This window comes from Labrus mixtus, chromosome 18 (genome assembly GCF_963584025.1).
Source record: "Labrus mixtus chromosome 18, fLabMix1.1, whole genome shotgun sequence".
Lineage (NCBI taxonomy): Eukaryota > Metazoa > Chordata > Actinopteri > Labriformes > Labridae > Labrus > Labrus mixtus.
Window position 1 is genome coordinate 23,339,636 of NC_083629.1, and position 285,253 is coordinate 23,624,888.

Sequence of the window (285,253 nt, forward strand, 5' to 3'; positions counted from 1 at the left end):
TCGACTCTTGTTTGGTGTTGTTTATTGGATTGGATGATTGAAGTCTGAAGAAACAAGACTGTAACGACCACATTTCCCAGAGTCCCTCTGCACCTTTAAGAAAAAGCTAAAGACCCAGCTCTTTCATGAATACCTACTAACTTAATGATGATGGTCTCCATATTATTGATGATGATGATGGTTGTGACGTTTGTTTTTGTTTGATAACGACGACTTATAAGATGGTTTCTATACTGATTAGAGCTCTCAAGAACTGCCCTCAATGTTGTGCTTTGCCTCTGGTCACTTCCTGTCAGCACCTGTATGTCCAATCAGACTCAAAGCTGATCGTTTGCTCTTACTGACATTGTTCCCTTTTTTCTAGATCCTTGCTTGTGTTGTTCTTACTCTCTGATGTACGTCGCTTTGGATAAAAGCGTCTGCTAAGTGAATTGTAGAATTGTAGAATTTCCTGCGCGATTTATAAAGTATTTCTGATGATTAATAACAAGAATAGAGACTTCTCCAAAAAGACACGCACCTGTATCGACCGACTGCAGCATCATTAACGAGAAAACAGAATCAGCTTTTGGTTGTAAACATGTTCCTTGCTTGTTGTTTTGAGGCAGTGCTGATGGATTTGATTCAGATAACCTGCCTTGAAAATCAGGAGGTCCAACCTTGTGAGAAGTTTGAATACACTTCTTATTCCCTGAGAGATGCAACCTGATGAGTGTTCAGTTCCACACAACACGCTGTGAAAAGCAAAGCTGATGGTCGCAGAGATGAGCCGGCGTCACATGGCAGCGAAATCGTTAAAATACACATCCACACATATAAAAACACACAGGTGAAATGTGCATGAAGTCACATAACACAGTGTTTATACTGCACGTTTGGAATGTGTGTGGATAAGACTAAGTGATCCATACGCTCTGCTGGACTCACGCTCATTTTAACTCTGACTCTGGGACATTCAATTGGGTTCATGTGCATTGGAAGACGGGCACAGATGTACATGTTCATGGAGGAAGACTTCAGGGCAGTCTGGATGCTGGTACACCTCAGCTGCAAAAGTCTTCAGCTAATACAGGTGCAAATACCAAAGCTACATACCCGGCCTCTCTGCAGCTACTTGACATCACAGTCTTGTGAATGCAACAAAATATCTTTGAAGTTTGGATCTGAAATTCTTGGTTGTCACAACAAATGGCAGACTGAGGAAGAAGTCACAATCAATCTGGCACAGAGAGTGTAAGGCTTGGAGAGGTTTAAAAGCTCCAGCAACACTTAGTAGTATCAAGATCGACTTTATTAGACCAACACGTTTTGGCTTGTGGCGTCCATCAGGGTCGTCCATGTGTGGAAATGACAGTAGTAGTAAGTTGTGTAAGAAGGATACAGCTGTACAGATAATGTCACAGCTGCAAAGCAAACATAATGCTTTCCTCTCAGCAGTGTTGAAAATGAATTATGTCTTCATGCATAAGGCATGATCTCGTTCTCCACAGACATGTAAACTTGCCAAACGTGGACAGAAGAGCCACGCTCAAAAAAACGTTGCAGTGACTTGCCTGCCTAAGGCCCAGAGGCAAACTGTTCCAGAAAGTCGGAGCGTGGAATGAAAAAAGGCCGCTCACCAACCGTCTTTCTTTTTGACATTTGGGACACTAAGGGAACGAGAAGCCCGTGCAGGGACATACGGGGTCAGTCAGGAACGCTGGAGCACTGCCATTAACAGTTTTATAAGGTTAGCAGCAGCACCTTAAAGTGGGCTCTCACCTGGACGGGAAGCAAATGAAGGGAGTCCAACAACGGGGTGATATGGTCATGTTTTACACGCTCCAATCAGAACGTGAGCTGCTGCATCTGAAACCATCTGCAGACCCTGAAACATGTTTTCAAAGTTGAGGTTCATGCGCCACCTTCACTCCTCAGTTTGTGTAATGTGTCTGCGTAAATCATTATGTAGATTGAGGCGTCTGCTTGGCTTCTAGAGGAGAAGAGTTGATGTTAGAGTTGCATCAGACGTTCCCTTTCACAGACCTCCTTCTGTTTCAGCACCTAACCGTGGCTGATGAGTGAAATATCTAAATACGCCTAAACGCGTTATCTACTTGTCCCAGACGGAATCATTCCCCTGAACTCCCACTGACCAGGAGTTTCCATTTTGATCTCTTCAGAATAAATCAGCTGTCTACAAGTGTTTAACAGCTCCACTCACAGAGCGGAGGATTTCGGGGGAGGATGATGGCAAACATCATCTCCTCTGTTAGACAAAGTTCAACCACCCTGACACTCACTCAAATTTTAAAATTGTATATTTGATATTCATCTGTAAAGCTTATTTAACAGTTTGTGCAAAATTGTTTGATTAAGTTAATCTGGAGGTTTATCTTCATGTTTTTCTTTTTTTCATCTGATGTAGTTGATTTATACAAGGACTGCTTTTGCAAATTAGGTGTGGTGTTTTAATGTTTATTGGTGTTATTAAAGGAGCAGTATGTAACTCTGACACCTAGTGTTTAAAATGTGTACTGCAGTCCAAATTCAAAACATCTTAGAGAGCTGTCTCCCCGCCCCCCCCTCTAGAGTTGATGCTCACACAGGTCACCATGTGGTGGACTCTGAAGCTTCAGTGTTTATCCAGCTCTGCATGGGTCTGTAAACCTTTCTGTGTTCTAACCTCTCTCCATTTTTCAAAAGCATCTCCAATATTGATCCTAGTTTGAGCACGTTTCTGCTCGTGGAGCTTATTAGAAACATGCAGAGGCTTTTTAGGTCGGGTACAATCACTTCTATCTGAACCACTTCCAGAACCTGCAACACCTGTTGGTTTGACCTGATAACTGCTCTCATATCTGGCAAACCGAGGGGCGTCCAAAACGGCCGTGTGGGGGGGGGTCTTAAAAGCGCCTACCTTCTCTGGTCCAAACAAATCCAGAGCATTCAGGAGCAGAATCTAAAGTTAGAAGGAGGACATACTGGCTGCTGCATTGTTGTCAGAGAAGCCAGCACTTCAACATAGCATGTTTCCTTAATGTCTGATCAGATAGTAAGGTCACTTTATCATTTCCTTCAGTAGATATCTTACAGATTGGTATTCATTTTAGGGATAAAACTCATGATATAAACAGTGAAGGGATTCAGTTCAGCTTCCTGTTGCCCTCGATCTTCACTGTTTTCGTCTCTTCCTTCTTAAGTTCATTGGGTGCAATACCTGTACAAACACACCGACTTACAGCTGTTTCTGATTCTGATTCAAAGATAAAATTAACTAAAGATAACACACAGATCAGTGGATTTATTAACTTAACTGAGTGAAACATCACTTTGCTGGTCCATGTAATACCTGTAATCTATATCATTACAGCCCCCTCATGTGATCCCCACATGACAGGCCTCCGTGCATGTTACTTAGAGCTCATTTGCCACATGCATGTGTCTCATCTACATGCGACCAGTGGCAGACGTGACTAATAGCTTCTTCTCCGCCTTTAATTACCCACATTTATAATTAATTAGAAGCTAATTGAATTGAGCTGTGCAGGCAGAGCAGCAGCGTGGAACAGTCCCACTCTCCTTCAGCTGGTATCCGGCCAAGGGCTGACGATCATTATCATCATTATTATCATCATCTTCATCGTCATGGTTACTTCATCATGTGAAAACCTCATAACTCCCTTATCTCGTTAGTTTACATTTAACTCGACAGCTTTTATGAAGAAGGAAGTTTAAGCTGAGACGATAATTCAATAATTCAATAATTAATAACGACTTCTTTGATTGACAGGCAGCAAAAAAAGGTTCAACTTTCTCTGATAACATCTGAGTCTTTAGTTTTTCGTCGTTTCGTCAGTTAACTGAATATTCAGAGGTTTTAAACTCTTGGACAAAACAGGCATTGATTAACTTGTTTCTTGGAAAAGAATTTGATGGATTAATGAGAATGAATAACTTTCACTTACATCGTTAGTTAGGTACCTTAATGATTTAATTTAATTTCCTGGAAATTCTGGAAACATGTTTAAGATTCTTTTCTTTTTCCACCTATAAACATAAACAATACCCGGAGTTATCTGTTTATGGTTTATGTGGTTTCTACTCAGCCAAACTTGATACCATTTAAACACTGTATGTAAACATCAGCCTGTGTGCAGGAGGATGCTGTATTGTCTTAAAAAGCAAAAGCAAATCAGTGATATTAACTTAAATCTGTTTCGATATCCTGACTTAGTGCGCGGTCAAATATTATTTTCTACTCTTTCCCATCTTTGTTTTGCCGAAATTTTGTTTGAAATGAATTAAAGGCCAGGCTTGTATCGACGCCTGTCCCAAATAAAGGCAGCTTCATTTTATGGACTGAAGGAAATAATAATAAAAGTTTGACGCTACTCCATATTCTTCAAACTACTGGGATTGAGATCAGTTTCTCTGAATTTGCTTCATTTTGAGATTAACACCTGTGTTTAAAGTTTAAATTAAGAACTCTGATATTTTGCCGTTTTTGTCCCTCCCTTTTCATTTATTTATTTGGATTAAGAACGACCAATCACTAAAGTTATGGTTTTTAACGATTAAACAAACTTTACATAACGAAGAATGTACATTTATTATAAGAGGTGACCAACATAAACTATACAAGATTTATTCAAAAGAAAGACTTAATGTTCTGTACAGGTACATGAAATTTAAAGATCAGTAGATGGGCAACAAGAACGGGCACTCATGCTGAAGAGATCGAAGTTCAGATCTGAAGGGAGGGAGGGTTGGTCATTAATGTGGTTGTAAATGTGTACACTGTATTTGACTCAGACCCTGGATTGTTAAGATTAAAATAAATAAAAACAATGTTTATTAAAAAAATTAAAACTCTGCTCTAGTTTGTTAATGACGTAATGTGCTGAGTGTAGAGGAGCAAAGTGAGCTCTCACAGCAGAGTACAAAGAAGAAGCATGAAATAGAAAACCCTGTGATGAGTGCCAGTGTCTTTGAATTACTTGGGGATAAAAATACTTCTCACTTATGATACATTCAGTCCAAAACATACAAGGCACTTACATATTCAACTTTGGTGACTATCTTTGTCAAAACATCAGTTGTGCCAGAAAAGTAATTTTCAAATCTTGTCCACCAAAATGTGATTACCTCCACGATTTCATGCTGCGTTAATGCCGACGTAAAAAAAAAAAAGAAGATGTCGCATCCAGTGTGAGCTGAAGTTTTGGCAGTGATAGTTTGGAAATAACCTTGTCCCTAACTTCCCCGTCTTTCCCCTTTAATTAACGATTCCACGTGGTCAGGGGTCACAACCTTAAAAAATCACTCCCTCCTCACAAATCCCCACAAACTGTGCCGCCTCTGTCTTACAGATAGTGAGTCAAGAAAAACAACATACCAGCGGCTAATTTGTTTCCCCATGAAAAATGAATGGGAGCCTATCCTGCTTTAAATCCATTTCTTACATGTTCAGGTCACATCTGGGACCTGCACTTGAATCTCCACGCTGTCTGGACGACCTTGTAAATCACTTAGAGATAATCAGAGGAATTTGTCCCCGCACACATTCCCAAGTCTGACTTTAAGAAGTCAAAGGTCACACATTAGTCAGAGAGTCACAAGATTTCAGATAAGTCCTGTAAATGTCTTACAGGTTGTTGTTCTTTTTCTTCATGCGTGTTTGAATTGGGTTCAAATTAGAGCCTGACTGATAATATCGACGGACATTAGCACGTCAAGTGACTATCAGTATCGGCTAATTTTATCACAGATATGTGCCGATATTTATAGATTTATTCAGCAGTCAAATATCATTTTATTTGAGCATCATTGTATTACACTAGCAGTTCTCTGTCACCAGCAGAGGGCGCTGTATGGATTACAACGAGCATCATCGCCCTCCACAGTTACCTAAAAGCAGAGTGACCATCTTGTCTTCGTTATCTTTTCCACAAGCATTTGATAACTGCATTTAAATATTAATTAATGCAAATAAATATGTGTGTGTATCTCTACAGATCGAACATAGAACCAAGAAAGATATCGGCCGATATATCGGTATCAGATTTTTATTATCCCTAATATCGATAGCGGTATCGGTCGAGCCCTAGTTCAAACCACATCATTACATCATCAAGTCAGCACATTTCTATTACATCTTTAAAAATATAGATTCACAAACAAATGTCTCTCTTTGGGGGGCTTGTTGTCTGTATTTTTAAATCTACTTTATAAGACAAATCTCTTCATACACTTAGACAATAGACAACTTTCAAATTCAAACCAGAAAGAATATTGAACTGTGTACCTGATTAGGATATTGATAAACAAATGAAAGATGTTTAATTTGATCTAGCTTTGTATAAGAGCATCTATACCAACCTGCTGCGCTGTGGGGGAGAGAGGGAGACACTCTTGATTATATGTTTTTTAATCTGCAAACTAATCAACACTAAATACACCAGGGCCTTTAAATGAGACCTGTGTTTATTTGTCAAAACATGCAGCCAAAGTAAAGGGGACTGGGCTTTAAATCAGGATGAGCTTTTATTTGAAGTTTTACTCGAGGCAGAATAAATGTTCCTGAGAATAATCACTCGGGGCAGACAGAGCGTTCAAAAGTAGATTTAGGGGATTCTTTAAAGTTTCTGTTAGATAATTTTCATGTCCAGAAATTTAAAGCAACTCTTTCTAATTAGAGATAAACTAGTGTAACTTTTCAAGATTTAAAAAAAGAGCATGAAACACCAATTCTGGACCAGCGTGGGGCGCTAAAGCTCTCACTTTTCCACACCAAATCTTATTGTCCAAAGAAGACGAAAAACCTTACTCATTGTTATATCATCCATCATGAGCACTCAGCAACATTTATAAGTTACAGTGGCAAAGAAAGAAACTTTAAGTGAAAGAAACCAGAAACCTCGAGCAGAACCAGACTCATTATGAACAGACTTCAGCTGAGAGTGTCGGGCTTGGAAAGTGGGATGGAGGGAGATGCAGGACAAATACCTCATTTAGCCTCCGATAAAAAAGACAGTAGTTGCCTTACATTTAATTAAAAACAAGTCTTGGAATCATGGCAAGAAGAAAAACCTGTGTGGATGTTCATAAGGGCAGCTGAAGTCTGTTTGGTGAAAGACTTGAAAAATTGTGACACTACCCTTTAAGTTTGTATTCTGTCACACCTCGATTTCTGTCAGAGCTGTTTAAACACCATCTAGCCGGGTCGCAGGTAGCCTAGTGGATAGTGCAAGCGCCCAATGTACGGAGGCTACAGACCTCCACACCGACGGCCCGGGTTCGGTTCCTGTAGCTCCTTTCCTGCATGTCATCCCCTCTCTCTCTCTCTCTGATTTCTGCCTCTATCCACTGTCCTCTCTCTACAATAAAGGCACAAAAAGCCCAAAAATAAACCTTAAAAAAAACCCATCTAGCCCCATATAGACACCTATATCTTGTCTTTCTGTTCATTAAGAACATGTTTGTGTTGCGTCTACATCTCGCAGAGTGCTGCTTGGTGGTGTATCTTTCCGTCAGTCCATCTGATAGTTTTGCAGCAGCAGAGGGTTTTTTTTGTCCTGAGAGTTTGTGCTGAGTCAGCCTGTGGCCGGAGCCAAAGATCCCAGCTTCAATCCACCGCAGCCGACTGATGTCTGCCTGCAGAAACATTAAACCCAGTCTGAGTCACCGCAGAGCCGTGCATTAATACATCTGTACCACACCTTCAGTTTCACCATGACTAATGTGCAGCGTCATAGGTAGGTAGATAGGAAGGTAGGGAGGGGGGGAGGTAGCTAGGGAGGTAGGAAAGGAGGGAGGGAGGTAGGGAGAGAGGGAGGTAGGTGGGTAGGGAGTTGGGTAGGTAGGGAGGGAAGAAGGAAGGTAGGAGGGTAGGTAGGTAGGGAGGGAGGTAGGAGGGTAGGGAGGTGGGTAGGTAGGTAGGTAGGTAGGTAGGAAGGTAGATGGATATGTAGGTAGGGGGGTAGGAAGGTAGGTAGGAAGGTAGGGAGGGAGGGAGGGAGGTAGGTAGGTAAGTATGTAGGTATGTAGGTAGGTTGGTAGGGAGGTAGGTAGGTAGATAAGTAGGTAGGTAGGGAGGGAGGGAGGGAGGTAGGTAGATAGGGAGGTAGGTAGGGAGGGAGGGAGGTAGGTAGGTAGATAAGTAGGTAGGGAGGGAGGTAGGTAGATAAGTAGGTAGGTAGGGAGGGAGGGAGGTAGATAGATAAGTAGGTAGGGAGGGAGGGAGGGAGGGAGGTAGATAAGTAGGTAGGGAGGGAGGGAGGGAGGGAGGGAGGTAGATAGGGAGGGAGGGAGGGAGGGAGGTAGATAAGTAGGTAGGGAGGGAGGTAGGTAGATAAGTAGGTAGGTAGGGAGGGAGGGAGGTAGGTAGATAAGTAGGTAGGGAGGGAGGGAGGTAGGTAGATAAGTAGGTAGGTAGGTAGGTAGGTAGGTAGGTAGATAAGTAGGTAGGGAGGGAGGTAGGTAGGTAGATAAGTAGGTAGGGAGGGAGGGAGGTAGGTAGGTAGGGAGGGAGGGAGGGAGGTAGGTAGGTAGATAAGTAGGTAGGTAGTTAGGTAGATAAGTAGGTAGGGAGGGAGGTAGGTAGATAAGTAGGTAGGGAGGGAGGGAGGTAGGTAGGTAGGGAGGGAGGGAGGGAGGTAGGTAGGTAGATAAGTAGGTAGGTAGTTAGGTAGATAAGTAGGTAGGGAGGGAGGTAGGGAGGTAGATAAGTAGGTAGGGAGGGAGGTAGGGAGGTAGTGAGGTAGATAAGTAGGTAGGGAGGTAGGGAGGTAGATAAGTAGGTAGGGAGGTAGGGAGGTAGATAAGTAGGTAGGGAGGGAGGTAGGGAGGTAGATAAGTAGGTAGGGAGGGAGGTAGGGAGGTAGATAAGTAGGTAGGGAGGGGGGTAGGGAGGTAGATAAGTAGGTAGGGAGGGAGGTAGGTAGTTAGGTAGGTAGGGAGGGAGGTAGGGAGGTACATGGTGGATGTACAGTCAGATAAGCTCTCTCTGCATGTGTTGTTCTGGAGCATGAGCAGTGGGGTTTTGTGCAGCAGTGCACGTGTTGCTCCTCCTCGTGTGTGACCACTCCCTGGATTCCAGCACCACAGCTCCTTTCAACAACAACATCTACAGGAACTCCACCTCCGTTTGTTTGTTCACTCTCTGTAGAGCAATCACTCTCCGTTTAAAGAAGGATGAAGTGCAAATTATAACAGAACAATGACTGAATCATTTCACCATCAGAACATGTTTGTTTAAATGTTTATCATGATAGAGAGAGCACTGCAACAACTCAAATCTTAGCAAGTTTATTTGCTTAATTATCTCATCAGAAATGTGTCATTGCACCTATTAAACCTAGATTAGAAAGTACATTTTCACTTTAGAATTAGAAGCAAAGCAGGCCATCAAAATAAAAATATGAAAACCAACTTGATAAAAAAGATGCATTTGAAGCTCCATGGAGCCATGTTTCTGCAGATTTCATCCCAGACGGCCATGTGGGAAGCTTTTTGTTGTTTTTATTGACATTGACCTGGGCACGCTTCTTACCGTGTGTAACCGAGTCCAACTCTGAGGAGATGTAATTGAATTTATTAGTTGCTGTTTGTAATATAACTCTCTAATACTGCTGACATGCACACATCAGTTATTTGATAAAGTCTGCGTTTTAGACTCGAGCAGAGCCGGCTCATCGTTCCTCCTTTACTGTAAAGCAGTATTTTTTTTCCGTTGTGGTGTAGAGTAGTAGAGGATCTTTGGATACATTTTCGCCCACAGTATCGACTCGTACTTCTGCAGAAGAAGTGACTCTGAAATGTGAGATTAAGACCTCTCACTGAATCCTTGACATGACTGAGGAAGTTTCCAGTTCATCTGACATCAGAGACACTAGAGGAGCTGATCTGACTCAAGGATCAGGTTTTTATGAGGAAGCTGCAAAAACACCAGACTTCAGTATCAACAAACACCCACGAACATTTTGAATTTGCAATGTCATTCCTGCAATCAGTGCACATCTGCTGTTCAGTCAGACGACCACCAGAGGGCAGTCTTGGCTGCTGTTTGATTCTTCAGCCATGTGTTTGAAAAGAGGAAACGGGCAATGTTACCCTGAGCTGAGCTTCTCAGGCTGTGCACTGCCGATCACTACCTCTCTCATCTACCTCTTCTATCATGTTGAAGGTTGCAGATGTTCACACAGATGTGGTGAGGGATGTGAACGACGTTTCCTTTACTTAAAAAAAAAAATCTAAAGTAGTGAGTCAATTTGAGTTGTCTTGTCAGGCTGATGGAGCCTTTTAATCCAACATTTTTGATGCCAGCTGCCTTAAAAAAAAGACTTATACATGTTTGAGTTATGCAGTGATAGTAAAAAAAGATGATTAAGGTGAAGTCTCTGCAAAGTCAGCCTTGAAGGCCTGACTCAGGGACAAAAAAAACACACCGTGCTAGTCCATAAACCTCATGCAGGCGGTGGAGTATTGACTAATACCTCATTGTAAATGCATGGCGTGCAGCACAGCACGTTTCTCAGGCTGATATCTCTTTAATAATTTGTTTCTTTTGCTGGTGTTTTTTGTAACTTGTGCGTAATGTTTACGTCTTCGGTCTGTTGCATAATGAGGCGTGCTTTACAGTAAATCAATGCAATAAGGAGTCACACACAGAAGTTAGGGTATTTTTACTGTATTATTGAATAAAATCTATAAAATATTCCACAAAAAAATACAATACATTATTCATTTTTCATCTCATTACTGCGTAAACTCATCCTTCATTTGTATCATAATCAACATCAACATTACAGCTTGTGCTTTACAAACCCTACTGACACTCTGTACTTTCATACTATTATAAATAACACTGCAGCTCTCTGCTTTGTTGTTTTCAGTCCTGTTGGGAAGTTTATGTGAATGGCAACAACATAAAAAAAAACAACAACACACACACAACAGGAAAGTGGATTTGTTTTAGGCTCAAATCCAACAGATTCACACACACTCTGTTTTTCTGTGCAGAGCCATCAGGAGCAAAAACAAGTTGTTGTTGAAGCAGTGTGCTCCTTGCACATCAATCTAGCTCCTCGTACTTCTCGTGTGATTGGTCGGTGGTCAGAGTCTGGGCAAAACAAGCTCTAAACCCCGCCTACTGAGCACAGTGACGCAAGCAGCTTCCTCCCACCCCTCCTCCTCCTCCTCCTCTTATTTTTCCCTCCTGGCCCTAGCTGCCACCTCCTCCCTCAGCTAGTTTGCTGTCAGCCTGTCACGATACATTAAGCTCATATGCTACTAGTGTGCACCAGGCGCAGGAAAAAAAAAAGGCTAAGAAGAGGGAAGAAGAGATGACGGTTCAGGGTTTTTAATGCTTTATATAACACCGCGCCTCGTTTCTTAAGGTTTGTTTTATCAATGAAGCTCAGGCAAGCACAAAAAACCTCAACATGAATAAAAAGTTCAGTTCAGTAGTAAGGCACATTGTCGACGAGAGAGATGGAGATGCTGACTTTGGTCTGAAAGGAGAGCGTTGGATTCAGTTGGGTTGTGGGGGGTTTTTTCCGCCCTGTTAGCTCAATGAAACAAAACGACATGATTTCTATCAAAAGACGGTCGGTGGTGTGAAACAGAACCGTCCCACCACACCGACAACAAACAGACGTCAGGAGGTAGAACAGGAGTAAACCACAGATTGTGAAGGTCGAGCATGAGCTCTGCCGCAGCCCTTCACTCGCTGTTTTCTCTTCTACTGGACAAGTGATTTTGAGTCTCAGGTACAAACGCATAAAAAAAACCTTTTTAAAAACTCCCAACATTGCAATAAAAGTTCAAACCATCACTATGGCTGTAAAAATACATAGGCTTCTGTTGTCATTTACAATTCTGAGACATGGCAAAAGTCTTTCTGATTGTTGACTCGAGGCGATCAGCTCCTCAGTCGAGACCAGAGATTCTTTACATACTATTTAAAATACATGTTTGATGCTGCATTGAAGACATGTCGCATTAACCGGAAAATACAAGCTGCCGATAAGGGAGGAAAAAGATGGGAATATTTCATCTAAAGGCGCTGACAGTTTGTCAGCAGAGTCAGCGAAAAAGCAGTAGAAATGGCAGCTGATACACTGAGAGTCCAAGGTCGTAAAGAATCAGAATAATAAGTTACACTCGCGTCCCAAACAAAAGACTGTACACAAAGAGAACAAGTAATATCTGCTGCAGGTTCGTAGTAGGTTTTTTCATTCATAAATAAGAATAATATTACATAAAAGTGTTCGGGACAAGATGTCGACCATTTTTTCCCAGTTTCTTGAGATAGGACCTGAATGTGGCGTTTCATCTACAAGGACGGGAAGCTTACTTCTTTGGCTGTTAAACTCCCCAGATTCAGAGAAACACATTCTTCTTTCCACAAGACAAATAAATATACAACGCTGCATTACCACAGCCATACGTTTAAATATCCTACATGGAGCGATAAGAAACTGAAAGGGAACCCCGGCCTTTGCCCTCCCGGCCGGCTGAATCACACCCTCTTTAAGTAATTGAAGAGATTTCAATTAATAATCAACCCGGGTCGGATCTAACAGCCTGAGTGACGCCGGGCGGCTCAGGTTCCTTCTTCCTGAGCGGGTGATTCACTCGCAGAGGTGCTAATACTTCTTACTAATAATTTACAAAACTTAAATTATGAGAGATTGGAAATTTGAGGTTCCATCACTGAGCTTTTATAGACTCATCACTTTAAGGTAAACTCACCTTTAGACACTCTTAACACTGTTACTGTATGTTTTTCTGACTTTGCCGAGACATGTCTCGTCTGCTTTTACTACAGATTACTCACCCACGACATAAAACACAACCTGACCTTGAGCTGCAGAGATATCAGATGTGTTTCCTGCTACGGAGGATGCAGGAATCTCTCTCTGTTCAGAGTGCAGTTATCTTTGTTGAATGTCAACAATAATATTCAGTATATTCAACAGTATGAAAGTGTTTAAAAGTAAGTTTCCTTCGTGTTTGATCATCTCAGTTAAGTTTTAGGATGCATACTTAATTTGCTTAAGTAAATAATTTGGTCGTATGAGAAGCACACACTTGTGGACATAACTTAAAAATGTAAGATGTTTAGTTCTGAAGCAGTTGCATAGAAGTTGGTGTTTTAATCAACATGAAACTTCCTGATATATCTGATGGAACCTCAAAAAAATCCAAGAGTTCATTCACGCTCGGATCAGTCCTCGCTGTCCTCATCAGCTGTGATCAGACTCCTCAGTTAACCTAAAAGTTTCAGGAGTTCGTCTCAGCGATCAGGACTTTACCAGAATTTCCATGATGTGGTCCAGCTCGTTGAGGTCCGTCAGACACGACTGGAGACTCCCAGCTGAGGCGTGACTGCTAGAGCGCATTTTAACGTCCTCGTCTGCCCAAAGTGACACGCTGACGGACGCCCAGGCAGAGGGCAGGTCTGAAGTCTCATACATCGATGTGTCAATGTCCTCAAAGATGTCGTCCAGGGCGAGGTCGCTGAGGTAGCCCATGGCGTTTACGGCATCGCTGAAAGCATTGATGGTCGCCGCCGGAAGTGATTTAGGCTGGTCAGGCGAGCTGTTTGCCTCTTGAACGTGGAGTTCAGACGACAGCTGGGGAGAAAAGTTGTCTTCCTCTACTTCTGCGCACCCGGGGCACGTAACCGGCAAGTCCTCCCTGAGAATGCAGGAGTCAGAGTGGACGCCGTTGAGGAGAACGTCTGACGTGCAGGCGCCCACCCCGTCGCTCTGCATGTCCTCCTGGATCTGCCTGAGCGTGTTGATGAGGAGCACGGAGCGACGCAGGCTGAGCTCCACGCCCGCCTGGTAGCGCTGCAGCTTCTCCAGGCAGAGGCCGAGCACCCGCTGACGCTGCTGCAGGTGGCTCATGTCGGACTTGGACGGACCCACGAGGAAGTCGTCCTTATCCTCCTGGTCTTCCTCGCCATTCTTCTTCTCTGCAGAAGCAGGGAGGGTCTCCCCCTCGAGCTCCTCCAGGCAGCTCCACTTCCGCTTAACACCACGACCCAACATCAGCCTGGACGGAGAGATTACAAGATGACCAGTTAGACTTCATTCACACCGGATTTCACCAGTAACACTGATTGACTGTATTCTGGGAGTCATGCAGCTTATATTTAGATATTTTTTTTTAATTAAATATCCTGTTAAACGCTTAAGAAAAATGTCTGCTCGAAACGTCCGAAAGTAGACTTCGGAGTGCTGTCCTTATCATTTTTCTGGTTTTGGACATTTATTGAGAATTCAGCACCCCGTTGTTGTCGATGTCAGGGAGCGTGAGCGAGAATTTCATATCTATAATTTATTTTTTAACCATCTGATGTGGATAAAAAACAACTCAAGCTGCCTTCAGTTTTCTAGACATTTGCAACTTTGTCAAACTGAAAAGAGTTGGTAACAAACTCTTGAAGACAGACGGGCTAACTTCACCTTCAATAGTGATTAAATGTAAATATTATTTGCATCTATTGTCAAAAAAACAACTAAATAATCAAACAAACTGACGCTAGGGTGACATTATTTTCCTAATATTCATTTATCTCTCTATCTTTTCTGTTTGAATCCTATACATACACCAAACTATTAAACATGATGATTTAACTTACTGTATGTGTTACAATAATGTGTATTTATGAGTGCTATACCATATGTATAAACATATCCTCATATGTCAGAAGAGGAACCAAATGAAACGAGAAAAAATGGTTACACCCCCTTCATCAAAATCAAACTAGAGGCTGCTAACTTTTGAATTAATTATGTATAAATTGAGCTTTTATTCCAGCGCTAAGACACAAATATCTGATATTTCTAACAGGAGAAAACAGGAAAACATCTTGAACAGAGAGGAAACAGTCATGTCCACATCAGTCTGCACCGTCTGCCCTGTGCTAACAAACCTTACATCCAGTTTATGTAACCTCACCAAACTAGCAAGTCTGGCTAATTCCCCACATTCACTTTCAATCGATCCACATCACAAGAACAGATCACATAAGATCAGAAAAACAGACTTGCAGGCTCAAATTTAAAGGGTTAACATTTGAGTTTGTGCATTTTTTTTTAAAAAGTGAACATTACAAAGTGTAATGAGTCACTGTGTGAGACACCCCTGCAGACTGTGAGACTTTACTCATCCTTCACAGACATGGGGTTTTAACATGAGATAATAGTCTCTGGAATAACAGATGGGTCCACACGAAGCCCCCTTTCATTGGAGTTTGACCCCTGAAAGGAACATTTATTGCTGCTTGGTTTTTTTTAAAGGAGATATACACGCCGAGAGACAGTCAAATATAATGAGTAAAGCTCTTTTTTTTTATCTGTTTCTAAAAGTAAATTAAGTAAACAACGTCCCTCCATCTTACTTATTTTACCCAGGACCCCCAAGAACACCTCCTAACCCCCTTTAATGGTCCCCGGACCTCAGCTGGGTAGCACTAGCCCCCCATAGAGCAAGTTAAAAATGCGTAAAACTTGATCAAATTTCAAACGAATGAATAAAAAGAGGTTTAAAAGTACCTTCCGTGTCCTTCTAAAGAGTCATGAGGTGTTTGAATCCGTCGTGTCTTCGGCTCGCGTCGTTTCGTCGCCGCGTTCCTCCGCTTATCGAGACCCAGGAATATGAGGAATGTTCCGGCCGTCCTCAGCGACGAGGAGCGGGGGGAGGAGGAGGCGGAGCCGCGGAGGGGGGAGAGAGGTGGAGGAGGGGGAGAGAGAGGGGGAGCGTGTGGAACCTAAGGGGCCGATCTGATTGGTCCGTCTGCCCGCTGATCATGCGCCCTCCTCCGCCTCTCACGGGGCAGCGAATGTGCGGACGTCTGTTCCTGCCGGTGCGTTCAGGAGCGGCTCGTAAAAATCAGAAAGAAAATCGGGGCACACGTGAGCAGAGAAACTGGTATAAAGATCATTGCAACTACGGATTTTATATTAAAAAAAACACAACTTTGCACAACATATAAATGCATATGAGTTAATATCTTGTTCTATACGTCAAATGCAGCACATAATAGCACTGACACAATCATCTTTTATGTTCTGGAAAACGGAGACTCAAGACACATTCAGAGTCTTTATGTAAATAAGAGCTTCAAATCAGACATTGTGAAATATTCACAGACAAGTAGATGTTTTACAGCCTTCTTTAAACTCAAGTGTAGTAAGAAAAATGAAATAAAAAGAAGAGAAAGAGGGAGATGGAACTCTGGGGGAAAAAAAGAAGCATTTTGATGGTTACACTTTGCATTTTTTCTAATAAAGAGACAATGTTTTAATGGAGGTGTATGCACAAAACAAAACATCTCATGAAGTAGTTGCGTAGGACTTAAGACTATCACTTTGAAAATAAAAAATCCTGCACACTACTCTTGCTCAGCATCACCAACTTATTAGAAAAAAATCACAACGTTTCGGTTCCTCTTAACCTTCCTCAGGTTGTGTTTTTTGTGTGGTGATGCCAAGCAAGAGTAGAGGGTAAGGGATTTTCTATTCAAAATAATAAATCCAATATAAGACTTCTGGGGCGCAGATGGACTAGTGGTTGAGTCGAGCCCCATGTACAGACACTGTAGTCGTCTAGGAAGGCGGCCCGGGATCTGGTCCGGCCTGTGTCCCCTTTCCCTTCGTTGATACTATCCAGTGAGGTAGCATGTGTCATGGTTGATAGTATTTTAGTGCTTTCACACATGCACAAAACTGGGTGAGCTGAATGTGTGAGCGCAAACAGCCACAACCTATAACCTGAATTTTACCTGCCAGCCCCTTAGTTAATTTTCCGCGTGAAGGCAGGGTGAGCAGCTGTGAAAATGCAGCAGGGAGTAATCAGGAAAAGTCCATGTGAGTGAGTGGGAGGGGACGACGTTTATGTCCTACAACTGATGACGACCATAGACCGTACGCTTGCACCTGGTGCAAACTGCACGTGCATGTAATGACACTGCTTTATTATGTTTTCTGTTCTCCACTATGTTCTTATCTGCTCTTCTGTTGATAGTGTGAATATGTAGAGCTGCATGGATCACTGACGTACTTGGACGTAAAGGCAAGGTAAATTGTCATCATAGTATGGCTTGGTCAGTTACTACCAAAACGTTCTTTTACGTCAAGTCTAGCATCCTGAGACCCCCACCTCCTATCCAACAGGGATAGCCAGGCAAGCCAGGAAAAGGTCAGGGACAGCCTGCCTGAAATGTGCATATGTGAAAATGGCTGTTAAGTCAAAAGTAACTCTGCTAGACTTGACTCCAACACCATTAACATGAGGTCTGAATTAGCTCATTTTGTCCCCCTAGGTTACATAAATCATGATGTTTTATAACATTACAACACTGTAAGTATACTTCTGTTACTCTAAGTATGAAGTGCATCTCATTACACTGTGAATAAAAAAGTTGTCAGAGTTTGAATAGAGCAGCTAGCTCAGGTAGAATAAACAACAGCACCACTCATGCATGAAGATATTACGCAACCAATATGGAATATATCAGAATCGTCTGAAGTGCCTCGGAAGCTGCAGTGAGCACTTGAACGCAGCACTTTAAAGGGACAGATGACTCAGAAGGGAAGAGGTGGGGGTGGGGTGGGTTGGATGTGACCGGAAAGACGTGGAAGGCGCACACCAAATAAGGAAACTCTTCATTCACGTTTTTTTTTCTTTTCAGTCTCTTCCTGCTGAGACTGTCACGGCTTCACATCTACTTCTTCTTTCCTCGTCTCCTTCTTTAAAACAGAAAGTAGACGATCAGCGACAGAAAAACTGTTTCGTTTTTGCTTTTGTGACATTTATGAAAACTCCATATGTTTTGCTTTCAATCGCTCATTTATACACGTCAAAGCAAAACAGATAAAGACACGAGGAAGAAAAACAAAAAGCTCTCGTTGATTTAATGTGGTGAAATCTTTATGTGCAGCGATTCTTTAATAACAAGTTTGTTGTAAAATATTCCACTTTTCTTGTTGTAAACTGTTTTCATTGTACTTTAAATCTTTTAGACAAACTCAGAACTTAAAAGGGCAATTTTTAGTAATTGTCCATACCTAAATACTTCTTTGTATTGAGAGATAATATGCATCTTCACATCATATCTAAAGCTTTTGAGAAGCACCTGAAGGCAACTTGAGACCTATTCTTATCAACTTCTCCAGTTCAGACTTTTAAGGCAGCTCAGTCCTCAGTTCAGCAGCAAACACAACAGAATAACAGTATGCTTAACATGTCTTATTCAAAGTTATTAACCGTCCCCAACATGTCAGAAGTGCAGAAACATGTCCTTGTAACATAAAATGTTTTAAACTTCAGACTTCTTGTGCATCTCTCGCACTCTGCATTTTCTGCAGCATGTTGACTGTGTTTCTCCGTTGCTGCTTTTTTAAGACACAATAGTCTCTTTCTCTGACGATTCTCAGTTTTTCCTCGGGCTGCTTTTTTTGCTGAGTCACCACCGAGAGGCCATTAATCTTTAACTATGGGCAAACCAAGACTAGGCAGCGTGCCAACATGCGGAGTAAGCTCGAATTTTACAAACAAGAGATTTGGATTCAACTGCTGTCTGTTAAAAGACGAAAAAGAGAGGCTGTGAAGGAGATGGTTTCATGCAGGTTCTTAAACATACTTCTGTTTGGTTGAAGCCATTGTCACTCTCTCTCTGCATATCTAACGCAGAATGTCCCTGTCCAACTTCATCATGTGAGAGAGCATGTGACGTGTCCATCAAAGTCCTACTGCAGATGAGTTGCAGAAGTGAAATCTAATTCACTGAAAGCATTTTGACATCATGACAAATTTTTCTACTCACTTATAATACAAACATCATGAATAGTTACTTTAGCAGAGTCCTTGAGCAAATATCAGGATGTACCTGGACTCTGTAGCTGGTCTGGAGTGGCATACTTAGACTCACATTTTGCTCCCTACCTCTACCACTTTGACTGACCCCTCGTTTTCCAGTGGCACTTACAGGAGCCTTACAGGGATAAGCGTTATTCACAGTAAGCTGATTGCAGGGCAGACACGATGTACAGGGAAAACAATCATCCTCCGTTCAGTGTGTGCCAGTGTTGACAATAACTAATCAGACCAATATCGGTTTTCCTACCCGGCTGTAAATGTGTGAATTCCTGCTGTAAAAAGTGCTTTTTTGGATGGGGTGTGTATGTGACTTCTGAGGCTCTTGGAGCCAGCCTCAAGTTGACACTCGATGAACTGCAGGATTCTGCACGTCCGCATTGCCTCCACTTTTCAATCCCGGAGTTTGTCGCTTCAAAATCCAAAAGTCAATGCAGATTTTCTGATGTAAAGCTGTTAAAAGAAAAACACCCCTACATAGAAAAAGATTAAAGCACACCACACAATCAATAGTTGCACCTTTTATTATAAAAAATATTTACAAAGATGCTACAATGTTTTTCCTTAATATAAAAAAATGCATACATTTTACAACGGTAATTAGTCTTTGAAGTTCTAGCTCCCATTCAGACCAGAGTGACATCCTTCAGGAGTGTTGTGGTAAGGTATTCAGCGTGTCGTAATACTGTATTTTTGTCAATACATTTTGTTTGCCTGAGTTAATCTCTTCATCACCATGATAAGGAACAATTTTGAAAAATGCATTTGATTTTCCACATCTTTAGGAGAAAGGCAACTGTTTGCATAAAAGAATTAAAGGACATTGGAGTCGTATACAATCATTTTGAAACACGTATGACAGAGCTGCATAGTGATTTGAATAGTAACCCGGATATTATTATTACTAATAATGAAAAAAAAAATGTGAGGAATAAATAGGTACTGCATTCAAAACGGAGGGCAAAATTTGGAAAATGTAATTTCATCGGGCCTCGTGTTTGATTTGATGAATCAAAATGGCATGTCTGTACCTAGATAGAATAAATACAATAAATAAAACAACAATAAATTAGGTTGGGTTAACACACAGAATTCTTCATTTGTAGTTCTAACAAATGAGAGAAAGAAATATGGCTTCTTGATGCAGTTATCACCCCGTGGTTTCACCAAATGCTTTAGAAAAAAGCTGTTATTGTCATTAGATCTGTATGAAAAGCAGGGCAGGGAAATTACTCCGATTTGTCCACTAAATACTGTGAAACTTACCAGAGAGGGATAAATCTAAAACCAACGTGTGGTCGGTGGTTGTCAGTAATTTCACTGCCCTGCATAAAGCTTTTGAGAAATGAAAGAACAGCGCCTAGAAAGTGTGACGATGCCAGCCCTGACACCTGTTACAGTCGACTATTTATACCAAACCATGGGAAGACACTGTCTCGAGTCTGGCTACATTAAAATCTTAAAAACCGCTTGGGAGGGACAAAAATTAATAATAATATCAAATGATACTTGCAAAATCCCCCAGCTGTATAATGCAAAAAATATATTTCTATATACACATACGTACATATACATATATTCCATTCATAATTGCTCAAATCTTTAGGAAAATATGCATTGATTCATAGATTTGGATTTACAATTTGTTCTGGTTTCTGATGCGTGTAGTGTGATGAATTGTTCCTCAGTCCATGTAATAATAAATAGAAATGGACAAAATGGCAGCGAATACGTCCAGAAGGAGCTAGTATGACAGAATGTATGACAGACGTAAACATGGAAAGTACGTAAATAAGAATGCATCATGGTATAGGTAATTATCTTTGCCCTCTCACTGATATTGTCAGGTTTGGGATTTCAACCACAAAGTGGGAAATTAACTGCTTTGCCTGCAAGCCAGGAAGGCTCGCCAATCCCAAAATTCATTGATTCCATCCTCAGAACTTTAACAGCCAATTATTTTAAAAGATGAAGGTCCGGACAGCAGCTGCCGACTTGCCTAAGCGGCCGTTAGAGCAGACTAACTATACCCCTAACTGCCAATCCCAAAATCTACCCGGCGTGCTGATAATTTCCCACCTTGTCCCAAAACCTTCAACAATCTCCGTGTGCAACAATACCACAAACAGAACATGCACGTGTACTGTGCATAGTCTGGAAAGAGTCTGAGGGATCAGTACAGGCCAGAGGAATGTTTTGAGTTTCAGGATCCCACTATGATCTCCATGATGTGGTCCAGTTCATTCAGGTCTGACCTGCAGCTCGTGCTGGAGCTCAGGGCTGTTGGCCCGTGAGAGGAAAGGCTCTCCAGCAGATCGTAAGGGCCCATCTTTGGGGCCGTCTGCATGCCTGTCAGCACCGTATCGAGGTCATAATAGGAGGGGTCCACGTCTGAAAAAAGTTCTTCGAGGGCAGGGTCAGGGGGCGGCGCTGGGTGCTTGATCTCGAAAGTCCCAAAAACCTGCTCCCCTGTCCTGGAGTCTGCACTCAGGTGGTCCCGGTCTGCCTCCTCTCCTTCAGACACACACTCCTCGCTGTCCTCCTCCTCGTCCTCCTCGCAGTCACCATCGTCCTCTTCGTCCTCCCAGCAGGGTCCCATGCCGAAGGGTCCTGCCAGGTAAGAAGCGGAGGACAGCTGCGGAGAAACTGGCGACAAAGTGGACATGGTTACCTCTGTCTCCCCTTCTCCGTCCATCACCACCTCCTCAGTGTGGTAGCCCTCTTCCAGACCGACCACTGAGAAGGGCTTCGGACTTTGGCTGGCCTGAGCTGCTGGGTCCGTCTGCCGGCACAGCACCTCTGTGGCCACCAGGCGGTCTGCAGGACACTGGGCGGCTGCCAGGGCCTGGGTCATTATCTGCCAGGTGCCATCCTGGGTCATCTCCTCCTGGATCTGCCGCACCGTGTTGGCGATGAGCACCGAGCGGCACAGGTTCGGCTCCACCAGCATGTGGCAGAGCTGCAACTTGATCAGCGACATGTCAAGAAGAGACTGCCTCTGCAGGCTGTAGGACGACGACAGCGTCCGAGCCACCGCAGATGAAGCTGCAGGGACCTGGTCACCGCCAGCGACTGGCTCCTCCCCGGAATCTGAGAACTTGCGCTTGGTGCCCTTCGGGAACATGTTGTCTCTCTGTGGTGGTGGCGAGGAGAAAGAAAGACAGTTAGACGTCTGAAAGCAACACTTAAATTTGACAATAACTAATTAATCACACAGACAAACACACATGATGCCTACTGTTCTGGATTCCACTAGCTAAGATAGTGAAAGAGTAAGTGTCATGTAATTAATGATGTGTAAGTGATGTAATGAAGCTATGTGGTGTAGTATGTGTGTATGGACATCTGTAGTTAAGGTTAGGTTCTGCTCAACAGCAGCTGTGACTGTAACTATTAGCTCTACAGGTTTAACGTCTTCATGAACTACAGTAAACAGTGAATTGTTTGTTGTAGTTTTTTCTTAAAGTTTGCTATACCTTTCCTGTTGAGAGGCACAGGCAATAGCAATGCAGCTTGGTCCGGGCTGCAACGCTTCAAGTACTTTTGTACGAGCGACAAGCAGCTTTTGTTCAGCACCATTTCTGCCCATTTTAGGCCAGTCTGAAGCAAGACTCCTGCTGGGCGGAACAACCACACTTTTAACAGACCACTGAGCCACCGAAAATAGCATGGTTACCAACTAAAAGCCGACGCTGTATCAAAGTAAGCACAGACTAGAGAGACCTTTGTCAGGAAACAAAAAAAAAACAGCACTCAAGTTACATGATCAGTGCACTCGTATTCTTCCCCACTGCAACCTGTGATCAAGAAAATATCCTAATCAATAAAGGGTGCGTTTAAGGGGTAAACGTGAGAACAAGAGTATAGAAAATGACAGCATTTACAATATTCACAATACAAAATATACCACCATGAACCACTAATATTTACAAGGGAGGTCAGGTTTCCAGTTCTACACACGACACGCTTCAAAAACTAGTAGAACAAGATTTTCACTTTCTGTTCACTGAGAGAAGGGGGGGGGGGGGGGAGAAAGGTAATGTCAACTTCCTCATTACACACCGAGTAGAACACACAGATGTCTTACAGGAACAAAACAACACTCCTGCCAACATTAAAGTCCCTCTGACTCCCCCAAAATAGATGGGATACACATAAATAGGAGGCTGAGCGCTGAACAGCAGCCTGTGGCATTTAATTTTCCATCAGACAGAAAAATAGTCTGCAGTGTCCGGCTGTGTCTCCTCTCTGTTAAAACCTGTGGGCAGGGTGTTTGGGTGAATGATTCCACTTGCTTTCAATCTGTATTTGGGGCCCCTTTTTTTTGTAAATGAATCACAAAAAGTAAAACCAGGAGTACAGTGGAAAGGGACCGGTATATGTTGGGACTGTAAAAGCAGGATTGAGGTGTACAAAAATAATTCATACAGCAAAGAGTCGTTAACATCTTTCTTGTTAGTTACAATTCATTTCAGCATCTTGAAAACAGAACTTCTTTCCTTTAAGTTGTCACCGCCATCGTCCCAGGCAAAACTTAAGCCCTATAATCGATGCAAATTACATTCAATTAACACATGTTGAACTCGGGGGTGTTGTGTAAGATGTTACAGCCAAAATCTTGGATGACAAAAACACTAAATAATTCAGCAATTTACATTCAATCAACATGTAAGCAAACATTCAATCAATAAATTGACTGATGACTAATTAGCAATTGATTGCCAGCCTTCCTTTACATCACCTTTTAAAAAGAGGGAGGTACTGTGCTTCGTCACACCAATGAAAACCTGACATCAAATCAAAGAGAATGATTAGATTACAACTACTACCAATACCTGATTGATCAGATCAGCATCGTGTCTTTAGAGGTTGTAACCCATACAAAAAAAGAGGATCTAATGTACACTGAATGGCCGAGGAGGCTTTGGGTCTTTGTGGCTTGGCTTGTATACAGAAAGAAACATTTCCAAACAGTGGACAGGGTCGGAAAAAAAGTCATTTATGAAGGTGCCTGGAGATCTAAAATACAAGACAGTGAGAAAACAATCATAGACATATGTTGTCTTCTTGTGTAGTGCATGTTTGCTGGCCCCTGTTAAACAAGAGACACTAGAGAGAGCTAGCTCCTTAAAGGAAAAACGACAACAGTGTGTAAAAAATAAAAATGGAAAATTAGATATAGCCAGGAAGACCTACAACCTGAGAGAAAGCACACTGCAGTGAATTCAATTAAACAGTTTGTACATGACAGTTTTGGTCTGAGAAATCTAAAGTTTTGATCACCTTATTGTTCAGCATTTTAGAGTTAAATCTGAAGTGTCTGAATGAAGTGGCTTGTATCTTGATATGTCTGATTTTGCAACTAAAGCAGACAAGATATGAAGCATTGTGTTGTATTGTAAGCAATTTACAAATACATATGGCATGTGTTTTTCTTAATTAAATTGGTTTACAGTCATTCTTTCAATACATTTACAGACATTTCGTGCAAGCTTTTAAATAAAAACTGATTCTACGCAATAGCATTAACTCATAATAACACCAAACCTAATTCATTTACACCAGAACAACAGAGTAAAGATAATACTTTGAGAACATCATCTTCAATTTGCATTGTTAAGGTGCAATTCTACAACTGCTCCCAACATTGAATTTGCTAATAGCGTTATAGATTAGTATTGACTTTAAGACATTTGGTCTGCTTTTGATGCTTAATTGAAGTGACAGGAGTATATTTGCCAATGTGACAAAAACGTTATTGCATGAGGGCTGCATAATTAATCGTAAAATAATCAAAATCGCATGTGAGTGCAATACCAAAATTACTGGACGCTAAAATTCTTTGATAAAGGTAAAATGTTTCTCCAGGTGTAAAAAAAAGACAAAAACATGTTTGCTTGGTGCAGACCCCAACAAATGTCACAACATCATGATTTTAATAGTTTATAGGGATGCAAAATGTCATTATAAAGCATAACAATCGCAATATCTGACAAAAACGTTATTGCATGAGGGCTGCATAATTAATCGCAAAATAATCAAAATCGCAACATGTGAGTGCAATATTAAAATTGCTGGATGCTGAAATTATTTGATAGAGATAAAAATGTGTCATGAAACAGCATTATGACCCCTACTAACTTTCTCCAGGTGTAAAAATCATGTTTGCTTGGTGCAGACCCCAACAAATGTCACAACATCATGATTTTAATAGTTTATAGGGATGCAAAATGTCATCATGAAACACATAACAATCGCAATATCTGACAAAAATAATCGCAATATGAGTTTTTGACCACATCGTGCAGCCCTAGTCTGTGTTCAGGTCTAATAGCATTTGATTTAGTCATGCAATTTCGACAAGATTTAACTAGAAAAGGCTGACACACATGATGATTAAAAACTTGTCTGGTGGGTTCCAGGAAATGAGTAATCAAGTGCAATAAACTACGTGTGATTAATGGGAGGTTATTTACCAATACGGGAATCAAATGTAGGCCACATAGTGCTGCGTTACAGAAACATTAGAACCAAAGTGAGCTTGTTGTTTTTGTTTTATGCTAGGAGCCAGAAGCCAAACAAAATGCAGCCTCGCTTTACGTCAATGTCTCGTAGCATGACCCATCCCCCACTGCTCTCTGAAAACCAGCACTTTCACAGCCCGTCTCACTAAATTAACAAATAACCAAACAGCACGGCGGCGTTATGTTCCCCTGTCCCCTTATTAAAAAACACACTTTTGTCACTATTATCCGCCATAAAAAAGTCGGTTTGGCAGCTCCAGAGAGCGTGTGGAGCCTCTCCGCCGTCACTGCCGCATGCTTTGTCTTTACAGCATCAGAAACTACCGAGCGACAATGAGGCCATTTTGCGCTAGTAGCTAACAGCTAGCCGGCTAGCTATGCTACTAGCTTTGACGCTTTTGAGCTAACGGGGCTAACATGTTCGGTGGAACGGACAAAAACGACACCACGGTGGATGTATTAAAAACGCCCGGAACACATCTAACCTCAGCTATCTTTTGCCTTGTTCGTGTTATTGACAAAAAAAAATGTGAATGCTAGGTAGCGTGAAGCTAATTAGCCCAAAGCGCCCACCCACACATCCTCCGCGGTCCTTCCTCCTTTTCTAGCCAAAAACAAGAGTTTTCTCCGCTGAGCCGTTTCAAGTTCCTTAAAAAAAAACAACAACACACGGTCACAAGTGTACCGGGTTAAAACGACTTATCGCCGGGGTGGCTGTGTGGAGCCGTACTCACCTCGTGTTTGTGTTATTTTATTCCCGTCTCGGTCATAGGATCGACGGCAGGGAAAGCGGAGATCAGGTTCAGATGAGATCATTCATGCCACGGCTTCAAAAACTGAACTACCTCTGTCCTGCTGCTGCTGCTGCTGCTGCTGCTGCGGAGCGGACGGCAGGAGGGAAGGAAGGGAGGGGGAGGGGAGCCGACAAAAGCCAGCCATATGCCTGGGATTCCTCTCTTAATGATTTCTGCCTTTCTCTCCTCTTAATGCTTTAATATGACAAACAAGTTAAAGCCAGTATTCAACAAAAAGGAACAAAAAGGGGAGTTTATTAATGAGGATATTGCTTCTGCAATTACACTTCTTCTTTTATAATAATAATAATCATAATAACTTTATTTTTATAGCACCTTTAAAATAGAATAGAATTACTTTATTGATCCCAAACTGGGAAATTGTGGCGTTAGCAGGTTATCCAACACACAATATGAGTAAAAAACACAATATTAGCAAATCTAAACACAATATAATATTAAATACACAGTAAATACATTTAAAACATTTAAAAAATTAAATTTCCACATTGTTGTAAATTTCCCCATTGTGGGATAAATAAAGGATTATCTTATCTTAAGCACTAAAAATATCAAAACTAAGAATGTGAATATATACAACCAGGATTTAATTTAGTATTACTAGTCTTAAATATGAAAGATTAAATGTAAATGTGCAAAAACAGAGTTGTAAATGGTTGTAAATTAAATATGAAAGATTAAATGTAAATGTGCAAAAACAGAGTTGTAAATGGACAGTATTGACATAAGTTAAAGTGCATGAGTGTAGACATATTATAAGCAGAAATTATACAATATAACGGCAAGTAGACAGACAAATGAAGTGAACTTGAGTGCAGGGATAATTTGTAAATGTAACGTGCAGAACAGATTACAGTAAGGTGAGACAGATATTATCATGATGACAGTTCTCTGCTCGCATGAGGTGAGCTGTTGTACAGAGTTATGGCCTTCGGTAAGAAATATTTCTTGTATCTGTCCTTGTGACAGCAGAGTTGTATCAGTCTGTTAAACAGATGTTTACAAATGCAAAGGCATCGTTTCAGGATAATAACACACTAAACGTCATCAGAGCAAACAGAGAGCAGCCTACAAAAATAAAACAAGTGTAATAATGATAACAGTTTTATTTATATAGCGCATTTAAAACACTCAGGTTTACAGTTGTGTGCAAGGGGCGGCTGTGGCTCTGTTGGTAGAGTCGTCATCTCGGGTTCGATCCCCAGCTCCTGCAGCAACATGTCTGAAGTGACCAGAGGCAAATAACAACATCGACAGCTGTTCTAATCAGCATCAAAACCATCCTAAATATCGTCATTATCAAACAAAACCATCATCATTGTTATCGTCATCATCTTTAGGTGCGTGGGTGTTCATGAAAGAGAGCTGGGTCTTTAGCTTTTTCTTAAAGGTGCAAAGGGACCCCGCGGACCGAATGGAGTTTGGTAATTCGTTCCACCACCGGGGGGCGACAGAGGAGGAGAGTCTAGCTAGAGACTGGGATCTTTTTGTGAATGTTAGATCAGACGCCTTTCATTGGCAAAGAGCGTAGCTGGCAGTTAAAAGTCAACACGATACACAAACAGGATATACAATATAAAATGTACACACCTACACATTAAAAACATAAATAACTATGATCATTTAAAAAGAGGCTTCTGGACCAATGTCTCCATAACTGGGACTGCTAACATAATGAACAGTACTGTATCTGATGTTGGCCAAGATGATTTGATTCTCAGAGGTGTTAAGTTGGTTTCTTTTTCTTTTTTTTTGAGAATATTAATGATGTAGATAAAAACATCTCACTTGTATCGCTCCATCGAGGTCTCTTCAGTAATATTCTCAAAGCGTCAATATAAGCTGCCTGTCACTGCATACTCGCTTTCTTTTCTGTGTGCAGTTTGGAAAGGTGTACAATACTCTATGGTACTCGAAAGACCAAGACCTGTTTGGACACCACTTTTTTGAAGGTCTTGTCTCGGGAATCGAAAGCATTTTTACTCGGTCTTGTCTCAGACTGGGCAGACTTAGGATTTAAAATCAAGACCACCACTGAAAGGATATTTTCTCACTTCATTACTTTGATTAGAAGGAAAAGGCCTCTTTCTAAAAGAAGAAATCACTTCAATTAATTTGTAGTTTGATTTTTATCCCCTGGTGTTACGGTCTAAATGAGTCACATCCCCTGCACTCAAGTTGATGATTTTTCAGTGATATTATTGTCTTGGTCTTGTCTCAGTCTCGCCCTGCCTTGGTCTTCATGGTCTTGACTCGGTCTCGATCCCTAAATGTCTTAAGCCCCGTTTCCACCAAGCAGTCCGGTTCAGTTTGGTTCGGTATGGTACCCATTTATTGGCGTTTCCACAGTCAAAAGTTGGGAATGGCACCAAACTAAGGGATCCGTACCATCCTACTTTTTTGGTACCCTTCTGTTAGGGTGCCAAGGGTACACTCTGGTCTCGAGTATGTCTTTGTCTCGGTTTGTGTGGACTTGACTACAACACTACAACACGCTTCAAACAAAGACATCTTCACAGCATCTGAACACACACTGCTGGACCCAAATTGTGGAACTCTCTACCTCACAACGTCCGTCTCTCACCCTCTCTTGGTGTTGTTAAGACTCACCTTAAAACACATTTCTACTCAATTGCCTTCAATTTCCAATAACCCGTCACACTCAGGGAGGCAGAGCTCTGAATGTTTTGTGTTACACTGGAGATAATTGTTACCTGTTCTTTCATTTTGATTGTTGTTGTTCTTGTCTGTTACTATCTTAAGCCTTTTTTTCTGCGCTGCTCAGCACTTTGGATCAACTCATCAGCACCTTGTTTAAATCTTAAACCATATTGAACGTCCGAGTATCTTTCTTGAAATCAAGAAATTGAGAGCTCAGGATAAGCTCATAGAAATGCATTGTTTAACAGAAGGCCTGTTTACAAAGAGCCGTGACTATCCGGGGCCCTGTGATGTGTTTCAGATGTCTTCGAGCTGTTGTGCTACCAAAGAGGGATTTTCCCTCCAAACTGTCCAGATGGTTTCATTTAAGAGACCGTGTAGAGTCCAAATAAGTGTGATTTCACAATTTCTTAGATATTTAAAAAAGATAAGAAAAGATGGTCAAAAAAATACACACAGATTTGTTTTAGCAGATACATCGAATGACCCTGCAGAGGTTTTTGGAAACTACTGAACAAAACTGAGGAACAGAAGCTACAATGTTTATGTGTCAGTAAAGATGGCACATTTAGAGGCCACAGAAGCCAGTATTTCTGCAGAGTAAGCACTAATACTTTCCTTTTTGTACTTCAATTTGCTGATAATACTTTGAATGTTGTAACGTTATTGTATTGGTACTTTTGCATAAAGCATCTGAATACTACTCACACCGATGGCAATATCACTATCAGTATCATGATGTCAATATCAGGGTGAAAATCCAATTCATAACAAATGTTATCTCAAGACTCTTCACAAAAGAGCAGGTACAATACCAAACTCTTTGTTATATCATCTACAAAGACCCAACATTAATCCATCATGAGCACTAAGCAACATTTAGAAAAGTTACAGTAAGGAATAAACGTGAGGCAGAAACCTCGAGCAGAACCACACTCATTTTGTGATGGGCTTGGAAAGTGGGATAGAGTGAGATGCTGGAAGAAATATAGAGACAAAGCCTCATATGAGCCTCAGATAGACTCTTAAAAAGACTGTAGATGCCTTAAATTTGATTAAAACAAGTTTTGGAATCACAGCGTAGAACAGGTACAACAATTACAACAAGTAAAACCTGTTTCGATGTTCATAAAGTCAGATAGAGACAAACAGAGCGAACAACAACAGTGCATAAGATAGTTGTAAGCAGTAACAACTAAGTATGGTAATAGACGGGAGCAACTGTAATCAGGGGCGTCATGCAAGACACATTTGTGAAGGGGCTAAGGTGGGGTTTAAGGGGTCCTTCTGGGGTGGAAAAAATGGGAAGAATTATGCATTTTTTATCATTTATAATCCAAGAGCTCAGGGGTATTATTTCTTGATCAGTCTGACAGTCTAAGGAAACCTCAGTTAATTCAATTCAAAGAACTTTATTTGTCCCCGGGGGGCAATTCAGAGTTACATTTATGCAGAATCTTTCTCTGACTGCCTCTCGTATTTGCGCAGGGTGCTACTCTTTAACAAGTCATAACTTACTTTAGCTAGTGAGGCGGAATACTAAACATCCTAAAGTAGGGATTATTCATATCTTTATGGGGTGAAAAATGATGTGCAACTTGTTCCATTTCATGTTTACACATTTTTAAAAGAGGACTGATGTTCTATAGCCGCAATACAGCCATACTCTGTTTCCTGTCAACATGTGTTTTGGACTTTTGGCTTAAACCATGAAGATTTTATTGGTTATGGTTTATGGTATTAGTATATCAGGTGAGAGGGCTTCAATTGCTTCACCACAAATCAGCAGGTTCTTATAATTATGTAAATCTCACATTCAATATTTCAAAATGTAGATGGCCAGTTGAGTTTCAGTCAAAATCTAGTTTGTTTCTCAGCTCCTTCTTTATTTTTCTTTTCAGTTCCTGATATATTCAGCAGCTATATTCAGAGTCTTTTCAGTCTTGTTATTTCTCTCCTTCTCTCTAATACCAAAACTACCACACATCACATCCTTTGAGCCAGATTGGTGTAATTATCGGTGATTATGTGTGTTGGTGATGCTCATTATCTCTGCCAGAGAGGGTTTTTGTATTCACTCTTGGTAATTACATAAATCTGCTTTCCACTTGATGATGTGTTTCACAATGTTTTTGTAATTCTGAAAAGACTTGTGTTGGGCTGAACCAAAGGAAATAACGATGATTGAATCTCTTAGCGGATCTTATTGGTGCAATAATTATTTTTGTCACCAAACCTGGAAAGGGTGCTAATTAAGGCAGTGGAATAGATTCATATGAAACGCTAGGAATAATTAAACGAGTGTTTTCATCTGTAACTAATACAAGTTAAAAAGATGAGAGCCGAAGCTTCAGGAGGAAGACACAAACTGAGATGCATTTCCTGGAAACACTTTAAATTAAGGTCACAATATTCACCATTAACTATAGTTGATTATTAGCATGCTAATTAATAGCGTACGGCTGCTTATGAGTCATTATTGAGCGCTTATTAGTACCTTATTCTACATGACCATGGTCTATAGCCAGGGACGATTCTAGAGTCTGTTGGAGCCCAAGGGGGAACTTCTAACCAGCTTTATGTTATAAATAATAGTTATCATTATCAGCATTTTTTGGGGGCCCCCTGTACATTTTTTTTGGTGTACCCCCCCCCCCCCCCCCCCCCATGTCATTCTTTTTTTTCACTTGGATAATTCCTCTTCTTTCTTGTGTGACTTTGTCAAACTTTGGTTTTAATGAATGCAACTTAGTAGTGCAATGAGAGTGAGTACTGTCAGATGGGGCCCACTTAAGGAGGTTTCCTACTGTCAATGCAAAATTTGTACATTTTGAGCCCCTGCTGTGGTTTAAAGTTTGTCAGCCCAGCAGTTGCCTGCCTTGCCTGTTGACAAGCAGCGCCTCGATCTATAGCTAATAGGTCACTACCTAATAACTGCTTATTGGTGGTTAATTAGGAAGTTGTTGAAAATGAATTATGATCTTAATATGCTTTGCTTAGTCCGGCCCTTATAAGGTAAAACTAAGCAAAATCATATTAAGGTCTCCTGAGGTAAGACGAGACGTAAAAAGAACGACACAGAAGTACTGAACGAAGCAACAGAGTCCGCTATAAGACCCCATGATGAGAATATTTTCCCTTTATATCAATGATACGTGTAGCTCATCGGAATCACACTATCAACAAAAGAGTGGAGAACAACATGCTGACGAACAGAAAACATAACGCAGCCTTTAATGACGTGCACGGAGATCGTAGTGGTCGCGTGCAGACACTCTATGTACCATGCAGAAGTCACAGAATATAAACGTCACTCCCCCTCCCATTGGCTGGAGGTGAATTCTCCGGAGAATATCCTGCTGCGTTCTCACATCAGCTCTCTCGGACTTGCTGCAAAAAAAATACTAGAGGGCTGGCAGGAGAAACTCCGGGTTAAGTCAGCGTGAAAACTCGACTGTTTGAGTTCAGACAGATTCCCCTGGAAATATCAGGAGTTTTCTGCAAGTGTGAAAGCACTAAACGTCTCGTGTGATGCATAGACATGGACCGCTTATTTTCTTCCCACCTGTGAACAATGTAAACAATATACAAAATCATATTTTCCTCCAAAGTTTCAGCAGGTGGAAAAGGCTGTTGAATGAAGAACAGTGTCTCCCTCATTTCCCTTCTTACTGTCTGCTATGTAAATCATGTTTGTCGGTGGTGAACTGTTAAACATGTAAACGCTGTCGGTCTGTATGGGTGGAACTGACTGCTTATTTCATTTTCAAGGAATCAAGTGTATTTTATCTATAAAATCTCGGAAAACTCAGAAAAGAAAGGTTCTTGCAATTTTATTTGTTCCTAGTTTCGACTACAAGTGCACTTCTGCATTAATGGAAAATAAAATGATAATAAGAATATATAGAGAATAAAGTGTTTTTAAAGTGAACACAAAAAAAGTAAATACGGCATACAGAAACATAAACAGCAAAGATAAAGCAATGTTTTATAAGCGATTATTCTATACCTGTCATCTGCAAATTAATTGTATATTGTATACTATATCGTATTATTTAATTGTATTTCTTATTTTAATATTTGGTTTTAGTATTTCCTATGTTTGTATATTTCTGATATTAGGCATCTACAGGCTCGCTCCAACAATATTTCGTTGTACTTGTACAGTGACAATAAACATCTCTTATCTTATCTTATCTTATCTTATCCTTTCATGCGCCTTTTGGTTGTACAAAAAACAGGACGTTTTACAAATAATACTCACGACACACCACTAATATAAATGTTTTTAGTTCACTAGGAAGACTTTTTTACGACGCGGAACTACTATTCAGAAAGAAACTTCCGGTTAAACGGGACTCCTTTTTTTTTTTCTATCGCGTCCCACAAGGTTCCGTTTCCAGCATTTTCTGTACCCGGACGATTAAAGCAGGAGCACCGCCAGACCAACCAGCAGCAGCTAGAGGCTTCTAGAAACAACGTGCACCGGGACAGTCACCGGCAAAACCAGTTCCCCGGCTCACAACGCTACACATTCACACTTTAAAACCCATTTAGCCGGACAAATGGCGAAGTGGGGAGAAGGAGACCCTCGATGGATCGTGGAGGAGAGAGCCGACGCGACTAACGTCAACAACTGGCACTGGTAAGACGAGATGACGGATAGCTAGCCTGCTAATGCTAACACCATCCATTCAGTCAGTCAGTCAGTCAGTCAGTAATGAGCCAGAGCCGCTTTCTGTGGGTTTTAAAGCTGCATAATTAATAATTATTGACACAGACATGTTAATTTACAACAGTAAGTGTGAATTAAATCACAATATACGAGTTAAGATCCAGTTATCTGTTCTAAATTGATTTACATTACAGTCGTGTTCGAGTTAGCTTTCCGTTGTAGTTAGCTGCTGTAGCTTACTGTAGTTTTTTAGCCATCAACACTGTCTGTTACTGCACACGTGTTTGGGTGTTATAACACTATACACATGTAGTTATATGATGTTTGTTTGTGTTTCTCTCCATCTGAAATTACAGTTTTTCGCTGTTGGTAAGATACCAAAGCTGCTTGATTATTATGGTGTAAATAATTTTAATTATTAGTTTGATTAATGTTGAGATCACGATAATGAAACATGATTACTGATTGATTTATATCTGCATCACATGTAGTTATGTAGTAAAATTAAGCTTTCAATAAGTTACAATAAAGAATAAAAAAAAAAATGTATATTTTAATGTTTAATAATGACAAATCAACTTAGGTTTTTAAGTAGTGGGGATGAACTCTTGTGGCTAAAGACAGTGCTACGAGACCGAGACATTTAGGGATCCAGACCGAGTCCAGACCCAGGCAGGGCGAAACAGAGACAAGACCACAAGTAACCATGACAAATCATCATTTTGTGTGCAGCGGGCGTGTCACTCACTTAAACAATAACAGTGGGAAGGTTTCGGCCTTAACTGGGGGTGAAAATCAAATTACACAAGAATTGAAGTTATTTGTTCTTTTAGAAAGAGACATTTTCTTTCCCATCGCTGTAATGACATGGACATCAGTTGTGGTCTTGACTGGTCTTCATTTAAAATCCATTTTCCTCGGTCTCTTCTGCGCTTTTTCAGGACTGAACGAGATGCAACAAACTGGTCGTCGGACAAGTTAAAATCCCTCGTCCTCGGGTTGACCGTCGAGAACGACGAGGGGAGCTGCGAGGTGACAGAAGTCGGAAAGTTGGAAGGAGAAGCCTCGATTAACAACCGCAAAGGGAAACTGATTTTCTTCTACGAGTGGAACATGAAAGCTACTTGGACTGGTGAGGACACATCGAGGCGGATGTAGATTTTGTTTGGATCTATATTCCTGTTTTAGTTTTTTTTAAAGTTAATTTATGTGCTGGTATCGTCTGCATCCTGTAGCACGTTACTGAAATCATGACAACTCTTATTTTGACAGTCAAATGTGTCCGATAAAGAAAACTCAGAAAATTGTCAGATGATGATGAATCCCATTTTATTATAAAGATTGTAGAAAAGAGGAAGGAATGAAGAGGCTTCAAACTTCTGCTAACATCAGCCTTCTCTCTGTCTAACCAGGAACGTCAAAAGCAGGAGTGAAATATAAAGGAACTGTTGAAGTTCCCAACCTGTCGGACGAGAACGACATGGAGGATCTTGATGTAAGTTTCTCAAACAACGAGCACTCAGTTACATGAATTGTCTTAAATTTTGTAGAGCAGTGTTTTGACCCCTCCGATTTCACCTTCTTCCAGATTTCAGTATCGCTGAATAAAGATGAACCGGAAACATCGCTGACCCACCTGATGAGGACAGAGGGAGCAGATAAAATGCGTAAAGCCCTGGCCAGCTACGTTGATTACTTGAAAACAGGTGAGTGAAAAACCGTCACATTCCCACCCACCAGCTGTGAACAACTGGCTGAAGTCATACTAAATTCAATTACTCAGTGTAAAGCGTCTGGGTTTACAAGAGTGACCCTGTGTAATAAACGAGTTAATAAAGGCCGTCTGGGAAAAACAAAACATTTTAACAAAAGCAAATTGAAATGATGTGATAATAAAAAGCAAAGTAAGCACGAGAATTCAACTTCTCTCACCATATTAAAGATAAACAGCAGAAACGATAAATGGAGAATTCAGACTAAACGCTCTGAATTTGTATATTTTAAATGACTTTTTGTAAAAGGCTGTTATTCAGTCTGATTATTAAAAGTCGGATTCCAGCTCATTGTGTTCCTTTTTTTTCTTCTTTTTTTTTTTACTGCAGAGTTCACACAGGGAATGATCCTGCCTACAGCAAACGGCATGGCCAAGATTCAGTCCTCTTCACAATCAAAAGCCAAGATGGACAGAACTCAGGTATGTGTTCACAATCCATCAAAAATATTTCTACATTTCACATCTTCAGACCCTCAATTATTTACAGTAACGATGCATCAGTTATGAACCTCACTGTGTTTTCCTTCAGGCGGTGCAGCGTTTCTTTCCTCACCAGACTTTTGTTCCTTTTTGTATGAAACAGATTTCCTCCTCCAGCAGCACAGCTGCTCCAGTCAACACCGGCGTCAAGATCCCCACCTGTAAATTCAGCATCAGGGAAAAGTTCCTCACCTCCCCGGCTGATCTCTACAGGGTCTTCCTCCACCAGGAGGTGAGCTCCGTCTCTTTACCCGCCGTATCTCACTCTGCTCAGATTAAAACAAGCTTTGATGAGTGGTTAAGTAAAGAGCGTCTTGTCTGATCGGAGTGTTTTTCTTTATCTGTAGATGGTCCAGGCTTTCACTCACGCTCCGGCCACAGTGGAGGGAGAGCGGGGCGGAAAGTTTCGTCTGCTAGAGGGAAATGTTTTTGGTGAATTCTCAGAGCTGGTAAGACTGAAGATTAACGAGTATATACACTCGATTAACAACAATGTGAAGTTCAAGAATGATTTGACTCTTACGGGTTGTGGCTCTTACGTTCTTGATATGAAATGGTCTTTAATTCAAACTGTAGTTCCCCTAACATTGAAACCTCTCTTCACCAGGTACCTGATGAGAAAATAGTGATGAAGTGGCGATATAACAACTGGCCCAGTGGTACGTTTATGTGTATTTTCTTTGTTTGTTTGAGCCATTTTTCATAAAAACGGGGATGACTGGGGTCATGTAGAACATGGAGAAATACATTTCTTAGGTGTCTTTTATTTACAATTCCTCATTTTTAGTGTATTTTTTTTAAACTGATCTTTGTATTTTTGACGTCTCGATGTTTTTTGTTCAGTTTTCATGTTGTGTCATGACGGTGGTCACAGCTGCTGTGACAAAGGATTACTAAAGTGTCTATAAAGAAAGTGGGACATGAGGTCCTTCACCCGAGTCACTTTATTAATTTGTTGTTAATCAGAAATTGTAAAAGTTGGAACTTTTGAACCCCCGATATCAAACGTGTCCCCGTGATGAGCACCCGAGTCACCTGTTTAGAATTTTACCCGCCATCTTTACGGTAAAACGTTTGTAACAAACACGACCTCTGACCCTGTTTCTTCTCCACAGAGCATTACGCAACAATCACGCTGACCTTCTTGGACCGGAGCAGCGAGACGGAGCTGAAGGTGGAGTGTCGAGGCGTCCCAGAAAGCGAGGAGGAGCGGACGAAAGAGGGCTGGAAGAGATACTACTTCGAGGCTATCAAACAGACTTTTGGCTTCGGAGCGCGGCTCTTCTGAACACGGCTCGCTGTAGTGCTGTTTCCATTTCTGTTTTGTTTTTTTGAATTTTTTAAACATGCTTGTCCTTCAGTCCCGTCTTTCTCGACGTGTCCAAACGTAAAAACTTGAGGCACGAGTTCAGGAAAGAGACGACGAGGCCAATCTGTCACCTGACTGTGTGTACGTGTAAATGTTTTAATTTTGAACATATTTAAATTTCTCCCCGTCAGTATTCTGCTCAGTCGTTCAAAGCACGAGATGGACGGTGCCTTTGGGACTGTGGATGGAAAATGAAATAAAGAAAATAAGAATCTGTTGAACCACTTTTGCTAATTGGCCTGTGATTCTATAAATCTGTAATCACTGTAAGAGATAAAAATAACTGTGGGATTTGTTTTGTTTTAAAAGCCTGTTTCTTTTTTTTTTCTACTCTTCAGATGTAACTGTAGTAAAGATGCTGTCAGCCAATATGCATGTTTTATTTCAGACTGCCAGACGGAGGAGCGACTCCTGGATTTGAACTGTACTCGTGAAGTCTGTCACTTAATAGCTGCACAGTTCTGTACTTTGTTTATGGTTTCATTCAGACTTGATTTTACGCACTTCACGAGCCCGACGTCTGCCCGGTGTGATCGGATCGGCCCGGACTTTTCAGCAGGAAACGATACCGCTAATGTTTGTCACTGTCGAGATAAAGAAGAGCTTCACCTCTTCATGCAGGAAGCTAGATTTAGTAGCAACCGCTGAGAGATGTTTTTCTTTATTCTCCATCAAAAAAATGTACATTTTCCAGTCAAAGTTTTCAGAACAGACGCGTCTATTTATTCATCGATTCATCGTTCACGCTGTAAAAAGATTAGTTGGTTGGAATAAAAACCGATCCTTGTATGCGTTTGATTTGTTTTTATTTATGTGAGAACACTTTTAAACTTCACATTTAATTATTCAACCACAGACGTCTGTAGAACAAGATCTCTACACACCTGAATGTTTGACCGGTGTGAGGGAGGAGGGTCAAACTTAAAGGCTCCAGCACGATGTCTCGCTTTATACCGACATATTTATTAAATTGTTCAACGTTTCGGTCGAGCCCACCTTCATCAGGTATAAGATGAATATCTACTGGTCGGTTTGACCGAAAGGTTGAATGATCAAATTCTCATTGTCAACCACAGACGTGAAAATAAACATTTATTTACAAATTCAACACATTTAATTTCATACCCAAAGGTTTACTGTCTTTAAAACGTTAATTTACAAATTCTTTAAAAATTAAACGCTCAAAAACAGAAAACGCAAAGGCGGAAAACATGCACTAAGTTTGGCTCTAAAGGCTTCCATACACTGTAAAATAGTTCGTCTGATATTTCAACCACAGCAACATTATTTAACCATCGTAACTGAAACATGGATTTCTTTTTTTCAAATGAAAGGAAACAAAAGATTGAAGCGATCTGCCTGATCAACACAAATATATCAGAATCTAAAATAATTTAAAGTGTTTCTCTGCATTAATAAACGAGCAGAGTATTTACATTTTCACTCTTAATACAAATCTGCTATGAACATAAAGAAAACAGGCTTCACTACAAAACAAGAGGTACACTAAAACGTGAAAGAAAACGACCCAAAACAAAATCAATCAGCAGAAAAAGTTATAAAATATGATATAACTTAAACATTCTCTTCCCAGAACAATGCTTTTTCTCACGGTTAATATTCCTATGATGAACGTGTATGTTAAACTGTACCAGCAGAGCGTAATCAAAGACAAACTTTTAAACAAAAGTGACAAAAAGTAGGGTTTGTGAGTTTCTTCAGGCTGCACGTTCACACTCAGAGGCAGATGTAGAGCTCGGACTCCTGCAGGAAAAAAAGAGACAAAGAGAATAAACTCAAAAAAAACAAGAACATCTTCGACTGACTCAAACTCCTTTTCATCCACCTAACAACAACTGCCTTTCCTCCGGTTTCCATTGGACAATTCTTTTTACCTCAATTGAGGTCAGGATCTAAAAATAGTGAAGTTGTCAACTCCTTTATTTCCACTGAGTGTAATGCACATTACAGCCTCACGGGGGCGCTATTGTAACTTTTAGCTGTTGGTTGTCTCTGGATGAGAGAATCTGAAACACAGTTTATGACAAAAAAAACATTGAAATAGTAGATTTCTTTTAGCTAAACTAACACTTGGTTGAGACATGTTGAGAATTTGGTGTGTCATGTTGGGTTTCTATGGTTACCAGGTCATTCAGTGATTGAGGGGAATGAAATCTCTGATAAGCTTGCAAATGAGTCTCTCTTAAAGCTGTGTATTTAGATCAATGTTCTTTTGGGGAAAAGTGAGAGAATGGGATGAAGAGCGAAAGGGAAGGCGTGAGTAGAAAGGCTGCTGCTGAAATCTTGCAGAAAGGACGATGTGGTTTGAACGAGGCTGGGGTCAGGACATCGTGGTCGGGCCAGTTATTTAAAAGTCATTGGTAAACACCCGGATGGTCTGTGTCAGCGTGGAAAGGAGGAATCAGTCGGTCATGTTGTCTTTGTGTGTGGTCAATACAGGAATGAGAGGCGACAGTTATCTGACCCGGGACTCTGATCTTTCTCCTTTGAGTCCATATTTTCTGTTATCTTTTGGGGGTGCAGTTCTTAGATATTTGCACGCTACAGGCCTGTGTCATATGATGTGAATTCAGTACACACTCCTAGACTATAGAGGGCAGCATTACACTCTACAGTGTACAGCCTGAATACCATAGAAGAAGAAGAAGACTTTAACCAAAGTAAGGGGACATTAAGACCTGCTACGAGTTCAGAGTCTTCAGCATTAAATTCAGTCTACAGAAACATATCAGTGACTTGATATTTAATTATAGAATCACATGGACTCTTCCATCACGGCCTTAACGCTGACAAGTTAAAACATGAAGTCATTTTTTGGTTTCGTCTGCACGTCTTAAGATCAGATAAATGTAGAATAGTTAAAGCACGTACACTGGAGCTGGAGTCATTGTCAAGGGAGTCGAGGCTCGGCCGTGGCGCCTTTTCTACCACTTCAGGTGTTTTTTTAACGGACGTGTCATGCCGTCTTGTTCTGGAAAAAACGATGGTAGAAAACAGAGACAGAGGCTGAAACAGGAAGTCCATCACTGAAAGTTAAACAACTTATACAGCATTTAAAACCAACGTAAAAAGAACTTGCCGTTCTCAGACAATATTTAATTGATTAACCAAATTAACCATGACACTAAACTTCTGTGAAAGTAAATTCACTTGTATTAAACTACAGTTACTGACCTGTATAACGGCCACACATTCATGCCTCTGTTGTCCTTCTGGCCTGCCGTAGATGTTGCTCGCTCTGCCAGGTCTTTGAGGAAGTGGAAGAGCCTCTCTGACTCGATGCACTGCTTCCTACATACAAACATACCTTCAATAACCCGTCTGCAGTTCATTCACATACATTTGACATTTTTTCCAACAGAGCTGACCAATCGAGGGAGAGTGGGCACGTGGGGAGGGCGGGGCCTTAAAGAGACAGCAGCTGAAATGAGGGATTTTACAGACGCCAGTATCAGATACATGAGGAGGTTTTTGAGGTTACACATCTTGAAAAGCTCCTCTATGGGTGTCCCGGAGCGACATAATTAAAGGGTGAAAGTGAGTTTAATAGATCTCCTTTAAAAAAATTGCAGCCAGTTATGATGCAGAATAACAAACATGTCAGTAGTATTATGTTAATGTGAGTCTTTGTACGCTGCAATATGTCTTAAAAAACAGTTGTACTCACATGTGAGAGACTGACACGGCGGCGCTGTGCTTGGACTGAGTTACCAGACAGGTTTGGGTCAGCAGACACTTCAGGAACATCTCCAGCGCCCGAGCTGATCTCTGCAGTTCAGAACTTTACAGATCTACCACTCTGGTCTCAACACAGCTCTTCAACAATTCAAAGCACATTTTACAAGATTTAACTACAGCTACTGTGAGATCAAGTTTCCTTTAGGGCAACAGCAGAAAAAACACAGAATGTGTCACCTTCAGGGGATGTTTTGAATTATTTGTGCTGCAACGCTTTTTGTTAATTAATGCCTCAGTTAAAAAGGTAGCAGCGAGTCAAACAGAGCCAAGATGGCTTCAGGTGCCTCAGAGAGCGGCAGGACCTGGAAGAAATCCACCCGTTCAGGAATGTGGACTAAGATGGTCAAATGTAAGACCGGATATTCCCAATTATTACAATAAAAAGATTAAGCAATTTAAGCATACCTCAGATGTTTTGACATTTTGAAAAGTTGCCTAAGCTTCAACCAAAACTTGAAAATGACACTTTTGATTTGGACCCTACACTTTTTTAAAGGCCATACAGAAGGGACTACAGTTCCCAGCATGCTCAGGAGCCCTTCAGGAGGATTAAGAGAAACGCAAAAGGATATGGGACTGCTGCAGAAGGAAATTAACAGAAGTCCAATTGAAAGCAGCAACACATCAACAGCACAGATGAAGAACTTCTGCTCTCAGCACTGATCCAACCTGCGCTTTAATTTACTGAAGAAGAAGAAACACCTGCAGCTTTAAAAGGATACAGATGATCACAGGAACGGCCATTGCAATCTTCCCCACCTCTGCATCCTTCTGCATGATCTTCTTGATGCGGCCCTGGGAGTAAAAACAAACATCAAGATACTTTGAGAGTCATACAAATGCTGCTGCACTCAGGTGCTCCTGGTAAACCTCGGCTTCATAGATTTGAAAACATGAAGATGTGAAGCTAGCTAAAAGAAAAAGTCCATGGAAACTTATCGTTGCTATTTTCTTTTCCTTTTGGTTTTCTCACTCCCCTCTTTGGTTTTCTTTATTTTTCGGTAAATGTTGCGTGTGTTTCGACCTCGTAGGACCAGAGACAAACACACATCTCATCTGTCAATTAGCCTACATATCAATTAAATGTTGTTTAATACAGTTGCAGAAGGCTGTTCACACTGCTTCCGGGTTTGCTTCACTGTACACACGCCTCGTGAATAACAGAAACAAACAGCATCCAGTCGCGGTGTTTACCACTTTCACTAGGAATTCCAGATTTCCGACACTCCCTGAAAGCAACAACTGCTACCTGCACTCCATGCTGCTCACTCTGCCGCTAGCTTTGTTTCACCTGACGTTTATAAAAAGCGTGTACACACCTGGATAAACATTTATTTAGTACTCACTGGAGGAAAGCGCACATTATATCTTCTCTTCTGTCCGGGCATCGTGCTCGATTTAAGTCACAAACTTTGACCACATTTTTCATTTTTTTATCACAAACCGCCGCAGAGTCCATTTGTTTACTTTCAGCACGAAGAAAACTTGAAAACTGCACACACACACACCTGAGGTCACCCAGCGTGACCCCGACGACGATGACGTCATGACCCCGTAGTTTACCGTAGTAAGTGATCAGTATGTGAATTACTATGAAAACGTCTAAATAACGATTTTACTAAATATGTATTCATCTTTAATTAATTAATTTTATTGTATTTTTTGGGCTATATTATTTGTATTCCTTTATTTATAATTTCCTGTATGTACTTCCTGTTATTATATTACATGAATCCCCTTTTCATTTATTTTACACGTACATGATGGCAGAAATCTAATAAACACACACAAGAAAAATAGATATATAAAATTCTATTAGAGTAGAACAATCCACTTTTTTATTGTTTTGTTTTTCATTTTTTATTTATTCTTTTTGATAAGTTAATATGCTCTGTTGTTCTTTTGCTCTCTTTCTATTTCATTCTTTTATTTTTATTTTTTCCTTCCTGTTTGCTCACTCTTCTCTTCTGTCGTAGAATGAGCTAACAGAAATATTTATCCATGCCTGTATAGATGATGATGCACTTATATGTAGATCTATGCTCATTCTGACAGTTTATGTTATTTTTCTTCAAAACTATCAAATAAAAAGTATTTTAAAAAAAAGAAACACACACAAGAAAAGTGCACACGTGACCTTTTACAAAACATATCCTTACATTATTTTTTTACACCTATAAGCCCAGACATGAGGCCACTACCTTACACATGATGTAAAATTCATGTCAGACTTTCCCACAATAAAAACTCAAACATTCAACATGAGTGTTTATGGATAAAGATCTGAAAATGTTCTTACTTTTTGATCCCGTTTTTTAACCTTTATTTCAAATAATTAATATAAAATAGTCACATTTACACATTAAAAGTATTTAGAATAAACATGATATTAGACTTCAGTTCTGACAAAGTTAAAGATATACAGGCTGTAGTCCTCCGAGCAAGTGGCCTGGGTTCGAATCCGACGTGTGGCTCCTTTCCCGCATGTCATTCCCGTCTCTCTCTCTCTCTCTCTGATTTCGGACTCTATCAAATGTCCTGTCTCCTAAAACAAAGGCATAAAAATCCTAAAAAATAAACCTTTAATCAGATGCAATTCTCCAACCTTCACAACAGGGTCCTAAGTCTCTGACTAGACTCTTCTCCTCTGTCGCCCCCCGGTGGTGGAACGAACTACCAAACTCCTTCAGTCTGCAGAGTCCCTCTGCACCTTTAAGAAAAAGCTAAAGACCCAGCTCTTTATGAACACACACACACTTAATGATATTGATGATGATGGTTTTGATGCTGATTAGAAGCTGTCAATGTTGTGCTTTACCTCTGGTCACTTCCTGTCAGAACCTGTGTGTCCGATCGGCTGTTCGTTTTACACTTCCTGACGTTGTTTCTTCTCTAAATCCTCGATCGTGTCGTTCTTCCTCTCTGATGTACGTCGCTTTGGATAAAAGCGTCTGCTAAGTGATTTTTAGAAAGCTATCATTTCTGAATAACTGATAGTTCATTAACTTATTTGGTACATATTTCCTTTCTCCTTTCTGACTATCTCTTTAATCGCATTAATCAACGTGTTAAACATTATATAGAACGCTATATGGACACCACGTACAAATGAATTATCTGCTTTATATTACCTGTGAGGCTCTGGTGGCACTAATGACTGCAAAGGTCAAAGATAAGATTCATCATCGTTCATAACAAAGGTTGAATACTAAACAGCTGCACAGCTCTTTATTTATCTTTGTTTTTTTTTCTTGAAAGCCGTCGTCGTCGTCGACATGCTGCTCTGTGTGCTGTTTGCTGTCTGTATATTTACCAGATATCCCGTAGATGGTAAGCTTAAAAAAAATGTCTGAATCGTTGTCAGGAGTGTCAGTTCTGAACTGTTTGTATTGACAGTCAGATAAACTCGGTACAGGATCCAAACAAGCCTCGGCACCTTCTCTGGAGCAAAAGTGTATTCATCCTTCTCCTCCTCTCTTACAGCCCAAACTCTGAATGAAGACGAAGATATTTTCAACCAGGTGAGGTCTCCATCGTACACATTCAGCATTTTGGAACATGTAGGAGAATTATGTACCTCTATTTCTATCTGGTCTGCGTCTGTTTTTATTCCTTGTAAATGTTCAGAGTATTGATCAAATTTGGATTAACAGAAGAATCTCTAAAGACGGAGCGCTAGTCTCAACACTGCTCTGAATCAGACGCATTTTTTATTCCTAAGTTTACACACACGAGGAATTCGACCTGGTGCAAATACTAGGTGACAATATTTTTGAAAGCAGCAGATTGACTCCAAGCGTCATCATATAAATCATTTTGTAAGATATAAAAATTGAGACAGAAAGAATGTATTAACTCAACTCAACTTCAACTTTATCTGTTTCCATTTCCGTCTTAACTACAAGTGTGTTTAAGTGTGATTATTTCAAAAATTTAAAATGTTATTGATGAAAACTTTGCTTAATTCTAATAAATAACTTCCTGTGAACTTCCTGTCCACATTCAGTGACATTCTGATCTCGGTTTCCAGAGATACATGTGATAAGGCAGGAGGTGTCCCTGTCGGAAAAAGCCCTCATTTTCACTATTTTCGGTTTTTGGAAAGATGCAAAAAAAACAACCAAATAAAGGAATTTTGCAGTAAAATATTTGTATTCAACCCTCATTTCATAACTTAGACATGTTAAAGTTGTGAAAAATTGTTGTGCTTTGTTCCTTCTACTAAAAACAATGACTGTAAAAGTCGAGCCAGATAGTGAAAGGCTCTAAGAACCGCATTGTTCTCCTGCTGACAGGGAACTTGTGCAATGGAGGAGCTGAACAGTTGTGCAGGTATGTGCAGGATTTACAGAGCAAATATCTCCCCGGGATAAATGTCCACGCTGTGTAAACAGAAAACTCACGTTCACTGTATGTTAATGTGAGTCCCTCTGATTAAGCTCAACATGAAACTGAACCAACTTTAACTCAGAGGAGTATTAAATAGTTTAGGACCAAAATAATCAATAATCAGGTTTTTGGGGGTCAAAGGTCGTCTGCTGGTGATTTGAGTGGAGGATGGATGGATGATGCTGCCGTTTGTCTTCAGTCAGATCCTGCAGCAGCAGCTCGACCCTTGACCTCTAAACAGAAATCACCTCTATCAGCACTCCTTTAATGCGTTAACATATCTGTGTGATTTCCATGCAGGATTTCTTTGGAGCAGATTTTCTCCAACATCGTCTGCATGCTCCGTTCACCTGCTCCGACATGAGCCCGTCTCCCACCGTCCCCACGTCAGGTAAGGGCGCCTTAACCAGGAGTTTTTCAAAGTTGTGTGTTTGTCTTCATTCTGACCTTTAATTCTTTTTCTAGTTGAATTTGTGAAAGCTGCAGACGTCAAAGTCATCGCTGCGCTGGGAGACTCTTTAACTGTGAGTGTTTTGGTTCTGATTCTTACAAAGTTTTTCTTTCTTGTTGGTGTGGGCATCAGCAGCATGGCACGTCGTGGTCTGACCTATCACAGTGAGAAGCCTGCTTTATTATCTCAAGAGGATGGGGGGGAATGTATTCGCTCTAATGGGAGAATCAGCTTTGTTATTCAAGAATCACAAGAAATGTAGGTTAGACCTTGGTTCTCCAGCCTCGGGGCCGCTCGGTGACAGGCTCCAGTCACACTATCAGTGATTGCTCACCATCACATGTATTTTAAAGATGAGGTGTGGGGAGTGACCAGGCGAGCCGGAGAGTCCTAGAAGATACAATAGCGACCCCGTGAGGCTGTAATTATCTCAAGCAAACAAACAAAAGAAACAGTGTTGAACAACTTAATTCTGAGGTAAAGAGAGAAAATCTGTCCAGTAGCACCACAGGAAACGAGGAAAAAATAACATGAACAAGCTGAAGGAAGCTCCTTCATCCATGTGAACACAGAGCCAAGAACAACTAACCCAGAGGGAGTGATAAAGTGATCTTACTATCTGATCAGACATTAAGGAAACATGCTATGTTGAGCTAGCTGTTGAGTTAGCTCTCTACAATGTTTTGATTACAACAAACTTATATCAAAACAGTATTTTTCTTCACAGAGACTTTTTGTCTATCTGTGTTTTTTATTGCAGACAGCTATCGGTGCCAATGGATCTACAATTTTATCGATTCCTTTCGAGTTCCGTCAGGTGTCATGGAGGTAAAGTTGCAGCCCAGCATCAAAGTATCTGTGAGATAAAGTTTTTTTAAACATTTGTAACAGCTCACTTCAACACTCACACTTTCATCATTACGATGATTTAAACCAATCTGAGGTCGATTTATAGAGTCATGTGATCTTGCCAGTCACATAAATAACTTTATTAAATATGTCACAACAGTATGATCAGATTGACATTATGATTAATGTTATTACTGATGTGACTCCATTCATTACTAACTCTGTCTCTTGTCTCTTGTCCTTCTCCTGCGTGCAGCATCGGAGGATATGGAACTTATCAAAACGTCATAACACTGGCGAGTAAGTCTGTTTAAAGAATGTAAAGATGCACGAGGAGAGAGAAAAAAAATCTCTTTCAGTTTGTCTGAAGCTGCGTTAGCGAGCTAGATTAGCCAAACATGGCATGATTGACAGCTGACTAATGGATGAAAAAAGGCAATGTGCAAAATGACCATGTTTCTCTAACTCTAACATGTGTCTCTAGTCCGTCTACAAACCCTCAAATGATGAGAAAAGTCCATCCTCTCCATCTTTTACCTGCTCCACTTTTCAGAAAATGTGTGCTCAAACAGGCCGTTTGTAGATTTTCCCCTCATGACATCACAAAGGGCAGTAGCCCCTCCCCCAGGTGGGTGACACTCCCACAGCTAGGTGTTTGTTCTGCCCTCTGAGTCTGCCTTCTCACCGTCAACAATAGGACACGGAGCGAGAAAGCCAGAGTACACCCAAGCCCTTCCAGAGAGGGGGCGTGGTCAGACACAGCTCATTTACATATTTAAAGGTACAGACACAGAAACAGCCTGTTCTGAGCAGGGCTGAAATAGAGGGGTTTATAGACATGATCAAATACAGGATCAGAGTGGATTTAGAACAAGACACTTCACACACATGTTTTGAGGAGCTCTGAGACTTATTTAAACTGTTTGAAAAGATGATGATGTCATGAAGGGAAAATCTCCAAACGGCCTGTTTGAACACACATTTTCTGAAAAGTGGAGCAGGTAAAAGACGGAGAGGATGGACTTCTCTCATCATTGGTCTGGACGATTTAACTTGGTCCACTAAAGTTCCATCCATCACCTGAATAAGCATGAAGTGATTGTCTTGTTCTCCAGATATTTTAAAACTCTTCAACCCCAAACTGCTCGGTCCTTCGCCCGTCATGACTTTCCACGGCCGTCCGACGACCGTCAACGAGACGGGCTTCAACTTCGCCGTCACCGGACACAACACGCTGTAAGAGAAGCTGCACGCTCACTTCCTCTGTTGATACCGTCGAGTGTTCATGTGTTAGTCTGCTTCGTCTACATAAACTGTGAGCTGTGATCCAGTGGAGATTATTTGGGGGAAGATTTTGCAGTTTTATCTAAGCTCAGTGCTGTACAATAAATTTTCATCATGCACCCAGCAGACAGCACAATGTTCCCAAACAATCAAAGATCAATAATTATTATCACATTTAAATGTTTTAACTCCATGTTTGCTTTCTCCTCTACAGAAATGTCTCCGATCAGATCAGACACATGATAGACACGTTCAAGTCCTATCCAGTGAGTCTCAGCGCTCATCCCTCTGCGAGTTAGAAAATACGTTTTAGTGTCTTTAACCACAAAACTTCTTTTGTTTCAGGGTCTGAACTTCCAGGAGGACTGGAAGGTGGTGACGATGCTGATCGGCATGAACGACATTTGTGATTACTGCAAAGACGAAGTAGGAGTTTCGCTGTGTTTACTCCACAATGAAGCCCACATCTAGCTGTTTTCACATACACACTCAGGACTGCTCCTGAAATGCTCCTGATGTGGTTGTTCACATCTGTACCCCACAGCGGGAGACTATCCCTGCCTCTATATCAGTACTACCAGTAGTTTGACAAAAAGAGCGAAGAAGAACATGCTGAGGAACAGAAAACACAAGGCAGCAGTTTAATGATGTGCACAGAGATCAAACTTTAATTGACAGAACTTTAATTAGCAGGACTGTTAAAGTTTCATGAATTAAAACAAGGGGCAAATAATGTCAGAATTGATATGTATTTATTCTCCTTATTCTCCGCAGACTCTGTTCTCTCCTGACAACTTCATCCACTACATGACAGAAGCTCTGGACATGATGATGAACGAGGTGAGACGCACACTGTTTTGTAACGTTACTCCTGAATACAAAATAAATTCAAACACCTGTTCTTTCCCCCCCCTCACTGAACTGCACGAGTTAAAGCTCACATATTCTGCAAAATACACTTTACCATGATTTTGCTTTTTAGCTCCATTCAGTGTTCCAGTGACCCATTTTTTTCCTGAAGTTTGTGTATTTAGGTCAGAACATATAGCTTAGTGTTGTTTCACTTCTCCAAACTTCAAATTTCACCACCAAATCTACGTAGTGCACCTTTAACTGAATGATGTCATGTGGTTTCAGATCCCCAGGATGATCGTCAACGTGGTGCAGATTCTTCCAATGAAGCCTCTCCGAGAAGTTCAGAGACCCTCTCTGGGCTGTCAGCTTCAAAAGTGACCGCCCGCATTTTTTACCATTTGACATTTGACAACCATTTTTGTCAAATTGTTTCTTGCATTAAGTTGAAAAAATACACTAAATGTTTGATTTTCAGATAATTAGAGACAGGCTCCTCCATTATTTTTTCTTCAGTACAAAATGAAAGCTGTTGTAAAGTAACTGTTGCGTTCCTACTTGCACAAAACAGCTGAACATTTGCATTCTGATTTTACAAGGAATTTCTCCTGCCAGCCCCCTCGTAAATGAGCTGATGTGAGAACACTGCAGCGTCATTCTTTTGTTGTCATGTCTTGAAGTCCTCAGAACCTGATGATCTGATGATCTGATGATCTGATGATCTGATGATCTGATGATCTGATGATCTGCTCACAGGAGTTTCTGCTCTTGTCTCGTCCGACCTGAAGAGAACTCGACTGAGCTGAAGGAGCTGGTGGAGATTAACTACAAGTTCCAGGTGTGTGCTTGTGTGTCTCTGTGAGTGTGTCTCTGTGTGTGTGTCTTTATCTCTGTGAGTGTGTCTCTGTGTGTGTGTCTTTATCTCTGTGAGTGTGTGTGTCTCTGTTTGTGTTTTTATCAAAAAGGATTACACGAGGCTCCATCAGACTGTCCTCAAAAGCCCGGCTAATTCTGAAATGCCATTTACTCCTCAAACTGAGGTGATCAGCGTTTAATCTCTTCGACAACAAGAAAACAGCTGATTGTTTTATCTGAATGCCTCATTTCAGTTGGTAAACATAAAAAAAAAAAAACTACAATTCAAGTTTTCCAGTGTGACCAAATGTGTTTATTTTGGGGCTTTTTATGTCTTTCTTTAGAGACAGGACAGTCGTTAGAGTCATGCTGGAAAGGAGCCACAGGTCGGACTTGAACCGGGGGCCTACAGCCTCCGTACAGGGGGCGTGCACACTTACCGCTAGGTCCCTAAACCACCATTGTATCCTTTTGTATCTTTATCCTGTAATAACATCATTTTCATTTCTGTCTCTAACAGAGGAGACTGGAGAAACTTCTGCACAGCGACCGCTTCTTCAAAAAGGACTTTGCTGTCGTTCTGCAGCCTTATTTAGAAAACTCAGAACCACCGAGACTTCCTGTAAGTCTTTCTCACACACACGTTACTTATCATAAACATTACTTATCTTTTTATTTTTTTTGTGTTCTCTGTGTGTCTTTATTTACTCTGCAGGACGGGAGCATTGACTTGAGCTTCTTCACTGCAGATTGTTTCCACTTCACTGTTAAAGGACATGAAGAGTTAGCAAAGGGACTGTGGAACAACATGGTGAAGTGTTCCAGGTGTACTCATTATGTTTAGAGAACTTAAAACTGATTTAAACTAGTTAGAAAGGGTACGACTCTGTGTCTATAATGTCTGCATTACAGAAAACTGCTGACTAGGACTCAAACATTTTAATCTTTTAAGACACAATTAATATTTGGACAATTTTTTTATTTTTTTTGGATGAGTTAAGTTTGTGGAATATAGTAAAACCAAACAGTAACCTCTGGTGTTGAATAATGACACTGATACAGAAGTTCATAGTCCTGCAGTTCCTCGAGTGTCCACTAGAGGCTGTGCTGCAGAAGCACAGGAAGTCACATACACACCCATTCAAAAAAGCCTGTTTTTACAGCAGAGATTAACATGTTTACAGCCTGGTTCAAAAAATGAAATACGTCTGACCAGCTCATGTCTCGATCAGTACTCACCGTACGGGGGGTGAATTTTTAGAGAACGCATCCGTTTTGATTTTATGAGTGATAAGAGTTTTTGACAATACAGCGTGTAGCTGACATGATTGACAGGCGGGTGTAACGGTTTGTCAAGAGGCTTAAAACCCACCTCAGCTCCAGCTCTCAGCCTGTTGCTAGGGTGACTTCCAGCATGGCAACGGCCATCGATGAGACTCCAAAGCCCCCTGCATGAACAGACGGGTGACGTCGCTCAGCGTCCATTCATTAATACAGTCTATGAGTAAAACATGTCCATCAGTGTGTCCGTAATCTTTAAATGTCATCACAAAAAAATATATTTTTAAGCAGTTTTAATGGCCTTTTTGACTTCACTGACAAGCAGCCAAACGATAATCTAAAGATTATTTATGACCTGGAATCCAATTATTTTACTACTTTTCTCTTCAAAAAAATACTCAAACAAAAATAACCGGCCATCTAAATAGTCGTGGCTAAATTAAATATTTGAGAACTACTTAAACATGTTTGGCGACTTTATTGCCAGGACTGATGTGTTAATATTTCTTACATACTTTTACCAAAAAGGTGAGGTAATATTCAGTGTGATGTATTTAAAGAATGCAGTCACATTTCATCTTGAAGGGCAGAAAAGTCTGCAGAAGTTTAACAGATTATTTGTCATTGACGCTGACCTTCACATTTGTTCCTCAGTTCCAGCCTGTTGGAGAGAAAGACAAAATAAAGACATTTTCAGATCCAGTGGAACTCATCTGCCCGCCAAAGGTACGACGTGACCCGACATGTTGTCGATTTTCACTTTTGTGTGTTGATAATTAAAATTCATAATAATATCTCCATCACAAATCTTCTCCAGGAGCATCCGTACATCTACACCAGACCTGGAGTGGACTCGTCTGCACCGACTCTGAGACCTTTCTCTGTGCTGACTCTGATTTCTCTGCTCGCTGTGTTTCATGAGCTGTAGTTTAACCTGCGGAGGATTTCCTCTGGAGCCGAAAACATGAACACCTCACAAACTCTAAATATAAAACTGAGGACATATGTACAGAATGCCTGAATTAAATGTGTTGTTTATCAATGCCAAAGATCCTTGTTCACACACTTAAAGGTCACACATTCTCCTCCTCTTCAACCAGTTTAAAAAAGTCTCATATCCCCAAAACGTGTGTGAAGTTTCTTGTTATAAATCCTCTCTAACCTGTATTTGATCATGCCTCTATATGTCAGCCCTGCTGGTTATTAACCTCTGATTTTGTCCTGTATTAACGTTCCATTGTGACTCTGTCTGCATGGGGAGATATCAGCATCCTGATGATCTTATTTGAATATTCTTTGGTCTGATTTACAAACTCTCCAGTTTGGAATTGAAGGTGTTTAGATTGATCGCTCAGTGAACAATCTGGTTTAGCAACTATTAACTTCACTCTGACACGCTGTGCTGAAATGTTGTCTTGTTAGTCATCAGGTTTTTTCTTCTTGAGAAGCCGAAGACAATTTTCCACATTGTTGACGAGTAAAGTTCTGTTCTTCTTCTGATTTTATTTTTTTGCAGAAAAAGACTTACAATCGTCCAACACATAAAAAATAAAACTTTCAGAAGGAATGAGAGAAGAAGGTACTTGACTTTTACACGGCAGGTCACACCCACACATTCACACACTGATGGACGAGGTTTGCTGTGTAAAACTAATCCATTCATACGCTGCTGATGAAGCAGAGGGAGCAACATGGGGTTAACTGATTTTCTCAAAGACACAACAGGCATGTGGCTGCAGGGGCTGGGGATCGAACCCCCGACCTCCCTGTTAAGAGACGACCGACTCTACCAACTGAGCCACAGCCGCCCCACCTTACATGATGAGGTAAGAAACCTGAGGAGTCTAACATTAGTAATATTAGTTTATAAATCAGTCATAACACAAAGAAAATAAAAAAAGGTGAAGATTAAAACAGACACAGTTATACCTGAATGAGAACTTAATTTATCTAGCACATTTCTCTTATAGGGGCGCAGATGGTCTAGCGGTTAGGTCGTGCCCCATGAACAGAGGCCATAGTCCTCCAACAGGGCGGCCCAGGTTCAAATCCGACCTGTGGCTCCTTTACCACATGTCATTCCCCGCTCTCTCCTGATTTCCTTCCCTATCCACTGTCCTATCAAATAAAGGCAAAAAGCTCAAAAATAAATCTTTTAAAAACAGATCGATAGGGATGGTGAGCTGCCTAGAAGAGGTAAACGGACATTACATATATATTTAAACACCTCTGTATTTAACAGAATATCGACCAATAATCAGTCATTACAACATAATTAAACTTTAAATTATGCGAAGACAGTTCAAAAGGTTATAAAATGTGCACAATGGTACAGTTGCAGAAAATACATTTGCTGTCTATATCTAAGAGTTTGGAGAGTTTTAGATTAGTCTGATTTATGTTGTGAAAAATGTTGACTTGTAATTCTTTAACCTGGTTGGAGATGTTGAATTTATACATGCCAGTTTCCAGTCTTTATCAATGAAAATGTTGTTCCCAAAATGAAGAAATGGGAAAGTGAGGGTAACTTTGTAACGTCAACAGAAAAGTCACTTTGTTCAACATTTCTTTTTTTCCAAACATTTGTTTTATATCACCGGCCCTAAAGCGTGCAGGTCAGAGAGCCTGCTGGAGAGGGTTTGGGGCAGCGAGAGCAAATCATCATCAGCGTGTTTTCTGGGATTCAAAACTACTGGAAAGCAGCATGGACATTTTTTAAATTTAAAAGTTTAAAAAATCAAGTTGGATTTTGCTTTAAAGTCTTGTATCTATGGAAAATGCCACTTCAACTTATGATTTTACAAAGCATACATGTATTTTGATTTTATTGCACTTAAAACAAACATGGTGTAAAAGAAGGTGTAAAGAAGGTGCACATTTTCATGTATATATACTTATTTATTTTGATGTCATTGTCGTTGCTATGTTTTGTAAACAGTCGACTATCAGTTACTTTTTTATTGCTAGTATTTCTTGTATTTGTAAATATGATTTCACAATGATTTATGTATGAATGAATCATGTATTATGTCTAAGACATTTTTTAATTTGACTGTTTATCTAACATGATTTTTTACTTCCTTGCTTCATACTGTATCTACTTGAACTTAATCTCAAGTTATCGGTCCCAGTTGTGGAACCGGGCGTCGTACCATGGGCAGTAGGGTTTTTGTTTTGCCTTGTGTGTTTGTTTGTTTGTTTATTTGTTGTTGCTTATTTATAGAAAACATATTTATATTTTCATTTCATTGTACAGTGTTCCCCTTTGTTATTTTTTGTATTATATATTTGCTTTAATACAGTGTATAACTTCTGTACAGTTTATTTTAAATCACTTAGCTGTTACTACAACTTATTTATTTTTACTTTTACCTTTTTTTGTACTTTTCTACTCTTTTTTTCTTATAATGCTTTTCTATTTTATATATAATTTTAACTTTTTTTGTAGAAGCTGACTTAGGGAGAATAGTGTTATTATTTTTTTAAGTGGGATGGTTTACATACCCATGACATATGAATTTGGACTGGTGTTTTGATGTTACTGGTTTGTTTTTGTTTTTATAGTATGCCTTACGTATGTGTTTTCGTTTTGTCACATTGGTGTTTTACTTTTGGAAAAAAAAAGCAAAATAAGAAAGAATAATGTAGGTTGCAAGTTTAAAAAAAACACCTTAACAAAAAAATGGTTATGTCAACGATATATATAATGTGTTTGCCTTTCCACTTTCCGCATTGCCCTAAATTTAAAATATGTGTTGCAGTACCTCCGTGCGGCCGCTGGGGGCAGCAGAGTCACTGTTTACAGGCAGGGAGCAGCTGCGAGCTCCTCGCTGGTAGCGTGGAGTTGAAACCAGAGAGACACAGAGAGGAGGTCGCTGTAGTAGTTTTTTTTTTTTTTTTAAAGAAAAGTTATAGAAACTCGCAGGCGAAGTTATTTACCCGCGTCCAGTTCACATGGTGGCAGACTTCAGACTCGGAGGTAAATACGTGTTGATAAAAACAACAACACTTTCGAGTGTTTCGAGCTCGCTGACTTCTGCATGGTCGCTAGCTAGCTAACAGTTAGCTTCAGAAGCTACTTGGCTAGCTGGCTAGCGAGGTCCAGCCCAAAAAAAAAGTTGTTTACCTCGAGTTGTGGATGTGGTCACCCCCTGAGCTTTTCGCGTATTTTCTCTGGGATAAGAGAGCCAGGACTAAAACTTCACACTGGATTTAACACTGTTTGCTGTTAGGAAACTAGCAGGATGTCCACAGAGGTTGAGCTTAGTCAGGTCGACTCGGGTTTGACAGCGGCCAGCTCCGCGGAGAAGAAGAGCCAACAAAACAAGTCCGACCTGCAGAAAGAGCAGGCGAAAGAGCCGCAGAAAGGTTTGGAAAAGCAGCTGGCGGACGACGTGGCCAAGAGTCCGACAGACGTGCACAAGAAATGCAAAGAAAACGATAAAGAAAACGACCAAAGCAGCAACGCTGAGTCGGCTGTGGAGACGGTGAAGAGGAAAGTTGTTGAAGCTCCTCCGCCGAAAGTCAACCCGTGGACGAAGAGGACGACGGGCAGGGTGCCGATCAACAGCATGAACTCAAGCTCCCACGAGAAAGGTGAGATTCTCTTTTCTACCTGTGGAAACAGATTGTCATGTGTGAAGTCAGAGCTCAGCAGAGCACGTTGCTGCTGCAGCATTTTGACAGCCTCCCTGCAGGGTTATCCACTTTAATCTCCTCTGTCAGACCTCATTTAGGGGGGTTTTTAAGAGTCTAATGAAGGGGCATAAACTTGAATGTCAGAGCAGTGCAAGATGTGTCGATGCTGGCATATTTGCCCCCATCCCCCCCTCTGTGCTCCGGAGCACCACGTGTTGATTGCTGACAACTGCTACTTCTTTCGCCTTTAACTTTAGCCACCTCCAGCTAACTCTTTCTCAGGGTTTATCTGCTTTAAGTGGCAGCGACACGTTGCAAGAGGTAATGTGGGTGAATAAAAGCTGAAAGGGGGGTCACGATGTGGGTGTTAATCGGGGGGATTGGTGCTGCAGTCTGTGTGTAAAGTAAGCTAATAAGACAGTCAGGCTAGCTGCTGCTGCTGGAGAGACACGTTTTGCATGTCCAATGGCCTGGCTGCCTGCAGGTCCTCCCACCAGCCTGCTCACTACTGTCACTAGTGAAAGTATGTGAACAAGGTGGATGGACAGGTGGGAAGGTTTTAAGTAGGTTAGGGTTGCAAACTAATGAGTTTGTTGATTTTGTGTGAATCTCATTTTGTTTTAGTGATGCAGCAGTTAATTATCATCAGGATAAAAAACCCTCAAAATAGAGATTTATAATAATTGATTATAATAATAAATTAAAACAATTCTAGCTCCTTTGGTGCTCTTTTTTTTTTCCTCCTTTAGTGAAATTTAGGTAATGTGCTTCATGAGACATTATAAATGAGAATATTATTCAAACAGTTAAATCCATTAAAACATAAAAAAAAATGTGTGTAAAATTAAAAATAGTGTAAAATCCTCTCAAGTGTTTTCTTGTTTTCCCCTGAAGATAAATCAGTTTAATCCATGGCTGATATTCAAAATAGTTTATAACTAGGTCTGGGCAATTAATCAAAACCGACATTCAGAATCTCTAACCGACGTAATCTTGCAAATGTCGATTTTTACGATTAGAATCGGACAGTACAGGTACATTGGAATTTTTTGTGCGTTTCTCCGAGTCAGCTTCTACAAAAAAGTTAAAATTATATATAAAATAGAAAAGCATTATAAGAAAAAAAAAGAGTAGAAAAGTATGAATAAAAATAAATAAGTTGTAGTAACAGCTAAGTAAATTAAAATAAACTGTACAGAAGTTATAAACTGTATTAAAGCAAATATATAATACAAAAAATAACAAAGGGGAACACTGTACAATGAAATAAAAATATAAATATGTTTATATTATTAGATTATTTTCAGGGCAGTCACCTGACGACACGTCCAATCCGCGACATGGAAGCGATGTCCGTTGTTTTGACACATTTTGTCTTTAAGGAAGACGACACCGAACAAAAAGAAGTCAAATGTAAACACTGAGGGAAAGCTGTTTGCAAGGAATTCAAGTTATTTATTTTCTACTGTTTTAAGTTTAAAACTTAAATGTGTTGTTTTGATTTCAGTTCTAAATATTCAATAAATAACCACAAAATATTTAATCAGATATTCACTCCTTCATTAGAAAACATTTAATAGATTTAATAGTTGATCATATTTACAGTAGAGACCTCGTCAGTGAACTATGAGGCGGAAAACAAAAACCCAATAATCGTTCATTAATCGTTATCGAGGTAAAATGTTCAATTCATTGTGATATTGATTTGAGGTCATATCGCTCAGACCTTTGTATTACAGTTGCAAACATTGATTGTTTAATCTCAATATCAGATGTAAATTACGGCTGAATGATTTTATAAAATCTGGCTCTGCAACATGTCTCCTGTCTGCGATATAAAAAATACAGGAAGTTATGTCTGATGAATGCAATGACGTTATGTGGGTTTAAAATGGGCGATTGCACCTGAAGAGACGCATCAAGAAGGATGAGTATAAAAAAGTGCAGAGAGAAGTAAAAACGTTTTTTAAATGGAAGTAAACATTTTACCTTTGGTGATGTCATCAGAGGAATTCTGCTTTGAATTCAAAACTTTGTCCTATTATTTTTTTAATCTATAAAAGTTCGTAACATGAGCTTCAGGTGCTTTGTAGTTCATTAGGCAGGGTGGCTGTAATGGACTGCAGCAATGCATTGTGGGAAGTGTAGTATTTGTTGTTTTTGTTTGTCCCGACGACTAGAAGCCCGGATCCTTTTGTGTTTCTTGTTTTAAATTATGAAGAGCCCTTTAACTTTATGGAGGATCAGCATTAAACTATCGTCCAGTCAGTCGCATTCAGATATCAGAATTTTATTGATTAACTTTTTATCTGTCTTATCAGCTAACTAACTAATCAGCCGAGTGTTTCATTGCCAGTTTAAATGTTGATACCGTCAGCACAGCTTGTTTTGCATGTGAGAATTTATTGAGACTGACTGATACGCCGTTGTGATCGCTTTTAATTCAGTCGGCTCTGTGGCGAAGCAGCAGCTCGGACTCTAAACTGAGAGTGGAGCTGTGAATGTGTGTCAGAGCTGGGGGAGCTATATTTGAAGCATTCGACTCCCGGGCAGCGCGCAGGCATCATTTTACAGAGTTACTGTACAAACGTCTCTGTGGGTGGACGTCTGCAGGCTCGATCGGGGCATACACCCATTCAAGTTGAAGCCTCGGTCTCTTATCAATCCGACCATCCTCTGCCGAGCGATAGGGACTGACATGCTGCAGCGGGCCACTCCCAGCCTGCAGCCGCCTGCAGAGACACACATGCATACTGCCTCTGGCCGCACACAAAACACCCTCAACTAGTTCAGCTGGGGTAGAGAGAGAGAGGAGAGGGGGGGTATTTATTCATCCTGTACTGACAGAAATTCCCAATGAGCAGAGCACACACGAGTAACAGCTTCTTCACAGCAACCTGCTCGATGGTGGTCTTTAAATTCTGCCTGTTCTCTCACATTCGATGATGTCTGTTTCACTTATTGATTATGTGTCTGCAGATCAACAAAACGCCCTGAAAGTCGTCCGTGCCAGCAAGCCCAGAACGAGAAAATCCAGCAAGGTAACTGTCTCTCCTTTTTTTTTTTTTTGGTCTAGGTTAAGTTTTTGTTCACTTTTTAAAAACCCCTCCAAAGTTTCTCAGTGAGTCCTCTAAAAATGTCCCAATCATGACATGTCCAACTGTGTAGATAACCGCTTTCATGTCCTCAATACATCCTGACAAAGAATCTCAAACCAACACTTAAAATCAGCCACTTTTTTCTATTCCTTTACATCACAGCTGATGTTCTGATCACCTTTTAATAAACTCACATGTTGGCGCTTTGAAATGTAGAGTTGTCACATGGGTGACACGTTAGTGTACTGTAACTCCTGCCAGGTATTGACATGCAGGATGAGAAATTAACATCTGCCACAAGTCAAACGTTTGCAGGTTTGAGCTGCCGACGGGCTGTTTTGTTTGCCTTTTTTTCCCAACCAGTTTTTCCACTGCTGGTGTCAAAAATGACTGACAGAAAAGGTACCAAACATTATGAAAGAACAAAAAAAAAGTGATTTCTTATAAACTCTCCCAGTCAGAGTTTCGGCTCTGTGGCAGAATAATTCAACAGTTTATGTTCTTATAAGTTGCACCTTTTTAAATACATATTTTATTGATATATCTACAGCAGCACAAACAAACAAATTAGCATATTCACATATTCACATATGAACTCCTGAAAAGGATTCAGAAGATCTACTGTAAGTTTCTCGCTTTTGGTACGACCGGTTTATTTTGACATTTTGTAAGTTATGTTGTTAAAGCTACATTGTGGAGTTCTTGAACTTTAGTGTTGCTCGAGTACACGAGGGCCGCAGTGCCAAAACCAGCAATGAGTCAGCAAAGCCAGAGAAGAAGAAGTGTGCTTTCTACCAGTAAAGATAAATATATACATCACTCAATTTAAAATGCTCTTAAAAACATTGTTGCAGATTTTTTTCATGAGAAAGGAAGTTGTTATAGCTCGGGGCTCCACAGAAAGCCTAAAACTCTGAATGTCAACATAGACTTTGTTTACTGAAGAGCTCCGCGGGGGTGTTTTTAACTCCAGCTGATCTAAATGTAAACCACACAGGAGCTCATTTGTTTTAAAAGTTTCCCTGAACATGAGTGAGATTTCTGAATCCTGAGAGAAGATTCTGGTTTAATTGAGGACCGGTTTGTTTTCTGCTCACCAGCCTGATGTCAAGTAAACGGTTAGTTGGCATAATTTGGCAATGCAGCGTGTAACTCATACCTCGGGTGCTTCACCTGTACTGACCCCGTGAGTGAAATCATTAGCACTACTCACTCCGGCTGACGGCTGCTGCGAGAAGCATGCAGACACTTAATATTGTCCGCTGCAGGTCGGTCGTCCTCGTCCTCCCCTCAGAGCAGCCGCCGTAACATCAAACTTTGTCACAAGTCCCGTTAGTTAAAAATAGTGATGTACTGAAGTTAGCTAACTAAACCAGGTGACATTATGATGCGTTCAAGCTCGGCTTGGTAAAATGACAATAAGGGAAGGTAATTAAATGTATGAACATGTAACGTCAAGAAACAGAAAATGTAGGTTATGGCGAGAAGCTTGAAGATAGATAGATAGAGAGAGAGATAGCTAGATACTTTATTGATCTCGAGGGAAATTCAAAGCATCCAGTAGCAGGTTATAAAGACGTACATTACATGAAACATTTGTTACAAATTAACCACAAAACTGACGCCCCCTCCCACACATATATATTAACCTGAAAAAAGATTTAAAGAATACCCCTAGATGAATCAAACTTAAACTGAGCAATTAAAAAAATAGACTTATAACAAGAAATGTACATAACCCGTACAGGGATAAAAATATGTGACATTTAAATAAGAACCTTTAAACAGTTGAGGAAAAAAATCTGTAATTAGAATGAATTAATCTGTAATTAATGAAAAATTAAGTTTGATTGGAGGAGAAACTCTTTTTGTTTTCCCAGCATTACGTGGGGCATTAAAATTTTTTATTGTTGTCTCATATTTCCACCAAATAATAAAAAGTATTAATAAGGATGAAGATCAGATATCTGCCGCCACAAGTTTCTTTTGCACATCACAAATTGATAAATGGACTTGAGCTTGTATAGAACGTTTCTAGTCTTCTGACTACTCAAAGCTCTTTTACACCGCAGGTCACACCTACACATTCACACACTGATGGTAGAGGCTGCTGTGTGAAGAGACCATCAGGAGTAACTAATCACATTCATACACCGCTGACGAAGCAGTGGGAGCAACTTGGGGTTGAGTGTTATGCCCAAGGTCACAGCAGACATGAAGCTGCAGGAGCTGGGGATCGAACCCCCGACCTTACTGTTGACATCCACAGCCGCCCCAGCTGAAGAAAACATTTCTTGTAATTATTTTTGTTCTGACCATTTAAAGGATAAAGGGACAAAACAGCCGTTAATGCACGTTATTTAAACTCCAGAGTACCTGGAAGGATGAATAAACTTTTGTTCCTTCACTCAGGAATCCACAAATAAACATTTATATACGGTGACACGCCCGCCACAGACTTTAAAATATCTGCTCTGCAGCTTGTAGAGTAACTTTAACCTTTTTTTCTGTGTAGCCTTGAGCTCATATCAGGCTGTCCAAATTTACAACTTTCACCTTAGTGGAAAGCACCGGGGCCTGTTTATCGACGTTGTTTGCAGTTTCCTCACAGAGCCGGAGCACTGACCTCCTTTTCCTCCCCCGCTGGTCTCTACCAGGAGTCAGAATCCACCTGACCCACATTAATGATGAAATAACCATGAAAGAGCAGGCGACAGGGATCACCTCGTGTTTCCTTCATCCATCAGTCCATTTTTTTTTTACCTTGAGGTGTTTGGAGGATCAGCATGTTAATGTTGCTGCATTTTTGTATAAAAAGTTTCATACAAATGAATTGATCCTTTGTTTGTGAAATGTTGAATTGACGATATTTGATGTAAACGTCTTCATTTTTTTAACTTTACAGTCGAGTGACTTCAGTGATATCACAAACTGGCCCACACCTGGGGAACTGGCCAAAGAGGTACTGTGTGTGTGTGTGTGTGTGTGTGTGTGTGTGTGTGTGTGTGTGTGTGTGTGTGTGTGTGTGTGTGTGTGTGTGTGTGTGTGTGTGTGTGTGTGTGTGTGTGTGTGTGTGTGTGTGTGTGTGTGTGTGTGTGTGTGTGTGTGTGTGTCAACTGTCCAAATTTCAAACTTAATTTACAAATGAATTCAGATTTATTGTTTATATTATTTAGAGTATTTGAAGCAGGGTGCAGGTAGCCTAGTGGTTAGTGCGTGCTTCCTATGTACGGAGGCTTTGGTCCTCCAAGCGGGGGACCCAGGTTTGTATCCGACCTGTGGCTCCTTTCCCGCATGTCATTCCCCTCTTTCTCTCGCCCTGATTTTTGGCTTTTTCCACTTTCATATCTCTAAATAAAGTCATAAAAGGGCTAAACTTAAAAAATCAAAAGTATTTGCAGAAAATCTTCATACATTTATAAAAAATATGTAAAAAATGAATTAATTTAACCTTTAAAGAGTCTGTTGATCAACTCTTTCTTTCTGTAAATCAACATTTTTTAATCTTTTGTGCAGAAATCTCGATACGTTACGGTATTTGTGTCACCTGAATTTAAAGTAAATGGCGCCGCAAAAAGAAGCGGAGAAAACTAGAAATATGACTACCTCGACACAGTGATGGTGTAAATCCTCTAGTTAGAGTTACACAGTTAAAGGAGGGACAGGTCGGACTTAAACCGGGTCGTCCAGCTTGGAGGTCTAAAGCCTCCGTACATGAGACATGATTTAATTTGTCTCATAGCGAGAGTTTATTCCCCCGACTCAAATTCCAACCCAAACTCAGGAAAAAAAGGTGCAACAGCCAAATGCAACCAAATTCACAAAGAGAAATGTGTGAGAATAAAAAAGGCCATGAGTCATCGACCTCCGCAAGTACGACCTGAAACCGGTGTCTCCGTTTTTTTTCAGCAGCAACAAAATGTCCTCAACAACAACGAGAAGAAGCCCCCTTCCTCACGCAGAGAGAAGGAGAAGAGGAGGGAGCGACCCGACAGGAAGTCCGAGAGCAGCCACGACGGCGGCGAGAGCAAAGAGAACCAGGAGGCTCAGACGGACCCGCTGGGAGAGCTGCCCAAAGACGGAGAGTCCAAGACGGGACAGGACGCCAAGAGCGCCGCGCTGAAGAAGAGGGGAGGAGAGGGTGAGTTTGTCTTTTAAGCATGTTAAGAAACACTAAATGGTTTGATTGATGCACACATGTCGTCATGGAAACCAGGGACAACAACATTCATCTTAATGACTTTTCTAGTTATTTGCTACTTTTAACCAAATTAAGAAATGTAATCGGACAGAGGTAGCATGTTAATGATCGTAGTGTTTGATTGCTGCTTGGTGTAGATGGTGCATGCTCTTCTCCTGATTCATGCTGATCTTTACCTTTATTTAAACGAGAAGTAGCAGGCGCAGACTCCTGGAGGAGAGTAAAAAGACACAATACTTGATGAACTCTGAGAGTCTAAAGTGGAGATGAAATGAAGAGTTTTGTTCCTAATCCGTCGAGATCGCCGGCTAAAGTTTCCCCTTACACGCTCAGAGTGTAAACTCCGCCGCCAAAAGGATCTCAATCAAAGCAATAACAAAAAAAAAATGACGCCATGGCTGGCAAGGTTGACTGTAGTCATGACGACCGGGCGAAACTGGCCTGAGGAAGAGAATATGTTTACAGACGAGTTAATGTATCGTAATGTGTAGTTTTTATCGCAACAGCACGGCAGCTGACGTAACATCTGGTGTTTCCACGGCAACGGTACACATGTCTTGTCTGCCACGGCATCCGCCTCGACAAGACACGTCCCTTTACCACCATAAAATAACAGATTTCTCTGGCTGAGGTAATGTAAGGACCCAACAAAAAAAACTTAGGTTTAATCAATTTTTAATAAATGAAGATTTAAAACGATTTAAAAGCGTGAATTTAAAACCTGTTTGAATAATGAACAGTGTGAATGCAGTGAAATGTAAACATTGACGGTCAAACTTCAGATCTTCAGACATATTTTATCCAAAAGCTGCCGAGAGCGAAAGAAAGAGAGCACTGTCTAAATGACACAAACACGCAGACTGAAACGTTGCCAACATATTTGTGTAATTTAGACGGCGTGCAGGAGTTTGCTCGCTATTCTTGGTATTCAAAAACAAGAAATTATCCAGTATCAGGCGCTTCGGGTGGCAAGGGCGCTTATTTTTGCCGCTGTGGTATCGATATAAATATTTAAAATTAGGTATAATGACAACTAGTGTTGGAGTCAAGACCACAATAACCGAGACCAGAGTGAACCGAGACCGATTCAAGACCGAGACATTTAGGGATCCAGACCGATTCAAGACCAAGACATTTAGGGATCCAGACCGAGTCAAGACCAAGACATTTAGGGATCCAGACCGAGTCAAGACCAAGACATTTAGGGATCCAGACCGAGTCAAGACCAAGACATTTAGGGATCCAGACCGAGTCAAGACCAAGACATTTAGGGATCCAGACCGATTCAAGACCAAGACATTTAGGGATCCAGACCGAGTCAAGACCAAGACATTTAGGGATCCAGACCGAGTCAAGACCAAGACATTTAGGGATCCAGACCGATTCAAGACCAAGACATTTAGGGATCCAGACCGAGTCAAGACCAAGACATTTAGGGATCCAGAGCGAGTCAAGACCAAGACATTTAGGGATCCAGACCGATTCAAGAGGCATCTGTGAGATTTATCATCGATGCTCACTTGGTTTCATATTTCAAGGAACATTCTGTCAACGTCAAGTCGGAAACATGTCGTGACTCAGCCAGATTGTTTCTCGTTCTCGTTCTTTTCAGCCCCCCAAAAAAAGCGAGATTGATTGTCGACGGGTCGGGCTCATGAGCCACACCTTGAAACGACATGTTTCTGAGGTTGGGGGTTGAATATTTATCTTTTTGAAGGTGTTGAATTACCTGTCTCTCTTTTTTTGTAGCACGTGTAGCGCCATCACGTTACAGCTCATGGAGGTTTTGTTTAAAACCTCTTAAGTCCTTAATTATCAGCGACACTTTGAAAGTCAGGGAAAAGATTTTTAGACACAATTTTGCTGAATTTCAGTCGACATTCTACTTTGTTAAAACCTAAAGTTAATTCGTTTTTGTTTTATTTATTTTTTTGGAACAAAACTCTTCACGCTCTGTTTTCCGGTGTTGTAATCATCGATAGGTAACAAACGTAAGTGGGTTTCTCTGCCGCTGGAGGAAGCGTCCCGGGACGACGGTGACAAGACGCCCGGCGGGGGGCCGGCGCGCTCGGACACAGATCCCACCAGCGACTCGCCTGACCCCACGTCGCCCAATCACACACTCCATAATAACAGGGCGCATGATAGCAGCAGCAGCAGGAGTAAGTTCTTTGTTCACACTTTTTAGTCTCCTTTCTTTCCCCGCTGCGTTTGCTTCACTGTTTGAACTCCTCGGCTTGTTTGCTCTCTGCTACAGTCCGTCTCCCTGCAAGCTTTTTCTTTTCCAACATGAGAATGCACAATACAGAATGAATGCATGGCAAGGCTTTATTTAATATATTACACAACAGACCACCAAGCACTCTGATTGGACAGGAGGCAGTCCATGAGTGACGATAAAGGAGAACATCTCTGGGACTTTTCACAAGATGTATCACTCCGCCTCAGCCAGCAGGAGCTCAAAATACTTTTTGTACCCGGTAACATTTCCTCCATTGCAGGAGTGGTTAATCAAAATGTGAAGGATTTAAAATGGGAGGCTACTTAATCTCAGGGCTTCAGAGACGCAGCAGGAATCACAACTTTCAGGCAGAAAGACTTAAATCTTAATCTGTGACCTCCTCCTCCTCCTTTTTTTCATTTTTTTTTTTCAATTCCTGACATTTTATGGCCCAAATAATAATCTGAGAGATGAGTAATGCTCCTTACTTTTATTAAATGAGACAGCTTGATGATGTACTTTTTTATTTTTTCTGCTCTTGCCAACAGGTTGGAGAAGAGAGCCGCGGGACTTTGGAGACGATACCGGCAGCGTCCGGAGTGAGAGCGGGAGCGTTCGAGGAGGAATACGAGGCCGGGGGAAAGGTCGTGGGCGCGGGAGAGGTCGTGGGCGCGGTATGGTTTTTCACTTCAATACCACCCTCTGAATGAACATCCACTTTTATAGTACTTGTCCTTAATTCATTAAAAAAATCATCTTGCTGTTTGTCGACATTTCTCATGTTTTCTGTTGACTGTTTTTTTCCTTCCAGGCCGTTATGAATACTCTCAGAGCTTCCGGGACTCTCAGTCGTCAGACGGCGGCGTTCAGGGCCCCTCAGAGTTCGGCAGCAACATGGTGTATTACTACGACGACGGCAGCAAGGTCCAGATGTACACAGTGGATGAAAAGCTTCTGAAGGAGTACATCAAACGACAAATGTGAGTGATTTATTTCTGAATTCAAACTTTAATGTGGACTCAGAGTCGGGTAAAGGACAAGACAAAACATAAAATAAAAGACAGATGAGAATAAATGTTGAAAAGAGAACACGTCTGGCGGTAGAAGAACATTTTACTGTAGTTTTTTTTCATGTCGTTTTTGATCTACAGCGAGTTCCTTTTTCTGTAGATTGGTTAATTTTGTAACCTTTGATCTACTGGAAGTTCCTTCTTTCATTTCAAAATAAAAGCAGGCTGTGTATCAAAACAGGAAATAAAGTACCATTTGCAACAGTACAAAAACTCAAAATAAAAACCTGAGAAAAATTAGCTTAATTCAAAATAATGTATTTTCACAACAAGCGGTTCCAAATTTGACTTATAACGATCAACTTTTAAATTAAGCGATTAACTAGAATTTCTGTATTTATAGTTGTCCATCATTTTGAGAAGTTTGAACCATAATCTTTCAAATTTACGTCATGGTACATTTTCGTTTATGACCATGAAGAGGAAAAGAAAAGGATTTTAGAAACGTCTCCTCTGGGCAACTTAACACTTTAGTATCCCTCTAAAAAAAAAAGTCAGGTATCACCGATTAGTCTGGAAAACATCTGTATGTTTTGGATTTTACGGTTCGTACATCACGGTGGAAAAACAGAATCGAGAGTGGAGCATTGAAGATGTTTGCATGTCGGGTGAGGTTAGTTTACACATATTTTAGGAACTTAGGAAAGTTATTTGAATATATGTGCAGGCTGAAGATGTCAAATATTATAAGATGGACTTTATAAACTTCATTGCAGCAACAAAGTCATCAGAGGGCTTAAAAGTAAACAAAAACAGGAGCATTAAAACAAACTTTACAAACGTTTTTCAAACTGTAATCGCCTCCAATCTCTCTCCTCAAATCCCCTAAATTGATCTGTTAAGATTAATTTAACAAAAGTGACTTTAATAGCGTCAAACACAATCCTCTTAAAGCCACTTTTTAGTTACTACCTTTATAATAATTGACCAAAAGTGAAACCTCGACCTGACTAACTCTTACATAAAGCGTCTGAAAAGGTCAAGGTGGGGGGGGGGAAAAATCCAAAGTTATGTTTTAACCACCAGCTTAAAGTCAAACAGGTGAAGGTTGTAACTGTGCAGATTACAGGTGTGAAGAGTGAACAGAGCATGTGCAGTGTGGACAGTGAAGCTCCCCTGGGGTTTATTTAGTGTGTGTCCTGCAGGGGGCAGCGTTCGCTCTGCGTCTCGCTGACAGCTTTGGCCTCATTGCAGCAGCAGACTCAGAATAGTGGATTGGTGAGGTGGACTCCTAAATATAGCCTGAGTGCCTTGGAGGGGACAGAGGATGAATTATTATGTGCAGGCCTGAGCGAGGAAATGTAAAAAAAAAAAAAAAGAAAAGAAAGAAAAAGAAAGTGTTTCATGGGGGAGGGGTGAGAGAGAAGAGGAGGAGGAGGAGGGGGCATTCTTGTCTTCTCCTCTCTCGTCTCCCTCAGCGTTATTCAGGCTGCTCACTCAGCCGGCGTTACTCCACATGAAGCGCCGACTCCACACCGCCTGCAGGCTGAGCTCCATGTACAGACGTGTGTGTGTGTAGGCTGTGCGTCCATGAGTGTGTGTTGTTTTTTTTTGTGGTGTGGTGACTTTTAAGTGGTGTGACAAGTGGGGACGGAGAGCTTTTCCTCCTGCAGATTTGGTATTTGGTGCCCCAGTCAGTCTTCATCTATTGAGGAGAGTAAAGAAGCTTTATAAACTTCAGGAAGCAGGTTTTTATTTATGCTTTATGACTGGTGAATAAATGTAGTTACAGTACATCAGCACACATCTGGGATAAAATAAGCCGATATCGGTCCGGTCTTGCAGATGAATCTGTCGGGCTCTTTTAAAATGACACACTTTCTCCAGGTCCATGTTGAAACACAATAAGGAACAGAGAGTGTGCACACCAGCAGCCGGCGTAAATGAAAACATTATAAGATGTTGATGCACTGATCGATCACTTTGTTCCTCCTCCAGTGAGTACTACTTCAGCCTCCACAACCTGGAGCGAGACTTCTTCCTGAGGAGAAAAATGGACACGCAGGGCTTCCTCCCCATCTCCCTGATTGCCAGCTTCCACAGAGTGCAGGCTCTGACCACCGACATCGCCCTCATCGTCGAGGTAAAAAAAATCAAAACCTCAGATTAGATCAGAGATGCAGCTGATACGAGGCTCCTCACTCAGATTTTCAGAAGATCTGAGGATAACTGGCAGCTTTAGCGGAGTATCTGCTTCCAACTTCCAATCCTATTAAGAAAAATAATATGCTGAGAAGACGGTTTGTAAGAAAAAAAATATGGTTTATTGCTTTTATTGGTTTTGGAAACAGAGTTTGCTAGATTTTATCTATTTGGGGCCGCAGTATCTCAGTCTGTAGGGACTTGGGTTGGGAACTGCAGGGTAGCCATTACAGACCAAAGTATGGGAGTTGATCGGGTAGCTGGAGAGGTGCCAGGCCACTTCCTGGTTGCTGCAGAAGTGACCTTGAGTAAGTAACCCCCAACAGCTCAGGAGCGCCCCCTGTAAAGCATCCCCCCCCCCCCCCTCACACTTACATCTCTCCTTTAAAGCATGTGCACAAGTCCTGTCTTTAATAACTTCCTCCTCCTCCTCCAGGCTCTGAAGAGCAGCAAAGAGGTGGAGCTGGTGGACGACAAGATCCGCTGTAAATCCGACCCCGAGCGCTGGCCGATCCCCACCCCGGCCATCGTCGGCTCCCCTCGGACCGACTTCTCACAACTCATCAACTGCCCCGAGTTCGTTCCTCGTCAGTCCCTCAGCTCCACAAACTCTGGTCAGTATTTAACCGCTTCGTTTTTTGTTTTTTTTCTCAGACAAAAGTTAAAATTAATGGAGACTTCTTTTGTTTTTATTTTTTTACTGTCATGAGAAGATAAAACAGAACAATTAGCTTAAACACAAAAACTAAGTAGCGCACTAAATGTGGATTCATCTACCGCTAAAAAATAGCCCTAAACAAAAACATTGAAGCATGTAATAAAATTATAATTACCAGCTGTTACAGGAGATCATTTAGCCTTTTATTTAGAGGAAAGTTTATTTAAAGAGAGTCAGTAAAAAATGGCTCTATCTATGCTTTACACAGTTTTAACAGAGCGTGAAGAAGAAAATGAAACAGACACACAAATATTACAAATAAACACACGATCATGTCTTCAGTTAATGAAAACGGTCGATTAAGTTGAAGGGTCAGATGCAGGGTTGCAGCTTCACCTCTGTGGCTGAATGAGAGCAGATTGATTGAGCAGTGTTGAAGTTTGTCTTGAGTGTGACGCGTTCGGCCTTTCAGCTTCCTCGCCCGTGGAGAAGACTCCTCCTGACTCTGCTGAGCCCGAGGACTCCACCGACCCCGGCTCCTCCAGCCAGGAGTCGCTCCCGAGCACAGACGCCTCCAAAGACGCCCCCCAACCCGACCCCGACGCCTGGATCCAGGTGGAGAAACGCCATCGACAACCCTCCGGAAAAGCAAAGGTACCAAAAAAAAAAGGAATTTCCCTCTTCATGCCTTTCATTCATCCTCTTTCTATTCTTTGTCTCCATTTCCTCCATCGTCTTCTGTGTTCACTTTTTCTTTTCCCGCCTGTTCGTCTCTCCTTCCACCTTTCTGCCGACAGCACGATACTGACGATGTGTGTGTAGTCACCTCTCCTCCCCCCTCACCGCTCCGTCCCGACCTCCTCCTCTCTGCAGTTGAGTACTTTCTGCTCTCACTTGATTTCTTCTCTCATCTTTTATTAACTGTCTGAACTCCGACTTTTCTCATCCAACTCTCACATTTTTTGATTCTTTATTTTATCGATCCATCCTGAAAGTTTAATCGATCTTTTCTGTGTTCCTTTGACAAATTGTTCCTCGTTGATTGTGTCCTCCAGGAGCGGTCTGAGGCGTCTCCACACAGCCACCAGACCCCCACTAAGGCCGAGCCCGACCAGGAGGAGCTGGACTTCTTGTTCGACGAAGAAATGGAGCAGCTGGCGCCAAGGAAGAACAAGTTCACCGACTGGTCGGACGAGGACGACTCGGACTACGAGATGGACGACCAGGACGTCAACAAGATCCTGATCGTCACCCAGACGCCCCCTTACATCCGTAAGCACCCCAGCGGTGACCGGACGGGAAACCACGAGTCCCGAGCCAAGCTCACAACCGACCTGGCCAAAGCCATCAACGACGGGCTGTACTACTACGAACAGGACCTGTGGAAGGAAGAGGACCAGATCGAGTGCAGCAAGGTAAGGAAGTAACGCAGAGAAATTCAAAAAGATTAGATTTTTCTACAAAGTAATCGTGGATTAGAAAGCCATCTGCGCAGAAAATTACTTTTGGATTGTGTCCCTACAGAGGAAATGTGTTTTAATCTTTATTTAACCAGGAAACAAACTTGTTGAGATTAAAAATATCTCCTTCATGAGTGTCCTGGCCGAGACGGGCAGCAGCACAATTTGCAGAGTTTCACACAAACAACGAGCGGCCACACATGGAAATCCCCAAAAAAATACATTTTTATTATTATTATAAGAAATTAAAAGACAAATTTAACAAATCTAAACAGCAAAGTTTGTCAAGATCAAACACATCAGGGAGAACATCTACAGCCAGATGTGTCATTTAACATCCTCTTAAAAGCATCCAATGTGGGGGCGCTGGTAGCACAGTGGTTAGTGGTCTTCTAAGTGGGCAGCCCAGGTTCAAATCCGACCTGTGGCTCCTTTCCCTCCTTTCATTCCCCACTCTCTCTCCCTCTACCTGATCTCTGACTCTATCCACTGTCCTATCTCTACAATAAAGGCACAAAACGCCCCAAAAAAAAAAAAAAAGCATCCAATGCTCATGGCTTGGCAGTTGGTGTGACCTCAAGAGCAGACGGCCCGGGTTCGAGTCTGACCTGTGGCTCCTCTCCTGCATGTCGTCCCCCCCCCCTCTCTCTCTCTCCAGTTTCTGACTTCTGACTATTAAACACCGGATTTCATGATACTCAATCAAATCTGAATATTTTTAATCCAGTCGGTAGAGAATATTCTTGTGAGATTGACAGTTAATTTAAAACTCACTTTTCTCAGGAACTAAACATGTTTGAGCAGGTGCGTCACAGAGAAGTGAATTTACATTTTCACCTCGTCATGTCTGAACAAGAAGGTCTTCATTGAGACAGAAGGAAGGCTTCGAGTTTCAGTTTAAATTCAACCGTTTTTTGTCGTCTTTTTAACACTTGGATCTGGAATTAAACGTTTTTTAAATCAGACTTTTGTTTAGAATTCAGCATCAAATTTAAGAGCATACCAAAGGGTTTAATAAGTTTTAAATAATGCTTAATTAGTTTGTCAAAAAGAACAAATAAATGATTTTGCTGCGGGGTCAGAATTAAGATGGAGGCGTATGATCCTTGGAGAGAAAATGAAGGAGATCTTGTGATGCCGTCTGTTAACTCTATTGTTGTTTCTTCGGCCTCTGGAAAGCGTGATTCACTTCCTGTTATTGAATTGGCTCCCCTGTTTGTAAAGCCCCTGAATGCTTTTAACATTTTACAGCCACAGTCACAGTCACTGTGCCAGTGGGTCAACAGAGCGACTCCGTCTAAAGTTAGACACACAAACCCTGAACATAAACAGCCGGATACAAATACACACCGCACGCTGATGTACAGGAGTAACTTAATCTTTAATACATGATGTTCTTCATTCCTACTGTACGGGTTTAGACTGCGACATTCTTAAAAACTCCATCCTGAATTTAATGACTGTAGCTTCTGATGCAACAACTCTGCAAAGTCCTCGTGCTGCTGCTTCAGGGAAAGAAACGATTGAATCATCTTCAGTTGCAGTGAAGTTTTAGAGTCTTAAGCTGCAGAATATGTTGTTGTTTTCTTTGCCTTCATTAGATTTGACAGCTGAAGAGAGACAGGAAATGTTAGGAGGAGAGAGTGTGGGGGGGGGTGACATGCAGCAAAGGGCAGAGGTCGGATTTGAACCCACAGCCACTGCGACGAGGACTACTCTGTACATGCTGCATAACCGCTAGGCTATCGGCGCTCCACAGCTGTTTAACATGAGGCCTTGCACACCGTCAGGAATTGCCTCGAGTTCAAAAAGGAAATTCGATCTCATGACGTGTCAGTCATGTTTGCACTCTGACTCTGAATCCTTCGCCTGATATAATTAAGGTTTCATTTTCTGCGTTTTATTTGCAACTGTCCAAATTGTTAAGAGGTTATTCGACTGTTCAGAGTGTGTTTGTGTGTCGACTTCAAACATATCACCAGCCGCTGCTCAGGATCAATAGCTTTGCAGAAAATGGAGGTCCTCTCTCTAAATGTTTTTCCCAGTACAGCTAACAACGTATCAACTGGACCACTTGCACCCTTAAATACACCTGGAAGGCATCGGGATGATTCTGTTTTAATTCAATTGAAAAAACTTCATTTGTCAACGGGGGTAATTAAAGGCACATAGAGTAGTAGCATGAAAAACAGAAAAACAGGAGCAGCAAAGACCCTGCAAGGAAGAATACAAATATAGAATATAAATGTAAAAATAATAATCACATTAAAATGACTAATTCTGCAGCTCCTTTATCACCATAATTGCAATTAATGGAAAATTAAACAAAAGTTCAAAAGTGCAAATTTTTGAAAATCTATTTGTAACAAATAAACTTCATACATAACGTTTGGCTCAAACATACTCGTACTTTAAAGACAAATGCACAATGTGCTTTTAAAGTTTTTAAATTGATACTGGATCCTGCAGCTGTAATTCCTCAATGTGCGGTCTTAAATAAAGAAGCTGGCTGTCGTGGCGAGGGACTTGACATTTAATCCTGAGTCTGAAAAATAGGTCAGGCAGCTTCTCGACTGTTGAACTCGGCGAGCGCCCAACATTTACTCCTCGTCTGTAGACACAATCATAAAGAAAGAAGCTTTTTCAGAAGGATATGTTTAAAAGGTGCACCGTTTTTTTTTCCCTTCACTTTGAGGGATTCAGAATCGGCACCCCCGACGCTCTGAGCACTTTGACATGAAGACGTTTTGACAGAGGTGTTAAGTCTCAAACTGTAAAGCGGGACATAAATAGCGGACTATTTATCACCTACTATACGAGCCTCCAGGTCTACATGTGTGTGTCACAGCTGCTGCCAGAGACGAGTGTGACCTGCTTTTTGGGAAAGCTGCCTCGTCTGCAGAAACAAGTGTGAACAGTAGAAGTACTGACGACAGGTTACACCGCATTATGTCATCGAGTTACAGAAGAGCGCATTAAACTACATGGCTTCGGACCAGTGACAGCGTTGTGTTTAATGTCAGTAAAGGTTGTTATCCTACATTAGTTCCTCACCACAAACTGGATGAAATGATTGAAACACTAACACTCGGCCCCGACAACAAAATAACGCTTAACTTCAAAGATCTTCTCCTCAAAAACAAGAACTCTCCAAAGTTAAAGCAGCACGCTGAGGCGGACTTTGCATGTGAAATGTCAGGTCAGGGTGTGTGACCTTTGACCTACAACACTCTGACCAACGAGCGTCACACTCTGACACATCAACGCTGTCGCATCACAGACGTCCAAAACTCATAGCTGATAAAAAAAATAATAAATACTCTAACCCTTAGAAGAGTTTGATTTGAACATGTGGCTTTATATTTATGGCACCATAAAAAAACAAAGAATATCTTTAGATAAAAACGTTTAAATATGTGATCACTTTAATCAGGGACAGAATTTGAAGCAGCATGAAAGTATTACAGTAAAATAAGCTGTATAAGACGCTCTTTTAAAATCAGATTTTTCTAAAAAGTGAGGTGCTGGTAGCCTAGTGGTGAGTGTGTGAGTCTCATGAGCGGAGTCATTTCTCTCTCTCTCTCTCTCTCTCTCTCTCTCTCTCTCTCTCTCCCTGATTTCTGACTCTATCCACTGTCCTATCTCTAAAATAAAAAGGTTGTTGCATCCTTTACACTTTTGGGGCGGCTGTGGCTCAGTCGGTAGAGTCGGTCAACTCCTAACCGGAAGGTCGTGGGTTTGATCCCCAGCTCCTGCAGCTACATGTCCGATGCATCCTTGGGCAAGACACTTAACCCCGAGTTACTCCGCAGCTTCGTCTGTGGTATATAAATGCTGAGACCTGCAGCATCATGACCCCAAGTGCAGACAGATAGTGATCACGTTGTATTCCTGGAAAAAAACGCTGAGATATATAGCGGCTGGTGGCAGCCCTGCATTTTTTATAATATCAAGTACATACGGGCATATTGGTGACAGATACTCATTTTAGTACTTGAACATACAGGTAAAAAAAACAATAACAGTTTGGCTCTGGTGGCACTGTGGTTAATGTGGCCCGCTCCTTTCCTGCATGTCATTCCCCACTCTCTCTCTCTCTCTCTCTCTCTCTCTCTCTCTCTCTCTCTCTCTCTCTCTGTTTTCATAAAGGCATAAAAAGCCCCAAAATACATCTTTAAAAAACAAAAAAGAAAAGAAACAAAATTAACAGTAATTTCAACAATCTGGCAAAATAAGACTCAGGTGGGAAGAGAAGAAAAAGCAAACAACAACAACAGGGCATAAAGTACAGTGGGTTGATCCTCCGCTACACAAACAGAAGGTGGAGGGGGCGTTCCCCTCTCTCTCTCCCCCCGAGTTCTGACTCATCCACAGTCCTATATCTAAAATAAACCTTCAAAGAAAAGGTACGCACAACAACAAAAATAGTTACTCGTTACTCTCTTTTAACTAAATATGAATCAGATCCTTTAAAAGTACGACTTATCCCTCTGAAAAGAAATGAGGACAGAATGTCTTAAAGAATACAAATAAAGTGTTTACAAACTGTTATCAGAACAGGAGTAAATATCAGCCCGACTGCTAAATTATAAATTATGTCAAAGTTTTGGTTCAAGCTGTTTGAAGCCTCGCTCCGCTCCTGTCTTTGTCGACGTGTGTTTTCAGCTCGGTCAGCGTGTTCTTGGTTCAAAGGTTGTCAATAACGTCTCCACATGTGGGAAATGTCACGCCTGAATACACACACACACACACACACACACACACACACACACACACACACACAAACAAACACCAAGGTCACCTGGATTTCTTTCTGACGCTGACGTGTTCAAGTTCAAAGTACGCTGCACATCTGCTGTGTGTCACACAGGCCGCCGTGGCTGCAGCCGCTGGCACGTCGAGTTTTATTTACACCATGTCACCTCCGTGTTATCAGTTTAGACAGCCCGAGAGGCCGCGGCGTTAAAAAGTCTCAGACCTAAACTCTGCTCAGGAACACTTTAATGTGTATTATTTTATCTCACTGCTCAGGTTTTCTTCACAACATCGTAGAGAAGGCCGATTTGAAGTTATAAATTAAACAGAAGTATTGATTGTCTTGGAGTTTGTCCACTCGGTTTGTTTCAAATAAATCATCGTCAGCGACAAAATCAGCTTGATTTTACTGTTAACTATTTGAGTTTCCGAATAGCCTGCGAGCAACACGTCGCACCGTTTTTACCTCGATGCAACATCTTGCGTAGACATGGACGAGGACGGAGGAAAGAGGCGGCTTTACAAGGCGGTTGCACTTGCTTTTCTCCCTAAAAAGAGGTCGTTAGCTTGTTTTACAAAGAGGAGATCGTGGGGCATTAATAATATCCATTAACATGATTAAAATGTTGAGCTTTGACTTGTGTCGACACCGAGAGAAAAACGTTATCCTGCCGCTTGTTAACGAGCCTCTTGAGTGTTGTGATTCGAGTCGACAGCTCGTCAAAACAAAGCACCACACTTCCCTTTGTCTACCTTCAAAATAAAAGCACTGGATGTCGTGAATGTTTGCAAGGGGAAAGTGAAATTCACAGAGCTAAGAAGGAAATATTTAACGGATGCAGTGTGGACAGTGCTGTTAAAATGAACCTAACATTAAAATAAAAACATCTGCAAAGTCTCGACACAAAATACAAACAAAAGTAGGTATTCAAATAAAGTCTAAGAGCAGGAAGAGAAGGCGATTTTTACGGTCAATCATTTTTTAAACACTGTGACAAACTGCTTGTAAATACTGCTGCACTTGTTTAACGTCTCTTTAAAGAAAACAGAAGAGTGACTGAGAAGTGAGGCGGAAAAACAGTTCCAGATGATTGGACCGCAAAACCCAGCTGAATCTTTCTCCCTGCTGCTGATTTTTCTTTTTTTTTTGTTCTGCTTTTTTTTTATTTAAGAAAAAAGAGAAAGAAAGGAAAATACAAAAAAAGCATTGGACAATACAAAGTCTATATGTAAGGTAGTAACTGTACAGGGAATGGTAGTTCTATTTAATACATAATACATACAAAACAAAAAATAATGATATTAATAAATAAAGAGAAAAGAAAATAAATAAAATAAACACAAATGAACCTTTCAAGAAGAAAAATATATACAGAAAAATATTTAAATATGTAACTGTTGTGGATAATCACATATTAGTTCATTTACCTGAGATCATATTATTCATATTGTTCTGCTGCTGATTTTAAACTGTAAACGTGTTTCTGTGTTTCTCAGCAGGACGTGGAGAACTTCAAGAAGCTGAACGTGATCAGTAAAGATGAGTTTGAAACTCTCACCCCCAAAGTGCCCGTCGACCCGAACCAGGAAGCCCCTCCGATTCCCATGCCAGGTGAGACCGCTGTAAAGGGGCGGGGGGGAGACAGCTCTCTGTAATGTTTTCAATCTGGACTGCAGTACCCATTTTAAACACTAGGTGTCAGAGCTACATATTGCTCCTTTAATGCTAATTATATATATTTTTTTCCTGTGTTTTAATAAAGGTTTGGCCTCAGTGGACAGCGGTGCAGAATTGGCACGCTCTCTGCCCACGACGGTCCCAGAGTCGCCCAGCTCTCACCAGCCCAGAACACCCAAAACGCCTCGCACCCCCGGACGCCAGGACCCGAACAAGACGCCACGCTTCTACCCCGTCATGAAGGAGAGCGGAAACCTCGATGGGCAGGTGAGTACCGGGTGTAGAGATACTATTTGATCCTTTTTGATCTGTAGAACAACTTCCTCTAATGAGCGGATAACTTCTCATATTAAATATTATTGTTGGACTGGAACCGTAAAAACAGAAAAGAGACTCAGCAACCCGAGCAGGGTTCAGATTTAAATATTTCAATGGTACTCTTTAGATCCTAAAGTCTTGACCTGCAGAGGCGCTATTGAGATAGATATGACGACTTGTGAGATAAATAACAGGGTCATGGGGGGGCGCAGATGGACTAGTGGTTAGAATGTGCACCCCCATGTACAGAGGCTGGTGTCACTCCTCCACTTTCTCTCACTGATTTCTGACTCTATCCACTGTCCATCTCTTAACATAAATACCTGATATTATTTTCTTTATGCATTCAAGGTGTTCATTATTTATTAAGTTTTAAAGTTAAAGACAGAATGGAAAAAAAAAACTTCTTGGTTAAATTTTTCAAATCTGGTGACGAAAGGTCAGAAGTTGGCATTTCTGATTTTTTTAAAGGTGACAAAGGTCAGCCGGCACAGATGTGTGACTCAGCCTGGTTCGATTTCCCTTTTCTTTCTCTTCCTGTTTATTTCTTTTTCATATTTATTCTCTTCAGAAATAAGCACTTATTGTTTCACTTTAAGTTCATTATGTTCTGTAAAATCTGCTCAGAGATGATGGTCTTAATGAAACTAATTTTACAGCTCACAGTTTGCTGTTTAGAAATGAAGTGATTCCTGGTTTATTCCCTCACTTTAAATTGCTTTAAATATGAACGGTGCTTTTTAAATACACACTCACCTTTCCTTTAGACCTGGTGAAACTCGAGACATTTAAATCATCACGTTTTGTTTGTGCAGGTCTGGAGAGTTTTGTTAGCGTAATTTGCTTTTTGCAACTATTAGAACTTTTACGCTTTTACCACAGGTGCTTAAGCTTGAGCTGCAGGTAAACGCTGCCTAAGAAAAAAAAGTGTATTATAGAACATAGAAATCCCAACAATAAAAGAGAAAGTCCCGACAAATCCCTGAAAATAAAACCAAAAATGTAGCAATAAAACAAGAAGACATGGAGAGTAAAATAGAAACAACTTTGACGATGATTGATTAAAGGAGACAGTAAAAATAAATAAAACATAAAGGTTTCAAGAGTTAAAACAAAGCAAACTCAACCGGACTTAAATCCCATTGATGAAGTTTTTTGAGCTAAATGGTGATAGATGTCCTGTTCATGAATTAATCTGGTGGTGTGTTGTTTTTGTTTTTTGTCTTTCCAGACGCCGAGGAAGAAGAAAACCAGCCATAGTTCAAACCCTCCTCAGGAAGCCCACATCGGCTGGGTGATGGACTCCCGTGAACACCGGCCGCGCTCTGCCTCCATCAGGTCTGACCGCTCGCTTTTTAGTAAAGACTAAAATGATTAAAAGGCTGCATGTTTTCATTTTTTAAACGGGGAAAGGAAAAGAAGAACATAAAATGATCACTTCCCTTTTTCCCTCTGTTCTCCCTCCGTCCTTCCTTCGTTGTGGTCGGTCGAGTTGACCTGTATCCACTTCTCTTTCTGAACTCACTTTTTAAAAAGATCGACTTACTGAAGTTTACTAAGGGCCAAGTGGTGTTAAATACAAATCTTCTGATTGAGTTCTTTCACACCTGTACACTTAGGTGGACAGCTTTCAGGGCCTGTGTCCAATAAAGCGCTGGCAGCACACATGACCTCTGTTTCAGAGTGCTTCTCACCTGCGCTTGTTGTTGCTAGGTTACAAAGAGGCTTCCCTTGGGTTTTGAAAGCTCTGTGCGCTTTTAAATTTGGAAATCTGATCAAGAAAAGATGAAAATGTAGAGGAATCCTGTCCTGGCATTAACAGCTTTAGACTTGGACATTTTCCCCTCAAAAAGAAGAGTTGCCATTGCTGTTAACAAAGCAGAAAGCCCGGGCGCCAGAAAGGCTAGTGGTTATGTCGCACGCCCCATGTACAGAGGCTATAGTCCTCGTCGCAGCAGCTGTGGGTGCGAGTCCGACCTCCGCCCTTTGTTGCATGTTTCTCCTCATAACATTTCCTGTCTCTCTTCACCTTTCCAATCAAGATGAAAAGACCCAAAAAAAGGAGTTAAAAATATGAAACAATCCAAATTCTTAAAACAAGAAGAAAAAAAAAATAGGATGTCCCGCCCCCTCTTGATTTCTATTGGTCAGTAAGGGAGAAGCGACATTGACGAGCGTGGCAGTGTTCCAAGAGTTGAACTGTTTTCAGCCGAGAGCGCTGAGAGTGCAGCGACAAAAAAAAAAACAGCTGATGCCGAGGGCGTCTTCATGTTGAAAACGGGCGCTGTGAGCCTGAGTGATCACAAACTGTTTAGTGTGAACCATCGATAAAGAAAGTTGTTCCCTTGACAAAATGCCCAAGATAATCAAAATGAAAGTAACTTTATTTGCATAAAACCTTTATAAAAAAAAAAAACATCCTCCTCCTTTGTCCTGCAGCAGCTCCAACGCCTCCCCATCAGAAGGAGCCCCGCTGACAGGAAGTTACGGCTGCACCCCCCAGTCTCTGCCCAAATTCTGGCATCCCTCCCACGAGCTGCTGAGAGACAACGGCTTCACTCAGCAGGGATACCACAAGTACCGCCGACGGTGCCTGAACGGTATGCGTGATCTCAACTTTTCCTTGAAGCATGAAAAAAAAAAACAAGCTTATGTAATTTTGTTGACCTGAGATTCATGTCGAGGCTTCACGTGTAGATACTTCTTTATTCTGAATCTGTGTCTCATGTTCACAGAGAGGAAACGGTTGGGGGTCGGCCAGTCTCAGGAGATGAACACCCTGTTCCGATTCTGGTCCTTCTTCCTGAGGGACAACTTCAACAGAAAGATGTACGAGGAGTTCAAACAGAGTGCGCTGGAAGATGCCAAAGAAAACAACAGGTGAGGAGGACATTCCAGCGGCTCAGGAGGGAAATATAAAACAAAGCAAACTGAGGACTTCGTCTTTAGGCCTTTTGGGTGGATCCCTTCATACCTGACATAATATTTGGTCTGATTACTGTTTCTCTCTCTGCTGTTGCTCTTGTTTTATAATGCTTGTCTGGATAAGGACACGTGGGGAAAAGAGCTGGGGGCTGGTGGAAGGACGCACTAATCAGGATCAACTCAACTTGTGCTTTCTCTTCAGTGTAAAGCGCTTTAGAGGGCTCACTATACCTGAGTCTGGAGATCAGGCTGAAAAAGTTGATCCCTGATGTAGACGATTCCTGTATCAGGTGTTCCCTCCCCCAAGGAGATCGATTCCTTTTGGACGTCGGTTTTTGACGCCCTTTCTGTTGTCCTTAACCATCCCTCTGACCCTGTGCCCTTTGACCGCCATCTTTGATTTGTCTCCTGTTCCCTTCGTGGGGTTCGCACACTACCCACTAGGCTACAAGCGCCTCGTTTGGAAGTATGTTTCTAAGCTTTTTGTTGTCAAAAATGGAGAAGAACGGGGTAGTTGGGATTTGTTTTTGAAGCAGGGCGGCTGTGGCTCAGTGGCTCTGATCTCTCAATCAGAAGATCAGGGTTTGATCCCCAGCTCCTGCAGCTACATGTCTGATGTGTCCTCGGGCAACACACTTGACCCCGAGTTACTCCTGCTGCTTCGTCTGCAGCTTGTGAATATGTATGAACGGGATTAGTTGACACTGATGGACACTACAAAGCAATCTCTACCATCAGGATGTGAATGTGTAGGTGTGACCTGCGGGTGTAAAGGTCCTGAAACACCAATGAGATCATCCTAGTTGGACTGTCGGTGAGCGGTCGGAGGTTTCATTTCTCTCCAGGTCTCCTCTCAGGTTCAGGAAAGCCCCTTGAGCACGCCGCTGTAGTCTCCATGCTTTCACCCATTAGTGCGGTTTCTCTTTATTTGTCTCCTCCGCCTCTTCTTTTCTTTTTCCACTAAAAGACCAAGAACTGACAACGCCAGCGCCATTTTCAACTTTTTATCAGACGTTATTCTCCATTAGTAGGCAGCCTATAATACGAGTGGTGACCGACAGCGGTGTGAAAATGGTCTTCTCGTATCATAACAACGGGCTACCGCCACCTGCTGGCATGGAGAGTTATTTCCTCTCACGAATAAGCAAAACGAACGTGGTGGTTGGCCGTCGGCTGTAGTCTTTGCGGTGTGTTCAAGTGCAACTTTTTGGCCAAGACCGTCTGCCTGCTGTGTCAGGGCCTTAAAGGCGCTTTGAGTAGTCAGAAGACTTGAAAACCATTTACCAAGTATTGATATATAAACCTTAACTTCCACATAAGAGCAGTAAGACTTTAAGTCCTGAAAGCTAACACACATTCCTCCTTTTAAATGTGACTTTCTGGTGGGTTCCTGATCCCTGCGTTGTTGCCTGCAGGCAGCAGAGGTGTTACACCGCCATTATTCAACAGCAGAGGGTTAAAAGGAGAGGCTGCCTATCTGCCAGGAGCCACTTCACACACCCGCCAAACTCGCATTCCTGTCACACAAGTCGCTTGTTAAAGTGGGAGTGAGCGAGGTTTCAGGGTGTGTGAGCAGACAATCTAACAAACCCATCAGCTGCTTTATGCAGCAGCTGACCTATTCTGAGGCTCGTCCGTCTGGTTCCTCTGCCAGCTTTAAGAAAGCCATCAATAAATCAAGAGACAAAGCTTTTATTGTGAAGTGCACATGTGGGAAAATGTCTGCTACGCTAAAGACCAGCTCACACTGAATCAATGACATCGTGCAAAATGCTCTCTGTGTAAACAAAATGTGTCTAGAGGCCAGATTTGAGTGTCACTTGTTTAGTCGTGTCTGAGGTCGGAGTGCAGGTAAATATTTGTCTCTTCCCCTGCAGGTACGGTCTGGAGTGTCTCTTCAGATACTACAGCTACGGTTTGGAGAAGAGATTCCGGTTAGATCTGTTCAAGGACTTTCAAGAAGAGACCCTGAGAGACTTTGAGAAAGGTAATTAACATCAGCTGTCCCCAAACTTCACCGACCACTTTCACTGGTTTAGCAAGACTGTCACTGGGAAAAAAATCACACAGCTGGACAAAGCATGTAAACACAAATCAGGTCAAACTGAGCTTCAAATAAACACATGGACATGGAGCTAGCAGTGACAGACAGGGCTAGTAAGTGGAATTTAAAGAAGCACACATGCCGGAGAAAACTTCAATCTAAAGTGAAATATGATCCAAAACGTCACAGTAACAGAATGACGCTCTCTATTGATCTCTGTGAAGGTCCAAAAGGTCACAGGAAGCAAAGCAAATTTTTAAAAATCTGCTTTTTCTTCTATTGAGCAGAGACTCAGAGGTTCCCAACTTTAAAATCTGAGTCATTAAAGTCTTTCTATGTGATTGTTCACACTTAAATATAAATCAAGTATCTCCTCTGAAAATAACTCTGTGAGTCATGACTGTCTACAATGGGTGTAACACCCGAGTCCCACTGTCTGTGATGTTTTCAGTTTTCAGAGTCCTATCTTCACTTTGTTTACATCGCCAGGACGGCCGGCTGACTCCTCCCCTCGTGTATAAAAGTTGTTTAATTGAGGGACTAGAGAAAAGAAGAATAACATACTGTACTCACTGCTTAACTGTGTTTCTAGATCACGCTCATTTCAGGTAAATTTACATGCAGTGTGAAGATACGAGCATAATAAAGATCGCTAGCATTAGCATGCTAACACAACAATGCAGCGCGAGTTGTTTTGGTTTCATGCTGGTGCTCAAGGGCGACATCTGCTGGATCCAAAAATCACATATAAAGTCTTTAAGAGCAGCAAAGCAACAAGTAATCCTAGAGGCTGTGAATGCACTCGATAATTTTAAAATTGCACATATGGGGGTGCAGGTGGCCTAGTGGTTAGTGAATGTACAGAGGCTGTAGTCCTTCAAGCAGACAGCCCAGGTTCGAATCCGACCTGTGGCTCCTTTCCTGCACGTCATGCCCCTCTCTCTCTCTCCTTAATTTCTGACTCTATCCAATGTCCTGTCTCTAAAATGAAGACATAAAAAAGCCCAAAAATAAACCTTTAATCAAGAAATGCTGACGTTGAGGCTGGCGGGGAATCATGGGAGTGATTCTCTCTGCTTACTTCTCTCTCTCGCCCCCACACCCCGATGAAAACAAACTCTGTGTTGACTGTAGTCGAGACAAACGTACGAAACCGCCCTGAGGAAGAGAATATGTTTACAGACGAGCTAATGTATCGGAGTATAATTTACATGACAGCTTTCAGTAGCAGCTCACGTTTGGTGTTTCCACGGCAACGATAAACATGTGTCTGTCATGGCAGCCGCCACAAAAGACATGAGGTGTCACAACAATAAAATTACAGATTTCTCTGTTTTTGATAACTGTTGGAAATATTTGAGGTCATGTTCGTATAGGTTTAGTAATTTAATTAATTTAGATATTTTAGTTTAAACATTCTCCATATTTTACCTTCGAGCGCGTTACAATACATTTATTTATTGAACATTCACAGCTCACTAATGCTAAATCATCCGGGTCACCAACGGGCGCCTTTGTAAACCTGCTTGACCCGGTTTAAAAGTTCACGTCGCTCCGGCTCGACGGTCGTTTAGCTGAATGTGGTGTTGTGTGAAAAGGGGGGAAAAAGAAAAAGGATTAAAGTCGATTTTCTCTTCTTATTTCATCACCGCGAGTGACCCGCTGAAGCAGAACAGAGGACTCGCGGTGAACTCTTCAGCCTCTTATTTCCAGCTCAGTGAGTTCAGTGTTCGGGAGGCTGATCCGTCACCGAGATGCTGCACGTTAGAACACTGAATAATGAGTGTATGCCCACAATCGACAACAGACACTGTCTTCATGAGTCACAACCATCTCTGATAATAAATGTTCTTGTGCTTTATTGGGGTAGTTGGCTTCTCGTGAGTCGTTTTCTGATCTTCAAACACTGAAGATATTTCAGTATCAAGGAAATGATTACATCTTAGAGATAGGAAACTGTCTGCAGCACATTTCAATCAGCTAAACTTCTCTGTCCAGGGAACACATGTATGTCTAATTATAAGACAAAACATAGCAGCCAGAAATATTAACATGGGGTCCTGGTCCCCCAAAACCAAAAGATCTCAGGGGGGGCGCGAGGCAATCTCTACTCTGTGGTGTCACAATAAGATTTGCTCAGAGAAACTAAAAATCATGATAACACACTTCCTGGATGGTTCATACGAGGGTCTTTGGATAAGAACGAGAACTTCCGTTGGGATGTTACAATGAAAACTTTTAAGATTCATATTCATTTCTGTAGTATCTTTTTTTTTTTTTTTTTACCTTCTTGGGTCCTCGGGTGTCCCAGCTATTCTTAGATACAAGTAGGAATAAAGGTCGGGAAACACTGGACCTAGAGCAGCATATTCCCCGCTGAAAGATAATCCTGTATCGATCAAAAAAATGGAAGAACTATAATCAAACTAGGATCAGTAAATCTGCACAGATCAGAAGTGTGACGCTTGAATGTTTACATGCTTGAGTTGAAAATAGAAATGAATGAAGTGTGATAATCTCTGCGCTGTTGTGTTTTCTTCTCTCCTGCAGGTCAGCTGTACGGACTGGAGAAGTTCTGGGCCTTCTTGAAATACTCTAGGATGAAGAACCAGCCGATCGACCCGAAGCTGCAGGAGCACCTCAATAAATTCAAGAACCTGGAGGACTTCAGGGTGGTGGTGAGTGTCAGATATCTAAACAGATGCATGCTGGGTAAACATTGTGGCAGTACACAAAGATAAATATCTTGATGTGTCCGCAAAATCTTAAGAAACTTTGGCTGAATTGCCTTTTGTTTAATGTGATCGTTTGACAGTTAGGAGGTTATTTTACGGCGCTGCAGAAGCTCGATTATTAATCTTTAATTTATTTTATTTTTTAAGAGTCAGTTTGTTGATTTGAACACATAACCTCTCTTCATCTAATGATCCTGACTTCTGTGTCTGCAGCCTCCAATGGAGGGAGGCAGGAGGAGACGCCACTCATCCTCGGCCGGGGATGAAGGAAGGCGTCGGCGCCATCCTTCCAACACTACCTCAAAACCAACGCAGGCCTCTAAATCCTCTAATGCCGCAGCTCAACCCGCCACACAGAACACACCCAAAGACAGCGCGCAGAAAGCAGCCGCGCCCGCCGCCCGGGCCGAGAAGTCTGATCCTGGAGCCGGGAAGAAGGAAAGCGCTGCACCAAATAAATGAAGCTCCCCTCCTGCAGGTGTGGGGTTTGGATAGCAGAGATGCAAAGCGAACGCGGCGGCGGCTGCAGCAGCTCTGAGCTCAGCGTTCGCTCTTTTCGGCAGCAAACAGTTTGGGTATGAAGAGAGACTGAGCGTGGTTGACTTCATTTGATCATTTTTATCATTTCATTTTTAAAAATAGCAAAGCAAGCAAAGGCAGAGAGCTTCATTCTGTGCGCCTCACGCTCGTCGTAACGTTTACAAAAAAGAAAACTAAACAAAAAAAAAATGCATTCCCTGCATTTTGCCTTTATACTCTCTTCTCAAGATGCCAAAAGTCTTCAACAAGTCTGTTAATCTCCTCGATCTGTAAACAGCTCTGGTATTTCAAGAGCTCTCCGCCTGTCACACTGTGGTTCTAGTTTGCCAAGATTAGAGATGCTGCAGATAGTCGTGTGTGCCTTAATCTGAATCTGCAGGAAGAGAAAAAGGGGGCGCTCAGATGCAAAAAAAAAAAAAAAAAAAATGCTTTTAAAAGTCTTCCAAGTTAATTATTTGGGGTTTGAAACTGTCATCACTTACATGTTTTCTTTCCTTCAGATATAGTTTTTTTTTTTTTTTTATGAGACAATCACGTTGACCGCTACATATTTGTGAAGGACTGACCCCTCCGAGGCCGCTGAGCCGAAACAAAACTTGCCCCGATGTTTTTAACCGACAGAAAGGCATCGCAGCTAAACGATCATGTCTGGGTTTTTTAATTCAAAACCTGCAGAAATAACGATGAATTCATCTGGGAAGCTTTAAGCCCCTTTGTTTTTACACCCAGTGGTAGTATAATTTATTGTTTTATTTCTGTTTTCTCCATTTACTTGATTTTAATGGATTAGTTTTAGGTAATCATTGCAGTTTTTAATGGCTTTTGCTATTGAATATGATATAAAAAATAAAAAAAAAAGGAAATGTTTCTGCTGGAATTATGGGTGTGAGCTAGCATCGTAAAACTAGCGCATATTTTAGCTTGAAGTTAACTTCGTATTATATTTGAGGCTTGGTGCTCTAGAGCACTTAAATCGTTATCTTTCCTTTTACTTTATAAATGGACTTTAAAGAGTTTCAGAGTTGAATTTAAAGAAAAAAAATGTAAATACTATAAAAAATCATTTGCTATTCAGTTATTCTTTTGATTCTAAGAAGTGATTTGTTTTATCGGTAGTGTGGTTTTGAGTGTGTTTTAGCGTTGCATGTTAATGCCAGAGTCTTGAATTGTAAAATGCAAAAAAATATAAAATAACATTTGATTGTATGAATCTGTGTTGGCGTCATCTGTGCTTCTTGTTGTTGTTACTCTGCACACTTCTCCCTCCTCTGACTTTGACTTTTAAATATTAAGTCGTGTTGCTGAGTGATCGAGCCTGATCGACTGGTTTTTTTTGTTCCCGTCAGCGAGTCATGAGTCAAACATGAAAACAGTCTGTGAGGAGACTTTAAATCTAAAGTGAGATTTGTTCCAACAAGTGAACACCTTTCAGCAGTTATCATCTCCAGCAGAGTAAACAAGCACTTAACTGGAGGAGGTGTTTACATAAAGCGTGCAAATAACACGGAAAACAGAGAGATTAAAAGGGCAACAGTTTGGGGAACAGATCCAGTTTGTCATCTTAAAAAGGCTTTAAAGTATATTTCTGAACATAAAATAACTTTAAAATGGCCTGAAAAGCTGAATCCTGTAAAAAAATAAATAAATAAAAAACGTCATGAATACACGTGAAGAAATGCGTCACTAACAAACTCAATCTTTTCTTACATAACTCAACACATTAAATTCAATTAATTGTTTGAAAAAAAAAACCGGGATAAATTTAGTTTTACAACAGGTAAGAAGTTTTTTTTGGTTTCAGTACGGGTCCTCACAAGGGGACAAAAACCATCAGTAGTCCAGTCGCAACTTAGAAAAAGTGGTGGGCGGGTGCTTTGATGCCTTCACGTGTCCCTCGTAAATCTCACTTCTGCTCTACATTGGAACGAGGATTGCCACAATGTCAATACAGCCATTTTTATGTGTGATGGGAATATTGGAGGAGGTAAATCTTAGTGTTAACTTTTCAAATATGTCTCAAAATATATATATTGGTAAATATGTGAAAAGATTAAACTCTAATCCTGTTATTTGTGTGTTTGTCACATTGTGGTGCTTCTTTCAGTCCTCTTAAAAGTTACTATTAAACTGTTTAATGGTCAATTTCTCTAAAAACAAAGTTATCTTCACTTTAATTCTATATTTTCAGAACTCAATAAGGTTAAATTTATCGCTGATTGAGTGGTTATATGTAATATCAGAGCTGAACATCTTCAAGTTACTATAGCCTAAATAATAAAATGAATCTAATACAGATTAGCAAATTAGGTTTTTTTAAGACTCACTCCAATTGCTTTATGGGAAATGGAGGACCAAAAAGTCAAGATCCTATGACCTCTACAGCTTTTGATTTTGACTATTCATGTTGGCTTGTCTCAATTTTACTGAATTAAAGTTGCACTGAATCCATAAAACAAGCCTCCAATCAGAATGAACAATTAATAACATTTCCAGTTCTCCACATGTCTGAGTCCCTGAACAGGCCCTCTGCAGATGTCATTTAATAATATCAATGCAGACGTGTTGGATCGGTAGTGAAATCCTCCTGGCTTACATTCGCCTCCTCGTCCTGGATCTGATCAGCTTTTGGAGCTGACTAATAAAACTTTATTGACAAGTTATTGTTGGGGTCAAATGTGCAGGTTGGTCCTGGCATGGGTCACCTGTACAAAGTCTGACATGCCCGCCCATGATGTTAACATCACAAACAACAAGTTTAATACTGATTTAAGAAATGGGAGGTAGGGAGAGGGGTTACTCTTTGAAATAGGCAAACAATTATAATTTTCAGTTGATATGACATGGTGAGATGGATTTGGTTTCCTCTGACCTTCATGGGCCCCTCATGCACCCAAAGAGCAGTCCCCCTTTTCCCCCCTTATGTGGGCGACCTTGGGCAACATTTTTGTGAATCTCTAGTCACTTGTTTGTCCTATAACATCAGTAAAAACTGAGCGGGATACTAATTAGTTTGTACAACTTTTACAGGGAGTAATTTATTTGAATGCATATTTTTCTCACATGGTGCAGGCCTAGAAAGTAGTAAGAAAGATAATTAGTGGATACTTTTTGGATTTAGGACTTCCAAAAGGTCATTTAAAAAAGTCAAGTCAAAGTCAAAGTCAAAGTCAACTTTATTGTCAATTTCAAAATATGCCAGACATACAGTGGAATCGAAATTGCGTTTGTCTCCGTCCCACGGTGCAATGCAACCAAAATAAGGTAAAATAAAATAAGATAAAATAAGATAAAATAAAATAAGGTAAAATAAGGTAAAATAAGATAAAATAAAATAAGATAAAATAAGATAAAATAAAATAAGGTAAAATAAGATCAAATAAAATAAGGTAAAATAAGATAAATAATATTTACAGTAATAAATTCTAAATAATGCAAAGGGTACAAAACAAAATGGTAAATAAAATAAAATGTAAAGAAAAAGTAAACTTGAAATGTGCAATATGACATTTAACATGTCAAACTGGCGTCTCCGGTTTTTCAATGTTTGTTTGATTCATTTTTAAGACACCATGTTTAACTGATTTATCAATAAAACAATCGATAGTGAAAGTTATCGTGACTTGCAGCTCTATTTATCTGCCAAACCATTGACGGTGTCACTTTGCCCCAGAAGACGCAATGTAGCCTAACATCACTCGCTCAACCAGTGGTTCCGTCATCTCCGACAGGACGTGAACGCAGCATCTGGCCAGGGGCGGGTAAGGCGCTAACCGTGCAGTATGGCGGACGATGGAGACAGTTCGAGCGGACCAGTTGACACAAGCGGCGGGCAGGGGGCAGCGGATGAGACGGACGGGCTCGGCCTCGGCGGGATGTTGCTGAATATAAGTATTTTGGCGGTGCTGGTGGCGGTGTGTCTGGCGGTGTACCGGCGGTGGGGCAGGCGGCTCGTCTCTGACGCGGCCCAGGGCGACGAGGCCTCGGCGCTTCCCAAGATGAGGAGACGGGACTTCAGTCTGCAGCAGCTGCGGGAGTACGACGGGCTCCAGAACCCGCGCATCCTCATGGCTGTCAACATGAAGGTCTTCGACGTGACCAGCGGGAAAAAGTTTTACGGGAAAGGTGAGTGTGTGTGGAGGGTTATCTCTCAGAGTCACAGCAGGGGGGGGGGGGGGGGAGAGAGAGAGAGCTGACACGTCCCCGCTGAGAGGTCCCGAACCCAACATTTGGGCGCTAAAGCTAAAGCTAGCTCTCTGGCTTTGTCTGTGTTTTTGAATGGGATGCTAGCTGTTAGCAGCTTTTGTTTTAGCTCTCAGGAGTCGTGACTGCTGTGATCTTGTACGAGCCTCTCATAAACTTTGTATTTATCATATTAAACCTCTCAAACTTTCTTGCCAAAGTTCCCCACAGGAGTGCAAGATTTAACAAGCTAGCCTGCTAATGCTAGCCTGCTAGCTGTTGGACGTGCAGACTCTGTGCTGTCTGGATGTCTGGACCCGCAGCTTGTTTACATGCATGCACACTGAGAGGTTTACCCCCCTTTATGTCTTAACATTTAGAGACATTACTCTTTTAATAATAAGTGTGAAGCAGGTGTTAGTAGAAGCCTTACACAAAGAGAACAACATTGATGCACAAACATGAAGAGAAAATATTCAATTTGAGCCAAACTAGAGTCTTAATCACCCCATAATAATCTCTAATAGCAGCCCTTCTTGCAAGAATAGAAAGTAGTGCTTAGATTACTTTAAAAGGTCCTCCCCTTCCTGCAGCCTTACAGTTTAATCATCATCAGATCATTATTTATACAGTCACACAGTTACACATTTCTTCACATCGTCACAGATTCAGGACTCCTGGAGAAGCACACATGCATGCATACACCAACATAAGTCACGTAAACCAGCGTGCACTCAAACACAAACACAAGTTAAAATGCACAGACGGGCAGGACTCACAAAAAGTTCGTTTTTTTAAGCAGCCGTTTAAAAGAAACTTCAGATTTTGCAGCTCCAAACGGCAAACACACGGATCACCTCTGGATTATAAAATATGAACCAAGAACGAGAGCTGGGGAAATACATCGAGTTTTTAAGATATAGCGATATATTTTCAAACAAGATATAGGGTAAGACAATATTGTTAATATCGATGTAGTTTAAGTTGCATTAAAATAACGTTCTCGAGGTGCCAGGTCGCCTTTTTCTCATCTCACTGATGATGACTGACTGTCTGTCCCTCTTAACCCTGCTCCTCCTCTCTCTCTTTTATTGTATTTAAGGAACATTTTTATTTTATAATATTACTTTTTAAATTCACAAACAGGTAGTTTATTTTTCCATGTGTTTTCACTGTTAATAAAATACATATCCATATATATCGAGTATCGCCATTCAGCTCATCAACATCAAGATATGAGTTTTGGTCCATATCGCCCAGCCCCATGAAGAACTGTTTCAATCAGAAGAATCAGAGAAGGCTGCTGGTTGAATAAGGGAACAGTATTTCAGTGACGTAAGTAGGAACAAGGCCACGCTCGGCTTTGTGTGTAATTAATAAAAAACTTGAAATTGATCCTGAACTATTATTAGAGTTGTGGGTTGTTAAGCTCTTTAATGCATAGCAAAGGGGATTTACTTAGTCGGGTCAAACTGAGTAGAAAAGCTCTTAAAGTAAACGTAACAAAGAAAATGTCGCACATATCTTCCACTTGAGCCCTTCAGAAAAAATGATTGATTACGTCTTCTTCCCCTTCGTCAAAGTGTCGATGTAAACATGTTCCAGTCAAGAACGTCTTTTCTTTCATGTATTTCTGTAAAGCGAGGCTTCTCTCCATCCCAGCCTACTCGCCCATCAACTCTATAATCAGCTCTAATTATTCCAACACATTCCCAACAGTCTCATATGTCACGTCTGCTGTTCCTGTTTCACAGCGCCAGGACAGGAGCCAAGATCTGAATCTATCCAGCTCGCTAAATGATGACACACGTTTCAGAGCCGCCGCGGGGTTAGCAGCGGAGCCGTATCTTAAATAGTGCGGTCGGTGTTCATGTCAGTGCGGAGACAATATGTTTACCAATGTGTCAACACTAGAATGACAGAAATGTCATTATTGTCTGCTTGGGGATACTTTAAGTCTGTTGTTAGAAACTTAAACTAAAACATTTTCTGAGTCTGCTTCTGGGCATTTAACATTTACGTCTTTTCTCGTGAATTTAAACGCGCTTTAACTTTTTTTATTGTTGCTCAGAGACGAGACGCAGCCTGACTTTCATGCACATGTCACAGGCTTTGACTGTCTTAAACATGAAGAAGTTTTTCAGGCATTAGTCAGGTACAAATCCAGCCCAGTCATGTCTTCTTTTTGTGAGCCACGGTTCATGGAATTACAATGAATATGACTTTTTATTTGTGCAGAAGAAAGACGACACGCACAGCGGGGAGAAAAGAAACCCCTCAGGGCTTCCACAATGAACTAAAGGTGCAGCGATAGATCGGCATGTGAACGGAATCAACCGGTTTCCAGCCTGCCCTCTGCCCTGACCGGTCCTCATGAGTTTAGACGATTTTGTTCCAACCGCAGACTCAAACACACACGAGCGGTTTCATCCCGCACAGCGACACCACGCTAACAGACGGCCGCACACACAACATGCTAACATGTGAGGTGTCAATCAGCAGAGCAGAAAGTAGGAGGAGACACACACCTCACCTGTCTGCCCGCTCTGCAGGTGACAAAGAGTTCGACTCTCTACTCGTCGAGAGGAGATGACAGTGAGCGAGAATGAGAGATGGTCGTGTAACCTGCGGACAAACACACCGTTACTTACTGTAACAGGGTTTTATTATAAACATAAAACTAATTTAAAGGCTTTATATGTGATTTTTTTGATCCAGCAGATGTCGCCCTTGAGCACCAGCATGAAACCAAAACAACTTGCGCTGCATTGTTGTGTTAGCATGCTAATGCTAGCGATCTTTATAATGCTCGTATCTTCACACTGCATGTAAATTTACCTGAAATGAGCGTGATCTAGAAACACAGTTAAGCAGTGAGTACAGTATGTTATTCTTCTTTTCTCTAGTCCCTCACTTAAACAACTTTTATACGTGAGGGGAGGAGTCAGCCGGCCGTCCAGGCGATGTAAACAAACTGAAGATAGGACTCTGAAAACTCTGAAAACATCACAGACAGTGGGACTCGGGTGTTACACCCATTGTAGACAGTCATGACTCACAGAGTTATTTTCAGAGGATATACTTGATTTATATTATATTTAAGTGTGAAGAATCACATAGAAAGACTTTAAATTAAAGACGTTTCACAATAATTGTTTTGCTTTTGCAGACAGAAATCCGTATCAGCAGGTCAAACCAGGTAAAAATTGTGAAACTGAATCGTCCAGAGAAATTGCAAACGGGTTCATCTTTACAAGGAACACATCTGACACTGAAGTGAAAACATCTGCAAGGGATGTCGCAAAATATGCACAAATTCAAGGTATTCATATAAAGTCTGAAAACAGGAAGAGAATAACATTTACAGTCAATCATCTCTCTATTTTAAAAATGACATGCTGCTAAAACCTGCAGTGAGTTATTACATTACATTATTATTACATAAACATTTTGTTTAACTTCTCTTTTAAAAGACAAAACAGAAGGGGCGATGGTAACCTCGTGGTTAGGGTGCACGCCACATGTACAGAGGCTGCAGTCCTCTAAGCTGGCGGTCTGGGTTTGAATCCGACCTGTGGCTCCTCTCTCTCTCTGAGCTCTGACTCTCTCTGTCCTGTCTCTACAATAAAAGCCCCAAAAAAAAACCTTTAAAAAAGCAGCAGAGTGACTGAAGTGAGGCGATCTGGCAGCTGTGGCTGACGGTGGATCCGACACCTTGTTACAAGGTCTCAGTAATAAAAGAGTTTCATATAAAAATAACAGGAGGGAGCCGTCACTGTACTCTCACTGAGGTTGGCATGCTGTGCCTGTTAGCAGCTTTATCTGTGAAATGCTTGATCCTGTAGTTATGCAAGGTGGGAGCACATCTAATCTATGAGGTGATAAGGCTTCTCTGCTTCACGGTCGGCCGTTTGAACACTGTGGACCGAGTGTGTGTTTGTTTTTGTTTCTGTTGCACAGTTAAAAGCCTGAAAACCTGGGAGTCTGCACAGCTTTCACATGCTGATCAGATGATGCTCCTTCTGCAAGAAGAGGGCAAAGATGAAAACTAGGAAAGCCTCGAGGGTTGTTCACTGGAATGAAGCGCGAGGCCAAGGATCACCAGAGCATGTGTTGTGATATTTAAATGAGTTTGATAAAAATCAGGAGAGTTAAAGTTCCTGATTAGAACACACTTCCTCTTCACCACAGTGTCATTCAGAATAATCCAACAAAACGTTGTAAAGAGAGGTGCAGCGACGGGGGGAAATCAGGACTGATACCGATGTTTCTTTCATGAGTCCTTTGGGTGTCAGACTCCCACAATGCATCTGTTCTCCTGTTCTCCAGAGTTTGTTGGAGGTGACTCTGAATCAGTAGTTAGGGGCACAAGATGGCAGCATTAAATTGATGCACAACAAAACATTGGATGCTGACATCGGTTCCACTTTATATGTCGATGTCTGTCAACAGGGTCGATACCGATGCGTCCCTACTTCAAAACATGAAGAGGTTTAAACTTAAACGGAGAATGACATGCAGGAAAGGGGACGCAGGTTAGACTTGAACCCAGGCCACCCGCTTGGCGGACTACAGCCTCCGTACCTGGGGCGCTACCTAACCGACGCTAGGCCATCTGCCCCGCCCCCTTCAGTGTTTATTTCTGCATCAAAGTTTGCTGTTGGTTAGATAATTTTTAGAAACAATCAGCAGAAATGTGGATTTTATTAATCAAGCAGGTAAACGGATTAATAACTGTTTTACACAACTGAAAAACCTTTAGGTCAGAAGCTTAATTATTTAACCAGGGCTGCATCCTACCACTGAGTTATTAAAACAATTATTTATACTTTTTTATTTTTAACTCTAAATTCATTTTTCACCAACAGGATCACAGGAATCCAAATCTATCTCCCTCTTCACCTCGCAGCATCACGTCTCCTCAGCTGTAATAAAACAAACGACATAATGAAACCGTTTTGAGTTTAGTCGCCCTCAAAAGAAAGAATCCCGACTCCTCGACCTCTTGTCAGCTCGCTGTGTATCTGCGCTGCTCTCGTGGTTTATGTATCCGCAGTTCTGTGAAGATTTGAAAGTGAAGCAGCGGTCACATGACACAGGTCAGCGTTATCTGACACAGCTCAACTTGTGCAGCTAATTTCTGGTTTAAATCAGTTTGCAACAGTGAGAAACCTTTTAAAGTACAGAAAGTCAAACCAGACGAGGCAGAACACTGACGTATGTGTCCTTCAGCATCCCGACTAGTTTAACCCCCAAAAACCCACTTTGACTCCGTATTGATCCAGACTCTGTGTGTGTGTGTTTTGTTTCTTCTCAGATGGTCCTTACGGCATTTTCGCGGGTCGGGATGCTTCGAGGGGCTTGGCCACTTTCTGCCTGGAGAAAGACGCCCTGAGGGACGAGTACGACGACCTGTCAGACCTCAACGCTGTGCAGATGGAGAGCGTGAGGGAGTGGGAGATGCAGTTCATGGGTGAGTTTGATGCTCCTGAGATATCGATTCGGCTCGGGTTTCATGGATACCTCCAGCGTCTCGATCTCCTCTCCACATTACCTCTGCACCGCTGCAGATCGAGTCAGATCAAACTGGAGATCACAAAGATTCACACAAATACCTTCAGTTTATGATGCATTCAAAATATCTGGTACGCTGGTGTCTACTCTAGAGAGTCATCCCACAAACTCCTCTATCAGCTCACATGTGTGTCTCATGTTTCACCTGAAAGATGCGTCTTGATCTGAGATAAGATACGGTCAGATCCAGCCTACAGGTCTGGCTAATGTCTGGATATTTAACATTTCCAGCCCTCTTCTTAAAAGTGATTCATGTCAGTCGGGGCGACTGCAGCTCAGTCTGTGGGGACTTGGATTGGGAACGGAGGGATGTCGCTTCAAGTCCCAGTGCGACCAAAATATGGAAGTTGGTCTTGTGCCAGGTCACGTCCAGAGTACTGCAGAGGTGCCCTTGAGCAAGGCACCGAACCAGCCGCTCTAGTTAGCTTCCTGTGTAGCAGCCCCACTCTGACATCTCTCCTTTAATGCATGTCCTCAGGTCCTGTTTGTGCATGTGTGTGAGAAGATTGTTGCTCAATGACTGTAAAACAACAACAGAGTAACCCCGGTTCATGTCAGAAACGTGTTTTACTCAGTTGCTCTTCAGCAGCAAACGTGAAGTCAGGAGGGGCTGCAAGCTGAGCTGCTGCGTGCTGGTTTGTCTGTGTTCAGCTTCGGTTTAGGTTTAGGACGCTTCAGTTTTTAACGCTCAGTTGACTAATATGAAAACCTCCAAAAAAAGATGCATATTTAAGACTCAACACGAGACTGTCACTATTCTTTAACTTCTCTAAAAACAAGCTGGGCTAAAGTTACCGGCAGCTCAGCTCACAGCCCCCTCGCTGAGGAGCTTCTGAGGGTGAAACTGTTTCATTCAGTTTTTAAAACACAGGTGTGTTTGTGGAGAAGCTGAAGAGGCTCGCACTAAAAGTCTTGTAAACCAAAACACATGAATATTAGGAATCTGAAACCGATGGATATTCATCATTTTCTGCTTAAAAATCTTCTTCCATTTAGCACGTTGGTCCATCGATCAACTTATTCACTTATTGTGCGATTGTTTCAGAACAAAAATAAAAAGGTTATTTCCGTTATGTGCAGCTGAACTTAAGTTTGGAGTGAAATTGCAAACCACACAAAACTAAAAATATCCTCTGCAGCCACATCTGCTGAGGAGCCGTTACAAGAGGAAACTCTAAAACTGGAAGAAAATGAAGGCCTCCTTTTTCTATAATTTAATCATCTGTAGTGTAAATCTGTCAGAGCTGAAGCTCCTGTTTCAGTCAGCTGTTTTATACGTTTTCTCTCAAATCAAAGCTCGTGTTTTAGATCAAGGCCTCGCCTCCTTTCTGAGCGCTCGGTGTCTAATTTTGGACTGAATCCCCTCTTAGTAATGCCAGGCCCCCGCTTACTTAAATAACAAGCCTGTGGAAGCTCGCAGCAGGTCCGCTTGATGCAAATAACACGGTTAAAGCTGGACTGGGCGGCTTTAGAGGAGCTGGCACCTCCAGACGGTGACTGATTAATTCAAAGCAGAAGTTGTGAGTAAATGACTCACAGCAGGTCTGACACTCGGGCTGATCCGAGAATCCTTCTGATGAAATCTCAGGACAGAGAAGAGAGGTTTGAGATCATTAGAATAACTTTTATTATTATAGCTCCTTTAAAACCAGGTGTTTACAAAGTGCTGTAACAGAGAAAGCAAAGGCAGGAACTCAGGAATACAACAGAATCAGCACCGGGCGGGTCAAACACAGTCGTCTACAAGATTCAAACAAAAGATCGATTACAACATTTAAAAGATCAGAAAGGATAAACGCACGTGCAGAAAAAAAAAAAGACAAATATGTCAATGTCGAGTAAAAGCAAAACAATTGAAGGAGTGATTAGAAGAATGAAAGCAGTAAAATGACGCCTGAATAACGATCATAAGATTAAAAGAGGAGTTTTTTTCATCCACTAGATGTCGCCCTTGAGTACCAGCATGAAACCAAAACAAACTTCTGTTTGGCCACGCCTCCTCCATACTGAAGCCTCCGCTCTCCTCCAGAGACACACCTCCCACCCCCCTCTGCTCACATTTGCACAAATGGAACGCACCATAATTAAGGCAGCTTAAAAAAAATGGTCCTTTGCTCGAGCTGCAGTTGTCCTGTGTCCTGCATTATTGTGTTAGCATGCTAATGTTAGCGCTTTTTATTTAGCTCGTAGCTTCATGTCACAGAATGAGCGTGATCTAAAGACACTTACATAAAATCAGGATAAGCACTGAGTAGGATGTGTTCTTCTTCTCTCTAGTTCTTGACTAAAACAGCTTTTATACACAAGGGGAGGAGCCGGCCGTCCGGTCCATGTAAACACGGCTCTGACAACAACACAGCCAGCGGGACTCGAGCTTCTCCCTCATTGTAGACAGTCATGACTCAGAGACACATTTACACAGGACAGACTTTCTGTATATTTATGTGACATGTTGCACATTGTTCCTTTAAAGACTGAAAGAGGATTGAAAGAAGAAGACGAGGTGTTTGTTTTGTTTCAGATCGTTTCTTTAAAAGATTCCTACTTTCACTTTTCTATCACGAGTTGTACTGAAAACACGAATTGCAAAATCAGTCGACAGAAATAGAAAACTTTGTGTCGATTGAGGCAAAATAACGCTGTAGTTAACTTCCTCTTGATGGAGAATATTTTCTGCTCGTCTTTGTTTTGTCTCTGAAATGTCTCCTTGTGCTGTCGTGATGATTTAGGAAATATTTAAATGCATGTTGTTCCAAGAGTCCGCTGCAGAATAAGAAAAAGCAGATTTTCCGACAAACAAAAGAAGTTTGTCTCTTTTAACATGAGATTTTTTTTTGGTTATTTTTCAGAAAAATACGATTACGTCGGGAGGTTGCTGAAGCCTGGAGACGAGCCTTCGGAGTACACAGACGAAGAGGACATTAAGGACCACCTGAAACACGACTGAGCGGTTCCATCACTCCTACCAAAGCCAGGAGCCCCAAACAGCTGCGACAGACCGCCCCCCCCCCCCCCAGCCCCCCCAGACTTCCTCCTCCTCCTCCTACCGCCCCATCATCAATCTACCGGCCACTCCTAAACCCCGCCCCCTCTCCCCAAACTCTTCCCCCTCCTGAATCTGTCCGCTGCCGTGGCTGTCCTGGAAGGGGCGGGACTCAAAGTCTCACCGACCTCCCTCCCTCTCCATCCTGCGAAGATCACCACCAAACAGAAGGCGACCGATGAGGGCTTTTTAAAACGTCAGAAACCTTGTCTGCGGGGTGTGAGGAGAGGTGATGTGCCATTAGGTGTAATTGAAACAAAACCACAAAATATTTTAGTCATTTCTCCGTGTGGGGGCGGGCTGGGGGAGGGGGGGGGGAATGTGGTGGTGATGGTGGTCAACGCTGAGCGCTGTGTGGAGGTCGGTCCGAGGTAGTCAGAGAAAAAAAAAAAACATTGGTCAAAGATGATCAGTGGATCGGGACGGGGAAACAGATTTCTCTCTTTTTATTGTTGGTTTAGGTCACATCGCGACTGAGACTGCTTCAGCTTCCGGACAGTTCATCAATCAATCGTTCGTTTTCTCTGTTCAAATCATTTCCCCCCCCCCTTGTTGAGAGGGCAGCGCCGCGGCCTCGCCCGTGCTGTGGAAATCGGCGGGGCGTCGCATTTTCCTGTTGTGTTTGTAGTGTATGCACTACTAGTTTTCTTTGTTTGTCACCATGTGATTGTATTTGTCAGTAGCATATAGAGGGAGGGGCAAGCGGGAGGGAAATACTTTTTCTTCTTCTTTGTGGTTTGGGGGGAGCGGGGGGTTTGAAGGTCCTTGCCATATGAATCCTGTTTCGACTCGCATCAGACGGACTGAATCACCGATCGGGAATACAAAAGGGAAGGTGATAAGGCAGTCCTAATCAATCGACTTCAATTGTTTACATGCCTCACAAGCCAGCTGCAAGTCTGTAGATCCCCCTGAAAATGGTCCAAGTATTAATTGTGCCTTATTTCGTTTGTCGCGTCAGTCCTGACCGTTCTAACCGAGGAGGCGAGTGGAAGGAAGGAAGGAAGGAGGCGTCTGTTGTTCTCCTAGACTCGGTCCCCCAGACTTTAAAGAAGGCATACGTCCTGTCAGTCGTCCCTGCACAGACTGTAATATTCCCCCACTTCACAAACTCTGTAAATAGTCCGTATGAATTACTCAGTGTTACTGCCATATTTATGTAGTTGATGAACTCCATATATGTATAATGCTATGTCGTATTGGCCAAAACCCCCATGGTTTGTTTTTCTTTTCTGTTTTTCTTTTTCTTTCAGTTCTTCTTTTTTTAAACGTGGGTGAATTTTCCAAAAATGAAAGCGAACCGAAAGAGGAGAGTTGCAAAGTGCTGCAGGGCGGGACCGGGAGCTGTTCTTGCGAATATGTTTTTTTTTTTTTTGTTGTTGTTTTTTTTTGTTCGTTCGTTCGGAGACGTTGCTTATCCTGTAAATATATCTATCATTTTATTAAAGCATGTGCAACAACAAAGTGAGCTATGCCGAAACTCCCACCACGTCATGTATTTAAATGTTGGGTGTGTGTGTGTGCGTGTCTGCGTGACCGAGGCAGGAAGGGATTTGTTCATGCATAATAAATCGATTTGGTTAATAATTGAAGATGTCTGAAAATTTATTTGCTTTTCGAGACGAGACGGGATCGCTACCTGGAACATGTTTTATGGTTCATGATTGAATGTTTAACAGTAAGTGGCTTTTCTTCAGTTCACCCAGAAGGGGAAATACAAACACGGTGATGTGGAGGGAGGTTTGGTATTTGGAGGGAAAGAAGTGCATCAAAGTCAACTTCAAAGACGGAACGCCTGACGGCCATTTCCACGTCGTCAGTGCACGCCGCGGCCCGTCTCCGGAGTGGACCAGCAGCACCGCTCTGAATCAAAAAGGCCCAGTCTACTTTTCAACGGAGGCCCCTACAAGCGCGCGTCAAGCTGAACAGCGTAGACCGACCCAGACAGGAAGTCAGACACAGCGTCTGGTCAATTTCAAAATAAAACACAATATGCAGAAATCCTGATCATATGTTACGTCACTTTATGAACTTTTCTCTTTATACCTGTGGGATCTTGTGAGCCTGTGTGTAAAGCGGATCATGGCTGCACCCCAAGCCCCAGTAACAGACCCAGTGGGGCAGGGCGAGCGCCATTGGACGGAGCAAAACCGTGGCACTGACAGAACTCTGTTGAAATTGTGGGTGACAGTTTTTACCGGTGAAATTTAAGCTCCACATTGGACACCAGTTGGATATTTATTGATAACCTCATATGAGGTTGTAACTAGGGCTGGGCGATATGGATATTCATCGATATTAAGTCACATCCAAATAGACCGAATGTAAAACGGGCACTCTCTTTAACACCCAGCTGCACAATGTCAACATGGTCATGAAAGATGACATCAAAATTAACCACTATTTTGTGAAATTAAAAATCAATCCATCCGTTTTCTTCCACTTATCCGAGGACAGGTCGCGATGGCAACGGGTGAAGTAAGTCAAACCAGACTTCCCTCTCCCCAGAAACGTTTTCCAGCTCCTCCAGATTTTTGAGGCGTTTGAAATACTCCTCCCATTTGGGGGCATGCCTGGAAAACATCCAAAGGGACGCATCCAGGAGGCGTCCTAATCCGATGATTGAAGCACCTCAACTGGCTCCTTTCGATGTGAAGGAGTAGTGGCTCCACTCTGAGCTCACCCCCAAACGTCTGAGCTCCTCAGTTTCTCTCTAGGGCTGAGCCTAACCAACCTCTGGAGGAAAACTCATTTTGGCCGTTTGTATCGGCAATCTTATTCTTTTGGTCTCTACCCAACGCTCATGACCAACGGTGAAGGTTTGGAACAAAGATCGAACGGCAAATCGTGAGCTTTGCCTTCAGGCTCATCTCCCCAATTACTGTCCATGCTGAGCCAATCCGCCCGTCGATCTCGAGGTCCGCAGTGAACACACTCAGATGTGTATCTGATGTGTTGACTGCTGAGCTCTGACTGCAGCATGTTGGTGCAACAGCTCTGACAAATAAGACGGTGCCAACCCATGTAAAGTTTTAAAAACAAGTAATAAAATCTAAAACTGGATCCTGAAGTGGGCAGGAAGTTAGCGGAGAGAAGGCAGTACAGGTGTGATGTAATCATGTTGTGTCTTCTGTGGTCAGAAGGCGTTCAGCCGCGTTCTGAGACGACCGCTCGACACCAAAACACAGAAAGTCCAAAGTTTCTCAGATTCATTTGAAGGAGGATGGAGCTTAACCTCGCCGGTCTCAGCTGGACAAAGCCGGTCAAGACTTCAGAGTTAACTTTGAAATGTGTCCTCAACAGAAGAAGAAATGTTTCACCTCGTATCTTAAGAGAAGTGATGTGAGTCTGAAAAGACATCGAGGACAAAATGTTCAACATGCACACGCTGCTTCATGGCAACGCTCTTTAGAAAAATGATTGAAGCCAGATGTTGAGACGCTCTGAAGCCCATTGGGCAACGAGAGGAGGAAAAGTTGTTACAGAAAACAAAAAGGGATCATTAAAGAGAAGACAGAATGTTCTATTCACGGTACAAAGTAAGAACAATTCATGGTGAGAAACAGAAACTGTGTGATCAAAAGTGGGCAAAAGTAAACAAAGGTCCTCAACAGATGATCACACGTTGACGCTATGTTCACCATAAAAGATTAAAAAAATGGACATAAAAGTGTAAAGTTTAAATAAAGTAATAAGTAAATAAGTTCCATTTATAAGATACAGCTTCATATAAAATGAAGAGACCTCTCTGTATTTGTCTAAAATAAGCCTGTGGGCATGTTTCTCTTCCAGCTTCTGTTGAATTTCAACATGTTTCACCTCCTTCAACATCAGAGGAGCAGCTTTGATGATCACAAGACATCACACAAAGAGAAGCTGCCGGAGGCTTTCTGCAAAGAGTGGCAAAACGTTTCCCAACAATGATGTGAGAGATTGATCAAGATCATCCTAAGACATCAGGGTTTCCACTAAATGTTGATTTCTGAACTTCTCATAAGTTAAAATGTCTCTGCTGTTGTTTAACAATCAACATGAACTTTTGTCAGTGTCTGCAAATCAAATATCTAAATGAGATTATTTTGATTACAAGTTGGGAGAAATATTGTAAAACATGAAACACAAACCTGTAACTAGAAGAGCCGGAGACAAACATGTATGTCTCATCATTTTCTCATTTGGAAATTATGTTTTAGGAATATTCATATATTGGGCAAAGTGTGGGCGAAACAATGAAGGAATAATGTGGCTACAGAAAATACAAAAAGGTTTGTCCCCTAAAATAAAAAAATATGAATTAAAATAATGAATAGAGAGTACAATGCATGTAAGGAGTAAGTTATATGTATTTGGTAATCCATAGCAGTGTTTTAAATTAATATATAAGATAAGATAAGATAATCCTTTATTTATACCACAACGGGGAAATTTACAGTGTTACAGCAGCAAAGAGCAAAGATTAGAAACAGAAAGTGAACACAGTACAATTTAAATAAAAAGGAAAATTTAAGAATGTACAAAAAAATAGATAGATACAAAAAAATAGATTAAAAAAAAAAAAAAAAATAGAAAATAGATCAGCTGAAATAATATAAAGCTGAAAGCAGACATTTATGAAGAATAAAATGAAAGAATAAGATAGGACAATAAATCGTGTATTCATAATAAGAATAGGTTGGTTAGTCAAACTGATTGATTTAATATGACGTCACAGTACTTGAGTAAATTGTTTTGGCGAGTCACCACACTATAAACAAAACCAGCTCAACAGCGCCCCCGTTGCTGCTCCGGATGATCCCGGTACTGCACCGACACGCTGAGTAGTAACTCGTCGCTGTTGTAGCTCATCGACAATCGGAGGTACAGACCCCCTGATCTCTGTAAGAACAGGATCAACGATGTGTTTCATCCGCTGATTATCCGTCGACCATTTTACACTTTCATCCCGACAGCAGCTCCTGAACACAACACCGACATCTTGGTTCAAAATCATCCTTCTGCCCCCCCCTCCTTCCCCCTGAGTCTGGTCATCTTTGAGGCTTTCCCCGGCGACATCATCGGGTGAGTGACGCGAGGAAACACATCGATGTTTGTTTACTTGATACTTTAAATACATTCCGGTTTGTGTGTGTTGCGTTCAGGTGCATCATGGCTGAGCATCTGTCCCAGAGTGAGCTGGACTACCCATTCAAACTTCTGGAGTATTTTAACGGCTTCAGGGTCTCCAAGGTAACGTCTTCGTTCTTCAGTTTCATTTTACAAATATTTCAGATACTCAGATTCAGTCAGTCTTATTTTTAACATGTTTGTCTTTAATTTAGACATTATGTGATGTTGTTCACAGCTGCTGATTTATTTACACATCTTTTTTTTTTTAGAGATGCATGATCCACTTTTTTTTTTTCGATACTGATTCCGATATTTTTTTTGTAGTTGTTGGTATTACATGTAAGGCATTGCATTGTGCTGGCTTCACCTGCAATTCTACAATTCACTTATCAGACTCTTTTATCCAACGCGACGTACATCAGAGAGTAAGAACAACACAAGCAAGGATCTAGAAAAAAGGGAACAATGTGAGTAAGAGCAAACGATCAGCTTTGAGTCTGATTGGACACACAGGTGCTGACAGGAAGTGACCACAAAGCACAACATTGAGGGCAGTTCTTGAGAGCTCCAATCAGTATAGAAACCATCTTATAAGTCGTCGTTATCAAACAAAAACCATCGTCACTACCATCATCATCATCAATAATATGGAGACCATCATCATTAAGTTAGTAGGTATTCATGAAAGAGCTGGGTCTTTAGCTTTTTCTTAAAGGTGCAGAGGGACTCTGCAGATCACATGGAGTTTGGAAGTTCATTCCACCACCGGGGGGCGACAGAGGAGAAGAGTCTAGTCAGAGACTTAGGACCCTGTTGTGAAGGTTGGATCAGACACCTTTCATTGGCAGAGCGTAGTGGGCGGGAGGGAGTGTAGACCTGGATCAGAGAGTTAAAGTAAGGAGGAGATGTTTTTGTCGCTGTTTTTTAAGCGAGCAGCAGAGTTTTAAATTTGATGCGAGCAGTAACTGGGAGCCAGTGTAAGGAGATGAACCGCGGAGTGACATGTGCTCTGTTAGGAAGGTTGAAGACGAGTCATGCTGCTGCATTTTGTAGCAGCATGACTGGTCACGACACGTGCAAACAGAAAGCAGCAACAACTGTCAGGTTTGCAAATTAAACATTTTGGTGGATGGAGTAGGGCTGGGAAATTAATTGAAAATTAATCGAAACCGACAGTCAGAATCTCTAACCGACGTACGTTCAGGGCAGAGTCACGTGACGTCACGTCCAATCAGCGACATGGAAGCAAAAACAAAAAGAAGACAAATGTAAACACTGCGGAAAAAACTGTTTGCAAGAAATGCAAGTTATTTATTTTCTACTGGTTTAGTGAAGTTAATTTCTACTTTAAAGTCTTTATATGTGATTTTTTGATCCAGCAGATGTCGCCCTTGAGCACCAGCATGAAACCAAAACAACTCGCGCTGCATTGTTGTGTTAGCATGCTAATGCTAGCGATCTTTATTCTGCTCGTATCTTCACACTGCATGTAAATTTACCTGAAATGAGCGTGATCTAGAAACACAGTTAAGCAGTGAGTACAGTATGTTATTCTTCTTTTCTCTAGTCCCTCAATTAAACAACTTTTATACACGAGGGGAGGAGTCAGCCGGCCGTCCTGACGATGTAAACAAAGTGAAGATAGGACTCTGAAAACTCTGAAAACATCACAGACAGTGGGACTCGGGTGTTACACCCATTGTAGACAGTCATGACTCACAGAGTTATTTTCAGAGGAGATACTTGATTTATATTATATTTAAGTGTGAAAAATCACTTTAAAACTAAAATGTGTCGTTTTCATTTCAAGCAATGCTTCGAAATATTCAATAAATAACCAAAAAATAGTTCATCAGATATGAACTCCTTCATTAGAAAACAGATCCCAGCTTTAATAGTTGAGCATATTTACAGTAGAGACCTCGTCAGTGAACTATGAGGGCGAAAAACAAATAATCGTTCATTAATCGTTATCGAGGTAAAATGTTCAATTAATCCTGATGTTGACTTGAGGTCATAGCAGCCTTATAAGACATATACATCATGATACAGTAGGGGACATTACTTTATGTTACGATACATTTTATTATACCCTTGGTGACATTGTTTTGTACATTTAGCTGCCTCCAGAAACACAGAATCATCAGCCTAAAACACAAACAACATATCTTGAATATTCTCTTTATGGAATAGTGTTGAGATATTTAATTCTGCTCTGAAAGTGTCGACCAACCCACCATGTTAACCCTCTCTGTTAGCTTCTATTAAAATAAGTCTATGTACCAGTGTGGGGGTGTTGATGTGGCGGTGTGTTGGTCCCTCCAGGTGATCTTTTCAGCCTGTGAGCTGGGAGTGTTCGACCTCCTGCTGAAGTCCCAGGAGCCGCTGAGCGCCCGCCATGTGGCCCGGGAGCTGAGCAGCAGCGTGGACGGGATGGAGAGGCTGCTGGACGCACTGGTGGGCATCGAGATCCTGGAGGTGGAGAAGACAGACGGGACAGGTGAGGAGGAGGAGGAGGAGGAGGAGGAGACCAGTAGTGGTGAGAAATAAAGTCTGAAAACTGGCCAAATGTTTCGGATTAAAGCTTGAAATATAATTAGCTTCGGTTTTCTTTTGCTTGACTAATCACTTCGTATCAGTTCCGGTGAGCACACACTTAAACACTTGTAGTATGTCTGCATGCATGACTGTTGTTGATACTGTAAAAGTCCGCATCAGGAGTGGATTACACGCTGGTTTTGAAGCTGTAAAGTGTGATTATCGTCTCGTTAAAACAGCTCTGTACAGCAGCAGTGACGTGGCCAATCTGTACCTGGCCAAAGGCAGCGCCAAGTCTCTTTACGACATGATCATCTACCAATCACAGACCATCTACCCGCTGTGGAACAACATGGTGGACGCCGTCAGGTCAGTGGCTTCATGTGGGAGAAGTTTACTCACTGGACATACTGCATTTAAAGGCAGGGTTTGGTCATTTCCTCCAGATCCACTTTTTAAGATTTAAGTGTAAATTGTCTTTAGGTCCTGACAGACATTAATAACTCAAGTTCTCTGAAAAAGGAACGAAGAAAATCCATCATCTGTATCAGTTTGGAAGTCTGTAAAAACTTCAACCAATGTCTGCCACGAGGTACCAATCTGATGAACCAATCAGACGCCTCCCTGTCTCCCTGCTCGCTCTCTACCTCTTGCGTTCACGAGCCCATGTGAGTTTACTAACCTCTCAATGCAAGAGATGAGCTGAGGTTTCGCTTCTGGAGAGACGGCGCTCGTGCATGTAAGTGAGGGGGCGTGGCTTTAGAGGGAGCACAGAGGGGGAGGGGCTGGGTGCAGACGAAGCACTGAGGGAATGCTACTTTCAAAATCATAATAATAATAATAATAATAGCTTTATTTATATAGCACCTTTAAAAACAAATGTTTACAAAGTGCTGTGACAGAGAAAGCAAATACAGCAAAACACGACAACAGAACAGAGATCAACAGAGAGGGCAAAATTGCAAATAACAGGAATAATATTCAACAGGCAGGTGTGGAGAGGCAGTTCAGTACAATGAAGGAGAATTAGTTTAAAATCAACCAGGAGAGAACAAAATGAAAATTGAGGGAGAGTGTGACGACATCACATCACAGGCTGTAAACACAGAATGAAGATAAACAGAAGGGATAAACAGGAGATTGGTTAAATGAATAAAGCAACAGAGAGCTGAAGAGTTAAACCATAAGAGGAGGAGGAATTTAAAAAGACTAAGAGTAGTAAAATGTATACAGGAAGGGATGCAAAATCATGCAAAATCATGCTAGTTTTCAAACATTACCAACCCTGCCTTTAAAGGAGCAACGTGTAACTCTGACATGCAGCACTGTTGTCCAAATTCAAAACATTGGAGAGAGCTGCTAAATAAAATATGAAAAATGGATAAAATGTATTTATTGTCCTTCCCTATGATAGATCAAATCTTTTTTTTAAATTTGTATTATTATTGTTTTAACTTTATTTATATAGCACCTTTAAAAACACAGGTTTACAAAGTGCTTCGACAAACAGCAAAGGCAAAAGCAAGAAAAAAGCTAATTAAACCAAACACAGAAGAAGATAAACAACAACAAGAACATAACAAATGCAAAATACAAAAAATAATTTATGTGCAAGCCTGAATTAGAACATCTGGATGCAGTGGTTTTCATCAGGTGATATATGGTTAGAACTGTAAATGAGATACATTTAAATAAAGTCAGACTGAAGCAGAGAGAGTAGAAAAAGCAGCTAACCCCTCCAGAGCTGCTGTTCCTGTGAAGAATGTTTGCACAACTTAAACAAACTTCTCTAAAGTTAGCTCAGAAGAAACACTTTCATGTGAACTAACAAGAGTGTTTAATGTTCCCCCACGCAGGGAGGGGAAGAACCAGAACGAGAAGACCTTCGGGCTTCCACCAGAGGAGGTGTTCCAGGCGATTTACAGGTTAGTGTCACTCGAGATGATCCGTCTGTACGGTGGAAAATCTTTAATCCTTTTATGGATCCGTGTTCAGCTCGGGAGTCTAAAAACTTTACCTGCAGATCAGACGAGGAGATGCTGAAGTTTATGGGTCTGATGAACTCCTCGTGGGTTCTGGACGGACACGACATAGCGACGGCGTTCAACCTCTCCTGTTTTGAGAACATCGTAGACCTCGGAGGTGAGAGGCCGCACGTCTTTATGTGAAAACATTCTGACTTTAATTAATCAGAATCAGAATCAGAATCTGGATTTATTACCAAATACATTTACACATACAAGGAATTTGACTTGGTGTGTTGGTGCTAAACAATTAACAAGCAAATAAAGCAGAACTATCAACAACTTAAATAATACAGTATAAGAAGATATTACAATATATAAAATATAATTTAAAAATGTAAAATATAAAAAAAAATAATAATAATAAAAAAAACACAAAATGTACAAAAGGTGAAATGTCAATCACAGGTGTAACATTTTCCTCTTTTGGTCACACATGGTTCCTGTTGTCCCCTCCCAACATTATTCTTTCTGTTTATTTCCCAGGATGCACTGGGGCTCTGGCCCGCGAGATGGCGAAGGCGTATCCGTCCTCCTCCGTCACCGTGTTCGACCTCCCGCAGGTCGTGGAAGCGGCTCAGACACATTTCTGTCAAGAGAACGACGCCGTTGTGTTTCAAACCGGTGAGTGAAAAGTGATGTGATGAGAAATGATTCAACCTTTTTATTTAATAATAATAATTTATACTTTATTGATCCCACGAGGGGAAATTCATTTTTACACTCTGTCTAGTTAACATGCTACACAAACATGCACAAACAGGATCCTGTGGACATGCACTAATGGAGAGGTCTCAGAGTGAGGGGGCTGCCCACAGCGGGCGCTCCTGAGCTGGTGGGGGGGGGTTAGGTGCCTTGCTCAAGGGCACCTCGGCAGTGCTCAGGAGGTGGACTGGCACCTCTCCAGCTACCAGACCAATTTCCGGACTTGGTCCGTGCCGGGACTTGAACCGGCAACCCTCTGATTCCCAACCCAAGTCCCTACAGACTGAGCTACTGCCTATTAATCAGAACTTTAATAACATGCAGTTAGAAAAAGTCAATTTACTGCCAACTTCCACCTCGTCCAGCGCCACGGTACGTCAGCGCTGCGGTTTATTTGGAAATTGGCAGTAAATTGACTTTTTATAAATATTTTATTCCCATCTCCTGATCATCTCCAAGAGCTCCACAAACGTCTCACTCCGTTATCTTAAAGTCGAGTCGTCATCGTCTCCCCCTGAAAACAGAAACAGAACTTTTTCACCAGCAGGAAAAGACGATTCCTTCTTCTTCAGAGCGGTTTCATTGTTAGGTTTCTGTATGAAGACAAATGGCGCCTGAGTGTACGTTTGAACGTGAGGTGTTTACACGCCTTCTGTCGTCATGCAGGAGATTTCTTCAGCGGTGAAATCCCTCCTGCTGACCTGTACGTGCTCGCCAGGATCATTCACGACTGGCCTGAAGAGAAGTGTCTGACGCTGCTCAAGAAGATCTTTGACACCTGCAAACCAGGTGAGATTATAAATGTCTACATGTATGTGTACATGTCTAAATGTTTCTCTGTTTTTACAGTGTCAGAACATATCTATTCAATCTGTTGGCTTTCTTTTCTTAACACACTAAACACAAACATTAGAGAGCTGTCTCCCCCCCTCCTCTCTAGAGTCCATGCTCCTGCAGGTCACCATGTGGTGGACTCTGAAGCTTCAGTGTTTATCCAGCTCTGCATGGGTCTGTAAACCTTTCTGTGTTCTAACCTCTCTCCATTTTTCAAAAAGCATCTCCAATATTGATCCTAGTTTGAGCACGTTTCTGCTCGTGGAGCTTGTTAGAAACATGCAGAGGCTTTTTAGGTCGGGTACAATCACTTCTATCTGAACCACTTCTCTTGACCCGCTTCCATCACTGCAACACCTGTTGACCTGATAACTGCTCTCATATCTGGCAAACAGAGGGGCGTCCAAAACGGCCGTGGGGGGGGGGGGGGGGTCGCCTTAAAACCGCCTACCTTCTCTGGTCCAAACAAATCCAGAGCATTCAGGAGCAGAATCTAAAGTTAGAAGGAGGACATACTGGCTGCTGCATGGTGACAGAGAAGCCAGCACTTCAACATAGCATGTTTCCTTAATGTCTGATCAGATAGTAAGATACCTTTATCATTTCACTCAGTAGATATCTTACTGATTGGTCCTTTAAGGTTTTGGTTTTAAAAGCCCTGGAGGTGAACAGGTGGCTGGAGAGTTCATTTCCTCAGCAATCTCAGTTCCTCTTAGACTCGTAACCTCTGACCTCTGAGGTCACCTGAGGATGTGGCAGCCCCCTCACTCTGATATCTCTTCATATATTGATGTGTGTGTGTGTGTCATGTTTGTGCATGTGTGTAATACAGCATCAGAGGAAATTGAATTTCCCCCAGAGAGCTCAAAAAAGGCGCTGGGAATTCATCAAAAACATGTTTTCATGGAAATCTGAGAAACTGCAGTTTGTTACCACAAACAAGAATATGAATAAGAAAAGATGTCTGCTCTTGCAGGATTGGGGTTATTGGACTCAGACCTTCAAATGCAACCACTCCACCTAATTGACATTTTTGTGTTGCATGATGAAATGAACCCTTCGCTTGTGAAAAACTGTTCTGATGATGTGTCAATACCAAAACTGTGACCATTAAAGACGAAACAGAATTATATTTCATAGATAAACGTCTTCTAAATATCTCCAGACGTTGTCCTGAAACTTCAGCAGAGGTGTTCAGTTTGTTTGGCTCACAGTAAGTTTTCGATCAAAGGCCAGTATGTTGGTGTTCAGTGTTTGATTTAGAGAGCAGAGGCTACTGACTGTTCTGTTTGATATGAGTTGATGTCAGGTCAAACCCTCTGGTACGAGAAACATTTCCTCCAAAAACATTCCAGAGCTGTGATCTGAAACCCAAACACATGGGCATGAAATCAACCCCACCACCTCCTCTGCATATTTTTGATTGTGGTGTAATCTGTTTTCACATGTACCCTCCTCAACACTTCTAGAACATTTCAGGACAGACAGACCCTGAAGTCTTCTGAGTTACCTGTCCACATCTGCAGGAGACTTTACCTGTTGTATGGGGGGGAGGGGGGAGGGGAGGGAGGGGGGGTAAGAAGCAGCTTCATTATCCTTCAACCAAAAGAAGACAGCTGTATAGAAGTATTTGTGACTTCTTTTGTTTGCTGTCCTGTAATTGTACATGTGTTTTGTGTTTTTCTGTAAATACCTGCTTTAGGACTACAGATGAAATTCAGCTTTTTTGCTAATTCCGGCATATTTACACAGATAGGGGCGGCTGTGGCTCAGCTGGTAGAGTCGGCCGTCTCTCAACAGGAAGGTCGGGGTTCGATCCCCAGCTCCTGTAGCCACATGTCCGATGTGTCCTCGGGCAAGACACTTAACCCCAAGTTGCTACAATAGAATATAATAGAATAGAATAGAATTACTTTATTGATCCCAAACTGGGAAATTGTGGCGTTACAGCAGCAGGTTATCCAAACACACAATATGAGCAAAAAACACAATATAATATTAAATACAAAGTAAATAAGCACTAAAAATATCAAAACTAAGAAAGGGGAATATATACAACCAGGATTTAACTAAGCATTACTAGTCTTAAATATGAAAGATTAAATGTAAATGTGCACAAACAGAGTTGTAAATGGACAGTATTGACATAGGGAGATGTGCAACTGCTTCGTCAGCGATGTATGAATGTGCATGATTGTGATTAGTTACTCCTGATGGTCTCTTCACACAGCAGCCTCTACCATCAGTGTGTGAATGTGTAGGTGTGACCTGCGGTGTAAAAGCACTTTGAGTAGTCAGAAGACTAGAAAAGCACTCTATGAGCTCTAGTCCAAGTCTGCTGACGTGCACAGTCCTAGTTCAGTAAATTAGATAAATAAAAGGAAAGAAAGAAGAAACCAGGTGTGGTATAAATTGTGCGTCACGTTGCTCTGGAGATAATCTGCAGGATCGAGGCCACTTGAAGTGTTTAGCTGTGTCTTTGAAGCTTTCGTCTTTAATATTTTACAGGTTAAAATAAATATTCCAGGCATCCCAACAAAGGCACATTAAGTGTTAGTGAATTATTCACCACCATCCTCTGTTGTCTGTGTTCATACTGATCCATTAAAACACCTCCAGCACTCGTTGTTTTAGTCTGTGTGCGTCCTCTTGGCAGGCGGCGGGGTCCTGCTGGTGGAGGCCATGCTGTTCGAGAACAGACGAGGGCCCGTCATGGCTCAGATCTTCTCCCTCAACATGTTGGTGCAGGCGGAGGGCCGGGAGCGACCGCCGTCCGAGTACACGCACATGCTCACCAAAACGGGCTTCCACAACGTCCAGGTGTGCCGCACCGGAAAGTCCTACGACGCCATCTTAGCCACCAGATGAGCGCAGACCGAGACCAGGATGTCGAGACGGGAATCCCTTAAATCTTTGAAGGCGAAGAACTTTGAAAAAGGCCTTGAAAAAGTTTAGAGGTGGACTAGTTTACACTCTGAAAAACAAAAAAAAATCAGTTCCCAGTCTCCGTTAATGTTGTCGTCAGCTCCCTGGAGATTTTCAGTTTTTCTGATTAGAGGCCAACCTTCATTTATCAAAGATCACACAAAATATAAAACTCTCTCCAACAAAGTTGCTGCTAGAATAAATGTTATTTTATTAACCCTTTCAGTTATAAAAAATACTGTAAACAAATGTTTTCATCTTTGTTTAGAAAATGCTGCTTCAGAAAAAGTCAAACTATTTCAAAGAGAAGTTTGTGCAGTAAATTATGCAGAGCTGAGAACAAGAAGTAAAAGTTATTAACACTTCAGCCAGGAGCCAGTTAGCTTAGCACAAAAGCTAGAAACAAACAATTCATAAGCACGTCCAATTCTCACAGGAGTTCATTGGATATCGTGATCTACAGCGTTTGATTTAAAGTTTTTATGGTTATGAAACAGACTGAAATGAATCCTGACGCCTCTTCATGAGCTACAAAAGCAAACCAGACCTTTACAACTAAGATTTTAAATATCTGTATATTTATTTGACATGCCTGTAACCTCTGCCTCAGGGTAGATGTCAGACGAGACGATGATTAGCTTGCTGCAGAAACAGCTTCAACAACTTTTACCCATGCCAAATATTCATTGTAAGATGCAGGTTAACTCTACGACTCCAGACTAATTTAGAACACATTTTTGAGTCTTATGACTCATTTTGAAGTAGGGCCAGATTTCAGCCTAATCGTGCGTTGCTAGTCACTGAGTTGGGGTGCTGGTGGACTAGTGGTTAGTTTGTGCATCCAGTGTACAGAGGTGGGAGGCCCGGGTCGAATCCAACATGAGGCTTGTATCCTGCATGTCATTCCTCACTCTCTCTCTCTCTCCCTGATTTCTGACTCTCTCTCCCTTCCTATCTCTATAACTAAAGCATAAAAAAAACCCAAATAACTCTGAAAAATTCTGAAGTTTGAGCTGGAAACACGAGCTGTGTGTGACTGTGTGTGACTGTGTGTGAGTGTGTGTGACTGTGTGACTGTGTGACTGTGTGTGACTGTGTGACAGTGTGTGACTGTGTGTGTGTGACTGTGTGTGTGTGACTGTGTGACTGTGTGAGTGTGACTGTGTGACTGTGTGTGACTGTGAGTGTGTGACTGTGTGTGTGTGACTGTGTGACTGTGTGAGTGTGACTGTGTGACAGTGTGTGACTGTGTGTGTGTGACTGTGTGTGTGTGACTGTGTGACTGTGTGAGTGTGACTGTGTGACTGTGTGTGACTGTGTGTGAGTGACTGTGTGACTGTGTGAGTGTGTGTGACTGTGTGTGACTGTGTGAGTGTGTGTGACTGTGAGTGTGACTGTGTGTGACTGTGAGTGTGACTGTGTGTGACTGTGTGTGAGTGTGACTGTGTGACTGTGACTGTGTGTGACTGTGTGACTGTGTGTGACTGTGTGACTGTGTGTGACTGTGTGTGACTGTGTGAGTGTGTGACTGTGTGACTGTGTGACTGTGTGACTGTGTGTGAGTGTGTGTGACTGTGAGTGTGACTGTGTGACTGTGTGTGAGTGTGTGTGACTGTGAGTGTGACTGTGTGTGACTGTGTGTGAGTGTGTGACTGTGTGACTGTGTGACTGTGTGTGACTGTGTGACTGTGTGTGTGTGTGACTGTGTGTGACTGTGTGACTGTGTGACTGTGTGACTGTGTGACTGTGTGTGACTGTGTGACTGTGTGTGACTGTGTGACTGTGTGTGACTGTGTGACTGTGTGACTGTGTGACTGTGTGTGACTGTGTGACTGTGTGTGACTGTGTGACTGTGTGTGAGTGTGTGAGTGTGTGTGTTGTGTGTTGAGCCTTTCCGTTCACTGTGATGAGTTCAGGTTCCCCCTCAGACTGCATGTAGATCAGGACCTCCGTTGTTCCTGTTCTGACTCTTTTATTGTTTATCTGTTAGTTGTGTTGAATTCTCATTGAAGGAAAAGTTACTGTACTGTTTTAAATCTCTTATTGACGTGTATTTGGTTTCATTTCAAGATCATCACGTTTACAGACAACGTGCTGAAAAAATAACATTCAAACTGAACGACTGTGTAAAAAAGGGACAGGAAGTATTTTTTTTTAACTTGCATGTATTTGTTATAAATGTGTGTGAATCCTGTTTGAATCGGCACACGGTACTGTGAGCTCGTTTTCTTATCACTCCACATGTTTGTACCGTTCAGATTCAATAAATCCTTCAGATTAAATCAAATAAAAAATCGTCTGGTTTGATCTTTTTTTGTATTTTATTGTTTAAAAAAATGTTTAAACCCTTCTTTGACTGCAAGTTCACTTTCCTTTAAGACCTTAACGTTAGGGACGGGAGCTGCAGAGCTGCTCTGGGTGGGTGAGCACAGGTAATACTGTGTCTGTATTTACTTTATTATGATGATTTATGTTGGTGTGTAAATCCTTTAAACGGTGGCAGATAAGGCAGGAAAGGCACTGGGCTATAATTGTCTTAGCACTGGTATTTTCAGAACCTAAATGTTATTTTTCTTCTAATTTTTCCAGACATTATTTTAAAATGTTCATGTTTAACATGTAACATCAAACATCTAACATGTGAACCATGTTGAATCTTGTCTTTTTATGGCTGAAGCGTGGCTGAAGATCCCAGGACAAATGTCTCACCTTGTGGGACAAATATAGTTAATCTTGAATCTTGATCTATTGGTAAAGGGAGCTTTTATTAGGGTCTATTTCCTAACTGAATAGTTTTTCTGTTTTATGTAATAGTTGCGTTTTTGGTGTCCTGTCCCTTTAATAGATTAAGGTGTGTGTGTGTGTGTGTGCGTGCGTGCGCGCGCACTTGACGGCATTGGAAATAAGGGGAACTTCAATGTATTTTCCAGGATAAATAAATATTTGAAATTAAGAGGAACTATAGAAGCTTGGGTGCAGATTTTAAGGGGCTGCAATACTATTTTTATTTATTTATTCAACCTGTATTTATCCAGGTTAGTCCCATTGAAATCAGAGATCTCGCACACTTTCAACACCAAAAACACTCAAACTCAAACAGCACACACTTCATAATAATGTCAGTCAAAGGAACTAAATATTGGAATATTCTCCCACTCACAATAAGAGACTCACAAACATATGCAACCTTCAAAACACACCTCAAACAGTGGATAAAAGAAAGTCTGTGACCACCTTTAACCTTTAACCTTTAACCTCTATTATTGTCTCGTGTCACTTGTGCCTTTGTATTTGTATTTGTATTTTATTTGTAATTTGTCTTTCTCTGTTACCTGCCTAGGGACAACAGATGGAAACTAGCACTTCTGCAATAATCTGGCATTTGTACAGCTGTAATTGTTACAGCTGTTCATTAATATGCACTGTCCCTAACAAATAAATAAATAAATAAAAATAAGAAAAATAATAATAAGATCATCAGCCAAAACAGTTGCATACAGACAGTTTGGATTCAAGACTCTTCACTAAGGCGTAAGGGGAGCTTTTCTTTGGGTAATATTTGTCTATTTCTTCAGTGAATATTTTCCCTTTTTTTTTCTGTTTTTATATAATAGTTGTGTTTTTGGTGTCCTGTCCCTTTAATATATTAAGCTGTGTGTGTGTGTGTGTGTGTGTGTGTGTGTGTGTGTGTGTGTGTGTGTGTGTGTGTGTGTGTGTGTGTGTGTGTGTGTGTGTGTGTGTGTGTGTGTGTGTGTGTGTGTGTGTGTAGTTGACGGCATTGGAAATAAGGGAAACTTCAACGTATTTTCCAGAATAAATTTGAAATTAAAAGGAAATAAAGAAGCTTGGGTGCAGATTTTAAGGGGCTGCAATACTATTTTTATTTATATATTCAACCTGTATTTATCCAGGTTAGTCCCATTGAAACGAGGAGCCCAGAATATCGAGATTTTTAAACGCAGTCTTAAAACTCATTTATTAAGTCTGTTAAGTTTTATATAGCGCTTTATATCAATTCAAATCTTAACATTACTGTATTGTCTTTTTTATCCTACTACAATTTTAAATATTTTCCTCTTATGTATCTATTTTAATATCGTGTTGCTTTTATGTGTCGTATTTTATTTTATTTTATTTTATTTTTATACATATTTTTTAAATTCTTATTGGTGTGCATTAGTCTCTCAATTATTTTATAATCTACTTTTTGTCAATAACTTTTCTGCACTCTTGTTACGCACTTTGAACTGCAATTTAATTAGTCTCAAAGGTGCTATATAAATAAAGTTTGATTGATTGATTTGATTGAAATCAGAGATCTCTTTCTCAAGGGAGATCTCCAAGAATAGCAGAAACGCACACTTTCAACACCAAAAACACTCAAACTCAAACAGCACACACTTCATAATAATGTCAGTCAAAGGAACTAAATATTGGAATATTCTCCCACTTACAGTAAGAGACTCACAAACATATGCAACCTTCAAAACACATCTCAAACAGTGGATAAAAGAAAACCAAGTCTGTGACCACCTTTAACCTTTAACCTCTATTATTGTCTTGTGTCACTTGTGCCTTTGTATTTGTATTTTATTTGTAATTTTCATAATAAGAAAATATTTGTGTATTTCTTCAGTGAATATTTTTCCTTTTTTTCTGTTTTTATATAATAGTTGTGTTTTTGGTGTCCTGTCCCTTTAACAGATAAAGCCCTGCTGTGTGTACTCGCCAAAAAAAAAAAGGGAGTGACGGTCAGTGAGTGGGACAGCCACGCCACGTCACGCACACTGAGGAATATCACGCTCATAAATATGTTTGTTGACACTCAAACTGACTTCTAGGCGACCTGGGTTTTGCATCGTAACCTTTTTTTATTTTTTTATAAACACGCTGATAAAAGTTTTTTCTCCCCTCTTGATTACTTATCGGATCTTGTTGGTGCCGGTTCAGTGGATTCTGCTGCCCTCCAGCGGTCAACAGGAGGAACTTCAGTCCGGGCTGGGTACCCTCCTCCCCGGCCGCCGCTCCGTGTTTGTGTATGTGGAATGCGGGTCAAGCGGAACTCACGGCTAAAAACTGCGCTTCAAATCAAACTCAAACACCGGCTAGCGTCCTCCTGGCGTGCTCTGTATGTACTGTCACATTTATTGTCAACTCTACACGGATGTATATCGTGTGCATTTCTTCCACAGTGTTTCTTTTCGGGTTATTTGAACGAGTTTTAAATCTCTAGTGTGGAGTCGCACTAGCTGAGTCCGCTAGGAAAACGCGACATCGTCATTTTAAAATGGCGCCAAAGATTATAACCTCAGCCAGTGGAGAGCTGCGGGATTTACCACCTTCTGTGCCGCTGCGCTTACTTTAAAGATAACCCAACAACATTAATGTGTTAATAATCATCGTTACAGTTTGTGTGTTCACGCTGACTTCAGGTAGTGTTATGAAACAATCAAATTATTGACCCCTAACCTTTGACAGATAAGCGTGGTGTTATGTTAGCATTCGTTACCGTGTAGCATGCAGCCAACGAGCTAGCCTGTTGCTAACAACCAGCGTTGCAAAGGTTATATAAAAATATGCACTTAAACCGCAAACTCTGCTTTAAACAACTTGTTTCATTAACGTTAAATAAGCCATTTTAAGCAAACAGACACGGTTGAGCATTAAGAAAGTCCAATTATTATAATAAAAACATGATTGGAGTTGCCGGGTGGGTGGGCCTGCATGTTGCATAACGGTACTGGGAGGTGAGCTAGCCGTCATGCTAACGGTAGCCGCGCTGTCTGTGTTTAGATGTGTGGGCGCTGTGACGTGTGTTTGAAGCAAATCCCGATCACACTTTTAATTGCGTAAAATGGCTTGCATTTGCTTCTATGTTGCCGGGGTAACATGCATGCAAACTCTGTATATATACCTGCTAAACTTAGCCGCTAGTTGGTTAGCCGATACTTTCTGTTGGCTGGAAAAAGGGGCGTCACACAAACAGTTAGCTTAGCATGCCGTTAGCATTTTCCAGCTAAAATAGGGCTTGATCCTTTTCTTTCTCCCCCGTCGGAGCATGAAACTATGTCCACCTGTTTGGAGTCTGGTGTCCTTGCTGATGTGTTTTTATTGTTGCTGCATTCTTTAAAGTTAACCTATAACTCTGCAGGTTAGTTGTTAGGATGTTTGTAACTTCTTGACTGTGATGTTTACAAATATAATCATATGGTGGGGTTTTGTGTTTCTGTCAGAGAAGTGGGGAAACAAGGAGAGAAAGGATATGTTTTTACATGCATGTTACAGTCTGATATGTGATATCTTTATATGTGCAAGAGCTGATAATGTTGCTGCAGTCATCACATATAGATAATTGCTGTACACATATAAACAACACAACTTCAGAAGGTTTATTTTTTATATTCAGGTCTAATTACAGATTTATTTTCCTCATATATATATATATATTTTTATCCCTCCATGGGTTATGTACATTTCTTGTTATAAGTCTATTTTTTTAATTGCACAGTTTAAGTTTGATTCATCTAGGGGGATTCTTTAAATCTTTTTTTCAGGTTAATATATATGTATGGGAGGGGGGGCGTCGGTTTTGTGGTTAATTTGTAATTTGTACGTCTTTGTAACCTGCTACTGGATGCTTTGAATTTCCCTCGGGATCAATAAAGTATCTATCTAATGATTGAAGTCAAAACCACATCGATAGGTCAGCTGCAGAGATCCTAATATCATAAATGCTTTCTAACAATCAAAGCTCGAGTATGTGACATAAATATGCTTTTGCAGAGTGGAAACTTTATGATTTATATTCTTCAAAGGCGTTGTTTTCTATTTATTCTACAGATAGTTCTCCATCTGTAGTGATGATGCCGTGTATTAGTGAGACTGCACGTCTGATCAAAATACTACGGTGGCTGGGAAGTGCAAAGCAAAATTACAAATGTGAGACAAATTTACATTTTGAAAAACCTTTTAAAATTTTTAGAAAACAAAATTACAAAATCAAAACACTTATACCAAGAAGAAAAAAAAACACATTTACATTTTATAAAACAAATTTACAAGATGTGAAACACTCTTACAATCGATGAGACAAATTTACAAACGACAGAATCTTGACAAAATGGGAATGTACCAAATGTCGGAAGTGATCTTGAGGGGTCATTTTGTTTGTTTTGTTTTGTACAAACGCGGTACATTCCCTTTCCGTCAAGATTCTGTTGTTTGTAAATTTGTTTGGGGACCGGTGAAAGTGTTCTGCCTCTTGTAAATTTGTTTTGTCCTTGCTAAGTGTTTTTGTAATTTTGTTTCATAAAATGTAAAAATGTTTTTCAAAATGTAAATTTGTCTCACATTTTGTAAAAGTGTTTAACACTTTGTAATTTTGCTTTGCACTTCCCAGCCACCGTAAAATACAGATACTATGTGTCTGTTTTTGAGCCAGGCTTCCTGTCTTATTCTGTAAAATGATTATTTTCCTGATCGTTTGTGTTTGTTTTTTAACCGTGTCTTTTATCCCCTCTGTGACTTAACCTCTGTTTTGTGTCGCGTCCCTCAGCCGGAGCCTCACAGACACACAACAATGAAGAGAAGCAGGCACCCAAGCAGCAGCGACGACTCCGACAATGGAAGTAAGCAAAATAATGTCACTGCTGACTCACTCGTACCGAATCCAAATATAGACCTCAATGAGGTCAGTGCAAGACCGCCCAACTTCCCCAACTTCACTCATGAAAGTGGAGTGTAAACGAAACGCTTACTTTCATCTGTAAAAACCACAAACGGTAATGGTGGCTGAAAGTTAATTCTTACATATCATCAACGATTCAGAACTATATTTTAGGAATTCAAAAGTCGCTTTTTCTGCATCGATCTATTTGGGTTATAGCAATTTTTTATTCTTGAGTTCTTGTCTTGTTTTCAGAAAATGTGTTTTCCAGTGTAAATGTATACTTCATGTTTAGGAAGGAAATCAGGAGAGAGAAAAGACAGCAGATGGAGTCGGATAAAGGAGGAGACGGGGGAGGCGTGCAGTTTAAGAAACAGCAGTCAGAGTAGGGACTGGAGGGTCATTTGTACCTTTAAAGACGTCCTAACAGGTCAGAGAGAGGGACTAATAACTTCATAACTGACTTCTGTAGCTTGTTTCATCCTCCACAAGATCGTAGGTGGAGGGAGTTTAGCTTTGTCACAAAAAAATGTTCAGGTAAGTTGTTGATCAGGGGAAATTGAGCTAAGGTTGAGAAGCCTCCCTGTGATTGTTTGGACTTACTTATCATCCAATCAATCTGATGAGGCATCGGGTGTAAAAACAAACCCCAAGCTTTTACTGGAAACAGCTTTAAGTCGAGGTCGAGTTCAGGATTCTGTTATGCAAACAGGTAACTGCATCAACCTGACCAGGGTGATGTGTGAGGTCCCACATGTCGTTCAAATTACGGCCCTGTGTCCACCTGGCGTTTTTTTTTTTCTGGGTAGAAAAGCGCTGGCTGTGAGCTTGGGCGCTATTGCATGAAACGTTTGTTTGCTGAGAATAAAAAGTGCTGCACGTCCGTCCTGTCTCTATGACAACAGCGGCTGTATAACCGACACTGCTCCGTTACTTTTTACTGCATTTTTTATATTTTAGATAGTTTATTCCCACTCAGAAGAAAATAGGATTTGTGTACAAGACATGATGAGTAGGCAGCAAAACTATGCGGAATACATTAATTTTGAAAAAAGCACCGGTGATGTCAACAACACCATTTTTTTCTGAAAGTGCTCAGAGCAGACGTCTGCCTGCCTAGCACAATTAAATAAAGACGCTGGTGTTTAGAAAAAAACGCTTGGTGGACAGGGGGTCTAAGCTGATTTTATTCGCTGTGAAACTGATGATATTGTCAGATATTTTATAATTAGTCTCAGAAGTTAATTCATTGAATAGTTAAGAAAACAAATTTGAAACAGAAAATGTGATCTCTGGCATTTTGAATTTTCAAATGAGCCACATGTGGCGGGGAAATCCCAACTTTTCTGAGGGTGTGAGGCTGATCATTAGAGCAGAAACAGAAGAGATGAAGAGACGTGTAACAGTCTGTGCTGTTCCTCCTGCAGGTAATTCAACATGCTGGTCCCAACATTCGTCGCAGCCCAGGAGAGGGACCGGGCAGAAACCCTCAGAGGTACGTCGACTCTGTTTTTACTATTTTTATAATTCTGTTTGAAGTTGATTTGTGTTGATCATACTTCATCAACTACAACCTGGGTTAAAAAAAAGTTGGAGGAGTGAATCTCAGAAAGAGTTAATATTTAAAAAAGTACAACAAAGTTTGAACAAAATAATGTGTCTTTGTACAGATTTTAATTTCATGTCAAGAGATGAATGCGCTCCTTATACCAGTTTTTGTGGAGTTGAAGTTTTATCTTTTGCTTTCTAAGAATTTGTTATTTCTTTTTGGATCCTTTGAAATTCTTTTAAATCTTTTTAATTAACAATTTCAGGTACAAATGGATGTAACATTTACTCTTAAGTGAGCAAAATAACTGAGTGAAGTCATTCTGTTTTTGATATCATGAGTTCATATGAACTTCCACAGCTGAACTGTGGATCCTGAAGACGGAAACATACCATCTGTTATCTGCTGCACAGTCTGTGGACTTGGTCCCTGCAGGCCACTGTACACTCCCTCAAACTCAGAGCCAATCAAATCAAAACAAAACAATGACTCCAGCCCAAGCTGGATCCCGATTGGCTGTTCTTGCTCGGCTGTCTGCACACAACGTGCGAGTCACTTTTAACCCCGTAAACACTGATATGAAGCACGGTCATTGGGTTCAAGTTGTTATGAGGATTTTATTTGTATGCAGAAATATTCAGATGAGCTAGAAACATAAAAACACGGTGTAATGCTGCATTTTTTCAAGCTTCTATGAGCCTAAGGAAAGTTATACTTAACATTTCTGTGCCACTAATTTGGAAGCCGAGTCAAAAGTTATGGTCTCTTCTTCAAGGCCTTATATTTACATCTGTAAAGCATCAGAACATCAGAAGCTTCAGAGAAATCATAAAAACATCATGATCATTCCTCAGTCTCAAAACGCTGTAAACTGTCCAACACAAACATTTTGCAAAAGAAGACAGTGCTTTAATAACTCACTGCAATTTCTCAGCTAAGTTTACTGACTGTTTTTTTTTAATGCAGGTTTTCAGGACAGATCTGATCACCGCCATGAAGGTTCATGACTCGTACCAGCTGAACACAGAGGACTACTACGTCCTGGCCGACCCGTGGAGGCAGGAGTGGGAGAAGGGCGTCCAGGTTCCCGTCAGCCCCCAGTCCATCCCGCAGCCCGTCGCCAGGTAGGAAAGCAGCTAAACCGGCCCATATTTACTCACTGGATACAGAAAATGGAGATTTTAGAGTATTAATCGTGTAAACTCAGGATTGTGAACTGTGTCCTGTCTGTGCGTCGCAGGGTGCTGGCGGAAAAGGGAAAGGAAGTGATGTTCGTCAGGCCAAAGAAGTTGATCCGGACGTCGGGCACCGAGGCTCTGGGATACGTGGACATCCGGACGCTGGCGGAGGGGATGTGCCGCTACGACCTCAACGAGGAAGACGTGGCCTGGCTGCAGACCGCCAACCAGGAGTTTGCAGAGATGGGTGAGTCCTCGTCCTGTTTGCACCTTATATTAGTTTGTTTAGGTTGTTTGAGACCGTAAAGGAGAAGTTAGAAGCTTCAACTGCATCCTGAGACAGAGATGAATCATTTAGCGAGGGATGGTATTTATTGTGTGGGCACATTTGGAAATGTCTATATCATAAGTCTGAATGGCGGCTGTGGAGCAGTGGTAGAGACAAAGGTCGGGTAGTTAAATTTCGAGCTCCTGCAGCCACGTGTCTGATGTGTCCTTGGGCAAGACTGAAAAAAATCCTAGGAGGAAAATAAATATTTTTCTGATAGTAAAACCTTTATTTGGATGTGCTGCTATAATTTAATTTTCCTTGTTTATATAACTTAAGCAGTTTGGTAAATCAGGAACAGTGTCGCTGTAAACCAAGCCAGCCATCTTGTTATAATTTCTACAGCGTCCATTTCTCTCTGTGGGAGTCAGACGCTGAGATAAACTTTGATTTGGATATGTGACAGCTGATCATTCAAACTGCATCATCATGTTTGTGTTTGTAAATTTTAAATGTTAGTGTGGTTCCAAGTCAGATGATGTGATGAAGAAAAAGAAAGACACACTGCTGGTTCACAGTCAGGAACATGTTCGACGCTTGAGTCTTTTTCTCTTTCCTTTCCATAACTCTGTCTCAGCTTTTCTCTCCCTTATTCTTGAGCCACTCTCTCTCTTGGTGTGTTTCTTTGTAGAGTCTCTCTCGATGCTTCTCGTGTTGCTTTGACCACATGTTTGTGTTGACTACAGTCCAACCTTTTCTGCGGCAACTTTGTGGTTTGATGACTCACAGAGTAAACCTCACAGTCACCCCTGTAATTAAGTATAATTTCAGTGTTTGTTGGGAAGGGTTATCTGCAAATCTAGTTACACTTAGGCCGAGAGAAACGAGCATTTAGAAGTTTATCACAGTGATTTTTACTTTTAACTCCACAAGCTTTAAATGTAGTAATAGTTGTGACCTCACAGGGAAGTACTGGATACTTGAAAAATTTCTGTAGCAGGTTTATCATGTCTTATAATTTCCTAAAAGTTTAACAACAACAAAAAAAGTGTGAGAAACAAATGAGAAACCCTTCTCTCCCTGCTCTTACAGCCCTGCCCCCGCTGGACGAGCTCACCATGGAGCGCGTGATGGAGGAGTTTGAGCGCTGCTGCCACGACAACTTGTCGCACGCCATGGAGACGGAGGAAGGGCTGGGCATCGAGTACGACGAGGATGTGGTGTGCGACGTCTGCCAGTCGCCCGACGGGGAGGACAACAACGAGATGGTGTTCTGCGACAAGTGCAACATCTGCGTTCACCAGGTCAGAGCGCAGCGACTCACACGGGCCAATGTTGTACAACTCTTTGCTTTGGAAGTCTCACATTTCAGGAGGCGGGGCTTCCAGAATCACAGCCAAGATTTGAACATTTAGAGTTTAAGGTGTAGAGTTTTTTGTTTTATTATATGATGTCTTAAACCAAACCCTGATAACCTGTGAAGCCCTTAAAATCTTAATTTGACTGTCGAGATTGTTAAGAAAGCAAAACAGAAATCTTCTTAAATTAGATCAGCTGTTGTTGTGGTTTCATCTGACAAACGCACACACACACACACACACACACACATTTACTTTCTCTGTTTGCTGCTGCTGTATCGATTTCTGTCGACTGCCCGGTAAAATGAGCCGGCGTCTGTTTTGCGTTTTCCCACCAGGCGTGTTACGGCATCCAGAAAGTCCCAAAAGGCAGCTGGCTGTGCCGGATCTGCGCCCTCGGCATCCTGCCAAAGTGCCAGTTGTGCCCCAAGAAGGGAGGAGCCATGAAGCCGACCCGGAGTGGAACCAAGTGGGTCCACGTCAGCTGTGCCTTGTGGATTCCAGAGGTGAGGAAACAAATCTTACCTGTTCAGATTTATGCAATATTGGACGAGTTAATCTCTGTGGGAAATCTTTTACAAAATACTGTGACTTTAACTTTTAATTTCACACCAGCGTCTCAACACATGACAAAAAGTACACTTGAAAAGAAGACAATTCTCTTATCTCTCTTAGTTAAAATGAGTTAAAGTTATTCACAAAGTGGTAAAAAACTAAAGCTGCAGTTTGAGTTTTGCTGCAAATAAAAAAAGGCAACAATAACAAGAAGGTTATAACCAGGTCAGAGATTACTGCAGCGGTAGCAGTTCTGTGTTTGCAGCCCCTAAACGTGTCAACAGCAGCTGCGCTAACATGTGACCACGTGCCTCAAATGATGATGTTTACTCTGCCGTGCAGGTGAGCATCGGGAATCCAGAGAAGATGGAGCCCATCACCAACGTGTCCCAGATTCCCAGCAACAGATGGGCTCTGATCTGCTGCCTGTGCAAAGAGAAGACGGGAGCGTGCATACAGGTAGGTAGAGGCGCCGCTCACATTTCATTCACGCAGAGCGATTTAATGAGACGTGAAAAAGCATCAGAGTATGTGCCAGCGGTGTGTTATCCTCTGTGCAGTGGTGAGATGTTTAATTCCCCCCCCCCACTTCTCACAGCCAAGCTAACGCTGTAAATTAGTCTGTAATGATTTCACAGCTCAGCAGGAGTGAGGAGGGAGGCGGCTGATGATCAGTCAGCATAAAATCAGTAGTTTGAGTTGAACAGTAACGCCTCAGAGGGAGAGCTTAAAAGTAAAAACAAAGGATGTTACTAGCGGCGAAATTAAAAATTTAAAACAGTTTCCCGTCATAAACAGATTACTTTTGTAATTTTTTGTTTCATAAAAAACGCTCTTCCATGTCCTTGGAGTGTTTGAATTTGGGTCTTATTTTAAAAATGTTTGGGTTTCCTGTTGCAGTGCTCAGCGAAAAACTGCCGGACTGCCTTCCACGTGACGTGCGGCCTCCACGCCAGCCTTGAAATGAACACGATCCTCACAGAGGACGACGAGGTCAAGTTCAAGTCCTACTGCCCCAAACACTCGGGACTCGAGGGCACAGAGTTCAGAGACCGAGACTCAGAAGGAGAGGAGGAGAAGGAGAGCGCCAGGGACAAGAAGGGCAAGAGGAGAGGCAGGGTGAGAGGGGAAGATGACGCCGCCGCCTCCTCGTCCTCGCCATACGTGGCTCCGCAGCTCATCAGCAGAGCGCCCACTGACCTGGAGGCGCTCAGCAGCCGCCAGCAGGAGAAGAGGGTGAACCTCCGCAAGCTGAAGGTGCAGGCGATGGAGGAGGACTTCTACCAGTTTGTGGAGGTGGAGGAAGTGGCCGGCCACCTGAAGCTGCAGCCGGAGGTGGTGGACTTCCTGTTTCAGTACTGGAAGCTGAAACGCAAGGCCAACTTCAACCAGCCTCTCCTCACGCCCAAGAAGGACGAGGAGGAGAGCCTGGCACGCCGCGAGCAGGAGGTGCTGCTGCGACGCCTGCAGCTGTTCACACACCTCCGTCAGGACCTGGAGAGGGTAGGTCCCTTCTTCAGCTGCAGCGAGGGTCAAGGGAGCAGAGACAGGAAGCGAAACCTCTTCAACAGGAGGGACTAAAGATTAACAAGTTTAATAAATGCTCCTGAATTCTCACCGTGGTGGAGAAAAGTGTTTGTAGTTAAGATTATGATAAAAAGAAATTCCAATATTTCAGCGTACACGATTTCAGTGCAGAAAAATCCTCGTACTGATGGAGAGTAGTTTTCTTCTTCAGGTGAGACAGGAAGCATTCTCACTGAAATCCACAAAAAAATACAGTAATGAACGGTCACTCTACGAGGTGTAGAAAGGAGTCACTTGTTCTTTAGTAAATCAAGGTTTTTATGGTCATAGTTAATGTGTTCAAGTTGACTAACTGTGCTCTTGGCCGTAGCTTTCTAAATGGTCATTAAAAAGCATTTTGTCCAGTTAGATTTTACAGACTTGTTAGGAAATAAAAACGTAGAAAATAACGATTCTGGGGAAAATATGAGTGTTGTTAAATAAAGTCTTTATCTTGTAAAACTTGTATCGCTGGCTCGGCCTTTAAACTGAACTGGAGGCCTAAAAATGTGCACAAGTTCTTAACTCTGAAGTGGACTCATGTCGCACATAAATTCAATAATGGTGCAGGTATGAACTAAAGTGTAGGTAGCGATAGGTGACTGTACAAGAAAATAGGTTAATAGGTAACTGATGCATTAATAGAGTGAATTAAACGAGAAAAGGGGAGGGGGTGCTCAAGGTGATATAAGTGAGTTGGTCTAAGACTTGAGATTTGTTTTAAAACAACAATCTCTGTATTTATGTGGTTGTGGATTTGAAACATGTACAGGTATCTTTACTAGAAATGTATCAAAGTTTAAAGTACCTCGTAGGACAACCCTTTAGGCCCCGTGTCCACTTAGCATCTTTTTTCACAATCTCTTTTCTCAATCTTTTCATAATGTTTGATATTCCCCGTATTTTAGCCTCCTGCGGATCGTACCCACTCATTGCCCCGTGCCTGCTGGGGTAAAAAACGTTCTCAAATATAAAACATGCAGCGGCCGTTGTAAACAGACTGTTGTCATAGAGACAGGACGGGCGAGCAGCGCTTTACTTCTCAGCGAACAGCCAGCGCTTTTCTGCCCATAAAAAAACGCTAGGTGGACAAAGAAACAGAGACGGGCTAAAATCTGCACATTTGAGAAGTCAGTCGTAAACAGTTCCAGTGTTAGACGATGGTCATGTGAGTTTACGATGGTCGGTCTTTTGTCTTTCCTCAGGTCCGTAATCTGACCTACATGGTGACTCGGAGGGAGAAGATGAAGCGCTCACTGTGGAGAGTCCAGGAGCAGATCTTCCAACAACAAGTCCGACTGCTGGACCAAGAGCTTCTCAAAGGTGAGCCAGCACGACGAGACGCCATGAGGGTCTTTCAGTCACTTATTAAACCAAAGCTCTACACATCTTAGAACCTTTACAAGGCAATAATATTCAGGACTTTGTCTGACTGCTGATTTGATGTTTTGTCTACCTGTAAACCCGATAGTCGTGCATGTTCCCGTTATGGCTGATGTAATGTCTGAACCTAGCTTGTGATATTTAACTGTATCCTGTAGACAGAGATTCAGCTACATAAAAAAATCTGCATTCACAGTCATGCATAAGCAGAACGACTAGTACAACCATAGTGCCTCACAGCCATTTGTGTAGAGAAATATAATTTAAAAAGTCATCAACCAAGCTGGAAAATCTGGAGATGTTCTTTGATAAACACCCCACATATTGGTTATTTCAATAATCCCATAAATTTAGGAAATTAAGACAAAAGAGAAAATCAGGGGGCTTAGAACGTAGCTCTGTGGTGCTCCACTGTTAATGAGGGATGAGAGGTGTCCGTCCGTACCACCAGGGCTGCCCCAACCAGGAAGCAAACTCCGGTGTTGAAATATGAAGCAGATGTGGAAGTGCAAAAACTGCAGTTCCTCAAGTGTTTGTCTGAGACTGGCTGCAAAAACCTCGGAAGTCCTGCCAACATAAATGTTAAAATGCCCTTCTCAAAAAGAAATAAACCTGGTTATTTTTATATTAATAGCTGTTTTGGTTATATCAAGAGGTCCGCATACAGAGGCGAGAGCGTCTTAGCTGTTAACCAGGAGGCTAAAGTCCCGCCTTAACTCTAGTTTGTCTGTGATGATCGCCATAGTTTGGCTTCAAAACTCCACTTAAGAAACCCATGGGTGACGTCACTGAGACTACGTCTATGTTTAATTCAGTCTATGGCCCGACATACCAGTTTGATTTCAAACGTTTTCTATACAGTCTCAGTTTTTTAAACTCGGATCTCTACAGATTTTAGATGAGTCATATCTTCACTGTAGACTGTATAATATCACATCCTGGCTCTTCGTCTGTGCTGACCTTGTACCCGTCTTGTTCTCGTTGCAGGAGATCCTTCAGCCAACGATTTGGAGAAGCTCTTCTCTCTCGGCTGGTTATCCTCTCAGGGCTCCCAGTCTCGCTCCTCGTGGAGCCAGTCGGGACTAAAAACCAAACGAGGGTCTTTAAAGCAGGAACGAAGGAAAAGCAGCGACAGAAGAGGCCCGTCAGACTCTCCGTACACTCACAGGAAGGACAATCTGAGCAAACCGCTGGAGACGAAAGACAGTAAGACGTCTGAGGCGGCGAGCGAACCCAAAGTCCTGAACTCCGACATCAGCCAGGAGATTCAGTTCTTCAAGCTTCAGAAGGCCGAGGATTTTCAGGAAGCAATGAATGTTAAGTCGCACAAACCTGAGAGCAGGAAAGGACCGAGGAGGGAGGCGGAACACGAGGCGCTGAACAGACGGCGGCGAGACAACGACCACGAGCAAGAGGAGAGGAGGAGGAGGCGGAGGAGCGAGGCGGTGGAAAGTCTGCCGAGCCAGGGGAAGAACCGGCTCGGGTCGAAACACCTGGAGAAAACTGTGTCCATCAGGCTGGTCGACATCAGGAGCTCCGACACGGTCACGGACGACTACTTCATGGAGGAAGGGATGACGAAAAGAAGCCCCGCCTCCGTCGCTGTCCACGCCAACGGCTGGCTGAGGAAGTCGAACGGCTCGCACACACCCGGCCGGCAGGTGGGCGGGCACCTTAAAGGCTGGGGCAAGTTCAGGATCCCCAAGAGGAATGAGAAACCTCTGACGGCGAAGGAGGAGGAGGAAGACGGCGACGAAGAAGAAGACGAGGAGGACGAGGAGGAGGAAGCGCAGCATCACAAGCCGCTGCTCAGACCGCCGATAAACACGTCGAACCCCAGGACCAGACTCCGCACGGGGGCCGAGAGCGACGGCTACGCCTCCGACGCCAAACCGGCCGACGGCGAGATGGAGCCGTGCCTGAAGCGATGCCACTCCCACCGGCTGAGGGGCGAGTCGTCTCTCGCTCGCCGCTACGGCTCCGACATCATCCGCCGCGGCGTGCTCGCGTCCTGATGTCGGAGGAACACTCGTTGAGGAATAAGCTGCACTGTGTTAGTCGGGGGGGGGAAAGAATGACAGTCGCTCTTTGTACCTTTATTTTTCTGCCTAGATGAAAAACAGAGCTGATATTTATTTTTTATTTGTAAAATATGTAAATCTGGGAAATATTTTACTTTATTTTGAGCTAGTTTTTATTTTTGTTTCTTCCTTTTTAAAAAGTAGAAAGATGTCAAGTTGCCACTTAAAACGCTCGCTCCGATACGTACAAGCAAAAGCATCAGCACGGGGAGGATGTGCGATTTGCTTGGGACCATAAGCTTGCGATGTATTTTTGTTTTTTGTTTTTGTTTTTTTAGATAGAAAACTGAACTCAGTTGCACTTAGCCGAAGAAGCTGATGAACGTCAGCGAACTAGAACTCTATAGGTTTTTATTTTTTAATCAAGCACACAGCTACAAGCACCGCTATTTAAACTCCAGCTATCATCAGACTGTCTTTAACACGACGACATTATGAAACGGGAATCCACAAACCATAACGGAGGGGAAATCAGATCGATGTTTTTACTCGCCCTCGTCATCATCGTCAGCACTTAAGTGTAATTGAACTGCGATCGTATCCATCATGTGCCTAACTTTTATTTGAAGCATTTGCACTACGAGAGGACGGCACAGGTGAAAGGTATGAGTAGAGTTATTTTTACACTGAAAAACTGAGAAAAGCGTTTTGTACCCTTGGCCGCCCGCTGCTGTACTACTGTTATGCAAAATGAATTTTTTTTTTTGTCTTTGTCTTAAAGAGGAATAAAAACTTAAAGATGAATTCAGTCTCATTCTTCTCTGTCTTACATTAACTGTTTGATTTAACAGTAAGTTGTCCTAATTCTTGAAGTCCCCATGAAATTAAAAATGCATTTCCCTGGTTTTAATCCAGCGTTTCAGAGTTAAAAATGTATTGACCTTCCAAATATAATTCAATACCACATTATCAGAGAGTTTATTGCATCCAAATAACTGTATTTTATCTTCATGTAAAATGTTTCAAATGTCTGATGACTCATCTTACACGTTCACACATTTGTCAAAGTTAACTATCAAATCAAATTCATCCCAAACGTCATGTCCCGCCTTCTTTTGTGATTAGTTTAGGGCTGTCAAACGATGTTTTTGCATGTTTGAAATATCATCATCTAAAAATGGATATGCTTTTATTTTGAAATTTCGTCATGTCTTTAGACTGAGGGTACTTCACTTCCTGTTTGATTATGTACCTGCATTTATTTTGAAATTGAAATAAGGCACTTCCTGTAGATTGAAGGTTATGACTTTGCCTTAATTACGGAAAAAAGTTATTTAAACCTAAACGAGAACAGGTCAAAGGAACGGTAACAAAGGTCAATGTGTGATGTCATAAGGGGGATATTACTTTGGACTGTCTGAGTGTTTGTTAAAGCGAAATGAGACGTTCCCTTTTACATCATTGTGACTACAGGGAGACACTGAGGAGGCTTATCTACGGTGCACCTAAAGGGACAAAATAGCATGAGATTAAAAATGCAATGTGTACTGCAGACAAATTCTAAACATTGTAGAGAGCTGTCCCCCCCCCGCCCCCCCTCCTGTCTAGAGTCGAGGACACTGAAGCTTCAGTGTTTATCCAGCTCTGCATGGGTCTGTAAACCTTTCTGTGTTCTAACCTCTCTCCATTTTTCAAAAGCATCTCCAATATTGATCCTAGTTTGAGCACGTTTCTGCTCGTGGAGCTTATTAGAAACATGCAGAGGCTTTTTAGGTCGGGTACAATCACTTCTATCTGAACCACTTCTCTTGCCCGCTTCCATCGCTGCAACGCCTGTTGACCTGATAACTGCTCTCATATCTGACAAACAGAGGGGCGTCCAAAACGGCCGTGTGGTGGGGGGTGTCTTAAAAGCGCCTACCTTCTCTGGTCCAAACAAATCCAGAGCATTCAGGAGCAGAATCTAAAGTTAGAAGGAGGACATACTGGCTGCTGCATTGTTGTCAGAGAAGCTTCAACATAGCATGTTTCCTTAATGATCAGATAGTAAGATACCTTTATCATTTCACTCACTACACATCTCACTGACTGTACCTTTAATTTAATAAAGAAAATATATATTGTTGATTGTTGGGAAAGAAAAAGTCTGGTTCAGACGATAAATTCATGTTGGGCGACTTTTTAATGCATGATTCTACAGACGTCAGATCCTGCACAAAAAGTGTTTCAGCACTGCATCAAGAAAAAAACAAAACATACATGTCAGAAAGATTGTATGATATTTACAATAGATGCATCACTATTACCACTTATACATTATGTACATATTAGTCTCTGGTTTACTATGACAGTAGTTACAGAATGAAACCCCTACGCACACGTTACACTTCAGCTCTACAGGGAATTACAGTGCTTACAAAAATAACTACATTCACTCAACACAAGGTTAGGATACAGAAAAATACTCGTACACCACTCACTGCACCGCTGGACGTGTCCCATTCACACGCCCCGGGAGAAATAGAGAGTACTAAAAGGAAAAGAAAAGGTGCAGGTATATATATAAAAAAAAAAAACCCTGTCTGGTTGCGTCTGTACGCCTCAGATCAGATGTGTGGAAACGTTTTATAGGAAGAAAGAGAAAAGCACCGATTGCCTCTTTGAGATTAAAAAAAAAATATATTGCAGAAAAAGGCTGCCTTTGGAGATTTAGATTCTGTGATGAAGCAACTTTTAACGATGTGAAATGTGATGAAAGAGGCACAGAACATGAAGCTGTAAAAAAACAGATGTTCACTTAACACAGGACAGACTTAAATATGTTAGATTAAATCAAAAGATTCATTTTAGAAGCTTAAAAATCTAATTGTTAAGCAAAGAACTAAGACGAGAAGATTCTGTGTTACTCCAACTTTTTGCTTCTGAATACTCCTGAGTACGGTGGCTCTTTAAGGACATTTTAGACTTAGTTACAGGAGCTGGGTCGTCTCTAATTACGCGCTGTTTGCATTTTAATTGAATTTAAACCTGGATTGATATAATGCATTTCTATTGCAAACTCAAAAGTCTAAAGTGAAGACCTTGAAGAGTATTTGTCGAGCTCCTTGTGAACCTGGAGATCAAAAAACCCTGCTGCTAACAAAAGAGCGCCGACACGAGCAATCATGTGAAAGCGTTGAGTTTCTTTCGGTTGATTAAAAAAGTGTCAAAAATGATAAATAGTCTCCAGTTAAAAAATGTGAAAAACAGCTGGAGAGGGATCAGCGTCATGACTTCACTTCAGGTTTTTTCTACTTGTTTGCTTGAAATTTTGAAATTAAAAAAAAAAAATTGTTGCAGGAAATTCTTTAAATGAATCGTCTGTCAGATCGTCTGCTAAATGTTTGAATTTTTAACACACATTAAACAACACTTTGAGAAACTAAAATCTAACATATTGGATTAATGTTAATGTTTCCAGTCAATGTATTTATGTCCTTAACTTCCTGCCTCATAAGAACCCCCGTCCCGACTGTCCCCTCCCTTCTGACCGGGAAAGTCTGCCGTTTGTGAGGCGTGTGTGTGAACGACAAGATCAGGATTGGTTCTCTCAAACTGTTTTCACATATTTGCAATCACTTCAAGTCTGAGATTCAAAGCTTGATCCAAAAGGTAACTGGACTTGGTTTAAAGATCTTGAAGACCGACCTAGTCCACCAAGTCCAGTTGCCTTTGTATCAAACTTGGGGTTTACCCTGACCTGGATGACTGAGAATCTACACGGACTTCAAGTCTGACATGTCCTTTAACAGCCACCGTACTCTTCTCTTCATATCGAGTAGAGTTAACAAACCTGAACTCACACCATGTTAGCCCGTGTTAAAGGGAAGCAGTTTAAACCTCCCGAGGATTAACACATCTGAGGTGTGTCTGAAAAGTCAATGAAAATCCGGCAAGCGGAGCAGCGTGATGCGTTTATCTAATCATGAAAAAAACCTTGTGCTCGACAATTCAGATATTTAAATCCAAAAGAAATAACAGCATCTGAAGATCAGGACTTAGAACAACTTTACTAAAACGTTAAAACAAAACGTGACTTCCTTCATTTTTTTTCTTTGCTATGCTTTTCCCCCCCACAATGCAGCGCAGAGCTCCCAGCATGCATCTCTCCTGAGGATGTTACTGTAAAGAGTGCTCTCTGTTAAATATCTCTCGCTCTCTGGACCGGCTGGTGGGTTAAAACTGTTTGTGGGAGCTATTGTTCATATTCATCAGCATCCGGATACCAAAAATAAAATTAAAAAAAAGGACATTTTTAAAATCTAAAGAGTTCCGCTGAGCTAAAGCAAAACAACAGGTTGTATAAACAGCGAACAAAAGCCTACAGTTCAATGTAATCTATGACTACAGAGGAGGTCGTCTGAGGCCGATCCATAGTGTCTTGGTGTTCCATAGTACATCTGGATTATATACACTATATATATATAAAAGGAAAACATCCATTTGGCAACCTGTTTGACGTCATAAACTCTTCCAGTATTCATAATTTTGGTCTTTGATATACACATATATACTTATAAAACTCTGTTGTTCAGGATCATCTGTGTTGAGTGACGGGGGGATGGGGGGGCGACAGAGTCAAGGTAGCACATGGCGAGGCATCAGGCTTCTAGTAAGAGCTGTTTCAGGTTCAACTAGTTTCTTCTTTTTACTTTAAAATCAAAAAGGCAGTTTTTGGTTGGTGGGGGAAAAAGGTTTGAAATCCACAATCTGAGGAGTCCTGACCCGTGCTCGTTCTGCTGCGTTGTGTGCCTCACCACAGATGGTTGGACCGAGTGCAGACGTTGTGAAAATTAACCTGAAAAAAAATGCGACGAGCTGGAGACGGCTGCCGAGCGTGTGAGCGATCAGCAGCTTTCCCTGATAACGAACATGTACAGCGCCTTGATTTTTGTGGTCTTGGAGTCATTATTACAAGGGGGGGGGTTTGGAGGATTTGTTTATGATAGGAGGAGCAGGCATAAAAAAGTCTAGTTTGGCGTTTGGGGAATATGCAGGGTCAACTTTACGCCTCTGCTGCCTTCCTCCTGGAGCCTTTTGTCTTGGCCACCGCTCTTCCCGCCTTTCTGGAGCCTTTAGCCGCACGGCCGGTTACCGCGGTGACGGCGGCGGCGGTCGTACTCGTCTCACAGTTGACATCCCGCTCGTGGTTCTCGGTCGCTTCAAGCTCTTCGTGCTCCTGACAGCAGAGCTGGCCTGTGGCGGGCCAGGGACGCAGCGCCCCCTCCTGGTGAGCCTTGCAGAAGGAGTTGGGGCAAAGCTGACAGAAGGCCTCGGAGTTTTTCCCGCAGACGTCACAGTGGTGCCAGGGGCAGTCCCAGCGGCCTGATGGGAGCGCGAACGACAGAGACACAAAGGTAAGATTTTTTTTTTTTAAACACACAACTGTCCTTTAAATAAACCGTGGGTGTGACCTCTGTAGATTCTTACCAAACGGTCTCTTGGTGAGGTTCAGGCAGGACAGGTGATAAGCTTTGGTGCAGGCTTTCTTGCAGCAGAGCACCAGCTGCCCTCCGTCCCCGCAGCGGAAACACTCGTCGTCAGACTTCTTGCCCTCCGATTTCCTCCTTTTATACTTTCTCTTCAACCTCTTCCCCTTCGACTCCGCTGTTTGGCCGTTTGAGTTCTGCAAAGGAGACGGCGGCAGGGCGGGAGAAATTCAATCAATGCTGAGTGGATTTATAAATATATACATTTAAAAATTAAGTGAACAGGTGAGTTATTCATGTTTTTAATCTGTGCACTTCACAAGGAGGAGAAACTAACTCCTACAAACTGAAGTGGAAATTTCATATTAGAAAACAACAACAAAATGATTCACTCAAAAACATCTGAAAATGAAAAATCGCTCTTCATCAACACTCTAAGATGGCGCCCCACACTAGCCATCTTAGAGAGTACCAGATTTTCTCCCCCATCGATTAAGGGGGCGTGGCCTGATTCAAGGAGTGTCGCAACCAAATATTTGTTCAAATAAGTGTTTGGTGTCACAGCTCCTGATCGATCGAGTAGGAGCCTTCCCGGTATCAAAGTTTTATATTCACAATTCCAGATCGGGCCGCCTCAGGCAGAAAAGCCAATGAGAGCAAGCAGACCAGGAAGTGTCACCAACTGGATGTTGCGTGCTTTTACAAGCTCAGAAACGCGGCAGCGAACACAAACACATCTGTGCTCCGAGCCAAGTGGAATATTGAAAAAGAAGAAGAGCGCATAGTGGATTTATTGCATCAACACGAGAGTCTTTACATCTCATGAAGACAAACCACAGAGCCAGCTGACGACATCCATCATACTTTATGTTTTTCTTCTGAAGTCACAACAGTTTCTGTGAGATCTCGTGTCTGTGAGATTTTTACTATAAACGGCAGCCGGTGGTCTTGCGGTCTGGCTAAATCTTTGTCTCCCCCATGTTTTTAATACCGGTCAAGATTTTAAAACCCGTCTAGTAGCCACCTGAGCTACAGCTGTTTCTACTCAAAGTTTAAAATCCGCTGAAAACACCTGAACATGACGTGATGTGATCTCTGACTCAGACAATAAACAAAACTTCAGGAACATGTTGACTAAAAGGTTACAGGCGATGTGATAAAGAATCTTTGTGATCTTAGTTTTGAACCCATCTGCCTCTTCAGAATCACAACTGTCACATTCATCTGATTTTAAATGTCCCAAAAGCAGGACTCAAACAGGACTCCTGATATAACAGATGTTTTTAAACTCATTCAGGGAACTTATGCTCACCTTAGGCCGATCACCAAGGAAACCGCTGCAGTTGGGGGCCCCGCAGCGACAGATGGTCTTCTCATTCCCGAGGCAGTCCAGGTTGTAGTTAAAGGTCAACTCCGTCCCTACGTTACAAAAAAACAAAACATACAAAGAAGTTTGAACAGCTGAGCAGATGGGACTTGACGTCAAAGATTAAGTGTCATTTTACAAAACACGTGCGAGAAATTTGCAAACAGTGAAGAGTCTCACCTGCTGGGATGTCACAGACGGCGAACAGACCAACTCGTGTGTTGCCGTTCACCGTCCACTTCTGCGTCTCACAGTTTGGCTGACAGCTGTGGTTCATGAAGCGAGAGTAGTTTCCTTTTGGACCAGCGTCAATGATCCGGTCCTAAAAAAGTAAAGTATATGACCCACTTTTATTACCTACTTTCCATCTAAAGAGTCCTTCATACTGGTGACACCAATACACCAGTAACAGACTTCATCTTAATGTGCATTTTGACTGCAGGAACCAGGGTCTACATTTTGTTTTTTTTCTACCCGTAAAAAAGACCCAGCTTGGAGGGTAGTACTTTCCAACAGTCCAGGGACCTTTGGGGGTAGGGTCTGCAGGGCTGAACGTCTCCAATTTGTCAGGCACTTGCAGCGTTTTAGGTCACCCGCCATGTTTAAACCCACTTTTTCATGCAGGCTTTTTGAATCCGCTTTGCCACCAGCGCTCGCCTCCTTTCCAGTGTTGATTTATTTGTAATGAAATACAGCGAGATCAAAAACAGCCCAAGCCGAACCGCCTCCATTTTAACAGGCTAACTGTAATGATGATGGTAAAACTGTCCCGACGCCTTAAATGGCGTCATCTTTGTTGTCTTCTCACCACCACCTACTGGACTGGCTGTGTACTGCAGTTACTTTTATTGCTTCTCCAAACATCATTGTCCGGATTTTTCTAATCTTGGAAATGCCGACAACAAAGGGCCACAGGAAGCATTTAGTTCTTTGAAGACAAGTAAGTTTGGTCAACAAGAGCTTCACATACCAGTGTGATTTATATTCTGGATTTTACGGTATGATCACTTTTTTTTTTCCATGCCTACATCACATTTAAAAGAACGCAGTAAACCACTAGAACTGTTTTTAAATCATACACTCACACAGATGTACAGAATGTGACTCAGCTCAGTTTGTAGTATTGACTACTGTAACGTTACAGTCAGCTGTGATGTAACATTCCCAATGCAATACCAGTCTGTTTCTCTCGCTCCCAGTAGAAATGGCACTGCCGGTGGGGAGGACAGCGCCCTGACACACTGCGGAGCAAATAGTACTAGAAGAACTCCTGGTCTGGTACCGACCTTGTCGATGGTGAGCATGTAGAAATAAGTGATGTTGTTTTCATGGGCGTACACGATCCTTGCACGACACTCCTCCTCGTCTATCAGCTCCCCGATGTACTCGTTCACAAACTCGCCCTGAGAGAAAGAAAGGTCACATCAACGTCAAAGTCCCTTACTTTAAATACCCCACGATGATCTGCAGAATTATTTATACAAGTATTTAAAAAACAAATTCTGTCTGTATGGCCTAAGAAATATGTAAGTATTTTTTTAAACATGTCTTCCCACCTTCTTGATGTCCCTGAGCGCCACCAGGCCCCAGCCCTTGCCCGGTGTCTTGATGATCTTGGTCTCTGGGTAGAGACGTTTGGTGAAGTCCTGGTTACAGCAGCGCTCCCCGCTGGGACACACCTGAGGGTGGCACTCGTACTGCAGCATGCGGTTCAGACACTCGGACTCGAACCCACACGGCCGCTCCACTGACGGCTTGCAGTTACACTTGGGGATCTCGGAGATGTCCGCTGTGTAGACCTGAACTCTACCAAAGGGTTTGTTGACCTGAAAGAAGACGACATTTAAACTGTGAGACTGAGAGACTTCAGCAACGTCAGTTTGAATCTTTTTTAAAATGCTCCGAGATCTCTCAGATTTCAGACCTTGATGAATTTATATGGAGGCGGTTTCCGGCTGTTTTCTTGCGCTTCCTTGGCCTCTCGTTTGATTTTTATCTCCTTGAACCGAGCTTCAGCCTCCAACAGAGCTAAAGAAACAGACGATATGAAGGCTTTATCACATTTCACCTGAGGAAACTTTCATGTGGAGATAAAACTTTTACTGCAATCAACCACTAAACAGTCATTTGTTGTCATTTCAGAGACTTCTGTGCACTTCCAGAATGACTTCAAACCTGTAAATATTTAAATTAGTTCTTGTTAACGTTAACCTTATTTTCTACATGGTAGGGAAACTCAAAGTTAAACATTTTCTGAAAAGTGGAGCAGGCAAAAGACGATGGATGGACTCATCATTGGGAAGTTAATAAACATGCAGGGACACATGTTAGTGTTAGAAAAACATGGTGAAGTGTATTTTGCATAATATGTGACCTTTAAGGAATAATAAGATGATTAAGTAACTTGTATAAAATTCTTACCATTCTTGAAAACTTTGCCGATGCCCGTCCTCTGGTGCTTGCTACCCCTGTCTCCCTCCATGTAAGGAAACACTCGGCCCTGGTGGGTCCAGAAGTAGTCCTTGGAGCCAAAGAAGAAAACGGGGAATTCCCCGATCTCGTGTCGAAGGTGCTGGATGTTGGTGGGGATGTTTCTGGGGTGGTGGATCTCTGCAGGCCACCACCTGGGGAGAGAAAAGAGGAGCAGGTGTGAGTCCGCTTTCCAGGCTGGAGGTTTCAATACAGAACAAGAGAAATACTTTTAGATAGACAGAAAAGGGTAGAATCTCAGCTCAGTTTCTCTGACCTGTATGTTCCCAGTTTGACCCAGATGATGTCCCTGTATTTGGGTTTCTTTCCTGCCCGGCAGTCGTTGCAGAACCAGCTCCCATCAGGCATGGCGATGTTCAGGCAGTCTGGGTGAAACGCTGCAGGACAAGACTCGCAGCACAGCAGCTGCCCTCCTGCAACAAACACAAGCCGGAGAAGTTTTTGTTAGAACGTCAAAGGGGATTACATGAGGGTGTGGAACAGTTTATACTCAGTACTGTCGAGTCATCATGTACAGAAGTGATAAATACAAAAAATAAAACACAAATGTCAAGTCCAGCTAGTGTATCAACCCACACACAGTCTGTTGTTCTCTGTGTGTGTTACACATGGACTACAGGAAGGGGACTCCTGCAGCATTTTAACAGGAATTTGAAGTGATGGAAAAACCTAATTAATTAAAATTTTGGTCAGCAATCTAAAATAACTCCTTGGTGACATTAAAGCCGCATCCTCTAAGAGACTGAAAAATGAAGCTCAGAACCTGCTGTAGTTAAACTTTCCTCTGACTCTCTGCAGCAGCGGTACTGATGATTGTCACAGTCAACCCTGTTTGGATTTAAGTACAGTGAGCCAAATGTAATCGTTTTTACATTACACACTTAATTGTCTCTGAGGAAACCCAATGAAAAATCAAAAAAGACACACACATCCCTAAGTGGATCCAAAAACACAAATACGTAAAAAGAAGCAAACAAGGAGCTCCCGTTTAAAGGGTTTATTGTTCACTTCTCTGTTCATGTAGTACATCATATTCAAGCGTAAACATGAACGCTTCCATGAAATAAAACACTAAACGTTCAGGGTGGAAAAACTGGACTGAACATCAATAAGATTACAATCCCATTTCATGAGCAAATGGTAAATGGACTTGAGCTTGTTTAGATCTTTTCTAGTCTTCTTACTCCTCAAAGTGCTTCTCCATCGCATGTCACACCTACACATTCACACACTGATGGTAGAGGCTGCTGTGTGAAGTGACCATCAGAAGTAACTAATCCCATTCATACAACACCGAGGAAGCAGCGGGAGCAACTTGGGGTTAAGCGTCTTGCTCAAGGACACATCAGACATGTAGCTGCAGGAGCTGGGGATCAAACCCCCGACCTTCCTGTTGAGAGACGACCGACCAACTGAGCCACAGCCGCCCCTTGTGTTTCTTATGTGTTTGCTTCTAAATTAAACTGATCAGAAGCCAACATGCTTCAGGATCTTTGTATGTACCTAACTTAACACTTTTTTTTCCAGGAAGGTAAAACATTTCATCTTCATGCAGGTAAAAAGATCTGGTAAGAAAATGGGCGTACCTTTGGAGCAGACGAAGCACCAGCTGACGTTGACGTGACTGTGGTGGCTGTAGCCCTTCTTGGCGTTGAAGTGATTGGTGCAGATGAAGGCGGAGTTTGTGATCATCTCGCTACCCGCAGCTACGCACTGGTCACCGACGTGGTACGCCACAGGGCAGCGAAGGCAACGCATCAACCGTCCTACATATCAGAGAGGAAAGGAGAGACAGGTTAGACACATGAAGTTTAGCAGGCCTTAAACATTAACTTTTTTTTTTTTTGATTAAAATCAAGTCAGGACTTAAAGCTTCAACGTTTCTCGTGTTGCTGAGCCTCACCTTTGGTGGACTTCTGCTTGGTGCGGCAGCCGTAGTGGCAGTTGAGGCAGGCGTGGAGCGGGCAGCGGAAGCCCTTGTTGTCGAACACAGTGAGGGGGTTCAGGCGGATGCAGGCTTCATGGTAAAACTTGCCACAGTGGGGGACGTGGCAGCGACGCACCGCGCCCTCAGACTGCTTACAGCTGAAACACGAGTGAATCCCTGAGAGCAGAAAGAGAAGCAACAAGAGGGAAAAATGTTACCAACACAAACAAGCAAAAACACAATAATCACAAACATGCTAGTGCTGTTACTTTGGTTACCCAAAACCTTACACCACCTCTATCTCTCCTATCTCTACCGCTACATATCCATGCTAAAAGGGGGCGCACACATTTGAATGAGGGGTGAACTGAATAGAATAGAATTACTTTATTGATCCCAAACTGGGAAATTGTGGCGTTAAAGCAGCAGGTTATGCAAACACACAATATTACCAAATAAAACACAATATAATATTAAATACAAAGTAAATAAGCACTAAAAATATCAAAACTAAGAATGAGAATATATACATCCAGGATTTAACTTAGCATGGTGTCAAATGTAACATAGCCGTAATTAAGCTAAAAAAGAGTTTGCATCATAATTCCTAGCAGTGAATTCAGGGACCTAATTAGAGGATATAATTGTGCTCATTGTTATTTTTCTTTTACTTAAGAATCTTAAGAGGTACCCTAAGGTGTCCACAGCGCAAAACTACTTTTATCTGAGAGCGCTGTGAGCACAGCGACAAGGCTCAGGACAGTGAGCGCTGTAAACGCTGAACTACTTTGTTTTGTATTGAAAACGGGCACTGACAGCGTGATAAACGTCGCCTGTGGACACTAAGGCGTCTCTTCGAATATAAAAAACTAGCCCAGCATTTTGTACGGTGTGAATCTCTCTCACCTGTGCTGCACTCCTGACACTGCATCTTTTCTTCAGGTATGAACGAGACACCAAGACAGTGGAGGTGAAACATCCCATTGCACTGGCCTTCACAGGGCACCAAGTCCTCGCCCGCCTGCTCGCATGTCTTTAATGACAAAAAACACACAAAAAGGTCACAAAGAGTGAATCATCACTGTGCATTTAATCAAATGTTTGTGCTGAAACACCAAAAACATTCATCTTAAATCGTATAAATTCCACAGTCGACTGAACAAGTATGGTGATGTAATTCAGCCCGAGGGTAAAAAAGAAAACTTCACCCGAAACATGTTAATAATAAGTGAAGAAATGTCCTTTAATAAAAAACAAAAACACAGAAGAGGCAGACCTACCTGGCAAACAAACTCTTTCTTTCGTTCGCCCTTTTTCGTTCCGTCTAAGCTGTCGCTCGGAGAGTCGGGACGTTCTTCGCTCCCAGATCCCTGTAACACATGAACACGTGAGGAACTAGAAGTGTATGAGAGCGCAGCTTCACATTTAAACTATCAGACACAAACAACCCAAACTGAGCTGAGCAAAGACACAAACCAAAGTCCCTCTGCTAACTAAAGAGAACAGCAGTTTCACCTTAATCTTAAAAATACTCAATTAGCCACCATCAACACCTCTTAGAGATTTGCGGTTCTGCAACACTTTCCACTTTTTAGGATTACAAGTAAATCTCAAACTGATGCAGGAGTGTTTCCCTCTCACCTCAGGGTCAGGACACGGGGAGGACCGCCTCTTTTTTGCCTTGGTGGGTGTGGCCTGGTTATCTCCTTCCTGTTTCCTTTTCCTCCTACGCTTTGGTTTCTCAGCATCTTGGTTTTCTGTAAAACGAGGTGGACATTTTGAACAGAGTCATAAAGAGGCTTAACGCAGCTCCTAAACCCTCAGGAACGTTTTTTTCCTTTAATAAACACGACTATGACTGTTTACCAGCGAGGAGGGCTTTCGTCTTCTTTCCTGGCTTCCTGGTTTCTTGTGGCTCTACGTCGGTTTTCTTCCTTCTTCTTCGCTTTTTCTCCGTTCCGTCTGAAGTTGACGCCTGAGAAAGATTGTTTTTATAAGATATGAGAAAAATGAAGGGCAAATTACACTGTGCTAAAAATTCATTTTAATAAGAAAGTTTGATTTTCAGCTGATTAAATGTGTTATTGCATCATCTCTTTTTGAACAGTGTTTCCCACAGAATGACGCTGTACCTGGGCAAAAGAGTTGGGGCACTTTGTGACACAAACTAAAATAAGTAAACGACAGCTGACTTTTATTCCATTCTCCTCTCTACACACACGAACACTTGATCTTCTCCCCTCACCTCAGCTTGTCCTGCTTTGTCTCATTCTGGAGCTCTATTTTTAGTTTCTGCTCTTCTGACAATTTTTAATCAGACGTAGACACCCAAACATCCGGTTTTGAAATGTTTCAATCGCTTGTCCGGAGGTTTATTGATGATGACACTTGTCGCAACAGTCATCCTAAACTACATGTGCAGGACAACATCGACAGCAAGCAGCTGCAGGAAAATAATATGATGTCATAACACATCACACTTCAGTCGGTTTTCAGGAGAGTTGTACCTTCAACTTCTCTCTCTCTCTCTCTTGCACGTGTTCAAGATTGCGATTAAATAGGCTACAGGTAGAGGAGTGGTCGGGGGAAATATATTTGGGCGGCCCACCAAATAACATCTATATGTGGGAAACACTGCAATATTTACATAGTGAGCTCGTACTCTATTACAAGGTTCGTCGTACACGTTTTAAAGCTCACCTGTTTTTCAGCATCTTTGCTCGTTTTACGTCTCCTTTTAGGCGGCTGGACCTGGTCCGCTGTTTCGTCTGTTAGGGGCCTTTTAACCGCCTTCTTCCGCTGCCTTTTGACTGGAAAGAGGAAATAAAAAAACTCACAAAGGTTAAACTACATAATTTGATTCTGACTTAGATGTGTGTCTGCTGTTAATGCTGACAATGACTCGTTTAAAGATTTCTTCACCCGGTGGCAGAAAACCTAACTGGGCTACAGATTTATGAAGACCCAGTAAATCGACACATTCATCCTCAATCCTTTAAAATCAGACGTTTCATTTTAAATTTTCTCTTTTTGGATTTTTAAAATATAAATAACACAAAATCATTGGACTGACCTGTGGAATCACTCTTCTGCTCATCTGGACTCTTCTTGTTCCGTCTTCTCTTCACTTTCTCGACTATGAAAACAAAAAGCCGTCTTTAGTTTACTTTTATAAACTTCATGCATCAACTACAGAATACCACCAAAATAAGGGAATAGCTCTTGGACAGTTCCCACTCCGGTTTTTGTAGCATGAAGTATCATTTTTAACTTTTGTGCTGCCTTCGATGAATGAAACATGAAGTCCAATGTGCCAATTAAAATGTGTCTCTGTGGTTATCTGTGCAAATGGGACTTTGATGTAATGTGATGATAGCAGCTTCATGCCGTGATAATTACGCCCCTGGGACACAAATATTACGCGGTTGTGGAATCAATTTGAACGCACAAAGATGTGATGATGGCTGAGCTTATTTACGGCATTTTTGCAAGAGAAAAAAACAGTCCAAAAAAGGGCTAATAATGACTGCGGAATGGTTAGCAAACAGCTGTCCAGATGTGTTCTGTGCATTGCAAATTTTTATTGCTACCACCAGAAACAGCGTACGTCATTTCTTCAGTCTCAGAAGTAAAATGTACCCTCTTTTCAGAACCAGGAAGGGGAATTTCACACACAATAACTTAACCACTATTTACTGGCCACATATGGCAATTTAAAGCAGGAAATTCTTCTGGTCTGATAAAAACATACCAGCTACGGTACGATTTAACCGTCAAGTGACTGAGGCCTGAGACCGAGTTTAAACTTTCAACCAACCTGGAACTGAAACTTGAAGTGTGACCGGTTCCGGAAGGTCGACTGTCGAAGAAACCTGCTTTGGTTTCCTTTTCCTCACAGGATCACATGTGGCGTCCGTTGCAGTTTTCTTCCTTCTCCTCACAGTCTTTGTGGCAGGCTGAGCCTGTCTCGGCCTCCTCTTCTTCTTCGGAGCTATCACTGATTCAGATTGAATGTCTGGTGTAGAAGAGGTGGAATCCTGTGAAGACAATAAATAGTTTGTCAAACCAATTGAAAAGTTTAAAGCTTCCTCAGGCTGCAAATTACTGACCATAATATTAAGTCTTTTGGGACTCTACACCATATCCATTCGAAGAGTCTTTGTATTTTCACACCTTGGATGCATGACAAAATACACAAGTTTTAGTAGAAATTGAAAAGTTGAATAATGCAGCTACTCTTGGAAATATAAGTGTTTGTACCTCGGTCACAATAAGCTGAAAACTTTACTTCCAGTTCTTTTAACCCACTTTATATTCCGTCACATTTGAACACTTCTTAAAACTTGTGAAGTCCAATCTGCTTTCTAACTAAGTGACCAAGAAGAAAATCCACAAAAACTGCAAGAAAAAAAAAGTTACAAATGTGCCCAACAGAAACGACCCTGGCTGTAAGTTTGAGTGAGTTACCTGTGAGGGTGTCTGCTGATGAAGCATCATGTCAGGAAGAACTGTGTTTTTTTTACTTTTGGAGAGGACACCGTTTAGTTGTGCTTTGCCCCTTTTCTTCCAAACTCCAGTTTGGACTTTTCTTCTGGGTGCTTGTGTCGGTGTCCCTGTTGAAGTGCTATCTTGAGACAGAGTTGCTGCTGAGGGATCGTCTGTTGGACCCGTTGGCAGGGAGGGGACATCGGGGCTGAGTCTGGACATTGTTTCCTGGTCCAGCTCTTCGGTTGGTTCTGGCCTTAACTTCTCCAGGGTATGAGGGTTCAGATGAGGCCCCTCGTCGTCGTACAGAAACGCAAAGTTTGCCATGCGCTCGTCCATTGACATGCTGAGGGCCTCTTTGGCCTGAACGATGCCCATGTTCCACTGAGCCTGGAGTTTGCGGGGCACAGAGGGCGCTGTCTGCACGACAGGGTAAGAATAGATTATATGACAGGTTACAAAAGACACAACAACATCTAAAACAGCAGCAGAGGAGACTTGCTGATTAACTTTCCATAAATGTGTGCGTTGGTAATATTACATCTATGTTTGCTGGTTCTTTTACATTTGTAAAACACTTTGGATCCATGTTTTGTGTCTTTGTTTTGCCTTTTCTGGACAGATGGCATCCAGTCAATATTTGTACATCAGGGGAAAGAGACCCCTGCACTATTGCACTTAGAAAAGCCCACTGCATCCACTTCAGGACAGCGTGCAGGAGCATCACATCGAAGCAGCATCTAATTTACCTTTTTGTGGATGACGCGAGATGCTGGCTGTTTGTTGCCTAAGCTGAGCTCCTGGTATTGATCCTCCCCAGTGAAGGACACCATGTTCTTCTCGAAGATGTAGCCTCTCTCAGGGGCATCTCCAAAGTACTGCACGTGGAAAAGGAGGCCCAGTCTGCTGGTGGCGGCTAAAAAACAAACACACAAACAAAAACGTCAAAAAAGGGGCCATAAAATTTGTTGTTAAAAAACGCACATTTAATGCCTATTTTTTTCATTTTAAAAGTGGGGTGTCCTGTATCACAGTGCGACAGATATAGCAGTAAAAATATATTATAGATACATAGCGATGCAGACCAGGCTGGCAGCGACACTTAACAGCTTTTCTCCCTCGTTGGGTCATAATCATTCATTTAAAGAAAACGGTGGCATACTGTAATGTAAATAAGCCTTGTGGAGTCACTGGTTTGATTGAAAAGACACCTCAATTAAAGACAACAAATGACCAGCTAAAGTGGGTAGTGCGACTTGCATGCTTTGTCTGTACTTCACAAATATCAACGTTATCGTAGGCTGAGAGGAGAGCTCAACTACCATAAGGATAGCTACCACTGCAAACTGCACACAGCGAATACAGACAGTATTAAAACAGCTACACAGCTGCACAGAATCTAAACATTTGGGACTTTGCGGAATACAAGTGTAATCATTACGCAGGAAGACAGTTTAAACTTTTTTTTTTCCTTCTGGGAGACACCAAAATCAACTGTCATATATACCACAGCAATTTATATCTGGATTTTAAAGTTATTGTTTGAGAGTGACTTGAATCTTAAAACGTACATCCCTCACTTAACGTGGTTAAGATCGAGTTATTGAAAGTCCCTCACCTTTCTGTTTGACGTGATTGTTGAATTCTGGGTCTGTGGTTACCATGCAGGGCCACCAGGGATATCCTGACACCTTGGTCCAAACCAAATCACCGGCGGAAAAACGTACGTGCAAAGGCAACTCTACTGCAGCCTCGCCCACCAACTCTGGGATGAGATCAAGCTGTGGAAGAGGAACACAAATTACTAAATAAATACACAGAAAATCAGAAGTACAAAGGATTCTGACACCTTTAAAACTGAATTACTTTTCCAACATTCACAGAAAGCACAACTTCAAGTATTACACCTGCTAACAATTATAAACACGAGAAATTGTGGTCAAAATCTCGACACATAAGATTTATTTCTTCAGTCTTAATTTTTACATTATCAATTCTCCTTTTTTTGCCTTTATGGGTGTTTGTTTAACTTTATATTCAGCAGACACTTTGGTTTTAAAACAACCTGTAAGCATATCTGTAGTACATGATAGTGTTAATGTATGTTTTTTTTTAAATAATATTTGCCATATTGCACTTGTGTTACTAATTCCAACTTTATTATTCATCAAAAGGGAAACTATAATAATAACCTCTTCAGTCTCTCTGGCTTCGTCTTCAGCCTTTGTGTGGTCCAGTGGGTCCACAGGGATGGGAGAGGAACTTAGATTTATCTGAGGTTTTGGTTTGTGGGGTCTCCCGTTCCTTTTCTTTACTTCCTGTCTCATCTCTGTTCCAGATAAATTCTCCTCTGTGGTTGTGGCAAAACTGGTCCCATTGGCATAGCTCGGCTCAAACAGCTGCTGCTGAACCACCTGGGGTATCGTCACCTTTAGTTCAGCTTCAGTATGAGGGGTGCAATCGGGCTGATGTGTGCCATTTGTAGCAGGGGCCTCAGCGCCTTTGAGCATCGGTGTCTCTGGAGCACAAAGTGCGTCTTGGTCACCATTCAGCACTCGAGAAGTGAGGTCTTTGAGCCTCTCGTGGCTGTGGTTGTTATGACTGTGGCCAGCCATCTTCTGAAGGACACCGTCTTGTACAGTGGCGGCTAGCTGGGCAGCAGCTTTGTCCAACAGCAGAGTGGGGTCACTGCTCATGTCCCCCCCACCTTTCCGTACACTGAGGCACTCCGGCGGCTGCTTCATGCTGATCGGGTTGGCTGGTTCAGGCATTGAAGGCAGGGAGCTACCTTTGCTGTCCATCCCATCTAACCCCCTCCAGGCTCACTGAGCTACAAAACAGATAACACACACAAACAGAAACTTATTATTCCACAGGTATTACAAGAAAACACACAATATCGATCATGCAATTGCACACGAAATATGATCTTCCTTATTCTTGCAATTTATAAAAAAATAAAAAAATAAAAAAGCAATCTGGGATATAAATCCTGCACGTAAAAACGCTACAAATTTTACAAAATGGCACTCACTCCTCCAGCGGAGCATGAGCAGAGAGCTTGGAGGCCACAGAGAAAACTGCACCTGTCACGGAATGTTCCAGCAGCGTAGTTTTGGATATTTTTTTTTTAAAGAAAGTTGAGCGACTTGAATAGCCAGAAGGCGGACCTAACACCAAGCAAAAAAAACAAAACAATGCCTTGATTCAATCCAAACACATGCATCACAACTAATGAGAAGGAGGTCAAGTCAGAGCCTTTTCTCGATTACATCCTTGCATACAAATAAACCCCACAAGGCGGGCTGAAAAACCCCCATACTGCGACAATTTTTTAGGCTGCCCTGTTGTTGGCAAAGAAGTAGCAAGTGGCTAGCTGCAGGCTGTGGAAAAGCGGTATGGATGAGGCAGGAGGCAAGGCTGCAGGCTCCACCGCATGCAGCGAAATGCCCAATGAGTGGGAGGCCACCGCATCACCGGCGAGAAAAGCCGCGGAAAAGGAAGCAGATTGCAGGTCGAATTGATGGTGTAAAATACATCCAACTTCAACAAAAAAGAAAGTGCATTGCAATTTAGTTTTGCAGCTGAGATGTAATGCAAGTAAAAGACGGCTAAACGCATCATTAACTGTAACATATTACAGTCACTTACATGCTGATCCAACGTTAAACACAAGCTACATCCAGAGGGGGGTTTGCACCATCATGTCATGCAAAGAGACGGGCTCCGACTAACACCTGGAGCGGAAGCCACGATGTGAACATCTTCATGGGGACACGCCAGCCACGGATAAAGCGGACAAGCATTTTGTCCTCACGCCGCTGCACAGCCTCCCCTGTCATCGCTACAGTCAGCCATTACACCGCATTCCAGCAAATAGACAAAGCCGCCGGCGCAATGCTAAATTCAACCAGCTAGCGCATTAGCTCCGCGGTCACATTAAAGCGCAGACGTGTTAGAATTAGTGGTTTTATGAATGTTATGTTTGCGATAGTGCAGTTGAGGTGTTTCGCTAAAGTTTCATTGATATACCCAGTTTGCAGGCGCCATGACAGCTTTCAAAAAAAGCTAACGGCGGCTACAGCTACTTACATTATAACCAAGTCACACTTAACGTTAGCACGATTAGCTCGCTGGCTAGCTAACAGTTCCCCTTTGCTAAAATGGATGATCGGCTCGAACAAGTGTCCCCGCAAAAAGCTTTCCGTCTGCCAATATCCGCGCAGTTGACAATAACATGAAAGGCCGTTTCTTTGTAATTACCTGTTAAACCTCCACTCGGCGGTTAAACGGAGAAGATACCCATATTCATCCAGTTAAACGAAGGATTTCATTCGAGTCGAATCAAAAGCTTGCGGGAAACTCAAACTCTCCGGCCGACCAGCGCGAAAAATACTCACTTCCGATTGGTCGAGAGCAGAACGAGGCTCCAACCGGTCCTTTCAAAAAACCCAACCGTAGGAAGTAGCTGACCCCGGTGTCTCCCGTCTGTTTATGACTACAGTACACGACTTTCTCTGGGATTACTTCTCACTTTTTATTAAATATATATTTATTCATTATTGAGAACTGTCATTTAAACGGGATGTAACTGCGACATCATCTAACGTATAACTACACCGAGAGTTTCTTCTCCGTTGTAATTTATTTGTCCCCAGCCACAGAACCTTACAGTCGCCATGGTTACAGTATGAATGAGGATGTACGTTAAATATAAAGATAAAGATAAACTTTATTGATTGACATTTTTGCATTACAGCAGCTCAAGAAAACAGGAATATAATTATTAAAAATAAAAAAATAAAAAAAATACAATAATAGAAAATTATACGATATTGCGTTATGTGATCATGCAGCCTTTAACAAATGTTAATGTATTTACACATTTTTCTCAAGATTTTTGACTTTTTTTTCTCTCGATATCTCGCATTTATTCTGGTGATTTAGACTTTCCCCTTTGACTTCACTACTTTATTGTCGATAAGACTTTCCCCCTCTACATTTCGACTTTTTTTTCTTCTCGAAGTGCATGATGGAAAATAAATATTAATCCTTTCATTATTTATTTCTCATGTCTGATCCTAATCCTCTTCCACATATTTATCTTGTCTGTCCTAATCCTGTTCCTTATATCTCATGTCTGGCCCTAAATCCTCTTCAGTAGCTACACAATAGACAGTTAGGTTATGTTAAATTAGATACATATATTGTGCTTATATACTGCTTAAATTTTTTTTTTTACTTTTTGGAACTTCAGGGCTCCTAGTGATTTGTTTATAAAATATATTATGGACTAGGCTTATTGTGAAATGTTGAGTACGTCTATTGTCGATGAGCCAGACACATACTATTGCTATTGTCAATGTCAATAATGTGTAACGAATAAAGTAGAAAAGAAAGAAATCAGTATAACGTTAGGCCTACTCTACCCTAAAACCCAAGTTATCTTTGGTAACTTACCTTAAGGTCTGCCTATGTAAAGTTTGCTGTTCGCAAAAGGTCAACTTTCGATCCGTTATTTGATTATTGCAACATAGATCTTGTACTGTAAATAGTTTCTGTATATTTGTAGTAGTTTGTAGTCCTCTGGTGCATGGCCCTGAACCCTAATTAACCAGTATTTTACTCAATCAGCTTTAGCCTTTAGCCTAACTTAATTAAATGCAAAACACCACATAATAACCACACATACACCAACTTTTGTTTTTCTGCAGGCTGAAATACTGACACAACTGCGTCTCGGGCTGCATCACAGGCCTAGATACGTCACTCGTCCACTGACCTGGTTATGGCAAAGCAGAGGCCCTGATTTTTTCTCTATCAACACAAACACTGAACTGTAAATTATAGGATAAGCCTGCAGTACCAACAGACGCAACTAGGGGGCGTGAAACAAATTTACGGAAATAATACAACTTCCGGCAAAAGTTCGTCCTTCAAAGTATTAGCCGATTCAAAACGATGGCACTGTTGTCAATGAGGAAGTAGTCATAGGGACTCTTTAAATAGCAAATATTAATTTATACAGGAAAATAAGAAAATCAATTATCTTGGTTTGTTAAATCAATAGATTGGCTTGATGCTGAAAAGCAGACCATGAAAGCAGGTATTTTGTGATTATAGGAGTCATGGTTCTTTTCTTTGTGGTTTTAGTTCTTTTGGAAGGCCTGTGGTACAACAGTTTAGAGAAGCCTCTCTGTAAACACCTGAGGTTGCTCCAAGTCCTCCTGGATCAATATTTCTCATATATCCTTAAAAAAAAAAGTTATATAAGCTGTCATTCTGATTGCCCATTACATTTACAAATCTTATTTTGATTCAGATCACATTTATTGGTCAGATACACAATTATACAAAGTAAAAATTACTAGTGAAATGTTTTCGGTATGTGTTCGGCCAGGAGAAAAGATTTACAAATACATGAGATTAATTAAAAATACAAAAAGAAGAAAAACTCTTAAAAGTACAGAAAAGTAAAAAAAACAATATTTAAGAGAAAAAGAAAATAAATGGTAAGTTGTACATTTCAATTTAATATGTAGGCTATGATAGGCTATGTAAGTCTACTGTCTACGGTTGATCCTATGTGTGCAAGTATATGTTTGTAGTTTGTAGTTATTTCCCCTTGCGGGATTCATAAAGGTCATTGTTTTTGTCAAAGCGTCTTTGAGTTTTTAGAAAAGCGCTATATAAAACTAATGTATTATTATTATTATTATTATTATTATATTTTTAAATATGGGCTTTTATTTTGTAAATAGAACGGAAGTGTCTCCTCCCCACGAACGCAGCATTGCCCAACGAAAACGAAACACCAGTTTGACGTCACTCGTGAGCCCGGCCCGGCTATCTGTCATCCACGCAGAAGGAAAGGGCATGACATGGAGTTAAATGTTCCTATGTACAGTCATATATGCTTCGTGGACTGTTAAAAGCCTACAGAAGGGAGGATTTTGAGTGTTTCTGTGTTGCCGAGGTTTCGGTCCTATCGAGTCGACGTTTGAAAAAAAACAAAAAAAAAACAGAGGCTAGCTAATCGGCTAGCTAGCTCGTAGACTTATTTACTTACTGTAACTGTTAACGGGTTCAAACAGAAAGCCTCCTCATGGCGTTAATCCTGTTTACGAGGTCTCGGGCGCCTCTAATGAAAACATCCAGGTCATTAAAGAACGAATTCAGGAAAGGTAAGTTTTCAATTTTTTTTTAATTAATTATCACCATGGAGACGATATAAAGTCCATAAATTAACACAGTCTTATGAGTAAATTGAGCAGGCTTAACTGAGGCAGGTGGTCCTGCTGGGTTTGTCGTGTTTTGGTTTCCAGGATGACGAGGGGTGACTCAAGGTGACGGATAACTGAGCATCACACTTTAAACCGTGTGTTCATTATTTACAGCTACGTTACTGTTAATACTACTTTGCATTACGGCTGTATTACATGTTAAGGTTAAGTGTTATCACCTAGAGAGGCTGGACAGATTGGTAAAGTGTTGAGTGTGATGTCGGAGCAAAAACATGGTTTGGGATTCAGGTTATTTGAGGACAACATGGTGTATGTGGAGGCCCCCTCCCTCCCTCCACTGCAGTCTGAGAGGATGCTCGTTGTTATGGCTGACATGTTCCCATCTGTTTAAATCCAACATCCACAAGATCTCTCCTTATCCGACGTGTTGTGAGGGGTTATAAAAGTATAAAGGCTTTATATGTTGGCTCTTTGTTGTGCTGATTTGATTTAATCAGCATATGGAGCACTGCTTTGTGCTGCAGGAGTTAACACCTTCCAGGCTCCTTTAAGGGCCTTTGTGAGCCTTTATTGGCCAGGACACTCTTGATAAAGATTTTTTTTGTAATCTCAGCGTTGCAATAAAATGAAATATAAAGAAACTTGATGTACAAATTTATCTACCGCTCGAAGGATGCTCAGAAATCCATTATAGTGCTGCTGACAAATCCCAGTCATAGTTCTGTGCTATACGCTGGTATCACTGTCTTTTATAATATTGGTGGTGTTTTGTTTGTTTGTTTGTTCTTACATCTATATCTGTTTTTCTAACGGACCCCTGAGTCTGCAGATGATGATGATGACATGTTCATTGTTGATGTTAAGACAACCAATCAATCAATCTTAATTTGTATGGCGCCAATTCATAACAAATGTTATCTCAAGACGCTTCACAAAGGAGCAGGTAAAACACCCTCATTGTAATATTATCTACAAAGACCCAACATTAATCCATCATGAGCACTAAGCAACATTTAGAAAAGTTACAGTGGCAAAGAAAAAACTTCCTGTAAGAGGCAGAAACCTGGAGCAGAACCAGACTCATGTTGAGACTGTGTTGGGTTTGGAAAGTGGGATTAAGAATGATGCAGAAAGAGGAAGAAGGATAGAAACAAACAGAGCAGCAAAATAAATAAAAGCCCATATTTAAGAAGATGACCTTTATGAATCCCACAAGAGGAAATAACTACAATCATTTCCTTAGCATTGCTACTTATTTATTTCATTCCCCCACATATTCTTATTCTTCATGCAAACGAAATCCTCCACGCACTTGTCTTGAACTGATCATAAAAATAAGAGGCTTCAAGTTATTTCACATCACCTCGTGTCTGATAAGCATTTAATGTTGGTTGTCATATAACCAGATAAGATATTAAGATGATATGTCTCCTTATCACATATTTGTTTTGTTAAATCTAATAAATCGGTTTCATCCCAGACGTCAGTGAGAGAAGTAAAAGACATTAGTGGACACATTAGGATACTGTCTCCACTTTAGTCGGTGCATTAAAGCCGTGCTTATAAATAGATGAGAGGGTCATAAAATGGAATTTGTCCGTCTGCACCGGGCAGCAGGAGACGGTGTTCTTGGCTTTAGGCCCAGATTATCAGACAAATTGCACTATGAAAGGTCAGTGTCTGTAATAATATCTCCACCTGAAACAGACTGAGTCTCATTTCAGTTTTGTTGTACGTGTGCTGCCATGAGAGCTACCTGAAGTGTAGCAACATACACAACCTAATGTGCTTTATATTATGTGCTGTAAGTACATGTTTTCATTGTGAAGATTCTCAAGCAGTCTGTGGTGTTTTGAGCACGCAGAAATCAGACAATTTCACCTCTGATTTCTTTGCTGTTGTTGTTGGTAAATCTCAAACTCCACCTGCTTGAGGTCAATATTTATGGGGACCAATGACCTTTAGTTCCCACTTTTCACTGCTGAACATTGACCAGAGTGCTGTCTTTGCGAAGTAGTTGTGCAGCGGTCGTAAATCAAAGGTTGTCAGGTCAGAAGTTATAAAGATTAAGGAGTTATCTAAGAGTGTAAATAATATACAGTAGGGACATTTGTGGTAGATAGAAGAAGCTTTAGTGGTCTGTTAGGAGGCATCTGCAACGACAAAAGGGTCAATGTATTTGTTTATTTAGAGCGATTACTCATTTAAAGTGGTTTTATCCAGACGAGCTCACAATTATTTCCACTCACTTCTCCCTCTGAGATGCCTGAGCGTGCACGTCTCAGTTATCTGCACTTACATTTAGGATAGGATAGATTTATTCTGAACGACTGGTAGCATCGCCGTCGCCCACGTGGGAAATGACCTACAAACGTCATATTTTATGGGTTCTGTGAATGGAGAGGCGCTCGACATTTGAGAGCCACTGACTGAAGCCACATGCTGAGAAAGCCGGGCATCTCTTAACGACGCACAGTCGGGACTGAAGCTTACCAGCATCCTGTGTCATTAACACAAGTGTTTAGAACCTGTTTCACGTGTGTTTCTGAACCGTAAACAGATACATGTGAAGTTTAGCTAAGGTTGGATCTGTATGCACAGCTCTCAGTAGTTCTGTTTGGGGATCCAGCAGTTTTGGAGAATCTACTGTCAAGTGTGTTTTCCCAGTGATAAACGGCCTGCTACCGTTTCACCCGAGGGTAAAACATGTGAGGCCACACTTTGGATGAAACAGCTTTTTTTTTAACTTCAGATCCAGCAGAAAGTTTCTCAGGTTGTGACTTAAAAACATGGTGGATTACAGATTTATTTTCTGTAAAAAGACAGCTAAGATCCAAAGCGGAAAATGTCTTTACCCAAACTAATAACAGGAGCACTCTGAGCACTGACTCCAGGCCTGTTGCGGTGCCACGCTGTGAATGAGGAAGTGTTATTAGGCTGCAGTGTTTTAGTACTTCACAGCCACACAGCTGCGGGCTGCAGGTCGTGCGTGAGTGCATGCTGCTGCCCGTAAAAGTCAGGCAGGCAGAGCGTGACCATGCCATGACCTCTCCTGGCCAGAGACCTACTTTATTTTGAGCCGAAACCAAATCTAGGCCATTTCTGTACTAATCAAAGACCAACAAGGCCCATTTATACTGTAGATTACTTTACAAAAGCTACAGTAAAGTTTAAGATTTCAACATTAATTCAGATCTTTCTTAAGAACCCCTGCTTTGTCGTCATCGAAATCCACTTGATGCAGAACTTTAACTTATTTCTCAGGAGTCTAGATCAGTGGAAAAAACAACCCCAACATTTTTAGGTCACTGAACTTGTTTCTATAGCAACATTGACCTGCATGGGAAAACAATATTGCAACAACACTGCTTTTGATTTATGCCCTCATACTGCATCTGTATTTACAAAGACGTTCATTCAGTTAACAAACATCACTGTGGATAGTATGAAAGCTTTCTGTTTCTTTTTGAGGTTTAGTCTGGCTTCACTGTGATCTTGTGCATGACTCATGACGATCCCCTCTCTATTCAGTTTAGTTGAAGCAGAGCAAATAAGAATGTGTTGCCATGGAAACATAAAATGTAGTTGTGCAATATTGCTGAATTAATGTTTAAAGTCTTTGGAAATGTTAGTTTGTCTACAACACTATGACAATATATGGAGCTCTTTTGAAGATTCTTCTTTTATCTGACGCTTGTGCCTGAGTGTAGAGCGGGTCAGATTGTAACGCCTCAGAGGCAAACATTGTGCTAATTGAAGAAAATGTGGTCTTTGAAAGTGGTGTAAATACATGATTACTTTAGTAGTATAAATAAAAGCCCTGCATCCAGATTAAGAACATAAGTATCTACCTAATGTGATATATCGTGGACTGAAAGAGCTGTGAATGTGAAACCAAAACTATAAAACCCCAGGGTGTAAAAAGCCACAAAAGGAAACCCTGCAGCGTGGTGAAGCCGCTTGCAGAGTCCAGGTGAATGCTACACAGTTAGCGGTGATCTAATGTATTTCCAGGGTTTTCTCTCGGTGCTACAGTTGCTGGTCGCTCGGGCCACAAAGGTGACTCTGTTCCAGTAAACTCTCTGTCCTCCTGGCTGCCTGCCAGCAAACAGCCTGTCATGTTCAACCAGGCCTTACTGGATTCACTCCAGCCAGCCACGTGACAGCCACAGGAGGAGGAGGGGGGGGGCGTGGCTTGGCCATGTGCTCTGAGATGATAGGTTGAAAGTGTCTCACCACTCCGCCTTCTCTTTGCATGTACGTCATACTGATGGCGGCCTCGTGGGGTTTGGGAGCCTCACCGTGGGCCCCACAGAGGGTGTTTAGAGTCCTGGGCCTCTGAGAGCGATGACTGCAAAGATCTTAACAGAGGAGTGATGCACGACATTTGTTTTGAAGAGAAAATACACAACAGAATATTCCTTAAAAAATTAAGTAGCCAAGAAAATCTTTTAACAGATTGAGGGGAGAAAAAAATCCTCAAGACAAAATAATTTAACGGTAATAGAAAGAGCAGATTAAAAACAATTATTTCAATCATGTTTCAGTTTAACCTTTGTCCTAACATGTTTCTTAGGACCTGATAAAGAAATTGATATAATGAAACCCTTACTTTAAAGGCCTGTCTCAGATGGCAGCAGACTTTTGTAATTCTTCATTTTGGTATGGTAGTTTATACGAGCAAAATGTTTGTCAGTCCATATTCTGTTTATTTCCCCGGCTTTCCACAGCGATTATTTTAAGTTAAGAACTTTTAGGAAAGGAGAGACGACACAGAAAATAACATACAAAATGTGAGGGGAAAAATGCAGCGGACTTTTCTAACATTTCCCAAGAAAGACCATTGTCAAAGAAATAAAAAGTGACTTCAGTTTTTATGACATTATTGCTCAATCGGTTCAAAAAGTGCATGTTTTCCTGATGTCATATCGAAGAGAGTAAGAATAAGGAGTCACTAACGTTAATGACCAGTGAGAAGCTGCACAGAGCTGCTGATGTGTGATCGGCTCATCTGTTTGTCAGGAGTGTTGTGTGCTGTATCGTGTGTTTGTGTCTCTGTCCATCTAATGGCTTATTGTTATCAGATCACAGCGTCTCATGTTTGTTTTTTCTTCCTTTCAGGGAAACTACAAGATGGCGCCTGTTTCAACTGCACAGCGCTCAGACTCTCCAGTCAAAAGTAAGCCACAAGAAATGCAGCTGAAAAAAAACGTCTCCAGTACCTGAGAATGTTCTGCATGCAGTATAATAAACCATTTTGAAACGTAGCTTCAGTGTCAGAGGTCTTCCAGGCTTTGTGGGGGTTTTTTTTGTGTTACGTAACCTAGAGGGAATTTTGCTTGTGCAACAAAGAACACACCTTTTCTTTAACAGGCACTCGCATGAATTTAAAGAGAAGTCTTAAAAGCTTTCTTAAACACTGTTTTATGTGAGAGACCACAGGAAAGTCACACAGCAACATTTATTTTGTTTTGCAACAGTGTAAAAACATGACACCTGATGAAACAGCCTTTGAACGGGCACGTTTCAAACTATACATTTCCCTTTTGTAAGCAAGTTGTTGACTGCTGAATTATTCTTGCACAAGTTACTTTTTTCATTTAAGCATCAATGGCATATTATTGGTGTCCCGGTGTGTGGTATATCACGTTGCCTTATCGCGTTACTGAAGTACAAGAGGCTCAGCGAGTGCTTCACACGCACACAGTGCTAGTCCGCCTTGCTGGCTCTGACGTTACACATTACCAGCAGGTACCCCCCATTAAGCCTCTGTTACTACTTCGATAGTGGATGAGGGACAAATGACTGCACCCCATCGTTCTGCCTCTGTGCGTTACACATTGCAGGAAATTCCCCCCCTTGAACTGTCAGTATGTCTGTGCCAAGTGTTAGAAAATCAGTGTACTTCTAGTGATGAAAGATACAACAGAAAATTCAAAGTACTTGGTCTTTTTTGATTCTCTGATTTTTTTAAATTTTCAAAATCCAAAACATAAAACACCAACCAGAATTTACATTTTTAGACACTTCAAATCCATCCTTTTCTGAAGATTATTACCTTTACAGTGTCGTTGTATTCTGAAGCTCTTTATCCTGTTTTCTCCTCAGACTTGATGGCCTCAGACTCGGCAGTCCCGTCTCTTCGTTCGGCCCTTCCCACCCCTTATCAGACGGCTTCATCGGCCCCAGCCCGGGCGCAGACTCACAGCGGCTCTACTGCGCGTTTGTGCCAGGGGCCTCTTCTTCACCTTACCCTGCAATCACAACGGGCCCCCAGTGGACGATAGTGCGACCACAGGACATCGCCGGCGTTCGGCGGATACACACCTCCAGGAGAAGACTGGACGATTCCAAGGTGGAGAAGTCGCTGCAGGCGTTAAAGGAGAAGAAGAAGAAGCTGGAGGAAGGGGGGCCTGTGTACAGCCCGACGCTGGATGCAGCGCCTGTGAGAAGGACGCTCAGGCAGTGGGTTAAAGATGAAATTAAGCACTACTATCACGGCTTCAGGCTGCTGTGGATTGATACCACTATCGCTGGGAGAATGCTGTGGAGGGTGCTGAACGGACACCCGCTGTCCCGCCGCGAGAGGAGACAGGTGAGGACTGCAGAGGGAAAGGAAGTCTTCCAATGGTTTTATAAGGTTTTAATCTGGTGTTTTTATCAAATTCAATTTACTGTAGATTTTGCATTTTTTTCAATGCAGTCTCGTGCAACTCTGAAAACATAATATTCAAACTTCTCAGAATATAAAGTTATTGAATGTGAGTTAAAAAGAGAAAGTCAATCTTAAAAGTAAAGATTACATATAGTCACACGTGCACAAAACTCTTGAGCTGCAAACGACCGTATTTTTCACTCCGGCTTCACCCAGACATTTTCCTGCCAGCCCTCTAAATTATGCATGAAGTCGTGGTCAGCTATGTGAGAATGCAGCAGATAGTTTGCAAAGTTCACTGCATGCCAGCGGGTGGAGTGATGATGTGTGCATCTTACAGCAAGTTTTCCTGGATGTTTTCTGCTGCGTTCTCACATCGCTCATCCCATCTTTACAGAAAGTTTACGAGGAGCCTGGCGGGGAAAAAGTTCCAGTATAAAGTCGGAGTGACAAATAAGGCGATAAATGCGTTTCACACCTGCCGCTCACTCTGAACATTTCAGGAGTTTTGTTGTTTGAAGCACCATTTGTCATCAGTGATGATGCAGTTGCAAAGATTCTCTTAACCCAGCGGTTCCCAAACTTTTTCTGTGAGCCCCCAGTCGGCAGATGACGGTATTTTCAAGCCCCCCTCGCCATACACATCAACATATAGCGACATACACGATACCTATTGTTTAAGAATTCATCTCAAATAGAATAGCAACTTCAGTTTGTGACAGCAAACTAAAAAGCAGCTTTTAAAGAGGCAGCAATTAAAAGTGAAACTGTAACATGAAACATCCAAATTTGTGACATCTGGTGTAGTCTCATTTTTCAGCCCAGGATGTCCTCTTACACAATTTCCCGTGCTTTGCTAGCAGTGAAAGACAGTGTGCATTGTTTTTGTTTTAAGCCTTACTGGGCCCCCTTTTCATTTTGGAATCGCTGACTTAACCCCTTCATCGAACTACGTTTACTTATAGTAGAACAACTTAAAGTAGTTTTTGTTGAACATGCATTGAAGCTAACATTTTTGAAAAGTATCTTGGTGGGAGGCGGGGCTAATTTCTTATTTTCTGATCATGTTTGGCATCCGACAGTATTCTGCCAAAAATTCCTGGGCCACAATTAGAATTGCTGTTGCACGTTTATTGTAACTCATCGGACTGTTCCTTCTAGAAACGATTGGGAATGGTTTTTATATTTTAGCATGACAACAATCGCAAACGCACCACTAATGCAGTGACATCATATTTGGAGCCCTGCCCCAGCCCTGAATATTATAGAGGCATAGAAATAATTATATTTCCTGTATTTTCTGTTCTTTATCTTAATAAAGAGACTCAGTAATACATGTTGATAATCCAACTTGAACTTATGCTAAAACAACAAAGCTAGTGGATGCCCAAGACTTTTACACAGATCTGTACATGTGATTTTTGTTGCTCTGTTTTCGCAGAGATCATCCTCAGGTTTTCAGAATTATGGTAAACTGAACCTGGTTTTGAAATGTTGACGCGAAACCTTGAATCTTTAAGCCAACGTTTCCAGTTACAGGACGTTATTTAAGTTATTTTTCCAGTGTTACTGAAGTCTCACAGAGCAGATAACCAGCGTGAGTTCAGAAGATTACTGACGACTTGGCTCACTTAACGACCAACAACGCAGACATCTTGTTCTGCCGTGTGTAATCCACAGCTTCCCCAGCCTAATGGGATCAATTAAAGAAACTGGCTGCACGCTGAGTTTTACACTGAGCAGATTGGGCTTCTTGACCAAAGCTCTTTAAGGAGAAGCTTTATGTGATGCCTCTTTGATTAACTCTAATGCCAGCCAGTGTTTACACTTAGCCAAAAGTTTCTCATCATCGGGACTGAGGTGAGGACAACTGCTCTGGAGATTCTCCTGACCGGTTGTTCACTTCTGCTCCTCACAGCGGGAGACTATCTCCTGAGGTGAGACATGACTTAGGCTTAATTGGAAATAAAAGTAGACATTCATTGTTTTTAATTGTTTTTGCATGCAGCGAGGTGATAAAATGTGTTAAAAGGTCAGAGTCCTTCCTTTACTGTGATATGATTAGCTTCTCGTTCTGAATCCGCCCGCCGCGTGACATTAAGACCGGCTCGAGCATTCGGTCATGTAACACAGGTCTGGCAAACAGCAAAGTGTCATTTCAGGGAAGGTGACCTCGTCACCTCAGGGGACACTCACACACTTGGTATCCGGTGTTAATAGTACAGGAAAGTACAGACATAGTGGCCATGATTGGCTTGCTTTGATGATCCAATTAATGAGTGAAATAATGTATTTGTTTGTGGTGACTTGGCCTCCACTGCCCCCGTCTTAGCATCTTTTTGTGTACATAACAATAGAATGGATTCGCTTTTTTGACACCTAAATTGACATCAAAACAAATCATTCACTTTGATTAATCGTTGTTTGTCTCTAGGGAGGACGAGGGGGGGTGGGGGGAATCAGCTCTCTCTAAAGTTTTGAATTTGGACTTCAGTACCGATTTGAAACGATAAGTGTCAGAGTTACATATTCATTCTTTAAGTACACTCGTACATGAAAATGTACCCAGTCCAGTTTTCAGTAATTCTTAATGTAGAGTTAAAATTCTTGCTTTGACATTACAGAACTTATTTGATAAAGTTCATCCAGAGACAAGATGATTTTATGTTAATTATTTCTGAGTTAAAAACTATTAGAAGTGGACTCACAGCATCCATGTTTCTATGACAACGTAGTCGAGACATTAAAGTTAAATGTACTCATCCTAAAGAGGTTTCCCCCCCTTCATTAAACTCACACCACAGACCCATCTGCATCTTTTCACATGCAGCTGACTCCCTCTGAGTACCATCTACACTCCATTCATCTAACCTGGACTGGTTTTTTGCCTCCTTAATCTCCTCCTTTCATATTCACTTAAAAAAAAACTCAGGCCTCCATTAAAGGCCATTTTAATCTGCCCCCTCCCCCTCCTCCCTCCTTTTGATGTGGGACTCTGGGAGATGATATACATGTCAATGGGCCCGTGGACAAAGGCCTTTTCACTCATGCTGGCCTTAATCCTTCACCCTCCTTTTCCGCTGACATGCAGGTGGACAGGGGCGGAGAAAGAAGGACTCGTGTTCTGGCCTTCTCTCCTCAGGGGTTTGCTTCTGTAGATGCCCGGTTTTGGGATTGTGTCCCAGGACAGTCAGTAAGCCACAGTTGGACAGCTGTACAATAAAGTAGCCCACTGCTGGCCTGGTTCCTCTCTAATCTCTGAGGATTGTTCAGGTCTGTGTGCCGAACAAATGTGCTTCCTGTAGGCTCAAGGGGACAGTTTCTGAGCCTTGTGAGGCAGAATGTTCACCGTTCACTCAGCACCTCAATGCAAAATAAAGCACCAATGAATTAGGAGGTTTCGGTTGCCGTGGAGATGTATGGGCCCGGGGTTAAAAGTGCTGACTGCTGGAACTGTTATTAGAGGGATTGAGCAGGCCGATTGTACAGCGGGACAAAGAGGATGAGGTAAACACACTCCTGGCTTTATGTGTCACTGTTGCCCTCTGGTGGCCGCATGCGGAAAATGCAGCCTGCTGAAATGAAGGTTAATTGAAGGCCACATGACCTAGGACTAGATTAGATTTATTTAATACGTTTGAACTATTTTTAACTCAGTTTTTATTTCAGTTTCTTTTCAGGCTTTTGGGGTATTTTTTGGAAAGACAGGACATCACTTTGACACCACCAGCCGTTAGGCATTTTAAACAATCTCCACATTTCTCAAAGAAGCACACATTTGTTTTTAAGTTTGCATTTTTTTCTGTTTTTAAATGAGTCGATTCTAATTCAGTTTTGTCTCTCCAGTTCCTCCGAACGTGTGCAGACGTCTTCAGACTCCTCCCCTTCCTCGTGTTCATCATCGTTCCCTTCATGGAGTTCCTGCTTCCTGTGGCTCTGAAACTCTTTCCCAACATGCTGCCGTCCACATTCGAGACGCAGTCCAAGAAGGTAATCAAAACGCTGATGCTGCATCAAACGGACAAGATCCATAAAATCAGTATAAGCTTTTATTTTGAAAGCTGCTGTAGGTGCACTTAAAGACACATTAGCTCAACGAAGGCTGCAACATAACGCACATCCTTTGTAGAGTACATCATGATTGTTGTAGCGTTGCAGACTATTCTAACAGATTCACAAATATAATATGATATGATAACTTAAAACAATGCTGCAAGAATATAACTGACAGAAGATTATCCTGCAGTAAAGTTGAACTTCAAACAACATTTAAACACATTTTGAAAACAGGAAGTGAATCAAAATGTTGTTAATTTTGGTCATTATGAAGAATAGTTTTCACCACTGTGAATTTGTTTTCAGGAGGAGAGGTTGAAAACGGAGCTGAGGGTCAAACTGGAGATGGCCAAGTTCTTGCAGGACACCATCGAGGAGATCGCTCTGCGGAACAAAGCCGCCCAGGGAAACGTGACGGAGGAGTTCTCCACCTTTTTTCAGAAGGTTGGTCATCTGAAAAACCAGGCTTTTCTCAAACCTCTATCTGCAACTTCTGCCAACACACACTAACCGTTTGCAGATAAAGAATAGAAGTAAAATCAGTCAGAGGTTAAAATCAAAAAGTTAATATTATATTCAGGGTATAATTTGGTCTTGAAAACGGTTTATTTGACTGAGAGAGACTCGCAAAAATTAATCATCTATGGAAATGCCACCAAATATGAAGCCTTTTTCTCTCATACTGTGGAGAGATCTTCATGAGTCTGCTTAATGAAGACAACTTGTTACTCAAGTGACACCAAACCACGGGAACTTTAAGCTCCTGCTTCCGTGGAAATGTATTTATTCCCTCCAGCTTAGAGGAACGTACTTCATTCACCATGCCGGACTGGAGTGTGATTGTGGAGGGACAGGTTTAGGAAAAGGCCCTATGAATCATGAGATGTTTAGAAATATTCTCACTACTGCCCTCTGGTGGTAAAAACAGAGGCTTGTCTCCTGTAGTGCTGGTTGTTGAAATTTTTGGTAATAAATGTTAAAATTGACATTTGAAATGTGATGCCAGGAACTTTATTTTCCACATTATCAAGTAAAGTTGCAACCTGTTCAGAAAAATGCTTTTACATTTCATTTCAGTATTAAAAAACGTGGGAATTTGAAACAAGTGCTCTGAGTTTAAGACATCTTTCCTCGTGATTTGGAAAGCAGACACTTTTTCCTGCATTAGATTTTAGCCGACCTTCGTCCCTCAGGGAAATCAAACCGTGACTCTTTTCTTCTTTGCAGATCCGGGACTCCGGGGAGCGTCCGAGTAACGAGCAGATCATAAAGTTCTCCAAACTGTTCGAGGACGAGCTGACGTTGGACAACCTGACCCGACCTCAGCTGGTGGCTCTCTGCCGTCTCCTGGAGCTCCAGTCCATCGGGACCAACAACTTCCTCCGCTTCCAGCTCATCATGAAGCTGAGGGCGATCCGAGCGGATGACAAGGTGGGAATAAAAACGCTGTTACACTTTCATTCAAACTAAAATCAAATGTTGGGCAGAGGTGATATTTTGATATTTCTTTTAAGTAGAGTTTTTAACACATTCATTATGACAGTGAGCCTATAATTCAGTCCTCTGCATGTTCTCTGTTTTTCCAGCTGATTGCAGAAGAAGGGGTGGTGAGTCTGAACGTGAACGAGGTGCAGGCCGCCTGTCGTGTCAGAGGGATGAGATCTCTCGGAGTCACAGAAGAACGACTGAGAGAGCAACTCAGCCAGGTAACAACCACGGCACCAAGGGAGGATATTTTTAAGGATTGAACTCTTTGTGCACACTCTAAAACATTTCAGGAGATGTGTTATTGTCTTGTGTTTGTCCATGTAAGATCATATATTTGTCTAAACCTGCGTTATATTATGTTTGTCTTCTTGTAGTGGCTGGAGCTGCATCTGAACCAGCAGATCCCCACGTCCCTGCTGCTGCTGTCCCGAGCCATGTACCTCCCCGACACGCTTTCCCCCGCCGACCAGCTGAAGACGACTCTGCAGACGCTGCCCGAGATGGTGGTATGTTAAGAGTCTGGAGCTTCCTTTGAAACGACGGTGAAAGGGGATCACATAACTGATCAAAAAGAAGGGGAAATAAATGTGTCTTTGTTTTGGTCTGTCCATTTCAATAAAGATATGGATGATTAGTTAGAAAGTAGAAAAGCTTGCGCTGCATGGTTTAGTTTAGTTTGGTGGTTATTTGTCTCTAAATTCACATATTTGTGGTACTTACTCTTCTTCTCCAGACGAAGGAGGCACAGTTGAAGGTGGCAGAGATGGAGCTCTCCAAAGTGGACAATAAGACGAAGGTGGAGACGATGCTGCTGGAGGAAGAGGCCATACGCCAGGACAACAAGGACAGGGAGATGGAGAGGCTGGCGGATGCTGCCGAGAAAGCTGCCAGGGTAACGACTCTTAATGATGGATTAAGGTTTAGGTTCAGGATACTTTGTTTGTACCTGAAGATTTATTTTTGCAGACAGATGATGACATCCATTATGACACACTATTACAAAAACATCACATCAAGCCTGGCTCAAACTGCAGGAGTTTTAAAATCCTGCCTTTATACCACTCACACTACAAGATAATCGGTTCCAGCAGCCTTGAGTCGACCACGCAATTGTCGGGAAGGAGGAATTGGACCTCAAACAATTGACTTCCCCTCTGGGATTAATAAAGTATTTGTGATTCTGAAATCGGCCAGGATATCCTGCAGTGTGTGCCAGAACAAACTATTTAAAACATACCAAAAACATGACAAAATCCTTAAAAATTATAAAAGTGCTCAAGGTTTCAACGGTCAGGGCAGGTAAGAGAAAGAAATATCAATCAATAAAATCCCTTAAATAAAAAACTGAATTTAATTAAGCCAGGGTCAAAGCAAGTTTAGGACCAAAACAAATAAACATGTGCAGATATCGCTAGGCGAGAAACGAAAGCTTTTGATTCTTTCTGCTGTGTTCTGGGTTTTGGTTCTAAACATCCTAAAATGATATGCAAACAATGTCCCTTGAATCTTTGTTGTTCTGTAGTTATTTGTCTGATTGACCGTTTCCTTGCTTGTGCAGGAGGGAGAGCTGGAACATGAAGCCGAGCGGGCTAAAGCTGTCGATGCTTCAGAGACTCTGAAGGATACGGCCCCCATCATAGAAGGACTGAAGGTAAAGTCTGTGAGCATGGAGTCAGAGAGATCATTAAATAATATTTGAGTTATTTATTTTATATAAAAATGTAGTTGTATATTTGAATGTGGTCAAACAGTAGATAATTTTTCTTCCTTTAGCCTGACAAACTTGTCCAGTATGAAACATTGATTTTGAGTCCTTGATTTTCACAGGACTGTGATTCATGTATTAACCTGTTTGCATCCTTCTCATGTGGTCACTTCTGCATCACACAGTTTGAACAGTGGCAGTCATTCCTGCGCCTCCAGGTTAGGTTTAAACGATGTCTCCTCTTTAATGACCCTCACATCCCCACCAGTGGTTAATCCCTGCACGCACAGCATCTGCTCTTTCTCCGAGCGGACCCCAGATGACGGTTAAACAGCAACTTGCATCTTATTCTGGCATTTGATTAAACTATTTCAGTCTGCCTGCCTTTTGATCTCCGGCCCAGAAGGAACGAGAGGGTAATCCCAAAAGGACAGGAAATAACCTCTAAATGTACATTTTAGTGGCTGTGATGAGATGGATGTTGACATCGGCCTGCAGCGGGGAAGAAAATGAAGCGAGGGCAAACCACTACAGCTCGTATTTAGCTTTGTGTGTTCTTAAGCAGGAGGAAAAGCAGACAGGCAATCATTGCAAACACTGGAATCAAATAATATTTCCTTTTGACTAGACACAAACTCTGGTTGTCTTGGTCAACATTTCCAAGTTGTTGTTAGCTGATTAAAGAAAATCCCACTAACTCAGTTAAAATAAATGCCAAATATAATGTGCAAATTCTGCTTGGCCCGCATCTATATGAACCTCTCCTTCTCTTTTCCTCGTGGATCCTTCCAGGCTGTGTCACTGAGCGAGATGAACCCTCCCCCTCTTTATCTAACAGTCCTTACAGCGCCGCAGAGTTCTCCTCCTTATGTGGTTATGTGTGTTTTTAAGGGTTATGGCGAGTATCCCTGTGTCCTCTAGCTCTTTCCTCATTTACCCCTTTTTGTGTTTTTTCGGGTTGTCTCTGATGTGGGTTTTATATAAAATGCACATGTGGTATTGGTTAAACGATTGATCTTTTGACCTACTTTTAATACACTGACTTTCATTCATTTTAGAGGGAAAATGTTGAACTTTAACTGCTGTGTTTTTTAATTGTTCTTTAAAGGGGACATATTATGAAAAATCCACTTCTTCAGTGTTTTTGAACATATATCTGGGTAACCTGAGAGTCTACTGACCCACAAAATGTGAAATAAACCCATCCAGTCCTTTGTTTGTGGTCTGCATAAGTCTTACAACACAGAGACAAATGCTCCGTTTCAAATGTGCTCTCCTTGTGATGTCACAGTGGGATTCTGGTAAAAAAAATCCCCTCCCCTCCCCTGGTATCTCCACCCATGGAAACCAACCCCAAGCCTAGATCAAAACTTTTGCACAGGTCCGTCATTTTTATTCTCGCTACAGAGGAGTGATGTCTACGGGGAAAACTCAGGGGGCGGGGTCATTCCATTTAAAGAGACATACACACCAAAACGGAGCGTTCTGAGAGAGCTGGTTTATACAGGGTCACAAACCTCCTCTGGTGCTTGATTCATGTTATATTTTGACCAAACACAGCACAGACGTTTCCTTTAGACCACAGGGGGACTGTTAGAAAAGCTGGAGAAGGGGGAGAATATGTCCTCTTTAACTAAAAGAGCAAGTTGAATGTCCTTTGCTTCATACGACTTATTTCATGTTCTTTTAAAACGCCTGTATTTAACAAAAGGTTTTTACAAAAGTAGTTGATGTATTTCATGTCATTTCAATTTGATTCAATCGTATGTTTGTGTTCCAGGGCGAGGAGATCACCAAAGAAGAGATTGACCTGTTGAGCGACGCGTGCACGAAGCTGAAGGAGCAGAAGAAGCTGCTGACGCTGGAGAAGGAGGAGCTGGAAGAACTGAAGGACGACGTCCAGGAGTACAACGAGGTGTCTGTCGTAGATCTGTCATTTATTTTTGGATTAATGCCATTCAAATAACGGGTTTGTTAAGAGTCTGTGTTAAATACTTGATTCTGATTGGCCAAGTCTGCTGTCCCTAAATAGCACACTGTTGTCAAGAAGAAGAAAGTGTTTCTATGAAGAGCAGTCGGTTGGTTAGGGACGCAGCTTTAATCACAGACTCTGAATATTTCAGAGCAAGCATGTGTTTTGTTTAAGTCGTGTATGCATGGTTAGGGCGCGTGACCCATGTACAGAGGCTTTAGTACTCCAAGCGGGAGGCCCGGGTTCAAATCCGACCTGCGGCTCCTTCCCCCACTGTCTCTGTCCCTAATTTCCGACTCTTATCCACGTCCCGTCTCTCAAATAAAGGCCCAAAAAGTAAATCTTTAAATCGTGCATGCATGTGGTTTTCCAGGATCTGGAAGAGATAAAGAAGGAGCTTTCTAAGACCGGCCAGGAGAAGGAGGTAAAGGAGTCGAAGGCGAGCCAGCGTTTGACTAAGAGAGTGAACCGAATGATCGGTCGCATCGACAAGATAATCCTGGAGCTGGAGAAGGACAAGGTCATCCTGGACGGACAGATGGACAGCGGAAACTCTCCACCTGTGGGGTAAGAGTTGGATGTGTTGTTCTTTCTGCTGCTGTTTGTGATTGTTCATAACGTTGGGTTTAATTTCATGATGCTATGTAGTGTAGCTGCAGAGTAGCAACGTGGCCGTGTGCAAGTTTGTAGCGCGTTTAGCCTAGCTTAGCTTCGTCGCCACTCGTTCTTTGCCGTCTGCTTGGTGTGTCAGGGCCTTAAGTGTGGACAAGAGAAAATAAATTAGCATATTTCAAGAATAGTTGAAGGGTGCTGTGTTGGCTTTTCATGGCTTTGCTTCATGTTTCAAGCGTTGTGTGTTTCAGTCAGACATCAAGCTTCTGAAAGTGAATGGTACAAAGGCAACTTTTTTACATAGTGAGAGAGAAAGTATGAAGTCTCCTAAAATGTTGACTTTGCATCATTTTCTTTGGTTCTCATGGCACATCACAGCTTAATTATCAGCAATTTGATATTACATGTCTGAGATTTAAAGGCTTACTATGCGACTTTCAGGGCAGATTTTCAGAGCTCTCTGCCTTCAGCTCCCCCCACGCCTCTCTTCCTCTTCACCATCGACGGTGCTTTCACAAATGCACAAAACTCCTGAAAACTAACTGAAATTTTCAGGGTGAACCGAGTTTATGAACTCAAACAGCCAAATCTTTCACTTCAACTTTACCCGCAATATTCTGCCAGCCCCTTTGTAACTTTGCATGTGAAGTCGAGTGAGCCGATGTGAGAACTCAGCAGGAAATTTTCAGGAAAATTCAACGCAAATGGGTGTAAAGGTGGGAGAATATTGCGCAACTGGCGCACGACCGCAGACTATATACACACCATCGGTTCAATCTCAGTGCACATAATGAAACTGCTTCATTACGTCATGCCGTCAGTTGTGCTCTTGCAACTTCACCACCTCTAGAAACAGCGTCCCTGAGTGGGAGAAACCGTCTCTCCTCCCCCACACGGTGGCAGGGGTGGCGGTTTGAGGGGGAGTTTGAGCCTCTGAAACATCAACAAGCTGAAGGTAGCTCCATCCTGTCAGTGTGAACACAGAGCAGAGAACAACAAACCCAGAGGGAGTTTGACTTCTTTCTAAAAAGTTATTTCTATACAATATATTTACAAAGGGTAAAGTTATTTTTGCAGTATTAGTATTCAGAAAGTCGCTTATTCAGCCTTTAAGCAGAGATCAGTTTTTAAACTTGACTTTTTGAACAATCCTCATCTTCTTCTTCATCATGATTTTCATCTTCATCATCATCATCATAATTGTTTTCATCGTAAAATGGTGGTGGAGATACAACAAGGAACAAATGGTTTCCCAGACGAATACACAGCAACATTTATTTTTAGTCATCACGCTATGCCAGTTATTTAGTTTACAGTTGTAAAGACAAAAGAAAAACAGTTCCTAATTGATTTAAAAATTTTACAGATTATTCTTTACTAAACGTAGTGATGCCACAAGGTAAGCTCAACTGTGGAAAACCGCCATTTGCTTGCTTGCTAAAATCTAACATTGCATCATGATTGTGGACCATCCGCTGCTAGAAATGAGGGATGCACAGATCAGACGCTGGTATCAGATATTGGCCCCATACCGACACGTAGGAGTGGATCTGATATCGGGCGATTCATCGATATCAGCGAAAGTGTTGGATCGGTGCATCCCAAACTGAAATTTCTCTGCAACAAGCTCCCCTTCCTGCTCCCTACATCAAAGTGCTGAACTCTGGGTGTTGTATTGAAAATAGGGCTGTCAAATGATTAACATTTTAATCGCAATTAATTGATAAATACTAATAGTTAATCGTGATTAATCGCATCTTAAGTCACTTTTGAAATTCCATTTAAAAAAATATATTTTTAACGGTTTTAAGCTGACAGTACTTGACTTCCTGTGTGCTTTTATTTTGAAATAAAGTAAGGCCCTTCCTGTAGATGGAAGGTAAGGACATGAACTTTAGCACAGAAACAGGAAGTAATTAGGGATCACAGACTAAAGTCAAACGGCTCAAAGGAACGGTAACAAAGGTCAATGTGTGATGTCATAAGGTGGATATGACCTGAGCTGTCTGAGAGTTTTATCTACGGTGAGCCTAAAGGGACAAAAAAGCACGAGATTATCAGCCTTAAAAACAATTAGACCTTCAAGGTATAATATTTTTGTTGAGTAATTACATTACCTCAAATATTTCATCAGTTATCAAAGCCAGAGAAATCTGTAATTTTGTAGTTGTAAGGTCCCATCGTGTCTGTCATGGCAGCTGCCACAAAAGACACGATGGGTTTTTGTTGCCATGGAAACACCGGATGTTACGTCACAGACCACTACATAAGGCTGCCGTACTGTTGCTCTATTTGCGGTGACTACTTGAAAACGTCTTCAGTAAACATATTCTCTTCCTCAGGTCGGTTTCGCCTGGTCGTCATGACTACGGCCAACTCGGAGTTCGTTTTTCATCGGGGGTGGGGGGAGGCAGAGTAGCAGAGAGAATCACTCCCATGATTCCCCGCCAGCCTCGACATCATCATTTGTAATGGTTTTGATTGAGAGCCCCCTGGTGGTGAAATTTATGTACTGTGCGTTTAATTAATTGCGATTAAGTAGTTAACGCTGACAGCCCTGAAAAAATACTTATTTTGCTCTCAGATGAATGAAATCAGATTTAGTTAGTTGCATTAGTTTAGTTTAGTCAGATATCTAATATTGTTAATCATCTGTTAATCCCTAAACTAAACACTGCTAACAATATTTTAGGCTCAAATTAAAATCTTTGTTAGTTTTTCTAATTCGCTGAGTCATCGTCTTCAGCTTTAAACTCAATCAGCTTAAAAAACAAATTCTTAATAAAAACCCTCTATTAATTCAAAGTAACATGTTAGCATGAATTAACTTTGATCTAGTTGACGTGAATAGAAATCAAAATTAAATTTGTGTGATCGGTGTGATCTGGGAACCCCCGAATGCAGCATGTCGACTTCTCCACCGCATTTTACGTGCGGTCAAACCTTGTAACCGTTTCCTGTATGCAGTCTGTTCTACACCTTCAGGGAGAACCTCATCAGCATCGACGAGCTGATCGGCGTCATGCGGCAGATCCAGAACATTCCAGAGCACAAGCTGCAGAGCATCGCCGAGGCCCTCGACGACAACAAGGACGGGAAGATCGACATCGACGACGTCATCAAGGTACGATAAACGGAGGATACGGCTCAGATTTATCGTCTAGTTTTATTAGTAACCACATAAAATAACCTTTGTAAGTTTGGTTTTGAGGATAAAAGGGGGGTTCCTTCAACTTACAGAAACATCTGGGACAACATCGAACTTCTGTCACCTTTTTTTTTTTTTTATCATTTTGAGATCCGTTACGGCCTCCTTCAACAAAATAATTCAATCCAAGGCTCAAATCATGGAGACCATGAAAACATGACACACAGATTTAAAGTTTGAAAACCCGAGCTTTATTAGATGTAAACATCCCCGCCCAAAGTAATCAAGGAAAGATGAGAAACAAAAGGGACTGGAGACTCGGCCAAAAAGAACAAAAGATGGGACGGTCCCTTTTTCAGTTAAGATCATTAATGGGGGGGGGGGGGGCCTCCAAACAGCGTTCAACGTCATCATGTCTGCAGGTGTCAAGAAGCTTCCTCCACTTCTTTTTTCTCTCCTATAGACAGATAATTCTCTTAAATTTTTCTTTGGTGACTTTCATTGACAAACTTTGCTTTCACAGCATTAAAGCATGGCAACAAAAATGGGGACCCCTGAGAGAGGATTCCTTCTGTCATTGCAGACCCCTACTGGTCTGAGGGCCCCAAGCAGTTGTGCCTGCCTTGCCTGTTGACAAGCAGCACCTTTGACCACACAGATCCCCGTAAAAACCCTAACCCTAACCCTACCTAAGAAGAAAAGATTGACCTAAAGGAACAAAAAGACAGAAAATAGGAGCACCAGGGATCCCGAGCCCAAACTCAAATAACAAAACCCAGAAACCTTGACATGTGTGGAGAAAAAACTGTAAAAATGTGGAACAGAAGCTCCTCATCTAGTCGCTGTCTAGAGTGCGTGAACCCCTGACTCTCCTACCTGGCTCCTCCTCCTCCTCCTCCCTGAGCACAGATTGCACTCGGGTGTGCAGCAGGTGAAGGAGGAGGGAGAATGAAGTAGAGAGAGAGAGAACAGGTGTGCACGTAGAGGGAGAAACAGAGAGAACAGGGCCGCCATCATTTCCCAGACTTTGGTCTCCCCCTGCCCTGCTCTGTATCACTATCAAATTTAGAGTTTGTATCCTGATTGGTTCGATCTCAAATTGATCCAGAATACTCTTGATGCTAAATAACAACAGTATCAAAATGTTTCCTCATAGTAAATTGTTTGTTTCCTACACAAACTTCATAACAACAAGAATTGTTTTTTTGCATTTTATGTTCTGGAGAAATATTTTTTGATGAATTGATGAAAATTGGAAACCCTGTTTTTTTTGTTTTTTTGGAGCGCCTAATGAATTTTCTTTCACCTCGCATCATCCCAGGTGGTCGAGCTGATCGACAAGGAGGACATCGACATCTCCACCACTCAGGTGGCGGACATCATGGTGATGCTGCAGAAGGAGGAGAAGCTGATCGAGAAGGGGAAGGCCAAAGAGAAGGCGGAGAAAGAGCAGGCAGCCACACTCAACAACTAACTCATATTCCAAGAAAGACACACAGCACGAAAAAAAAAAAAAAGACCACTGAGATGTTTGTGGCTGGTACCCGGACACAGAAACCCCGGTGCACCAGAACCTTCTGGACAGGTGAAGAGAGAGTCCTGAGGTAACAGCTGCCGTCTCAAAAAAAACGCCATTTCATGAAAAATTTAGCTCCTAAACTATTATTTTAAAAATGAAATCGAAAGGCGTACTGCACAAAGCTTACGTTAAAACTCTTCTGGACTAATCATGCATCATATGTTGATATTTGAACTTAAATAATTTAACTGAATAATGTATTAACACAGGGAACAGAATGACAGGAAACCGCTGAAAAAATTAAGTTTGAGAAAATATAATCAGAAGATTTATGGTTTAAAGTTTGAGGTGAACCGTCTTGCCTTTTCCTCTCCATTCATGTCATCATCTCAGAGAAATGAGCGATCATTTCTGGACTTTGCACAGTAAAACAAAAAGAATCATTGTCATCACTTTCATTTTTTTTTTTTTTCAGTTTTATTTATCCATGCTACACTCATTTTGTGAACGAACCTGTTATTTTTTTTATGAACTGTACACGGACAGGGTAGATGTAAATGGTGGCTGCAACCAAATATGTAATAACACAGAGCAAAATTAAGTAATTCAACTTCACCAAAAATCATGTGTGGAAAGCTTTATAATCATTCTAACGACAGCTTTGCGTTCATCATTTCCACTAAAAACCAAAGTACACGGAGAGTTTGTAGAAGTGTTGGATGTTTGATTTAATAACCAAGGACCGAAGCTAGCAACATTTTCATCAATATATCAAATAATATTGTACTGTTTTTGCTTTTTATTTTGTATTTAATGTAATAACATGTCATCTCAATTTAGCACAGCTCTTATATCTCTTCCTCTTTCGTTCTGTAGTTCTCTCTAACAAGCCAAAGTTGATCCATAGAACTCCTAAAATCAGCTAAAAGACGACTGATAACGGGAATTTGAGAGCAGGGGCGTGTCCAGACTTTTTTGTACTCGGGGTGGCACTGACTGGTGCAGGGGGGGCCTTGAAGTTTGTGTGCACACACATGAATGAAGAGCGTTTATTTGCCCCTTCTGTCTGCACCAATCACATCGGCTTTTAAGACCAGATGATGGTGACATAAACATCTTCTAAGCGTCGCTCTTCAAGGACTCAAAATAAATATGAACGCCCAAAGTCACAATTTAAAGTAGTGTTGTACTCGAAATCGGTCTTGGTCTCAAGATATGACCTTTATGGTCTCAGTCTTGTCTCGGTCTCGCCCTGCCTTGGTCTTGGTCTCAGAGCACTCTGGTCTCAATTAGTGTGGTCTTGACTGAAAACTATGAGCTTCCCGTTGCGACACATGGGCTTCCTGTTTAAGCACAAGTCCCACCTCTCGCAAGGCACATAGCCGATCATTGTACAGGATTTTGGGGTGGCCAATATGGTTTGAACGGGGTCAATGCTACCCATCTGGACACGCCCCTTTTGAGACACATACCAAGTCATAATTTAATCTTTGAAAAAATCTCCAATGATCAATATGCAACGTCAATATATCGAATCTTTAAGTTTGAATGAGAAAACATCTGCTCATGTGGAGTGTGCACAGATTTTGAATTATTCTGAAAATGTAAAGATAATCAGACGGCGGCTTTCTTTAACTCGTATAAAGAATATTTAAACATTGTACTAACTTATTTCTAGGGTCTTCTCGGCTCTGTCGCTCTGCTGCAGACAGTGCTGAGAGTATTATAGACTGTGAGTGTGAGTGCACTCTGCTGGACAATCTGTGTAATGACACCTCTTCTGGGTCACCTTAAAGCTCCTGTGTGGAGTTTTTTTTAAGTTGGTTATGAAACAGAATAAAATTAATACTGAAGCTTCTTTATGAGCCTCAAAAGCTAACAAGACCATCTGCTCAAGGATTGAATATTCCTTTAAGTTCTTTTTAACGGCTGAACGTGCTGCTGCATGGTCGGTGTCGAGCAAGACGATTAACAGAACCCCGTTAAAAAGACGTGTTTGACTGTAAACATCTGGATAACCGAAGAGATGAAAGGAACAGATTTGACAGCAGGTGGCGCCAAAATCGGCCCAAATTAATAAGTTCCTCACGGGAGCTTTGAGCACGATCTTCTGTATTACATGAAATGAAAAATGTTTTCTCCCGCACCTGTTAGAAAACAGAAATGCCGTTAACGTACAACGGCCGTACCAGTCGGGCTCTGACTAGTTGGTATATGAAAGCAGTGAGGATAATGTCAGTGTTGGGCCGAGTGTTTGTGCGGAGCAGTTGTAGTTTGACGTCTGTTTCTGTGTCTGAGGCGGCTTCTTGTGAACATTCAGTGGTTTAGTTTGAGCTCGTTTTAAATTCTCTGCAGTTTGAAGCAAAGTGGCCTTCTCTTGTCTTGACGCAGATATTTTGGGTCGTATACTGTTTGTCTATTTATTTTGTTTAGAGCGTTTTGTAGAGAAAGTTAAGGCAGACATTCTTCTCCTGGAGGATGGACTTGATGTCATTTAGTTTTTTAACGACGAGACGAGCGCAGGTGAGGTTCAGGTCGTTCGACGCACACACCTATTCCTCTGTTTTTGATTTGTTGTATTTGCACTGTGGCGATGAATGTGTGTGAAGAAAGAGGAGGATTTAATTTAATATTTGAGTCTTCTCTCCTCCTGTGGACGTTTGGTAAATCGTGCTCACACGGCGATCAGCTCGGGAAATGTGGAAAATTCTGTTTTCTGACCCATCTCTTCCTTTTGAGAAGAGCTCGGCTGTGAACACAGAAGACAAAGCGGTGCTGAAGTGGAAGACGCCTCATTTATTTAATCTGTTTATTGAATCCACTCTCAGACGTGTAGACGATTAAGAGGCCGTTCATCTCTCATGAGACCCCGGCGTTCCCCCTGACAGGACGAGGGGTTCTCGTTTGGGTCTGGGACCAGTCAGACTGATGGGTGCAGGGTAAACACTCGCCCGTACATGGTGCACAGCCAGCTCCTCTGGAGGGTTGTGTTTAGGTTAGAGGCGACCCCTGCGGGACATGGCACTCTCCCTGCAGCATAAATCAACTGTCAGCGTAAACACGTCAGCGAAATATTGTGACAACGTCTCGATTACACTCGGCAGGAGAGAGAGGGGTGTTTGTGAAATCACGCCTGACAGGACAAACTCAGGGGAGCGCTGTGTACATTTTAAAGCACTGCCACCGTTTCTACGCACGGAGTGGTACAAGGTCTTTAAGACAGGGAGGTATTTTAGTGTTTTTAAAGAAGCAACTCAGTTTGATTGCACACTCAACCTCGGCTAAAACACATCTCCATGGAAACGTCTCCTTTCTTACCCAGAGATTTGTAGCTACTGAGAGTGAATCAGTTGTGCAGTATTTGGCTTTTATTAACCTTCAGATGCTGAGTTACACGTTGGACGATTTAAAACTAAAAAAAGGATGACATTTTTTGTCAGCCAAAAACGACCGACACGTGCACAGATAAGATCAGCAGAGAGATGCATCGTCCTGCTTTGTCCACAGGGGGCGCCAAAATCGACACAACCCCCGATAAGTTCCTCACAGGATCTTTAAATCATCCCCAGTTACTTTGAGTATTTGTGTTACTGCGTCCCTGAACTACCGTTGTGAGAGGATGCAAAGTGTTGAAATTCAAGAAATCCTGGAAGAAAAATCTCTAAATGAAATGAAAGCACAATATAAAAATGGACGTCAAAAGATGATGTTTGCTGATTCTGACATATTTTAATAGTAAGGTCGTTGAGATTTTCATAACCCTTCAACACCACATGTTTAAAATCGATAGAATCTCTGTTGTGCTGATGATCGATAATAACGAGAAGCACCAAAGCTTAAAAAAAAAAAACAGGTCAGATTTTCTGTCATAATTTTAACTAAAAGGCAGAATGTTTCGCTGTCTCAATGTTTCAACATATTTGTACAATTTAGACGGTTTGCAGGAGTTTGATTTGCAATTAATAGCAACATTTGGGCTTTGATTTGGGCTTCTGTTTGTTGCCGTGGTAACAAACAGGTATTGATGTTGTTTGATTTTGACTAGAAATGTCTCAAAGTTTAAAAAAATCTGGCATCGGGACGACCCCAAAAACAGAAGGATCCTGCAGCTTGTCGAGGTCTGGGGGCTGCAGTGTTTGTTGTCGGGCAGATTTCAGAGCTCTCTGCTGGGAGCGGTGTTAAGTTGTGTTCGAGCCGCTTTCTTTTAAAACCTTAAAAAACGACGAGAGGAGAGATTCAGTCGGCAGGAGACGCCGACATCACTGTTTTGTCGACTCCAGAAGCAAAGCAAACTGATTTTTAGTGACTTTATTTCGACTGTTTCAGCCGCTCGCTGTCAGAATACTTCATCTCGCTCTCTGGAGAATCTGCCGCTGTGTTATTGCACTATTCTACATTTTTTTTGATACGGGAGGTGTCGCGGTGTGTCGGACTCAGGATTGTGAAAGCGGAGTTTGCTTTGTGTAAGCTTCAGGAGCTGAAGTCGGTGCGTGTCGGTGCGATTGAGGAGACAAACCGTCCTGAAAAAAGATTCCTGTCGAGTTTTAACGAGAAAAGTCGATGATCTTTTTGTACTAGAAGAACAAATATTGAAAGCAATAAGAGGTTTATGCAACATGTACCTTACTTTTAGTTTTATTTGAACCCTTTCTGTGAGGCGTTGAAGCATATTGTAATATATGTAAATGAGAAACATGGTGTAATGATGCAGAAGGAGGAAGTGATTCTCTCCTCAATATCAGGCTGCTTGTTGAGATGATTTGCTTGGTTATTACACTGACTTTTTGATGACAGATGTACCCGCTATATTTCCTTTTATAAGTATTTTGCACTAGACCTTTTTATCACTAGAGGAATGCTACTTTTTTGTAGAATATATACGAGTATGCAAGTTTTCTCTCGGAGGTGGGAGAGAAGGGAGAACCGGAGGCGAGGATCAGCAGCTTATTTTTTTAAAGTCAGGGAAACACGACGCGGGGTCCGAGTCCGTCTGTAAAGGAGCAGCTAAGACCTCTCTCAGGTCCAACATGGAAGTCTGGAAACTAAAAAAAAAAATCTTTAGAAAACTAAATCTGATTTTTAATCCCATTTCCTACAAAGCTGGGACGATGTGAAAAGTCGAAATGCAAACAGGACGTGATGATTTCTAAAACATTGAAACGTCATATTTACTTGAAGATAGCACAAAGACAACATGACTTGTTTGTTGTCATGTTTAATTTAGAAAGTCTAAAGTGTAATTCAGTCTAAGTCAATTGTGAGATGTTCCACCAGGTGATTTTTCTTTTGTCGACCTGTCGACTCTTTTGAAAGGTGTTGCCTTGACCTCAACTTCAAAACGGTCACATCATTCTACAAAAAGCAGAAACTTCAACATCTGATTTGTTTTTGTTTTTTTTGCTGTTTCCAAGTAAATGTGACGATTCAAAGTTTGACAAATGATCAGATTCTGCTTTAGGCCGACACAAAGTCCCAGCATCTTTATGATAGTGCAGCCACCATCTTTTAGAAGAGGAAGGTTAATGTTCAGAAGTTGTGTTCAGGCAGAACATGTCGAGGTGTTAGGTTGTTAACTAGCGAGCGACGCAGTGATCGTCGATCTGAATTCAACTTCATCGTAAACTCTGAATCTGTCTCATGTTTTCATACAAACACAGATTATCATTCAAGATTTATCAAATCAGCTGAGAATGAAAAGATGAAACGTGCTTCTCTTTCTGCCTGAACACATCTTAATCGAGACGTTTTCAGGTTGTAAATGTTCTAAAGCGGCTTCTTGGACGCCATGAACGGCTAACGTAATATTAAACGCCAAACGTAGTTTTGAAATAAGGTACTTAAAAAAAGATTTAAGTCAAGGTGTTGATCTGTTGTGATTTAAAAAAACAGCAGAGAAACTTTTAAAAGGTGAGGCGACATGTCAGAGTTTATCTTCTTTGGTTATATTTTGTTTTTGAGTTTCAACGATCGCCCACTGGACATAATCATCATGTTTTATTTATTTATTTATTTAATCAAGTTTTCAAAAAAAGTTTTTTTTTTTTTTCAAATGTAGAAAAAATGACCCTGAACTGGATTTGACCTGTTTGAAGAAAAAAAAAAAAAACCCTCCGTGTTCTTGTTTAGACTCTCATCGAGTATTTCCTGTAAAAAAAAAAAAAAAAAAGACATCATTTAGAAAAAGTGAATCAGACGTGTTGAATAAACTTTGGATGATCCTGGATTCTTCTTTGTTTCATTTTCTTTCCCGTTTTTGCATCTCATATTTCCTGTCGTCTCTCCTCACACAGCTGTTTTAGGTTGTGTGTGTGTGTGTGTGTGTGTGTGTGTGTGACCTCTTAAGTCTTCCATGCAGCCATTTTTTATTCCTCCTCATCCCTATCCCTCATTCCTTCGGCCCCGTCTCCACATAGCGTTTCTTTCCGGGCAGAAAAGCGCCGGCTGTGCGCTCGGGAGCGTTTGCATAAAGTGCTGCACGACCGTCCTGTCTCCATGACAACAGTCTGTTGACAACGGCCGCTGTATGACCGACACTGCGCCGTTACTTGTTACTGCATGTTTTTTTATTTGAGATCGTTTTTTAACCAGATCAGACACAGAGCGAGGAGGAGGCGGGTACAAGACACGATCAGTTTGCAGCAAAACTACGAGGAGTATTAAACATTTGGAAAAGAGCGCCGGAGACGTCAACAACGCCTTTCTGAAAAGTTGAAAGATTTTCAAATTGAGTGCTCAGAGCGGCCACAAAAGAAAGGTGAGACACTTGAAAAAAAGACGCTGCGTGGGTGCTGCAGTTTTTTTCTCCAGTCGTCCGCTTTCTGCTCGTTGAAAACAATTGAAGAAAAGACGCTGGCGCTCAGAATAAAACCGCTAGGTGGACTCGGGGCCTTTTAGTCCTTACCAACCTCACCACATCGCCGCCCCTCCCCTCAGAGCATCTGGATTTAACCAGACTTTCATGCAAAATAACCAGAGTGAAAGTTTAGAGAATAGAAAATTCACTAAAATAATTGAAAAGTAAATTTATAGAATAAAATAATATCGATTGACAGAGAAACTACCACGAGTAATGATGAGGATGCATTGGAGGGAAGTTAGAAGCTGCTCACATCTAGACTGTGACATCAAACCGATGAAGAGACTACGAGGGGGGGGGGGGGGTAAAGTCGACAGGTCCAGTATAGAGTCTGGTAGGTTTACATCCCCCAGGTTCAGGGGGTCGGCGATGGAAACCAAATCTGCTCCCTGAACTGAATCGTGCTGCCGCTGTAAGCAAAACAAATTGAAAATATATTTTTAGGAATTTAGTTTCCACAAAGAGAGACGAGCTAAACGAGAGCAGCACGGCACTTTAAGAGATTTATGAAACTGATTTTGTTTCGTGTGTATCATGGTGAGTAAAATGTGCAGAAATGACAATCAGAGCTGGAGCGAGAACTGAAGCGGGTCTGAGGGGAACTTTGGTCTCATGATCTCCCTTCATGAAAACTTTTTAAACATTTAATCAAGAACACAATCTTTCCCTTCACATGACAGAGTTCTGTGAGTGCCTGAACAGAAACAGAAACGTGAACAGTTTCATGAGAGTTCTTTCGAGGGTAACAGGAGTCGTCACTGAACGTTCAGAATTTAAGTGTCAAGTTGCAGATTGTGGTGATGTTTCCTCGTTGTGTTGCACCTCTTTTTAAAATGTGTCCTTGTTTGATATAAGTTGTGTGAGCAGGGTTGGTACACGCAGGAGACTTACAGCAAACGGAGTTAAAGGAAGAATGTGCGACTTCTTGATCCAGTAGAGGTCGCCCCTGAACACCAAAACAACCTTAAACAAAGCTGTTTGGCGACAACTCGGCTAAACCTGAAGCCTCCGCTCTCCTCCAGAGACACACCTCCAACCCCCCTCCCCTCGTGTTTGCACAAAGGAGTTATCATGTACACCATAATTAAGAACCACTAAGCGCAAGCGGTTGACAAAATTGTCCTTTCCTCGAGCTGCAATCAGCTGCATTGTTGTGTTAGCAGGATAATGTTAGCGCTCTTTAGTTAGCTCGTAGCTTCATATTGCACTTAAATGAGCGTGATCTAAAAACTCTTACTAACATCCAAATAATCAGTGAGTATGTTCTTCTTCTTCTCTCTAGTTCTTGACTAAAACAGCTTTTATACACAAGGGGAGGAGCCGGCCGTCCCGTCCATGTAAACACGGCTCTGACAACAACACAGCCAGCGGGACTCGAGCTTCTCCCTCAGTGTAGACAGTCAGGACTCAGAGACACATTTACACAGGACAGACTGGATCTCTGCTGGATTTATATGTAACATGTCGCACATTCTTCCTTTAACATTTAAAAGCTGGGATGAAGAATTTGATGTTTTATTGAATGGACACTTGACACAGCTGATCATTCAGACGTCCTAAATGTTGTATAAACTATTTAAATATATAAAAAGGCCTTCTCTTTTAAAACACAAATGTACTGTAAATATGCTCATGAGTCGGTTGGGTTTCCTCCATGTGCAGCCGGTCATAACATCCGAGGGCTGCATGTGGAGGAAGGAACATCCTTTACTGGGTTGCATGAAAGTTTGCAGGTGAAAATGTTCAAAGTGTGACGTCTGAATCTGCAGTGTTTTCATATTTCACGTTCCTGCTGCAAAGGAAGAATCCTCCACAGACTCTTCCTCCTGTCAGCTGGAGACTCTGATGATGACGTTTTCTCTGATATGTAAAACTGACTGGACCAGCATGCTTCACTCTCAGACTGTGAGGAAATGTTCAGGCTCTTCATCTGCAGTTGAGGAAGAAGAAGAAGTGACTGTTGGGACACAAAGCAGCTGACGTCTTTTCAGCTGACGTTTCATCCTCTCACAGGTGCTTCATGCTTTTTGTACTGTAACAACTTCTGTCTCATTTTAATGTTTTCTGTAGCATCAGTGCCTGGGGATCATTTTCACTCTCGCTCCTTATCCGACAGAAATGATGACGCTGCATAAAACAAGCTGTCCTTTAAATGCTGTTAACAGATTTAAGTGTTCAGCTCTTGTTTGGGTCAAAAGCAGATTCAACGACTTTAGTGTCAATTTCTTATTTCCTATAACAACTGAAGTTAGTAAAACAAAAAGGTTTAGCACAAAAGAATAATTCCACGGCCTCCCAACTTGTTGTGCTAACAAATCTTTGCTCCAACAACTCACATGGTTTGCTTTCTTGACGTGGTTGCAGCAGAATAAGAGAAGGCGACTGGATCATTATCATCCAAACAGATGTTTCAAGATGTATTTGCTGTTGAGAAATCAGAGTCAGCTTCATTATCCGGGTATCAGTACACACGTATAAGGATTCTGACTTCTGTAAACTGTGCTCTCTTAGTACAAAAAGTCCAACATTAAATATTAAACAAAGACTAATCTGTACAAATCTGAGAAGGACGAGGCGATTATGTCACGCACCCCATGTACAGAGGCTATAATCCTTGACGCTGCAGTCGTGGGTTGGAATCCGACCTCGGCCCTTTGCTGCATGACATACCCCGACTCTCTCCTCCCAACATCTCCGCTCTCTCATCAGCTGTCCTCTCTAATAAGTACAGTGCAGTGGTGAGGAGTGCAGAAGATGCTACCAGTCGAAAGGTCAATATTTGATGCTCAACTGACTTAAAGTCTTAAAGTCGGAGACACCTCGCCGTGTTTGTCAGCATCTCTCTGACCTTCAGTCATAACAGCAGACTGTAATGTGACTCACTACAACCAGAAACACTTTCATTCCCTCTGCTGCTTCTTCAGTGCCTTCTAATATTCAGTTTGGTTTATGACATTTCCATCGCTTGCTCTTGATATTCAGTTTAATTCCAATGTGTTTGAAGGTTGTTAAAGTTAAAACTTTCTGTTCCTGTGAGGACTTTGCATCCACCTGTTGAACAAACAAAACAGGGGCAATGAATATAATGGCCACAAGAGGGCGACAGATACAGACACCCCCAAAAACGTTCTTAATACACAATTTAAATGTTGTTTACAATTTAACAAAAAGATTTTCCCGGAAACCTCACAAATCTTAAATCCAATTTTCCCTTTTTTTTATGAGCTCAAAGTTTGTTCCCCACCAACTCCTGGAGATGTTCTGGCCATCAAGCAGCTGGATGCTCCGCCTTGTTTACTCCTAAGCGTAGAGCTGTTTTTTGTAAGTATGAGACGCGTTAATGAGGGTTGAGTTAGCACGCCATAAAAGCGAAACAACGACCCCAGATATAAAAGTTGTGAGATAATCAAAAGCATGCACAGGTAAAATAGGAGGTTGCATTCTGCCCATGTTTATAGTTTATATTATATAATTCCCCCTTGACACACTTTGGATGAACCACATTGGTGCTAATTGATAATGTAACACCTTCCAGATGATGTCATTACTCTTTTATTTTGTTTTCATGTTGGCTCCAGGCGTCTTCGGTTCAGTTTTCTTTGTGATTATAGTTTCAAACCATGTTAGAGATTTATGCTCACTGCTGTTCTTCCACGAGTCACGACAGCTGAATGTCACATTACAGGCCTCGTGTTGATGTGAAAGGGAGAAAAAAGTCTGGAATTAAACATTAAAATGTGGTAAAAAAAGAAGAAAGTGAGCGGCGACCATCGATGTAAATCTTCACGAACATGCAGAGGTTTATGATCCCTGTTCAGGGTGAGAACTGTCACCACTGATAGTTAAACTGTTTAAATCACACTATGCTGTCTGTCTGCTTTATAATCTGCTGATGAACGAAGGAGACCTGAACACACCTGAGACTCCTCCTGGATTATTCACACGCTGCTGCGATCACGCTTGAAACAAACTACAATAATAAATCTCTGAACACAGCTTCCCTCGTCTCTCATTGCCGTCTGTTGTAAAATGTAAACAGCCCAATTTTTAAAACAGTTGTACAAAAGATTATTCTCCTCCCTTTAAAGGCACCGAACCCCCAACCACTCTGACGCTCTCCCTGTGTAGCTGCCTGACTCTGACATCTCTCCTTTAACGCATGTCCACAGGTTCTGTTTGTGCATGTGTGTGATTTGGGTCTTTGTGTTTGAGAAGCATGTCGCTGAAGCTTAGCAAATCCACCCAGAATTAAATAAATCAATGAAACATAAACATAGGACTTAATAAAACCAAATATGAATCTAAGAGTCATGAAAGAACTGACAGTAAGAACATTAAACAGGATTTACTCTTGGCATTCAGTTGGATGATGTTTGCAGAGTGGCCACTAGATGGCAGCGTGAGACAGTGTTTAGAGTGAATGAATAAATCCTCTCAGTTTATTCTTGGTCTTGTGAGTTATGAATGAATGAACTCATGTCAGCCTCATAACATGTAGGGAACTGTGGATGCTCTCACATATGGAGTGTCAGATGAAGTGGGAGGAGCTTCACCGTGTCAGGAAAAGACAAACTAATTGACTCTGAGCCCCTTCTTTAGGCTGCGATTGTGTAATCTCTCTCGTCTCGTTATGTTTCCTTGTAAGGAAACTCCCAACCGCCAGCTCTCCACCTGGCATCCCAGCAGAGAAAACAAACCATAAAGAGTGTTTTCAAAGGCTTCATGAAACTGAGCCCAACTCAAAAGCTGCTTTTGAGGACTCTTCATTTGTGGGTAAATTAGGAAAAAAAACCTCACTTTGTTATTTCTTGTTTCAAAATGTCAGGATGAAATTAATAAGGTGTCACTCTAGGCAGACTGGAGTTTGTGCAACAAGTGACTTAGAGCTTTGACAAAAAAAAATAAAAAGGAAATAATCCTTTGTGCATTAAAGTGAAAAAGTGATGATAGTGCAGAGAATGATGTAATAAGAAAACATAGCCATGAAATATTTGATGCTCAACATGGTCAATTCTCTCTAAAATTTCAGGTTTTTTTTTTGTATTTGCACGTTTAAGATTGTTTTTACCAGTAACATTTAAAAAAAAATTGATGACCCTAAAATAAATCCTGAATCTGAACATGTAGAGATACAAATACCTCAAAATAACACTGACACGTTTTTCTTTTCTACTACTTTTTTATTTATTTATGAAACAACAGGGCCCACACATTCCCCCTTCCAGCGCCATCAATTTAACTCTAACTTATCCTCACAATGTCCCAGGTGTGAAATAGAAACAGGTAGTCTCACCCTCTGCCTGTAGTCCTGCAGAAAAGGACAGCAGTCCTAAAGCCTCTGTACATGGGGCGCAACAGAACGGCGAGGTCATCAGCGATCCATTGCAGGATTTCTGAGGACATTTTGTTGCCCCTGATCCAAAACTTTTAAAAATTAAGTGCTGTCATTTTAGGCAAAAAACGAGCTTCCAACTTGTGGCAACACTTTGTTGGTCTGTTTCCATGTCCGTTTAAAATGTCTGCATGCACTTAAGAATCGGTTTCTGAGATCGGTGTGGAGATCTGCAGCGAGACCAGGCTACACACACCAACGAGCCCAGATTTAATCATCTAACATCAAAGTTAGACCTCACTGAAGCTCTTGAGTCTGATTCTTTAAAGTCTTTCTATGTGATTTTTCACACTTAAATATAATATAAATCAAATATCTCCTCTGAAAATAACTCTGTGAGTCATGACTGTCTACAATGGGTGTAACACCCGAGTCCCACTGTCTGTGATGTTTTCAGAGTCCTATCTTCAGTTTGTTTACATCGCCCGGACGGCCGGCTGACTCCTCCCCTCACGTATAAAAGTTGTTTAATTGAGGGACTAGAGAAAAGAAGAATAACATACTGTACTCACTGCTTAACTGTGTTTCTAGATCACGCTCATTTCAGGTAAATTTACATGCAGTGTGAAGATACGAGCATAATAAAGATCGCTAGCATTAGCATGCTAACACAACAATGCAGCGTGAGTTGTTTTGGTTTCATGCTGGAGCTCAAGGGCGACATCTGCTGGATCAAAAAATCACATGTAAAGCCTGTAAGCTGGTTTTTAGGTTTTCTGCAGATTTCATAAACTCTGGGTTTTAAGAGGGGCGTCCAGAGAGCTAAAGTGACTAAAGATCGTCCCTTAAACAATGAATATCAGTCAGAATAAAGCACCTTTGCTGCAACATAAACCCTAATTACAGTTCTTCAGTGCTGGTACCCGATGTGTTACAGCTCACACTCTGTACGTTTCTCTCTGAGCTGCACTGAGGCCTCTCTGTAGCCGAGAGAGCGTCTCCAGGCCTGTCTCCCTTCCAGACCAAACACACATCCATCCCCATCTCCCGTCTCCCGGCTGCCGCTGACCTCTGCTATCTGGCGTCGAGCTAACCCTTCACTCTGGCGTCTGTAAACAGCCTGGCCCGTCACCGGGGGCCACCCAGCCTCTGTGGTCGCTCACAGGACTCTGCATTAGAGGGAGATGATGATGAACGACTTGGAGCGTTTCAACACACACACACAGGAGTTTTTGAAAGAGGTTATAAAACTTCCCCAGAACTTTTCACAGCGGTTTGTGTTTTCTTTAATCCGCGTGAGCTACATGGACAGGGGCGCTGTTTTTCATTTCTACTTCAGGAGATATAACCTGGGAAAAACTGAAAACCACTGTAGTTAATGTGTTCTTAATACACTGCACACATTTGACCACCATATGTGTGCCCTCTCTCTCTCTCTTTTAGCTCGTTCCGTTTTTGATTAAGAATCAGACTGAAGATGTCGTGAAGTTTTATCTAAAGCTTTGATGAAAACTGGACAATATTTATACATCAAACGTGCAATCTATACATGAACCGTGAAATATCTACACTGTTAATGTATCAGTGTATATTCATATTTTTACCTGCGCTTGAACATAGCTTATTACTTATTACTACTTTATTATTGCTTTCACTTGGTACTTGTGCGTATTATAGTGTTATATTATTTTTATTTTATTTTATATTGTGAACTTCTCTGTACTTCCTACTGATTTTTGGTGTTATGAGTAATTGTAGCAAACAAATTAGTATTTCTGATTCTGATTGATGCCATTCAATAACATCGATCATTAGAATAACAGATCGTATCTTTTTAAAAGAGGTGGTATAAAAAATATTGAACATTTTGTCAACCTTAAGTTAAAGTCAGGGTTGGTCATTTCCTCCAGATCCACTTTTTTTAAATTTTGGTGTAACTTGTCTTTAGGTCCTGACAGAAATTAATAACTCATGTTCTCTGAAAAAGGAACAAAGAAAATCCGACTTCTGTATCAGTTTGTAAGTCTGTAAAAACCAATGTCTGCCACGAGGTACCAATCTGATGAACCAATCACGTGCCTCCCTGTCTCCCTGCTCACTCTAGCCGACGCTCAAAGCAGGAGCTGAGGTCCGCTTCTGAAGCAATGGCGCTCGTGCATGTAAGTGAGGGGGCGTGGCTTTAGAGGGAGCGCAGAGGGGGGGAGGGGGGGGTGGGTGCAGACGGAGCACTGAGGGAATGCTACTTTTTAAAATCAATTTATGTTTAAATGCTTTTGTGGCAGATTCTTGTTTTGTATGTTTACACATGTTAGAGGAATGAGCGCTGTTGCTTCACAGCGAGGAGGTTCCTGGTTTGAATCCCCGTCTGACAGGAGCCTCTCTGTGTTGCATGTGTGGGTTCTCTCCGGGTAGGTTAACTGGTGACTCTAAAATTGCTTGTAGGTGTGAATGTGAGTGTGGCTGGTTGTCTGTCTCTATATGTCTGCCCTGTGATTGACAGGTGGACAGTCCAGGGTGTAACCCCGCCTCTTGGCCAATGACAGCTGGGATCGGCTCCAACCCCGTGACCCCGAATGGGAAAAAAGCGGTATAGATAATGGATGGATGTTAGAGGAAAAAATGTGTGGATGTGTGTTCTCTACTGTACATGATTAAATCTCACTGCTGCTTATTTCTTCTTTTTATTTCCATCCATCAGCACTCCAAGGACATTAACACAAACGTAAAACAGACTTCCTCTGTTTATAAACGAGTCACGGCCACTGCGACATGTTTACAGAGAGTCTTTACTCGACCGACTCTCCTGCATGATTAAAATCCTCTTAATGAAACACCCTTCACCTCTGGAGTAATACGAGTCACTAAAGCCGCTTTTCAATTTAAATGCAGATGATGTTTTCAGGCGAGTGGAGGCCCGAGCGTTTGGCCCGGCTGTTCAGGTTCACCGTTTGGCTCCGAGGGGACGAGAGGAGGAGAGAGGGAGAGGCAGCAGCTTTGTGTGGCAGGTGGGAACGCCTGATGCAGGTTGCAGTGTGTCGGCATGTCTGGCAGCCTGTGAAGTGGGCGAGCAGCAGGGAAGATATTATAGATTTTTTTTTTAAAAAGGGGGTTTCCTGGCCGCTGCACAGCTGGCTGTTCCTCAGAGACTCATTAAGAGTTCCAGAGAGTCCCTGTGTCTGACGGCATCAGCGACTTCAACTGACAAACACAGAAACAAAGAAACCGCCCGACTGCTGCCACAGCTTCACTGACGGGGAAAACTTCACTGAGTGTACGAGAGATGTGGTGCCAGGCACAGAAATAATCCAAAACCGTGGTGTTTGTGACTTCTGGGTCATTTTGAGCCGGCCTCAAGCGGACCCACCGGAGGATGCTGCTTAGGGGGAAAACCATCTGAGTGATTATGTTGGAAAATTGAATGTCTGATCCAAATTTTATGGCAGTTCCTTAAAAATGAAGAATCCCAAAAGACACGCACATCCCTCAGTGCATGCTGGATCCAAAAAACAAAACAAGATCCGCTCACCAAGAAGCGTTTGAAGGATTTATAAAGTGACATTTTTTGCAGCCACTTAAAAAATCCTTCAAACGGGAGCTTCTTGGTGCGCGGATTCAAGGTATCTTGTTTTGCTTTCCTAAAAAATTTGCCTTTTTTTTTACCAGCTCTGACTCACAAACATACAATCTTATCATATCTCTTTGAAACTATAACATTTGACAGCAATCCACTGAATAATTGTAAATCTTCTCCGTCCGTTTCAAAGTGGTTTACAGGCTGACACTGCCGTCCCTGGAACTGCACTTCATGACAATGGTGGCATTTTAGAGAACGAGGACTTTCTGTATCTGTAAGGGAATGTGAAGGTCATGTTTGAAGGTGAACACATACCATGCCAACTCAAAGAGTTATTAGTAAATGGTAAATGTACTTGAGCTTGTATATTTATTTTCTAGTCTTCCGACTACTCAAAGCGCTTTTTACACTGCAGGTCACACCTACACATTCACACACTGATGGTAGAGGCTGCTGAGTAAAGAGTCCATCAGTATTAACTAATCACATTCATACACAGCCGACGGAGCAGAGGGAGCAACTCAGGGTTAAGTGTCTTGCCAAAGGACACATCGGCTGCAGGAGCTTCCGGTTGAGAGACGACCGACTCAACCACCTGAGCCGTGTTTTTATGGGATAATATGTAGTTTTACATTTTAGTTTAGGGCAAGAAATACAGTATTTAAAGGCTTTATATGTGATTTTTCACACTTAAATGTAGAAATCAAGTATATCCTCTGAAAATAACTCTGTGAGTCATGACTGTCTACAATGGGTGTAACACCCGAGTCCCACTGTCTGTGATGTTTTCAGAGTTTTCAGAGTCCTATCTTCACTTTGTTTACATCGCCCGGACGGCCGGCTGACTCCTCCCCTCGTGTATAAAAGTTGTTTAATTGAGGGACTAGAGAAAAGAAGAATAACATACTGTACTCACTGCTTAACTGTGTTTCTAGATCACGCTCATTTCAGGTAAATTTACATGCAGTGTGAAGATACGAGCATAATAAAGATCGCTAGCATTAGCATGCTAACACAACAATGCAGCGCGAGTTGTTCTGGTTTCATGCTGGTGCTCAAGGGCGACATCTACTGGATCAAAAAATCACATGTAAAGCCTTTAAAGAAAACATATTTTCCCCTGCCATTCGATGACGATTCTGACGTCAAGTCGGGAAGTTGGGCACCTAATTCTTTTACGAGGTTCTGAGTTGTTGTTGACGCCACATGAATGCGGCATAAGATTCTGAGTAAGTGTGTAAAATGTGATTCTTTGGTCGTCTGATTGATGTTTGTTAAGTTAGCCCTTTGTGTGTAAAGTTCAGAAACAGATGGTTAGTGGGTGTTCAGTTGAATGCTCTCAACAGGTGTGTGTGTGTGTGTGTGTGTGTGTGTGTGTGTGTGTGTGTGTGTGTGTTCTTTAAATAATAGACAGAACAGATGAAGCTTTATCGTTCCCATTTAATCACCGTCCTCCCTCTAACTGGCAGCTCGCTCACTGAGGGCTTTTTAAGGGCCATCATCAGCGTTTTATCACCATTATGGATAATTCTCACCGCCGCCACGTAATGAGACGTTCTCTCCCCCCGTGCAGTTTAACATCCTCCATAAACAGGAGGTATAAACCCTCGGTCTATAAATAGCCTCTCAGTCAGTTGGTAGCGGCCGAAATGTAGGTGAGGTGAGAGAATTCGCATCCCGCTCTGAAACCTGCGTAATGTTTGTTTAATGAGAAACAGATTCTTCTGCGGGGCGGGAGAGGCTTTGACTCATCCAGAATAACGTGCGTCATTTTTTCTTCTCATTTGAACTACCTGATGCCACCAAGATGTGTGATCAGACCTCCTGACTTTGCTACGTGACCTGAGAAACGAGTGGGGGGCAGCTGTGGCTCAGTGGTAGACTTGGTCGTCTCTCAACTGGAAGGTCGGGGGGTCGATCCCGCATGGATAATGACTCCTTGGGCAAGACACTGAACCCTGAATTTCTCCTGATGCTAAGCTAGCGGCGTTTAAATGTGGATATGTTGTTATGTTTGCCCCCAGAATGCAAAATCTGAAAGACAGAGGTCATGAGTAGGGGAACTAAATAAATACTGCACTTGTTACAAAATGGTACCAAATAAGCGGACCTTGGGTTTCTTAAAGGTGGCAGAAGAACACAGCCCTCCAAAACCAACCACTGATTCTATCAAAACAAAAGAGAAGTGGGAGTCGATGAACAGAAGGGTAATGGAAGGAGTCATTTTAATTCAAAAGAAAACACAGAGAGCCGACTGATGGCGTTGACTCTCTGGAGACACAAAACCAAACAGAGCAGAGAAACCGTCACTTCCCTATATAACCTCCCAACCATCAGCTGATCGTCATCAGCCATCAGCTGAGCGAGAACATCACAGGTGCAGTCAATGACTCCTGATATGAAACCTGTTACCTAGTTCCCTTGGGAATGGGATTAACAAACACTGATGGGCATTTTACATTGCACCCTTTGCTATCAGTGTGTGAATATGACCTGCAGTGTAAAAAGCAGCTTTTAGTAGTCAAAGGACTAGTCCAGAAAACAAATACGCTTGATGAGTGTGGCTAACGTTAGCAGTGCTAGTCTTACAGGTTTAAGAATGAAGCAACGCTCACTCTCGGTGCAACACATTTATTTCCTGTAAGAAATATGAAAAATACAGTTTTGATCAGAAGCTCTCTCTCTGTATCACATTGAAAGTCATTCATCACGTACTGACTACTACTTCTGCTCTATCGGCGTCAGCTACTGATGCTCAATCAAGTGCACAGCTTAGAGCGCCCTCTGCTGACGAAGCTGAGTTTAGCAGGAATACCGTCACCCATTCGAAGCACATTCGCTCAAAATACTCTGTGATAAAATAATAATACAGGTAAGTGGAACAGTAGTTTGCTTATGTTTTCAGAGTTTAGATTTCAATCAGTTCAAAATTTAAAAGAGAGTCTTTTAAAGTCTAGTCTTTTCAAACACACAGTGCCACACTAGCACCGTGCAGCAGCCTAATACGGGTAAATGTACACATGCCTCTGCTGGTTATACATCGCTCCAGTCGAGGTGGTTTATAGGTTTAGCTTTTAGAAAAGCTGACCCAGGTTACGTCCGCAACCTTCCCGGTGTTACGGTCTAAGTAAGTGACACACCTGCTAAACACAAAATGATGATTTTTCAGTGATATTTATGATCCTGGTCTTGTCTCGGTCTCGCCCTGCCTTGGTCTTGGACTTCACTCGAATCCTAAATGTCTCGGTCTTTGAGCACTCTGGTCTCAGTTTTGTCTTGGTCTCGGTCACTGTGGTCTTGACTACAACACTAGTTATTAGTTTAAAGAAAAGATAAATCAGTAGTGCGTAATGATTTAGGCATGGATAGAGGAGGAGAAATCTGTCTTGATTCAGAAGTAACTAAATTCTGTCAGACATCCACTGAGGAGCACAAAGACTGTATTTATGTTTGAGTCCTCCTGGTGTCTAATGGGTCCTTCTGTACCTGCTCATGCCTCCAGGCTAGATACTGAAGGGTCTCTGCTTCATCCAGCGGCTCTTGGCTCTTCGCTGCGGACAGTGAGTCATCGTCATCCTGCTGAATTATGTATGCAAGACAGGAACAAGTTGCTGTGACCCAGACAGAAACACACTGAAAAACACACAAACACACCGTCCCTGAGAGTCCCACTGTCAGATCCGCTCATTTCAGCATTTCAATGTGAGTTTTCTGAACACTTTCGTCAGAGATGTCGGCGCTCTGTTGATATTTATGATCCAAGTTCCCCTTTCCCCCTAAGAAAAGGTTGCTGCTGCCCCTTTTTTTCAAAGAGAGAATATTTTCTTCTGAGTGTTTTTTCCTAAGACTCGAGTCGATCTAGTTGTGTCTCGGGGGCATCCAAATGTGAATAAAACCAAATCTCGCAGCAGACATGTCAGGACTGAGTTGGGAAAAACAATTTTCTCTGATGCCCTAATTTTAATTCTCATGTCTTCATCTCTGCCAGCATCCGCCAAGCTTGACAATGTGAAGCACTCTGAACCCCTTCTTTAGACTTTTAAGTTATCAACTAGTGCAGACCAAAATGAGTGAAAACAAAATAAAAAACGGTTGTCAAAAGAAACCCTCCTCACATTTAATGTTTGTGATCGGCCTGACCAGAATCTGGTCGACTGGAAATCTGTATTAGGAGTACCAAATATGTCAGCCTGCAACATTTACTGTGCACGTTACTAGTATCCCCCCCAACATAGGCGGTTGAGTCCCCCCCCGCCCCCTTAACTCCAAAACTTTAGCTTGTTGAGCTCCTTGATGTACTGCCATCTTATTTGCTGGCCATCTTCTCTCACCAGAACCTCGACTGTCGACATTCCGAAGAAGCTTGAGATCTCATGTCCATGAGGTCCAACCTGGCACCAAGCTCTTTGACCATTGCAAAGTTTTGAGATGGTCCATCACATGTCAGTGAGACAACCCTAACACCGATTGCATGAAGCCTAATTAGACTCTCTCTGACAACGTTTGCTCTCTCTTGTCCTGTCATGCTGTTGATGAGGAAGTAAGCAATGGGGATCTTCTAAGACGCAACTGCAACTACCATGAGGACCAATGCTTGTGTCAATTTCACCAGCTCCGATGTCAACATAGCCGTGAATTTGGTCCCCCCAAACTCACTCTGCTTATGAATATACATTTCATCCATCATCAATGAGCAAACTGTGTCCTTACCTAACCCTTTCTGATCAGCAACATGACTTTTTAAAGCTGTGAAAGAAGCAACAGTAAATCCAGGATCTGCAGAGATGCTGCTATACCATTTTCTCATGGTTTGTGGATGAGGCAAAGCCAAAGGAAACTTCTCTCTGACATAGTCGTAGGCCTTTGGAGAGTAAAAGTGCAGTGTTGTAGCGAATTGTGTCAGATTCTCTGAAAACACAGACTTCTTTTTTAGTCTTTGAAAGATCTCTCTGGGAACATCTTCCAGATCAGAAAGAAGAGAGGCACATTCCGATGAAATTAGAAGTTTCTTCTGAAGCACTTTAATTAAACCTTTCATAGAAGAAACTTCTACCTTCAGTCTTCTTGTGTGCTGAATTTTCAACTTCAGCTTTTTTCGAGCTGCACAGAGCCTTACCTCTGCAGCAGAAGCCTTCGTCATCAGTGTTCTTGGAGAATGAGAAACACCGTAAGAGTGATCACCCTGAGATACGCTACTCAGCTGTTTTGGCCTAATGTAAGAGTGATCTAATGCTGTCCAATTTATGCTCTGATTTTTAGGTTGATTGCTGCTACCTAGACCAACATCTTCCCCTGCATTCACTGTCAGCGTAATGTCATCATGGATTACATCTTGAGCAACAAAGGCTTGTTGGGGTGCGTCTTCCATAATGACATTGCTCTGATCAGAAATGAGATTTACAGCACTGCTACCCTCATCTACATCTGCAATCTCCTCACCACTACTTAAAACACTAATGCTGATGTCACTTACCTGATTGGTACCTACCCCCAAGCGTTTTCATCCTTGCTCTTTGTTTTGGCCCTCAGAAGTAGAAAATGGTAGGCACAGCGGTGTTCTTCAGACATGTCCTCCCCTGTTAAAATATAACAACAAATCGACAAAAAATAGCAGGTATTCATTAAATATTTTTTTTGTGCATTGTCTGTATTCATCTGTGTGTAAGAGTGCATTTATAAATTCAACAGTGTACTACCCAGACAACAAAGGCAGTGTTAATAAGAATATTGAAAAGATCTCTGTACCCTGGAGTCAGTGCCAAGGTGACACCTTTCAAAGTGTTCACTGCACAGACGAGAGGTCTTGTTGGGAGTCCAGTTCTGTCTTTTCAGGTTGAACATCCACTGGTCCAGTCTATCTGGATCACCTAGAGGAAAACTATTACAGGGAAAATTAGTTACATAACACATATGTCAGTATAGCTTATTCACATACATCTTAAAATGAAACAAATACTACTTTAATTATTTAAATCATTATCAGGTTCCAACTCTCTGTGCTTGTGTACAGAACATACAGTAGCTCATTTCTTATTAACATGTAAATATATAACCTACTCAACCAACGCCATATTGGGTACAGTTGCGTCAGGTTAATGTTGAACTTTATCTAAAAAATAAGGACATATGACATTATTGTTCAGAAGTACTGACGCCTAATTAATACACAGAGTTTGTTTATCAATGTCGACATTTATGTGGAGTATAAAATTGATTATAAGGTCGGTTAACCACCGCGGTGAACCTTTAGTTTCTAACATCACACAAACGTATTCTTTTCAACATCTTAACCACAAAAATGACTAATACTTTGGAATTGATTTTATTCCCAGTTTAATAGTGCTGTCTAGCTATGTCACCATTAGCATCGTTGGCATGAATGGGAGTCTTGATCGTCTTGATCGGCCAAACCACTGACTGTAAATAATGGACAAAACTGAGGCCGATTGTATAATTAGTCGGGTGGTTTACAAGCTAACATTAAACAAAGCCAGGCCCGCGAAAATGGATGCCGACACCTGCCGATCACTATATCATAATGTCGACATTTATGTGGAGTATAACATTGATCATTAATATTCACAGTATATCACTTACCGAAAAAACTGAAGCATCAACTTCTTGGATGGTCTGTTAATACAATTAACCACACAGCAAGCCATATTTGTTGTCAGATATTTGCTAATGAAACACTCCAAACGAAGGAAAAAAGAGAAAGAATGCCAACGGTTCAAAGTCAGGAACGGGATGTTAAGCTAGTGTGCGGTGCTGCCACTGTACTGGCTGTCACTGGCAGTACAGCACGCAAAGCTGTCAATCAAATCTGTCATCACCCTTATATGGGCATAGCCAGAACAACCCCCCAACACACACACCCCCTCCCCTCCCCACCGGATTGCTGATGGACGGTCTACCTCCCCCCACCCCCTTGCTCCCTATCCCTCTTCCTGCATCTTATCCCATCTCTCCCCCTATCCCTTTCCAAGCCCGGCGCAGTCTAGGCCTGTGAAGGCTGTTTCGTCATGAGCCGGGGATCCAGCCGAAGATTTCTGCCTTTTAATAAGACAGTTTTTTCTTACCACTGTAACTTTTGCTGCTTTGCTAAAGGGCTCATGATGGATAGGCCGGATCTTTGTAACATAACAATGAGTAAGGTCTTTTACCTGCTTTATGTAACATAACAATAAGTAAGGTCTTTTACCTGCTCTTTTGTAATGTTAACAGACAATGAGTAAGGTATTTTACCTGCTTCTTGTAAAGTGTCTCGAGATAACACTTGTTATGAGTTGACGCTATACAAATAAAAATTGATTGATTGATTGATTGATTGATTGATAGCCGTTTTCCTTAATAAAATAAATCCAATGATCCCCCCCCCCCCCCTCCCCGACAGTGTGAGGACATGGGGCCGTCAATTTATCAGATATATTTAGTTTTTTGTACCAGGCTGTAAACATGTTGATTTCTGTGATAAAAACGGGCTGTTTTGGCTGTGGGCTTATGACACTTCTGGTGCTTCTGGAGCCAGCCTCAAGCTAATACTCAATGAACTGCGGTTTTATTTACTTCTGTATTGGCTTCATTTTTCGAGACCGGAGGTTGCCGCTGGACTCACGCTTAAGACAACAAACAGAAGCTGTGAAGGAAAAGAGACACACCACTCTGCAGAATGATGAAGAGTGTTTTTGTTACGGTTAGTACAAATTCTGGACCCAAAAGCACGACTCAGATAGGCAGGATCAAGTGATAACAAGATTTAGATAGTAGTATGTAGTACGCGGTTTCGAAAACGGCCTTTGTAGTCGAGCTCCTGATGACCAACTAACTGCACCTGGCGCCGCCTGAGAACATGAGCCCCGCCCACCAAACTCACACAGACAGGAGAGAGACACATGAGGATTAAACAGACAGGGAATGACAAACAACACAACAAAAGGGGAAGGAAGGGCTGCCATGATGAGAATCATGGCAGTTTTTGCCCTTGTGGTCCTGCTGCATCTCTGCTCTGGTATGGATCCCAACAGAACCCTGTATAAGGAGATGATAGACAGACTGCAGAAACTCACCGAATTCCAAAATGACAGCAAACTCAATTTCATATCTGTAAGTATTTTGCATTGACATTATCATACTTTATATCACGTGACACTTATACACGTCTTATACATACGTGACAATTGGAAACTTAACACATCAATTAAATATATATATTTTTCTCTGTTTTTCTCTGTAGCCGGACAAAGTGCGACAGCCAAAGAGATGTATGATCAAAGAAGTTGTAAGTATTGCTTCTTTCCACAATTTGCAGACAAAAAGGTTTTCACCACTTTACGTGGCGCTCAGTTTATGTTCCAACATTGTTTGTATGAATTTTCATGAATTAATTAATTGTTCGGATATATTATCTTAATTCTGTAACGCTCTTAGGGTAATTCTCCTTGTAGGTCTGTGTAGATGTAATACATATGTGTAAGACTCTCAAAGCAGCAGGTCTGTATTTGGATCATAGACTGTAAAAATAATGGACGGGACAAGCTCCCCGGTGGAGTGAAGCTTTTATTTTTAGAGCGCCCCCTGCTGACTGGCTGCAGTATAGGTCATAAACCCCGCCTTCTCAATGATAACAGACGGGATGTGGGTCAAACTGTAAAGTTGAAATGCTCGTCACATAATGTTTTTCACTGTGATCATTAGTTATTGTCACCCTACATTGTGTTCAAGTGCTCATTTTTCTGTGAAGTTTGTTTTAAATAAGTTATTTGAGGTTGAAAAACGTGACTTTACGTCATATTTGACGATGATTGACAGCCGGCGATCTTGCGTAGCTCTCTTTGTGAATAGCAAAGCTACGTAGCGCAGGTAAGCCGAGACGCCATTGACGCCATTTGACTGTTGGACTGACAGAATGAGTTGTTCTGCTGTAAACACATCTAACCAACCTGTGGGATTTAAGGATATCTGCGTTAACTTGGTAAGTTGAAATGTTTGTTTAATGTGCTGTTCGGGGGTAATGTCGTTAGCTAGCTCGCTAACACTGAAGTAGGCTAACGGAGCTAACGTTATGTTACTGATAGCTGGCTGTGACGAACGTTATTATTATTTTTTAATTTCAGTAAAGAATCGGAGGGGAATCCTGATAAACTATGATGGCTGTGCTTCGACTTTCTTCCGCTCCCTGTGATGCTGCTGCTGAAATTTAACATTAATATTTGGAAGAGGCAGAATATTTCTACATGTGTTCAGATAACACTAAAGTTATTATCTGGTTCAATAATGTCTCTAACTGTTCGAAGAAAAGAAACAGAACGGACATGTTAACATCAGTATCCGACGGTGAAATGTAATATGAACCAAACATGATTTGTATAAGGACTCAAAACGGGCTGATCATATTCTACTAAGACTTCAACAGGTTGACTTTAATGTTAATTTACTTTAGTTAATATTTAAGATTTCAACAGGTTGACTTTCGTGTTAATTTACTTTAGTTAATATTTAAGACTTCAACAGGTTGACTTTAATGTTAATTTACTTTAGTTAATATTAAAGACTTCAACAGGTTGACTTTAATGTTAATTTACTTTAGTTAATATTAAAGACTTCAACAGGTTGACTTTAATGTTAATTTACTTTAGTTAATATTAAAGACTTCAACAGGTTGACTTTAGTGTTAATTTACTTTAGTTAATATTAAAGACTTCAACAGGTTGACTTTAATGTTAATTTACTTTAGTTAATATTTAAGACTTCAACAGGTTGACTTTCGTGTTCATTTACTTTAGTTAATATTAAAGACTTCAACAGGTTGACTTTAGTGTTAATTTACTTTAGTTAATATTAAAGACTTCAACAGGTTGACTTTCGTGTTAATTTACTTTAGTTAATATTAAAGACTTCAACAGGTTGACTTTCGTGTTAATTTACTTTAGTTAATATTAAAGACTTCAACAGGTTGACTTTAGTGTTAATTTACTTTAGTTAATATTAAAGACTTCAACAGGTTGACTTTCGTGTTAATTTACTTTAGTTAATATTAAAGACTTCAACAGGTTGACTTTCGTGTTAATTTACTTTAGTTAATATTAAAGACTTCAACAGGTTGACTTTCGTGTTAATTTACTTTAGTTAATATTAAAGACTTCAACAGGTTGACTTTCGTGTTAATTTACTTTAGTTAATATTAAAGACTTCAACAGGTTGACTTTAGTGTTAATTTACTTTAGTTAATATTAAAGACTTCAACAGGTTGACTTTAGTGTTAATTTACTTTAGTTAATATTAAAGACTTCAACAGGTTGACTTTCGTGTTAATTTACTTTAGTTAATATTAAAGACTTCAACAGGTTGACTTTCGTGTTAATTTACTTTAGTTAATATTAAAGACTTCAACAGGTTGACTTTCGTGTTAATTTACTTTAGTTAATATTAAAGACTTCAACAGGTTGACTTTAGTGTTAATTTACTTTAGTTAATATTAAAGACTTCAACAGGTTGACTTTAGTGTTAATTTACTTTAGTTAATATTTAAGACTTCAACAGGTTGACTTTAATGTTAATTTACTTTAGTTAATATTAAAGACTTCAACAGGTTGACTTTAGTGTTAATTTACTTTAGTTAATATTAAAGACTTCAACAGGTTGACTTTAGTGTTAATTTACTTTAGTTAATATTCAAGACTTCAACAGGTTGACTTTAGTGTTAATTTACTTTAGTTAATATTAAAGACTTCAACAGGTTGACTTTAGTGTTAATTTACTTTAGTTAATATTAAAGACTTCAACAGGTTGACTTTAGTGTTAATTTACTTTAGTTAATATTCAAGACTTCAACAGGTTGACTTTAGTGTTAATTTACTTTAGTTAATATTCAAGACTTCAACAGGTTGACTTTCGTGTTAATTTACTTTAGTTAATATTTAAGACTTCAACAGGTTGACTTTCGTGTTAATTTACTTTAGTTAATATTCAAGACTTCAACAGGTTGACTTTAGTGTTAATTTACTTTAGTTAATATTAAAGACTTCAACAGGTTGACTTTAGTGTTAATTTACTTTAGTTAATATTAAAGACTTCAACAGGTTGACTTTAGTGTTAATTTACTTTAGTTAATATTCAAGACTTCAACAGGTTGACTTTAGTGTTAATTTACTTTAGTTAATATTCAAGACTTCAACAGGTTGACTTTCGTGTTAATTTACTTTAGTTAATATTTAAGACTTCAACACACTACCAGGAGTCAATTCAATAGTTTACAGTTGATTTGTTGTGACTTTAGTTCCGATTATTCAGAATTTGTTCAGAAACACTCTTCTTGCTTTGCTCCATGATTATGTGATTCATATGTTATATAATAACTTTCCTGGTTTTAACACTATTTCTGTTCAACAAGATTCATTTCTATTTAAAATGCTCTTTTGGATATTTCATTATCATGTTTGTCTGTTATAACTTTTTAGTTTTAGACTTAAATTTTAACCTCTCAAATAACAAAGCAGTCTTAAATCTTTTTGAGGAATTATAGCTAAAAAAAATGAATTCTACTTTCCATACAGTACATCCTCTGATAAATAAACTGAAGTGCTTTGATTGCATTTGTGTGGTGTTCCTGTAGGTGACCATGATGCAGCCAGACTGTAGCAGCAGGTTGTGAAGGTGGACGCCATCATCTTGTCTTTGCAGCGCTGATTCTGAAGAGAACGCCTTCACATAGGACTCAAAGGTAAAATTATCTTTTTATATGATTGGACCGTTTTATTGTATCAAAGTAATTTTAGTAACAATTTATATTCTTTCTTAAAATGTAAGGAAGACTAGCAGAATATTTTAACAAGAAGTCTAGTTCATGTTTAAATTGTTCTTCTTTCTGTTCAAGGAAATCAATGCCCAAAAGGAAACAGCAGTCCAGACTCTGATTCCAGCTCCGGTGAGGTTCTGCACACAAATTGGCTGTCTGATTCGTTTAATGGGTAATTACCACGCAACACCAAATCAGTACATTGAATTTACTTTTTTTTTTTAGCTAAATACTGAAGCTACATCTGCATATTTGTCAAGAAGCACAAGAATCCAACTGACTGCAGTTTCTGCTCACACTGCTGAAATCAAGTCTCACTGTTTAAGTTTCACAGTTGTAGTGTGAGTATGCAGGATTGTTCTCTCATTCCTTATCTGCAGCTGCAGTATCCTGTTTTACCACTTTAACTTCATCATCACACCTCATCATATTGGACCGCCTGCACTTTTACGCTTTTGTGAATAAGAATGGTCAAAAGACGTTTCACACGCCTCCTTTCGGTGACGCGCTGAGAGCCTGAAGCAGAACGCCTGAGTTAACAAAGTTCATAATCAGCTCATGCTATCAGATATCTTTATCTGGGGCTTCTGGCTGGATATGTTGAACTTGCTTCAGATACAACAAATGACCCAATTTACTGATCAATAACCTAAACAGCCAAATACCGCCACCTAGTGTCTAAAGTGAGTTTTGTCTAAACTAAATGTGTTGATGTGTTTGCACTTCAGAAATAAAAGTATCCATGGCTAACAAAAACCAGTATAAACCGGTTCTGCTCATCTGTCTGTCCCTGTCCATAGGCACACTGACTTGAACCGAGAGGACACTTGGCTTCCATGTACGAGACACACAAGTCCCAGATTGTATCACTCTATCAGGTAAAAACGAATTTCCCCTCGCGGGATCAATAAAGTATAAATTCTTCTTCTTCTATTCTTCTTCTTCTAAAGAGCTGTCTCACTTTAAAGTGATATAAGAAGGTGGAGTATTACAGAATCATACTAAGTAATCCACAGTCTGTCTAACACTGAGTTAATATAAACTCTATGTATATTAAAATAAACAAGCTTCTGATTTCTGCCTCAACAGTTTTTCACCTGTTAGCTCACATCCCTGGCTACTAAGGCAAAAGTTAATTATTGTAACCCTGTTTATGTCGTGGTTATATGAAAATATTTAACATTAGTTTAATTTATCAGGCTGGTCCATGTGATGACAGTTTAAAATAATCTTCAATAGAAAGTGGCAGGAACACTTAAATTCATGAAGCTGGTCATATTATTGGATTCATCATGTCTTATTATATATTTTAGTTTTTCCTCATAAATAGTTCTCCTGTCTTTGAAGCAAACTTTAGAAGCTGAAGTTTAGCAGAACCAGAGGACAGATCTGATTTCAGGTCTGAGGCAGAAACATCTCAGTAAAATCCATTATACTTTACATTTAACTCCATGATTGTTTTTCTTTATTACAGAAGATGCCCTCAGATTCAGATCCATCAACAACACCTGAGGACTCGTCCCCTGAGCGTTTCCTGTCCCCTCTCGATGGAGTTCTTCTCTTCAGTTATTATTAGGGCCCGAGCACAAACCGTGCGAGGACTCTCTTGAAACCCTAGCGATTATTATTTTTATCCTCCTTATTTTTCTTCCGCCACTTTGCGGCCACTTTTGAGGGCCTGAACGTGCCCGAAAACTCACCAAACTTTCCACGGTCATCAGGTCTCCTGAAAAATTTGATATTTTGGTGGTTTCGTAAACGGAGTTCGGAAAATGGCTCAGTGGCGCCCCCTTGAAATTTTAAAAATGGCCTCCCCATAAAGGGTTTTTTCACGTACACTCATGAAAATTGATACGCATATTAAGCTTGTCGGGACGGACTAAAAATCCTCTTGCAGCGTTTCAAAAAACCCGACAGGAAGTCCACAAATTAACGTTGAATTTCACGATAACGGCCCAAAATCGCTGATTTCAGCCTTCCTATTTGAACGAACTTGTCCGAGGGCGATCATCCGATCGACGCAAACTCAGTGTCAGTGCGTTCTAGACAGGCTCAGCACATCTCGTTGTGCGCTGCACGTTATTTCGTCAAAGGGCGTGGCCGTGGCGTGCGTTTTAAGTTTTTGGAGCGTTTTGGCAAGTTGCCAAAAAAAGTAAATGCTTATCTCTCTGCCATCTAGTGTTCATGCACGATACGGGACCCGTCCTGAACACGTCCGTGATACGGGACCCGCCCTGAACACGTCCGTGATACGGGACCCGGCCTGAACACGTCCGTGATACGGGACCCGCCCTGAACACGTCCGTGATACGGGACCCGGCCTGAACACGTCCGTGATACGGGACCCGCCCTGAACACGTCCGTGATCCACATTTTTTGATTAGTCACAGCGCCACCTGTTGACAACAGGAAGTTACTGCTTCTCAATTAGCATTAGCCATTGCTACACGGTAGCTCATTTTCCCCTCAAAATTGGTGTGGACCATGCTAACACCTTGGCCATACAAGACTTTCAAGCTCAAACGCCTACGTCCAACGCTGTCGCCATACGGACGCGTCGCTCGCCATCAAACAGGAAGTAGTTTCTTCACGGGCTTAACATAGTCGTACTGTCCCGAAACTTCATACATATAATCCTGGTAGTAAAGTCAAACATCTTATACCGTTTAAGTGAGTGGGCGTGGCTTAATGGCTCAGTGGCGCCCCCTACAGTATTTCAAACATTCAGCCCCCGCAGCACGTTGAACCTACAATTCTGAATTTTACTATGCATTTCCAACATGAGAAAACCTACAAAAAAGCCTCTTCAACCCACGCCCAAAACTCAACAGGAAGTCCACAAATCACATCGCCATCAAACAGGAAGTGGCTGTAACTCTTATATACTTTGTCTGATCTTCTCAAAATTTCCCAGGTATGATCAGGGTTGGCCTCTGAACACACTGACATAACAATCATTTACTTTAACCATAGCGCCCCCTAATGCAAGAAATTAATAACGAAAATGGGAAATACTTTGTCCATGATCAAAAGGTGTGCAAAAAACTTGACACAACAAACACTTAAACAAGTCGTTCAAGCCTTATTTTTCTCTCATCTTATTATTATTATGATTACTGCTCTGTGGTTTGGTCAAGTATTTTAATAAGTAACTTAAAAAAATTGCAACTGGTCCAGAATAAAGCTGCACGAGTAGCTCTCTCATGTGGTTTCAGATCAAATGTCAGTAAGATGCATGAACGCCTCTCTTGGTTGGAAGTTAAACATAGATTATTATATTCACTCATGGTTTTCTTACGGAACATGATAACAACAAAAACTCCTTTTAACTTGTACAGAAGATTATCTTTCAGTACAGACACACACCATTATCCAACGAGGCATGCTGTGGGAGGTTGTTTTACTCTTCCTAAATCAAGAACATCAGCATCTCAACGTTCAGTAACATACAGAACAATGCTGGAATGGAATTCACTCCCAAGTAATGTTAAACAACAAAGCACTGTATACAGTTTTAAAAGAAGTCTTAAAGAACATTATCTACGGAGAAACTTTAGTCAGTACTGATAGGACTACTGGGTCTTTTTTGTGTAACCATGTTATGTCTTCGATGCTGTAAATCAGACGGAGCCTTTTGTGTTTGTCTGTTTCTTTTGTTTTTTTTGTTAATTTATGTAAATTGTCTATTATTTTTAATTATTGAAGAAATGTTGTGGAATGTTTGTGTAGTGTGAAAAGAATAATATATAATATGAATTTGTAAAATGTATTGTCACAATATAAACTGCGGACCCCAGGAAGAACAGCTTCTCGCTATGCTGAAGCTAATGGGGATCCAAGTAAAACAAACAAACAAACAGTTCGCGCTCACTGATTTGGATAGGAGCCAAATATGTTGTTAGCCAAAAAGGGAAATATGATTTGCTCAGGCTAAAGAAATGTTTATGTCTGAAAGTTTCAAGTAAAGGTAATGTCTACTTTCTAGCCCCATTTAAATTGTACCCAAATGGGAAGGGATTTGCAGTCTGTACCTGCTAACAGAATAAAAGCAAGACTGTCGACATGAAGAGTTTTGTCAGTCATTCATGCTATGCTTTGTCTGACCTTGGCAGAAAAAAACTCCTTAGATAATCCACAGTCGGTTTCACGATTCCATCATTGAACATTTACAGAAGAAACACCCCCACCTAACAAACATCCTCATTGGGACCCGTCATATTTCTGTTGCAGACTTCCTGTGTCAGTGTCTTTGCAAGGGAGCTGAATTCCCTTCTTCACAATGTGACGGTACAGGAAGAAGAAGAACACATTCTTCAAGAACTGAAAGGAAATCTGAAGGCTCTCAACCCAACAGGAGACCCTGAGGTATGCCAGCAATAAAAGGGAAAATGCATTATTTTTTTTTCACTTGACACATTAGTCGGTGTGATCATGACAAGACCCAATCTTGAACCCTCTCTGTTCCTTTCTGCAGAATCACAAATGCCAGATGAGAACGACGATTTTAATGGTTTTCCATCAGTACGCAAGATTCCTCAGGCAACTACTAAACAACCAAAAAGATGAAGACTAATCCTACTGAGTAGTAGACACTCCTTTTCATTTCTCTTTGTTGACTTTCATTGACAAACTTTGGTTTTCCCAGCAATAATGATTGTGACGCTAAGCAGGGCAACAAGAATGAGTGCTGTCAGATGGGGCCCCCTCAGGAAGGTTTCCTACTGTCATTGCAAAATTTGTATATTTTGGGCCACTGCTTTGGTTGACGTTTGGTCGCCCTCAGGTTATCAGACAAGAGTGATGGATTTAATCAACAGTGCAGAAAGTTTGACTCTCACTCACACCACAGACACTTCCTCCCTCCTTCCCTCCCTCCCTCCCTCCCTCCCTACCTCCTCAGACCACACTACAGATGTGGTGGGCGCTCTGCTGCGGCTGGAGGAGCGAAAAGTAAAAAGCAGCGAAAGAAGACGGCTTGAAAGAGGAAGAACTCACAGACGCGCTGCCAAGAGGATATTTCCATCTTTCTTTCTTTCTCTGCTAAATGGGAAACAAATGTGTGATTGATGTGTTTCGACTTTGGCAATGACGACACACTGAAAGGGAAGAGAGGCCGTCCGGCATCTCGAAACTCTCGCTTTGAAATCAGAGACCGGAGAGAGGGTGAAAAGCTATACGCAGTAACAGTGGGATGCAGAGGAATGTGAGGTCGCTTTGATGGTGAAATAGACGGATTTTCTCTAGTCAAAAAAAACCATTCTACATAAAAAAAGGTGTAAAACTGAGACGAGAGGATTTAATTAGTGTACTCAACCGTGAAGAAGACGCACTTAAACACCAAAACAAATTGACCTTGATGGAATGGATGTTTGTAAAATACTTAAGAGAGAAATCAGGCCGTATAATCCATAAAATAGAGACAAATTAACCACTTACCTCCAGAAATAACTTGAGAAGTTGGACCACTAATGCTGAACAAATCATTGACTTCCTGTCGCCTCTCAGCTGTCACTCAAAACTGACCTTTCGTCATGAAAACCTCCCGCTGGATTTTGGAATTAAGCCTCTTTTTTTTTCATTAGCGGCACAGTCATGACTGAAAGACGATAATCAGTCTTTGGGGTTAAATTCCCGTTCAGCGGCAGGAAGCGTTCCCTGACCGAACCCTGTCCATCAAATGTCACAGAGTCGTGCCGATCGGGTATCGAATCGTTCTGCTGGCCGGCTGACAAACACTCTAATAAGGGTGAAAGATGAAACCCTTTTTTGGCAGACGTAACCAATAAATCACATCGCTTTTGCCCGGAGGATGGAAAAGGATTATTTTGTACAATGGTTGCCTTCAGTGTTTTCAAAGACACACAGCTGATTATGTTCCAGGAGTCTTTTTTAAGAGGATTAGTTTTTATCAGCTAACAAAATAAATGTACAGAGAGAGGGGGGCTGGGTGCCAAAAATGCAGAATAATATGTGTCTCTAGTCTGTCTACAAACCCCCAATGATGAGAAAAGTCCATCCTCTCCGTCTTCTGCCTGCTCCACTTTTCAGAAAATGTGAGCTCAAAGAGGCCGTTTGGAGATTTTCCCTTCATGACATCACAAAGGGCAGTAGCCCCTCCCCCAGGTGGGTGACACTCCCACAGCTAGGTGTTTGTTCTGCCCTCTGAGTCTGCCTTCTCACCGTAAACAATAGGACACGGAGCGAGAAAGCACCATGTACACCCAAGCCCTTCCAGAGAGGGGGCGTGGTCAGACACAGCTGATTTACATATTTAAAGGTACAGACACAGCTCATTTACATTTAATGTTTATCTTTTAGACGCTGTAGATTCAGACCGAGCCTTTGTTTTGTTTCAATTATTTTTAAGCTAATGTAGATGTGCTACATGTTGTGAATGTGTAAATTGTTTTTGTCACATTGGATTTCAATCTGTAGAGGACAGTCTGTATGCATATTTCTAACACAGTATGTAGAGTTTAAATACTTTATGCTACAATGCTAATGCACTAATTAAAGCATATTCAGAGGTTTTCAGCTAAAGTGGTGTTGGGGCTTAGTTACTCTTTAAGGTAAAGTGGTGTAGTTATTTTCCTTGCTGTGTGTTTGTATGTGTTGTGTGTGTGTGTGTGTGTTTGTTTTTTCACTCTGCTCAGCGCCGCCCTCTTCAGGCAGGTGACCAAAAGACACAGAGAACCTTTTTAAATAAATTTCACGCTGTTTTGGACGGCTGAGGGTCCTGGCAGAGCTTCTGCTGGACGCACTGCTGCCACCTTGGCATTCAAACACACGGCACCTTCTGAGTGTCGCTTTGAGGAGGGCGGGTAGTGGTGGAAAACCCGTCCGTCTCCCAACCCCCCTCATCTCCTCTCCCCCTCCCCCCCTGCCACACACTCGCTCAATCTGGCAAGGTGAGGATAAAAATGGTGGGAGGAGTAGATAGGTAGTGCTCTTTTTTTCTCTCCTCACTATACCTTCACAGGGGTGACAGCGTCGTACGGGTTATGGGCTTATCCTTTGGCATGCCCACCCCCCACCCTCTCCCCTCCTCACCCTCTGAACAGCCATCAATTCAGCCTCCAATTTAAGACTCTGGCAGGAGCAGCAGAAGGGGATGGATTTTGGGAGGAGACAAGGGAAGATGGGAAGGAGACTGGAAGAAGTGGAGGGGTGGGGCTCACCTTGTCTGGAAGGAGACCCCCCCTCACATCCCCTCCCTTACCTTACCGACTCCAGCAGCAACAATCTGGCAGAGGGGTGATTGGACAGGTGGAGCTCCCTGCCTCATCTCCCTCCCTCCTTCTCTCTGTAACTGCATTTTCCCTTTATGCAGCCAGTTCCAGAGTGTTTGAAGGGCGACTACACACACACACACACACACACACACACACACACACACACACACACACACACACACACACACACACACACACACACACACACACACACACACCACCCACATGTGTACAGCTGGCAGGTCGCTGCTGTTAGGGAGAGAAGCCGTTACAGTGACGGATGCAGTCCTGCAGCATGCTTTCACCCCCCCTCCCACCAACACCAACAGCAGCACCACTCTTTTGTTTTCTGCCTCTAACTCGAAGGCAAAACAAAAGAATCCACTTTTCAGTTTATTTCTAGGATTCAAAGAGAAGATAAAAGAGAAAAAATTAAATCGAAAGTGTGCGCAGGTGAACAGAGACAAACACTAACAAGATGCTTGTGAATAATTATTTTTCTACGTCCTCTTTTTTTAATGTTTTGTGAAGCACAAAGTATTGATTTTTTTGTGTGTTAAATTCTCTATATGAATACATTTTGATTGTTCTCTGAAATTTCAGAACGAGATCATCATGAGAGTTTGTGGGATGAAAAGTGTGTAAATCTGGTACATTTTACTTCAATTCAATTCTTAAAAGATTTACTCTGAACCAAAGTAGGAGACAAACACATCGAGCTGAGCTTCTTGTAAAAACAAAAGAAACACAATTCAAACGCTATAAACAGATAATCTTATGTAAACGTAAGAACACACCTGTTGAATGATATTTTCCAAATACAGAGTGGCACCTCTTTAGTTTCCCCTCTCTCTGGTATTTTATTTCACATTTATTTCTCGATGCTTTGTTTGCTTCTGCATGGGCGACCCCCGTCAGTCAGCTGATTGGTAATTTGAAGGCCCCAGTAGGCAAAGGTGCCAAGTATACGCAGCAAATGAACCAATTTCTACCTCCCCTCAGAATGTAATGGAGTCAGGTGAACCGTGTGTGTGTGTGGGGGGAACCTCATTCTTCTACGATATCTCATCCATGAGCGAGCGATTAAACCTCATTAGTTAAATTTTAGAAAATCTGCATAATGCCTTTTATTGAGTTCACAGTTAGTAAGCATGTACATATGGTGTGTGTTTTCTGGTAATTCAGGGACCAATGATGGCATTGAATCCTGCAAGTTTTGAAACAAGGGGTATTTTTTGTTGTTGTTTTTATAAATGAGGAGATGTCTTCTTCACAAGGTTTGCAAAGGTTAAGCAGTGTCTATGCGAACAAGCCTGCAAAGCTCATCTCTGTAAAAAACACTTGCAGCTAAGGATCTTTAATTTCTTTACACTCGGTTTTACAGCGTGTGTGAGTTATGTTTCTGTCTCTTTATTGCATCTCTCTGCCTCTGTTGTGCACATTCATTTTTCTGTTCTTTATGCGAAACCCCCAAACCTTGAAGTTAAAGCTCTTCCTGTGACGTTAGCTTTAAGCTAGCTTTAAAGTGAGTCAGTGCTAATGAGGTTGATTGACTTTGTTCACGCTCGGCTTGTGGCTGATCTCAGATCTCACCAGACACTTCAGCTCATGTTCATTCCTGCTGTCAAAAGGGCATTTTAGAAGCCGTGTGTATATGTGATTTCTAGGGCCTCAAGTGGACATTCGAGGAACTGCACTTCTTCTGCATTGGCATCATTTTTCAACACCGGAGTTTGCTGCTTGAATTAAACTCATTTAGGAACCTGAATCCAGTCTGGATGTGTAGCTGCAGTGGTCAGGTTTTGGGAGCTCTGCGTCCTCTGGCTGTGAAGGGGAATACATCTCATTCAGATGGGGATGGATGAGGCTGCACGCAGGATCCCTGCAGCATGGATTCACCACCATTTGTTTTCATCACAAAGCCAAAAACGACCTCCCCGAATAGAGAGACCGTGCTGCAGAAGACACGAGCAGCACACCTCACATGTAGACAGCTGGAAGTCACATTTTTACCACCTCTCTGAGATTTCCCCGCCATCAACTCGTCTCAGGAGCTTCCCAGAGGGTCGAAGTTAGCGACAGCCTATTCTCCTCGCAGTAATGCGTTTTGTTGTCATCGGACAGGCTCTTTGATGGAGTTATATTCTCCAGGGATAGACCGCCGTCTCTTACTCAGACAGACACTTAAATACAAGTAGATCACAAGCGACAAATGTTTGATTCTCAGGACGACAGCACAAAACATTTTCAAGAGACAATATTCCCCAGGTGCTCCCATATCACATTACCCAAAAACAAAAAAACTGAAATAAAAAGGTTACATAGAAAAACACTTCTGTTTAGTATTCACAACTGTGATATTGTGAAAAACGGGAGGATTTGGATGGACTCTGGAGTTTTATATTTTTGTGTTTAAATAAGAGGTAACCTTGGTCTTGAACTTCCAAACTCCATGTGATCTGCAGAGTCCCTCTGCACCTTTAAGAAAAAGCTAAAGACCCAGCTCTTTCATGAATACCTACTAACTTAATGATGATGGTCTCCATATTATTGATGATGATGATGGTAATGACGATGGTTTTTGTTTGATAACGACGACTTATAAGATGGTTTCTATACTGATTAGAGCTCTCAAGAACTGCCCTCAATGTTGTGCTTTGCCTCTGGTCACTTCCTGTCAGCACCTGTGTGTCCAATCAGACTCAAAGCTGATCGTTTGCTCTAACTCACATTGTTCCCTTTTTTCTAGATCCTTGCTTGTGTTGTTCTTACTCTCTGATGTACGTCGCTTTGGATAAAAGCGTCTGCTAAGTGAATTGTAGACTTATAACCTGATACATTAAGACAACCTTGAGGAGCTTTAATGTGAAAAATACTCAGTAAAGACTAAACACGGATGAAACTGTAACTTTATTTTTGGATAAACATGATCATTGTCAACACCAACAAACTGCTCCACTGTTACCCTAACGCCTCAAAAAACGCAGTCAGTCATCAACAAATTGTCGCTTACTAAGCAGTCGTAGTAAAACGTCGGCTACCTGCAGTCTGTGACATGAATGTAAAGCAGCAGATTGCTCTCGCAGCTCTTTCCTGATGAGTGAAGGTTAAAAACATCTGTGCTCTGACTGGAAGGCGGCGCCAACTAACCTGATTGGAAATGAGCAAAAGCTGCTGAGTGGAGGGTTTCCAAAAAATGAGGTATGAATCCAAACGCAGCAAAACCTGCGGAGAGCTGCCAGTCCAGTTGGGCTGATTTGAAACAATGAGGATGTTTGGCTTTAGTTTAAACACGCTGCTCTCTTCTCCCTGATGAATGAGGACATGCATGATGTGACTCTAGGTGTCTGCCTTTGTTAAAAACATCAGACATGCTTTTGCTGTGTTTGACATTGTTCCACACACTTATCTGCCAAAATGAGTTTGACACTGACGTGGGGTTGTCACTTTATCATCTTTATTTGGATATCATACCATCAGTTTTTCTACTTCTAGTGTCAAGGTATCAGTGTTGTTGTAATGGAAATCGGTATTGGCGTCAAGACCGATTTCTAGACCACTTTTTCAAGATCTCGTCTCTTCCCCCGAATCAAAAGCATTTATACTCGGTCTTGCCTCGGGCTCAAACTCGACGGACTCTGGATTTTGAATTAAGACCACCACTGATGGCTATTTTCCCACATATTTACTGTGATAGAAGGAAAACGCCTCATAACCTTTTTTTTATCTCCCCGGTTACGGCCACAACCTTCTTGGTGTTACGGTTGTCCCCCGCACACAAGCTGTCTTGGTCTTTGTCCTGTCTCGGTCTGGATCCCTAAATGTCTTGGTCTTTGTCCTGTCTCGGTCTGGATCCCTAAATGTCTTGGTCTTGAATCGCTCTTGATCCCTAAATGTCTTGGTCTTGACTCGGTCTGGATCCTTAAATGTCTTGGTCTTGACTCGGTCTGGATCCCTGAATGTCTTGGTCTTGACTCGGTCTGGATCCCTGAATGTCTTGGTCTTGACTTGGTCTGGATCCCTAAATGTCTTGGTCTTGACTCGGTCTGGATCCTTAAATGTCTTGGTCTTGACTCGGTCTGGATCCCTAAATGTCTTGGTCTTGAATTGGTCTGGATCCCTGAATGTCTTGGTCTTGACTCGGTCTGGATCCCTGAATGTCTTGGTCTTGACTCGGTCTGGATCCTTAAATGTCTTGGTCTTGACTCGGTCTGGATCCCTAAATGTCTTGGTCTTGACTCGGTCTGGATCCCTAAATGTCTTGGTCTTGTCTCGGTCTGGATCCCTAAATGTCTTGGTCTTGACTCGGTCTGGATCCCTAAATGTCTTGGTCTTGACTCGGTCTGGATCCCTAAATGTCTTGGTCTTGACTCGGTCTCGATCCCTAAATGTCTTGTCTCGGTCTTGGAGCACTCAGGTCTCGGTTAGTGTGTTCTTGACTCCAACCTTACAAGTCATAAGAACTTTTGACACCCTTAGACTTTAATTCCAACAAAATTTTAAAAGGTTAAAACCAAATCAGACCAAATAAAGTCTCAGGTTTATGAACTGATATCTGCTCCATCTAGAATCTGTTTGTGGGGAACAAGATGTCAGTAACAGGTGTGTACTGGTTTTCTTTGTCATCCCAGTAGTAGTGACCAATCATCACGTTTAAAGCTGGCTTTGGTTTCATGCACAAAAAAAAGTGAATACAATGGCAAACATGTGATCCTTAAACCCCATCGGCTGTCATCAAACAACCATTTGGTTACTTCTAATCTCTATAAACAGATATCTGCATATGAAGGCATATATCATTGGAGGTGTGGATTGTTTCTCTCAACCCAACCTTTATTTGCACGTCTCAAGTTGCTTGTCAGTCTCATAACTGAGACCAGCTGATGGAAGAGGAAATCTCAAGCCCATAAATATGATATCATTCATCTCGTCATCGGCTGGCAACAACGGAAACCCCAACATATTTGCCGTAGCCGACAGAGTCATCGGGGGAGTCCTTGTGTCATTGTCAGATGATACTGTAGCTGATTCCCAGATTTGAAATAGTACCAGAGAGAATGGAATATAAAAAGCGAGATGGGTTAGACATCACATGTTGTTTTTGTTGTTGCATATGCTAAACTGAAGGCATTCATATTTGTTGAAAAAGCTTTGATCACAACCCTCAGGCATCAATTTAATTTACGACCCTTTTAAGTCACTAAGGACAAAAATGTCCACTTCCAAAAAACTGCTATAAAAATAGAACAGATTTATATTTTTTTCTGCTTTTCTCTGCATACATCTCTTAAAGAACTTCAGCCCTGCTCAAAACTACCAAACATCCAATCATTTTTAGGAATTTAACCCTTTAAATGCCAGAATCAGGTAATCAAACTGGCATTTAAAGGGTTAAATTCCTGATAATTATTCAATATTTGATAGTTTTGAGCAGGACTTAACACAACACAGCCTAAATGATGGCCAGATGAAGAGGAAACATTTGCCCAAATGGACAAAAATGTCCATAATGATGCATGAGGGTTAATGACATGTATGAATCTTTAGCATCATTTTAGATTGAAATTCTGTAACAGAGCCCACAAAGCCCCCCCGACTTTACGCCTCTAAACTTGTATATAGTTTCTGCTATGGCATATTATTTGTGTCCCAGCGTGTGATATCAGGTCGCATTAAGTCTGGTTTATACTTCTGCGCAGAATCTACACTGTAGTGGGCTACACCGTTATGAGCACTGCATACTTGTGCGTTGGTGTGTCTGCGTACCTCTGCAATACTCCTCATCCATCTCCTCCGAGCAGCAGTGGATTGGACTGAAATTAATGTGAAGAAGAAAAAAAAGGAGACATCGGAGGAGATGGATGTAATGTTCAACTCGATAGCGTTGTTAGCTCAGGCTTCTATTTAGCCTACGTTTAACACACAGCGGTTCATGATACAGAGAACATTTATTTAAATTCTCGTCATTAGTAGACTTGGTATCCCGTTGTTTCACATGTGGTGCAGGCCAGGAGGGGAATATGTGGACCAATCAGAGGGCTTGTGGTGTTACATTTACAGCGAAGGCGAGACGCTACAGGGTTGTAAATATCCCGTCTTTAACTGGCAATGTAAAATAGGATTTTGATTGCTTTGTAATTTGTTTGAGAAAAAGGTACCAGGGGATTCACAGAGAAGAGGGAGAATAAAAATAATGTGGTAATGCAAAAATATTCTTAAACATGGTGTATTAAAGAAAATAAATGCATATACATGAATAATTACTTATGATTTGGCCTATGACATTAAATCAGCTGTTGAAGCTTTCTGAGCGTTTAAACCATCTTGCAGTGTATTCAGTCTGTGGTTCACTTGACTGATGCGAGTGTGAGTCTCTGAAGATTTCAGCTGAAATAAGAATTAAAGCCCGGGGGCTTAACTTATTTGCCATGACAGTATGCAGAACTGCTGGCGTAGATGTGATTGATTGACTTGGGCTTATCCTTTCAAGTGCCCGGGCATTTATGAATCTCAAATATTGGCTGATTTCACAGATAGCTCCGACGCTCCTTCTCCACGTCACGCTCGGCTTTATCTCTCAGTGTGGATCTGAGACTCTGCAGGTCAAAAACCTCCGGCAGCAGTTGATGAAATTTCATGAAAGAACGACGAGGAGTTAGTCATGGGGGTGTATAATGACACACATGGGAAAGTGGATGTGTTCCCCCCCATTTGGTCAGCTCATACAGTCTTTAGAGAGAGAGAGAGAGAGAGAGAGAGAGAGAGAGAGAGAGAGAGAGAGAGAGAGAGAGAGGGAGAGAGAGAGAGAGAGAGAGAGAGAGAGAGAGAGAGAGGGAGAGACCCCCCAGATGTCTCATTAGGTATATCATTAGGGAGACAGCTGGAAGGGGGTGCAGACAGCTGACACGGGGCTGCAGGGGCAGGATTATCTTGGACTTCTTGGAAGGATGGGGGGGTTTGGGATATATTCAGATCTCGTGTCCAGTATTCAGGGTCTCATATGAAGTCCCACTGAGTATTTGAAAATGTGGGACCCCTGACTGAAGACAGATTTTCGGTTGAATCTTCCTTTAAGTACAAAGCACCTTCTCAAACCTCTTCCAGTGCTTCTCCATTAGACTGCACGTTCAGTAGGTTAAAAAGATGAATTCACTTATTCATTGTTGTGTTGATGTCTTCTACAAAATGTGAAAACTTGAATGAAAGGGTTTCCATTGTGCAATCTTTTCAGGTCTCTATCGAAATGCACAACAACCAAAGATACTAAACCAGAAGAAACTGCACATTTAACTAAACGCTCGATGGAAAGCTGTTCTGCTAAAGCTTTAGCAAAACGGCTTAAAAACCTTCAAGGCAAGGCAAGTTTATTTATGTCGCACATTTCAACAGCAAGGCAATTCAAAGGGCTTCACACAAGACATCAAAAGCATCATGACAGAGGAAAGAAAAGAAACATTAAAATAGAAAATTAAAAAAATCACTGAAATAATTAAATGTGAAAATATGTTCAAATAAAAATAATTCAAATGAAATTAATTGAATTAAAAATATAAAAAGAGTTAAAAGTTAGAGCGCAGAGTTAAAGTTTAAAATCTTATTAAAATTCCTTACTCTCTCTCTCTCCCAAAAGCAAAACAATAAAGCACAAAGCCAGTATAAACCAAACGGCCAACAGGGTTCCCCGTGCACCGCCTATATGTTCTCAGGTGCGCTCGGTTGCAGGACGCTGTATAAACCAATTTTGTAGGTACTCCAAAAAGTAAATCCTGCACGGAAAATATCTGAATTATCAGAAGAAGAAAAATACTTATCCAGCTGTAACTGTAGCGCGACTTAAATGTGCATGTAAGGGGCGCCGGTGGCACAGTGGATAGTGAGCACGCTCCATGTATGGAGGCTGTAGTCCTCCATGCGGGTGATCCAGGTTTGATTCCTACCTGTGGCTCCTTTCCTCTCTCGCTCCCTGATTCCCGACTCTATCCACTCTCCTATCGCTCCATTTAAGGCACAAAACGCCCAAAACTTATTAAAAAGATAAAAAAGTGCATTAAACATTCTGACTGAGACTACGTCCGTGTTAAACACAGTCTGTAGAAAACTTCAAATTGTGGATATGATGCTTCATAAGGATGGAAATGGGAGAACTTAATGAGTTGAAACTTTATGGACTTATTCTCAAGAAGTGTCACGAGGCACTTTAAAGGCTTTATATGTGATGTTTTGATCCAGCAGATGTCGCCCTTGAGCACCAGCATGAAACCAAAACAACTCGCGCTGCATTGTTGTGTTAGCATGCTAATGCTAGCGATCTTTATTATGCTCGTATCTTCACACTGCATGTAAATTTACCTGAAATGAGCGTGATCTAGAAACACAGTTAAGCAGTGAGTACAGTATGTTATTCTTCTTTTCTCTAGTCCCTCAATTAAACAACTTTTATACGTGAGGGGAGGAGTCAGCTGGCCGTCCGGGCGATGTAAACAAACTGAAGATAGGACTCTGAAAACTCTGAAAACATCACAGACAGTGGGACTCGGGTGTTACACCCATTGTAGACAGTCATGACTCACAGAGTTATTTTCAGAGGAGATACTTGATTTATATTATATTTAAGTGTGAAAAATCACATATTAAGACTTTAAGGAAGGAATTTGAGTATTTGTACTCAATACTTTCCAAGAGGACAGACTCATTCTGGTTCATGACTCCCTGAAAAGCACAGAAAAAAACTGACCCTGTAGTAAGAAACAGAATGACCTGCGGGGGAATAATCCTCGCATTCATGGGAGACAGGACGAACAGAATAGTGAAAAACAGCATTAAGAGAAGTCAGGATGGACAAATGAGAAGTTTAAAGGTACAGCGTGATAAATGAAGAGGCAGGGTAAACACTTCCAGGAGTCGGTGTCGAGCGGCTCTAACTCTCCCTGAGGTTTCAATACTTCAGACGTTAATGCGCTCTGCGTTGACTCAGGCATCACTCACGGCTAAATTACAGGTTTGCCTTTGCTTACACAGTCGATGTGGAAATGAATGACGTAGCAAGCCACAGTGGAGGCGTTTGTAGCTGATGAATCGTTCACGGGGTTAATATGGTTTTCACATTAAAACATGAAAAGTTGCTCCGTTGCCTCTTTGCTGCACATCACAGGGATGAAACACTGAAGTGTGCATAAAGCCTTCCCTTTGAGCCTTTAGAACATTATTTCTGTCCGTGTTTGTAGGTCGACATCACTCTCAGGCTGTAAAAGAAAAGTTGGAAAGCTCTGAAAAGTAACTTCTTGTAATGCTCATGATGTTTATGTTTCAAGTCTACAGGCTTTTAGACGGTCATTATTCCTGTGTAGCTAAAGGATCAGTATGTAACTCTGACACCTAGTGGTTAAAATGTGTACTGCAGTCTAAATTCAAAACATCATAGAGAGCTGTCTCCCCCCCCCCCCCCCTCCTCTCTAGAGTCGATGCTCCTGCAGGTCACCATGTGGTGGACTCTGAAGCTTCAGTGTTTATCCAGCTCTGCATGGGTCTGTAAACCTTTCTGTGTTCTAACCTCTCTCCATTTTTCAAAAAGCATCTCCAATATTGATCCTAGTTTGAGCACGTTTCTGCTCGTGGAGCTTATTAGAAACATGCAGAGGCTTTTTAGGTCGGGTACAATCACTTCTATCTGAACCACTTCTCTTGACCCGCTTCCATCGCTGCAACACCTGTTGACCTGATAACTGCTCTCATATCTGGCAAACTGAGGGGCCTTAAAAGCACCTACCTTCTCTGGTCCAAACAAATCCAGATCATTCAGGAGCAGAATCTAAAGTTAGAAGGAGGACATACTGGCTGCTGCATGGTGACAGAGAAGCCAGCACTTCAACATAACATGTTTCCTTAATGTCTGATCAGATAGTAAGATACCTTTATCATTTCCTTCAGTAGATATCTTACAGATGGACCTTTAATATCACTGGGACACCTAAAAAAGAAATTAATAATTAATTATTCTCCTGCTGTCTCTCAATGGTCAAACTTTGTCTCATTGTGAATCCTTTCCAAAAAAAATGTCAATAAAAGGTACTTTATGTCCGAGTGCTCTGACTTCATATCTTCACAGGTTCTGAATCAGGACTTTCACTTGTTGTGAGGTTTTTTTTATCACAGTGTTCATTTAGGTCTCAGAGTATTTCTTCCATTTTCACTCAATGAGTCAGAAAATATATCCCAAGAAGTAGTCAGAGGTAAAGTCAAAGTTCATCTTCATCTGTGTGTCCGGTGAAGTCTTGAAGAACCCCCCCCCAGCACAAACACATGTGATGAACATGAGAGTGTGATAATCGTAAGAACAGCACTCAGGGTGGGGGTGTGGGGGGGGGGGGACGACTGGAGGGTTGGGGGGTTTTACATTCTTGGGGTATTGCATTTTGCTGCACTTATGCTCCCTCAACAATGTCGTGCCTCATCGTGGGCCACAATCCTCAGCGACCACAGGGGCCGAGCGGGGGCGACAGCTGCCAGGCCAGAAAAAACAACGGACGCCATTTTACTCCATGTGAACCCGTGAGAAATTCCTGGAATGGCCGTGTTTGTAATGCGCTCCTCTAAGGTTACATAATGAGGGCGCTTCATAAACATAATCTCCGCTTCCTTTTTTTGCTTCCTCTTCCCTCGATGTCACCTTCTCATCTCTTCACCGCGGACAGGCTCACGTTATCGACCTGCCCCCCCTCCCCCTCCCCCCCCCCCCTGCCCCCGACTGTCTTTGACATATTTCACATTGTGAATTTGGACCAGCAGCACCGTGCTTACACAGCTGTGGTCTGATTGCAGATGTGATTTTTGCAGACGCATATTGTTGTGTGTCTGACAGAAGCTCAGTCAGTAAATAATTATAATCCATCAGGTTCCTGCCTGGCTGATGATTGGCCTGTTCCTCTCATGACACCCCCCCCAAAAATCCCCCCCCCCCCTCCTACAGTTTGTTCTGATTAAGACATGAGCCATTCATCCCAAATTTGATTTTGAACCAAGCTGAAAACGAGTTTATTTCTGCTGTAAAAAAATACATTTTCGGGCAGACTACCATCTTTTGCTAATCGTCTCTCAAACTTGGTTTCCATTGTGAGCACAGGTACAACCCAGGTCAACCATTTTCCCAGCAATATTATGATGACCTCATGGTGTTATTTTTAATCCAATGGCATCCTAAGAAGGTTGGATTTCAAATTTTTGACTCCAAACCTGTAAAATGTTGGTTCCTTTTAGCGTCTTCACAACTTGTCTGTTACATCATAGAAGCCTCTTGACGTCCTTGTTTGCACTCGAGACCCTGAACCAAAAGTTCCTCGGTTTATACAGAACATTTTATGGTTCTTTTTTATAAATCATGGAGGTTGTTGGCCAAATATTTGGTCTCAAAATGCAAGAGTGAACTTGAGAAGTTTGTTTAACCAAAAGTGTCCTCTTAAGTAAAACACTCCCTCTTCCCCTCTTATTCCGTATATCTTACAGAAAACTACTTGACCCACAGCGTTGACAGCGACCATGTTAAAACTAGAGACTGACGGCGCACCTTTCCCACAACAGAGGGAGCTGCAGTTTACGTCTGCGGCCCGTAAACAAGCGAGATAGAGTTCAGTACTTTGAGGTTTGTTTACTGAGCACTCGTCCTCCTCTTCAGCCGGCTCCTTTTCCCTCCTCTTTGTTTCTCAGAGTACTTGGAGTGGGTGTTGTATGAAAAGGCCTATTTAAGAAGGACCTGAGGGACCCTCTGCTCTCCCCAGCAGCTGCCCAGCTGTGCCCCCTTTTCTGTCCCAACCCCCCCCAACCCAAACTCCAACCACTCAGAGAGAAGCCTTGACATCACAGCAGAAACGCGTCCAGCAGCGCCAGCAGCTACCGTCCAGCTGTAATGAAAGGAGCCCTTTTTTTTTTATATATAAGTTCTGAAGGGTGACGTGAGGGTCAGTTTTCAATCTGTGTGAGGTTACAACATCTCATCTCACAAAAAATATACTCTGACACTTTCTGTCTGTTGCAAAATCCCCTCAAAACACCCAAATTCCTTTGGATGTGATGCAATGTGTGATGAATGTAAAACAGCAGATGAAAAACTGCGTCGAATATCAGGAAGATTAACATTGATTTAATACCACCAAGGCTTTCTCTCTTTCTCCCAGCATGCATTGTGTCACTCCTCCTGCCCTCACCCTCTGCATCCACCCCCATCCTCACCATTTTTTCTTCCTCCTCGGGGCAGGAGCGGCAGATGAAAGGGAGACCCAGAGTGCATGAAAGGCAGCGTCTTGGCAGTCAGCTTGACCTCCAGGCTTTTTTTCCCCCCCTCCTCCTCTCCTGTTTTTTAATCCGTAGCCTCCCACCTATCCACCTGTAAAGCCCCTCACCTCTCTCCGTCTTAATCTACTCTTCCAACGACCGCTGGAACCTCCCCCTCGTGTCTGAGATTTTTTTAAGAAAGGTGATTAAGACTCAAACATCCCATTATTTCCCGTTTTTTTTTACACCAGAGGGAGAGCCTTAATGTGCGGGGTTTATTTCTCCAGCGCAGGTTTGTTAATCTCAGTGGGAGCACTGAAGTGTTTTAGCCTTTCTATTAGTCTTATTTTAGCTCCTGTTTTGCTGATAAGGGAAGAGTAAGCGGCCAAAAGGGGGAGGGGGGGGGGGTTGGTGTGAATAAGAGGTTGAATGGAAGTTGCTGATCTGAGGCAGTCGCCTTTGGTCACGCCTCAAAAGGAAGAGTGCAGTGAAAGCATGGATTCAATGTATGCAGGCGTGAAGGTTGAAGGACGGGAAACTGATTTATGGATATAAGATGAGGCCGTGCAGGATTTAAGGACAAGATATTTTATAAAATGACCATTTGTGCAGAGAAATCTTTAAAAGCCCCTTTCACACATGCACTTCACTCCTCGTCATTATCCGGTTTGGCTGCATGTGTGAACGCAAACGGGCCAAAAGTTTCACCTTGACTTTATCCAGACTCGTTCCTGCCGGCATCTTAGTAACATTTCTGCAAGAAGTTTGGGTTAAGCTGAAGTGTGAATACAGAAGGTAACGAGAAAGATTCACCGCTTTGAGAGGGCAGAGGGATGACTCATGAGAGCGGGGAGAAACCTTGCTTATGTTCTTTGACTGTATATTAAGATGGACAGAAGAACAGCCGCCTGGGAGTGAAGCTAAAAGACTAAGCTCTCCCCCTGTTGGCTGGCTGCAGTAAAGGTCCTCTTCCATGTTAACATATCAGATCAAAAATGTGGATTACTAGAAGAAGTGAATACTTGTGCCACTTCTTGCAGGACTAGAAGTTTCTGACTCGTGATTTCCAAATGACAAATTTCCAGGTAATCCAATGATGAAATGAGACAGATTTAAAAAAGAAACAAGAGACGATTTATTACTCATGGCAGGCTACAAAATAAACGCACAGCTCTTACAACAAGTAAACCACTCAAATTTGTCTTAAACTGAAACGGTGACGGTCAGAGAAACTGTTTTTAAATGTTGCCACAATCTTTTGTACAAGGTGATGTCAGGGCCTGCTGTGCTGCCCCCATGTGGCCAGAAAAATAATGCTTAATTGACTGAATTGATAATACATAAGCATGAAGTTTTTCCTGAGTCCTAAGCAGCCGTGTTCTGTGAGATTGTTGAAGTTTAGACGTCGGTTTCTCTCCTGCAGTTCTCGACTTTGAAACAAAGACGTCGCTGTTTGGGAACGAGCACATGTCTGTACAGCTGGTGAAGCAAAAAACAACTGGATGAACTCAACATCCCATCCGCACAAAGCACCTGTCAGGCCCTGCTGGTTGCTTGGCAACAGCTCCCCTCGCCTCTCTCCTCCTCTTCACTTCTATTTTTTTTTTTTTTGATCAGTCTGTTTTTTTTTTTCTTCTTCTCTTGCACACGCCCCGAAAAAAGTAACCTGGTGTTCTGCTTAGCAAAGGAGGTTTTTATTACCTCGGGGGATGGGTTTCACATTACCACACAGAGACAGGGAGCTGTGTTAGCCGCCGTGGTGTGGACAGGTTTAGCACTTTGGGCTAACGAGGCTTGGAACCAGCCTGTTTCCTTTTCTCTCGCTCTCTCTCTCTTTTTCCCCTCTCGCTCCTCTCATAGAGATGAACAGCAAGGCGCTAACAGCCGTAAGAAATCAGGCATGGAATTATTCAAAAAGCAATTCAGCCCAAACAGTGGGGAAGATATGGAGCGGCCTTTCACTGAAGGAGGCAACCCACTGAAAAAACACCCACAGCTCCTCTTCATTTCTCCCCGTGAGTGATTGAATGTTGCAGCAACAAGCCTGAACACTCAGTCTGCAGATTTTCAGAACACGATTCATGATTTAACAAGCCGCCATAATCATATTCAGAGAGACATGCAGCATATAGTGCAGGATGATCAAACTTCAGTCAGATTTCACTTCATGCAAAGATCTTAAAGTGACACTTTCATAAAAAGATGCTCAACACCAAACTAATGAAAGTTAGATGAACACATTTAGGTTTTATTTTTGACTCTTTTAATGTTTGTTGAACTTCATCCAAAGTGTCCCAGCAGCTTCAAACACAAAGCTTGTATCATTCATGTTAAATTAAAATGCACACAGGCAGATAACAGAAACAGTAACCAGAGATATGAAATCTGACATGGCTTAGTGGAAAGAGCGTCTTTATGCTCTCTGCCCGACGAGCCAAAGAGGAACAGCTGAGCAGGCAGCCGCTCAAAGAGACGATCAGCTGGTGATGAGGCAGGTGTGCAGGAGAGGGAAACCTGCCAGAGGATCCAGAATCTACTCGGGTTGTTCCAATATTACAAATCTATGCTAGATATGATACTTGCAAAAATAAAATGATATGAAAACCTGTTTTAATGCCACAGCAGCAAAAATACAAGTCCAAGAAGCAAACACATTTTAGGTAAACTTGCACACAAACAATGTCAGCGTTTCTGCACCGGAGCATTTCTGACGCTAGCGGGGAATAATGGGAGTTCTCTCTAAATCACGCTGAAATAAATCAGAATCAGAATCAGATTTATTGTCCAGGTATGCTTACACACACAAGGAATTTAACTTTGGTGAACTGTGCTCTCTTATGTACAGGTACAACATTAAATATCAACAATAAACATCATAAGAAAAGACTAATATTTACATAAATATGAAACAGTGCAAAAGATGCTGAAGTAACATGATGATAAGTAAAATGCAGTTATGTGACAGATGGGTCAATTACAGTATTTACATAAATAAGTGTGCGTATATTATCATTTAAATTAAATAATATATATATACATATATGTATATTCACAGTGACGGTTGGTTTAGAATAGTAGTAGTAGTAATAATTTATTTCGGTCACAAGAAAAAACAAAAACATTTTGACTGAAAAGGTGAAGGCTGAAGCTTTATCTTATTACACCGACCCTTATTACAAATCTTATGATTTAAGACACGACTAGTTTGGTTACAAAAAACACAAAACATATCAGAACAAAATTTGTTCCAAGAATTTATTTCAAAACAAAACAAACGAAACAAACAAAACAAAAAACAGAAGTCACACCGACCTTTTATATTTGTTAAACACCATTTTTTTTAAACAGAAATTTAAATCTGGAAACTACACATTCTTAATTCCATGTCATAAGTATTCCACAAGTTAAACCCCTTTGACGGGTTAGTCAGTGTACGCTCTGCTTTAGTCTGTCAGAGGTTTACCTTGTTGATAGTTTTTTTATGTCACAAATTCACAAGTCAAGGTTTGCTTCTGTAGCTTAATGCTGATTTAAATTGTCCTCTCTCTGTATGACAGATTCTCTTACTGACTAAAAGTTCAAACTTTTTACTTCAAATTAAACTTATTTTGTCTTTACTCGGCACATTTTCCCGGCCGTACTCACCTTTAAGTTCAAAACAACGACAGAACTGAACAAAGTGACGGTATAAGAAGCTTCCAGGGTTTGTTGCCTTCAAATCATCATGAAACATACGTGATACTTCTTATCTTTCACACGTGGGTTTCTCTTTAGTGTTGTGTTGTGTGGAGAGCCTGCAGGCTGCAGATAGACGCTGCTGGAAAAAGGAACGTCATCCCTGCTGTGTCTCAAACAGAAATGTTATTGTCTCACTTGACTAATGGACCAGCCTGGTAGCTCTCTTTCAACTTCCTCTCGTTGCAATCCTCGCCACATGATTTGAAACACATTTCAGTGTTTGTATAGCCTCAGAAAAAAACCAAAAACAACCTAGGAATTTATTTTCTCTCTTTGGACATACATTTCAAACGCAAAAACAAACGGCCGAGGGACACACTTTTTTTCTAAGAGGAACAAATTACAGAGTGATGCAACTGAGAAACACAAACAGCTTCTCAACATTTGGTGTCCATTCTTCTTCTTCTTCTTTTTTAATCTGCCAGGAAAACAAACAAATGATTCCTTTGTACATGTTACACTCTATTAACTCAAGGTTTCTTTCTGCATCAGTTGAGCCAGACCGGGTTGAGGTTCCAGATGTAGACTGAAAGGTTAACTGGTTGTGTCTTGTGAGATAAAAGGGTTCAGCAGGTGGAGGAGGTTTGTTGGTACAAGGGCGAGGAAGGTCAGCAAGAATGTTCCAGATGTGATAATTGTTCACAGAGGGGGAAAACAAAGGAGGAGGGAAGGAAAGGAAGAAAGTGATGAGAGGTCGGAGGAGAAGCTGTCAGGATTGTGTATTAGGGCGCACTCGTTTGACCCCCAAAGTCCAGCTCGTCTGACCAGTGTAGCATATATACGGTACATTTCCTTGGCCCTGGCTCAGATGGAGGAGGTGTGCTGCCCAGAGATGTTAACATGGCTTCATTCCTCCTTCAGTCCATCCTTTATGTCTTCCTCCTTCTTTGCAACTTCCTTCTTCTTGTCCTCTTGGTCCTTTTTTTCTCCTTTTGCCCCCAAACATCAACCTGTCCTGTCTCCTCTCCTCTCCTCTCCTCTAACTCCTCTCCTCTCATCTCCTCTCCTCCTATCGTTTACTCTCCTCTCCTCTCCTCTCCTCTCCTCGCCTCTCCTCCTATCGTTTACTCTCCTCTCCTCTCCTCTCCTCCTCCTCTCCTCTTCTCTCCCCTCCCCTCCTCTCCTCTCCTCTCCTCTCATCTCCTCCTCTCCTTTAACTCCTTTCTTCTCCTCTCCTCTCCTCCTCTGCTCTCCTCTCCTCTCCTCTCCTCCTCCTCTGCTCTCCTCTCCTCTCCTCTCCTCTCCTCGCCTCTCCTCCTATCGTTTACTCTCCTCTCCTCTCCTCCTCTGCTCTCCTCTCCTCTCCTCTCCTCCTCCTCTCCTCTTCTCTCCTCTCCTCTCCTATTCTCTCCTCTCCTCCCTCCCCTCCCCTCCCCTCCTCTCCTCTCCTCTCCTCTCCTCTCCTCTCCTCTCCTCCTCTCCTTTAACTCCTTTCTTCTCCTCTCCTCTCCTCTCCTCTCCTCCCCTCCCCTCCTCTCCTCTCCTTTCCTCTCCTCTTTTGTCCGTTTTGACACCCTCATCCTCTCCCTGTCTGCTCTCTCTCATCCTCTACGTTCACTTCCTCTTCGTCTCTCGCATCCTCTTCTTCTCCTCTTCTTTTTTTGTGTCTGAGCACTGCAGCCTCCAGGAAGTGTCTCGTCAATGGGAACTATTGAACATATCCAGCTTTGTCCCGGTTGGGCCTCCTTGGCCTCATCAACAGTTGTCTTGGAGAGGGACAGCAGCAGCCAGAGCTGGCAGTCCTCCCCGCCGCGCTCCTTTGACCCCGCTCGGCCCGGAGCTGCCGGGCTGCTCGTTGTCCAGCTCAAACAAGCCGGTCCAGAGCCAGCGGTGGTGGAGGGTGTGTGTGTGTGTGTGTGTGTGTGTGTGTGTGTGTGTGTGTGGGCTGGCTGAGCTCAGTGTCACAGGACAATAAACCCTGTGGCTGGGATGGACAGTCAGTTGCTCACAGGCTAACAGGGAAGATTTAGATTTTCTGCTTGTGTGGGAAAATAAATCTGAATTTTTTTTTGCTTTTTTACGACGATGGTTTGATATAATAAACAGGTTAATGATGACATATCGTCTCCTCTGACTGTGCATGTAGGCAAAAGTTATAAAGGACAAAATTAAAGGGCAACTGTTCCGGTATGGAAGCTATACTAGCTATAATTTTTTATGCAAATATCGGACATATAATACGGCTTGATGAGTCTGTTTCTGTGGGACAGGCGATAGCTTACCATCAGCTACGGTTGCAGACTTTACGGCTACGACCTCACTCCTCTCCAGCTCCGCCCTCTTGTCCCAATCGGGTCCCTTCTGCCTCCCAAGACAACCAACATGGCGACTCCCAAACACAACAAACCAACGGGCGTTGTCAGGACGGCTACATCAATTTAAACTCTGTTCAAAGTATAAAAAGACAACACATCAAAACATGCCACTGTACTGCTCTCTAACTGTCCTGCTCTATAATTACACACTCGATGTATATCTGTGCGTTATGGCTTCAGATCTCAGAGACCCTGAAACAGAGGTATATGCATGAATCTGCTTTATAATTATACTAATCAGTTGCAGCCTGTATGATGAAATGAAAGAGAGAAAAGGTCGGACATACTGCAGGACATTAAAGGGTCTGCTGTCATATATCATACAGAGACACAGTCTGTGTGTAAGTGTGCAGTGACACCATATAGAAACTTCACTAGGAGCCACATATTCTGAAGATTTTATTTTGGCTCTTCTTCAGCTCGATGTAGGAAAAACACTCTGCAACAGTATGGGCACATGCGATACTATAATTACACAATGTACACACTGCAGCGTGTGATTATGCTATAAAACCACAAGCTGTGGTTTCTTTTTGAAGAAGAAAGAAAGGCTGCTGTGGAGAAGAAGAAATGAAACCTCTGTGTGTGACGGGAAGAACTTTATAAACAAGGTGAACAAGTCCGTTAAAAACTTTATGGATCGACTACATGTTTGAATTTATTTAAAGGGAAAAACAGACGTTAATGAAGACAGAAGTTTTTAAACACAGTGTGTTTGCCTCTCTTGTAGCTGCTGATCTAAAACACTCCGAGTGATAATAATAATAATAATAATAAAGTTTACTTATGAAGCACTTATCAAAACCAACGTCACAAAGTGCTTTACAGAAAAAAGAAAAATACACAACAGCCAAATACACAACAATAAAATCCTATTAAAAAAAGCATGAAAAATAAAACCACAGTGCAGCGATCATCCAATGAACAGAGAAAAGAGAAACAACCGAGACAGAGATCGACTAAAGTTAACAGTAAAACAAATAAAAACATCCTGGATGAAACGAGGATTATAAGAAGGCCTTACTATAAAATGTGTTTTTAAAAGAAGATACTGATGTAGCTAGGAATTACTCCACGCTCTCTGTTTCTCTGTTCGGTCCGCTCACCTTGAGTTTTGTGTGTGTCACTGTGCACGGTCTGATTGAGCCAGCTAAGGAGTGATGAGGGGGCGGTGTGTGTCACATTGACTCGGTCAGCATGAACTTTAGAGCAGCCGAGAAAAAAATTAAATAAATGGAGCCCGACTCGATGCGAGCCCGAAGTCTGGCCTCGGGTTCTGAAGGGCTCGGGTCGGGTTGCAGACCTCTAATGCGTACCATCAGTGCGAGCGTGTGTATTACTGTAATGTACACAGGGCACAAGTGAGTCAAACCACAGCCTTTGTTATACGGACAAAGAAAACAGGACGATATGTGTTTTTATTTCTGTTTCTTCAGATATATATAGAAACCACACACGTATGCCAGCTCATAATAACTACGTCTATTTATGCTCTACATAATCATCTTCACCACAGTTGCACAGTGCAGAATTTCTTGTTTACAGTAGAAGAAGCATGAGATGTATGTTGCTTTTATTTGGCTTTGAAAAACGCAATGCAAACATGTGAGTGCATGAAACACAACACGGTATTTATATCTCATGGAGGGCGGACGACAAACCGCAGTCTCTGCCTCGAAAGAAGGTAGGATTGTTCTTGTGCTTTTATTTATGTCGGGCGTTGGCAAAACTAGAATGACAGGAAATCTGTCAGACGGTCTAAAAAAAAAAAAGCAAAAACATTACATGTTCATGTTCAGTATAGCTGAGCTACACAACGAGCCAGCCTCTCACACGGTGTAGAAACCTGAAGATTTGCTGTTTGACAAATATAATAGCAATGTGAAGGACAAAAGCATCACTTTGACATGAAGGTAATGAAGAAATCAACAAATGATGTGAAGTATCTAAAAGTTTCCAAATATTGTAAAAAACAAAATGACAGAGTGAATCTCTGAATCTGTAACCTGCAGTCTCTCACTGAGCTCAAGTTAAAAAGTGATAAATGTACAGGAAAAGTCAAAGTTGGAATTCATCCATAACATACCTCTGTATGTATAAACACATTTCAAACATATTTAGAGCATGCATTAATCTTAGTAGGGGTGTAACTGTTTCTGTATTGGGCTAAACTCTGACCGTTCTGTTGCATGGTTTGGTGCATGCAAGCCTTTTTTTTTGTTATTTTTTGAAGATACGTTTTTGGGGCTTTTATGCATTTTTATTGTCGAGACAGGACGGGACAGCGAGACAGTGGGGGAGGACATGCAGGAAAGGAGCCACAGACCCGGGCCCCCCTCTTTTGGTCTTTGTACATGTAGCACGGGCGCTAACCACTAAGCTACCGGCGCCCCAAGATAGTGCATGCAGGCAGTCACACCCCCACACCCCAAACAAATATCAAACAACAAACAAAGAAGAAGAAGAAGAAGCAGACGCTACAAAACACACAAAGAAGAAGAATAGATAGGGCAGCAACCCACCTGCATCTTTAACGTCTTTAGAAATGTCCAGTTCTAAGAGTGGTACGTCATTGGAAACAGGTCAAACATGCTAATGAATATAAAACAACATCACCCAGAGGTGCCAATCAAAAGAGCTCTGCAAAAGAAAGCCTCTCCCCGCTGTTTGGATGTGAAAACAGAGAGGGGTTAAGACATTATTGAAGCTAATTGCATATTTTTAACAGTGTTGAAAAACACTGTAAATCATTTTTATCCTATTAAACAATTCATCCATGACATACTTTATTTTGCCGTCACTTTAATTGAACTCTCCAAACACTGCCCGCAGCGCTTTCTAACCCTGTAACTCCGTATTGATCTGGGAGAACAATGGAGACCTGGCGGGGCTTTGTAGTGTGACTCCAGACAAAAGGGGCCTCGTGCCGGCCGGAGACAGATAGAAATGAAGCGCCGGAGCACAGAGCCGCTGGACTCGGCTGTCACTGCACACTGAGGAGCGTTTAATCTCCCCTCGCTGCTCATCCATCACCCGCTGACAGCGCCGGAGACAGCAGCTATGTTTACATGCGCACGGCGTTCACTCCTTAACCCGGTTACTCCGGCGTTATCAATTCTTTTAGTCCTGCGGACGAGTAAAAGGACCTTTTCAAGTAAGTCAAAATTGAAAGCAACTGAGCTCTAAAGAAGACAGATGCCTGCTTTATGTGAAACACAAAAACTGCTGAGACACGACTTCTGAGGGTTATTTCACTGACATGCACAGTGGCGGCCTGCTTTTGATCAATGCATACAAATGTCATAACTCTGAATAACCTTACCCGAGCTCATAATTTAATTATGGGCTGAATGTGGATTTAAATGTCAATAAAACAGCATGGAGAGCCAGCGCTGTCCTGCCATGGGAATCCTCATATATTTCCCCTGTAGGCTGTGAGAGGAAGCCTCGGTCACTGAGGCTGCTGGGAGCTCAAGCCTTTAATGCATTTTATGGAATATAAACTTCTTTTGACAAGAGGGGAACTCAATCCCTCTGTATCAAAGGTTCATGTAAAGGTCTGCCAGCTTAACCTGAATAATACTTTAAGTATGACGGGGTGGCTCTGAGCTCGTTTTTTATCCCACTGTACGAGCCGACATACTCTGCATTGTGTTCTGCCATCGCTGGAATGCTGGATGGTAGGGGCGGGAATCAGAGGGTAACTCACAGTGCGATTTTGTGAATTGTTGCCCACCATTAAAGGAGCAATCTGTAAGATATCTACTGAATTAAACTTTACAATGACCTTATATCTGATCAGACATTAAGGAAACATGCTGAAGTGCTGGCGTCTCTGACAACAATGCAGCAGCCAGTATGTCCTCCTTCTAACTTTAGATTCTGCTCCTGAATGCTCTGGATTTGGCGGTGTTAAGGCACCGCCTCACGGCCGTTTTGGACGCCCCTCGGTTTGCCAGATATGAGAGCAGTTATCAGGTCAAACCAACAGGTGTTGCAGCGATGGAAGCGGGCAAGAGAAGTGGTTCCTCAGAAACTTATATATATTAGAAACTAATAAGCTCCACCAGCAGAAACGTTGTAGAACTTGGATAAATATTGGAGATGCTTTGGAAAATTTGAGAGGCTAAACACTGAAGCTTCAGTGTCCGGGACATGGCAATCCGTGTGTGCCTCGACTCTAGGGAGGAGGGCGCGGGGGGAAACATCTAAATTTTGCTCCATGCTTTGCTCTAATACATCGACAGAAGTCTTGCAAAATTCTCGTAGCGTCTTGTCCAGAGCAGCAGGAAAGTTCAAAAAACTTTGCAGAGGTTTATTTTTTTTAGTGTACTTGCCGCTTATCAGAATCCAGCATGCTATGGATGAATAAGACGCCCCTGGATGTCATGTCATGTTGTTTAATTCTTTTGCTTCATGCATGTTTGGCGTTTCTAAAGCCAGAACTACAAACAGAGACGTTAAGGGCTGATGTGCAAAGTTGCAAAAAACAGGACAGGTTGGCTGCACCGTTGAAAAACACACGAGCTGTGCAGCAGAAAGAAGCATGTGCAGCGTGTTTCATCATGCTTACAGGATACTGACAGAAGCGCGGTCGCCACAGGGGGGGAATCTTTCATCCTTTTCAGTTATTGATCTGTCTGCAGGTTGGTATGTTAAACAGATCTGAATTGGCTGGGGAGAAGGTCATTTCCACCTGGTGAAGAAAAAAAGATTTAAAAATGAAAATACTCGTATTTGACTTTGTAAATCAAAACAGTAGAAATTCTAAATAGTTAGAAAGTGTCTCATATTTTGACTGAATCGCCGACATGGTCACATTTTAAATGCAGCAGCACACTCAAAACTAGATTCTTGTATAGAGGCGGAGGAAAAACTATCCACAGGCTATAGAAGTCAAAACTCCAGAACTAGGTCCTTTTCATTTACTTTAATTTACTTTACTAAACATAACATTTTTTGCTGCCAAGTGTTATCTCGAGACGCTTTACAAAAGAGCATATGGGATAATCTGTAGGATGGATTTCTCCTTTGTATTCCTCACGTTCCTTTTGTCCACACTTCCTTGCTGCTGAGGTGGAGGTCGGAGCGTCAGGTGATGTTGATCATAGATCATGAGCTGTTTAGTTTTAGTTTTATGTTCATATCGATATGATACGATACACTTTGATGTCCTCTTGGGGAAATTTGTCTTGGACTCAAAGTGCTGCCAAACATTCAGTTGCTTCCACTTAAATTAAAAATAATCTAAAATGTAGGCTCCTGTTGTTCACCATGCAGGGGTTTAGAATCAGGCTGTTTTGAAGCCGGATCAGAAATAATCATAATAATCTGAAGCTGGTTAATGCCGTCTACTTCTCCTATCAGTGCTGATCTAAATTTAGCCTGAACCCGTTACACCCATTTTCCAAACTATTCCCTTTTCATTCAGTGTCAGAAATGTGTCCCACATGTCAATCAACAATGCCAAGCTCCTGTTATTTAACCTGATGAGGTCACCGTGCGTCAGCCTCGAGGAAAATATCCTCCGTCGCCATCTGCGGCAGCCGTGAACTTCCTGTTCACACCTCCTATCCATCGCCGTGTGCTCGGGGCCCGTCTGTGCACACCGACCGCATGAGCTCTGTCTCGACGGTAGCAGCTAGGTTTCACATGCCCACTTTACATTCCACGTCAGTAGCGTTGTGTTTCCTCAGTGTCATCAGTCATGTTCATTTCTGGCTGACGAAGAAGAAGGAGGAGAAAGTGTGTGTTTCTGTGTGTGTGTGTGTGTGTGTGTGTGTGTGTGTGTTTTATCAGAACACTCTGCAAGGTCAAACAAAAAATTAAAAGTGAGAGAGTGAGGAGAAGAGATGTATTGTTTTTATTGTGAGTTTGAACTTGATGCTCACTCTCGAGGTCAGACGGCTGGTGAAAGGGAGATTTGTGCTCTCAGTGGGCTACCTGCAGCGAGCTTAAGGTTATAAAAATAAAAGCAAGGGGGCACGAGAGAGAGAGAGAGAGAGAGAGACAGAGAGACAGAGAGAGAGAGAGAGAGAGAGACAGAGAGAGAGAGAGAGAGACAGAGAGAGAGAGAGAGAGAGAGAGAGACAGAGAGACAGAGAGAGAGACAGAGAGAGAGACAGAGAGAGAGACAGACACAGAGAGAGCGACAGAGATAGAGACAGACAGAGAGAGAGAGAGACAGAGCGAGAGACAGAGAGAGACAGAGCGACAGAGACAGAGAGAGAGAGACAGAGAGAGAGAGAGAGAGACAGAGAGAGAGAGAGACAGAGAGACAGAGAGACAGAGAGAGAGAGAGAGACAGAGAGACAGAGAGACAGAGAGAGAGAGAGACAGAGAGACAGAGAGAGAGAGAGACAGAGAGAGAAAGAGAGAGAGAGAGACAGAGAGAGAGAGACAGAGAGACAGAGAGAGAGAGAGAGAGAGAGAGAGAGAGAGAGAGAGACAGAGCGAGAGACAGAGAGAGAGAGAGCGACAGAGAGAGAGAGACAGAGACAGAGAGAGAGAGACAGAGACAGAGAGAGAGAGAGAGACAGAGAGAGAGAGAGAGAGAGAGCGAGAGACAGAGAGAGAGAGAGAGAGAGAGAGAGAGAGAGAGAGAGAGAGAGAGAGAGACAGAGACAGAGAGAGAGAGAGAGAGAGAGAGAGAGAGCTGTCTTTCTTTCTTGTTTACCTTGAACGTGAGATGGAAGACAGTTTTTTTTTCTCGCATGTGGAACCGCTCACTCCCGGCCTTAATGACGTCTAATTTCATGGCAAATAAACTTAACAATGATGCCTTTGAGTCTCGCTCCATTTGTGAAGCATTGCTATGAGACAAAATCACATTCTTTTCCCGTCAAAGCGCAGCCTTAATGTTCCTTTTCTCTTATCTACCAATCGACCTGTGAGTGCACTCGGTTTGATGTTTGTGCTGTTGTTTTATGGACTTTGTTTACTACAGGTTTAGCAGTTAAATGTAAGTATTGACAGGTGTGCTTTGAGTTTGAATATAAGGTCAAAGGTCTTAGAGATATATCTTTATCGTGAGTACCAAGGCTGGGACATAATATTGATTTGGTTATATTTCCTCGTCTTACTCTTGTGATAAAATTAGCAAATCATTGCTAACAGATTTCCCTGGAAATTTGATTTAATTTGTCACAACCTCAAGACTCCTCTCAGTGGGATAGCTCCTCATTGGATATTTGAGCGCCACCAAACTTTCAATAAATCTAAAAACAGGCAAATATATGTCAGAGCTACGTTGGACCTTAAGCCTACTGGCAAACAGAGCAACGTTCACAGCTGTCAGATAACTCAGGCCACGCCCCCTTTGGCTCACATTAGCTGTTATCCTGTAAACAGATATGATGTCACAATAATCGATCCCAGAGAAAAAAAAATCTAATGTTTAACATCGTCCAATAACAGATCTTGTTTCTTAAAGGGATACTTCACCCATTTGCATTAAGCTTTGTATCATTAGAAATTCTATCATTAGTATTTTTGAATGGTCGTGCATCCCTCACTCATTTTCCCCTGAGATGGGAAATCTTTGTATTTCTGAGTCTGAAAAGGAGCTTTACAGACATTTCCAGTGACGCAAAATGACGATTTTTGCGTCACTGGAAATGTCTGTAAATGTTTCTATATCTCTACTGCTGTATTCTATATTTTGGAGAAACTGTAACGATCGAATTTCCCTCTGGGATTAATAAAGTATTTCTGATTCTGAACTAGAGGACCTTAGTGGGAGTGGCCTGCCGTGCTGTGCATTCTGGGATTTGGTGTCTTTCATCCACATGAGCCAAAAAGACACTTTCTGCCTTTTCTCGGCCAAGAAGACACCAAGTTCAAAATGTATTTCACATTTCTACATATATGACCCAATGTCAATACAGAGTCATGTTTCAACGGGTGAAGTATCCCTTTAAGTGAATCATCCCCCCTCCCTCCCCCCTCCAACATTTTTCATCTTAATTAGCAACCAGGATGTGAGAATATGTCTCTGAAGAAGAAACCAGATCGTTATTATTCAATATTTTCCCATGAAGCCACTGGGTATCTGCAGCACCAGGAAGGAAAAACAAAAGAACACTGTAAAAGCTTTTATCTGGAGTTCTGTAACTTTGTGTTGTATTAATATTTATGTATTCATATAGTATGTGTCTTGCCTCTGGCTTCTGTGTTTTATCTCCAGGAAAGCTTGCATATTTATACCCGCTATTTTAAATATATAATTAGTAAAACTGTTCCAACACACAGTCAGATGAATGTTAATTGTATCTGTTTCTGGGTGATTTGTTAAAACACAAGGTCTCATTCAGTTAAACTTATTTTAAATTAGACAAAATCATATATCATTTCTTTGAGATGTAGTTTGAAAAAAGTCGCTGGTGGAGGAATGCTTTGGATGAAAATGTCATGTAATCTTCCAACTCTTCCTGTAGTTCAAGCTGCACACGAGGAGTAACGATGTGTTAGGATGACCTTTCTCTCCGTAAATCACAGAGAAAACGACCAGGGGGAATCGTAAACACACCCTGCCCTCCAATCCCTTGAATCATCCCACAAGATGCTATTGAACACTGAGATGCCATGACCCAGACCAACATTTTTCCCTCATGATCGCACATCATGGGTGAACATGTCAAAACAGCTCAAGAGACGACTCTCAACAACCAGGGCCTTCCCGTCACCCTCTAATCCAGCAATTAGAGACAAGGCCAGGGAGATGGAACAGATGTTCCATAAATGGGTATGGCAGAGGGAGTCCTGGCCGCCGATGGTATTCCTAATCTCTCCAAGAAGGACGACCGAGAGGAGAAATGGAGCAGCCACCCTGCTTCAGCACAGACTGAGGTCAAACGCCGCTCCTTTAATAACTCTTTGGGGCTGTTTTAAGCACCATTGGTTACCTAAAGGGCGTACTTTGCTACTCTAAAGGTCACTATGTTTTCAGTAAAGTGATTGTCGGATTACTCTACTAAAAGCAGATTGACCCCTCCCCCACATCTAGGTGAGTGAGTGTGTCCCACTTTATTAACCTTCTGAAAACATTAAAGGCTTTCTATGTGATTGTTCACACTTAAATATATAAATCAAGTATCTCCTCTGAAAATAACTCTGTGAGTCATGACTGTCTACAATGGGTGTAACACCCGAGTCCCACTGTCTGTGATGTTTTCAGAGTTTTCAGAGTCCTATCTTCACTTTGTTTACATCGCCCGGACGGCCGGCTGACTCCTCCCCTCGTGTATAAAAGTTGTTTAATTGAGGGACTAGAGAAAAGAAGAATAACATACTGTACTCACTGCTTAACTGTGTTTCTAGATCACGCTCATTTCAGGTAAATTTACATGCAGTGTGAAGATACGAGCATAATAAAGATCGCTAGCATTAGCATGCTAACACAACAATGCAGCGCGAGTTGTTTTGGTTTCATGCTGGAGCTCAAGGGCGACATCTGCTGGATCAAAAAATCACATATAAAGCCTTTAAATTGACAAGCCCAGCCGTTTTACACAAGTAATGGCCATGAGGGAAGAGAGTAAATTAAATGTGACTCTCTTTTAAACTAATGCCACAACATAAATGTCTGTGAGGACAGACTGAACAAGAGTGTGAGCTCTTATCCTTTTTAAGATGTCTTTTCATCGATCCCTTGAAGGCTGTTTCCAAAGGATCTGTGGTTCTGCTCCTTCCAACGGCGCCCCACCCCACTGCTGGGTCCGTTTGTAAAACATTGAAAGGTTTAAAACTTTACGATATACTGTCTCTACAGCACTGTGTTAGATGGTGTGAAACTGATTGTTACAGTCGTTTTATATCCAACACTTCATATTTTGAAGTTGTGTCCAGCAGTTTGACAGATTGCTGTTTTTGGCTGGAGAGTCGGAAGGTTTTTATGAACTACTGCTACTCCTGGTGTCCAGAAATACACATGCTGTGAAATTAGTTACAGTAGTAAACTGCTCTAAACACACAGCGAGACAGGAGGAATATGTACAATATATACCCCCTCTGTTACTGTATAAAAAATATTCCAAAGCGTAAGACAAAGTGTGACCAAAACGAGGACAGCTTGGAATTAATTTCAGAATGAAACAGCTGTTGATGGATGTGTAGTCACTCGAAACAATAAAAATACGTTGCATATTCTGATTTTATGCGGTTTGGGAGGGTCTCCAGTTCATGTTCCAGTGCAGACCAAAGTATGGAAGTTGATCTGGTGGCTTCAGAGGTGCCAGTCCCTAGTTGCCCTTCTGCAAGACACCAAATCCCTGACTGCTTGGGGAGCCCCCTTTGTGCAGCCCCCTCACTCTGACATTTCTCCACTGATGTATGTCTATAGGCTCTGTTTGTGCATGTGTAATCCAGGCCTATGCATGTGGGTAAAAAGTCTCTTAATATTAGAGGGATGAAATTAAAGTAGAAAAGAAAGAATATTAAATAAGTACATTGCATTGTAGTTCCTGAAACGACCACTTGAGGCTGGCTCTGAAAGTGAGTCAATCCCCATTAAGCCCCATATTAAAATGCAAAACTTTACAGCAGATTTAAAAATATTTACAAGCTTGTACATAGAAAATGGTTTTGGTCTCAAGATTCTCAATGCACGACACCTTTACAGGTGAATAATTTACAAAAGATTAAATATTTATAATAAATTGACCTTCGGTGTCTTGTCTTAGCGTACAGTATTTTGTTTCCTGTAAGACAAGTTGGCCCTCCATTGCTGTACTGTAGCTGTCAATCAAAACAGAATGGGTGTTACAATTTAACAGGTGGCTGTCTTTTTTTACAACTTTTCTCAATTGTCCTCTTAAATTATTTGCTCAATCTACAATAATTATTTCTTAATAATCTAAAAGTGAACCTGTCTGAGTGTGACTATATTACACAGAATACATTTTCTCTTGTCTTGTTTTTGACAATAAGATGATCGCCACTGAAAAATATGGGGGCTCAATTGTTGCTTATCTTCCTGACACTTGAGAAGAACCCCTCTGTTGGAGGGACGTCCACAACCCCAGCAGCACACAGACCTATGTTGGTCCCTAAACTATCATCAGGTCTATTCCTGCAGCTCGGTGGGACTGGAGTTCTCCAAGGAGAGCTGAAAACCGGATTGTTTTACACACACCTGTTCCTGAACGTCACTCGGCTACACGCCTGTCTCGGAGGGAGCGCAGTTAATCGCTGATTTGGCACACTTACAGTGACAACATACCAAGGTCCAGTTTCAGGAACTTACACACACACACACACACACACACACACACATACACACACACATACACACAACAAATATACTCCCACGCTTATACACGCCCTCACACACAAATAGACGCACAGAACTGCCTACAACTTATGACCTGTACAGATTTACAAACATTAAACATACTTTTTAGACACACACACACACACACACACACAAATAGACGCACAGAACTGCCTACAAATTATACAAACATTGAAACATACTTTTTTGACAAACAGAAATAAAACACACAATCACACACACACCCAAAGCTTTGACACACTCGTACACATAAAAAAACAGTGTACAGCTCAAACCTACTGACCAACGCCGACGGTACAGCCAACTTTTACTGATACACACATTTGATCAAAGTTTTGCATTATGAAGACTTCTATTGCCATAAATAAGGCAAGTCCCCACAATGCGACTGTGAAAAGATATACTGGCCCCACAACGTCACTAATACATGTACAAAAAAATGTAGTCTCACACACACACACACGTGCACACACACACACAAATCAAGTCTTCAGCATAAAAAGTAAAGTTTACTGAGGACATGCATTTTGTCCTTATAAGGAAGGCGAGTCTCTATAGTCCCCATAAAGTAACAAATACATGTACACAAAAACAAACACACTATTACTAAAACATGAGCACGATGGTTGTGTGGCTACAGACGCTGAAACTTCATAATGACACACACATTCTGTCCCTTCAGCAGCCATCTTTGATTTTTCTCTTGACTGTTGACTTACCAAAATAATTTTATACCGTGCAAAACGCACAAGACTCTTTCAAACCCAGCCTGAAACTTACAATTATTTTACAGTTGTCTAAAAAAAAAAAAAAAAAAGAAAACAGGGCAGTAGTTTGTATATACTGGAACGCTGAAGCTTTGTGGCTTTGACTAAAAGGGAAACAATTAAAGTGCTTCTTGGCAGCACATGAAGCCAGACGACGATAAAAATGGCTGAGCTTTTCAACACGGGTGAGGCCTCGAGGCTCTGCCTGTCTGGAGTCATGAGAATCTTCTAGAAAAACTTTCATGTTGGGACTCTGGATTGGTTTTCCGTTCTCTGTTTCTTCTCTCCTCTTTAATCCAGCAGCACAGTAGCAGCTGCAACATTCAAGTTACTCATACAGAGTGCAGTCCTGCCCATTTGTTTTTTCCTGAAACTGTGTTGAACTCTGGTTGTCAGAGCATATGTTATACAAAATAATCTCCCCTAAGCATCTGGCTTTCTAAAGATTTTTCTTTTTTCTTTCATTTAGTGCACATAAGTTATTTAGAAAGAGGAGACTCTAAAGGAGAAGACAAGTCAATCTTTTAAGGCAATGCTTACATGACGGACAACCACAGCCGGGGCTAACAAAGCTAGCACAAAAACTAGCGAGCTTATCCACAAACAAGAGTTTGACTTTGTTCTTTTTTAACAACAACAAGAGGATCTGTATCAATAAATAATTAGACTAATTGCCCCCCGGTGGTGGAATGAACTTCCAAACTCCATGTGATCTGCAGAGTCCCTCTGCACCTTTAAGAAAAAGCTAAAGACCCAGCTCTTTCATGAATACCTACTAACTTAATGATGATGGTCTCCATATTATTGATGATGATGATGGTTGTGACGATGGCTTTTGTTTGATAACGACGACTTATAAGATGGTTTCTATACTGATTAGAGCTCTCAAGAACTGCCCTCAATGTTGTGCTTTGCCTCTGGTCACTTCCTGTCAGCACCTGTGTGTCCAATCAGACTCAAAGCTGATCGTTTGCTCTTACTGACATTGTTCCCTTTTTTCTAGATCCTTGCTCGTGTTGTTCTTACTCTCTGATGTACGTCGCTTTGGATAAAATCGTCTGCTAAGTGAATTGTAGAATTGTAATTGGCAATTAGCCCAGTCTTTAACTTCTCACAACAAATCAGAGACACTATGTATGTGACATAGGCCAGGTTGTAACTGGAACTTGAAACCCAACAGTGGCAGCCATTGTTTACAATTTAGCAAATATTGACTTAAACTTCTCCTTCACTAGCTTTTGTTTTATCCACCAAAATGTGCTGTGGTACCCATCGAGTTAGACACACCTCTTCCTCTTCCCACCTCTCGCCCTCCTCTGAGAGGTTTGGTAAAAGGTGCTTTAAAGGTCATACAGCCGCTCAAAGAGGGCGAGAGTGGGTTTAATGAACAACGACCAATGGTTAGCGGAGAGGGGAGTGGGGCGGAGAAATCAGGGTACAGGAGAAAGAGAAAAGGGGGGAATGGGAAGTATAGAGGAGGAGGAGGGAGGGAGGAGGAATGGAAAGCGTCCACCAGCGCAAACACCTCTGAAACAGAAACATCCATTTAGCAGCGAAAACAAGCCCCCCTCACAAGACCTCCGTGAATGGGCCACTTCAGCCGGCCGAGGAAGTTCCAACGAGGGGCAGGATGTTCCCCTCAGGACGCACTTGAGACGGGCTAAGGGCCAAAAGCCTGAATACATAGACCCCCTCTCTCTCTCTCTGTCACTGTCCAGCTTTGCCCTCCCACCCGGGGCTGAGTGGCTTTGGTACCCCCGCAAGAAAACAGCCCCCCCCCCCCCCCCCCCATGTCCTCCCCTCCTACCAGCCGTTTACGGAGCTGCAGCCAGCAAGGCGGCGAGTGAGGGCGTGGAACTGTACTCAGCAAACAAAGAGAGAGAGAGGCAAAGACTCTCTGTGATTAAAGAGCAGTTAAGATGCTATGAGAGGCTAATTTGTTCACTGTGTGACAGAATCAACAGGAACTGGAGGCAGAAACATGTGCTGCCTGCATTTCCTGCTGCAATTTAAGGTGAATGCTGCTTTGATTTGGAGTTATACAGGAGCTCCTTCACTGCTGTCTGCTTACAGTTTACTTTCCCTTACTGCAGCCACTTGTGCATACCTTTTTAAGAATAATTTTAATACTATTTTTAACTGCCAAAACCGGTGTTCAAATATAAGTAATCAGAGAAAGAAATCAGAATATGGTAGGATTTGAGTTAATGTAAACATGTGCAATAACCTAATCCACAGACAAATAGAAATGGTAACTGGCTCTATCTATGCAACACACACTTGGAATTAAGAAATCCAGTTAAGGGCTTACTGAACACAGTCATGAATTTCCAAAAAATCCTGTGCATTAAGTATGAATCCAGCTAAAAGCCTGACTGCACTCTCAAGGCTTACTGAGTAAAATGAAATAGCTTTTTCACTTTTTGCCACTGTAACCAATTAAATAAACAAAACATCTGTTTTCAGTTTTACATGTAATAACAATGACTGCGTAATAACATGGACGCAGCAACATCCACCTGGGAGTGAAGCCAAACTATTCAGAGCTCCTCCTGCTGTCTGGCTGCAGTATAAGGTCATAAACCCCGCCTCCTCCTTGTTGACAGATGAAACACGGGTCAAACTATGAAGGTGAAATAGACGTGCAGTTTTGTTTTGTTGAACACAGATTTTGTTTTGATGGTTATTTTGTTATCTGGTTCTTCTGACTAGCTTTGTTTTAATTAGTTATTTCATCATGATTGACAGCTCTGTGGGCAAATGTGGCTCCTTGTAGCGCTGTCCATCGGATTAGCAGAGCGGAGGAGGAGGAGGAGGAGGAGGAGTGTGTGTCGTCCTTTTTCCAAAGCTTGTTTATGTTCAGTGTGATCGACAGTAGGTTTGTGTAGACGGAAAACAAACCTTGATATCTGCGACTGTACTAACAAAGACTTCAGACAAAACAAACTGTGACACTCCGCAAACAAATCTCTGACGAGTGTGTTATGGGATATTTTGGTTTCATTTCATTTAACATAAACTTCTAATGTGTTCCCCATGAATCACAGAGTCTGTCTGGGTTTTTTGTTTGACTTGTTTTTCGCCACCGGATCGGTTTGTTTTTCCGAAATACATTCTCTCAGGGACAGACACAGCGATGACAGCGGACGCTATTATAACATGTTTATTGAAAACCTTTTTTGACAGCATAGTTTGTCAGGCACAGAGAGAGAGAGGGAGAGAGAGAGAGAGAGAGAGAGGGAGAGAGAGCCTTGTGAAATAGTTGTTTTTCCCAGTGGGAGACGTTTGCCCAGAGGGGGTTTTGTAGTGGAATGTTACAGAGGATTCATCATGATCAAAACAGGTACATTGCAACAAACAAGCTATGAATTAAAAATGAAAAAAGTCACATAATGCCAAATTGTTAGTTCCACCTTTTCTATGTTAGAAACATGAATACAGAGGGAGGAAAATAAATTATGAGGGATTGGAGCAAAAATCAAAGGACAAATATGAAACTGTCTCGCTGTTGTTGTAAAAACCTGAAGTGGAATGCGACATGAAATGTGACGTAACGGAAAGAAATTAAAAAGAAGTGAAATTATTTCCTCTCTAGGATTCTTACAAAATAGCTCACACAGCTACATAAAACTCTACTCATGTACATGAATGTAAAAGCACATTTCAAACTATAAATTAATCTGGACTAACATCGCTGCGGGGTGGAAACAAAAGAGCAGAAGTGTGAAAACAAAAACCAACCAAACCGGGAAAGTAAAGCGATATTAACACTAAAGGAAGCTTAGATAACACATCTCTCATCGTCTTCAATCCTGATTTTTTTAAGTGAACAGAAAAGAGAATAAATAAGTCAGTCAGAGTCGAGACAGCAGGTGGTAAAAGGCTAATGTGTGACGTTACAGTAAGACGCCCTCCCTGCTGAGACCATGAAGTTTATTGATTTGATACCAAAAGATAAATGTTCATTCTTAATAAGGATTTGTTGTTTTTAACATTTGCCTGTGAAGCATCATGTTGATCACAGAACTAAAACAATATTTCTTACTGATACAAGTGGTGCCCATTTTCCTGTAACGCACCACCAGATAAAACTACTTAAATCTTTTTGTTTCTGTCCAATTAAATGTCTAATTTATCTGAAATGTTGGTGTTTTTTTTTTTTTAAATAACATGAGCTCAAGAAAAGCTTAACTGTGAATCAGCTTGCACGCTAGGCTGATTAAGCTAGTAAGCCTAGCGTGCTAGCTTCTAAAACATGGAGGAGCACAAATTACGCCGCACATTAGTCCTGCAAAATATAATGTGGTAAAGGTAGAGGTGACTAATGCTAGCTTGTGACTAATTATGTGTTTTCTTCTTAAATAAAAAAGTGTTTATCAACTTGTATTGTACGGTACAGAAATTTGCTAGTCAAGCTAGTTTGAATTTCTCTCGGGATCAATAAAGTATCTATCTATCTAATTAGCGTCTTTTGCAAGTTAGCCAAACTTGCTATAGCTCCCTCTTGATGAGTGAAAAACAGGTTTTCCAATACAAAACATCTTCCCAAATGTTAAATGTTGTAAAGGGAGAGATGACGTACCTCTATGGGCTGTTAAATATGTGGCTAAAGCAACATTTTAGTCGGTCAGTCTGTCAGTTAAGCTAGTAGCTTGTCACATAAACCGACAGCGTGACTCTTTCAAAGCAGGTCCTAAAACATCAAGTCAAAAGATTCCCCATGAAAATCCTCATCTACAAGAATTTATCTTATCATTTCAATTATTTACATTCTGGGAAATTAGCTTGATATCATTAGCAGTTAGCTATTAATAGTAGACTACCCGGGTTTTGGTATTATTTAATAAAAAGTAAAAATGGGTGATAACTGGGTAAAAAGGGGCTTACTTTCAAAGATTTCAACCTTGATACTTTTTAACTTAATGTTAGGAATATCCCTGGAAAGTGTGAGTCATGCTGAATCTAAATTATATTTGTGGACGACTTATAAAATTAGCATCAGTTGAGAGTTTAGGTTTTTGTTGTACGTTTTGTTCCTTCTTTACTTTTGTTACATCATTCTGAAGCATGCAGATATGATCTACTTTTACTCCACACGCTAGACAAATGTCAAAAACAACAAATCCTTTTTTTAAAAAGTGAGTTCACAGAGAAATTGAGACTTAAATTGTCAAAAGGGAAAAGCTTGACGAGTACAAAGAAGTGAAGCCAGGGAGGGCATCCAAACAAAATCAAATCAAAGATAAATGAAGTCAGGAGAAAAGCCTGATGGGGAGCAACAGCGTTAAGTAAAATGACTACTCTACATCGTCATTGTCATCATCTTCTGGCTCTTTAATGAAAAACAACACTGAAAAGCAGATAGCTATGAATAAAAATACTCTCACCATAGGGAAAGCTTTTACCCAGCATGGAAGAATAAATAAAACAAACAGCATCCGTTTCATTAGATCCATCCAAACTTTACACAAGTGCCTTCTTGTCTAGTTCACTTAGGGGGGGGGGGGGGGGGGGGGCAGACTAATATGTACATAGCCTGCTTTTAGTGAGAACTGCCTTTTTATTTTTTTGCATTTATACATTCAAACTGACCAAAATGAATCAATTAATCATGTCGTTTTAGCCAAATTGTTTCAGGCACTTCATAGATTTGGGCCAAAACTAAAAAACTGTTCTGAAAAAAAGAAATACCAATAAATGTGTGTAACCTTTCACTTTACAAAGGCCTTCTTTCTGTGCACATATAATGAAAAAAAAGTACATAATTTGGTGCTAAAATACATAAAATCTCCCAGTGTAGCATCACAATTAAATACAAAATGTTCACTCTTTTAAGTACTTCAAATATTAAAGGAGCATTTATTAAGTACTGACACAGGTCTTGTTGGGATATAACAATAAATGTCTCTACATAAATTCCGTTCACACATTGAAAAAGGCCATTGCACAGTAAAAAGTTAACACTGTTTTCCGTTTAGCAGCGAGTGAATCACGACTCTGAACCCTTCAATGCCACGTGAATGTTACTTTCCCTTTTGTGACTTTGCTAAAAACAGACGTTGTAAACATTTCAACCCCTGCGCTGTTTTGGGGTCAGCTGGAGATACAACTGCATTTTTAAGAAAAGGGTAGCCATCCATTTGGCAATCCCACGATCCTTCTCTGCACATGAAACCTCCGACCGCCTACATTCGACAGTGCAGTGTTCGGTTCAGAGATCTGGAGATGTCTGTGAAATAGACTTTTAAGACTAATTTGGCACTTTTTTTTTGTAGCACACTAAGCTGGAAGAAGGATCCACCACAGACTTCAGAGTCTCCTTTAACAAACCAACATATATACTGTATATATAGTTTTCTTTTAAAGCTGTGGGAAATCACACAGCATGCCTTCATTTCAGTTTTAATACTATAGAGCAGCGATAAAATCTCAAGCGTCTGGGCAGGTTTTTTTTATTTTTAGTAACGCCTCAAGCACAAAAGGACAAGGACGTACCAGCTTTACATTTCTGCCTTCAAGCTGATGTATTCATCTGTGAGTGCGCACACAGGTGCCGAGTGTCTCTCTGAAACACGGCACCCAGCGAGTAAGCCTCGACCCTGTAACCTTTCTGTTCCAACAGAAAAGTTTAAAACCTTCAGAGACCTTTGAAAAGGAAAAATCTAACTGATATTGACATTTGACACCCTTCAAGAAAGCTCTATATAATGGAGATATAATTTATTCTCTGTTAATATGTATATTCCATTTAATTTATCTTCTATATCTTTATTAAATTTCAGATTTATGTATCAAGGCTCCAAATCAAAAAAGAGGTGAGCAGAAAACGATTTCTGCAGTCTCACTGGACTCCAAATCCCAGAATGCATTGGTAAACTTCTGGTGCGTTCCATTTGATCTTGGAAGTCGGACTCTGATTTGCAGGTCTGATAGGTCATCAGGAACGCCCCCCCCTTAAAGTCAGAATTCCAACTTGGAAACTCCGAGAACCTTCAGTAACCCGAGTTAAAATCCAACATGGCTGCCACGTGCGATAACAGAAACGTTTAAGCTGTAAATATTGTGTTAATTAGCAGCTTAGTCATCTGTATGTTGTAAATCTGTTGCTCATGTTCTCCAGCACGTTTTCACAATTTACTGTAGGACTGAAAATCCAAGAACGTTCTCTGATAACTGCTGAAAAGCATTCTGGGAATTGTAGTTCATAGCTACATGAAATGTATTTGCGGTTCGCTATTTCTTCTTCTCAATCAATCATTTATTATTTCACCTTTTTTTTTAAGACAAAGCTTCATTAGCTTTTTATTTCTAAGGGCATTTTCTTTATTCTGTTGTTTCTGATATGAAGTACAAATAAGATCAAATGTAAATCATTACCATTAGAGACTGGGAAATCAAACAGCATTAGAAGCAGGATTACATATTAAGCTCTGCTGAGGTTCTCTGAAGGCTTCTTTTTTCACAGCTGGTTGTTGTTGATGTCTTTAAGTACTTCAGTCAAACTAAAAGGCCTCTCGGGTACATTACTTGAAGCGCTGCTTTTTTCTTGCCCAGCAAGAGCTCATCGTTGCTTTCATATTGCAAACGTCAACTTTTCAAACCAGAGTCCGAACTCAGCAGGAACATCCGGTCTCCCTTCAGCGGGAGCCTTCAGTCCTCTGGAGGTCGAATCACACTCGCTCTTTAAAAAAAAAATCATCGTCGCCTCTGTCATACATTCTTAATATTTTAAAACTGTAAACAAAAGGAGAAAAAAAAAGATGGATAAAAAAAAAACAAGGAAGTGAAAAATAACGTCGCAGTTCTGATGTAAAATAAGTTACAAAAAAAAGAAAAGAAATAAAAATCTGTGTACAGTACTAACATCCTAAACTAGAGCGTTCAAACTGAAGAACCACATGTTAAGTCTATAAATATCTTTACAAATATACACGTTAATTATTCAAATAAACCTTTTTCTGTGTCACTTTCAACGATTACATGATTCACACTTTCATGACAGTGTCTTCTAGATTGCAATGCTTCCATCCTAAAAACAAATACTTTAAAAAAAAAGTGTGATTTTTTGTCTTTTACGTACATCGCTGTGGACAGCAATATGATACATATTTCCATTTATATATTTACAATAAATCATTTTCTAGATATATATATATAAAACCTCCAAAACCTTGCTGTACTAATTACCGATGGCCCTGAAACGTCGCCTCGTGTCCGGTGAGGAATTTGTTCCATGATTATCACAAAACAGTGTTTCTGGATGATGACTTAGAAATCTGTAAGAAAAACACGTTTGAAGCATCGAGTTATTGAGAGTCTTAGGAAGAACGAGTCACATCGTCGAGCTTTGCTGGTGTCCTGTCGATGGATCTTTCTTTGAGAACTGAACTTTAGTCCCGGTCTGAGGGCTCCGGTGCAGACGAGAGGATAAAAAAATCTGAGGTCCTCGCCGACTGAATCTCCAACCAGTCACTGACCAATGCCCTTCATCGCCTCCTCTTGTAACCTGTCAGTCTCTCTTTTTTTTTTTTTTAGGTGTCAGGAGGTTTTTTAATTTTTATCCCAGTAGGCACGGAATGGTTTCACCGCACAGATTGTCCGTAAGAAAAGACTGGCCCGAGTACAAAAATATAATTTCATTTCTGAAAAGAGGAACACAAACATGATTTCAACGGCAGAAAAAAAAATAATCCTTCAATGTTCCAGGAGTCTCTGAGGGAGGAGGAGGAGGAGGAGGAGGAGGAGGAGGAGGAGGAAGACTCAGTCCAAAAAGAGTTTAAGACGAGTAGAAGAGCTGTGGAGGTGTCGCATGCAGAGTTTGAAGTTCCACATCTTGAGGAGTCACTGTGAGGAGTCTGTGAGCGAGGAGGTAAAAGTTCAGTCCCCCCCCCCCCTCCTGGCTCAGGTTTTATGTCCTGATCACCCCGTTACTGGGGAGCGGCGGTTTGGGAAGACAGGGCTCGTCAGGCAGCGGGTCGTGGGCGAACACCGAGTCGTCTCCTGACGAGCAGGTGCTGTTGGAGTCCTGACAGGTGGGCGAGTACTGCTCGAAGGGCACCGCCAGGTCCAGGTACTCCTGTCAGAGGAGAGGTCAGAGGTCAGACCGGGGGTGTCACTGTGAAATCATTTTGTGGTCACACAATAAAGTGAAGGATTACAGTATGTCGTTTATTTTTAGAAGGTTAATGAGCAGCTAAAAAAAAACATGACTACAAATCTCTTTTCCCTTTTTTCTTTGTAGATATTCTGCAGGAGTTTGCTTACAATTTTTAATTATAAAAAACAAGAAGTTTCCTAATAATGGTTGCCAAGAACTTTTTTTTACTCAAATCTTATTTAAGTGTAAAAATCTGGTATCATGACGACTTTGATCTCAATAAGCAATGTTTGGCAAAAACTACAAAAAAGTTGTTTTGGTCTAATTTGTGAATTCCTTTTTCCTCTTTCTACGCTTCAATCAACAATGTGGGCTAAATCCTTCAGTAAGCCACGCCCACTTTAAGTCTACAGACGTCCAAGGGGATGACTGATGATGAGTTTTATTTTGGTTTGAACGATGTTTCCAAACATCTTCAGACTACTTGACATAGACTCACTCTCGTCTTTATGTATTTCATGTTTTTTTTCTTTTGTCAGAGTCTATGTTGTCTGATTCTACGTTGTCTGTGTTTTCTTTATGTGTCTTTTATTGACCTGGTTGCAAAACAAATTTCCCCTCGGGGTTAAAAAGCTGAAGGTGAAACTAAAGGTGTGTTTCCGTGCTATCAGTGAGCAGCGGCTGTGCGGGGAGACTTACATCGGTGGAGGTCATTGATAAAACCCGGTCGTGATCTTCTACCAGCTGTCTGAAGGTCGGTCTCTGCGACGGCACGGCGTGCCAGCACTCCCTCATGATCATGTACCTGAAACAACCACATCAAAGCTCGGTTACTCTGCAGCTCGTCCATTTAACATCTTAAAATAAATATTCTCTGATCTGAAATGGATTGCTTTGGTCTGCAGCTGGATGGAGTCGGTCTGTAATTGAGGTTAAAGCAAAGTAAAGGCTCGTCGTCATTACTGGTTTCACTGGTCGGTTTTCACTTTCATTCGTTTCCAGCTGAAAGACGACACCGTTCGTTCACTGCAAATTACAGAAATGGAAGTTTTCTTTTTACAGCCTCAGAGTCGAGGAGAAACCAAAGTGAGCTGCTGACGTGTAGTGATCGATCAGACGGTTCTATCGATCAACAGCTAGAATTAAATCTTTAAAATCAGACTTTAACCAAGAGTTTCAAATTACTGATTGTTAAAAACCACCTTTTCCCCATTTCCCCTTCATTCATATAGCGCCCAAATCTCTACACAGGTTATCTCAGTATAGAGCTCTGTGTTAGTAATGTTTACAGAGAAACAAATACTTAAGATGCTCAATCAAATCTGATGAATTAAAGCACTTACGTTATAGCATCTATATGTATGAGCTTTTACTAAAATGTTCAGAAGGCTTTTTGAACTCTCTCACTCTGAAGACCTCCTGTGAACCTCATCATTTTAACATGTGAACCTTAAAGTACGGAAGCCCCAAGAAGACATGCGTCTATGCATTTTTTTTGTAATGCAGTTTTCCTGCGATAACGAGCACGTTTGGGTTGTTTTCTGGGGAATCTCGACTCATTTAGTTGGTTTTGAAGTTTGTATGTTTTCTCATCATGTCGATAAATTGACTCATAATCAGAGGACACAGGTCAAATAATGGCAAATAGAAAAGTCAAGAGCGACTAAAGCAAAAGGAAATTCTTGTTATGACAGGAGACCGGAGAATGTTAGATTGATGTTTGTCCGCTCAGAGCTTCTGTTTTAAAGAAAGAAAAGCCTAAAGTCCCGCCTCCACCTCTGGTCTCATCTTCTCTCGGATCCTTTCCTACCCGGGTCAGATTAGTCTGCTCTGAGCTTCTTTCTGTAAACAAACTGTTAAAACACTTACAGTTCATGTGTGCAGTTTGCAGGTTTGTCCATCCGATGTCCCTCCTTCAGCAGCTTAAACAGTTCTTCTACTGGGATCCCTGGATACGGAGAGCCGCCCAGGGTGAAGATCTCCCACAGCAACACCCCGTAAGACCATCTGAACACACACACACACACACACACACAGTGAATACAGAGTAGAGGTCAAACGCTGCTCGCTGCCTGAAGCAGTCAGAGAGAGGAGCTTGTGTTCCCCTGATAAACTGACGAATCTGTTCGGAGGAAATATTGATCTTCAATAATGTTTACCGCATCCAATTTAAGAATCAATTAGACTTTCTCATCGTGTCGGACAGTCGGTCAATATTTGTGAAAATCAACCCTGAAGTCGGAGAGGAGACGAGGGAAGACTCAAAGTCATCGTGCAGAAGTAGAAGGTGGGATCAGCTGTGTTAATAAACACAGAGGTGAGTTTAATGAGACCGTTTTTTATCTCATTTAATCTCAACTCGTCTAGCCTCAGGACCCAGCAGCAAGACCTCCGTGAAAAAAACTGAACCCAATTTCAGAAATGTTTTAAACTGATCAGATTTTCTTTGATGAAAAATTGTGCAGCTTGGATCTCAGACGGTATGAAACATTTGAGGGATGCAAGAGACTCAACAAAACAAACACAACGCTGACAAAACAGACTTTTTGATACCTTCATGACCCACTGAAAACAGCTCCGCGACCCATTTTTGGGTCCCGACCCACCAGTTGAGAACCACTGAGTTAGACTGTTTGTACTCAAAAAGCAGGAAATGTTATCATCCTGTAAGTTCACTTTTATATTTGAATTTGGGATTTGAATTTCCCTCAATAAAGTATCTATCTATATAATATTATTATATATATATTATATTTAACGGCTGACTAACATCCATGTGGGAGTTCATTTTCAGCATCAGTTCATCATTGGTTTAAATCTTTTCATGGGATTTATCTGTAGAGTAAATAAAACTCGGATGTAGTCTCAGTGACGTCACTCTTTGGTTTCTGAAAAGACATTTTGAAGCTGAGCGATGATAAAAAAAAAAAGGTGGAGCTGAGGCTTGAATTCACCGCCAACTGGCTAAATGAAGCTAATCAGATGATGGGGCTCTATTAACTCAGCGTGCTATTGTTCAGCCGTTTGTCCAGTGAATCAGAATCGGACCCCTCCTCCCTCTGCAGGTTTAATCTAATTATCCTCGCTCCGCTCCAGAGCGCTGGAAGCAGCCGCTGCAGAGTGAGTTCGATTGGTTCATCACGCGAGGCGAGAAAAGAGACCGACGACGTCTGTGACGAGAGGCGAGGACGGAGCTGTAGTCGATAACTACAGTTCACACTCCTGAATGCTAACTGTCTCATTGTTGTTATTGAGCTTCATCCCTCCTCCTCCTCCCTCCAACACACCAGCTGTTTTATTCTTCATCCACTTTGCTACTTTCAAAGCGTCAGTGAGTGTGAACGTGTTAGTGAGATTTATTCTATGCAGTTTTTATAGATCCTGGAACACCTCGGAGGCTCTAAGTTAAAATCCTCACTTCAGCGGTTTTGGCAGCGTGGAAAAAAACTATCCGGCAGAAGAATTAACAAGGTCCATGTCGACACTGAATAACCCTGATGCATGTATTCAGAATGTGAATTCATAGGTAGAATAATCTATAAAAAATGTGTGGACCAACAGTGTGAAACAGCCAGTTTGACTTTTAAACGTATGCATGTTTGAAGGCTGCCGTGTGTGACACCTATAGTGCCGTGCGAGCTCCTTTTGTTCCCTCCTTTTTGAACTGTTTTCCTCGTTTGGCGGTGATTGTGTGACAGATGTGTTGAAAAGTGTTTTAAATGTTTCCCCGGCTGTTTGAGCGAAACAGTGAAAACCATCACAGGTCAGAAGTCAGAGTCCCCCCGGGGTGTGTGAGAGTAAACTGGCTGCAGAGCGACTACTGTATGAAGGGAGGAGAAGGGGGGGGGGGGGGGGGGGGGGAGGTTTGGCGGGAGGATCGACTCTGTAATCCAGACCTGCTGAAATAACAGAGCGGGCCCGATTCTGCTCTCGGCCCGTTCCCAGTCTGGTGTAATCACACGGCGAGCCAGTGTTGACAGGGGCCCAGTGTTTGGCTTGGATGGCTGTGCTGGGGACACAACGTCTGACATGGGGGGGGGGGGGGGGGGGGGGGGGGGGGTTGAGGAGGTGCAGCTACCACGGGACAGATTGACTTTGTGACCTCCTCGTCTAAAGTCGCCCTTTCTTCTCCCAATCGCAGCAGACACCGGAGCGATCAGAGGTCATTAAAGGTGAGTCTGTGATGCGTTTGAATCATTGTGGAAAAACACCCGGGGGAGGGGGAGGGTGGGGGAGGGGGGGGACACCTTTAATAAGCCCCCGACCCTCCTATCTCCTTCTGTTCTGGTTAGGTTGGATTTACTCTGATAAAACAACAGTATGAATTTTGGGTCTCTGTTTGGTTTCCGCCTTCCTCTGATGTCTTGTTCGGAGATTAGAGAACAAATGCAGCGAGGAATGTGCGGCTCAGGATTATGAAGCGAGCGCAGATGACGGCGAGCGGGGGGAAAAAAAATATTTGGAGAGGGAGCGCGATGATTCCATATTCACACGCACAGACTTTGGCTTTTTGATGCTAACGTGCTCCGTCATGATATTTCAACACTCCGGATTCCTCCGCTTGTACAGCGGCTCACACATGAGCGGACAGTTGGCATGATGTGGCGGTTTGGGTTTGTGCTAAAAAACTCACACGTCGCTCTGGTGCGTGTAGACCCGGTCGAACAGCGCCTCCGGAGCCATCCATTTCACGGGCAGACGACCCTGCAACAACAGAAACAACAGAACCGCTTCAGTCAGCAGAACCGTTCTGTACTGATCAGAGAGCAACACATGGAGCCAAAAACACAGTTTGTTCTGCTCGGACTGTCCCTGAACTCATCACAATAAGGCAGGTGTAGAGTAACGTCTCTAGGAACTTCACAAGAGCATTCATCAACATTGTACTGTTGAAGCTTTACACACTGAGCGCTAACTGCCTCCTCTTGCTTTGGTATAAAATCCAGATGATGAATGTTTTGTGAAAAATCTTTGAATCATCATCATCGTGTTGCATTCACTAAAAAGTAAAAAGTAATCCGTCCTGTGTTCCTGAATTAACAAGATGACTATCTCAGAGTTATGAAATACAGATTAAGAAAACAAAAACATCTGCTACGTTTATCTGAACTAACGTGAGAGGCCAACAGTAAATTTAATTCTGGACAGAGACTCTGGTGTAAGACGCTCAGAATCAGAATCAGAATCAGGGTTTATTGCCAAGTACATTTACACATACAAGGAATTTGGTGTATTGGTGCTAAACAAACCAAAAGAAGCAAACAGACCCCGACTCTCAGGATGACTTCAGTTTTATTGAGGTTGAAGACATCCTCGATATACTCGTGTCTCAGAGTCACATAGATGTATTCTGATCAGTTTGTGACTCTGTGTGGGCGCCTTTGGACTTCACAGTTAATTATTTTGTGAAAACTGTTCTTGTAATTACCTCTTTAATTCAGAAAAACAAAAACATCTGAAGAATCTTGAAGTGATTTAGTGTAAACTTGTCGTCTTGGGTTTGATTTCAGTTTCCTCTGATTTTCAAGACTTTTAAGAAAAAATAAGAAACTGAAGTTACTTCTTTCTCGTCAAGAACACATTTTGTGTTTTTTATTTTTATTTTTAAAATTTAATATTTTTTAATTCTATTTTATATATTGTAATATCTTCTTATTCTGTATTATTTAAGTTGTTGCTAGTTCTGCTTTATTTCCTTGTTAATTGTTTCGCACCAATATGTAAACAATGTGTAAATGTACTTGGCAATAAAACCTGATTCTGATTCTGAAGACTTGAGGATTATCTGATGCCTCCTCCAGCAGCACCTTTAAGAAGTCTAAACTTAAATTTCTCTAAATATTCTTCACACAGATTCCTGATGGACCGGGGACTCACGTTTGTGGTCTTTTTGTAGTAGTCTATATTGTGCACGTCTCTGGCGAGACCGAAGTCGGCGATCTTCATAACGTTGTCCTCCGTCACAAGGACGTTTCTGGCTGCCAAGTCTCTGTGGATGCACTGAGGGAGGAGAAAAACAAAGACATCAAACACACACATCCACACAATGCATCGCTCAATCACGCTGACACACACTCAAACATGCATCATTTACACACATCGTATTTTACCCATAAAACATTTCTGATTCCCTTCTTCTTGGAAAGTTTAGAAAGGTTAAAGCTAAATCATGTTTTGAACGATAATAAGTATGATTCATTAAAAAATATCAGTTCAATAAAAGTCCTTCAAACATGATGCATAAATCCACAGCGGGACTCAGCGACTGAACATTTGCATATCAGCGGTAACATCATCCAGGCTCTGACCTTCTGCGAGGCGAGGTACTCCATGCCTCGGGCGACCTGGTAGGCGCAGGACACCAGGTCTTTGAAGGTGAGCTGCTCGTCTGGGATTTTACACGTGTCGAAAGAGTAGTCCATGCCCGGAGGCCGCCGCGCCCGCAGGTACTCCCTCAGGTTCCCTTTAGAGGCGTATTCCACCAAGACGTACAGGGGACCTGCGAGTAACACGGAGCACACGGTCACTCAAAGGTCATAAGATAATAAATGTGTTCATCATCGCCTCTGTGGAAAAAAAAAAGGGGCTGCAGCCTCACCGTCCTGCGTGCACGCCCCCAGCAGGTTGATTATGTTTTTGTGTTTCCCGATCATCTTCATCATCTCCATCTCCGACACCAGGTCCGACAGATCTTTATCTGTGGCGTCATCTGGGAAAAAAAAACAAAAGCAGGACGCCGGATTAGAAGAAAAGATCGGACAATTCATGGGGTGAAGAGGTCGAGACAAAGGACAAAAATACAAAACGTGCAATAAACACCAGGGAAGACATTTGAGTTTCAGGATATGACAGAAACACGAGCAGGCAAAGGGTTAAAAAACTGTGGAACAAAGAAGATGCAATGCAGTTGTTCTCCTTGAGGAAACAACAGTTGAGGTCATGAGTTCATTCCAAAACAATCACAAACCTTTCAGCATCTTCACAGCAACAGTGAGCGGCTTGTTGGGCTTCTCCTTGTCGATGCCGACTGCCTCGGCCATCACCACCTGACCGAAGCAGCCCTCGCCCAGAGGTTTACCCAGAGTCAGCCTGAAAGGAAAAAAAAAAGAAAAAGTCAGGGATTTGTTTGAGTTAAAATTGGATGTAGCCATCCTGACTTTAGACATTGGTAGTCACCCATTCAAGCCTCATGTGGACACTTAAGGAACTGCAGTTATTTGCACGATTAGCTACACATTAAAGGCTTTATATATATATTTTTTGATCCAGCAGATGTCGCCCTTGAGCACCAGCATGAAACCAAAACAACTCGCGCTGCATTGTTGTGTTAGCATGCTAATGCTAGCGATCTTTATTCTGCTCGTATCTTCACACTGCATGTAAATTTACCTGAAATGAGCGTGATCTAGAAACACAGTTAAGCAGTGAGTACAGTATGTTATTCTTCTTTTCTCTAGTCCCTCAATTAAACAACTTTTATACACGAGGGGAGGAGTCAGCCGGCCGTCCGGGCGATGTAAACAAAGTGAAGATAGGACTCTGAAAACTCTGAAAACATCACAGACAGTGGGACTCGGGTGTTACACCCATTGTAGACAGTCATGACTCACAGAGTTATTTTCAGAGGATATACTTGATTTCTATTATATTTAAGTGTGAAAAATAGAAAGACTTTAAACACCAGTAGAGTCGCTCCCTGCTGTCATTTAGCAAGACTGCAGGCGACATCCACTTGTTTTTTAAATTCCTCTCTGCAGTTTTCACTGATGCTGATTTGACGGCCAAGCACATAACTGTGGAGGAGGGTGTCTCTGTGACCTTGATGTATTGACGGCTTGCATGTTTTCACAGCACATCAGGGTACAAGGACAACAGAACGGTATCCATCAAATCAGAAATATGTTGCTTGGCAAAGTAAAAAAAACAAACACTCATTGTTTGCTTTCTGACAGGCGTGCAAACAGCAGTGAAGAATGTGGAACTCTGGAATTTTTTATCTTATTTTTCAGGGTTTCTTCTCACCGTGTTCGAGGAAACTCCCATTTAGGGTCTGAGGGCAGCTCCAGTTCCGAGACGTTGGCGAGCATCGGCCCGTCGCTGGATGACAGGCGGGCGATCCTGACCAATGGGGTGTTGGAGTTCATGGAGGAGTTAGAATCCAAGGACACCTGCTTGGGTGATAAAGACAGACTGTTATAGTCTCTGAAAAGGGGCGAGCTGATGTGTGTTTAAACACAGAGACAGAGGGAAGGGAGATAATATCAAACTTTTTTTCCAGGTTGGAATTGAAACTTTAACTTGGAGATTTTACGTCGAGAAGAAAACAGTTTCATTTGAATTTATCTTTATACAAGTTGAAATGAAAACTAAAAAAAAAAAAAAAAACCTTGTATCAAACTGAATAAATATGAAATGCTTTTAGCAGACTGGAAAAGTCTCCCATCCCTGGACCAACGTCAGAGCTCATTCAGAGGCTCAAAGTTTCTCTGACAAACAGCCTGCCTTGTGACACCAGCCGTGACTTTTACAAACAGCCGGCCTGTGGTGGTGCACACGAGGAAGCAGGCGGTAACAAAGACGAATGAAGGAGGAAGCAGAGGTGGGCGAGCGAGCGAGTGCCGAGGTGGGTTGGACATCTCTATCCATCAGCCGGCTCCATTCCCAGACCGGCGGTCCTGCCGCCCGAACTCACCATTTATCCACCACCATTTATCTGACTGCTGGGAGGAGCTGATGGCTCCGGCCCTGCTTTTTGATGGATCTGTTTGTGTCAGAGTCTGCCAGCTCGGCCCCTTCAGGTGGGGTCCTGAAACAAACATGTCCACTTACCAGACTCCCCTTCCTCCGCCTCTCCACAGGAGGAAAATGAAAAAACAAAACGCTGCAAAGCTTTAAAGAAAACCCCCCCAAAAAACACCACAATTTTCAGAGGCATGAAAAGTAATATCTGATAGAACATGCCAGGGGGTTTATGGGAGATTTAGTCAGAGTTATGAAAAAGAAAGGAGAGAAGCGGGAGATTAGCTTTACAAAAACGAAGCAAAGATTACAGAAAAATGCAATAAGACCTTTCCCTGCGCTGCCTTATAAGAGCATGTTTATGAAGGTAGAAGAATAGAAGAGATTTAGAGGCCACAATTAGAGCATCTTTCCAAAGATGTGCTTCATACCTCATCTAATCTAACAACCTGGCATTTACAGAACAAGGAATCATCAGCAGCTTCTCATTCCAGATTAACCCAGATTTTAGTTTTAAAAGTTATGTGTTACATTTTCAAAGAACCAGTCCTTTACTGAAAGGCAACTTTTTTCATTCTGAGGAGTGAAACATAAATTATGAAGATGGAAAAACCATGCAGCGGCTGGGATGGATAATGAGAAGCTCCTCTGCCTTTCAGACATTCAGATGATCTTTACATCCACAGTGGGTATAAGTCATTGCGGGTCACCAGTATTTCAAGAAACCAAAAGAATGAGAGCCAAACTGCACTGCCTGACAGGTTTTGAAGATATGAGACAGAGCAGTATTAGGAATAGACAGAGGAGCCCCGGAGCTCAGACTCAAGTCTTTTGATGCCAGTAAAGCGGAGTGAACACAGGACAAGACGAGGGTGAGGGCAAACTAATTAGAGTGCACACGGAAAGCCAGCATTGGAAAAGGCACCCTGGCCTGGTCTTCAGAAAACCTCTTTTCCCTTCTTGGATTTGTCTGATTCCTGTTTTGACTCAGACTTGTCCTGGTCGACCCTCTGATGGCTGTTGACTCAACCTTTTCCCCCTCCTGCTTGTCTAGAGACAACAGCGCCCTGAACAATCTTCTCAAGCCAACGCTTTCCCAAAAAACATTTTGCCTACCACTGAAAGTAACATTTTTTTTAGATAATATAATAATAGATGATATTTTAACATGCTATGCTCCCCCGGCCCTCGGAGAAATAAAGAGAGAGAGAGAGAGAGAGAGAGAGAGAGAGAGAGAGAGAGAGAGAGAGAGATGTTGATTCTGATCACAAGTTTTGGAAAATATTTGCTAATTGTCAAGAGTTTGTTAAATATGAAGCTGAAATCAGAAACCAAAGGCTTTACTAACCATTAGAAAAAAGATAGCTAGGTCTTCCTGATCCATTCTTTATGCTAAGCTAAGCTCTAGATCTGTAATTGCTGAACAGAAACATGTATGGTATTTATCTTCTTATCTAATGCTAAACCAGAGCCAATAATATTTTGCAAAAGTGTCTCACTATTTCTAAACTGCCTGTGAGTTTTCAACACATAATAATTTAGTCTCAAACAGGACTCGGTATTCCTCGCCTGGGTCTGAATTCTGTTTGAACTTTGGTCTTGGATTTGGCTTGGAGTGAATGCAGTCCTGAGAGACAATGACGTGAAGAGTTCTGCAGACTGCGGCGATGCAGCTGCTCCACTTCATGTTTCTCCCCAAACAGTTGAGGGGCGAGAGTGTGTTACCCAGAGAGTGAAATCTAAAACTAACACTGACAGTCACAGGAGGGCATAAATATCCCTGAGCTGAACCTCCTCCAAGATAAACGCGAACACATGTCACCAGTGTGTTGCCTTCCAGCGTCCGCCAAACGTCATCAAAACAGCAGGATGGAGACAGATCTACAGCAGATAGACCTGCAATAACCTTCTCTATGTATTTATACCGTGACCTGCGTGAGTCGGGTTCGGCTTGCACTTTGTCCTTTGAAACTTGAAAGTTGAAAAGACAGACATTACAAAACTCTTCTGCAGGTTTCCCATTGTGGCACTACTGTAGAAGAATGACAATCTTTTTCCATGACTCCCCCGGGCTAATTTGGGAGCTTCCTTGAGCTAACAAAGTTACTCCCTCCTTGGCTGTTGAGGTTGTTTTGCAGTTCAATTTAGAAGAAGAAATCATTAAAAACAGAACCTGAGAAGCTGATGCATTGAATTTCTAAGCATCTGATTAATCTAGATTTTTCAAAGAATTTTTCATACTATCTGTGCCTTGAATAAACCCTTGAATTTCACGCATTTCAAGGACTCATAGCATTCTCTTTTTGTTCTCTAAACATCCTGATGAAGACAATCAAGTATGCTGTACTAAAATAAGAGTTGAAGTTTTTGAATTATTCTTTTTCTACAAGCAAGTTTCAAAGAGTTTTCTGAGGAAAAGCCCACATTGCGACATAAATTCGATCACATCATCTGCATATTATCGCACCAAAGTCATTGCATATATGCTTCACGCTTTGGTAAATAAACAGGAAGAGAGAAAAGGAGGGGGAAGTGTTTGTACGAATCTTGTATCTACTTTCTGTTACCTGTCTCTTGAGGGGGAACTTTGACAGCTTTTGCACGGGCGGCGTGGGCAGCGTCTTCTGAGTGGTCATTCTCATGCGGCAAAGGACGACGATGACCACAGCGAGGATGAAGAGCACGCAGCCCGTCACGTAGATGAGGATGTCGGCGTAGTAGTCTTCCTTCTCTGGGCTCACTTCTTTGAAAAAGACGGGGGTCAAAGTACACACATCAACCAACAAATAAGACAAAACATCATCCTCCAAGTCTCAACATGAAATTGTTCCTGATGTTTAAAAGACAGTTTCTTTGCTCAGTAGCACACGTCACCAAAACCGATTCAGGGGAGCAGATTTGTGCGGATCTATAAATCAAAACAGGAACAGATCACATAGTCTTCTCCTGTTAGTTATATGCTGCAGCAGGTAATTGCGCCTGTGATATGCTTCTCCCCAGGGAGTTAATTACAGTGTTGAACGCCGAACACAAAAATGTCTTGAAATTGCCTTGTAGCCTTGAGACATTTAAAATCTGCTCTGATTAAAAAGCGGCATTCAATGAAAGCTAGATTTTAAGTTCACATCGTCCAATTAAAGGGGCGTTGACACAGTCGCAGCACTATAGAAATGTGTTAACAAGTAACAATTTGCAATAATGTGCAATAATAGGTTTGAAAATGAATGTCAAAGATTGTGCTACTGAGCAAAATAAGACATTGTTAAAAAATAATTACAGTAGTAATGATCGTTTTATAACATTTAAAGGAGAAGAAGAGAACTGTAAGACCCAGGGAGAGAGGAGGAATATACCTGGAAGCACCGTCAGCCAGGCAGAGTGGTAAGCATAGCCGATAGAGTTCCCTGCCAGACAAGTGTACTCGCCCGCATCCTCAAAAGACACATTGGTCAAGAAGAGAACCTCTAGCTCCTTATCTGTAGTGTTAATACCAGCCGTCTGTGGAGGATGAGAGGTGGGTAAGATGGAAAAAAAGAAAGAGAGAGAAGAGATATTGTGAGCCCAAAGCATCGTAAAGGAAACACCATAAACACCCTGGAAGGAAAGGACAGAAGAGAGTGTTGTAAAGAGTCAGCAGCGCTGCACTTCACCGCCACCAACATCTGGAAACACCCAAGCTGCACCATCACCACGCTGTGAAACACGCTTGCTGGTTTAATCCAAAACCACATGAAATCTAGAAACCTATCACTCTGAGTTAAAATATCAGTGTTATCAAGTCATTTTGATTTTGAAGGAAATCTCAAAAGGCTAAAAATAAGTGAAAACCTTCAACATTATAGTAGAACTGATTCCAAAACAAATCAACTTGCTCTGTTGGATGCTCCTTTAGGAAAATTCCAGAAATAAGTTGAATTGTTTAAACAACAGTTTGAATTGTTCTGCCTGCCTTGTCACATTTTGTGATTTAATGAAAACAGAATTCATGGGCTCAGTAAAAGTGAAAAGAAATGACGTGATATTTTGCTCACAGTCTGTTTTACGGTTTCAATTAAACCAGCATAAAGTTTACCTGATGTCAAAGCAGAACAGATCCCTTCACCTTTAGAGAAGTTACTGTATGTCTTCCCTTTTAGATACAAAAACAATTGTTTTCTTGGATCTGCTTTGAAATTTCTAGGGGTGCCGCAGGGATTTATTCTAGGTCCTCTGCTATATTGTGCCCTTATGTAATAAAAATGATGATTGCATTTTAAAAAGTTTCAGATGAACAAACCTACAAAGAAAAGCTTTCTATTACTTTGAAATCCCCTTAAGTTTGAGCATACATAATTATAAATCACCTTGAAATTACTGAACTGTAACATTTGCTGTCCTGGCTTTTCCCTTTGACTAATGGGTGGTGTGATGATCAGTGGGAGAGTCATTTTCAAACCTACTGTCTGATGTGGCTTGGTAGGGGGGTAGGGTGGGGGACTCTCGTTCCTCAGCCTTTGGTAATGAACAGTGACATCCAGGCTCAGCCATGAATCAGAGTCCTGCTGCATGCTTTTATATAAAAGCACATTAATACAGCTGGTGGATGCACTCCCAGGGAAATCAATACCAATGTGTGTGTGTGTGTGTGTGTGTGTGTGCAATTTGATTTGGTGGCGCGTTTCATCTTTGTGTGTTTGTGTCTAAAGGTGGTTTGTGAGAAATCGAGGGTGAGACTTTTGAAGTTACTGCAGTAATTAAAGGAGGGACATTGTGTTTGTTATTGATCGGTAAGGAAGACAAAGTGGCACGGGGTGTTATAACGAATGATAGCTATGAGCTAACACAATGAGAGCATTTAAACTCAGAACCCAGCAAAGAAATGTGTGTGTGTGTGTGTGTGTGTGTGTGTTTGTCCTATTAGCAAGCCAGCAAGCCAATCAAACCCACAAACAAGAGGAGCCCCGCAGAGAGGAGGAGACGCAGCAGCAGAGAATCAAATGTGTCGCACTGAACTCGCCATTTACCTGCTTTGTGTATCTTAAGCCAGAAAGAGTTTTCTGACTTGCCTACAAAGTTGGAGGCGCGACACCAGTACTTCCCAGCATCTTTCTCTGTCACGTTGGACAGTTTCAACCTACTGTGGGCCTCAGTGTGTTTACTGACAACACTCTGCAAAGGGAAAATTGAGAGGCAGAGTGAAGCCTTTACAGCAAATTCTTGCAAGAGCATACAGTATGTACAGTATCATAAAAAAGTTTAACTTTTACATATAACTGACTTTTTTTTTTACATAAGCTTTCACATAGGCTTCAAAGAACTGCTTATTGATATTGAGCTGTTTGGAGGGACATAAACATTAATCCCAGCATGCAAAAATTCCACACAAGGAAAAATGTCCTCACAACAAAGGTTGTCTGTCTAGTGTCCTCACAAGTATAGAAAGACACACACACACCTACACACACACACACACACACACACACACACACACACACACAGTATACCAGGCTGTCTGAGTAAAAAGGCCTTACAAACTCAAAACTGCAAAATCACACACACACTCTGCACACTGCATAGTAACACACGCTGTCTGACAGTAGATTAAAGGCATTACAGTGTGTCAATCTCCCAAAGTGTGTTCGCCAAGTGCATGAACACACACTTACACATGCTCACACACACACATCGCTCGTGCTACGGCTCTCCAGCAGAGTAACTGTCGATGAATAATTAAACAGGCAAAGCACATAAAGGAGAAAACATATCATGTTTTATGGTTGCTTAATGAACATCCAGGGCTCGGCTCCAGACGCCTCCCTCTCCCTCCCCACGCCGGGGCGAGTCGCTCATCGCTAACTCTTTTTCCAGGCATCAAAAGAGCGATTCAGGCATTTCTCAAAAAGAAAAAAAAACAAAAACTTGCAGGACTCCCTCCTTCATGCACACACAGCTGTATTTAACTCCTACAGTATATACCACACATGAAATGTTGCAGAGAGTCTGAATGAACGTGGTGGGGCCAGAGAGAGAGAGAGAGAGAGAGAGAGGGCGAGAGAGGGAGGCACACAGATCTCTGTAAATACTGTTTCAATTATGTGGTAGTTGAAAATAGAGCATGGAGCCGCGGTCTGAGCTGTCAGGCTCGCTCTCCCCAGCTCTTCGCTTTTTGTTGGACTGTCTTTCTCCTCCTCCTCTTTCTCTCCCTTTTTTCCCTCTCTGTCTCTCCCCTCCTTCATCTCTAGAAGTCTCTTACCTCTTTTTTTTTTCTCTTCCTCACATCTGTCTAACTGTCTCAAATTTGACTCAAAGCTCCGGTAACGTTTTAAATTGTATCTGAAAACACTTCTGTGCAGTAACTCTGTGACTATCGTTCAGCTCCCAAAAAAACATCATCGCTCGACTGTAAAGGCTTCAGCATGCAAACTGTTAAATCTGTTATTTAATCATTAATTTAAACAATTATTTAGGCATGTTATGTAACATTTTATCACAGCCAGGTTTGCAGTTTAAACCTGTTTCCAGTGTTTATGCTAAGCTAAGCTAATAGGCTGCATGCTGTAGCGTCATAGTTACTGTAAAATATGAGATTGGTATGAATTTGCATAAAGGGATTTCAAACTATTCCTTAAAGTTGGGAAGATTTTCTAATGACTTCTCGTTTAATTCACCCAATGAGGCAAACCACAGTCATCACGAGGACAACAGTTTCTCCTTTCTTTCATGCTGTCCGCAGGATTATAACTGTTTTCTATTTTCTGCTTTATAATTCTCTTTTTTTTAAATGTGTGGAAAAAAGTATAAAAGATTAACGCAGTGAGAAGCTAGGTTGATGAGGGTCCCCCACGATGGTTATTAATTAAGGCTTCAACCTCAAAAATCCATTACTGATGCAGAGGTTAGAGCCTGAAGACGCTCGTCCAACTTGATATAATTTTCCTCATCACTTTACTCACTGGTGAAAACAGCACCAGCAGATCTGCCTTCATGAGCCTCAAATTCATCACTCAAAGAAATAGATGAAGTCAGCAACATGTTTTAAAGGGGTTGTATTTCTCACTCTGGTTTGATTACCTTTTACTTCTTTCTTTCTTGTTCCCTCTAACCGTCTCCCTGCCTCTCGTACCCTCCTCTCCAACTCATTCTCTCGCCCGCCATCTTTACCCACCACTCTGTTACATAGTCTCTCTCTCCATGCTGACTTTGCCCTTCCTTGTGCTGCTTCCCTCATTTTTTCCATGGCTTTTTTGGGTGCCTCTTCCCTCTCTCTCTCTCTCTCTCTCCTCCTCCGCAAACCACGCGACGCAGCACATCTGACGGCAGCGGTGGTTTACAGAGCCTGTCTCTCTCCCTGCGTTGCCGCCACCACGGCAGTTAACTTAGTCCAAACCAGATGTTTGTTTTTATTCCCCAGCTCTCTCCAGAGGCAGAAAAAAAAAAAAAAAAAAAAAAAAGATGGAAGGCCAAATAAGAAAGCAAAAAGGCCGTCTTGGTTTGTCGATGGGAGTCTTCCTCTCTCTTCACCCTACATTAAAAAACGCTCCTCACAGCGGGCTAAGGGTGTTGTCCTCTTTGGTGAGGAATGCTTTCTACTCTATTCTTGAACAGCAACACTGAGAGGCGACACATCCAGGAGCAAAGAATCCTAAGACTCCCTGACGCCTTCCTCACTGAGTTTATTTAACCTTTACAGTATTTCAGGAGGGAACGCTTGTGATTGAGAAATGCTTCTTTAAGATGCATTACAAAATCTGCACACAAACAACATGGGTTACATTTTTAATCCAGGCGGCGCTGGTTTAACTCAGTTGGTAGAGCATGCACCCGGAGGCTATAGCGCTCATCCCACTGCTCTCAGGATGACTCCTGATTCTGACGCTATTCGGTGCATGCCATCCCCCACTCTCTCTCCAAATATTTCCTGTCTAAAAAGCCTCCAAAAATAATCTAAAAAAATCCATCTGAGGCATTTATTTAAAAAAAGACAAGTCAACACATCGGCCAAATCAGCAACTGGATGCATCATGAATTCACTTTGAGCAGATAGCACTACCCGAGACTTCTCTCTAAAACAGCCTCGGTCAAGATTGAATCCATCTTCACCAAATGCCAATCATCCAATAATTAAGAGCTCTGTGTGCGGGCATAAGATGCTAAACTGTAATAAAAAATGTAATAATAAAGTGTTATTAGCACATTAATGAGTATAGATTTGTATACGTTGCAGTTATGTAGTAGAGTGCGTGTGAGGTCTTTATGCCACATAATGAAGGTGTAGTGTTTGAGCAAGGAGCTCATCAATTATAAACTGCAGTGAGAAAAAAGCCTGCAGGGCCCCGAAGACCCACCTGCTGTAAAAACTCATTAAACAAGACGTTTAGGAGAGATTAATTATCAGTGAAATGTTCAACGCTACTCCAGGCTACAGCTGCTGAAACTCGGCCTCATTAAGACTGAACCAAGAGTGTGGGGCTTTGCAGACCCACCTTCAGGATGTTGACGTAGGGAACGCCGTCGGGCCCGTAGCGGCTGCCGTTGACCTCGATGTGTTTCAGCCACTGGATGTGCGGCTGGGCGTCGCTGTAGACCTTACAGTGGAACTCCACATCGCTGCCCACTACCACCGTCTGATTGGCTGGGAGGCCCGCTTGGAGGATCGGCCTGTGAGGGGAACGCTCTGAGAGAAAAAGGCAACAGAGTCATTAGCAGAAAGTGATGCAGGGGAATAATGTGCTGCAGGAAATAGAAAAATTAGGTAGGCTTGAAAAAACATATCTCGTGGGTGTTTAAGATCACTCTTTCATGCTAATTTATTCGATGTTTACACAGAAGCTGAAGTGATAGTAAACGTTTTGAAGTTGTTTACCTAGCACATCTAGCTGGTAGGTGTGGGTGATGGTGCCGTATTTGTTCTGCACCACACAGGTGTAGTTTCCCCGGTCTGACGGCACAGCGCTCTCCATTACCAGACTCCACTGCTGGTGTCTCAACTGGGGGGGAGAGAAAGGAGGAAAGTTTGAATACAGCAAATCTAAATCTACTTGTACGGTCAGCCCATTTCAAGGACTTTAAAAGCGAGTTCGGTGTAATATTTTAAAACATTTTCACATATGGTATTGTGCAAAAACAAATCAGGATCACAGGTTCTAGTCCTACTAGAATTATCTTCAACCCTGATAGTCAAAAGGATATTTTAGAGTCCTGTAAACGTTGGCAACAATCATTTTATGAGTCACTTTTCAGATTCAGATCGAATCCTTTTTCTGTGTACCACAAACCAAAGCTGAAAATGAGACGTCCCTCTTTCTAGAAAGAGATCTTTCTATATTCACAGAAAGATCGCTGTGTCCAGAGAAAGCCCTCCTCCGCAGCGTCAGATCTCTCCCCTGACTCCCTCCTTTGATATCCTTTGGTATAAAACATCACAGAGCAGCTTGCTGTGTGCAGCGCCTGTTTACCGAGGTAAAAAACCTCTTTTGCACAAACATTCAAAAAAATGGTTTAACCCATTTTTTTTAATTGCACAGTGGTTGATGCAGAACAGGTGTGTTTAGCAGGAAAACATCTTTTGGCGTGATTTAAATATCTTGATGGAGAGAAGATGTGAGAGCTCAGAGTGAGACTGAGATGAAAAGGAGTCAGGAGTGGAGAGCAGTTTGATTGGGTGTCTGGTGCACTTTGGATCATATTTTCTAAGAAATGATTTCAGAGTGAAGAAGATGTCAAGCAACAAAAGACGTGGAAAATGTTTCACAAGATGCAGGATTGCTCAACACATTTCTAGGCATCAGAATAGATGATGAATAATTAAAAACAGAGGGACACTGGCCTTGTTTCCAGGTACATCAGATAATCCAATATCTACTGTTAGATAACATCTATTCTAAGAATTAATCCATCTCCTAGATTGAATTACTATTCTCTGGGATTTAACTGTTAGCTAGGCGTGTACACCTTCCTTATTGTTATGTTTGACATTACGAAACAGTGACATGTTAATTCAAACAGCTTCTAGCTAAAAATGACATCAGAAGATAGCTAGGAGTTAGCTAAGGCTACCAGATGCATAAATCCCTGCATATCAGTTGGCCTAATTCTAGCTAGGAATTGGCTAATGCTAAGAGGAGCTGATATCAAACATTTCAGCCTGGAATTTAGCTCTAATCGAAGCTTCTTGCTAACATTAGCATGAGTCAGGAATTCACTGCTAGATACTTTTACACCTTCTGTATTTTAAGTTGTATTAGTTGTTGTATTTCTGTTGACACTATGAAAACATAATGTCATTCAACTTTTGACAAGGTTCAAATTCCTAACAGAAATGTTAGCATGAAATTGGCTGAATGCTAACATTCACTGCTGTCCTATAGCCTAATTTCCTTCCTGAGTTTTATTGGTCCTTGTCTTTTCAATTGCTTAACAATCAGTTAGTAATTATTAATAATGATTTACACCCATATTTTATTATTTTAGTCTCCTACACTGAGCTCGATGTCAGAGGGAAGCCGCTGTCTGAATATGGTCACCTTAAAAATAATGCACCAGGTCCCAGATATTTTAACAACCACTTTAACTCTTTGAAACTGATCTAAAGAGAATCTCATGTGGGATTATTTTCATAAGAGAGCACCGAGAAAAGTGTCTGTCTGCTCTCTCCGCAGGCTCACATATTTTTTTTTGCACCTCTAAAAATTGCTTTGGCTGTGGCAGTCGAGAGCACTCAATCCCAGGAGAGTCGAAGGGTAAATTCTGTGTAATAATTCAAACCAGGTGTAGCCTGATGGCAGCAGCGCCAGACAGATACTAACTTGACAGATTCAGAAGCTCAAAGCGAGCAGCCAGACCTTGCACAATGAGGCGAGAACAGAGAAGCTGCCACGCATCGATAGGCAGAGTCTCCACGGGCCAAGAGGAACGACCTCGGCTGTTTAAGTGGAAACATGCGCCGCTGTGCTCACTGCTGCGAGACAAGCGTGGAGGGAACACCCCCTGAAAGAGGTCAGAATTGCTAAAGACGAGAGAGGGTGATGTCAACAAAGAGGCTTTTCAGGGTGGAACACTTAACATCACCTGTGTAGGAAAATGTGCCGACCCAGAGAGGGGGGGGGGGGGGGGGGGGGGAGGGGGGGGGGGCTGTGTGTTTTCACAAACGTTTAACCCCACACGTTTAGGTAAGAGGCCAGCCATTCACAGAACGTATACATTTGTAGGTTGAGGATCTCCTCCTCCTCCTCCTCCTCCTCGCTCCACCACTCTCTCTCTCTCCTGGAGGTGCACGCGGAAAATACTGTAACAGTGTAAATATTATGCCTGTGTGTGCATTTTTTCTTGCAGTTGCATGGTAACATAGAGCAAGGCAGCCGCGCTCGACGCTGGCAAATGTTGTTTTTTTATTTTTTCTCAGAGTGGCTGGCTCCACCCCGTCTACCCCCTCTCTCAGAGCCGAGGAGTCAAACTGAAGTCAATGGCTGCTCTCATGAGCAGATGAGTGACGCCTTCTGCTGCGGTCGCCGAGTCTGGAGTCTCTTAAGCGGAGAAGAGAAGAGGAGGAGGAGGAGGAGGAGGAGGAGGAAGAGAAAAAAAGAAGTGGCGACGCATGAGGAGGAAAGCTAAAAGGTGGTAAAGTATGAGCTGAAGTTGATGCTCAGGAGAGGCCAAGACCACCAACAGAAAGAGAGAGAGGCTGTGATCAGAGTTATGGTCCTGTTTCATAATAAAACCTCATTTTTATGATAACTTACAGCCAAAGCGAGGTACATTTACTTTCTTAAGTTGCTCTATGATGTACTATCTTTTTTCTCTTTCACAGTTGCCGTGCAGATTCAGATTTGGCGTGAATCTTTCTTTTGGATGCTGTCGAGGAAAATATCCTCAGAAAACATACCGGGCTACTCTCAGCTGAATCAAACATAAATGTTGATCCAGTTCACAGAAGGGGATGTAATCCTTTAGTTTAAACCTGACAGGATGGAAATAAGTGAAGCAATTAAAACACATTTAGACTCTGAAACATTATCAACTAAACATCCTATCAAGAAAAGTAAATCAAAACTCCTTGGCACACTGAAAATAACTTTACTGTATTGTAGTGAGTGTTTTGCCCATAGCTTCCAGGGGCCAGCGGTGCCCCCGGCGGCCGCAGCAGCCAAAACACAAGACCGGCCTGTCAGCAGCAGCCGTCTCGCCACTATATTTATTATATATTATATTATATTTTTCACCATTATCAGCTTTCTCCATAGAGCCTGTTAGCATAGCATCCAAGCAATATGGCGGACGTTAAGTTTCGATTCTGATCTGTGATTGGTCTGTAGCTTCAGTGGTCGAAAATATGAGGAACTAGCGTTGTAGTTTCACCCCGCTAACCGCAACAGCTTCCAGTGATGCAATATGACCACTTTTGCATCACTGGAAGCTCCTTTACAGACTCAGAAATACAAAGATTTCACATCTCAGGGGAAAATGAGGGCGGGATGCACGACCATTCAAAAATACTACCAGGTTTCTAATGATACAAAGATTAATGCAAATGGTGAAGTATCTCTTTAAGTTGTTGTTAGTTCTGATTTATTTCCTTGTTAATTGTTTAGCACCAATACACCAAGTCAAATTCCTTGTATGTGTACTTGGCAATAAAACCCGATTCTGATTCTGAAATACAAATGGTCACATGACCAATCATCATGATAACCATTATTCAGGGTCACAGCCTCAAATTAAAAATCCTCCTATCACTGTCTTTAAAGAAGCAGAGGTCACTTTCAGCTGCTACAATCCAGACATTTACTGCTGCGTTCAGTGTGAACGTCCATTAGAGAAACATTCAGCCCTCCTTTGTGGTAATTATTAACTTTGAGTGACATTTATGCTTTTTAATTCCCCTCAGCGTGTTGTTTCATTATTTTCTCCATACACGCCCAGTCCCGCTCTTATGACCACGTTACACCGGCTAACCTCTGTTAGACCTGCGGAATTAAAGTCTCCAAACGTGATAATCCCATCCATTCCAATCACGCCGGATTCCAAACAGAATTAAATTATTAAGGAGCTTACGCCGGAGTCATACGAGGCTTTAAAAGGTTTTAGGGCTTTGGCTGTGGACCTACGGAAGGGGGCACGAGGCATGGGAATGGACGAGGAGCTCCACACTGCAAAAAGTGTGAATCTGAAGGAGACGTTAAAACAGAGAAAAGGAGATTCAGCCGATTTCATTAAAAAGGGATCAGGTTGCAGAAATAGAAAGTAAGTCAAGATGTTTAAAACATAAGGAGCTTTAAGTGATCTGAATCTAGAGCCTGTCGTGGGAAACTCTAAAGTTAGCTCACCATATTAGTGGATTCTTTTATTTCTCAACCGCCTCATGAAGAAACAGACATTTTTTGCAGTGCAGCATTAGTCTGAGAAAACTCAGGAAGCTCTGCTCCCTTTACAGTCCCAACCCCTCCATCTTCACCTCACAAAATAACCCTGTCAGAACCAGCGGGGGCCAGTTACCAGAATTTATGGCTGTGTCAGAGCGGACCAGTGGCCCGGATCTGTGCTACCGTCTAATTTGACCAACAGAGAAAGTGGAAACAGATAGAAGCGGCGGCCCCCCCGAGGGCTCGCCCATTAAAGTCGAGGAAAGTTAGCGGGTCTATTGCCTGAGTTTGGCTCGACATGGCATTGCATCAAGACTGTAAAATTGGAAGCATGAGAGTTCAAAGGAGGAAAAAAAGTGGGCTAAGGAAACCCAATAAATGGGATAATCTGTCTTTTGATATCTGGGGTGTATTTGGGTAAAGCAACGGGGGAGAAAGGGCGAATGACCGCGGCTGGTCTGCAATTAAAGGAGTCCTAAAATAATCTTTGCAAAGTGTAGAAATTCCAACGCGGCCTACAGAGACCCACAACCCGGCCCGTGTTAAAATCTGGATCGGAAAAACAAGGATTTAAAGTGCTTAAAGTCTTAAAAGTAACAGTGTGGAGCCAGTTTAAGAGCCTGGCCTTGGAAGGCTGTCAAAACAGGGATTGAAAAAAATCACTTAAGCACCGAACGACCTGGTTGGAATGAAACACAATAATTACTTTGTCAACTTTTTGTGCCACCGCAGTTCAGCATGAACACAATAAAAACCCCTTCCTCCAATATGTGGCAGCACACAACAACAGCAGCATTGGCTTTGGCTGTCAAAGGCTCAGGACGACTCAATGGGCCGGTGACACGCCCCCCCACCCCCCCACCCCCCCCTCTCCCCACCTCCGATCTGATGGCTCAATAGAGAGGTGATCTTTAACCTCCAGGCCCCGCCCCCCTCAGGCTCTGAGCGCCACAGTTGTCTGGCAGGGCGCTCGATAATCTGCACTGCTGGAATTTTATTTTTTCTATTTTACAAATGAGCCACACACCCTATTTACCGTTTCATTTAGCTTCGACAAACGTAGCGTTTAGTTCCCTGTGTTGCATTTCAATGCACTAACAAAGTGTTTGTAAGATGGAAGTGAATGTCTGAACAACCTGCAGCGTGCTGGGAGAGGATAGAGGATGATAGTAGGTCTGTATGCCTGTTAAATCAAAGATAGGGTTGTATAATGTGTGCCATTAAGGGTGATTATTGTACTGCTCATTTTACATTTACATACCTAAATCTCGTTTTGCATCTACTCCACATATTATCTTAGCTAAGTGTCACTCGTTTAAAACCTTTAGCAGTCGGTGTATGAAGCTCTTCTTTGGAAACTACTCTCTCTGGTTTTATAGAGTCTGTCTTTGTTTTGTTTCCTGTTAAAAAAAAACGTTGCTGAATCATCCTACACATTGGGGTCCAAATTAATTCAAAGTCAACTTTATCAGAGTCAGGGGCACTGCTTGTCAACAGGGCAAGGCAGGCAAATGCTTGGGGCCCCACACCAGCAGGGAGCCCCCCCCCCCCGAGGGCTCAGGAACTGTAAACCAAAGCAGTGGCCCAAACTTTGCATGCATTATTGCTGGGAAAACCAGAGTTTGTCAATGAAAGTCAGTAAAGAGGAATTATCCGTCTATAGGAGAGAAAAAAGAAAGAAGGGAAAAAGAGGAAGCGTCGGGACGCTGGCAGACATAATGGTGATGAGCGCTAGTTGGAGGGCGTCCCAATTAATCTTTGCCTCGGGCCCCAACAGACTCTAGAATCGCCACTGATCAGAGTCGACACCTCTAGGGCGGAGGACGAGATGGAGGTGAGAGTGAAGCCCAAAGAGCGGGTTCATTTTGTCACTCAATGATGCCCAGAGAGTCTAATTATTGACTCCGCTGTGGTAGATGAGAATACGCCCAATTTCAGAGAGTTATTAGTGGACGTCCTTTTGGTTTACGTACTGTGTAACTAACCAAATGATCAACAATTAAATGAGTTTGACATTTTTTGCTGCAGATCCTCAATGTAAAAAGAGTCTTTGATGGCCTTTAAATGTTCTCTCATTTAGGAATGTTAGCTGCTGTTTCTGCCTCTAAAGCCGACACAGTGGTGGGATCACTTAGTCCCCCCATTACGCCTTGAATCCGCTGTCTTGTTAGGCCAAAATTCTGGCACAAGTTCTGCCTGAGCTTGCTATTTTTCGGAGAAGAAACACGAGTATCAAAAAGGTCTCTGCAAGCTGTCACAAAAGAACCAACTTATAAATGTTTAGAAGAAGAAAAGCTTTTACCACAGCCTCACTACATATTTCTTTATGTTTAACATAATATGATGAAAGAGGCTTTATGGAAGATGCATCCACTTGTTTAAATGGATGTCTTTAAGAACAAAGGAGGACATGGTGCATCCTCAAAAAGGACCACTTTAAATCACTTCAGTGTGCAGACTGGATGTATTTTAGCAGCAGGGTAATGGACCCTAATGGTCCGCTCAGTCACTAACTTTCTGTCACATTTGTGCACTCAGAGTAAATGACAAACTGAGTGCCTGAGAGGCCGAGAGGACTCCGCTGTGCCGGATCAGTCAGAGAATCAGCAAAAGTCACACACACACTCCAAGCAATGAGAGGCGTGTGACAAAATCAGGCCATCAGCCGTCCCAAAATCACACACACAGGATTCATTCAGCGCAAATTAACCACGGCTGTCAAATCCAAAAAATCCAATCGTTTCAATCCGAGATGAAGACGGCTTCACCTGGAGGACCCTGCTGGAGGAATAGAGTCTTTGGAAGGCCATTGTCGGGCTGTCACGACTCAGCCTCACCACCCGTCTGACCCTCACCCTGCGTGATGAACTCATCACAGGCGGATGTGAGGGTGGGGCGATGAGGGCTGTGACACACCGAGACTGAACGCACGGCAGAAAATGTGACTGACGAGTCAATCTTCTGCCCGTTTGTGAACGCCTGACTGCTCTTGACATGTGCCCTTTATGTATATATTTGATACATATTTTAATATCATGATGAATATTTCAACTGTTAGAAAAAAAATGGCAGTGTGCTGTATGAAGGACTGCGAGAGACTCAGAGTATTTCGTTAAATTTTCAGACTTTTTGAAGCATAAAACTATAAAGAGATATCAGAGGGCTGTGATTATTGCTCGGTATAATCATACTTTGCAAAAAAAAAGCGACATAACCGTTTAGAGAATAAAGAGCAGTGACTCTGCAATGACTCTCACAGTGTTTGATTGGCAGGTGATCGCTGGGAAACGCAGCAAACGAAGACTTTCAACAATTGAAGGAGGAAAACGAGGATCTGATGGACGACCGTGTTCACAATTAGGTGACACTATAATTGTATTAGACGCGTCACTCAACTTAACAGAAGATAATGTAACTTAATTTTTAGAGCAGCTGTGACATCGCCCGGGAAAACTAACGTTGGTGACGACTCTGAACATTTTTTAAGGGACACATTTTTATTAACTTCCATTTTTTGGACCTATCCTTCTGCATGGTTAGAAAGAACAAGAAGCACTGGACATTTTCTTTGCAGCGTGCAGGGCGGTGGCGGGGTTAGCAGAGGTTTCTGACTCCTTTAGGACGGGGGTGAAGAACATTACCCCTGACCTCCCTGAGGCCTGGCTCTGTCACAGGCTTGTCCGTCACCCAGGACCCCTGACTCTAAAGAGGGTGACCTCTCAGTTCACCTCCCTCAAGGCCAACAGCGGCCACATGGTGACCCGCTAACTGGATTTTTAAAAAGAGGGAGGGAGGGAGGGAGAGGCCATCTTGATAAAGACATTAAAAGGAATGTCTCAATAACTGCCGCATCAAATCTAACATCTCCATTAAAAAAAAAAAAAAGACTGATTCACAGTTTAAAGACAAATGAATAGGCGTACATGATGCACCACCTTTTGTATTGCAGATTCCATCCACAAGTGAACACACAACACAAATAGAACTTCTCCCATAGGTTGGACACTTAAATAATCCTAATGAGTGCATATACTTTCAGCCTGGGTGGCCTCAGAGGGAAATCGTTTGGTGCCAAGCTGGACTCACTGAGCTTTACAGAGCGGAAAATGTACAGGAATTTGTCTTGTTGGCTTGATGACAACTCATAGTGTCACCGCTCACACTGACACAGCACAGTACAAGGCCGCCAGGACCTCACATACGCTGTAAAGGGCTTACTATGGATAGTCAGCTATACATGTCTCGCTATAATTATACATTTAACATCCCGTAGGAGCGTGTTTTTTAAAGCTGGGGAGGGTTTCAGAACGTCTCCTTCTGCAGAGGGATTCAAAGTTGGAGGTAAAGCCATTGCACATGCTCAGTCTACCGTGAGATATTCCACTGATTAGGTTGTGTTTAATAGCTTTATACAGCCTCAGTCATCACAAAAACATCTCTATTATGTTTTATAAATTCCCCTTTGATGAGTCGTTAAGGACGAATTTCATGAAAAAAAAAATACATAACCGCAAAGAAACTTCCATGCATGCTAAACTCGCTAAAAGTTGCTGTTTGGGGACCACTCCAGTCCAAGTGGGGGGCGTCCTGAGGGCTGGTGACAGGTGTGAGAATCTGTGTGTGTGTGTGTGTGTGTGTGTGTGTGTGTGTGTGTGTGTGAGTGGGGACAGAGGGAGGGAGACAACTGCTGTTGGTCTGCTGGGAGCAGATGTTGGAGATCTCTGTAAACTGTTAATAGCTGCAGGATCTCATTACATTTAACTCTTTAAATGCCGAGCCTCCGCTGGGGGAGAGGCCGTCTCTCACTGCCAGCCTGACACACGTTCGCTCTGCTGAAGATTACAAGGCGCAAGTTTGAGTGCATCAGACACAATTTAAACGACCACTTTGCCCGGTCTGCTTGTTGTTTTTTTATCGCAGTTTTTAAAGATTCTGTAAAATGTGTGCAATAGAGCATTCAATTCATGTGATGATGCAACTTATTAAAGAAGAAAACATTCACGCATTGAAGCATTCATCAAACTGAAATGTTGCAACAGACGCACTCGGTCAGGTATTGCTTGTAACTAGTAGCGATTTTTATTAGCTAATTCAAACTTCCGCAAAATGTATCTCCTTATCTCCTTACTGTATGTTTTAAATATTAGATCGTTTATGTCTCGATCAGACAACATGGAGTGAGGAGGATGTGGGTACAAGACACGATGCTTAGACGTCAAAACTACGGGGAAGAGCATACATTTGGAAATCAACGACGGTGCAACAACAGCGTTTTTCTGAAAACTTGAGAGCTCGGAGCGGCCGCACTAAAAAAGCAGAAAGCTCGGATAAAGACTGCACATTTTCTCTGGGCAGCCGCCTGCTGATGCAAACTTGCTCTCCTCATTGAAAACAATTGAAAAAAAAGACGCTGGTGCACAGAAAAATAACGCTAGGTGGACATGGAGCCTTAGTTTCCCGAGGTGGATTTCACTCACACAAAACCGTTTGATCTGCAGAGTCCCTCTGCACCTTTAAGAAAAAGCTAAAGACCCAGCTCTGTCATGAATACCTACTAACTTGATGATGATGGTCTCCATATTATTGATGATGATGATGGTAATGACGATGGTTTTTGTTTGATAACAACGACTTATAAGATGGTTTCTATACTGATTAGAGCTCTCAAGAACTGCCCTCAATGTTGTGCTTTGCCTCTGGTCACTTCCTGTCAGCACCTGTGTGTCCAATCAGACTCAAAGCTGATCGTTTGCTCTTACTGACATTGTTCCCTTTTTTCTAGATCCTTGCTTGTGTTGTTCTTACTCTCTGATGTACGTCGCTTTGGATAAAAGCATCTGCTAAGTGAATTGTAGAAAAGTTCACTGTCTTTTGAAAATGGGAAGAAGACCCATAAGACAGGACTGCATCATTTGAGAAGAATTTACATCCCTGGGCGAAACTTTGAAAATATATGTCATTAAGTTTTCAGTTTATTTTGACTGAAGTGCACTTTTGGACTGTTTGAATTCCGATGCTCTTACCACACCGACTGTCTTTTTAATCGTACAGCTCAGGGCCATTAAAAGACACAGGAAAGTAAAGCCAGCCCTGTTACTTTAAGCAGTGCCATTCCACATGAGAGCTCAGTGTTTAGAGTGAATCTGATGACAAAACTGAGCACAACAGCTGTTTGCTGCAGTGCATTAATGTCAGCGCCGAGCTAGCACGCGAGCACGCATGTATTCTGTGTACCCCTCGGTTTTCAGCACGGCAGTTTTAACCCTCTGAATTTATTTCGGTCGGCTTAACCGGGGAGCGCTGAGAGCTTTCCCCGAGTCCTGCTGAGGGGCGTCAAACTCGGCCGATGTGGATTCTGACCTTTATTCACCGTGAGAAGATTCAGTGAGCATGAGCGCTCTTTCAGCACTTTGTTTCACACTTTTCCAGTTATAGATATCCACAGCGGGGGGGGGGGGGGAAGCGACTGACGGACACACGGCAGCTCCGCGGGGGGGCGAGGAGGGGGATTAAGATGCCTCGCTAAAAAGATGCTTTAACAGGAGGTCAGAGTAAACAGAGCATCCTCAAACCGAGGGGCCGCGTGTGACGGTTTCAGTCTCTAAATCACGTCTCTGCTCCCGCGACCTTTAGGTGTGAACAGGTTTCGCGTTCTCCTCACCTTGATGCCCCCCATCCTCTGCTCTCCCTTGAACTCCTTGCCGTTCTTCAGCCAGTGGATGGTCGGCATCGGGTTCCCGGAGGCGGCGCAGCGGAACTTGACCGTGTTGGCGGCTGGGACGGCCAGGAGCTTCTTGTCCATTCGCTCGGGCCTCGTCCAATAAGGAGCTTCTGTTGGTGGAACACAAAAACAGTCATTGAAAAACTTAAAATGAAAGTCCATGAGGAGTTCTATAGTGAATAAAATATTGACATTACAGATAAGGTGAGTCATCCAAGACAAGTCTAGGTGGATTTACATTTCCCAATAAGAAACCTGCAACCTTCAACACTCGAATCTGACTTTCTATGCAAACGATCACCGCTATTCTATCCTAAAAGAAACATCCTTGGTTCTCCATTTTCTGCTGTATTCTTGGGTCATAGAGATTTTTTGGGAAAGACCCTCCAGGAATTCATTGTACCATGTTTTTAAAATTGCTTTAATGTGGCACAGACAGGAAAACTTGATCTCCTGCCCTGTTTTCAAATTGATCCATCTTGGACGAGTTACTTATACTTTACCAGAGCAGATGTTGAGGTTTGCCTTCTTCTCTCTCTCCGTTCTGATAAACAACGCACACTACCTGCGACCCCCCCCCCCCCCCCCACCCCTGGAGCCCACCCTTCTGCCTCTGGAGATACAGTTAAGTTCAAGATGTGCAAACGGTGTAAAACACAGTTTGACGGTCTCACAAAAGAACATAAACGGGTCGTGTGAAGCGTCGCGAGGAGCCAAACAATGCTCATCATCTTCCTCCCTTCGACTACAATGCGGGAGTTCATTTGAATCGTCCGATTCCTGAGAGTTTGGAAAACCTGTCGGAGCGATTTATTGAGTTGTATTGAGAAGACGGGCGGACAAAGAGAGTGTAGCGAGTCAGAGAGGACTATTGTTCCTGCGGTGTGGGTGTGGAGGGAGAGAGCACTGAGGCATGGCTCACTCTCTCTCTCTCTCTTTGTAGGTCTGTGTGTGTGTGTGTGTGTGTGTGTGTGTGTGTGTGTGTGTCTCCCAGGACAAAAGCTAGGGGAGGTGGCTGACCGGTCATCAGATGTCTCTTTTACTTTTTTTAGAATCAGGAGGAGAGAGCGGAGCTAATTACCATCTCAATGTCTGCGCTTGTGTGTGTCTGTCCGTGTGCGTTCTATCAGATTTAAGTCGTGAAAGGAGCCGAGGGACGTCCACACCAAGAACAATATCTAAGGCCATAACTAAAAAGATACTGTGAGCATCCAAACTGACGACCATAGACGGTGGCGCCGAGCAGGCCGTGCTCTCATCAGCTGTGTTAAAAAATTGATTTTTTTGGGGCCAGAGGGACTTTGTAGTGTCTGCCTGATGGCGGTAACTGGAAGGAGTGGTGGAGGGGGTGAGAGGGGTCCTCTGTGATCAGGGTGGCTCTCCTGATCACAGAGCGATTATACAGTTCGGAGAGGGTAGTTTGTGGTGAACCGATCATTTTGCTGGCCTGATTAACGATGCGGGAGATGGTCTCCTGGATTCTTAAAGACAGAAGGACAAAAGCTTGTTTTAAGAAGTGGATGCAGCCACTAAGACGAACGCAAATTCAGCATGTGGCTCATCGTCAGCTCGGGTTTGTTGGATGCAGAAGTGTCCATATTTGGACTGAAGCGTCCATAATGCATTAGTGACTTTCAGCTCAGAGGTGGAAAAGGCCTTCAAGCATACTCTGCTTTAATCGTTTATTTCTAAAAGGAGGCAATTATTTATAAATGATTCCTAATAAAATCAATTATTTTCGATGTATTGTAAGAGGCGTTCAGTGTTTCTGTTCATCAAGCAGCTGACAGAGATTCAAAGAGATGTGTTGTTAGCGTCGTGTTTTAGAATGAATCATTCAGAGTTCATTGTCTGGTCGGCACTTTTAAAAGTTAATCTCCCCCTTGGGCATCATCAGGGAGGGGTTCATGTCAGAGAGCGAGGTGTAGCTGTCAAAGCGTCACCTGAGTGAGACTGTCTCTGATCCACCCCCCCCCCCCCCCCCCCTCTGTGTTTGTTAAACCGCCTGGGCGCTCCTGATATATTCCTGACACATATTTTTTTTTGGCTCCCGACTTCAAACTTTGGCTTCGTCTCTGCTGAGTAATTACAACCAGACTGAGAGCAGCGACGATGAGAGACACATGTATCTTCATAGAAAGAAACAAAACAGAACGTTTTCTTCACGCCGTTGTGCGGACGATGTGTCTTGTTTGTGTGTTTGTGTGTGTGTGTGTGTGTGTGTGTGTGTGTGTGTTTACCGACTGTAATGTAGCGGCTGAAAACTGCTCCCTGCTTCAGTTAGAGACTCCCCCACGCAACCACACACACACACACACACACACACACACACACACACACACACACACACACACACACACACACACACACACACACACACACACACACACACACACACACACACACACACACACACACACACACACACACACACACGTCCTCCACCTTAAAAGGGAAATCTCTGTTAGATTTCATTACTTCTCCCTCCCTGTGTCTCCTCCTGTCTGGGAGTATTTGGAGCGACACTCTGCACAGCGTGGGACAACCCTCCAAGGAGTCTGAACACATTGTTTTCTTGGCATCATAATCAGCCACACACACACACACACACACACACACACACACACACACACACACACACACACACACACACACACACACACACACACTCGGTCAAAGAAGAGAGAAACACACACTGAGTTTTAAACAGTCCTGATGTGTGGTCCTCCTCCTCCTCCTCCCTCCTCCTCTTTGTGCTGCTGCTCCTGAACTCATCTGGGTCTGAAAACACCTCCTCACTGCTGCTGCTCATCGTCTGCCACAATGACGTTTTTTTTTAAACCCAAAAATAGACGCCTGTGTGTGTGTGGATTCAGCATTAACTCGCCTACTCGTCTCGTCTCGTCTCGTCTCCATGGGTTTTGTCCCAGAAACACACTGAGATTTAGTTTATGTCGCTGACCTTTAGCTGCTAAAAAAGCTAACTGCTGCGTATCTGCACGAGACCACCTGTCAATCAAACTGAGTGGGGGCGGTGCTATGACGTCTTCTTTTTTCTGGCTATGAACTCTCTAAGAGACGATGCTGCTGATGCTAACTCTGCTGTTACACACCACAAACATCACCAAGTCCTGAAGCAAAAGGCGAGCAGAGATACTCTACACAGATATTTTGTCAACATAGAGGTGATTTTCTTATTTTGAGTCGTTTATTTCTTGAGTAAAATAGCGGCGACGTAGGCTTAGCGATTAGTTGGAGCCCCTTGTATGCAGGCTGTAGTCCTAGAAGCAGGCGGCCGGGGTTCGAGTCTGACTTGTGGCTCCTTTCCTGCATGTCATTCCCTACTCCAAAATCAATCTTAAAGGCTTTATATGTGATTTTTTGATCCAGCAGATGTCGCCGTTGAGCACCAGCATGAAACCAAAACAACTTGCGCTGCATCGTTGTGTTAGCATGCTAATGCTAGCGATCTTTATTATGCTCGTATCTTCACACTGCATGTAAATTTACCTGAAATGAGCGTGATCTAGAAACACAGTTAAGCAGTGAGTACAGTATGTTATTCTTCTTTTCTCTAGTCCCTCAATTAAACAACTTTTATACACGAGGGGAGGAGTCAGCCGGCCGTCCGGGCGATGTAAACAAAGTGAAGATAGGACTCTGAAAACTCTGAAAACATCACAGACAGTGGGACTCGGGTGTTACACCCATTGTAGACAGTCATGACTCACAGAGTTATTTTCAGAGGAGATACTTGATTTATATATTTAAGTCTGAAAAACGCAGATTAAGCCTTTAAAGAATATATTTAAATAGTAAAATAAAAGCTTTTTTTTCAGCATCAGGAATCACTGCAGCTTCTTTCAGTTCACACACAGAGGTTGATGTCTGGATGTCCGTTTGTTTTTTGATTTACAGCGCCGTCCTGCTCCGTTCGCTCAGCAACACACAGGAATCCCATCCCGTGTCTAATTGGCTGGATGGTATTTCCTCAGCGGAGGGGAGTGGGATTTTCTTGGCAGTGAAGGGGGACCGCAGCAGATACCCCTCAAACCCCACAGGGACAAGGGAAGGGGGGGGGGGGTTCTGTAGATAACCCTCCCTCTTCCCTGCGCTGATATGCAGTCACTGTAGTGGAAACTGGTTTAGCGTAACATGTTCTCTCAGCTCAGCAGCTTCAGTGTCATGTCCACCTGTCAAGCTGCAGGGGTTAACCGAGGAGGGGGGGAGCCTAAAAATACACGACCGTATCTGTTTGTTTGGTTTTAACGTCGGATAACAGGCTCAATAACAGATATTACCAAACACAGGCATTCACGTTCAGTAGTTGTGTTTACTGCAGGGAGTCAACACAGCTCAGTGTGTTTATTGAAGGTTTTTAAGGAAAGATGAAGAGCTGCACACTTTCCACAACACGCTGCTTCATTTCCTTCTTCTTTTATTTGAAATAAAACACGTGCATCAGACTTTTTCTTCCACAGCTGACCTGGATTTTTTTTAAGTTGCTCTGGTTGCTTGTTGCTGGTATCCCCGAAGTTGTAAGAAATCTCAATGAGGTTTGGTGGAAAGAAAGTCCACGAAGCCAACAGAAGAATCCCTCCTTTGGTTTCGGATCCAGGACATTTTTCTAATGATTATTTTTCTTGCAAGATTATTCCTTCAGATTTTTCTCATAAACTTCTGCACTTACTCAAAAAGAATGGAAACCTGGCAACATGTTTAACGGCTCTCTCTGTCACTGTGTGGATTTTGATGCAGATCCAGATGCTGATTAAAGTTTTTTAAATACTTTCTTTTATTACAAAAACAAGTTAAGAGGATTGTGAAGCCTTGGCAGCGGCTCTGCACCGTCTGAGTGCTTTTTTTTTTTTTTTGTTGTTGTTAACAAAAACAGTTCATGATTGCATTTTCTTTGTGTTGAGATTATAAGCGCGCCTGTTACAAGTTGTTCTAACACAGAACCCTGCAGGTCTGTTAGCTTTTCCCTTCTTGCCTCCTGGCTCTGTGTTGCAGAGCGGAGGAGCGTGACTGCAGCTCTCTATCAGCCAAACTTTTAGTGCAACGGCAATTAGGTGGAGCAGGACGGGACACACGGCGCTGCTGATCGCTAGGCGCAGGGCCCCTTCAGCGCTTCAGACACCGATCTGGGGAAAAAAAGAAGGAGGAGGAGGAGGAGGAGGAGGAGGAGGAGGAGGAGGGGGGGGGGGCGTCTAATTGTGTAATTGTATAATTTGCCCTCGCTGACGCCTGCAAGCACACAAGGCAGATTTCATTACAGATTACACTGGTTGCTCTTTGAAGGCACGCTGCCCCCGGAGGGCCTGCAGGGACTCAAGGCAAACAAGAGTCGGGAGGAATGGCGGCCACGGAGCAGCGTAGCGTGGCCCCGGCGTCCGGCTCTCTGCTCTCCTGCCAGGGTAAACAAGGAGGCTTGCATAGCTCGGGAGCAAAGCACAGATTAGGCTCTGTTAACATTCCTCCCAACCCCCGACACACACACACACACACACACAGACTCACACACTGTCCCTTTACTTCACACAGACTCTGAGTTTAGTTTTCGTCCTGGGCATAATGCGAGGGCAGACGATGGGTTCGATCTCTGACCTTTATTTGCTCTTGGGTCAGGTTTCCTGATCTCCCAAAACAGCTGATGGAAATGCAGGAAGATGTCATCTCTAACAACAGATTCTGAGAGGAGGAATTAGTAGACAATCACAATCCAAAAAAAGGAAAAAAAATGTTCCACTGATGCAAGCTTGGACTTTTAAGAAATGATGCTCTGACCTGACCTACAGTTACATCATTTTTAAGTCTTCCTTCCATCCATTATCTAGACTGATTTTCCCGTTCGGGGTATGTGGAGTTTGCATGTTCTCCCCATGCATGTGTGCTCTCCAGTACTCCAGCTTCCTCCCCAAGTCCAAAGACATCTCGCCCAATGACAGCTGAGATCGTCTCCAGCCACCGGAGGGGAAAAGGGGGTGCAGAGACCACTGTATTGGTCATCATTTCCACTACACCTTAAACGGAGTTAAACTGATTTTTTTGTGTAATTTCAGTGACACCTTTGAGTCCCTTGTGTTGAGCCAAGAATAGAAACCTCACAGCTCGGTCAATAACTCTCTCTCTCTCTCTCTCTCCTGTGTTGTGAAGAGACTCAATCAGCAGACATGGCTGCTGTCTTTCTCTCCTGATAAAAACAGAAACACCAAATCTGGTGTCAATCTTTCCAATTGGTGGATAATATCATTTGTGAGCATCGACGTCTCCACAGGAACGACTGTGGCTGCTGGGCAGGCAGTCTTATCTACTCTATCTGCTTTTTTTTCCCAGGAGGCTTTAGGAGACGACTTTAGCGAGTCCTGGAGGCTGCTGGAGAATGAGCTCATGACTGCAGCAGCGTGTCTGTCTGCCTGTCTGTCTCTCCTCTGAGATCAGTCAGCTGTGAGCCAGCAGCATCATTTCTACTGGCAGCCACCGAGTGACTCAACTTCTTAAATCTTCTGGGTTTTTTTTGTGCCATCTTTCTCTCTCCCCTAACTCTGTTTTTCTGTCAATCAAAAAGTGCTCTCTCTCTCCTTCTCAATAACGCCCCTGACTCTTTCACGACTACGTCCCTATTCATGGGCGTAGTAGTGGGGGGGGGGGGGGGGGGGGGGGGGGGGGGGAGTGGGACTGAGTACCCAGGACCCCAGTGGAAGGAGGGGCTCTTATTTTTCCTGATATACATTCTTCTTTTGGGTATGATTCTCTTTTTTTAAGCGACCATATTGCTTTTAAGGGGTCATTTGTGTAAAGGAGGTGTGGTTATATAAGGACAGGTTGACTGAGGGTGTGGTGGAGGGGCCCGATGTGATATCTTTTAAGGGGGGGGGGTTGGGGTCCAGAAATCCTGGCAACGGCTCCATTAGTGTCCTCTCTGCCTGACACTCACCGACAGGGACTCTCTGGCCGTTTGTGTGGCTCGTCACATGGCTCCTTTCCTGCTCCAGTCGGCTAATTAGCGCTGGCTTAGCGGACATTAAGCAGCGATATGGGTTTTAACGTTTCTGGGCTAATCCCTCTCCTTTTGGCCAGGAAATCGGAAACCCCGTATGTCATGAGGTAGACTTACATCCAGAGATTAAGTCTGGCAGTCTGAGGTTATTTACCGGCATTCAGGATGTCTGCAGTAAGCTGCTGCCACTTCAGCCACTTGAGAAAAAAAAAACACTCCAGGCTAAAAAGCTGTGAGCCGAAAATCTACATTCAAACATATTCAGGTTTTAACATCGCAGGTGTGAAGCTTATCCACAACAACTTTCAGAACAAAGACAGCGACAGAGAAGCTTTCTGCAGAGTTACCCTGAACACTTTTTTTTATCTCTCTACATATCAGATAAATGCCTCAGAGAAAAAACTGTTTCATATTAACACGGAGCCAGATTACAAAAATAATCCTCCAACATCCAAGTGAGCAGAATGACGGGATTAAATGTTGAAAGCGATAGCACCAAGACAAAGAACATTACACGACATTCCTTTGTTCATTAAAAGACGGAGCGGCTACGATAAGAACTAAAATATTGTTTTTTAATTTCAGAGTCAAATTAAATGAGAGAGTTAGTATAAATATGGACGTAATTACTCGATGTGGAGCCAGCAGCCTGATGAGCTGCTGCTACCTGTGTTTGACAGACGGTCTTCTTCAGAGCTCCGGCGACATGATGTGATCGGCAACAAACGCCTCATTAAACACAGATCTGTGTTAACTCTAACAGTGAGGTAATCCTTCAAATATCAAACTCAGAGAAAAAGGGAAACAGCAGAAGCTCTTCTGAACCGTTGAAAACAGAAGCCTCAAAAACTCAAAAAAGAAACGCTTTCTGTTGACGAATGACACGCTGTCTCTAAGATTTATTTTCTGGCTTTTTGTGTCTTTTTTGAAGAGACAGGACAGTGGATAGAGATGGGAATAAGAGCCACAGGTTGGACTTGGCCACCAGCTTAAAGAACTACAGACTCTGTACATGGGACCTGCAAATGAACCACTTGGCCATCGGCGTCCCTAAAAGCTCTTTTTCATGTATTTTTTGCTGACTAAGTTGTGACAGGAATTCAAAAGGTCGAGAACAAATGGACTCCAACAGGGTTGATACATTTTGCATTTTGTTAAGCCCGCCTACAGCGCCGTTTGTTTAATGTAAAGAGAATGTGATGGTTAGTGAAAATTGCAA

The 285,253-nt window shown here is 41.9% G+C and overlaps 12 protein-coding genes and 3 long non-coding RNA genes across 36 annotated transcripts in view; 10 read left to right on the forward strand and 5 right to left on the reverse strand.

Annotated features, from left to right (window-relative positions):
- Nucleotides 1-10,647: 10,647 nt before the first annotated feature.
- On the reverse strand, nucleotides 10,648-16,851 carry si:dkey-177p2.6 (uncharacterized protein LOC568712 homolog). The gene is made up of 2 exons (XM_061062524.1): nucleotides 15,549-16,851; nucleotides 10,648-14,043 (listed from the first exon to the last, which is right to left on the reverse strand). The coding sequence occupies exon 2, from the start codon at nucleotides 14,037-14,039 to the stop codon at nucleotides 13,287-13,289; it is 753 nt and encodes a 250-aa protein (XP_060918507.1). The 5' UTR covers nucleotides 14,040-14,043; nucleotides 15,549-16,851; the 3' UTR covers nucleotides 10,648-13,286.
- Nucleotides 16,852-19,378: 2,527 nt separating this feature from the next.
- On the reverse strand, nucleotides 19,379-26,317 carry cdca4 (cell division cycle associated 4). Of its 2 annotated transcripts, XM_061062537.1 has the most exons (3): nucleotides 26,129-26,317; nucleotides 22,347-22,484; nucleotides 19,379-22,003 (listed from the first exon to the last, which is right to left on the reverse strand). In XM_061062537.1, the coding sequence occupies exon 3, from the start codon at nucleotides 21,992-21,994 to the stop codon at nucleotides 21,074-21,076; it is 921 nt and encodes a 306-aa protein (XP_060918520.1). In that variant the 5' UTR covers nucleotides 21,995-22,003; nucleotides 22,347-22,484; nucleotides 26,129-26,317; the 3' UTR covers nucleotides 19,379-21,073. The 2 variants fall into 2 exon arrangements, with proteins under 2 accessions (XP_060918520.1, XP_060918519.1); XM_061062536.1 differs by lacking the exon at nucleotides 22,347-22,484 and having other exon boundaries at nucleotides 26,129-26,311.
- Nucleotides 24,661-100,596, forward strand: LOC132992945 (uncharacterized). Its single transcript, XR_009676406.1, has 3 exons — nucleotides 24,661-24,721; nucleotides 24,971-25,042; nucleotides 100,427-100,596. It is a non-coding gene; the product is annotated as an uncharacterized LOC132992945 (long non-coding RNA).
- On the forward strand, nucleotides 33,284-37,957 carry LOC132993158 (activator of 90 kDa heat shock protein ATPase homolog 1-like). Its single transcript, XM_061062837.1, has 9 exons — nucleotides 33,284-33,515; nucleotides 34,487-34,677; nucleotides 34,958-35,040; nucleotides 35,134-35,251; nucleotides 35,648-35,739; nucleotides 35,903-36,031; nucleotides 36,147-36,248; nucleotides 36,407-36,458; nucleotides 36,915-37,957. The coding sequence occupies exons 1-9, from the start codon at nucleotides 33,436-33,438 to the stop codon at nucleotides 37,085-37,087; spliced, it is 1,020 nt and encodes a 339-aa protein (XP_060918820.1). The 5' UTR covers nucleotides 33,284-33,435; the 3' UTR covers nucleotides 37,088-37,957.
- Nucleotides 38,482-42,449, reverse strand: LOC132993159 (dr1-associated corepressor). The gene is made up of 6 exons (XM_061062838.1): nucleotides 42,274-42,449; nucleotides 41,650-41,722; nucleotides 40,857-40,950; nucleotides 40,364-40,480; nucleotides 40,061-40,160; nucleotides 38,482-38,932 (listed from the first exon to the last, which is right to left on the reverse strand). Exons 1-6 carry the CDS (start codon nucleotides 42,313-42,315, stop codon nucleotides 38,906-38,908), a joined length of 453 nt encoding a protein of 150 aa, XP_060918821.1. The 5' UTR covers nucleotides 42,316-42,449; the 3' UTR covers nucleotides 38,482-38,905.
- LOC132992941 (phospholipase B1, membrane-associated-like) lies at nucleotides 44,129-52,388 on the forward strand. The gene is made up of 16 exons (XM_061062535.1): nucleotides 44,129-44,257; nucleotides 44,411-44,448; nucleotides 45,617-45,707; nucleotides 45,782-45,840; nucleotides 46,528-46,595; nucleotides 46,873-46,916; nucleotides 47,732-47,852; nucleotides 48,115-48,166; nucleotides 48,246-48,326; nucleotides 48,675-48,740; nucleotides 49,038-49,129; nucleotides 49,509-49,590; nucleotides 50,128-50,229; nucleotides 50,323-50,418; nucleotides 51,543-51,614; nucleotides 51,706-52,388. Exons 1-16 carry the CDS (start codon nucleotides 44,203-44,205, stop codon nucleotides 51,814-51,816), a joined length of 1,230 nt encoding a protein of 409 aa, XP_060918518.1. The 5' UTR covers nucleotides 44,129-44,202; the 3' UTR covers nucleotides 51,817-52,388.
- Nucleotides 54,704-86,577, forward strand: larp1b (La ribonucleoprotein 1B). Of its 7 annotated transcripts, none has more exons than XM_061063664.1 (20): nucleotides 54,704-55,484; nucleotides 58,506-58,567; nucleotides 61,530-61,586; nucleotides 62,534-62,765; nucleotides 64,808-64,987; nucleotides 65,595-65,720; nucleotides 65,858-66,026; nucleotides 68,055-68,199; nucleotides 68,695-68,872; nucleotides 69,389-69,570; nucleotides 69,714-69,788; nucleotides 69,972-70,331; nucleotides 76,629-76,743; nucleotides 76,895-77,076; nucleotides 78,359-78,465; nucleotides 79,570-79,727; nucleotides 79,863-80,007; nucleotides 81,930-82,039; nucleotides 84,647-84,774; nucleotides 85,045-86,577. In XM_061063664.1, exons 1-20 carry the CDS (start codon nucleotides 55,133-55,135, stop codon nucleotides 85,291-85,293), a joined length of 3,312 nt encoding a protein of 1,103 aa, XP_060919647.1. In that variant the 5' UTR covers nucleotides 54,704-55,132; the 3' UTR covers nucleotides 85,294-86,577. The 7 variants fall into 7 exon arrangements, with proteins under 7 accessions (XP_060919647.1, XP_060919648.1, XP_060919653.1 ...); XM_061063665.1 differs by having other exon boundaries at nucleotides 76,632-76,743; nucleotides 79,567-79,727; XM_061063663.1 differs by having other exon boundaries at nucleotides 54,705-55,484; nucleotides 79,567-79,727.
- On the forward strand, nucleotides 89,051-99,759 carry pgrmc2 (progesterone receptor membrane component 2). Its single transcript, XM_061062540.1, has 3 exons — nucleotides 89,051-89,493; nucleotides 94,868-95,023; nucleotides 97,974-99,759. Exons 1-3 carry the CDS (start codon nucleotides 89,151-89,153, stop codon nucleotides 98,069-98,071), a joined length of 597 nt encoding a protein of 198 aa, XP_060918523.1. The 5' UTR covers nucleotides 89,051-89,150; the 3' UTR covers nucleotides 98,072-99,759.
- Nucleotides 100,597-102,943: 2,347 nt separating the features above from the next.
- Nucleotides 102,944-113,393, forward strand: asmt2 (acetylserotonin O-methyltransferase 2). 3 transcript variants are annotated; one of them, XM_061063125.1, is made up of 9 exons: nucleotides 102,944-103,225; nucleotides 103,306-103,393; nucleotides 105,599-105,812; nucleotides 106,051-106,180; nucleotides 107,668-107,736; nucleotides 107,835-107,953; nucleotides 108,322-108,459; nucleotides 109,207-109,329; nucleotides 110,351-110,918. In XM_061063125.1, exons 2-9 carry the CDS (start codon nucleotides 103,313-103,315, stop codon nucleotides 110,479-110,481), a joined length of 1,005 nt encoding a protein of 334 aa, XP_060919108.1. In that variant the 5' UTR covers nucleotides 102,944-103,225; nucleotides 103,306-103,312; the 3' UTR covers nucleotides 110,482-110,918. The 3 variants fall into 3 exon arrangements, with proteins under 3 accessions (XP_060919108.1, XP_060919106.1, XP_060919107.1); XM_061063123.1 differs by lacking the exon at nucleotides 110,351-110,918 and adding an exon at nucleotides 112,031-113,393 and having other exon boundaries at nucleotides 102,946-103,225; XM_061063124.1 differs by lacking the exon at nucleotides 110,351-110,918 and adding an exon at nucleotides 112,031-113,392 and having other exon boundaries at nucleotides 102,948-103,225; nucleotides 105,599-105,773.
- Nucleotides 113,394-117,071: 3,678 nt separating this feature from the next.
- jade1 (jade family PHD finger 1) lies at nucleotides 117,072-130,647 on the forward strand. 2 transcript variants are annotated; one of them, XM_061062438.1, is made up of 11 exons: nucleotides 117,072-117,427; nucleotides 119,855-119,927; nucleotides 121,393-121,460; nucleotides 122,481-122,638; nucleotides 122,755-122,939; nucleotides 124,053-124,264; nucleotides 124,657-124,824; nucleotides 125,216-125,332; nucleotides 125,774-126,376; nucleotides 127,645-127,762; nucleotides 128,810-130,647. In XM_061062438.1, the coding sequence occupies exons 1-11, from the start codon at nucleotides 117,338-117,340 to the stop codon at nucleotides 129,835-129,837; spliced, it is 2,820 nt and encodes a 939-aa protein (XP_060918421.1). In that variant the 5' UTR covers nucleotides 117,072-117,337; the 3' UTR covers nucleotides 129,838-130,647. The 2 variants fall into 2 exon arrangements, with proteins under 2 accessions (XP_060918421.1, XP_060918422.1); XM_061062439.1 differs by lacking the exon at nucleotides 117,072-117,427 and adding an exon at nucleotides 117,468-117,731.
- A 1,359-nt stretch (nucleotides 130,648-132,006) lies between these two features.
- Nucleotides 132,007-148,983, reverse strand: nsd2 (nuclear receptor binding SET domain protein 2). The gene is made up of 23 exons (XM_061062700.1): nucleotides 148,614-148,983; nucleotides 147,772-148,409; nucleotides 147,198-147,360; nucleotides 146,329-146,495; nucleotides 145,562-145,999; nucleotides 144,912-145,131; nucleotides 144,168-144,230; nucleotides 143,795-143,904; nucleotides 142,961-143,069; nucleotides 142,736-142,851; nucleotides 142,375-142,464; nucleotides 142,001-142,127; nucleotides 141,071-141,271; nucleotides 140,754-140,933; nucleotides 139,424-139,580; nucleotides 139,099-139,301; nucleotides 138,602-138,705; nucleotides 138,234-138,503; nucleotides 137,964-138,080; nucleotides 136,858-136,999; nucleotides 136,624-136,730; nucleotides 135,313-135,508; nucleotides 132,007-135,207 (listed from the first exon to the last, which is right to left on the reverse strand). Exons 2-23 carry the CDS (start codon nucleotides 148,378-148,380, stop codon nucleotides 134,888-134,890), a joined length of 4,209 nt encoding a protein of 1,402 aa, XP_060918683.1. The 5' UTR covers nucleotides 148,381-148,409; nucleotides 148,614-148,983; the 3' UTR covers nucleotides 132,007-134,887.
- A 3,620-nt stretch (nucleotides 148,984-152,603) lies between these two features.
- Nucleotides 152,604-180,201, forward strand: letm1 (leucine zipper-EF-hand containing transmembrane protein 1). Of its 6 annotated transcripts, none has more exons than XM_061063522.1 (16): nucleotides 152,604-152,763; nucleotides 157,945-158,002; nucleotides 158,932-159,418; nucleotides 163,325-163,468; nucleotides 163,841-163,978; nucleotides 164,762-164,965; nucleotides 165,121-165,240; nucleotides 165,397-165,528; nucleotides 165,756-165,914; nucleotides 166,581-166,673; nucleotides 166,913-166,945; nucleotides 168,508-168,642; nucleotides 169,073-169,266; nucleotides 170,678-170,710; nucleotides 172,279-172,435; nucleotides 173,781-180,201. In XM_061063522.1, exons 1-16 carry the CDS (start codon nucleotides 152,685-152,687, stop codon nucleotides 173,931-173,933), a joined length of 2,319 nt encoding a protein of 772 aa, XP_060919505.1. In that variant the 5' UTR covers nucleotides 152,604-152,684; the 3' UTR covers nucleotides 173,934-180,201. The 6 variants fall into 6 exon arrangements, with proteins under 6 accessions (XP_060919505.1, XP_060919506.1, XP_060919508.1 ...); XM_061063523.1 differs by having other exon boundaries at nucleotides 172,297-172,435; XM_061063525.1 differs by lacking the exon at nucleotides 170,678-170,710.
- Nucleotides 180,202-182,035: 1,834 nt separating this feature from the next.
- Nucleotides 182,036-183,981, forward strand: LOC132993469 (uncharacterized). The gene is made up of 2 exons (XR_009676477.1): nucleotides 182,036-183,251; nucleotides 183,300-183,981. It is a non-coding gene; the product is annotated as an uncharacterized LOC132993469 (long non-coding RNA).
- Nucleotides 183,982-198,629: 14,648 nt separating this feature from the next.
- On the forward strand, nucleotides 198,630-202,412 carry LOC132993345 (uncharacterized). The gene is made up of 4 exons (XR_009676455.1): nucleotides 198,630-198,711; nucleotides 201,352-201,459; nucleotides 201,613-201,706; nucleotides 202,335-202,412. It is a non-coding gene; the product is annotated as an uncharacterized LOC132993345 (long non-coding RNA).
- Nucleotides 202,413-242,285: 39,873 nt separating this feature from the next.
- fgfr3 (fibroblast growth factor receptor 3) overlaps nucleotides 242,286-285,253 on the reverse strand; it is an 82,094-nt gene continuing 39,126 nt past the window's right edge. For 3 of the 7 annotated variants that reach the window (XM_061062772.1, XM_061062769.1, XM_061062765.1), the window contains 14 exons: nucleotides 276,975-277,144; nucleotides 265,819-265,942; nucleotides 265,439-265,629; nucleotides 260,330-260,474; nucleotides 259,544-259,719; nucleotides 256,260-256,408; nucleotides 255,205-255,326; nucleotides 254,836-254,946; nucleotides 254,546-254,736; nucleotides 254,115-254,237; nucleotides 252,871-252,941; nucleotides 250,107-250,244; nucleotides 248,937-249,042; nucleotides 242,286-248,216 (listed from right to left, as the gene is read on the reverse strand). In XM_061062772.1, the coding sequence (XP_060918755.1) occupies nucleotides 248,049-248,216; nucleotides 248,937-249,042; nucleotides 250,107-250,244; nucleotides 252,871-252,941; nucleotides 254,115-254,237; nucleotides 254,546-254,736; nucleotides 254,836-254,946; nucleotides 255,205-255,326; nucleotides 256,260-256,408; nucleotides 259,544-259,719; nucleotides 260,330-260,474; nucleotides 265,439-265,629; nucleotides 265,819-265,942; nucleotides 276,975-277,144 (1,985 nt within the window). In that variant the 3' untranslated portion in view covers nucleotides 242,286-248,048. Of the gene's footprint in view, nucleotides 248,217-248,936; nucleotides 249,043-250,106; nucleotides 250,245-252,870; nucleotides 252,942-254,114; nucleotides 254,238-254,545; nucleotides 254,737-254,835; nucleotides 254,947-255,204; nucleotides 255,327-256,259; nucleotides 256,409-259,543; nucleotides 259,720-260,329; nucleotides 260,475-261,979; nucleotides 262,125-265,438; nucleotides 265,630-265,818; nucleotides 265,943-276,974; nucleotides 277,145-285,253 lie in introns of all 7 variants that reach the window. The other 4 variants (XM_061062770.1, XM_061062766.1, XM_061062768.1 and 1 more) reach the window with 3 other exon arrangements.

What these genes read in the sequence shown, in the direction of transcription:
- si:dkey-177p2.6 (XM_061062524.1), bottom strand. Translation starts at nt 14,039, where the DNA reads ATGTTGGGTCGTGGTGTTAAGCGGAAGTGGAGCTGCCTGGAGGAGCTC.
- cdca4 (XM_061062537.1), bottom strand. Translation starts at nt 21,994, where the DNA reads ATGTTCCCGAAGGGCACCAAGCGCAAGTTCTCAGATTCCGGGGAGGAG.
- LOC132993158 (XM_061062837.1), top strand. Translation starts at nt 33,436, where the DNA reads ATGGCGAAGTGGGGAGAAGGAGACCCTCGATGGATCGTGGAGGAGAGA. An exon ending in CGTTGATTACTTGAAAACAG is followed by an intron (nt 35,252 to 35,647) that starts GTGAGTGAAAAA and finishes TTTTTACTGCAG; the next exon opens with AGTTCACACAGGGAATGATC. An exon ending in GGGTCTTCCTCCACCAGGAG is followed by an intron (nt 36,032 to 36,146) that starts GTGAGCTCCGTC and finishes CTTTATCTGTAG; the next exon opens with ATGGTCCAGGCTTTCACTCA.
- LOC132993159 (XM_061062838.1), bottom strand. Translation starts at nt 42,315, where the DNA reads ATGCCCGGACAGAAGAGAAGATATAATGTGCGCTTTCCTCCA. An exon ending in AATGTGTGGCCGTTATACAG is followed by an intron (nt 40,161 to 40,363) that starts GTCAGTAACTGT and finishes CGTTTTTTCCAG; the next exon opens with AACAAGACGGCATGACACGT. An exon ending in ACAATGACTCCAGCTCCAGT is followed by an intron (nt 38,933 to 40,060) that starts GTACGTGCTTTA and finishes TTTTTCCTGCAG; the next exon opens with GAGTCCGAGCTCTACATCTG.
- LOC132992941 (XM_061062535.1), top strand. Translation starts at nt 44,203, where the DNA reads ATGCTGCTCTGTGTGCTGTTTGCTGTCTGTATATTTACCAGATATCCC. An exon ending in TACCAGATATCCCGTAGATG is followed by an intron (nt 44,258 to 44,410) that starts GTAAGCTTAAAA and finishes CCTCTCTTACAG; the next exon opens with CCCAAACTCTGAATGAAGAC. An exon ending in TCCCACCGTCCCCACGTCAG is followed by an intron (nt 45,708 to 45,781) that starts GTAAGGGCGCCT and finishes TTCTTTTTCTAG; the next exon opens with TTGAATTTGTGAAAGCTGCA.
- larp1b (XM_061063663.1), top strand. Translation starts at nt 55,133, where the DNA reads ATGTCCACAGAGGTTGAGCTTAGTCAGGTCGACTCGGGTTTGACAGCG. An exon ending in ACCAGATCGAGTGCAGCAAG is followed by an intron (nt 70,332 to 76,628) that starts GTAAGGAAGTAA and finishes TGTGTTTCTCAG; the next exon opens with CAGGACGTGGAGAACTTCAA. An exon ending in CCGCCGACGGTGCCTGAACG is followed by an intron (nt 79,728 to 79,862) that starts GTATGCGTGATC and finishes TCATGTTCACAG; the next exon opens with AGAGGAAACGGTTGGGGGTC.
- pgrmc2 (XM_061062540.1), top strand. Translation starts at nt 89,151, where the DNA reads ATGGCGGACGATGGAGACAGTTCGAGCGGACCAGTTGACACAAGCGGC. An exon ending in GAAAAAGTTTTACGGGAAAG is followed by an intron (nt 89,494 to 94,867) that starts GTGAGTGTGTGT and finishes GTTTCTTCTCAG; the next exon opens with ATGGTCCTTACGGCATTTTC. An exon ending in GTGGGAGATGCAGTTCATGG is followed by an intron (nt 95,024 to 97,973) that starts GTGAGTTTGATG and finishes GTTATTTTTCAG; the next exon opens with AAAAATACGATTACGTCGGG.
- asmt2 (XM_061063123.1), top strand. Translation starts at nt 103,313, where the DNA reads ATGGCTGAGCATCTGTCCCAGAGTGAGCTGGACTACCCATTCAAACTT. An exon ending in GGAGGAGGAGACCAGTAGTG is followed by an intron (nt 105,813 to 106,050) that starts GTGAGAAATAAA and finishes TCGTTAAAACAG; the next exon opens with CTCTGTACAGCAGCAGTGAC. An exon ending in CTTTGACACCTGCAAACCAG is followed by an intron (nt 109,330 to 112,030) that starts GTGAGATTATAA and finishes TCCTCTTGGCAG; the next exon opens with GCGGCGGGGTCCTGCTGGTG.
- jade1 (XM_061062438.1), top strand. Translation starts at nt 117,338, where the DNA reads ATGTGGAATGCGGGTCAAGCGGAACTCACGGCTAAAAACTGCGCTTCA. An exon ending in CGACGACTCCGACAATGGAA is followed by an intron (nt 119,928 to 121,392) that starts GTAAGCAAAATA and finishes TTCCTCCTGCAG; the next exon opens with GTAATTCAACATGCTGGTCC. An exon ending in ATCCCGCAGCCCGTCGCCAG is followed by an intron (nt 122,639 to 122,754) that starts GTAGGAAAGCAG and finishes TGTGCGTCGCAG; the next exon opens with GGTGCTGGCGGAAAAGGGAA.
- nsd2 (XM_061062700.1), bottom strand. Translation starts at nt 148,380, where the DNA reads ATGGACAGCAAAGGTAGCTCCCTGCCTTCAATGCCTGAACCAGCCAAC. An exon ending in GACGAAAGCCCTCCTCGCTG is followed by an intron (nt 142,852 to 142,960) that starts GTAAACAGTCAT and finishes CTCGTTTTACAG; the next exon opens with AAAACCAAGATGCTGAGAAA. An exon ending in GTCAAACTGGGAACATACAG is followed by an intron (nt 139,302 to 139,423) that starts GTCAGAGAAACT and finishes TTCTCTCCCCAG; the next exon opens with GTGGTGGCCTGCAGAGATCC.
- letm1 (XM_061063522.1), top strand. Translation starts at nt 152,685, where the DNA reads ATGGCGTTAATCCTGTTTACGAGGTCTCGGGCGCCTCTAATGAAAACA. An exon ending in CTCAGACTCTCCAGTCAAAA is followed by an intron (nt 158,003 to 158,931) that starts GTAAGCCACAAG and finishes TTTTCTCCTCAG; the next exon opens with ACTTGATGGCCTCAGACTCG. An exon ending in TGAGAGAGCAACTCAGCCAG is followed by an intron (nt 165,241 to 165,396) that starts GTAACAACCACG and finishes GTCTTCTTGTAG; the next exon opens with TGGCTGGAGCTGCATCTGAA.